Source organism: Telopea speciosissima, chromosome 7, assembly GCF_018873765.1.
Source record: "Telopea speciosissima isolate NSW1024214 ecotype Mountain lineage chromosome 7, Tspe_v1, whole genome shotgun sequence".
Taxonomy (NCBI): Eukaryota; Viridiplantae; Streptophyta; class Magnoliopsida; order Proteales; family Proteaceae; genus Telopea; species Telopea speciosissima.
The window spans coordinates 23,492,474-23,720,480 of NC_057922.1; the positions used below are offsets into that span (position 1 = coordinate 23,492,474).

A 228,007-nucleotide genomic window follows, 5' to 3' on the forward strand; every position below is an offset into this window, starting at 1 on the left:
ATTGGAGCTTAAACCCCAGTAATGTTGTGATTCACTGGTCCTCCCACATATTTACCTCATTGTGGTTGGGAATTTGCCATATTAAACTTTCTTGTAGCACCTCATGTCCCAACAAGATACTATGCCATGCCCAAGAGGGTTGGTGTCCCTTTGATGCATGGAGGAAATTCGTTTTGGGTAAATAAATTGATTTCATGAAACAAACCCATGGGGAAGTAGGATTTTTCTAGTCTCCAAGCCACCTTACATAACAAAGCTTTATTATGAAGATTTAGATCAGGAAATCCTAGTAAGCAGATAGACTTGGTTTGGCACAACCTCTTCCAAGACATCCAATGTATTTCTCGGCCTTGAGAGCTATCTCCCCAATAAAATCAATTGTTGCCTTGTTGAATCGAGCACAAGGAGCCACTAGTAAACAACAATGGGAAGAGACAAAAGTACCCATAGATAGCGCCTTAGATTTGAGGAGTGTTTCTTTACCTACTTGAGATAAAAGCTAATGCTTCCAGCTCTACATCCTTGCAATTGATTTGTCATTAATCTCATAGAAAAACTCCACCATGGAGACCTCAAAATCAGTTGGGAGACCCAGATATTTGCGAATCCCATCCCCATATGGAACTTTCAGGATCCTCGAGAATCACCATTTGAAAAGAGCCGGTGTGTTTGGACTAAAGTTCAAACAAGATTTCTTTAGGTTCACTAACTGGCCACTGGCCTTGCAATAAACATCCAAGTAGTCCATCATACGATTAACCTCTTGTAGTTTCAACTCAAAATATAATATGCAATCATCAACAAATAATAAATGAATGGGAGTACCTAGGATCTGAATGCATATACCACAAATTAAGCCGGTAGACCTAGCATTTGTTAAAAATGCACTACGAGCGTATATATGGTAGGAAACTGATGAAAGGCTTACATAATCATAAAAACCTATTTTGGGGTAAGTCCCATTCTAAGAAGAATTGCCTCAATAAAGGTCCACTCCAATAGATCATAGGCCTTCCTTATGTCCAACTTCAAGATGACAAACTTCTTCCCTTTGGTTCACTTCATGTGCTGTATATATGTTGTCAGAGATTAGTCTGGACGGGATGAATGCAAATTGCGTTGGAGAGAAAAGAACATCAAGTAAATGTGGAAGTCTGAGAGCCATAACATTGGTAATCACTTTCGTAACCACTCCACAAAGACTTATTGGTCGAAGTTGATCAACAGCTTCACGGCTCTTAACTTTTGGAATCAAACAGAGTAAGGTCTTGTTTGATACCGGTGGTAAGAGTACCTGAGGAAAAGAATTCCCTAACAAATGCAACCAATTCAACATAGAACACATCCTAGTATTCCTGAAAAAACGCTAATGGGAATCCATCAAGACCTAAAGATTTTAAAGGACTTAGAGAAAATAAAGCTTTACTAATTTCATCCCTAGACGAGGAAAGACATAAATCTTGAGTATTGTCTAGTAGAGTCAAGAGATCAATTTTACTAAATCTAGTGTTCTCTTCAATTCAAACAATTCTTTGGCTATTCGACAAAGTGCTTCTATTATTCTAAGATTCAAAGAGGTCACACATCGTGGAAGACATCTAGGCCTACCTACTGATTTTGGAAGAACAAATAGAGTCTCTTCTCCAGACTAGTAAAGAGAGTTCAAGACAAGTTAGCTGGTTGGAAAGAAAATTATCTTTCAATGGCTGGTAAGGAGGTACTCGTCAAAATCTATTGATTCTACCATTCCTCCTTATGCAATGTCAATGTTTCTTCTCCCCGTAAGTACATATAAAAGCTTAAACAAACTAGTTCAACACTTTTGGTGGAAGGGCAATTCGAACAAGGGAACCAATTGGATGCTTTGGAATACCTTACGTAAGAGCAAAAAACAAGGAGTCCTCAGTTTTCGGGGGTTTAAAAGCTTCAATTTGACAGTATTGGAGATTGTTGGTGAATAATTACTTCAAATAATGCATTATGGGTGCAAGTTTTGAAAGACAAATACTTCCCTAATTCACAATTCCTTGAAGCGTGGCCTCACTCTTCATACTCTTGGGTTTGGAGTAGTCTTCTCAAGGGGAGAGATGTTTTGATGAAGGAACTCCAAAAGAAAATTGGTGATGGCACTTCAATCTCTATCAATAAAGATGTTTGGGTTCCAACTCTACCTAGTGGTAGAATCTCTAGTCCTCAACAGAATCCCCACATCTTGCAAGTCTTGGATCTTATCAACCCCAATTCTAAACAATGGGCTTTCTCATCTATTACTTCACTCTTTACACTCAAAGAAGCTCAAGCTATACTCCAAATTCCAGTTAGCGTTGAGATTACTAATGACAAGATCTGGGTGAAGGCAAAGAATGGGAAATTCATGGCTAGGTCAACTGTCATACACCACTCTCTCTCCATTTGAATGAGCTTATCTATGTCTAGTGCCTCTACCCAAGATTAAAACTCTTCCTCTGTCGTTGTAGCTCTAATTTCCTAGTAGTAAACCAATAGCTATTCCTCATAAACATCTCCCCCTCCCCTGTTTGCCCTCCCTACAATGAGGAAGAATCTATAATTCACACCTTTTTTAAATGCTCATTTGCAAGAGCATGTTGGTTAGCATCTTCTTTTCGTTTTGACACCAAACTTTTCCATGGCCAGCACTTTAAGGATCGGCTTCCTTTTCTTCTCTCTTATTATAAGTAAATTCCTAACCTTCAGGATTTCAATATTCAGTGGTCCTACCCTCCCCTCTTTGGCAAATCTGGAAGCCGATAAATGGAGCCATTTTCAACCATGCCCACTCAGACTTGACTGCCAGCACTATGGCTAGCTTGTACACACAGTGGAGGAGAGTCGTGTGGGTCTTCTTCGGCAGCCACCACAAGTTCCATTTGCCTTTCCATCTAAGGCATCTAGGCCGGAGGAATTTTCAAGAGAACATGCTCTTATTTCCACTGATGGCACATGGACTGTTGTTTTATCTTCACATGGAGGTAGGGATGTAATCATCAAGGACCATCTAGGCAAGTATCTTGCAGCAAAGAATAAGCACAGACTTAGCTTCTCTGCCTCAGCCATGGAGTCGGACGCAATCCGTGATGCTTTTACTTTTGGCAAGAAGCCTTCATCTCTCTACCCTGGTCATCAACTCAGACTCAAATTAGTGATAAAATGCTCTAAACAAATCCTCAGCTTCTCTGGACTGGGACTCTTCTTTATTTGATGGCTTCAACCACCTCTTTTTCTTGCAAATCTCTCCTTTCTTGGTAGGAGTTTCTCCCAAACTGAGTTTCTTTAAATAAATAAATAAAGAATGTACAAGGTTACATGTAACATATCAGACACTTGATTATTGCATAGAAACAAACCAGAGACATAGAAAGGGAAGGGTAATGGTATTAAAAACAAAACCAAGTCATGACACAATCCAACAACATAGAAAGGGAAGGGTAATTTCTTTTAATTTGTGAGGAAAATGATCTGCATATGGAAGTTTGAGAAAGGATGCCCTTTATTATCAGTAGAACTATCAGGGAAGACAAAGGGTTTGGTATTCAGTATCATACTATTAACCACATGTAGCATGACTTGTTAAAGACATTTCTGAGTTGGAAGGGATGCCATTATATGTGAAAGCAGTAAAGGAAAGGAAGTAACAGTCGTGAAAGGACGGAAAGAGCAGTAACTTTTTACTCTTGCATTAAGATGTCACATGAAATATCAAGCAAAAAATTGGAATTTATCCCAATGATGCTGCAGAAACAAATGAAATATCAACTTCCAGTTGCAGAAAGTAATATCACCTTTACCAGGAAAAAGAAAAAACAAAGAACAAGAGAGAGAGAGAGAGTGGCTTCAATATCAGTCCGTTACTCTGCAATTCTAAGCTAGGATAACTCCGTGCTTATGGCTCGTTTATTGAATTACTCTATGATTCTTTGGGCATATGGATGCAAGTATGATCTTGAAGCCTTACCATAAAAAATATGCATTTAACCAATATCCTCAAATTGTACAATTTCAATGCCAACATACAAATCAGAGCATTTTCCTTTCCAACAACAGAAACTCGTATGAAATGCAAATTCAAATGAGGGACAAAGCATGAATATAAACAACAAAATAATAAATATTCATGTCAATGAAGTCCATTAACAAAACTTTTACTTTCCAAGCAATCGGTTCAAACTGATTTTGCATCAAGTGGGCTAACCAAGAAAATGTATGATTAATAAGGGTTAGTGTTGGGGTGGAGGTCAAGGCATATTACCCTTCAGGGATTCAGAAACACTACTGTAGATCAACAACAAAAGGGTAAGGCAATTGTTTCTTCAGCTAGGATTCTGAATTGACTCATGGTCCAATCACTCCACACCACTTCCCCTCCAACACCAGCCGAACCGACAAACAACAAACCAATCTCCTGATTTCCACAATCAACAATCACAATTCAATAACTAAGGCCACTAATGACTAATCTCCATCTGAAGATGATAACCAAGTCAGTGAATCAAGACTACCAGTAAATCCTAGTTTCTGCAATCTACATTTCACACGACTGCATCAGCATCCATTGAACAATGAATAAATGAATACTAGTAAAAAGGAACTCTCTCTCTCTCTCTCTCTCTCTTTTTCTTTTCTTTTTTCCACCCTGGGCTTCCTAATTTAAATGAAAGCACTAAACTTCCCTATTCAACTGGTTTAATGTTAAAACAAAATCCAAACAACTATCCAATACAACAATCTCTAAATTATATGCTATCTATCTAACAACAAAAGGATTCAAGCGCTACCCTTTATCCACAGACTCCATCAACAACTCCTGCTGCTTCTGCTTTCTCATTTCTAATATTTTCCTGTGAGAGTTGGAATGCAATTCATTAGAGTAAGAAGGGCTACTCGCTGGCCGGTACTCCGGCACGAGTCTGCCCGACTTATACCTTACCCCACATGCGTTGCAGAGTGTCTTTGGTCCATGAGGCCCTGCCCGCCACTGTGGCGTCTTCTCCGCCCCGCAATGCCAACACTTCCTACCTATCGTCGCCATTATTGTTTCATTTGCTGCTGCTAATGTTGCTCCTCCTCCATTGCTCTTGTTCTTACGTTCACACCACCACCGCCATTGCTGACCTGACAAATCTGAGAACCCACTACGTTTCCGTCTTCGCCTCTTGCTTCTGGCTCGAACTGGGACTCGGAGGCTAGCACAGCAAATCATAATGCCACTGTTGTTACTGCTGCTGCTACTGTTCTCAAGCACCGAGACAGGGCTATGATTATTTGGGCCCTTACTCAGCTTCCCTGGGAAAATGTCGTCGAATGTCTCTACGCCCGGAAAAGCGTCTCCGTTTGTTATCCATTCCAGTTCTTCTTCTAGGAATTCCTGAGCACAGAGAGGAAGACAGAACCAAGAAACAAGTGAAAACTGGGAGTCCACCAGAGTCAACACGGGCGATTCAATCAACAACTCGAACGAGTCATAAAATTTCAGCCAAGTAAAATTGAAGAAATCATAATTTTTCCATTTTCAGCAAAATATCTCATTTTGGTTCTTTGCAGTTCAGAATTTTGAGTTGTACTTTCTAATATTTCTCTTTTTTCAAAGTTCAAAATTCAAACTTTATAGCAAATGTCCATATGAAAATTATGAACTCGGCTGTGTCAAGCTTCACCCGGTCGAGTCCAGTTGAAACCTACAACTCGGGGAAGGAGTTAGGACTCTAACCGAGTCAATGGGCTTTTCAAACTTGAAAAAACGGAACGACTCGACCGAGTCTAAACTCAACAGGGAATTAAAAATGAAGGCAACAGAAGAGTTGCCGGGCCGGCAGTGAGTAAAGGAGGAAAGAAAAAAACCCAAAAAAAGGAGAGATTTTTTTCTTTTACTTACGGGGAAGGAATGGTGGTGGTCATCATCTAGGTCGAAAATGTTCAACACGGTTTGTGCTTCTCGTTGTGGCTGATGGATTTGGTGAGTAGCAGGGTTTGTGGGTTTGGAGTCCAAGTCCAAAGTTGAAGAGGAAGAGAGGGCTTTGTTGTTGTTGTTGGTGGTGGTGGTGGTAGGAAAGTTGTTGCTGTTGCTCTGTTTGTTGTCTTCTTCCTCGTCTTCTTCGCCGATGTCCGAAGAGAAGTCAAGAAACTCTTCTACGATAAACCCTGCCCCAAAAGACACCATTTTTTGAGAGAGACAAAGACGGCAGAAGACGAAACTGTAAAGGGTTTCAGACGAAGGAAGAGAGAAAGACAGGTAGAGAAGAGAAATGGCTTCTGCAAAGAAAATTCTTGCTTTTCCTTTTGCCGGATAACCTTCGGCCTTCAGTTATCAATAATAACTCCTTTTGACGCGAGGGTTTTGGGTGGGAACGAGGGGATGTCCATTTTTTGTGCTTCTTTTACTAATTTGACCTTCCATTTCACCCCCTTTTCACATATTTGCCCTTCTTCTCTCTTTCCCTTACCCTTTTCTGAAAAAAATTTTGACCCCAAATTTGCCTTTCCCAGTTTCCCTTGGAAATAGTTATTTTTCATGGAATTCCTTGAAAATAGTTTGAAAATTTGATTGGTCAGTCTTCTATGCCTCTTTTTTTTTTTTTTTGATAAAACAGTATTCTATGCCTCTCTCTCTCTGGGTCAGGTTGGTTATACCAATCCTACCCATTGCACTGTACTGAAGTTAATACCTTAAATTTGCATTTGGTTGTTGAGCAAATAGGTAGATAACCCATTAAATAACTACACAATTTGAGTGTCTAAAATTTGATTAAAAACATTAATTTGATTGTTAGTGCATGACATTAATGACTAGCTTTTCAAAGGATTAATTAGGATCTAGCCCTAGAAGAAGTAAAGCTAAAGGGAGTATTATAATCTGCTCAAGTTAGGTCATGGGTAGTTAGTTACATGTGGGGTGTTGAGTGTTGACACATGATATAGGAGAAGAGTAAAAAAGACAGAAGTCTTAGGTCAATGGACTAGAAGCTTAAATAAATGGCTTAGGTGAGAGATTTTGTAGTGAAACAGTAATTCAACCATTGTATTTGTATATAATAAGGCCAAGAGATCGTTGCCTGATTCATGGCCCCAGCACCAGCACAAGGGGCCAATGAAAGTGCAGGGGAATTCAATGGGGGTAGGATTTTTCATTTTACAAGGGATGGGGCGGTCATTTTGCCTTTCTTGTGTCTAGGCAGAGGCACCACACAGTTTGGCAATAATCCCCCTTCCAGGCACATGAGCAAGTTAAATTAACCTCCCATCCCATGAAATAAAAATTATCCTACCCAATTGGATGCCCCCGCGTTGGTGCAAGGGCCAGCAGCTAGTATCAATCCCCCTCCCAATATTATATTATATAATAAATGTATACTACCCAGTAGTTTGTAGTTGCACATTAACTACTCAATAAAATGTACCTACTAGATTATGCAAATTGTATCCAATTCTTAACTCCACAAGTTCAAGGCTGCGTTTGGTATGCATTCTGGATCTAGAATTATAAAAGAAGGAAGTAGTTTTTTGTTCGGGAGTGTGGCATGCGCCAGCACTCCCATGTGTATATATCTCTCTCCTGCTCAAAACAAGGGGGTAGAGGTGTCTTTTTATATGGGGAGGAGAGAGATAGATTCATGGGAGTGCTAGCGTAATTTTTATCCTCTGTTGTCCGCTGCTCGTGAGGGGGCAACACTCTGCTGTCTGGGCAGCGGACAACAAAGGATAATGATTCGTGTTAGCATAGGCCACACTCCTAGACAAAGTTCTTTTTCCCCCAAAAAATATTGTTTGATACATATTTTCGTCCTCAAATCCTAGAATACATCTAAGAATAAGAGACTCATTCTAAAACGAGCGTCTTTTAATCCATTTCTTGTTCGCATTCTGTAGTCAGTTCGTGGATAGCAGCAATGATCATGAGCTCTCTCTCTCTCTCTCTTTAGATTGATGGTTGACTCACCAGAGTACTCGCCAAGTAATCTAAAGGGCAGGTTTCTCAATACTGTTGGATTTATGGTCGAGTTGGATTCCATATTTTAAAAATCTATTGTTATGATTCATTTTCCCACCCTTGTATTGATCGAGGCACATTCACCTTGCATTGAGGAATGATGGGGAATTGAGTAAACCTATATGTGACAAATAGAATAGTTATTAGGTGTTCGATGAAATGCATGGATATTCTAAAATCAGGAATGCATTTTAACCTAACATACATCCACAAAATGGGAAAATTATCTCCTCCAGTTCTCAACTCGACTCAGTTCCCCAATTCCTCTAATAGGGGGGGGGTGGACCTCACCTGGGCAGAGTGTTTGGGCAAGGATAGGGTGATCATTCCAGCCCCCTGTTAGGGGAACTAGAGAACTGGACCGGGTAAAGATCTGGAGGGGATAAAGATCCCAAAAAATGTTCTCATTCTTAGTTAAGAATACATATTGGGTTTTGAAAATGGGATAGTTATTAGGTGTTCGATGAAATGCATGGATATTCTAAAATCAGGAATGCATTTTAACCTAACATACATCCACAAAATGGGAAAATTATCTCCTCCAGTTCTCAACTCGACTCAGTTCCCTAGTTCGTCTAATAGGGGGGGGTGGACCTCACCTGGGCAAAGTGTTTGGGCAAGGATAGGGTGATCATTCCAGCCCCCTGTTAGGGGAACTGGAGAACTGAACCGGGTAAAGAACTGGAGGGGATAAAGATCCCAAAAAATGTTCTCATTCTTAGTTAAGAATATATATTGGGTTTTGAAAATGGGAATGCATATTCAATGAAAATGCATGATCAACAGAGCCCAAATTGGAGAATTGAAGTACAAAGAAAGATTGAAGGATAGGATTCTCATGATACCCAAGTACCTCTAGGTCATCATCTATCATAAATCAAAGCAACTACCCCAACTCTTTGGAGACTCATAAGCGACACTGACCCTGAGACCAAATTAAATTGAACTACAAATTAAATGCGGTAGGCCAATAATTAGACTGACTAGTCGTTATATCTATCCCATTGGCGAAGGGAAACTCGATTCTTACCCCTGTGGGACCCGAATGAATGTACTACGAGTACATCATGTGCCAATATGCCACGTGTGTCGGTTGTATTAATATCTAAGCCATTTCAACAAAACTCACAAAAGCTTCACTATCACGAATTCATCCCCCCACCAAGGTTTTGGGAGTTGGAGTGCGGATCGATCGGTTGGATCATGATGATAATTCAATCTATGAGTTTTATTCCAATTAAAAGTAAAGTCTGCCTCATGAATCTTATTCTATCATTTAATTGAATTCAAGGTGCCATGGTTTAGTGAATGATTAATTCACAGCCTTATCCCACTTAAATGGGTTTGGCCACATGGATGTTTGTTCTCCAATCAGTTCTATTCGAAATCATATATGATGCATGCTCTAAGGTATATATGTCTTCTCTCATCACAAATCCTGTGGTTAATTTAGGCCTGTCTTTGGCTCTTTTAATTCCTTCAATTTGAATCAAATAACTTCTTTATGCTGGAGCATCTTAAGGCCTCGGTTGCATATTACTATGTTAGCTTAAACGACTTTCTCGTAGCTTATCTTGTATTGGAGTTACTCCTAAATCAACTTTAATACAATCATTCCTTACCTTACTATTTCTAATTTTGTCATACATTCATCTCAACATCTTTATTTTCGTTACACTTAATTTATATATTTAGTACTTCTTAAGTGTTCAACATTACACATCATACGTCATAACCAATCATATGATAGTCTTATTAAATTTTCCTTCAAGTTTTAAAAAGATAAGACGATCACAAAACACTCTGGATGCATCTCTCTATTTCATCTATCATATTTTAATTTTATAAGTAATATCATTCTCTATATCACCTTCCTTATTTGGCAACGTGGCTCTTGTGCGAACACGAATAAGATTGTTTTTATTTTATAAAGAGCACAATGGTCATTTTCTCCTGTGCTGTGTCTGAGCATGGAAGACACATTATCAGGTAGTTTTCTTTTTAAAAAAATAAAAAAGAAAAAAATTATTTTTCTCCGTGGAATATGAGGAGGGTATTTTTGGTTATTTGGAGATGAAAGTAAGGGTAATAAGTGAATTAAAAATACAAAGCGGTTAAAGAGGCGGGCCACTTACGCAACGCACAGCCCTACGCGACGATCTTAACGATGCTCGCTCGGATGATTACACGTCAGAATATCCAATGACATGGAGACACGTAAACAACCCTACTGTGCAATGCCTTTTACCTGCACCTCCGCACGTGGAGGCGAGGATCATGTGACTCCACTCTCCACTCCTTCGTAAATCGTCTCATCGGTTCTTCCCTTCTCTCTCCAAAAAAAAAAAAAAAAAAAAAAAAAAGTCCAACCAACGTATACTTCTTCCTCCTCGCACGCGGTACTTTAGTGGCGTTCCAAGTTAAAACTACGACTACTGCTCCGCAACACTATCATTCTTTTTTTTTCTTTCTTAATATTGTAAATATGGTGGGGCCCATCCTTTGTCAAAAATTAGAGGTGGTGGGGTCCAAGCCCACCTTCCCTAATAAAAGGTTTGCCAACTTGCCATCCGTGGGTGATCAGGCCCATTCATTGGCTTTGCTAATTTTTGACTGTTGGAATTAGGGTTTTTTTTTAATGTTTGAAATTGTACTTTTAGCTTATTAGTCCCAGTTCTGGAGCTCCTAAAGTCCTAATTCCATTGTAGGATTAGGAAAGCATATATATGTCTTTTGGGAGAGGGTTCTCTAGCAAGCAAGGTACTCCATACTCTCATACATTTACTTGTTTAATAAAAAGTAAATGTGAAGAGCATGGTTTAGGGATGGGTGGTGGATCGGTATCGACGATCCCCTATCCTCAATTCTTGATCAATCCGTATTGATTGATTGGTATAGACGAAGGTAAAAAATGTAAAAAAAAATAACATATTCAAAAAAATAAAAGATGATAAAATCTATTTGATCCAAACCAATACGGGTGAAACCGATCCCATAAATAATATCGATTCCTAAGACCCGGGAAGCATAGTGTACGCCTAAAGCTACAGAGGCTTATCCCATATCTTTTTATCTTGTAGAATATTAGGATTTAGGAAGGGTATGTTAAAAACACTCAAATTAATAAAAGGGCGTACATTCTCTATCCGGGAGCGCAATTGGGTGTAAACTGCACCTAGACATATGGGGCGGGATTTTGGTCATTCAATAGGAAACAATCATTTCGCCCACCCCAATGTATCTAAGTGTATCCTGTGCCCGTGCAAAAAACTTTATCCCATTAATAAATTAACAAAATAAAATGGAAGAATTTGTTGAATGCAAAGGTTGGGCCCCACCACCTCTTCACAAAGTCTCACACATCAACTACAACAGCAGATTAGGTACCACTGCACTCACCCTGAAAAACAAAATCTGGTTGATGTCCCCATAGATTCTTTCCAGTCCATTCTTCGACCCCTTCATGTCAATCTTCCATGAGAAGAAGCACTAAAAGAAAAGCATAAATAAGCATATTCATAAAACAAGAGATGGGGCCTTCCACTTGGGAATTATCATTCCAAATAACCTACTAAACTAGCTTTACTGATGAGGTTATGTGGGCTCATCATTGAAAGTAAGAAGTTTAAAACCCTTTATTATTAGGTGGTGAAACTTTTGAAAGCTAATTAAAGCTCACCAGGTAGCTACTTTGCCTTTCTTTTTTTTGATATGGATCTCTTCCGGGCTGATAAGAGGTTAGATGGATTCTATTATGAATTTTATTTATTTATTATTTTTGTGATATTATTTACTGTAACAAAAGTTGGTTTTTGACGCGATAGAAAACTGATGCATCAAATATAGAAATAATATTGAAAACCTTTTTCCCGATAGTCAAAGTGAGGGACGATTTCCCTTCACCCGACGGTGAAGAATAGCAGTAACGGGTGGGATGAGGATCATAATGAGGGTAGGACTTTTTCAAACTTTCATTCTAGTGAAGATGGGGGTGGGTGGGAGAGTATTAATGCATATGAGCATCAAATCATGGATTTTTGTTCTCCCGCGGTGTTGGAAAACTTTTTCCGTCAAACATGTGCCTACGTGCCTCATTTTGTTGTGTATAGTGATATTTAGGGTTTTCTTCTTTGTCACTATGCCTAGCAAAGTATAACACCTCACTATTTGTCACATGAGAGTAAATAGGTTAATCCATATCATAGAGGACTAGGCAAATATCTAATTGATACGATTTCAATGTAAAATAAGCAGATATGTAACTAAAATTACAAAAGATGTCATTTTGTATTTTATATTTATCTCCACTTGATACCATTTTGATAATTTTACTAAAACTTTGAGATAGAGTTTATGCAACTTTCCTTGCTTACTTTAGATTAAAATTTGGCCATTTAGAGATATGTGAGTTCCTCTATCATATAGACCAACTCATGTATTGTCAAGTGACAAATAGTGAAGCGTCATACTTCACTAGGCACAGTGACACCTAGACTGACTGATAACTGAATAAAAAAAAAATCTCTTTCTTGATATCCCTCCTATTATAGACTAGCTGTGCCTAATAGTATCAAGGACAAAAAGAATAGTAACCATCCTTAAGCTCATTCCATTTAGGGAATAATAATAAGTTTGGGGGGGGGGGGGGTTGGGTGACTTGGGTCTTTCCCATACAAAAATACAAATATGGGTTACATTGCAACTATAGATCTCAGCCATTCTCAGCCGCTTGTGTCACATTCACACACATGCTTCTATCCTTAGGCCGCATTTCCATTCTTAAGCTTTGTGGGATGGAGACCCTTAACAATGAAGGACTATATCCCTACAAGGATCTTCAAGATATTTCAACAAAGAAAAAGATCTAAAACAATATTAAGAGTACTTCAATGGGTGGCTTATCCTTAGACAAGTTCTTTTCTTTACATTGGTTTTTTAAGTTTTCTACAGCTTTGCTAAATATACATAAATATGGATTTGAAGACAACGTGGGTGGGTGCCATAGAACAGCTTTTCTAATGTGACTTATTAATGGTTGGAAGTTTTAAAATTTCCTAAATCAAGCACTTGCCCACGTTCTCTTTAGAAGATTTCTACCTGATTATAATACAATTAACAGTTTTTTTTTTTAAAGGGTAGGAATTGAACTAACAGTCTCACTTGCATGGGTATACATAAAATAGCCCTTGAGTTCATATTCTGTTGTGAAAGCTAGCTGCAAGCCCTGATAGTGGAGGTGTCAATTGGTCGGTTTTGGTCGGGCCGGCCTTAATTGGTCCAGCATATCTGAGATAGAGGACCGACCAATTAGTTATTCGGTCTTCAAATCGCGAGACCGGTTAGTAATCAATTAGCTGGTTATTGGACTTTAATCGATTTTGGCTAATCAATCAAGTTACGGTCGGTTCAATTAATCTGTTTGTCTATCAAGTTAATCAGATTGGACGAGGAGACCTACCAATCAATCTAAAAAAAATATTACATTTCCTAAAACCAAAATGGGACTTTTACGATGAAGCAATCGGTTTGGTTTTGGTTTTATTCGGCGGGATCATGTTAATAGATTAGTTCAAGATTAATTTGAAACTTGAAAAGTTTAATTTGATTTGCAAATTTGAAAATAAAGTATACAATATTTGGTCAAAAAGCTAAAAATATGGCAATAAAATTATAAATTATGGTACAAAAAAAAAATTGTACAAAATTCAAGCCATGATTCAATTTTTAAAATTTGTATTGAGGTTTTGTTAATATTATAACTTTTTTGGCCAAATTATTTGATTCCCTAATTATTCATAAATCCTATATAAAATTTATTATTTTTGAAATTTTAAAATTGATTTGGATTTGATCAAAGTTTTTGTTAGACCAAAATTTTGATAAATTATTTGCTAATTTTTTTAACTGGATCTAGCTCAACAAAAATCCTCATAAGCTCAAGGAGAATGAGAGGGCTCAATAAAATCGTAGGATTGTAACTCTCTCAATTCAGAGATGGCAAGTTAGAGGTGATTGATAAAGAACTCCGAATTTTGCCATAGAGGATTTGAGCACTTAAGCAGGAACTCTGAATGAAAATTAGAATATGAAAGCTTAATAAAATTGTTGTACTCTTAAAAAAAAAAAAACTTCAAATTAGTAAATACTTACTTGAAAAGTTTCAAAAATATATATTTGGGGAGAAAAAGGATTCAAGTGTAGTGGGAAGGAATTAATGCCCATAGAGGGCCAGCCGTACTGAGCCTTAGCTAAATATTATGAGTTATAAGAACAAAGACTGGCTATAGAAGAAGTATAATATTTAGCAAAGAATCTAATCCTCCATGGCAGAAACCATTTTCTTTGTTTGGTAATAAAATCTTCAAATGTATTATATGATTCTTCATGAGTTGAACTGATTTTTTTTGGGTTCCAGTTAAGTGATGCCTTTGTCCATTATGACAATTATATAGAGCCCATTTGGATTTGATTTATTGCTTTTCTTATCTAAACTTTGCTGGAAAGAGTTTGATTCCCAAGCAATTTATCTCAAGTGGAGAATGGAGAAATCTTTGTAAACAAGAGAACCCAAAAACTACAATAGGTAATGCTTGTTGAGGGAATGATGGCATATTCTCTAAAGCCAAGCAGGAAAAGCTCTTTAGATGAGAGGAGGTAAATCCAATTGAATACTAATGTTTTAGTAAAGAAATGGTTGTGATGACTTGGACAGCACTTCATATCTTCTTCTTCTATTTTTTATTCTTTTGGATTAAAGCTTAACATAACAGAGATGGAGAAGTACTAAAGATTAATTTCACATGGGTATAATGAAGTCTTCCTTCCTCGGGTTAAAACCGTCATATTCGAAGTTTTATCTTGATGGAATAATTAACACTTTATTAATTTAAGATTTTTTTTTTTTTTGGGGGGGGGATAAAGAGCAATCTTATTCATCGTGAAAAATAAATAGTTGTGAAATTACAAGCCTTCAATAATTATGGAGTGGAATTAAGCCATATTGTCGTACATATCATCGATATATCTTTTTTGGTTACGGAGTCAACTATTACATTAATCTCCTTCGAACCTTTCTTGAATATACATTTTCTGAAGTAAGAATTTAAGTGAAGAATATCCTCTACCCAGAGTCCACCTTTTACTAGAAAATAAGAGATAGTTTCTCGCACGCCATAGGTACCACGTGCGATGAAGCTAGAGAGGCCTGAATACTTCCTACTTACTTTCTTGCAATGATTAATTAAAGAGTCTCACCTCTGTATCCAAGACTGCGTTGTAGTGTCCATCGTGTCATTAACTCTATATGATAAAGAACATTCGAACCAAACTGCCTGAGCAAAAAAACATGTGAGCAATATATGGGTTGCCCAAGATATGGTTAAGGCATTAAACTAGGATTCTAGTGCTTGGATATTTTGTCTCTATTATTATACAATAGATTCATATTCACTATCATATATGAAGGCTTTATTGAGATTTAATTATACCAAAAATCACTGATCATATATAGATCAAGATTCTAATAATTAAATCATTTTGACTAAAAGGGGAACAACCCTTCCCTAATTTTAGATTTCCTGTTCCATAAATTGTGATGGTGTGACCACATTAAATCCAATATTTGCTACGTGGATCCATAACTTAATTGAGGGCGGTGGCAGCCATAGGCAGGCTTGATTTGGACCGGTTTATTAAATAATTAAACTCTAAACCAAACTAGTTTATGATAAGAGAGAGAAATACTAAAATAAGAAAGGGAGAGTGGTAAGGGACTAGGGGGAGAAGATGAGTTTAAATTTAAAAAATGAATAGAGCCACCAAATAAACAGGTGTGGACGTATGGGTCAAGTCAAGAATCAGAACCACTAGTTTTTTTCTTCTAAGGAGAAGCTGCTGCACCATACGTTTCTAGTAGTTTTGTCACTTCTGAGCTTAATGCTTCTAACCTAGAAACTGTTCTTGATATGCTTTCTATCCATATTTTTTCCTTCTATATTATTATTGAGAGACCCCTTACGTATTGATTTAGATATCTTCTATCTTCTTCAACATTATTGGTTTTGCAGGTCCACCTAAGAAATTCTGAGCTAAGCCACATGACAAAAGGAAGTAAAATACTTTGGTGGTTTCGTGAGGAATCTCTATATAGACCTAAAAAGTTAAAACAGGCTAGGTTTAGTGAGAGAACTGATCAGAACCGAGAATGTCACATTCCCAGGCCGACCCACAGTTCTAGGACAGCTTGAGCTCATGTCTCATGAGGCTGGCTTGGGCCCAGACAAGTAGGTCTGGTCTATTCCTAGCCAGCTAGGCTATGAAAGCTATGTTGTTGAGTTTCATACATATTTACATTTAGGGCAAGGTAATATGTATTCATACACGGGGAGATTCTTTCATCAATTCCATCAAATAGGAAGTGGTGTACGTAGGGGTTTTACGTCATTTTGTATGGACATTTATATCAGTCAGACCGCATTTAACGCCGATCGTGCATGAAAACTTTTGCCTTACATTTAAGTTGGGTTCGTGTACTTCGTAGACAAGCCAATAGGATTTGAGAGTTCTTCCCATGTATATACCCTCCCCTTTGATTTTCAACAATGGCTACGTCGGTCTCTATGATTTTTTTAAAAAGCACAAATCATAGAGAGGGAGGGGTTGGTTCCTATCACTTCTTACTCTACCATATGGGAAAGGCTGTGTACTTTGTCAGGAAAAGACCCCTTGCCCTCATATGTCAAGCCTTGGTGCATGCCGCTAGCTTACTGAAAGTTGGCGACATGCACCAATCATAAGGTTGGACATATGAGGGCAAGATAGTTTTTTCTAAAAGAGAAGGAGAGAGGATGACACATGCTAAGCATGCCTACTATACATATAGAATATAGAATCAATCAAAATTTCAAAACAAATTAAAACCTTTGTTTTGTATGATGACAACAATTATGATTAACTAAGTATTAATTAAACGGGGTTGGGTTAGTTTGAGGAAGAGGGCGAAGCTTGGCACAGTGGTAAAGTTGCTCCATTGTGACCTTGTTGGAAAACAGCCTCTCTGCGAAGCGGGGGTAATACTGCGTACATTATAACCCTTCACATACCCCACAATGGCGGGAGTTGCTCCATTGTGACCTTATTGAAAAACAGCCTCTCTGCGAAGCGGGGGTAATACTGTATACATTATGACCCTTCCCATATCCCACAATGGCAGGAGCCTCATGCAATGGTTACACCCTTTTTTGGATTAATTTGGAGTTGGTGAAAACATGGGTAAAAAAGTGTCCAGTGTAACCCAAGCCCACCAATAATAGATATTCAACGGGCTCAGTTTGTCATGACTGAGGTAGAGTTAGCCCAACCCACAGTTTAATAGTTTGGGCTCAAGCTGGGTTGGGCTGAATCCAGTTTGAATATGTAGCCCATTAGAATACCGCAAGTCTGATCAGATCAATATAAATGCAAAAGAATACTTAATTGAATTTGGTATGAGTCTAAAGACACATTCCCCCACCCAAGCAAAAAAGAAAAAGGTTTAAATTTGGGTTCACTGCCAACTCTAATGGCATTTAAAGATAGAGACTTAAGCACCAGATCATAAAAATTTACGTTTTTGAAATGTATGATATTGTGTGTCATCATGTATTCACTCAGGCTCCATTTGGTCGCAAGGGGAAGTGGGGAAATGGAAGGGAAGAGAAGTGAAAGGAAATATTTGCATTTCATGTATGAAGAATTAGTACATAACTAAAAACCAAAAGTGATTTTATTGTATAATATATTTCACTTCTTTGGAAAATATTTGCATTTTCCGTGCAACCAAACAGAGCCTCAAGAAAAAAGCTTGTGGATAAGATTTTACAGTATATCATATATTATACAATCAGTTCCCTAATAATAAATTAATCATTAACCTCCAATGACCTACTTATAAACCTCTTGTCTTCTCGCATAACTATATAACATACTTAGAAGTTGATAGTTTTAAGACGTAATAAAGAAAAAAAAATAATAATAACACTTCTGTCTTTAAAATATTTTTCCTTTTTTATTTTTATGTAAAAAATCCTCTGGTATAACAATTATAGGAAGAACATTTGGTTTAGTGCACTTATTTATGTCATGTAAAAAGTTTTTTTTTTGGTAAAACATGCAAAAAATTGATGTGGTTATTTTGAACGTTGGAGAGAGGACATAGTTTGGATTAGCCACATATCAAATTTAATATCCTAATCAATAAAAAATCATCCCATGCAGTGGCATGCATCCTCCAATCCTCGTGTATGTCAATGCATGCAACTAATACTCCAATCATGCCAAATCTCTAAGTTTTCAAAGTTTTGATTTACTACTTGACAAACTCTATGTAGGCTTAAACTTGGTATATGGGCTGGAGACCTTGGGGTTTACTTATCCACAAAATTGCAACTCTATTAACTTGATGGGTTGTTAATCATATAATAAGGGTGGATTATGTTTGGAAAAATAACAAAAAGGTGAAAAGACCAATACCCAAGAAGCTATGAAAGATCGAAGGATCAATTAGTTCTGGTAATTTCGACAATTCAGTTGCTTTTATTAGAATATTATGATTATTTTGTACGTTAACATCTCAAATGGCATTTTTGTCTTTTAACACACTCTCTCTCTCTCGTTTCCTGCTGGATCTGTAGTTATCTGGTGCTAGAGAAGTTAGAGTTTTGATATCCTTATATCGAAGCCTCCTTGCTGCTACAACGATCGTCGTCTTGTTCTTGTTCTTATTCTCTCTCTCTCTCTCTTTGCCTAACCCCACACGAGTGAGCATGCACTGTCTTCGTGAGCAGCAACAAAGCCCCTTCCTAAAACTAATTGCCCTCTGTGATGCTCTGCTCTGCGATTAAATGTCTTCGTGAGCAGCAGAAAACCCTGTAATTCAAGGCGATCGGCACAATCTGGTCCGCCAATTCTGCAAACAGTGCACTAAACCTCAAGATAAATGGCTCCTGGTGCAGACCACTAGGTCACTTTTGGTTAGTTATCTCTTATCTTCACCGCGTCCATGTCCCTGATCCTCGTCAACCGGACAGTGGCTATGGGAGATAGGATCTCTAAAAACCGTGAAATGGAGTAGGTGACTGCCGAGACCTTACGACAGAGTACAATGGATAGGATGACAGGGTCCATTAGGGTGCGATGCATGCACACAAAGAGAACCGGTGATCGTTGTTGGTGGTGACTTGATTTAGCGATGATCTTTACACCAAACAATGGAGCGATGTAGGGGATGATAGACATGGGTAGCATCATGGGATCAGGATCATCTCCAGGGAGCAGGGAACACCCAGGGCGCTGCTAGCCGTTGCGGTGTGCCACACACATCCCTAGGCATGCGCCGAGATGTGTGCGGCACAGCTCAACTGTTGGATTCCCCCTGGCAGCACCCTGGGCGGACGCCTCCCTGGAGACGAGCTAAATTTAGCATCATGGCCATTGTCAGGAACCATAAGCTCCGTCAGAAAAAAGAGGGAGAGAAGTTGGGTAGATGATTTTGGGGAAGATGGGTTGTTGAATTATGTTTTAACCATTATGTGAAAAATCTAATTAAAGTTTTTGATTTTTTTTTGATTTTCTAGCAGTGGATGTGATTTCACTCAATTATCCTTGTATATTTATTTCCACCAATATCCTCATTGTAGTTCTAAGAAGGTAATATGTGTCTTGTTATGTTTGGATAAATAACAGGCCGTGTTACGTTAATAATTCCCCTAACTTGATATATGGCAAATATAAACATGTAGACAATGAATTTGTCTTTGTCTGGCTTTTAAATATGAGAAAACAAAATTTCTTCCTTTGATTTATTTATTATCTTTTCCTTTTCTATATGATTTGTGAAAGATAGTTTTTATGTTCCATATCAAATATGCAATTCACACAAAAGAAACTATTTGATATCTTATATCTTTATTTTTTGGATGGTAACCACCAAATAATATCTCTAATCATTAATAAACTTAATGTAACTCTCTTACAATTTTTTATTATCAAGAGACACTTGAAAGGAATCCAAAACTTAACTTTTGTTCCAGCTCGAGGCTATACTCTAATGATCGAGTGACATTACTTCTTCAATCCAAACTACCAAGTGCATCTGCTCTTTCAGGTACCACACTAGTATATTTCATCACCACCTTTCCTAAACTTAGGTTTAGGAGAATGTTTTCATTCATCTACATTGAACTTTCACCTTGCCCCTCCCCTTGGATGCTTGTGTGCACATTCCCATTGGCCCTATACTGGCACAGAGACCACCAGGAAGCCTGGCAATAAACCCCTTATTTTATTTTTAAAAAAAAATTGAAAATTAAGAAATTCGTAGTGTCTAAACTCTAAGTGAGATAATAACACGTTTAATTAGGCTGGTTCGGCTAAACATGCTAGAGATGATATGTAGTTAGGTTCAATTTATGGGTTTGTGCACTTGAGCTCACAAGTGATCAAAGTTTTGCTAATTGAGGAAAAAAAAAGATTTTCTTCTTGAGACCTCTCAAGGGGTCAAATAATTTGTAATGTTTTTTTTTGTTTTTATCACTTTAGTCTGACACATAATTCTTTTGTTATAAAGGAAATAGTGTCATCTCACATGCAATGTACATAACAATAACATCTTTTGATAATGAGATACGGATTTGTCATTTTCAAATTATTTTTAAAATCCTTTTATACTCCTCTTAAATTACTTTTAAAAATAAAATAAGAAATAATTAAAAGGTGTCAAATTTAAATACATATATAATTAAAAAATTATAAATTCTTATGCCCATCCTAAAACTCGATGTGGAAAGGAGAATTTCTAAAATAGTCTTACTCGGTACATTGATGTACTGGACACATGTCATCTACTTGACCTGCCACTAAAGCAAATTAGTAATTTGGTCCCACGTCTAATTCTGGGATTTTAATCCTCTCCAATTTTTAAAGTTGGGCAGTAAGGCAGTGCTATGTAGAGGTGTCAACATGTGGCAGCTCGGACATCCAATGATCCAAGCTCAACATAAGTTGAGCTCAAATCCTTGGATGTTCGAATTGCCACATGTTGACATCTCCACCCTAAATTGCTGGCATCTATTTTTCCCCCTTCAATGGCAATTCTGGCATCCATTATTCATTAACACCCCCCCCCCCACCGTTTCACCTCCAAAAAAAAAAATAAAAAATTCTATATTTGAGCCCCAATTCCAAACAATAGTTTCCGGGGAGAAGAATCTCTGCAACTGGTCAACTGAGAGAAGCAATCAAAAATGGAAGGAGGAAGTGCTTGGGGTCATAAGGCATGGAGGTTCCTAAGAGAATTGAGAGAGCGATCACCGCTAACCCAATGCATCACAAACTTCGTCTCCATGGACTTGATGGCCAACACCCTGCTCGCAGCGGGTGCATCGCCTGCAATGCTGCACTGCCTGCAAGAGATACCTGACTTCACCCCTCATGCACATGCCCTCTGCATCAACGTAGGTACTCTCTCCCCTGACTGGCTTCCTTCCATGAAGTCCGCCGCTTCGTTGGTAACTCAGTTGGGGAAGCCCTGGGTTCTCGACCCCGTTGCCGTCTCGGCCTCCGATTTCCGCATGAAAGCCTGTCTCGAACTCGTTGAGCTTAAACCCACTGTTATTCGAGGAAATGCCTCAGAGATCTTCGCTCTCTCCAACGCCTCCTTGGGACCCGATAAGGTATTATAATGGAGATATACTCACGCATTCGTAATTGAATAATTAGTCTTAGGCTGTTTCTTGTTCCAAAGAGTTGATGGGTTGATTGTTGAAAACTCGAAATCATTGGAAAAGTATAGAACAGTTGGTGGTTTTGGGGCCTTTGGGTAAATCTCAGCTTTAGTTTACTGTCATCCTGTCAAAACTTTGTCAAGTTTTGGTCATTTCTTGTTGTTTAGCCATGAGAATCCATTGAATGAGATAATACTGGGCTTGAACTCAGTTGCTGTGACATCCTATCTGTGCTGCAACTTACCTCACGAACTCTTTTTTTTTTTTTTTCCAAAGGGGGTGGACAGTTCCCACAGATCACTGGATGCAGTGGAAGCAGCTAAATCCTTAGCTCAAGCAAGCAGTGCTATAGTTGCAGTATCTGGAGGTGTTGACATTATCACAGATGGGCAGCAGGTGGTGGGTGTGCACAATGGAGTGGCCATGTTGCAACGGATTACAGCTACAGGTTGTGCTGTTACAGCCCTCATTGCTGCCTTTGTAGCAGTTGATCCCTTACATGCTTTTGAAGCCACAGCTTCAGCACTATCCATCTTTGGTCTTGCTGGTGAAATTGGGATGGACATGGCTAGAGGTCCGGCTTCATTGCGGATGCACTTAATTGATTCATTGTATGGCCTTGATGAAGCTACTGTAGTTTCTGGGGTCAATATCACAACCATGTCATAAGGTCTTAAGGATCTCAAATGAGATGCATGTTACCAAACAGGGGATGGTTTCAGTTGGGATACATATATTTTGTCAAAAGATAAGTTAGTTTACCGAACAAAAAACAATATGGAAATAAATCTCAGTGGATTTGCAAGACCCAAGTTTGTTGTTGAATTTATCTAAGAGAGTTTGTGATCCTACCAAATCTCACAATTCTCATGGAGATCACAAGTCCTATGCTTGACTAGGCAGTAATCTCGTTTATAAGACTGATGGGATAATTCATGAATTAATTATCAGATTGCTGCCCTAGCCCAAATGAACTCAGTTACTAGTTTCAATGTTCTGTAAGTAAACCTGTTAAAAACCATGTCTCTGAATGATGTTTAAATATATACATATGCTCATGCATTTCTTATTGATTGTTTCAGACAATATTATTTTGGTTTACATTTTGTTTCTATGCTTCATTTGTATACATCAAAAGGATATTTTCTAAATTTAATTTTCTGTTGATATCGATGCCAGGGACAATTTTTTGGGATTTAATTGAAGGGATTTTTTTTTTGGGGAGGGGGGGTTTGTATTGTGAAATAGTAGGGACTGCTTAAATAGAATATGACCTAGACCAGCCTAAACTTTTGGTCATTCTACATGGTATTTGAGATTTTGGAAAAACTTTTGCTATTAACTTAGCTTTCACCCAGCTACCTTTAATTGTTATTGGGGGGAAAAAAATCAAAGAAAAGTATGTTTGCCAAGTCCATCTATTGTAAATGTAAAGAAAACTACCATGCAAAATATCAAGCATCTCTGGTGCTATCAGAATGTTTCTACCTTTAGTTGCTAATTTCTGTGATGTTCTTTCCAACTATCTGGGTTTGTCCAAACCAAATCTTGTTTTTCATTCTGTTTTATCAGGGTTGTCCAAACCAATCTTGACTAAGCTTTAATCTATTCAGGCTGCCTTTACATCTACCTAATGTGCCTCCTTGATAGTAAGACCTCCCTGGACTAGCAGCACCTATGATCAGCATTTCTCATCATAATTGGACTGTCTCTAGCAATCCATCTTCTAACTCTAGATGTGAAAATTCAGATCCCACTTGCTCTGCAACTCTGAGATACCTTAAACTGATGGTTGACCCACTGATTGAATTTTCGGTTTCAACGAAATTTATCTTCTCATTGTAAATGCATATGTTGGACATGAATTGGAGATTCAAGCAACACTCTAATACTTTCAATGACAGAATTACAACTTTTATATGTTGATGTGCATTTAAATGTGACATGAGTACCTGACTCACAAGCTATCACAAATTCACAGTAGCAGGGAAACTAAAAACAACCTCAAACAAACAACCTACCTACATCTGCTTCTCAATGCCAAGAACAGTCTTAGTAGGTGATATAGGCCATAATTTTTTAGCAATGTCTCTGCTCCATCAATGACATGCTGACTGGGTGGGATGAGTGACTAGACCTTAGCATATCCACAAGCATTTTTGAACTTCCCAGTTCCACCAGTCACTGATAAACGTGAAATGGCACTCCCAATCTTGTACACACCAAAGAAGTAGAGGCTATCTCCATATTCCCCATCCTCAATCATGGCCGAGAACACCATCATTTGGGGTTGTTCCATCTCCTGAGCTTGCATCATACACACCCTGTGCTTTCCCAATCTGCTGAGATCCCAAGTCATGTGCAGTCGTCAAAATATCATCAATAACAGTGACGGTACCAAACCCCAAATCCAAACCATCAGGTCCTGATTGAATAGACTGATCAGTGGAGGATTGGCTCGTTCAGAGCCGCGGCAAAAGTTGAACCTGCCAGACGTGTACCAAGTGGGACACCCCATTGGCATTGACAGTTGGGACCGCACCACTGGCTTGGGGGGGGGGGGGAAGGTACCTGACCCCAGGATGTCATGCATGTACAAGTCCAGGACTGATTCTTCTCCGCTGGCTGTGGCATCACCTACAGCATTGATGAGTCTTGCCATCTGCATGGTGGAAAATAGCACCAGAAGGGAGATAGAAGGTGATGCTTGAACCACTGTGTTGAATATTGATCAACAACAACAACTTAGCCTTATCCCAACTAAATGGATCGCCTACATTGATCTTTGCACTCCAATCAGCTCTATTCAATATCATACTTGATACAAGGCCTAAGCTATGCGTCTTTCCACACTACTTCTCCTTGCCTTTGGCTCTTTCAGTTCCTTCAATCAAAATTAAATCACTCCTTTATACTGGAGCATCCAAAGGCCTCCGTTGAACATGGTCATGTCGCCTCAAACAACTTTCTCGTAGCTTATCATGCATCGGAACTACTCCCAAATCAGCTCTAATATGATATTCCTTACTTTACCCTTCTTAATTTTGCCCCTCCTTAATATGATATATCCTTCCTAGTTTTACCACCCTAAAAGGTTCTTCCATTCTCAAAACCATACTTTCAACTTTTCACGAAAAATAAGTCCCCAATCCACGTTTTTAAGCTAGGATTTCATTGCACACAGACAATGAGGTTTGAACTGATTCTGTTCAGAACATTGCTGGATAGACTGAAGGCTTCAGGTACATTTTACATTGCTCAAAAGAATGTTCATGGTTTTCTGAGTACAATCACTTAATCGGTTCCCCCCTTCACTCTTTCTCGTGGGAGAGAAGATAGAGATAGAGATTAGAGATGGTCCTATCTTTTATATACTGGTAATAAATTTCTTTTCAAATCTGAAAAGGATAACAAATTAATGATAAAATTTCTAGTCTAGGCCCTAAGCTGTCGACCAAATGAAGGAAATAATTTCAAAGTTCAAGGAAGCCAAATGAAGGAAACAATTTCAAAGTTCAAAGAAGCCAAATGAAGGAAATAATTTCAAAGTTCAAGGAAGAATATGTCGTGATTCAGATTCAATGAACCAGTCAGTACCTGGATGCAAGATCTACCGAAGACGTGAATCGAAGGCCTCGTCCACGGAATTGCTTTATCTAGGTAATGGAACCATCTCCACCACCACCACCACCATTCATCCAACGAAGAAATCGAGGAAAGTAATGCGCTCCCGTGCCCGATCGTCTGTTTCTTCTCTCTCTCTCTTTCGCTCGTTAGGTTAGGGTTCACTCGGAACTTGAAATTCATAAAATAAATTAGCGAGAGAGAGAGAGAGCATAATGGGGTGGTTACAAAGCCCGCGAAATGTTGAAATTCATGCATATCAAACTACATGGTTTGATGTATCAGACAAGGCTTCTACCCAAAAAATAAAAAGGGAAAATTACATGATTAGTTACTTTTGGGTTTTCATTTACAAAACTGTCCACCCTATGTTTGAATTAACAAAAATAGACAAAAACAAGTTAAGGTTTATAAAATTGGACAAAATAGTGTCTCTACCTCCCACACTTACTTTTTTAGGCATTTTTACCCTTGTCATTACCTTCTTGCCCAGGCATCCTCAGTTCCCTGCAACCCTACCCTTGTCCCAGTCACTGCCATTCTCTGCAATCCCAAGTAACAGAGGGAAAAAAAAAAGAGATTTTTTCAGAGAAGAACTGCCGAGGAAGGAAGGAGAGTCACTGTTTTGTCTAGTTTTGTAAAACTAAACTTATTTTTGTCTATTTTTGTTAACTCAAACATAAGGTGGACACTTTTGTAAATGAAAACCCAAAAGTAGCTAATCATGTAATTTTCCCAAATAAAAAAGTATCGGACAAGGTTCGGCCATATTGAGTGATCTAAATCGGTATCGGCCAAAGCTAATTTCATATCGGTGAAATAATACTATTGGTGAATTGTTTCCAAACACCTATTTCGTGAGTCACAAAGGGAAGTTTCCTTTCTCACCTATAAATTAAGTCTCTTCTAATATGGTAACATTTCTACAGTTTCAACTTGCTTTCACGTGCTTTACCATCTTCCCCTTTCTCTTGTTTTGCATCTTTCACAGATGTGTGATCCCATTTCTTCAGATGGTGATCACTCATACTCATGATATTGTTTTCTTATTCTTTTATGTAGCTTTCAATTATGACCCTCATCCCCTGTAGATTAAGATTCTTCTTATTGCCTTTTCGTGCTATATTTGCTGCATTTTTCCTTCTATGCTACACTATACTTGCATATTTTCTCATGCATTATCCCTCTTTTCTTCTTTTGGAGGTGAGACCGTATGGTCAACCTGGTCTGCATAAATTCAGGGCATTCGAATACCTTAAGGAGAGTATTTTAGTATGATTCAATTCCACTGTACGTGCATCAAAGCTTTGCTGACTCAAGTGATACAAGAGGATGTATATTGGTGCCGTCAAATCTTTCTCCAATCTCTATAACGATATTTCGGTGACATACAAACTGTCCTACAAACAAATAAGTCTTATACTACTACCCATTACATTATATTTCTAACAATCTGAAGGTATTTGAATGAGTATAAGACTGTAGAATTGTCTTTTATTTGCAGTTATGATTATTAATTGACAAATCCATTAAAAGTATGTCAGAACCAGGAAAAAGAATTTTTCTCATACAAATATGATGTGTATGAGTAAAGATAGGAGAATGGACAATTACGACACTTGCATATGCAAGACGCTGTTTGAGAACAGAAAAAAAAAGGGGCGATGTTCTTTGTCCGGGAGCGCACAGGGGCGCAAGTTGCGACCAAACATATGGGGCGGGACGGACGCATCATTTTGGTCATTCAGGGGGCGGGCCAATCATTTTGCCCACCCCATATGTCTGGGCGCATTCTACACCCCCAATGCACAGAACATTTTCCCCAAAAAAAAAAAAAAAATTTTAAGTTTCTTAAGGACATTCATCTACATCTGGAACCAATACTACAAAAGCCAATTTTGATAAAAAAAATATATATTTCATTAACCCAGAGAATCATAATCATGCTTACTTAGAATGACTCGAATACCCTCCCACATACCCAAGCAATGAAAAGGAGCTTGTGATCAAACTGCGATCTTCTTCAATTTAAAACCAATATCCTGCCTTCAATCACTAAGGTTCTTACATATGAATGAAGCCACTGTTCTGGGTATGATGGGATGGGATGGGATGGGATGGGATGAAGCAGAGAAAATGAGAAGAGTGTTTGAAGAATAAAGACTAGTGGAAGGAAAAAAAAAAAAAACGATTCTTAGATGTTCATAATGAAGCCAATGGGTTAGAAAATAAAAATGCAGCAGAATGCTGATTTGAAAAAGAAAAAGAGAAAAGAAAGCACACACATAAGACAAAGATTTAAGTGATTCACCTCCACGAAGGGTAGACTACATCCACGGCCGAGCGATAGTCCAGATCCACTATTTTGATGAAGAAATTACAAATCCTCTCACCATCTCTCAAAGAGATAACCACTATATATAGTGTTTTCATGCGTTACAAAATAGAGAAAACCCTAACCCAAGAAAATACAAAACTAACCCCAGAAGCCCACCCGGTCTGGTCTGAGGTACAAACCAACATAGGGCGAATAATATATCAATTCGAAGATCTGGACGAGTTCTTCATGGGTCAGCGCCAAAATTCAGCTTTTGGCCATTTACGCGCGTTTCAAAGGCAGAGTAGCCCACCGAAAAATCATCAGAACTTTCTAAATTAAAACTGAGATCCATATTATCTTGGATTGGTAGCTGAGCAGCCAATCCAAGCTTTAGTATCAGCCCTACACCATGCAACCCCAAGGTTTCACTTACAAGTGGTGATGTTTACCAAGGGCTCATATTTTAAAGCACGGGACTTCTTTTTTTTTTTGATGAAAGTGTAATCACACAACTACACACCAATCCCAAACGGTTAACCGACTTTTAGGACCGTGGAATGATGGATATACACAACACACACCACACTCACACACCCGATGTGGGACTAAACCCACACACCCCTTCTTTTTTTGATGAAAGTGTAATCACACAAACCACACACCAATCCCAAAAAGGTTAACCGACTTTTAGGACTGTGGAATGGCGGATATACACAACACACACCACACTCACACACCCGATGTGGGACTAAACCCATACATAGAGCAGGGGTTTCTTGGTTTGCAAGAACTATGTAACTTCTTCTAGTGTACTCGCATTTACTGATACAAAGCAGGTTAGATGAGGCAAAAATAAAATTTGTTGATTAAGTAGATTCTAAGATTCTCTGTTCACGTATTTTCTGTTGATAGTGAAATAGATCTCATCTCACCATGGGCGTAGGCAATCTTGCCAAACCACGTAAATCTTTGTGGATACTATGTGATTGTTTGTTTGCGATTTCCATTCTTTTCTGCATCGTTGTAGGTTTCATTTTCTACACCTCCCCCTCTTGTCCTTTCCTTTTTAAAAACCTTCCCCCCCCCCCAATAAGATGGACATCAGTTGACCCTTCATGAGGTAAAAGCTCATTGTCTACACAAGCATTAGAACCCAGACAATACGTTTGTACAACTATGTTACATAGCATGTTAGTACAACTATGCAAGTGTGTGACTCCAGTGATTACATTTGCAGCAGAAACAGTTCACAATGCCATCTCTCTCATCATCTTTAATTTTTCTTTCCCTTCTTTAGAACAGAGAAACACTTGGAATGCCAGCTGTGAAAATTTTGAACCTACAAAAGTATAGCACAAATGCACACTTAACCAGTCAGGTCATTCAGGCACCTTTCTGAGGCAATGTTTCAAACGCTGATACAGTGTTCTCAAATTTGATTCGATGGAGAGGGGCACCGCTTTGCTTTATTGCACATGCTGTCTTGTCTTCAAGTGGGCAACGTGCTTTCAGCATTGAGAACACATGATTGTTCAATCTCCTTGCTTTCTTCATAGCTTCTAACAGGTTTTCCCACCCCTTGTTCATATAGAACAGAATCAGTCAGTACCAGAAAGAAACAGAAATCACAACAATAACCTAAATTGTTGAGGTAGAAAGGACACGCCGGCAGCAAAAATCAAAACTGATTTTAACATACATGATTTATTTAAAAAAAAGGAGGAAAAAACTGGTTTAGCATTGCAGCTCTCTCTCTCTCTCTCTCTCACACACACACACACACACAGCCTGTCTAAACTTGGATAGGAGGTTTGTATTTTTATTGTATAGAAACTGAATCTCCTGCATGCAAATCCTGTCAGCATTTAGTTTATTGTGCTTCTAATGGCTCTGGATCAAAGGTTAAAAATTCATCCTGAATGAGCCCTATGCTAACATCTCACTATGTGTCTAATGTTACAGAACTAAAGAAGATGGGGAATGGGGTCGCAACATTCAGTGGGCTCCACCTAGAAGAAAGAATGTATGAAAGTCAGTAGGATAAAATATTTTTGGGGGATTTTGGTAGAGAACTATCTAATCATCGAGATAGTGACCCTCCCCAGACCCAGCAGTGGCGGAAGCCTTGTACACTGGTTACGTCCTTTTTTTTTTTAAACTCTCTCACCATCGAGATGAATACATTAGCAATAAGAAGTTGTGATCAATCAATCATCTTTTCACTGTAAGATCTACTAGGAGGGACTCATTCACTGGTGGGTCATGATCCTCAAGATTAAGATATATGGAAAGATATGGCATCCCAGACATCTTGATAAGTCCTGTATAAGCAGGAAAGAATTTACCACAATTTTACAATTCTTCCATCATAAAGTTCAAGGATTAATACCACCAGCAACATCATAGAACCCATATTGTGATTAAACTCTAGTCAGTGGTAGAATATGAGAGAAGGCAAAGAAAAACTTTTTATCACACAAAAAGCATGAGGATAAGAAATTGAGGGAACGGGATCCCATGGTTTCTCCCAAATAGATGGGCCTGAATTGAGTTATGCAATGGACCCAGACCCAAAATGTGTGGGGCAACCTATGACTCTATGACTGTGAATCAGTTGTTTTATAGAAAATTCACTGACTTGGTCAGGCTGCTTTACCCGGTTGGCCAAGAAGATCGAACCAGTGACCCATGAGCCACCTGCATATTTATGGTGGGAGGGTGGTCAGATTTTCTATCAGAAGATTGGACTTTGGAGTTGAGTTGAAGAGGTTGGAATAGCTGGGGGAGAAAAAATGAGTCAACAATCACAAAAAGCTTACACAAAGAGTCAGAAATGAGCCAATATCTTTTTGCACTAGTAATGGATGAGTTGACTAGGCATAGACAGGAGTCTTGACTTTTTATTGCTGATGTAATTGTCATTGATGAGATAAGAAAAGGGGAACATTCCACATCAGAACAAAGGAGAAGAATATTTTAGATTTGGAGGGTGTTAGGTGGGAGTACAGCATTATAAAAAGGGTGTAATTTTCATGAACAGAGGAAAACATTGATGTCCAGGAGATGCCCCAGATCCACAAGGACAAACGGATGGATATGATGCCACATACAGTTCCAGAGCGATTTTTACTGGAAGGTGGGATGAAATAGAGAGATGCTTCTGAGCTCTGTAATCAATGTGTAACTTCAAAATTAAACTTGAAATTTCACAAGATGGCAACAAGACCACTCATGCTTTATAATGCTGGGCAATAAAAAATGATTATACAGCTACAAGGATGTTGAGACGGTTAGCAAGGCTAGAAGTGAATAATTAGAAACAAAAGCTATTCAGGGAAGTAAGACAGTGCTTATAACTGCGGACTGTGATCGTTTCTTTATGTGTGATGGATAACGATATGGGAGCAACCAAAAGCAAATTACAAGGCAAGAAGGGAAGGGGAAAAAATTCTTAGGTATAAGTAGCGAAAACTATAGGTTTTATGAATCAACAAAAGAGATGGCCCTAGAGTGCGCAGGACATGACTTGTGTGAGCTGGAGCTAAGTAGTTGGGATAAGGTTTCGTTGAGTTGAGTCGGGATTCAAGAAACCATAGTTTCATGGTGCCAACTCTATGATTCGCTTGGATTAAAATCAAGTGCTCAAACTGTCAGATTAGCAGTATCGATAGGAGTCATGGTAGTTAGTTTTGCTTTGGGAGATCCTGTAAATGGCAAGGGCCAGCCACCATGGCATCTAGACAGGGCCACAATGAGTGTCATATTTTCTGCCCTGGCCATATCTTCCAGGTGTATTTCTCTGGTCGGACCATCCACGTAATCTTAGGTGGGAAGCACCTGGTTGTGCCACGAGGTAGTTTGGATGGGCTCAAATTTTGGACAGCTAAACACCAATGTCCACTGCTCACATGTCAGGTTTCAGTCCCAATGGAGTTTGCCAAATGCCAAGTGGCAAAATAATGCATCAGAAAATTCAAGACTATGCAGGGAGGATGCATGATGCATGGATACATGGGTATGTCAACAAATGGAAGGGTACATAATTGAGTTTAAGTCTGAAATTTGACACCTGAGTAATCAGATCATTCCGTAGACATTGAACGGTAAGAATTGCCACATCATTCTTCCATGTGGCAAAACTAGGTGTGCCACCCACTTCACGTTATTGGTATTAAAATCAAGATATATAAGGGGTGTAAAAAATGATATTATAGAAAATGACAAATGCTAAAGATTTAGTGCCTTGGCACATTAGGTGAATAGTGACCCTGGGTCTCAAGCAAGGTTCAAGATTTTGGTTTTGATTGGGATTTTGACCATGGTTGAAACCGAAATATACCACCAAACTATAACACCGGAATGACTGGAATGGCCAAAATGGCACCAAAGTATGGTCCAGTTTGGTGAAAATTGAAACATTGAAGGCCCATCAATTCGCCTGCAATTTCGTTTCAACAAGTGTCGAAACCAAAATATTTCATCTCAGCAACAGTCAAAACCAAAATATTCCGTCTGGTCTCAAGACCCACCATGTTTCCTGGATGCCAATTAGCAAACAACAAAATGATTCACCCATAATGAGGAATTATAAATTAGCAAGTTGATACCTGCACGTTATTAGCATATTTAATTGATTGCGCAATTGATGCAGTCTCCACTTCTGCAACATTGAGGAGCTGATATGAAAAATCGAAGAGCTCAAAGTGCAGCTGTTGACCAAGCAAATATATGATAGTGCAACCACCCCAAGCCACTGAATCACCCAAAACTTCATGACTGTGTGATGGTGTGTGAACAGACTCCTCTAAATATCCCTGAAGTTCAAGGAGTTCAGTTAAATTCATTAAAATGGTAAGATCAATAATCTTATGTAACTTACAAGACTAATCATGGCAGAACCAGAAAAATATCCACGAACAGTGTTAAGTAAGCTCCTAGTAGGATACAAGGTAACAGAACTGAAAATAAACTTGCAACAAAAGTTATGGCAAGTCGAACTATATAAACTAGTTTGATAAGGGAAATAGTTTTCATGCTAATGGAAATGGGGCACTGAACACAAATGGTACAGGGAACATTTGTTCCAAGAAACATTATATTGAACTTTTTTAGATAAATACATAATATTGAAATGCATGCTGTAACTTTTCTTGTGTCATATTTTCTTTCTTTTTTTGATAAGTAACAAATGGGAATCTGTTGCAAAGAAAAAATAATGTCTGAAGTAAAACAACAACAATGACAACAACAGCAACAACCGTTGCCCAACACAGCAACACCCACAATGGGGACCAATCAAACTTTGCTTGCATCATCTTTCTGAGTCAAGAAGTACCCAAATGCCACTTATCACAACACCCCCCCACAAAAAAAAAAAAAAATCCCCCAAAAAGGTGTCCCAAATACTATAATTTATTGTTAGAAAGCTTATCCAGCTCCAAACAAAAAACATAATGTGCTAAATGGATGACAATAAAAAATGAAACCAAAGTGGGCCAGTATTTAATTCAGAGGCACTTCACATTCAGTATTGATGATTTTGAAATGAAACTTCAGTATGAATGAGATATAATCTTATTGGAACAGAGGAGCTACATGAGGTTGTTTCTTACAAATTGAAGGCCACTGAATACACGATAGAAGTCCTTTGAAGTTGTAATGTCAATGAACCCAGTCTTGGGAGTTGCACTCCATTTACTGCAATATTTGTCCAATGCAGCACTAGTAAAAGCAAGGGTGTATTCCAGGACACTCCCTGTATTCATGTTTGCCCTGTATAACATATCTGCAACAAAAGAGAAGCACTTAACTCGACAGTACCGAAAATTACAAAAGTAACAAATAGAGAAGCAAATTAGATAAAAATACTAATTGTTATAAGAACCTACAACTTGATTTGGATTTGACATTAATTTGTCAGAGGCTCAAAGCTACTATTTTATTTTAGGGAAGCAGTTTTCTGTCTGGGAGTGTGGCCTGCGCCAGCACTCCCATGTGTCCATCTTCTTTTTCCCTTTATTTTATTTTGAGGACGCGCCTTGCGCAATGGTAAGGTTGCTCTATTGCAACCTGGTGGGTGTCGATTCGTTCAAGGAAACAGCCTTTCCACAAAAAAGTGAGGGTAAGGCTGCGTACATATGCCCCTCCCCAAATCCTGCAGTAGTGGAAGCCTCGTGCACGAGGTACGCCTTTTTTTCCCCTTGTTTCATGGTCCCACTAGGAGAGGAACAGCTTTTGAGTTTTTTTTTTTCCCTTCAGGGTTGGCTGGGTAGAATGCTTTCAATAATAATAATAATAATTATTTTATTATTTTTTCTTAATCAACATAATTTATTGAAGAAGAACAAAACTAGTAACATGGTTCAAGAAGTCGAAGGTTTCAGTCAAGGTTTAAAGTATCGGCATTGGGTATCGTGTCGGATGGGTAATTTTAAGAGACGTATCGTATCGTATTGAAGAGATGCAAAATAGGCTAGATATGTATGGAAATGGTCAAGAAACACATAAAAATGCTTATGACATATGCAAGATACAGTTTTGAAACATAAAACACTATAAATAAGTAAAATGTAAAATATATAATGTACAAAAAGGAGAACAAAGTACGAAAAGACAAGTGCATTCAATTGATTATATATACAAGATTTGATTTCTTCTGTGTACTAATTCCAATTTGTTTTAGGTATCGTATTGGTACCTTAAAAATAAGATACGTATGGCTTAGTATCGGAGGATACAAAAGAATATTTTAAACCATGACCACAGCTTCTTTCTACCTCCCCTGCTTCCAATTAGCTCAGTCAGGTATTTTTTTTCGTCCTCTCATTTTGGCTCCTCATGGCTAATAGATTCTGGTGCCTCGGATCATATGACCAGCTCCTTGGACTTGCTTGTCTCTTATACCCCTTGTTCGGGTAAGGACAAGGTTTGAGTCGCTGATGGTTCTCTTTCTGCTATTTCTGGTGAAGGGTCTATCTCATGCTCTCCAACTATTTCTTTATCTTCTGTCATGCATGTTCCCAACCTCTGTGCCAACCTGTTTTCCATTTACCGTCTTACAACTGATCTTAATTGTTCTATTCACTTTTTTTTCCTCCCATTGTGTTTTTCAGGACCTAGCAACGAGGGCAACGATCGGATATAGTAGAGTGTGGGATGGTCTTTACTCTTCATGGATCCTAGTCTCATTGCTGCTCCCTCTCCAGTTTCAGCTTATATTACCCGTGAAGACAGTGCTCTCCATCAGCTCCATCATTGGCATTGCCGTCTCGGTCACCCTTCCTTTTATATTTTTGCATTGTCTATTTCCTTCTTTAGTCAAACAGTGTAATTTGGATCATTTTAATTGTAATAACTGTGAACTTGCCACCCGGTCCTCGTATTTTTCCAGTGATGATAAAAGTTTGATTCCTTTTTTTGTTATCCACTCTGACTTGTGGGGTCCTTCTCATACAATTGCTAGGGGTGGATTTAAATGGTTAATCACTTTTATTGATAATTGTACTCGACTAACTAAGGTGTATCTTCTTCGGTCCAAAGCCGAAGTATTCTCCTGCTTCCAGTCCTTCCACAGAATGATCCAAACTCAGTTCAACACCCAAGTCAAGGTTCCCTGCAGCGACCATAGTTGTTAAGGCGTTGCCTAGGTGTCCAGGCGCCTTGGTCGCCTTCATTTTGGACACTCTCCAACGCCTTGGGTTGCCCAGACACTGTGGACAACTATGGCAGCGACAATGGTACGAAATACATTGACAATTCGTTTCTTCAGTACCTTGATACACATGGAATACTCTCTCAGACCTCATGTGTCCGCATCCCTGAGAAAAATGGTATCCCAAAAGGAAAGAACCGCCATCTTCTAGAGGCCACTCGGTTTTTGATGTTTACCACTCAAGTTCCTAAGTACTATTGGGGTGATGCTGTCCTCACTGCTGCCTTTCTTATCAATTGAATTCCTTCTGCTGCTCTCGATTTTAAGACACCAGTCAGTCAGCTTCCTAATCCCACTATTGCCTCTCATCTCCCTCTCCGTATCTTTGGTTGTGTCTGCTTTGCTCACAACTCTTCCCCCTCTCGATCAAAACTTGACCCTCAAGCTTTCAAATGTATCTTTCTTGGATATTTCTTCGTCTCAGAAGGGTTATAAGTGTTATCATCCCCCTTCTCCCAAGCTGTTTATCACTATGGACGTCACTTTTCACGAGGATGAACTTTATTACCAGTCTTCTCTTCAGGCGGAGACTCTAGAAGAAGAGAATCCTTCACCTCCTTTTGTCATTGATACTATTCGTCTTTAGGGGGGAGCAAGTGGATGAGCTTGATGCTACTAAACAGAAGGATCTCATCACCTATTCTCAGCGAAAGAAAAAGACTGTTTCAAACATACCATATTCATCTCTGACTCCCGTGTAGGTTCCACCAACCAAGGCACCAGGTAATGAATCTCCTCATGATCCTGATGATCGTCCTATTGCTCTTAGAAAATGATACTTGGGAGCTTGTACCTTGTCCTAAAGGAAAGAAGCCAGTTGGATGCAAGTGGGTATTTATTGTAAAGCAGAATGCCGATGGAACCATTGCTCGCTATAAGGCCAGATTGGTTGCCAAGGGACTCACCCAGACCTATGGTATTGATTCTCAGGAAACATTTGCCCCAGTGGCAAAGATGAATTCTGTTTGAGCTCTGTTGTCTTGTGCTGCAAACATGGGATGGAATCTTCAGCAATTGGGCGTGAAGAATGCCTTCCTCAATGGTGATCTTGAAGAGGAAGTCTACATGGACATTCCTCCTGATTTTGAATCATCTACTACAGCTGACAAAGTGTGTAGACGCCGGGAATTTCTCTATGGGTTGAAACAGTCCCCCGGGCCTGGTTTCGGTCATGACAAGTGGCAAAAATTATTCAACTTTCTAAATATCAAGACAATGCTTCATTGTCCTCATCTTGACCATTTGACACCTCTTCCTAAGCCTGAACCTTCCAACATAATGAAAGAACAGCAAATTATTGCTGATTTAATCCTTTAATCTGATTGGATTTGCTACAAATCTGAAAAAGTCTCAGACTCCATTTCTTGGATTTGACTATATTCACTCAACTCTTTCTAATCTACTATTTTCTGTCCTACATCAGATAAGTATGTGTTTATTTTAGATTAAAGACAACACTCGCAGTCCATCTGCAAGGAATGGTCATAGCAGGTCATAGTTTAGTTTAAAGATAAATAAATAAAAACTGTGATCATAAGCTAATTTTGCATACCTGCAGCTTCTGCCTGTTTTGATATGGTATAGAAGGATGCTCGATTTGAGCATTTAGGGTCTGATGTGATTGCAGCAGTTGCAGATTTGAATAGGGAGACAATAGGGCTGTCTCCATCTTGAGAATGGAATATTTGCCCATCGGCTCCAGGAATCAAACCCAACCATGGAGCTATCTGCATGAAATGTGTAGTATCGACTTCTCTCTGTTCAACATGTGAACATACAGTTATTAGATGCCGCAAACTGAAAATTTTAAAAAAAATTAAGCATCAATAAGAAATGTATATTCAACCATTTTATTAGTACCCTGCATTTTAAGCAATTTATTCGATAAGAAATAGATGGCAAAGACAGTAAGAGGAAAACGAACCAATTCTGTCACAACCGCTTCGTGATTCTCCATCATTCAACCATGCAACCAAATAGCATAGAAATGAAATTTTATCTCCAATTCCCCCACCCCGGATAGCTTTCTATGCTGTCTGGCTTAGCATGTTCATCTCCCTTTTAGCCCCCCCTACTTAATACAGAGAGATTTCGCTCAACATTCAATCCGGCCATTTGTCTTGGGGCCCCAATGGAGATGCAGGAGTCGACCAAGGAATGATAGGCTAGAAGGAGGGGCTCATTAGACTAATCAATGATCCCTGGACCTAATTAACACAGATGTACCAACCCCTTGGACTGCTACGAAAAACACCATCGTATTTCAAAGTAGCACGATCTAATTCAAAAATTCCACACAATTGAATGTGTCTACCATATTTTTTCACAGAAGCGGGATCACTATAACTGACTAATGGAAGAAACCTGTCCTTTCTTTTATCCATTGTATATATCTAAACCTCTCTCTACAGTTTTTGCAGTATGTGATAACCACTGGTGAATTTCCTCCTAGGGCAGAAATAAACTCAAATTTTCTCTTGGAGCTCTCATATTTCTGCAATATTGTTTAGGAGCACTACTTTCTCCATAGCTTTTTGCATTAATGCATTGTGTGATAAGCACCAATTATCAAAGTATGTGTCAGAAATAACTTGTGAACACAGTCTAGAGATGAATGTACAGTTCTGGTTTAACCCTTGATATTTCCATTCACCCCGGTTCAGCACTTCGATCGAACTTCAACCACTCCTATTATGAACCAGAACCTCTGACTTGGGACCTGAATTCCCAAAACAGAGAGTGGCCAAAGTAGTAAAAGCAAACAACAGAGCAATGCTAGTGAAGTATATAGCTAAGTGAAACTAGGATCCTCTGCATCACTCAACCTGTATCACCCTGTATCAGGCTTCATTTTGACTAAAAGAAGGCCTGATGTGGCCAATCCCAACAGTTGGATGATCTCTGAGTTGGCAACATGTCAAATTTTAGGACCCCAATTTGTCATATGGTCTACCTTCTATTGCATTCTTTCCTTTGTATCACCAACGGTATAAATTGGTATTGTTTTCAACAAAATTTCCAACATTTACCATTAGGCATAGAGAATTCTATTGGGTGACACCTGAGTTGGGGAGGCTGGCCCCAACCTGACTTGCCAAGTGTCACATATGGAGTCCTGATACAGAATTAGGATGATATGGAGGATCTGAACACAGGAAAGAAAATAGCTGCTGTTTGTTTGAGGGGGGGGGGGGACTCCGAATACTAAGATTGATGAAAATATGGTTTTAGGGATCAGATATAACCGATTAGGCTTGTTTGGTTGAAGGGATTTCAAACGAGGCTAGGTTTAATGAAAGCTGAAGATATTCAATTGGTTTACAGTAACATAAAAAATTGGGGATAGATCAACAAAGAGTAGGGTTCTCAATTTCTCAAGAGGTAAATGGCTTTAATAGGATCATTAATAGATCTAAGGGTCTTAAGGTGATGTACTGAGTAACTGTTCAAAGACATTGAAGTATTTTTGTGATGACGCAATTGAGAAGTTAGAGAACTTAGATAGCAAGAATGCTATTGTAGAGATCTTGGTTTCAGTGTCAGTAGAGACAGGAAGGAAGTTTGGGTTCACAGCTCCAGTGGGTGAGGAATATTTGGTCCAACTTCTTCAGAAGGGTCAATTTGTGATCAATTAGGGTAGAACGTGAAATTCACATGTTAGACTGAAAGAAAGAGGGGAGGGGGAGGGGGGGGGGGGGGAGGATTAAACTCAGAAGCTAATGGTGGAGTTCATTGCTCTATGTGGTAAGACCTCTTTATGTGGTGAATTGAGGTATGGTGTCTTTTAATTCTCGTTTTCAGCTCTTGGTCATTTTCCTTTTATCTCCTTTCCTGTACTTTTTCACTTCTCAGGGAGGAGTGGAGTGGCATGGGGCCCCCGGGGGGAGGGGGAGGGAGGGGTTGCAGTTTGTTAATACACGAGGTTTCTCTACTTCTTTTAGGTGGCGTTAAGAGTGGGTTGAATCCAGAGGAGCTGTGGGGTCTTGTTGTAGTAGTTTGTATATTCTCTTGTTTCTGTTCCGCTTGGGCCAGGTCTTCTGTGGCCTTGGATTGTACATTAGTCTCTTTTATCTTATGGAGGGTCTTTATCTCGTTGCTGAGCAAGAGGAAAACAGATAGTGTAACAGCAAATGATAGGAAAGGGGTTTTGGAAGGGTTTTGGGGTTAGGGTTTGAGGGAAGGCTGGAAACTGAAGAAGTAAGAAACTAAGAATCAAATCACTGATAACTAGAGAAAAAAGTCCGTCCTTCGAAAAATTAACGCTCAATTATCCCTACGAAATTCTAAAAACTTATAATGATAAATTCCTGATGAATTACCATTTGGCATCTCCAGAAATTTATGGAAGTATTTTGTGTGAGAAAAATATATGAATCTCACCAATACAATATCAAGAAGCCCCATCCAATATATTACACTTCCAATTTCCTTTATGCCACGAAGAACTTCTGCCTTAAGCTCGGATTTTGATCCCCAGTTAAGCTGTTCTTTAACCATCCTCTGACAACCTGAAGATAAGAAAATTTATCATAAATACCAAAACAGATTAAAGCACAACTGGATCCATGTGATATAAGGATGCCAACTAATAAATATGTTTTTGAAACTCAACTAACTCCTACAAATATAAATAATTTAGTAATTCATCACAACTAGGATTTGTTTAGGTTTTTCTACCTGCAACACCTCCATCAAAGGGAAGCAATCCAATAGATTTTGGCAATGCTTCTTGTAATCCACTAATCATTGGTTCAAGCGTTGTTATCTGAAACATGCAGTCAATAAGACATTAGATGAATATTGTGCTTTAATCCAAACAAAAAGTAGATAAATAATGCCAATGAGGAACTATAAGCCTATATTCAACAGGGGGCATTTTTTTTGGTGAATAAAAAATTCATTACCAAAACCCTAGAGGGGAGGGAAAGAAGGGGGGGGGTGGGGAGGGGGGGAACTGTACAAGCCTCAAGGCCTAGGAAGCCAGGCTATGAGACTGCAAACAAGAAGAATCAAGGCCCCAGGTAACAACTATATGCCTGTTCCTTGGGGAGTCTATAAGAGAACCATGGGGGAGCAGGTGAAGTCTAGAGCTGACATCGAAGAAGATGGTTTTCCAAATCAAGTCAATAGACCGGCAGTTGGAGGTCCAACTTTGAAGATTCCATTCCATCCAAATATGAGAGATAGCAGCCCCGAATACAAGCTTGCCGGCAATATCACAGATAGAGCTACCTGAAAAGGACAAGTCCAGCCATAACCACTCTTGAGCAAAGCATAGGGGACGCCGACTGTAGGGCCAAATGGAGTCTAGAGCTTTCTTCCAAATAATGGAGGCTAGAGGGCAAGAAAAGAAAAGGAGGTCGATGTCCTCAACACCATTCCAGCGAAGGATACAGGAAAGAGAGACAGGGATGTGGCGGAGAAGGAGAAAATATTGGGTGTGGAGGCAAAGCCTAAGGGTTCTCCAGACATTCAAGAGTGTCGAGGGATGTGGCCTTTGAACCAAACAAATTTGTGCCAAGGAATGGAGGGGCCATACGGTCTGAAAAAATCCCAAGCAGAGTGGGAGCTAAAAATACCATAAGGGGAGAGGAGCCAAATGACTTTGTCCGAATGAGAGGGATGGGGTGGGGGGAGGGGGGGGGGGGGAGAGAGGGTCAGACTTGTGTGAGACCACGGAGAAAAGGGGAGCGAGGGGACCAGGAACCATGGGAGATGATAGAGGAGAGGGGCAGATTTAGGGATAACCAGTAGAGTAGACCTCACGGGCACGTAAGAGGTTGTAAAGGACTCCTAAGGACGGGTTTGCAGGTTGGTGGGCAGTCTAGATGGAGTTATTTTTGAGGAAGTAGGAGTAGACCCAATTGACCCAAATTGAGTCCTGCTTGGTGGAGATTTTTCAAATTAAATTAAGAAGACCTGCAATATTATAATCGCGGATTCTGCGAATACCAAGGCTTCCTTCCGATTTAGGACGACAAGTGGCTGCCCAGCTAATCGGGTGGAGGAAATTGGAAGACTCTTTTCCTTTCCATAAGAAAGCACAAAAGAGAGATTCCATAGCTTTGATTGTGGATTTTAGGAGCCATAGATATCACACTAGTGGATGTAAGAGGATTGGAGGACAGATTTAATCAACACCATCCTACCCGCATAGGAGAGGAGTTTGCCCTTCCAAAGCTGAAGCTTCTTACGGATGAGATCCAACATGGGGGTACAATGATGAGTAGTTAGCCTAGTAGGGATAAGGGGAAGGCCAAGGTATTTCACATGAAGGGACCCAAGGGAAAACCCCATTAGGCGGAGGAGGGTGGCTTTGTCAGCCTCAGTGACACCCGAAAGAAAAATTTAGGATTTCAGAAGGTTGATACGAAGACACAAGAGAGATTCAAAGAGTTGAAGGGAGGGCATGATGGAGGAGATAGAAGAGGGCGAGGCCTTGGAGAAGATCATGAGGTCATCTGCGAAGGCAAGATGGGTGAGGTTAAGACTTACACTTGGGGATGGTGGAGATAAGATGCTGGTCAGTTTTTGCCTGGATACTTCTAGAAAGGACCTCAAGGACAAGGAAGAAAAGGAAAGGGGAAAGAGGCAGCCTTGACGGATGTCAACTGTCAAAGGAAAGAATCCAGCAGGGGAGCCATTGACAATGACAGAAAAAAAGGGGAGGAGATGCAATAATGGATCCAGCGGACAAAGACAGGGGGGAAGGAGTCAAGACGTCACAAATGAAATCCCATCGCAAGGAGTCAAATACTTTATGGATGTCAACTTTCAAGAGGGCGGAAGGGGAGTGCGATTTACGATCAAAACCCCGAACAATCTCCTCATAGAGAAGAATGTTGTCAACAATGCTTCTACCAAAGATGAAGGCAGATTGGTTCGGGCTGACTAAAGAAGGAACAACAAATTAAAGCTTGTTGGCCAGAATTTTGGCAATGAATTTGTAGAGAAGGTTGCAGAGGGAAATAGGCATGAAGTAAAACAGGGAAGAGGCACCATCTTTTTTGGGATCAGACAAAGGAAGGTTTGGTTGATTCTAGGGAGCTGACTGGGATTAAAGAAGAAACTACAAATAGCTTTGATGAGATCATCCTTGATGATATCCTAGCTAGCCGAGAAGAATACCATACTGAACCCATCAGGGCCGGGGGCGTGATTGGATGTGCGAGAGAACCGCTTGAAAAGTTTCCACTTCCGAGGGGAAGGATTGAAGAGAAGTCAAAAAGGAAGGGATGGGGGAGGGGGGAGAGGGGTGGGGGGAAAGAAGAGAGAGGACAAGTAGGAGATGGCTTCATTTTTTATGTCAAGGACAGAGGTGATCTGAGAGCCATCTTGAGCCAGAAGCATTGAAATGGAATTTGAGTTGGAGCGGGCTTTCAAGGAGCGATGGAAGCAAGCCGAATTAAAATCTCCAAGCTCAAGCCATTTAACGCGGGAATTTTTTGCGAAAAAGAAAACTCTTTTCTTAGGAGGAAAGGAAGGAGAGCTCAGTTGATAGCCTTTTTTCTTTGTCAGCTAGCAAAGGGTTGAGTAAATCCATCTGGAGTTGGGATCAAGGAACTAAAACTCGTCTCGAGTACAGGTTTCGACCAGCCAAATTTTCGAGTTGGGACGAGATCTCAATGAGTTGAGGTATTTTTTTTTTCAACTCAATGGTTGGTTTTGTTGGGGTTTATACCTATTTTGGGACTAAAACTTGGTACTCAGCCTATTTTGGGCCATTTAAATACAATGACACTATCAGATTTTGAATAATCAAAGTCCAAATAGGAGTTTCATTTAGTGGGAAACCAGGACAAACAATTACTTATGCCGAAAACCAGGATAGACACAGGACAGACATAAGTAAATGTTTTTGTATTTGTTTTCATTTACTTAAGATATTATTCATAAATAAGCAAATACCCCTTGTTTGAATCCAATAAAAATAGTTAAAAAAAAATTCCAAAAGGAAAAAAAGTCAAACCCCTAGTTCAAGAACAAAAACTGGGTTTTCGACGGTAGATGCAATTTTCAACTTTCTAATGCTGGGGTTTTTCTCAAATCTAAAAATTCCATAAATCTTAATATGGTAAAACATTGCTAAAAACCAAAAATGCGGTAAAATATCATTTGTTTTGATGTCAAAAATATTTTCATTGAACGATTTTTGACATTCTGCACACCAAATTAAGTTTGACCGATACATAACTCCTTGATATAAATCGATTTAAGCAATCTTGGACTTGTTGGAAAGCTTTAAACAAGTCTAAAAATTCCATAAATCTTAATATGGTAAAACATTGCTAAAAACCAAAAGTGCGGTAAAATATCATTTGTTTTGATGTCCAAAAAAATATTTTCATTCAGAGCGATTTTGACAGCATTCTCGCACACCAAATTAAGTTTGACTGGTACATAACTCCTTCAATATAAATCAGATTTAAGCAATCTTGGACTTGTTGGAAAGCTTTCAAAACAAAAATTATTTATGAATAATATCTTAAGTAAATGAAATACAAATACAAAAACATTTACTTAAATGATATTAGGCATTTATAAGTGTCTGTCTTGGTTTCTGGTATAAATAAGTGTTTGTATACTAAGGTTTGCATAGATAGGTGTCTGTATACCAAGATTTTCCACTGAGATGACCAAAACCACCGAGATCTTGCCTCTGGGTAAAGATCCGGCACCCATATAAAGGAGTTTGGGTCGAGATCTCGGCAAGGTACTAAAACTCGGGTCTCGGTATCAACTCGGCTCTTGGAAAAACCGAGACGAGTCGAGATCTCGGTAAGGTGCATTTTTTTTTCCCAACTCGAAGCCTCAACTTTGGGTCAACCCGAGATCTGGACCCGAGATCCGAGATCTTGCCGAGATATGTCGAGTTTTGGCAAGTTAGGTAAGGTATTTAACTGGTAGGTGGGGTAAAAAAAGGGTCGAAACCGAGATCCAAACTGAGATCGGAGATCTCGCCGAGATATTGCACTTTTGAGACTTGAGGCAATCTCGTCTCGGTTTTTCCAAAAACCGAGAAACTCGGCGAGATCTCGTGAGATCTGGATCCATGGATCTCGGTTGGGTTGAGATCTCGCTCGAGTTGGGGTAATTTTTTGTATCGCATGAGATTTCATCTCGAGGCCTTTGAAAACTGAGAAACTCGTCGAGATCTCGCGAGTTTTAGTTCTATGGGCATTGCCCTAGGACAATCCTGGAACTATTGTGGTTTTGGAACCATACATTTTCAAGAAAGAGTTACATTCTTTAACATAAATTGATGGAGAAACTGTAGGGTTTATGGTGGAAGAGAAATAGTAGAGTTTTAAGAGAAAACTTATCATGTCGATATGTTAATGGTGAGGATTCATTAATTGGGTGCTGCATTTCCATCATTTCATGGCGTATCTTTTATATGTTGATGAGTAATGGGATACTGCTGAACAAATCCAACAGCATGCAGACAGGTTTGACTGTTTGATACTGGGTCCTCCACCCCCTTCGGCTATTAAAAACTTAATTTTGATGACAGTAGTTTGGTGAACTCGCAACCAGATGGAATTGGGGACTTTATCATTTCATTGGAGACTAAGGACTGCTAATTCTACAATGGGTTGTTTGGCTAGAGAACACTACCAGAAATTCTTTGTACGGTCATTTATTGAAAGAATGAAAGATTGTAAAGGAGAACATTAGGGCTAAATTTTCTGTTTCTTAGTTTATTACATGATGTTTGCTGTAATTCCCAGGCATGTTTGGAATTTCTCTAGTTATAGATTCTGCTATTCTTCGATAAAAAATGGTATCTCTTATTCATCGAAAGGGCCATAACCTAAAACAACTCCTGCTTCCAAAGGGCCCAGGGATGGATGGATTGGTGTGGGTCTTATCCTTCAGATTTTTTTGGAGGAAGTGGCCACCCTCAAACTCAAACCTGCGTCTTCATGGTAGCAGCTCAAGGCTCAAGCTTTTACCAATACACAAAGTGAGCCAGAAAATAAGGGTAGCTATATGTACCAGCTATATGTAGTGACCCAAAATATTGGGCTTGACCGAGAGCCAATTGGGTCGCTGGGCAGACCCATTGAGGGATTGTGGAGAAAAAAAAACGGAAAGAAGGAAAACAAAAAAGGAACGAAAAGAAAAGGAAAGAAAAAAAGGGGAAAGAGGGGAAGGGGGGAGGAATCATGTCTGATTTCCTTCCCTATTTCTGATTGGGTTTTGGGCTTTTATACAGAGGAGAATAGGCCTTTTGGAACCATTCCATCTTGGCTTGAAGACTTCAAGCATAAGAGGAGCCAAAGAAGATTGGAAAAGGAGAAGAGAAGTGCTAAGAAGAATCACGGCTGAAGAGAGGGGTGAGGACGTCGGCTTTGTTGGAGGTAGGCTCCCTATCCTAATCTTTGTTATTGTCTGAAAAGAAACTCAGATTCGGGTAGACTAAGGTTCTTGTCTTAGTTTTGCTTGGGTTTGGTGTTTATAGGCTAAGGGTTTTAATGGGTTAGAGCTATATACAAATCTGCCTAAAACTGTGCGTTATGGTGTCTTTAAAATCTGATTTGGCTTCATTCCTATGAAATCATTTAATATTGCTTTTATACCTTGTCTTGGCTTCATCTCATGTATTTTAAAATTTCTGTTTTGAAGTCTACTATGCTGTTTTTTTTATATGCCCTGTTCTGGCTTCACCTCATGTTACCATTTAATAAGCTGTTACGCTGTTCTTTTTTAAAAAAAAAATACTGTTTTAGTTCCATATACTGTTATGATGTTTTAAAAATACTGTTTTAGTTCCATATATTGTTATGATGTTTTAAAAATACTGTTTCAGTTCCATATACTGTTATGATGTTTTAAAAATACTGTTTTAGTTCCATATACTGTTATGATGTTTTAAAAATTTTGTTTCAGTTCCATATACTGTTATGATGTTTCAAAAATACTGTTTTAGTTCCATGTACTGTTATGATGTTTTAAAGTACTATTTTAGTTCCTTAAACTGTTATGGTGTTTTAAAATACTGGTTGGGTTCATATACTGCTATGGTGTTTTTTTAAAAATACTGGTTTAGTCCATATACTGCTATGGTGTTTTTAAAATACTGGTTTAGTCCATATATTGTTATGGTGTTTTTAAAATATTGTTTTAATTTAATATACTGTTATGGGGTTTTAAAATCCTGTTTTGATTTTATGTCATGCAACTATTTAATACCCTAATATGGGGTTTTAAACTCTGTTTTGGAGTCTAGTCTTATGTGATTATTTTAATGATACTCTTTATTGCTTTACTCCATTATGTTTGAGAATACTTTTGAGCCGCAAGTGGGGCTAGTTTACTAGTCCTTGGGGGTAGCTGCCCAAAAAGATGGATTATGGTCCTATCGTTAGAGTCCCTTTTGTTGCTTCTCACTAGAAACCCCGTACGACGGTATGGGAGGTGAAAACCCTTTGCCCTTGAATCTGATTTGTTTTGTAAGTCCTATACCACCTTATGACGGGTAAGGAATGGGAATAGGGCGGCATTAGTATCCGTGCAGTATTAGTAAAGTAGTCTAGTGGGCTATACTTGTACCACTAGTTATTTTGGTGATTTTTGCCCGTTTCTATAAGTATATAAGAAAATTTCTCATGTAACCAGCTTTGCTTTGAATGAGATGTTATATTTTGTCATGGGATACTTTCAATGGCTATTTGCCCCTTTGATGGGTAGGCTATACGAAATTTAGTATAGTTGTCATTTCGAATTTGATTTAGATTTTGGAATGTAATTCATGAGTATTGTATTTTGAAAATTTATGGATGTAAAAATTTACACTTGCATACATTACGTTTTGTTATTCGGCTAGTCCTTGCACCACTGATATCTTGTCTTCTCAAGCATTTCATTTTCTTATTAAGGTAGCCTATTGAGTTTCCAAAACTCAGGCAAAATGTGATGTTTTGCAGATGAGGACTTTAGTCAAGCTTGAGATGAGGACGAAGATATAGCTAGAGAATTTTGGGGAAGAGTGGTTTTGAGCGCGAGTGATTTGAAAGAGCTTGCCCAAGAGAAATATTTGGGTTTATCTTCAGAGTAGTATTTTATGTTCTTTGAGTTGGATAGTCCATGTTGAACTTTAACTCTATTTCAGTTTATTTGGTTTGGAACATTAATTATGTTTCTCCTTTGGAAGACTCGGATATTTATTTCGGTTTTAAATTTAATGACTGTCAAGATGAGATTTTATCTTAGGTGTTCATTGTGTTGCCTTGAGAATTAGCAGGCATAGTACTAAAACTCGCGAAATTTCGGTCGAGATATCGAATATTTCGAGTATCTCGACCTGTCCGAAACGAAACGCAAGTCCGATATGAAAAAATGCAATATTTCGAATATTTAGGAAATTTCGATTCGGAAATTTTGGTAATCTCGTTTCGGAAATCTCGGACATTTTTTGGCATTTTACACCCATAGAAAAATACCATATTTCGACCGAGATTTCGACGAAATTTCGGTCAGACCGAAACACCGAAACGAAACGAGATTTAGTACCATGTTAGCAGGTTGATTGAGTTAACGACTCGAAATCCGACCGTTCGGGTTTTGGGGCGTTACACTATAGATCCATTAGTCATAAGGACATCTTACAGATCCACAGATTAGCACCAAACCCATTCTTGACAACATTATTAATGGAAAAAAAAAAAGAAAAGACTAAGAAAGATGAAAAAAGTATATTAAGGAATAAACATTTTATCCAATCTGCCACGATGTGCATGAACATACCACTTGACAGGGGAAGAAATAAATGAGGGAATTACACTATCTTGTCAACTTTCTACAGGCTACACACCCGAATAGAAATTAACAGTTGTTTGGGGAACTTACCTTGTTTGATATATAATCCAGAAGAGCTCGAATAAGCCATGGCAATGACCTAGGTCCTAATAGTCTGACAATGGAGAACATATGAGGTATTCCAAAGAATCCACTGTGCAATCGTGCAAAACTCTGATGAGCCATATTTAGATCCTACAATAACAGGATATTCTAACATAAGGAATCATAAATAAACTAATCACAGAGAATTAGCAAACTTCTAACGATCTAATGGTACAGAGTCGGTCAACAGAAATTCTTAGCGGCCCAGTATGGTATAAATCAATTTCAAAGATCAACATATCAATTTTTTGCAATTCATACAAAAAAAAAAAAACCAATTATTTGCTAAAAGCAGAATCATCTAAATATCAAAGATTTCTAAACCAAGATAAAATTATGTGTGTGCATATGCACATGCCAATACATGAAAATGAACAGTGCAACCTGTTTAATGACAAAATTAATTTATTTTGGTTAATCTTGGTGTCATGGGGGTTTGTGCTTTGAGTTATTCAAAAAAATAATTTTGGGACCTTGAGTTACCTCTTTTTTTTTTCTTCTTGTTGGAAGTGGTAACTGAGAAACTTCCCTCATTTTTCCTTCTCAAAGAAACCCATCATTCTGTTGTTGCAGATCACACCCCCACCCCCACCTCCCTAAAAAAAAAGAGAGGTTCAGATGAGCGAGATTAGAAACCTAAGCCTTTGGAGGTTGCACATTTGCTGGGGCATAGGCATTTTGAGGATACAGAAACCTAGGCCTCTGGAGGAGGTGGGGAACTAGGGATCAAGATGGTTCGAACACAAGGGAAGGAGAGTAGAGGCAAACCCAATACTTTTTTATCTCCTTTCCGCCCTTTTTCTAAAAGGGAGAGGCTACAGAAGGAAAAGAAAGATTTGTTTGGAATGTGGTGTTAATGTTTATGGGAACGTTGGTTCCAGGATTTCTATTTTTTAAGAGTGAAAAAGAACAACTTGCTGCCTGGATTTTCTCTTTGTAGTCTACCATGAAAACTAGCTCTTCTTGCTTCCCATTTCTTCCAAGTTTTTGAGCTGCTCTGAAAAGTTGTATTATTTTCCTTTTCTTTGTTACAAAATAGTAGCAGAAGCAGTAGTAGTACCCATGTTGACATATGAAATAGGTGCAGGTGCAGGATATGAATTGGATCCTCCTCACTTGGATCGGACATCTCTGTCTTGTGAGAAAAAAATGAAAGCAATAACTTTGTTTCAGCAGAAGCAGTAGCAGCAGCAAGTTCTTCCAAAAAACAAAAATGAAAAAGGTGGGCAGCCCAGCAGCAGCAGCGGAGGAGGAGATGAAAGACAGAAAAAGGGGGGCAGAAGCACTGTGCTCATTTCCATCCCTGTTGCTTCTCTGTTTTCTTCATCAGGCACAAACTTGAAGACCAGAGTCAGCCCTAAATTGGGGCTTATCACTTCACTCTTCTCTTCAAGCTTAAAAGAATAAAAAATTTCGTATTTTGCATTTAATCCCTTAGGGGCTTCTGGTTTCCAATTAACCCCTACGCTAGAATCTGCATCGAGCTCAACGCAAGCGATCCTCCTCAAGATTTTGTCACGATCATGGAAGAAGGCCATTCCTCCTCTCAAAGGATCATCTATGAATGGCTCCCTCAACACTGCTCCCATTGCAAGCTGTTTGGTCATTCCTCGAAGCTTGGCTGCCCTGCTCCTGGTGGCTCTACGGCTGCTTCGAACCCTGCTTTTGAGGACTCTCCTTTGGACGAAGATTCTGCTCTAGGTGGATCTTCTGGAGGAAGGACTTCGATGGATGATTCTTCTTTGGTTCTCGTATCAGCCGCGGCAGCTGCTCCTGCCGTTCAACAGCTTGAGACGATTCCCTCGTCTGACAATCTCAGGGCACTCCACCCAAAAGCCCCTCCTCCCCCCTCTCGTGGCCGGAGAAGGAAAAGACGCCGCCATCGGAATCCTCCTCCTGCCAGTGGCGAGCTGCCCGATGATCACCTACCTTGCAGTGCTCCAGATCCTGGCCGCAACAGATTTGCCGTGCTCCAGTATCTCGAGCACGACGCTGATGGCAACCTTGCTTTCTCGACTGCTCCTCCTGAGCCCTGGAAGTACCCTGATGCCGAGCTGCAGCCTCTTCCTACAGTTATGCCTACTGCATCCCCTACCCCTTCAGAGCTACCTGCCGCTTCCCCTTCGCCCTCAAAGCCCACCACTACCACTTTTGCTCACCTTAGGCACATCCCCCCCACTGCTAACAACCCTTGTCGTGCCATTTTAAGCTTTCGTCCCACCCTGCCCTCGCTTTTAACGAAGTCTCCCCTAGTCAACCATTCCCCCAATGTAAACCCCCTTTCCACGTGTCCACCTACCCCCAAGCTTATCCAACCCCATGTTCTACCCCTTTCTCTTGAAAACCCCTCTCAAACCGACCCGACCCGAAACCCCCTTACTACTTTTCTAACCTTTACCCAAACCGGGTCCAGAGATAGCCTTGTTCCTTTTTTGAACCACTCGGTTCAACCCTCTATCCCCTTGCTTTCTCCTCCTCATTCTTTCCCTCTTGTCAGCTTTCCCCCCTTGAGAGAGTATCGTTTTCGGGCCCGTAGTGTCCCCCCGGGCTCCCGAGTTAGTCCCACCACGGGTTGGCTGCCTCCACCCCCACCTTGCTTATGATCCCTTGGACCATTTGGAATGTCCGTGGCCTCAATGCCCCGGCCAAACAAGCTGAAATCCGTTCCCGCTTCAAATCTTCCAAATCCCCCCTTTGCTGCCTTCTTGAAACCAAGGTGCTTGAGTCCAATTCTTCTCGCATCGCCACTTTCCTTGCCCCCTCTTGGTCCCTCCTCACTATCTACAATCATTCTCCCAATGGCCGCATTTGGGTTCTTTGGGATCCCTCCAATTCCATCTTTCGGTCATCTCCTCCTCCCCCCAATTCCTTCACCTTCGCATCTCCGACCATCTCCATAACCATCTCCACTTCTTCACCGTGGTCTATGCCTTTAACCGTCACCCGGATAGGCTCCCCTTATGGGACGACATCCGTTCCCTTTCTTCGAATTAGCTCCTCTCCTTGGGGCATGGGGGGCAACTTTAATGTCGTCAGATTTAGTCATGAAAAGTTGGGTGGCTCCCCTATTGACCACCATGCCGTTGACTCTTTCAACTCCTGTCTTGAGGACTCTGGGCTTAACGACCTCAGATGGTCGGGTGCTGACTTCTCTTGGCACAATAGGCGTTCTGGTCCCAACAGAGTTGCCTGCAAGCTTAACAGAGTTCTCGTCAATGAACCCTGGCTCTCATCCCTTCCCTCCTCCTATGCCTCCTTCGACCTTCTAGGCCTTTCTGATCACTCCCCCATCTCCCTCTTTTTCCTCCCCTTCCTATCCTTCGGCCCTAAGCCCTTCAAGTTTTTTGACATGTGGATTTCTCACCCTGGTTTTCTCCCTGTTGTTCAAGCCGCTTGGGACATTCCTGTCCATTCCTTCTCCTCCCCCCTTCTTGCCTTCTCTCTGAGACTCAAAAATGTCAAAGTGGCCCTCAAATCCTGGAACTCCTCCTCCTTTGGTAACATTTCCTCTCGTGTCTCCTCCTGTCGTGACACCCTCTCCTCCATTCAACCCCGGCTTCAGTCCGACCCTTTCAATTCCACCCTCGCGGAGGAGGAGAACCTTGCTGCTTCTGAGTTGTCCTCTGCGCTTTCCCAAGAAGAAAGCTTCCTTAAACAAAAATCCCGCATCAAATGGCTAGAGTTTGGTGACTCGAACACCGCCTTCTTTCATCGCTCCCTTAAAGCCCGGTCCAACTCCAACTCGATACTCTCGCTTACCTCCTCTGATGGCTCTACCCTCTCCTTGGTGGAGGCCATCAAATCTGAAGCCGTGGCCTATTTCAAAGGTATCTTCAACCCCCCTCCCCCCATCCCTCCTACCCAACCTACCATCCCTGAGGACCTCCTAAACAAATTCATCCCTCCCCACCTCCTCACTTCCCTTAGCTCCATCCCCTCAGATTCTGAGATTGTCTCCGCTGTTCGCTTCCATAAGGTTAGCAAAGCCCCCGGCTCTGATGGTTTCAGCATGAGTTTCTTCTCCGCTTGCTGGGACATCATTGGAGACGACCTAACCAAAGCCATCAAGAGCTTCTTCTTCAATCCCAATCAGATCCATAGCATCAACCAAACCTTTCTTTGCCTCATGCCCAAGTCTCCTGGAGCCTCTTCCATGACCGATTTCAGGCCCATCTCCCTTTGTAACCTCCTCTATAAGTTCATTGCTAAAGTTCTTGCCAACCGTCTCCATCTTGTCATCGACTCCCTTGTTAGCCCCAATCAATCTGCCTTCATTTCTAGGCGAAGCATTGCGGATAATATCATCCGTTGCCAGGAAATTGTCCGAGGTTTCGACCGCAAATCCCACCCCCCATCCGCCCTCCTGAAAATCGACATTCACAAGGCTTTCGACTCCATCAGCTGGGACTTTATCTCCAAAGTTCTTCTCAAAATGTCCTTCCCTCCCATCTTTGTTAACTGGATTCATTCTTGTATTTCCACTCCCCGCTTCTCTGTTCTCCTGAATGGCAGCCCCGCTGGGTACTTTCCGTCCTCTGTTGGTATTTGTCAAGGTTGCCCCTTGTCCCCCTTCCTCTTCTTCTTATCCTTGGAGATGCTCTCTCGAAGCATACAATCCAAAACCGACCTCCACCTCATCTCCCCCATCCCCAAGTGTAAGCCTACCAGCTTGTCCCATCTTGCCTTCGCCGACGACCTTATGATCTTCTCCAAGGCTGATACCCTCTCCATTGAGTCCATCATGTCTTCCCTTCACCTTTTCCAGGACCTCTCTGGCCTCCGTATCAACCTTCTCAAGTCCCAAATTTTCATTGCTGGGGTTCCTGATACCACCAAAGCCTCCCTCTCCTCTCTCACCGGTTTTACCCTTGGCAGCCTTCCCGTCCGATACCTTGGCCGTCCCCTTATCCCTGCTAGGCTCTCAGCCCATCACTGCTCCCCCATTTTAGACCTCCTCCGCAAAAGGCTTCAGCTTTGGAAAACCAAACTCCTTTCCTATGCAGGGCGGCTCGAGCTCATCAGGTTGGTTCTCCAATCTTGTTACATCTACTGGAGTGGTGTTTTTGGCCTTCCCAAGGCTACCATCAAAGCAGCGGAATCTATTATGTGTACTTTCCTCTGGAAATGTGCGGACTCAGGCAGATTTCTTCACCCCAAGAGCTGGTCTTCCTTTTGCCTTCCCAAATCTGAGGGAGGGCTTGGGATTCGAAGGATAAAGGATGTCAACCTTGCTGGTTCGATCAAGCTTATCTGGAAGCTCCTCTCCAACAAAACCAGCATTTGGTCTTCTTGGGTGTATGCTGGCCCTCTCCGTAGGGACTCTATTTGGACGGTTAGCCCAACCTCAGACACCTCCTGGGTGTGGCGCAGGATTCTCCAAGTGAGGCATATCGCCAGAGAGGCCATTTCTTGCAGGATCGACGATGGTTTGTCTACCTCTCTTTGGCTGGACAAGTGGCACCCATCTGGTGTTCTCTCTTCCCTTGTCAGCCCCCGTGACATTTACTCCTCTGGATTGGACAGATCTTCCCCAGTTGCCGCCATCATCACCAGAGGTTCTTGGTCCCCTCCCCCCCTCCCCTGGCTGATCTTTGGAGCTCCCTCCCCCCTATCCCCCCCGGCCACCGAGGTAGAGGTGACACTTTATTATGGCTCCCTACTCCCTCGGGCAGCTTCAGCTCCCACTCCGGTTGGGATATGGTTAGAGGGACCCCTTGTCCTTGGTACAGAGTAGTTTGGTTTAAAGGGCACATCCCTCGGCACAGTCTCACCACCTGGCGCGCCCTAGTGAACTGCCTCCCCACTCAGGCTTTCCTCATTCACCGCCATATGCAGGTCTCTCCTAGCTGTTGCCTCTGTTGGAATGGCATGGAAGATGCAGATCACCTGTTCTTCTCTTGCCCCTCTGCTTCTTTCATTTGGACCCGTGTTCTTCGGCAGTGCTGGCCTAACCGCCGCATCCCTCTTCCTCTCCACAGAGAATGGGTTTGGATTGATATGACGTTTGGAGGGAAGACTTTTATTTGTGATTCGATCGGCAAGCTTGCCTTTTGTGCAACTATCTCTCACATTTGGATGGAACGCAACCTTAGAAGATGGACGTCCAACTCCCGCTCTTTCGACAAGATTTGGAATGCCATCTTTTTTTATGTTTCTTCTAAAGCTAGTTCCCTCCCCCTCTCTAGTGTTTTGGACACCCCAAGGAACAGGCTCATTGTTGTCTCCTGGGGCCTTCCCCTCTCCATTTTGCGCCCTAGCTAGCCTTTAGCTGCGGCTTTTTGCCCTCGGGCGTGTACATTTCGGCTCCTTTCTTCATAATTTAAATTTTTATTCATCCAAAAAAAAAAATTTAAGAAATTTGTCAACTCCCTCCATCGTTTCCATGTTCTACACTCTTTATAAATTAGGTTTTAAAATTTATATCCCATATACTATTTTTATAACTATAATAGTATGAATTACAATACTTCATCCAAACAATAATTGTACTTTAGTACTATAATAATACAATGACACTTTGATAAGAAGAGATGAAAGTCATCGTACTAAGGAATCCAATATCTCTTTGTGACACATTTAGCATTGTCACTGCACTGAGACAAATTTTTGAGACATATTCCAGTAATCTAAATTTTAGGGATATGGAGAATCCTAGTCCTTGACACATGCCTGTACCAGACCCCCATATCTGAACCAATGTAACAGCCTACATTCTTGCTAACATAGATGGTGTGTTCATTCACTTCGTTCCAAAGTGGTTAATCCATTTCAGCTCCATAACTTCATCTAAAATCATCTTGGATAATCTCATACAATGGAATTTGGATAAACCAGAGCATAGCTTCAATTTCTGCATCCATCAAGTGAGATAACATTACCTCACCCATAGCATAGTTCAAAATCTCGTTCAGTTTCGGTCGAAATTTCGAATATTTCGATCGAGTCGAAACAAAATGCAACATCGAATTGAAAAAATGCAATATTCGGAAATTTCGGTCATCTCGTTTCGGAAATTTCGAAAATCTTGGTAATTTTGGTCTACAAAATGCACAGTTTCGTCGAAATTTGTCATTTCGTTTCGGTATTTCGGCATTTTACACCCACAAATGGCCAAGCAAAACTCATAGAACAAATACAATATTTTGACGACTCGGATATTTCGGTCTGGACGAAATGGCCTTCTGAAACAAGATTTAATACTATGACCCATAGAGAATTCAGGAGAGGATCTATACTTGTATAACTTAACCCGGGTTTCATCATATCTACCCACCTTTGGTTACCACCACAGTCAAGTAGCTTTCAGCCTTTAGATTTCCACCAGCTCTTCATGCTGGCCACATATGCTTCGGGAGCCCCTTTATGGCACTTCTAGAACTTTTTAGGAGGAATCATGATCTCCAATGCAAGATTAAAATTGGGGGCAGAACCTTCTAAGACTCTACATAACTCATCATGTTCATGATGATCTATTTCTCCCCACCATGAGTATAAAAGACCTCAGAAGCATCCATGCCAACCTTAACCCCAAGAGGGATTGTAATGGGGGGGGGGGGGGGGGAAGGAGAAAGGAGAAGCTTGGAAAAAATCAGAGAAAACCAGTTACACGTGTCAAACAAATAGAGAAAACCAATTACACGTCACTGAAAATAATCAAATAATGATGAAAAACTCAATACCCTACTTACTAAATTTTTAACTTGTGACAAAATTCATACACGCAAACCATAAAAGAGATGATGATTAGATGTAGTAGCATATCTGCATATGTGAACATGTACACCACCTACAATTTATTTTCTTACACAAATGGATGTTTATGATAGTGAGTTCTAAGATGTTCTCTTCCATGTCTTTCTCATCATTTGCTAAAACTTCAGAACACACTTTATAACATTTCCTAGAGTCTGTAAAACATTTTACACTGATAAAACACTTGAGTGCCTATGGTACTAGTTTTACAAATTATAATGAATCAATTCCTAGATATTATGAACCAAAAAGGTTAAAGTTTAAGATATGCAGCCAATATTTTAGCAATATTTGCGATTTCTAAAAACATCAGATTTGGACAACAAATTACTGTACTGATAGAAGTGTGTCGATATATTAGTGTTAACAGCCTTGGGAATTAATGCTTAGATGATCTGATCGATCACCCCAGCCTCTTATTTATAACAAAATCAAATTACAGCAAGAAATGAATTCCCCCCAATCCTATTCCTACTAGGAATTCCCACTATAACTAGGAATCCCAAATAGAAATCGTATAGGGGGGAAAAACAAGAATAAAACAATTAAAACATAAACAAAATAAAATAAGTAATAAAAGCCAACTAGGACTAGGTTACCCCTAGTGGGTAACGTAGCCAATCTCAACACTCCCCCTCAAGTTGGAGCAAAGATGTCGATCATGCCCAACTTGACTAGATTGGGATGAAACAGCTTCCCAGACAATCCCTTAGTGAAGATATCTGCAAGTTGATCAGTAGACGTCACAAAGGGAATGCAAATCAGCCCTGCCTCTAACTTCTGTTTAATGAAATGCCTATCCACCTCAACATGCTTGGTACGATCATGCTGTACTGGGTTGTGTGCTATGCTGATTGCAGCCTTGTTGTCACAGTACAACATCATAGGAAGACGAATAGGAGCACCCAGATCTTATAGCAGCCCTTTAAGCCAGAGTAACTCACAAATACCCTGTACCATAGCTCGAAACTCAGCTTTGGCACTAGAACGAGCAACAACATTTTGCTTCTTACTACGCCACGTGACAAGATTTCCACCTACAAAGGAGCAATACCCAGAAATAGACTTGCGATCTGAAGAACCAGCCCAATCAGCATCAGTGTATGCTTCTATCCGTAGATGACCATGCGTAGACAAAAGAATTCCTTTTCCAGGAGCTGACTTCAAATAGTGCAAGATACGAAGAACAGCCTCCATATGAGAAGAGTAGGGATCATGCATAAACTGGCTCACAGTACTCACGGCGACAGCAATGTCAGGACGAGTATGTGAAAGATAAATCAGCTTCCCTACAAGTCTTTGGTACCGGCCTTTATCAACAGGCTCACCCTCTTTCTCCTTGAGTCGAACAGTAGGGTCCATAGGAGTATCTGAAGGATGACAGCCTAGCAACCCGGTCTCAGCCAATAAGTCTAGGACACACTTCCTCTGGGAGAGAAAAATGCCTTTAGAAGATCTGGCTACTTCAATCCCAAGAAAGTATCGCAATTTCCCTAGATCCTTAATCTCAAATTCTTGTCCAAGGAAGGTCTTCAAACTTCTGATCTCATCACCATCATTGCAAGTAACCACTATATCATCAACGTAGACTATAAGAACAATGAGTTTTTCACCAACCCTCTTTATAAAGAGTGTGTGATCAACATTACTCTGCTTATAGCCTACAGAAATCATGGCCTTGTGGAACCGCCCAAACCATGCTCGAGGTGACTGCTTCAGCCCATAAAGTGCACACTTCAGTCTACATACTTTTCCTTGGTTTCTGTCACAAGAGAACCCTGGTGGAATGTCCATAGACACCTCCTCATCCAGTGTTCCATTTAGGAAGGCATTTTTTACATCTAGCTGCTACAAATCCCATCCAAGGTTGACTGCACAAGATAATAACACACGAACAGTATTTAACTTGGCAACCGGTGCAAAGGTTTCCTGGTAATCAATGCCGTATGTCTGAGTGAACCCCTTGGCCACGAGTCGTGCCTTATACCTATCCACAGTGCCATCCACCTTCTGTTTCACCACAAACACCCATTTACATCCAACAGTTTTCTTCCCAGGTGGAAGAACCACAAGCTCCCATGTGTTATTTTTTTTCAAGGCTTCCATTTCTTCCATCATAGCTGCCTTCCACTTTCCGTCTGATAAAGCTTCCTGCCAATTGTTAGGAATACGAACAGAAGAAAGAGAGGAAACAAAGGCACGGAAGGATGGAGCAAGGGAATCATAAGAAACGACATGAGATATGGGATGCTGAGTGCAAGTTCTGACACCTTTGCGAAGAGCAATAAGTAAATCAAGAACATTACTAGGTGGAGAGGCAGGTTCTGGATCCGGGTTCGGCAATTGGATGGGTACTGGAGCAACAGTTGATTGAACCTGCTTATGTTTCCTTGCATAGGTCTTCATATTACTGGCATCAATCCTCCTCTGAAATTCACTAATAGTCCTCTGGATAGGAGTCTGGACCGGGGTAGCTTGCTCCCCCTGAATAGAAATGGTCTCCCCCTGTATAGGAACCTCTTCCCCTGACTCAGGGGAAGTACTAGGGGAAGGCCGAACTGGTTCAGACTCATGGTAAACAGACTGAAGTGGAGGTGAAGAGTCAATAGTCAGCACATCTTCACTAACACTCTCCCCCTGAAGAGGTGGGGACACATAATATGGAACATTTTCATGAAAGATAACATCCATGTTGACAAAAGTCCGGCGGGATGGAGGGTAGTAACATTTGTACCCCTTTTGGGTAGCAGAGTATCCCAAGAAAATGCAGCGGAGGCTACGTGGGTCAAGTTTACCAGGGGACCTTGTATCCCTGGCATAACAAGCGCAGCCAAACACCTTAAGTGGGACTATAAAGGAAAAAGAGCCAAGTAATAGCTCAATAGGGGCTTTTGAAAGAAGAACCCGACTGGGCAGCCTATTAATTAAATAGGCCGCAGTAAGGACAGCATCCCCCCAATAAAGGGAAGGGACATTGCGAGCAAACAGAAGAGCCCTAGCCACCTCTAAGAGGTGGCTGTTTTTTCTCTCAGCCACACCATTTTGGGCTAGAGTGTCGACACAGCTGGTCTGATGGAGGATTCCATGTGCAGCAAGGTATTTTTGGAACTGACCTTCCATATACTCTTTCCCATTGTCACTCCTCAAAATTTGAAGAGGGGCATTAAATTGGATCTTAATCATTTGATGAAAGTGCTGAAAACATAAAAGGACTTCACTTTTTGTGTGCATAAGTTATACCCAAGTGAACCTAGAATAGCAGTCAATGAAAGTGACATACCACTGATGGCCAGTCAGGGAAGCTTTCTTACTAGGCCCCCACACATCAGTATGAACGATATGAAATAAGGAAGAGGATCTTTTATTAGAAATAGGATAAGTTGAACGTGTCTGTTTAGCCAAGACAAAAGGCTTACAAAAAAAGTCTTCCTTATTACAGTCTTTAACTAATGCTGGAAATAAATTTGATAAAGTACCTAAGGGGGGATGGCCTAGTCTAGAGTGCCATTTATGTAAGTCAGAGGAGAAAGATGCCGAAGGTAAAGTCTGAGTATGTTTAGGATCGCCATCAAGTAGGTACAATCCACCATGCACTTTACCCGATCCAATCGTCTTCCCCGAGTCCAGTTCCTGAAAGACACAGTGAGTGGGAAAAAAGGTCACTTTACAATTCAAGGATTTAGTGATACTGCTAATGGAAAGAAGGTTAGTTGTAAATTTGGGCATATGCAACACAGATGACAGTGTAGGGAAGGAGAACAACCAATGGATCCTTTTCCTGAGATGGAGGACAGGGACCCATCAGCAATTTTGACTTTGTCCTTACCAGAGGCAGGAGAATATGTATTAAAAAGGCTAGAAGAACTGTCATGTGATAAGTAGCTCCGAGTCAATGATCCATGGAGTGGATATGCGATGCACAATGACCAAGAAAAGAAATACACAGGCAAAGAAGGAACCTGAATTGGCAGCAGGCGTAGTAGAGGTAGTTGATGTGTTCAACATACGACACGTGAGCACGAAGTTCTTCCTAGGAGAAACCAATGTCGTGATGGGAGTTGGAGCTACACTTTCAATATGATTGGCTCTATTTTTAGACTTAGCACGACCACGTTTGGCCTCAAAATCAGATGGCTTCCCGTGTAATTTCCAGCACTGAGCCTTAGTGTGATATGGTTTGTGACAATGCTCACACTTAGGCTCTTTGGTAGTAGTAGTAGAAGCAGCAACACGTCGGAAGACGCAGAAGTGGGGCCAGCGATCTGTAAGGCTGATCGCTCAACTTTAGGAGTAATCATCATGGCAGCCCTTCGTGTTTCTTCATTGTGAACATAAGAAAAGGTCTCCTCTAGAGTGGGGAAAGGAACCCGTCCAAGAACTTGCACCCGAATAGGGTCATAGTCATCATTGAGGCCAGCCAGGAAATCATAGACACGGAATTGGTCTACATTGGTGTGGTAGGCAGTAATATCAATAGTAGTAGTAGGCTGAAACCGAGCATAGTGATTCAATTGCTGCCATAAACACTTGAGGGCAGCATAGTATTTGGTGACAGACATCTCCTTCTGAGTAGTGGTTTGGAGTGTCTTCCTGATTTCATACACCTGAGCACCATTACCTGAACGACCATAAGTGCCCTTGATAGCTGTCCATATTTGTGTAGCCGTGTCAAGGAGAAGATACTGACTAGAGAGGTCAGTGGTCATAGAGTTCAGAACAAAGGACATTACCATTGCATCATTGGCAGCCCATTTAGTACGAGCAGCACCTTCTTCAGTAGGCTGTTTGGTGGTGCCAGTAAGATGGCCAGTGAGTCCCCTACCAGCCACTGTCAGGGATAATGATCTGGCCCAAATTAAGTAGTTGGTACCATCAAGCTTAATGGCAGCAGCATAGGGAAGAAAATCAGACCTTGTTTGATCTCCTCCAGAAGTAGCAGTAGTCATCTCTGAGTCACCCATGATTCAGCCAGGCAGAAAAATCAGATCTGCCCTGTGGTAACAAAAACAAAAGCTGGAATATAGCAGCCAGCTGCCCTTAAACCAAAACCGAGAAGCAGGGTTTAAGAAAAAAACCCTAAGAAAGGTAATCGATCTGGTTTTAGGGGTCTTCAAGTGCTGAGAAAAAAATCTGCAGATATAAGGTCTTCAAAGGCTGAGAAAAATCTGCAGATATAAGGTCTTCAAAGGCTGAGACAAAATCTGCATTGATGGTACTGATTGTTGATGAAGTAGCTTCTGTGATAGCAGCTGTCCAATTGAAACTGCAGGAATGGATCCCAATAATCAAACCAGTGTCAAATTGATAGAGGAGACTGATCTGCAGGTGGGGAGAACTCCAAACAAAATCGCAGAGGAAGGTGCAGCAGCTATCGATCCAAAAAGCTTCTTAAAGCATCAAGGGATGAGGTGATTAATTAGGGCAGCATCTAAACAACAGATCACCTCATTAGATCTGCCCTAATTCAGAAGAAGAAACCAAAAAAAAATGAAGAAGATCGAGTGGAAGAAGGGGAGGGAAGATGGGATCGAATGAAAAAAAAAAAAACGGAGAAAACTGAGAAGGCGAGAACCAGAAATCGAGAAAGCTGTTCTTAGATCAGATCCTGCTCTGATACCATGTTAACAGCCTTGGGAATTAATGCTTAGATGATCTGATCGATCACCCCAGCCTCTTATTTATAACAAAATCAAATTACAGCAAGATATGAATTCCCCCCAATCCTATTCCTACAAGGAATTCCCACTATAACTAGGAATCCCAAATAGAAATCGTATAGGGGGAAAAAACAGGAATAAAACAATTAAAACACAAAATAAAATAAGTAATAAAAGCCAACTAGGACTAGGTTACCCCTAGTGGGTAACGTAGCCAATCTCAACAATTAGCTCAGTGAGTTCATTGATAAATGTTCTTGTTGAAACATAAGCAGAGAAACATAATGTACAGTAACTAGGAAAACCAACAAAATTAATTGATGAACTCTTGAACATTTAAAAATACAGAGAACTTCATACAAAAAGTGGTTCTTAATAGATGAACACTTACTTGAGAACCACAATAGAAGTTAGGTTTGGCATAGGGAACTGATGGCTTTTGAACTGGAACAAGCGATGCTTTAGATGATCTAACAAAACGTTGAGTAGTATTACAAAGGATATAATTGGGCAAGAAATCGTTCTGCATCTCTGCCCACACCTGGCAGTTGGAACAAATTGATCAGCTCACAGCTAGTTATAGAGGGTGAAAAGCCCACTAGATGTATGCTTATTCCTCCAATTAGGAACAGAAATTATCTTCCAGCAGTTTTTAATTGGTAAGAAAAATCAAAGATCACGTAAGATCAAATCATGTGCTGATAGTTACTAGGTGAAATAGTGAAAGTAATAAAAAAAAAATGAAATTATCTCAGCTACCAATATAAATTAACCTTGATAAAATTTTACAAGGAATGAAAATGCCAGTAAAATTGTTAGTAACTGCATGGCCAGACCAGTAGCAGCCTTTTAATGCCTAAAAACCCAGACCACAGCAAGCAATGAAATAGCTGATATAGGTCCTAAAAGAAGATTTAATTGTTCATGATTTGTATAAACAAAATGTCTAGTATTCCTTCCAGATTTTGAAAAACAAGTCAATGTTCACTCAACTTGAATAATTAACCACACGAGTCCATATCATCCTCCTACTCCTCACCAGACATGGCTGCAGTCATTCCTTGCAATTATGTACATGAATTTAATACTACTGAGTAATTGAAGGTCAATCAACCTTCATGCATATTTTTTTCTTTTTCTTTTTTTTTTGGTGGGGGGTGGGGGGAGAGAGGGAAAGAAGACTCAGCCATATCTTGATTTCTCTAAATTCACTCAAGTTATTGTTTATTGATTCAAATTTTGGATTATTTTACTAGTCTTTTGTATTTTGTATCATGTGACTCATGTCATGCACACGCAAGGTTAAAGATTTCATATTTCAATGGGATTTAGATCCCTGCCAAAACAGAAATATTTTGGTGAAATCACGGTGAATTTCGCATGTAAAGTTCGGTATTCATTTCATTTCGACCCTTGTCGTAACCAAAATATTTTACCAAAATTTATTTTTTCAACATTTCGGTCAAAATTTCGAACTATATGCACACATACCAGGATTTTTAAGGTAGATGTGCCAGAAACTTAGACACTTGAACACTTGATGCTAGTGACTTATTTTCTAATTTTGGTAATTTGGAAAAAAAATTATCTCAGTTTTGAATAGATCAAAATTGAGATCACATCCTCAGATGAAAACCAAATATCTCAGTTTTGAATACAAAGCTTGTCAAGAGGCACATGAAAATGAACGCATTGATATTCTCCTGCTTTCTTTCTTTCTCCCTTCCTTTTATCCACATCCCTTTATTTTCGCTTCACAACCTATAATTAGATTTATTTTTTCATGTAAAAAAATTTTCAGTTGAAGAAAGTTACAAACAACCACCATAACAGACCATTTTATACAAATGAAAATAATTTTTTTCCTAAACAACTTTGTATTACAAAGGGTTTTATTAAAATGAAAATAATTAATAATTTAGTATAAGCGACAATTCTCATTAACAGATTTTAGTATCTTCTTCAAGCAAAAATTGTTTCAATCCTTTGGATATAATGGATTACATATTGATGTTACTTTTGAGAGTAAATAAAAAGACAATTCCTTAACAAAAATAAATCAATACTAATAGCCTCAAAATAATTTTCAATGATCAATGCTAAAGAGAATGGCAAACCTGGGAAGCAAGTCGACTAGAAAAGGAAACAAGAGATATGTTCTCTTGCATCTCATTCAAAATGAGACTGAATGAGTCCATTGAAAGATCTCTCGAAAGCAATTCATGGGAATGTTTTAAGATATCAACGAGCTTCTCTAATTCCTGGAAAGACAACCACCACAAGCAATATTCATTCTCTACCCACCCACACACACGCACACACACGAGAGAGAGAGAGAGAGAGCTTGACAACTACTCACCACAATAGCACACAGATCCTGAGACTCAAAACGGTCAAACAGAAACTCAAGGTTCTCCCTGAATAATTTGTTCATCCGTTCAGCAATTAAGCTCCTTAAGTCAATGGTCCTTCCCAAGAGCTATATCATCAACAAACTTGGTAATTTGAGTACAAATATTTGACAATTTTCAAATACTAGGAGTGCAGTGCGGCAATCTGCTCACCTCAAAGTTAAGGCATAAGCAGTAAGCCAATGGGCCTAGCTTTGAAATACATAAAATATGACATTTATATAAATAAGAAAAAGAAAGAACAAGATGAAAAGAAATCCTTTTAAAAGGAAATTCATTTAAGATTTATGAGGCAAGTGACCCCAAGAATTCATGGTTCCTTAGACCTCACTTGAGGTGAGCTGTACATGCCTTTCGGAAAATAATTAATAAGATAGCATATGACATAGTCTATGGCTATTATTTGCCATTTGCAATTTGCGAGACGTATCTGGAATTGTTTCACTCATTTCACATCATTTATTCTGTCTCACCATGATTCAATCCGGCTTTGCAATAATATCTATTGTTCATGGTACCAAATATTTTTGGTGTATCAACATAAGTTCGGGAGTTGGGCCTCATTAACTGAACATAATTAGATATCTCATAGATGTGCTGCGCAAGGTTAATGTGAATGTGAACCCTAAAAAAACATCAATCGATTCTAAACTCATGCATTGGGTGCGTAGGATAGGCTCTGGAGGCGCAGATTAGGTTTTGGGATTCGTGCTTCTGTCATGGCGGTCCCCCCATCTAGGGAGGCCCGCCCCCCTGATCCTCCACCTCTCTCTGTTTCTGCTACGTGTGGGGCTGCTTCGTATGCCTCTGTGGTTACCAGATCAACAGCGCTGCCACCTGTCCATGTGGATATCAAGAAGCCTACATCGCATTTTGGAGTTCCTGCTATTTCTTCTCCAAAGAAGAACTTGACATTTCTGAGAGGGCGTTTGCAACCACGCTAGTGGCTAAGTGCAGTTACGGAAAGCCTGTGCTCTACCAAATCAGAGATCATCTTCAGAAAACCTTTTTCTTACATGGCGATGTGTTTGTCTCGGCTTTGGATCCAAGACATGTACTGCTTCGATTTTCTCTTCAGGCCGATTTCGTCAAGGTGTGGTAGAAGGCTCAAGTGCACATTCAGGGATTTCTTTTCAGATTTATGAGATGGTCTCCCGACTTCGTCTCTGGGTGGGAATCACCGCTGTCGCCAGTGTGGGTGTCTCTTCCAGGTCTCCCAGTTAATCTGTACCAGGGGAATCCTGGTCTCTATTGCGGGGGCAGTTGGGAGGGTGCTGCGTGTTGATGGTGCGACAGCTAATTGCACAAGGACTGTGGCGGCGAGGGTCTGTGTGGAGGTGGACTTGTGAGAGGATCTCCCTTCGAAGCTCTGGATTGGTTGTGGAGCATCGGGCTTCTACCAGAAAATTATTTATGAGAACAAACCTGATTACTGCCACAATTGCTCGAAGCTTGGCCACAGGTCCTTTGCTTGCAGGCGTGCGGTTCGAAGGGCAACTGTTCCAGGGGTGGAAGGTGCTGCCGGCGACGCCATCGCTGAGGATGTTACTGCCGACAGAGATGTTGCGGGCGTCTTCATCCCAAGGGGTGAGGGCTCCTCGCGTGTTGTTCCTGATGCTGTCTGAGAGCCTGTGGTGGGGAGTTCTCAAAGGAGGAGGGGTCGCTGGAGGGCTGCAGTTGGGCAGGGGGCCAATGGGCTTATGCCTGTCGTTGGAGGGCGGCACGCTAGTACAGAGAGGGGACAGTTGCAGGCGCTTCAGGGAAAGAACCCAGGTTCTGCGTTGAGAGGCACGGCCCAGGCAGCGGAGGAGGAGACGCCACCTTGTGTGGTGGCTGATGAAGCCAGGGAGGGCGGTGGATCTTTGGTGGTGCGTCAGACGGAGTTTGGGGAGGAAGATGGCCCTCTTGAAGCGGTGAATGAAGCAGAATTATGCGTTGAAGGTGTTGAGGATGTGGGAGGTGGTAGCAGTTGCGATGTTTTGAGCTTGCCTGTGGTGGTTCGGGACGTAGGCAGTAGCCCCCAGGGGTCTCGCTCGCAGTCTGAGGAGGAGAGGGCTCAGCGGTATTTCAGCAATGGAGCTCTGCTGCAGGGCTCGAAAGACGACAGCTGTGCTACAGGGGTGTCTGATACAGCTTTGGATCGTGAAACTGTACTGAACAGTTTGAGGGCTTTCAATGCCACTCTTGCGGAGAGAGTACGTTTCACCGTTGAGAGGCTTGAGCCAGGGGGCAGTGCCTCTGAACCTGCAGGTCGTCGTGTGCGGCATCGGATTCATCCAAAAACGGCATTTCTTGGGGCAGAGCATATGTACAAAAGGAAGAAGATAAAGAAGACAAGACAGGGGGAGCATAACAGAGGAGGAGAACAAAGACGAGTAACAAGATCGATGCGATCGTCTGCTGCCCACGGGAACAGTTTCTAATGAGTTGTGCTTTTTGGAATGCCCGGGGGGTTGGTAATAAGCCTACGATTAGGCGACTGAAATCATTGGTGTGTCTGCACAAGGTGGATATTGTTGCTATTGCGGAACCAAAAGCTCAAGTGCGTAAAGCGCGATATGTATTTTGGAAGATTGGGCTGGATGAGCTACATGTGTCTGACAGGTTCTGGGTGTTCTGGAGGGCTACCCTCAAAGTCAGGTTGGTAGAGGAACATGACCAGTTTATTACTTTTGAATGTGAAGAGGCCAGCAGGGGGCGGTTCTTTGTTACTTTTGTCCATGCCTGTGGCTTAGCCATGGAGAGAAGGGTTTTGTGGGATTGGCTAGAGGCTTTCTCGGGAGGGGTCTCTCTCCCTTGGGCAGTGGGTGGAGACTTTAATGTGGTGTTGGCACCAGAGGAGAAGCTGGGGGGCAGACCGGCGTGTTCGCAATCTCTTGATGAGTTTGGGTCCTTTGTGAGTAGAGCTGGCCTGGTGGATGCAGGATATGTTGGAAATTTGTTTACCTGGTCGAATAATCAAGTTGGGGCAAGCAGGGTGCTAGCTAGATTGGACAGATTTCTTGTTAGTTCTTCTTGGCTGAATTCCTTCCCCAGGAGCACCGTGACCCATTTTAATAGGACCTGCTCGGATCATGCGCTACTCGGTCTTTCCTTCGAGATGGCTGGGTTACACTCCTTCTCTACTTTTAAATTTCAGCAAATGTGGCTTCGACACCCAGGCTTCCAGGACTTTATTAGGGACCAGTGGGCCAGACCGGTGGTGGGCTCGCCTCTGTTTGTACTTTTTATGAAATTAAAGTTACTTTGAGGTGCGCTTCGAAAATGGAATAAGGAGGTGTTTGGCAACATCCATCAGAAGGTCAGGGATGCGGAAGACTCTGTGAGCAGGGCAAAAGTTGTGTTTGACCAGCAAGCCTTTGAGGAGTCCAGGGAGGCGGTTTTGACTGCTAAGGAACACCTTCAAGAGATGCTACTTCAAGAGGAGATATTCTGGAAGCAAAAATCCCGGGTCACTTGGTTGAAGGAGGGGGACCGCAACACGAAGTTTTTCCACTCTATGGTAAATGTTCGCAGGAGGCAGGCCGCCGTTCATAGAATTAAAGGGGGAGATGGTGAGTGGATTTCTGATTCGGAAGGGGTTCAGGCAGAGGCGGTGAGGCACTTATCAGGAATTTTTACCACGCAGGGCTGTGTGGTGGATGAGGATCTCCTGGCGGTGATCCTAAAGGCTATTTCTGAGGCCGATAATGCTATGCTCCTTGGATTGCCCTCTTTGGACAAGGTGAAGGGGGCGGTTTTTGCTTTGTCTTGTGACAGCGCGCTGGGTCCAGATGGTTTTTGGGACATTTTTTCACTGCTTGCTGGGAGGTAGTGGGCAAGGATGTTGGGGCGACGGTCCAGGACTTTTTTACTGGTGGAGAGTTGCCCAGGAGCTTCACTTCCGCCAACCTAGTGCTCATGCCCAAAAAGGAGAATCCCGAGGTAATGTCTGATCTTCGTCCCATTAGTCTCTGCAGTTTTGCCTATAAGATTATTGCAAAGATCTTTGCAACGGTGAGCAGTATCCTTCCTTCTATCATAGCGGAAGAACAGGGGCGTTTGTGCGGGCGAAACATTCATGATTCTATCTCCATTGTCAAGAGATAACCCAGGATATCAACGAAAAACTAAGGGGGCAATGTCATACTGAAGCTAGACATGGCTAAGGCCTATAACCGGTTAGAATGGGTATTCCTTTGATAGGTGCTCACCAGGTTTGGTTTTTGTGATGCTTGGATCAACCTAGTTAAGAAAATGGTGGTGAATTGCTGGTTCTCAACAGTGATAGGGGGTAAGCAATCTGGCTTTTTCAAGTCTTCTAGAGGGGTGAGGCAAGGAGATCCTCTTTCACCGGCCCTTTTCATTATAGCTGAAGAGGTTCTAAGCAGGGGCATAAAGAATTTGTTTTCGGAGGGGCATGCTGATTTCTACAAGCTCTCAAGGGGCTGCCCAGGGGTTTCTCATTGCTTGTTTGTAGATGACACAATTATTTTCACCAGGGCGCAGAAGGGTTCCCTCAAGCAGATCATGGGGTTCCTCAGAAGATACGAAGGATACTTAAGTCAGCTTGTAAATAGGCAGAAGAGTGGTTTTGTTTTGAGTGGTTTGGCTTCCCCGGCCAGGGCCCGCCTAGTGGGGGAAATCACAGGTTTCCCAAGGAAGGCTCTCCCAATCACTTACTTGGGTGCACCGCTCCACTCGGGAAGACTAAAAATTTGCCTGTTTGATGGACTGATTGATAAAATTAGATGCAAAGTAGTAGGCTGGCAAGGAAGGTTGCTGTCCACAGGAGGTAGAATCACTCAGTTAAAGCATGTGCTATCCACGATCCCTATACATGTTCTTGCTACTCTGTCGCCACCTAAAACGGTTACTCGGCGAATTTATGGTGTTTTTGCTGATTTCCTTTGGGGAAGCTCGGAATGGGGGAAGAGAAAGCACTGGGTTGGTTGGCAAAAGGTCTGCAGGCCGCTAGGGGAAGGAGGTTTGGGGATTAGACTGCTGGAGGAGGTAGGCCTTTCTCTCAGGCTTAAAGGTCTGTGGAGAGTCCTAACGGAGTGGTCACTTTGGAGTGATTTCTTTTAGGCAAGGTTCTTCAAAAACCAACAGATAACACTATCTGAGGTGGCCGGGACGGGGTCCAGGTCATGGCAGAACACCTTGGAGCACAAAGATATTCTGTTGCACAATTCCAGATGGCTACTAGGAGCTAGGGACATTTTCTTTTGGCTAGATAACTGGTCGGGGAATGGGCCGCTTATTGACACTGTGGATAATGGGCTAGTGGTGGATTTGGAGCTGCGGGTGAAGGATGCTATTGGGGAGGCAGGGGTCTAGAGGCAGGAGGTGCTAGACAGTATAGACTCTGATGCCATTAGAGAGAGCATCTCGGCAGATGTTTTTTTCCTATCAGACAGAGAGGATGTGTTGGTCTGGACCTTGTCAAGCAACGGTCGGTTCTCTACCAAGGCGGTTTGGCAGGAAGTGCAAGATGGGGCAGTAGCGGAGCCATATGCGAAGTGGATTTGGAATCAAGCTCTACCAGTGAAAGTGGGTTTCTTCTCATGGCAGCTGTTGAATGGGAAGATTCCAACTGATGACTCATTGATGTCGTTAGGCATCCCTCTGGCATCCAAATGTGTCTGTTGTGGGAACCCTCAATTCCTCAAAGGGAGACGACCGACCATTGCCTTGTTGCAGGAGGAATGGCGACTAGAGTGTAGCGCTATTTTTCACGAATTTTCGACATTACCTTACCCACTACCCAAGATGCAAGAAGTAGGGTTCTACTTTGGCAGGGGTTGGCAGGCAGCCAATGCCTTAGTGCCTATGTTACAGGGATTTTGCCATCTTTGGTCATCTGGGAGCTGTGGAAGGAAAGGAACAATAGGAGACATGGGCAGAAGAAGAGGACAGCTAGCAGCATTATAGAATGCATCAAATCTTGGGTGAGAGAGCTTCACTATTCGCCCAAGATAGGCAATCAGGGTTCTACCAGAGATGGTCTCATTTTACAGTGTCTTGGCTTGATTCTACTTGTCCCCAGGCGGAAGCGATCGATTCCGGTGTATTGGTGCCCCCCGTTTATCTCTTTTAACTGAATGTGGATGGTGCTTGTCGTGGAAACCCGGGCTTGGGCGGTGGGGGAGGGATTATCAGGAACCGGCAAGGGGAGATTCTGACTGCTTTCTCTAACTTTTATGGCCCGTGCACTAATTCCATGGCGGAGTTGAGGGCATTAAGGGATGGGCTTAAGGTGTGCCAGGAGATGGGAATTTTGTATGTGGTGGTCAATTGCGACTCTGAGGCTACTGTCAAAGTGGTTAATTCGAAGAGGTGTAGTTTGTGGAGAGGATGGTATCTTTTCAAGGAGATTCAAGACTTGATGGTACACACCAGGGCCTGTGTTTCCTTTGCCTATCGGGAAAGCAATAGAGCAGCAGACTAGTTGGCCAGTCATTCTTGTGATACTGAGGCATCGACCAGATTTCAGCTTGGTAGCATCCCTTTGGGTCCGCTACAGGCCATTCTTCGGGAAGACAAAGTTGGATTACCAGTTTTAAGGAATTAATTTTTTCTTTCTTTCTTTGTAGGGGAGGGATAGTTATTTTTCGAGTGGTGAGTACTCTATTTGTGATGGGCTGGGGTAAGGCGGTATGTCCCCCCCTGTATTCTTTATTACTTTATTAGTTTTTAATAAAACCGTAGGGGCCAGCCCGGGTCCCAGGTAATATTTGGGTTTAAAAAAAAAAAAAAAAGGTTAATGTGAACCCACCGCAAACTATAGCTTGAACCAAGATTCAGTTCCATGCCAAGCCCTTCCAAGACTTTGGCTGGAGATTTGGTCCACGGGCCAGGCAAACCCAGGTTATGCCTTATATTTTTAAGCATCGGATGTAGGGGACCCGCCTAATCAAATCTCAGGTAAATTAATCAAACTTTTTTATGGCTAACCAGATAGTGGTTATTGTACAGTCTCAAGAAGAGGGCGGGCCTTGGAGCAACCTTTAAGCTATTGTGACCAAGTGGTCACAGGTTTGAGTCTAGAAACAGCCTCTCTGCGAAAGCAGGGGTAAGGCTGCGTACATTATGACCCTCCCCAGACCCTGCAATGGTGGGACCCTCGTGCACTGGGTACGCCCTTTGTACAGTCTCAAGAACTGGCAATGAAGACACTATCCAACAACCTACTAAGAAACATCCCAACTAACTAAAGACTTGGGAGAGAACTAGATTATGACCCAAAATACAACTAAATTCAGTCTCCAATTAAATTGCCAACAAATTAAGCATAGCTTCTCAAACTCAAATTAACTACTGAAACTAATAATAATTTTTTCTATAAATCACTTTTGAAATTGGTGCACTTTATTTTCACTGATTATATGATATCACCATCCATTCAGTGTTTCTATTCTCTCTGTTTTTAATTTTGTTTATAATAGATGAAGATGCAAAAACATATTGAGGGATAACAATCCCTAATGCTAGTTCTTTTTTTCATTGTAAATAAGAGTACAATTTTCTACATTGTCAAACAAGCAATATATGTGCAAAGCATGGAGCATTAAACTCAAAATTATTAATGATAGAATCAGAAGAATTCAAAGGAGTTTAGGAAAGCACAGAGAGGTGACAAGCACAATATTCATGTACAACAGACTCCCATAATGACATTTCATGAATATTTTTTTTGGGTGCATAAAAAATTCATTACCAAAGAGAAGAGGAATAAAAAAGCCCCCAAAGGAGGGAGAATAAAAAATACACAAATATACAAAAATCCCAATCCTCAACCAAAAGAGGGAGGGGGAAGAAGAGAGACCTCAGGATACAACAATAAGCCTGTTCCTTGGGGTGTCAGGACAAGTGGAGACAGTCGAAAACTTGGCATTAATGTTAAAAGAAATGGAATCCCAATCTGACGAAGAGGCCGGGAGTTGGAGGTCCATTTCCTGATTGTTAACAGAACAATTAGGGCGTAATTTATTACTCCCTTCACGGCCCGGAGATGGATCCGCCTTTCAATTTGGATATTAGGAATTGCGCTCTCAGTTGTGAGTCCATTCATCTGGGATAGTTGGCCTCCTTTGTGATGGGCCTGGTTCTTGGGTTGTTTGTATTGCTTTCCTTTTAGTGCGCGTTCTTTGTTGGGCTTTGGCCCATTTGTATTGTCCTTGCCTTTTGGTAGGGCTTGTTTTGGTTTTGCTTGTATCCTCCCCCCCCCCTTCTTTCTTCCTTTCGTAATTGAATTATTTATTCATCCAAAAAAAAAAATAAAAAATTAGGGCGTAATGCTTGAACGATCTTATGATCACCCCAAGCCTCTTATTTATAATTGAAGAATAAAGTACAAAGGACATTAGTACCCTACTGCAGCTGACTCTACTAAGGGAATCGGCTACACTTAAAAATAAAACCCAAATATTCTGAAGTACATAATTTAACACTCCCCCTTGTTGGCAGAATCGTGGGTTAGAAAGAGAGAAGGAGAGAAAATAATAGCTTAGAATGTTATATTCATTGATAGGTAAGCCCTATAAATAGAGGGGTAATTACAAAGAGACTAAACTAGGCGATGTGGGACTAAAACCCACATAGCCCACTTACACTTAATAACATAAGAAGAATAAAACTACCCCAAAAAGACCAGAATACCGTATTCTGGATTACATATTCCAACACTCCCCCTCAAGCAGGATTATACAAATAGGTAAAGAAAGAAGATCCAGCTTGAACTAAAGAAAAAAAGAACTCCTAATAATGCTAACACTCCCCCTTAAGTTGGCGCATGCAAGGTACTAATGCCCAACTTGAACAAAATGGGAAAAAACTAAGTTGCAGCAGAATCCAGCTTGACATATGAACGCAACTCCCAAATAAACCTTCAAGAACTTGAAAAAAATAGATCTTCAAAACTTGGACAGACATTTTTTTTTTTGTTATCCCGAATATTACCTGGGACCCGGGCTGGCCTCTAAGCTTTTATTAAAATCATGATCAAATAATAAAGAATACAGGGGGGGACATTCCGCCTTACCCCTACCCAAGACAAGAACACACCACTCAAGAAAACTTAACCACCCCATACAAGTGTAAAAAAAAAACAAGCAAGCCATTAGCTTCATGGGACAGGAAGACCAGCCTTGTCTTCACAGAGAATGGCCTGAAAAGGACCCATCGGAATGCTCTCCGGCCGATAAACAGAAGAAGTCTTTGTATGACAAGAATGCTTGGCTAACCAATCAGCCGCTCTGTTGCTCTCCCGGTAGGCAAAAGTGATGTTGGCCCGAGTAGTAGCTAATAATTCTTGAATCTCCTTGTAGTAGTACCATCCTTCCCATAAGTTACACCTCAACTGATTAATTGCTCTAACCGTTGCCTTTAAGTCACAGTTAATCACAACATCCATGAATCCCAACTCCTTACACAACCTTAGGCCATCCCTCAACGCCCTGAGTTCCGCCAGTGAGTTGGTACAAGGTCCATAAAAATTAGAGAAGGCTGCTAGCGCTTTCCCATTCCGGTCTCTAATGATCCCACCTCCTCCACCTAGGCTAGGGTTACCAAAACAAGCGCCATCAACGTTTAACTTTACCGAGGAGAAGGGGGGGCACCAGTAAACTGGGATGGGCCGTTTGCTCTTCATGGTGGGAACAGTAAGACCAAGACACTATAAAATCAAGATTTCCCTTACAGAACCATGGGTCCTACCTTGGCCGGATAGGGCAGCTCCCTCACCCAGGCTTTGATGCAGTCAATAATGGAGTTGGCTGTCCGCCTCCTGTCATCATGTCTTCTGAAGTTTCTCTCCCTCCAGAGCTCCCAAATGATCAAGGATGGCAGAATCCCAGTAATAAAAGCACTAAGGCCATATCCACCTGCCAATCCCTGCCAGAATAAGACCCTGCTCCTCGCATCCTGGGTGGGAAGATGGGTGATGTCAAACAATCTGGAGAAGTGGTCCCAAACTCTAGCCGCCGTACCTCCGGAAATAAGACAGTGGTCCGTCGTCTCCCTCTGGGGCCTACCACAGCAACAACATTTCGAGGCTAGTGGAATACCTAGCGCCATCAGAGAGTCATCTGTAGGTATCCTTCCATTCAGAAATTGCCAAGAAAAGAAGCCCATCTTCACCGGGAGCGTGCTATTCCACATCCACTTCGCCTAGGAAACTGTTGGTGACTGACCCCGCACAACATTCCAAACCGCCTTGGTAGAGAACAAGCCATTACTAGAGAGAGTCCAAACCAGCACATCTTCACAATCCGACAAGAAAAAAGAACCTGACGAAATATACTCTCTAATGGCCTCAGAATCAATGTTGTCCAACACTTCCTGCTTCCAGGTACCGTCCTCGCGAAAGGCATCCTTCACCCACAGCCCCACATCAACCTCCAGACCATTGTCTACAGTGTCAATTAGCGGACCAAAACCCGTCCAGTTGTCCAGCCAGAAGAGAATATTACCTGCCCCTAGCAGCCACCTGGAATTAGTTAAAAGGACCTCTTTGTGCTCTAAAGTGTGCCTCCAAGACTTCGAGCCTGTTTTAGTTGCCTCTGATAGAACGACATGCTGATTTTTAAAGAACTTAGCTTTGAAAAAATCACTCCAAATAGAGCGCTCCCCTAGCACCCTCCACAGGCCTTTGACCCTAAGCGAGAGTCCAACGTCCTCCAGCAGTCTGATCCCCAGCCCTCCCTCCTCAACTGGCCTATACACTTTATGCCATCCGACCCAGTGTTTTCTCTTCCCCCACTCTGAGCTGCCCCAAAGAAAATCAGCAAAAATACTGTAGACACGCCTAGACACCGCCTTGGGTGGTGCCAGTGTCACAAGAACATGAATTGGAATTGAGGACAGAACATGCTTTATAAGAGTGATCCTGCCTCCTGCAGAAAGCAGCCTCCCTTGCCACCCTGCCACCTTGCATCTAATCATCTCAATCAACCCATCAAACAAGCAAATCTTCATCCTCCCCGAGTGGAGGGGTGCTCCTAGGTAAGTGATAGGGAGAGATTTCCTAGGAAAACCAGTAATCCCTCCAACCAAGCGGGCTCTAGCTGATGTGGCCAAACCACTCAACACAAAGCAGCTCTTCTGTCTATTGACCAGTTGACCTGAGAAGCCTTCATACCTGCTAAGGAAACCCATGATCTGTTTAAGTGAGCCCTTGAGCGCCCTAGAGAAGATGACTGTGTCATTTGCAAAGAGGCAATGTGAAATCCCCGGGCATCCTCTTGGGGAGCTTGTAAAAGGAAGCATGCCCTTCCACAAACAAGTGTTTAATTCCCCTGCTAAGAACCTCCTCAGCGATGATAAAAAGAGTTGGAGAGAGGGGGTCACCTTGTCGCACCCCTCTAGAAGATTTGAAAAAACCGGATTGTTTGCACCCAAGCACTATAGAGAACCAACAGTTGACAACCATCTTCTTAATCAAACTGATCCAGGCGTCACTAAAATAAAATTTGGCAAGGACCTGCCAGAGAAAGACCCACTCCAGGCGATCACAGGCCTTCGCCATGTCCAGCTTAAGGATAACATTAGCCCCCCTGGCTTTCCTGTTGATGTCCTGGGCCACTTCTTGCACAATGGATATGGAGTCATGAATACTTCTTCCTTGCACAAACGCTCCTTGATCCTCTACGATTAATGAAGGGAGGATACCTGCCAGCCTGGAAGCAAAGATCTTGGCAATAATCTTGTAAGCAAAATTACAGAGACTAATAGGACGGAGATTAGACATTACCTCGGGGTTCTCCTTCTTAGGGATGAGGACCAAGTTTGCAAAGGTGAAGCTCCTGGGTAGCTCCCCTCCCACAAAAAAGTCTTGGACCGCAGCCCAAACCTCCTTACCCGCGATATCCTAGCACGAGGTTAAAAAATAGCCAGAAAAGCCGTTCGGACCAGGTGCGCTCTCGCAAGATAAGGAGAAAGCAGCCCCCTTGACCTCTTCCAGCGTGGGCCACACTAGGAGTCTTTCATTATCAGCCTCAGAGACAACCTTAGGAACCACTAACAGCAGATCAACATCCACCACACAGCCTTGAGAAGTAAAGATGTCAGAGAAATGCCGCACCGCCTCCTCTTGGATCCCCTCACGGTCCGTATCCACTCTCCATTCCCCCCCTTGATTCTCTGGATACAAGCCTGCCTCCTCTGAACATTCACCATAGCGTGAAAGAATTTAGTGTTTCGATCCCCCTCCCTTAACCAGGTCACCCTGGACTTCTCTGCCTCCAGAACATTTCCTCCTGTAGGATGTTGGTCAAAAACAACCTCCGCTCTGCCACCAATGCCTCCCTGGACTCATCAGAGGCTTGTTGGTCAAAAACAACCTCCGCTCTGCACACCGAGTCCTCTGGGTCCCTCACCTTCTGGTGTATATTGCAAAAGACCTCCTTATTCCATTTTCGCAGCACACTACGAAGGAACTTTAACTTCAAAAACAACACATAGAGAGGGGAACCAGAGACTGGCCGGGCCCACTGGTCCTTGATGAAATCATGTAAGTCTGGATGCCTGAGCCACATCTGTTGAAACTTGAAGGAAGAGAAAGCCTGCTGCCCAGCAACAATGAAAGAAAGCCCGATGGGCGCATGATCTGAACATGCTCTGTTGAAGTAGGTGAAATAGCTCCTTGGGAAGGTAGTCAACCAAGCAGTGTTAACCGGGAATCTATCCAACCTTGCCATCACCCTACCCACTCCCACTTGATTATTTGTCCATGTGAACATGTTACCAACATAGCCCGCATCAACAAGGGCAGCCCTACTCACGAATGACCCAAACTCCTCCACAGAGAGCGAACAAACCGGTCAACCACCCAGCTTCTCTAGGGGGGACACAACCGCATTAAAGTCACCTCCCATTGCCTAAGGGTGTGCCACCTCCCCCGAGAACACCTCCAGCCTCTCCCACAAGACCCTTCTTTCCACATTCGAACAACGGCCATGGACAAAGGAAAAAAGAAATGTCCCCCTGCTGGCCTCCTTACATTCAAGGGTAATAAACTGATCATGCACCTCCACCACACGGATTGTCAGAGAGGTCTTCCAAAAGATCCAGAGCCTGTCCAGCACATGATAAGACTCCAACCCAATCCTCCTCATCACAACCCTAGCCTTCGTAGCCTGTGCCTTGGGTTCAACAATAGCCACAATGTCCACCTTGTGTAAACTCACCAAAGATTTCAGCCACCTAAGAGTGGGCTTATTTCCAACACCTCGAGCATTCCAAAAGATGCAACTCATAAGGAAACATTGCGAGGAGCTGCCGTTGATCGCATCGATCTCGTAACACATCTTTGGACCGTATCCCTGTTATGTCCTCCCTGCCTGCCCTTCTTGATCTTCTTTCTGTCATACATAAAAGCTGCTCCAAGGAATGCAGTTTTGGGATGCACACGACTGCGGATCCGGCGACTTGCTGGCGCGGAGGCATTGCTCCCTCGTTCAAACCTCCCAAGAGCCACGCGAACCCTCTCCTCCAGTGTGGAACTGAAGGCCCTCAAGCTCTCCACCATCTGTTGTCACTCCTACTCAGGTTTGGGCATGGCAGAGAGATAACCATCATCTTTGGAACCCAATGGCACAGCTCCATGTGCAAAATAGCCTTGCGAGCTGACCCCTTCAGGCTGTGAATGAGAGCTGAGTGTACCACTGTCACTGCCCACCGAACGGCCAAAGGCTACTGGGTCCACCATCGTTAAGCATTGGTTACCCAAACTGACATCCCCATTCCTGTCTTCACCATCGCCAACACATAACTCTCCTTCCTCCACGGCCTGCACACCCTCCTCCACTACTGGTTGCATCAGCTAGGATTCCTCTCCCACCTTGGCATTTCAGGAGACAAGACTAGGCTGCATATCCTCCACCGCAGGCTGAAGAGAGACGCCCTCAACCATCGCTGGGCACACCGTCTCACAAGCAAGCGCAAGTTCCCTGTCTACTGTAGCACCAGCAAACAAGTCGTCACTGGCCACCCTTTCGCGCAAACCTGCAACTCGCCACTGTCCTCCCCTGAGACGGCGAGGCCTCGCCAAACCAGTTGCAGCCATGGTACAAAATTTCGCGAAATATCGCCGAAATTTCAATAAATTTTGGTAATTTCGACACTACCGAGACGACCAGATTTTGGAAAAAGGCGGATACATCCTTTTTCATTTTTGCAGCAACAATATAGAGCTAGATATGTTTTTCTCTTAGGCAATGAAATTAAAAAGCTCTTCGTGTTCATCACCACCATCGTCATCATAGACCGGATCTCCCTCTATATCAACCAAATCATCCTCTCTCCTTCTACCGGCTCAACGAAATGAGCTTGTGCGTCGAATCTCCGGCGAGGACACTCGAAAGAACGATGTCATAAACTTCCGAAATGAAAAAAGTTCAAATTTCGGGGAAATTTCGGTATATTTCGGTATATCTCGGTATATTTCGGTATATTTCATAGAAATACTGTGTATTGAGCAGTATATTTCAGTACATTTGGTATATTTCGGTAAATTTCGTAGAAACACTTTATGTAAGTATTGAACTATTGACTATTATGAAGTTTATGAGTTATGACTTATGCACTTATGACTTTATGAGTTTAAACTTTAAAGTTTAAACTATAGGCTACATTTGACTTTATTTTTGTTTCATTACTTTGTTTAAATTTCTTATTATGTCTATTAGTACTTAAACAATATGTATTTAACTATTTTATACAACAGGGTCCGACCGTATACAGTCAATCAAGGGTGCAAACCCAAAACACCACTTTGAGTTTATTTTTTTTGCAATATGAAGGTTTAAATGTGTTTATTTAGCTTAAATAAGGGTGTCCATGAAGTATCACGCCTAGATATGGCCAAATACCCACCGAGATGGACTCCCGAAATATTGCAGAAAAAATGCAATATTTGGGCGAAATTTCGCCAAATTTCGGATATCTCGGTAGGCCCGAGATACCGATATATCGCGAGATATAGTACTATGGTTGCAGCCTCACCTGCAGCCGCTGAACCTCCCCGGGAAGTTCCCTCTCCCTTAGGTATAAAAACCCCAGCGTCGTCCCTGTCATCTTGAACTCCATTAACGATAGCAGCAGCAGCAGCACTCTCACCTGCTCTAGCATCCTCCTTCCTGCGCACAGGTTTCCTGCACTCTTCATTCCTGTACCCCAGCTTGGAACAAAAATCACAATATGTTGGCCTACTCTCATGGGTCACCTTCTGATAAAACCCCAACGTCCCATAACCAATCAAAATTCTCGAAGGGAGAGAGGCACGCAGGTCGACCTCCACACACACCCTTGCAGCCACAGTTCTCATACAGTTCTCCATAGCTCCATCAACACGCAAGACTCTGCCAATAGTACCTGTGATTGGACGAGAAAATTCCCCTGGTAAAGGTTGACCGGCAACCCCGGCAGAGAGACCCACAGCGGCGCCATTGGGGACTCCCATCCAGACACAAAATCCGATGACCATCGCATGAAGCGAAACAAGAAGCCCTGGATATGCAACTGGGCTTTAAGCCAAACCTTCACGAAATCATCCTGGTTCGCGAACCGCTACAGGACATGGCGAGGGTCCAGGGTCGAGACGAACACATCGTCCTTCAGGAAAAGCGTCTTTTGCAGATGATCCTTAATCTTGAACAGAGGCGGTTTCCCATAACTACACTTGGCCACCAGTGATGTCGCAAAAGCCCTCTCAGAGATTGCGAGTTCCTCCTTGGAGAAGAAGACCGCGGGTCTCCAAAATGCGAAGATGGTTTTTTAACTTCAACATGGACAGGTGGCAGAGTGGCTGAACGAGAAACGACAGCAGCAAACGACGCTGTCCCACCTACAGGAATCCCTAGAGGGGGACAGGGGTCAGGGGGCGAGCCTCTCGAGAGGGGGGGATGGCCATGGCAGAAGCACGATGGAAACCCTAACCTACGCCACCGGAGCTAAACCTGAAAAAAGCTTGGACAGACATGATCGACAAACCGGGACTGAAATGTCTTCTAAAAAAGGCAGCTTTCAACGATCTTCAATAGCTATCAGTGATGAATCTCAGATTGTCATAGTGACATAGAATCTTGAAATGAAATAACTAGAGTAGCAAGCAGCGAAAAACAAACTCAATCAGCAAATGAAAAAATCAGATCAACCCAATCGAAAGTCCTCAAATAGGCAACAACCAAATATCTTCAATACTTCAATCTCCCCCTTACGGCAAACTCAACCCAATAACAAATGATACCCAATAGCAATGGTGGAAAACACTGATCTTCTATGTTTTGCCACAAATGTTCCTGTAAGTTCTGCTTCTGCAATGTCTACAAGTGTACTGTACATAATCTCCCCCTCACGTGTAATAATACACATGGACAAATAATAGAGATGATGTAAGGTATAAGGGAAAAAATGTAACTTTCCAGAATCTTCCAAAGATTCTATAGTTAATTAAAAAGGAAGGAATGGCAAAATTGTAATTTACCAGAAGTTTCCAAAGGTGTTATGGGTAAATACCAAAGGTATGGGATATGAAGGGAATTAGAATTATTGAAAGGGAACGGTGTTGGAAAAAAGGATGGCATCGCTGTAATTTGGTGGAAATCCACTTTTAAATACAATCCAAGCCAAAGGGCAAACTGGTAATAAACCAGAATTTTCAAGGGTCAATTGGGTAGTCAAATAGGGGAATGTGTGAAAAAGTACTGGTAGTTCCGTAAATAACCAGAATTTTGCAAGGGGTCAATTAGGTAGTCAAATTGGTGAATGGACACAAGTGGGATGTAGTATGTATTGTGCAAAAACAGATTTGGAAAATAATTTAATTCCTTAATAGAAAGAGCAAACTAGGAAAGGAATGTAAAAAATGAATAAAAAATAATAAGAGATAGAGAGAAGGGTATTATGGGAAATCACAAGATAAGTTTAAAGAAACCAACTTACGAAGGTTGTCTTCAACCTTACGACAGAGAAACCAGGGAGATTAAAACCTTCACGCAACCACGTTTCCAAGCTCTGAATGAAACCAACAAAGGCAGAAAAAAGGATCTGTTCGATTCGATCCAGCAGAGAAATCCTTCAGTCAAGCTCCCCATCAAATCAATAACCTCGAGACCCCATCGTCACCTTCACGAAACTAGGGGCGGTAGTCATGGATGCAGCGGCAACCCAGCAAAATCTCGCAAGGGAAGAGTAGTCCAAAGGGAAGAAGAAAACCACAGCTGCTGCAAACACTATACAACCAGAGCACCAAACACCGCAACCAGCCCAGTAGGAAACAAGTTAGTCTTCTTCTCAACCACGTCTTCAATCCTAGCAGTAATCGATCCAAACCAGATCGGGGAACCGCCAGCAAACGAAGAACTTTCAGCAATCGAACAAGATCAACCGATAGCAACCACAGCATCAAATCGATTCAGCAGCAAACCAGAATTTAATTCCACAAACAAACCTTCAATAGCAATCGAAGTAAACAACAGCAGCGACAATTGATGAATCGATCCAAATAAAATTTCCCACAGCAATAATCAACCCTGGAAACCAGAAATCGAAGAACACCTTCTTCTCTGTTCACTTGTTCCTCAGGAGGAGAGGACCTAGTCGAACCGAGAAACCTTCGTCTTCGAACCGACGGTACGGTAAAGTAGGGAAGAGTTGGGGAAGCAGCAAAAACGAAAGTTCCAACAGATCAATTCAGCAAATCGATGTCTATTCTTTAAAAAACCAGATTAGAAACCTAGAAGACAAAATCGAGTTTGGAAATCCCTGCAAGATGGAGAAGAAAAAAAAACCTGCAACTGAATCTGGCGGAAGCAGCTTGATCACAGGGACTCCACTCAACCATATTCTGCAATCAACTCCTTTAGAATCAATTCCAACGGCAAAAATAAAGGGCATAATAGCACCTGATAATCATGGCAGCAGCAATAAATCCTCCTTATTCAATATCTCTATTCAATTTGACACTGTTCGTGTAGCCTCCGATCGAAACGAGAACCTAGTTCAAATATGATCTTCAACAGTAGCAGCAAATCGATACCCAAAAATTGAAGCAGTAACAGATAGAAGACCATATAAATCTTCGATGATTAAATAAAAAAGAACAATGTTTACATAATCACAAGTATGAAAAAAGGGGTAGGTTGGAGGGAGGGCAGCAACTAAATCATTGGTTTAGGTTTTCCTCATTAGTGCTGCCCTCTTACAAGAAAAAAGGAAAAAAAAACCAAAAGAAGAAGAAACCGAGTAAGAGAGAGAAAAAAAGGTGATTGAAGAGAATAAGGGTTTTTTCTTTCTAATCTAGATCACCTGCTTTGATACCATGTTGGCAGAATCGTGGGTTAGAAAGAGAGAAGGAGAGAAAATAATAGCTTAGAATGTTATATTCATTGATAGGTAAGCCCCTTTATTAAACCTCTATTTATAATAGAGGGAAAATTACAAAGAAACTAAACTAGGCGACTTACACTTAATAACATAAGAAGAATAAAACTACCCCAAAAAGACCAGAATACCCCCACAATATTCTGGATTACACATTCCAACACTCCCCCTCAAGCTGGATTATACAAATAGGTAAAGAAAGAAGATCCAACTTGAACTAAAGAAAACAAAAAGAACTAATAATGCTAATACCCCTCAAGTTGGAGCATAGATATCAAACATGCCCAACCTGACCAGAATAGGATGAAACAATCGGCCAGTAAGTCCCTTCGTGAAGATATCAGCTAGCTGGTCACCAGATTTCACAAAATGAACACAAACCAATCCTGCTTCCAACTTCTCCTTGATAAAATGTCTGTCAATCTCAACATGTTTGGTACGATCATACTGTACCGGATTATGAGCAATATTAATTGTGCTTTGTTGTCACAATACAACATCATAGGAAGACGAATAGGAACATCAAGGTCTTATAGTAGACTCTTGAGCCATAACAACTCACAAATACCTTGTGCCATAGCATGAAATTCTGCTTCAGCAATAGAGCGAGCAACATATTTTGCTTCTTACTGCGCCAAGTGACAAGATTCCAACCTACAAAGGTACAATTCCCAGAGATAGACTTTTTGTTAGGAGAACCAGCCCAATCAGCATTTGTATAGGCCATCCGCAGGTGATCTTGAGGAGATAGAAGAATTCTTTTTCCTGGAGCTGACTTCAAGTAACGAAGAATACAAAGAACAGCCTATGAAAAGAGTAGGAATCATGCATAAACTGACTAACAAGACTCACTGCAATACCAATGTCAGGACACGTATGTGAAGATAAATCAACTTCCCTACCAAATGTTGATATCGACCCTTATCAACAGGTTTACCCTCCTCCTTGAGCCGTACATTAACATCTATAGGTGTATCAGAAGGATGACATCCTAATAACCCAATCTCAGACAATAAATCCAAGATGTACTTCCTTTGAGAGAGAAAGATGCCTTTTGGAGATCGGGTAACTTCAATTCTGAGGAAGTACCTTAGTTTTCCCAGATCCTTAATTTCAAACTCCTGTCCAAGAAATCTCTTCAGCCAACTAACCTCATCACCATCATTTCTGGTCACCACAATGTCATCGACATTGACTATGAGAATGGTGATCTTATCACCCATCCTTTTAAACAGAGTATGATCAACATTACTTTGTTTACATCCCATAAAAATCATAGCCTTGTGAAACCTGCCAAACTGCGCTCGAGGTGACTGCTTCAGCCCATAAAGTGCACATTTCAATTTGCAAACCTTGCCGCAGGTTTTGTCACATGAGAAACCTGGTGGAATATCCAGGTATACCTCCTCATCCAACTCACCACGGAGGAAGGAATTCTTCACATCCAACTGTTGTAGATCCCATCCTAGATTTACAACACAAGACAATAATACTCTGATAGTGTTGAGTTTGATAACTGGAGCAAAAGTCTCCTGATAATCAATTCCATATGTCTGAGTGAATCCCTTAGCCACAAGTCATGCCTTATATCTATCCACATTGCCATCTACTTTCTGCTTTACCACACTTACACACTTACATCCATTTAGTCTTTTCCCTGAAGGAAGATCCACAAGCTCCCATGTATCATTTTTTATTTTGTAAGGCTTTCATTTCTTCCATCAATGCTACCTTCCACTTTCCATCTGCTAAAGCTTCTTGCCAATTTTGAGGAATACGAACAGAAGAAAGAGAACTAAATGCACAAAAATATGGAGAAAGAGAGTCATACAAGACAACATGGGATATGAGGTGTTGAGTACAAGTCCTAGTAACTTTGCGAAAAGAGCAATTGGTAACTTAGGAGAAGGGATCTTACCAGATGAAGAAGTAGGCTGGATCCAAGATTGATAACTGGATGGGTACTTGTGCTGCAATGGATTGAAGCTACTTGCTTTTGGTACGGCTTTTCTGATAGACTTTATGTTTAGAATCATCAATTCTCCTCTGAAATTCACCAATGGTTTTTTGAATTGGAGTGAGCTCCCCCTGAACAAGACCTTCATCATCACCAATATCCATAGGCTCCCCCTGTATAGGATCCCTTCACCTGAGATAGAGTGAGGGGCAGTAGTAGGTAGGGCATCAGTAGGTAGAGTAGGAGGATTAGGAGCAGCCTTATGTTGAGGAAGAGGAGGAGGAAGAGGTCAAGAGTCACTAAATCTTCACTAAAATTCTCCCCTTAAAGAGGTGGTGATGAATAAGAGGATAGGGCCTCATGGAAAATAACATCCATACTCGCCAAGGTATGGCTGGTGGGAGGATAATAACACTTCTATCCTTTCTAGGTTGCAGAGTAATCCAAAAAAATACAACGGAGCCCGTGGGGCTCAAGTTTACCAGGGGTCGAGTATCCCTAGCATAACAGACACAGCCAAAGACTTTAGGAGGAACAAGAAAGGAGGAGGAGCCATGTAAAAGTTCAGTTGGGGTATGAGAGTGAAGGACCCGAGTGGGAATCCTATTAATGAGGTAAGCAGTAGTGAGGACAGCATCCCCCCAATATTTGGTGGGAACATGGCGGGCAAACATAAGGGCCCTAGGCACTTCCAATAAGTGGCGATTTTTTCTTTCTGCCACTCCATTCTGGGCTGGTGTATCGACAACTAATCTGGTGAATAATCCCATGGGCAACAAGGTATTTTTCGAACTAACCTTCCATACATTCCTTGCCATTGTCACTCCTCAAGATTTTGAGGGTGGCATTGAACTAGGTCTAAACCAATTTATGAAAGTGCTGAAAACAGTAAAAAACTTCACTTTTATTATGCATCATATACACCCATGTACTCCTAGAGTGACAATCAATAAAAGAAACAAACCAACGATGGCCAAAAAGAGAAGGTTAACAACTAGGACCCCACACATCAGTATGAACAATATTAAAATGAGAAAAGCTTCTTTTATTAGAAATTGAATAAGTAGAACGAGTTTGTTTGGCCAGAACACAAGCCTCACAAAAAAAATCATCCTTATTACATTGCTTAACGAGTGCTAGATATAAAAGAGATAAAGTTCCTAAGGGGGGGTGACTTAAACGAAAATGCCATTGCTGCAATTTAGAGGAGACCGAGGAATTGTGATATAGTTGAGAAGGAAATGCAGTCGAAGGACAACCATCATCAAGCAAGGTCAATCCATCATGCACTCTACCACATCCAATTGTCTTCCCCGTTACCAGATCCTGAAAAACACAATGGGATGGGAAAAAAAATTACTTTGCAATTTAAACCTCTAGTAAGACTACTAATGGAAAGGGAACCATCGGCTACTCTAACTTTGTCTTGGCCAGAAGTGGGGGCATATTTGTGGAAAAGGCTGGAGGATCCAGTCATTCGATAAGCGGCACGGAGTCCATAATCCATGAATTGGAAACTACCGACGCACAGTGACCCACAAATGAAATACTTGAACAGGCAAAATTGGAACATGATGAGGTGGGAGAATTGGCAAGAGTCGATGTAGTAGAAGCAGCGAAAGCCTTTAACATACAACGAGAAGCCTATAGTTCTTCCTGGGAGAGACCAAGTTCAGAAGTGAGAACAATGGCAACAGCTTCAGTGTGATTAGCCTTGTTTTTAGATTTTCCACGACCACATTTAGCCCCAAAGTCAGCAGGTTTTCCATGGAGTTTCCAATAGGTGGCTTTGGTATGATAGGGTTTGTTGCAATGTTCACACTTCACCACCTCCTTGGTAGAATCAGCAGCAGTGCGTGGAGACCTATCAAACAACATAGAACCAGATCCGGTTTGGAGGGCAGTTCTCTCAGGAGGGGAATGTAACATAGCAGCGCAGCGGCTCTCTTCAGTATGAACCAAGACATGGGACTGCTCCACGGTGGGAAAAAGAGACCTTCGAAGTACTTGAACACGAATCTGATTGTATTCAACATTCAAAACAGCAAGAAAGTCATACACCCATATTTTATCCACATGCTTGTGATAGGCAGCAATGTCGGTTGCATTGGTAGGCTAATTATCAGAATAATGGTCCAGTAGTTGCCATAAACTTCTAAGGGCAGCATAGTACTGTGAGATGGTTAGGTCATTCTGTGTAGTGTCATAAAGCTTCTTATGTATTTCATATACCTAAGCATGATTCACCACCTGCCCATAGGTTTCCTTTGCAGCAGTCCATATTTGGGTGGCTGTATCAAGTAATAAATAGCCACTAGAAAGCTCCGGTTGCATGGAGTGCAACAAGAAAGACATGACCATAGCATCATTGGAAACCCATCGATCTTGGAGAGGACCCTCATCAACTGGCTTCTCAGGGGTTCCAGTGAGATGTCCAGTAAGACCATGACCAACAATGGTCAAATATGTAGATCTAGACCACAGCAGGTAATTAGTACCTTTGAGCTTAATGGCAGCCGCGAAAGGAAGATAGTCATTCCTTGTCTATCCTTCAAAGCCAGAGGTAGCAGTAGTAAGATCCGACATTATCACACAATTTAATCACTAAAAATTCCAGTAACAGATTGGTGCAGGTAGAACACACCAAAATTCAGATCAATATAAGGGAAAAATCGATTCTGAGAAAAATTGGAAAATTAAAATCTTCAAAAATCTTCAATGAAACAGCTTGGAAATAAGGTTGAGTGTTCCTTCAGGAAGAGCAGAACAGCCCTAAAAAACTCAGCTTCTTCTGACAAGTGCATCCCCAAAATCCATAGGGGTCAAGGTTTTGCAAAACCCTGGCAGTTGAGATCGATATGGGGAAAAAAAATTCTGTTGGTGATGAAAAAAGGATAGATGCTGTCCACAGTGCCTGATATGGATCTCCAACAGAAGAACTTTGATCTCCAAAAAATAGGAAGACTCCAAAAAATCGCAGAAGATGAACCAGAAGCCATTAGTGCTACCCTTTAAGAAGGGTGAGAACCAAGGGAAGGAAGGAAAGAAGAAAATAAGAAAGGAGGAAGAAGAGAGAGACGATGGAAGAGGGTGGCTGCTCTGTAACCTAGATCAGAAGTTTTGGCTTTGATACCATGTTAACAGAACAATTAGAGTGTAATTCTTGAATGATCTTCTGATCACCCCAAGCCTCTTATTTATAATTGAAGAATAAAGTACAAAGGACATTAATACCCTACTGTAGCCGACTCTACTAAGGGAGTCGGCTACACATAGAAATAAAACCCCAAATGACCAAAATACCCCCCACGGTATTCTAGAGTACATAATTTAACACTGATATTGCGCTCCATCCAAATATGATTGATGACAACACAAAAAGCCAGCTTTCCAACAGTCACAGATAGAAGAACTGGCAAAAGTCATGTCAACCCAGATCTATTCCCTAGCAAAAGAGAGAATTCTCCTCCTAGGCCAGCATTTGGCGAGGATACCTTTTCCAAATGGAGGAAGAGAGGGGGCAAGCAAAGAATAGATGCACAATATCTTCCACAGCATTCCAGCAGAGGTAGCACATAGGAAAGACCATTATCTGACGATAGGAAAGGAAGGCCTGCGTAGAAAGACAGTTGGAGAAGACACGCCAGACAGTGAAACAGTATCGGGGTATATGGTACTTGAACCAAATAAGCTTCCTCTAAGGAGAGAGAGAACCTCTAGCCCGGATGAATTCCCAGGCAACTTTTGAACTGAAGGAACCAGATTTGACAGGGGCCCATATAACATAGTCACTCCTCCCAGAGGGGGTCTTCTAGAAATGGAAGACAAGGCGTTCCACACATTGTTGAGCACAAGATGAAGGGTAGCTGGAGGATGTCAATCATCATCATGAATAATATCAGCTACCATAGGATGTCAGTGATCCAACCAAAGAGATGTAGAGCTACCATCAACAATCTGAGATTTGATTGCTCCAAGAGCAGTTGGCCGAATGGCAAGGATCTTACGCCAAACCCAGGAAGCATCTTGCGAAACAGAGACAGAGACAGTCCAAATGGAATCAAAGTGGAGATGCCCTGAATAAAGCCAATCGACCTAAATACTTTTATTTTTACAGACAATCTTCCAAATCAGCTTAATGATACTTGTTGTGTTCACATCTTTGATCCGCCTGAGGCCTAAACCTCCTTCATCTTTGGGAAGGCAGACTAAAGACCAGCTGATGGCCCCCTGATGAACGCTGCCTGAGGAGTTGAATTTGGCTGTTCCGGGAATGCCCCCTCCTTCTCCGGCAGCCCCCACCTCTGCCTGCTCCCCTGCTTCCTGCCCCCTTGCTCCCCTCTCTGACCCTCCCTCCCATTTTCCTCCCAACTCCCCCCATCCACCCCAGCTCCCGACCGTCCTACCTTTGTCGCTAAACCTTGGACCTCCTTCTCCGATAGCACCTCTGCAACCCCTGCTGGACATCCTCTCCATTTTGTCCCACCCACCTCCCTAGAAGACTCCAAAGTTGGCTTCTGTCCCAAAGGTTTACCCGACGAAGAAATCTCCAAATGGCAGTGCTGCCTTGTGGGGCATTTCCTGGGTAGCTGTCCTCCTTACCATATCGTCAAGCCCTCTCTTCTCAAACAATGGCGAGCTGCTGGCGCTGTTTTCATCTACTTGTTGTCTAGTGGAATTTTCATCTTCAGATTCTCCGACGAAGCTGACCAAGCCCGAGCTCTTGAAGGTGGCCCCTGGCAGATTGGAAGGAAGCAGATCTTTCTCAGGCAATGGGATCATCGTTCCACCCTCAATAGGATTAACCTCAAGTCCATTCCCGTTTAGATCAGCCTACCTGGCCTCCCCTTCCATTACTGGTGCCCCTCTGGTCTCAGCATCGTCAGATCGACCGTCGGCAATCCCCTCTTCTCTGATGAGCGCACCAAAAAAATGGACCACCTCTCCTTTGCTCACATCTGTGCTGAGCTTAGTGCTGAGGTCTCCCCTCCTGATTATGTCACAATCCAGGAAGAAGATGGTCACTCCTCCCAGCGTGTCCTCTATGAAGGTTTGCCCCACCACTGCTCTGTCTGCAAACTCTTTGGTCACACCTCAAAGAGCTGCGTGCCAGACCCTAACACCTCCAAGGATACCTCGGCTTCTTCCCAGTCTGCTCCGGTGACGCCGGTCGAGGCTGGGACCTCAGCTGGAGAACTCCTTCCTGCTTCGTCTTTGGCCACGGGTGCTTTGCCTATTGAGGCTTCGCTTGCCCTGCCTACTGCTGATTCCGTCGTCCCTGAGATCCCCTTGCTTGGCCCTTCTCATGTTGTTGCTGCTCCTGGAGATAACTCGACTGGCTCAATCGCGGTTGTGGCAATGGAACAATCAATGATGGCCTCCATGGCGCCTGAGGCAGACGACTCCAAAACCCCCCCTCGCGGCCAGAAAAAACAAAGGAATCGTCGTCGGAGAAGTCATCGGGAACCTGCATAGATTTCCTCTCATGGCGAGCTCCCCAAGGCCCACCTACCACGTTGCTCTCCTGAAGCAGCCCACAACCGATTCGCTGCCCTCATGAGTCTCGATCCTTATGACAATTGTGTTGTCGCTGTCTCTTCGGCTTCCCAGGAGTCCAAGCTGATTCTCAACGAAGATCTGCAACATCTCTCCGTGAACCCCCCTGCATCTCACCTTTTGGCCCTGCCTCACTCCCCTTCCCCTTCTACTACCTTAAACATCAGCCCCCCCCACTGCTACGCTACAAGCCCCCCCTTTGTTTAGCTTTCACCTACCACCATCGAAGTCCCTTGTTCCCTATATAACCCCGTTGACCACTCCACGTGGTCCCCCCCTTGTCCCATCTCACTTAAACCAGCCCCCCTTGTCCCTTCTCACTTAAACCTAGCCCCTGTCAACCCGACCCGCATACCCACCCCCTATCCACTTAACTACCCTTTCCACACTTATACCAAACCGGCTGAACCTAGCCAAATCTGTCCCAGCTCCCCCCTCCGGTTCAATTGGACCCACCTCGCCCTTGTGTTATCCCCCCTCCTCCCCTTCCCTCGTTTGCTTTCCCCCTTTGAAAGATTACCGTCTCCGGCCCCACAGTGTCCCACCGAGGTCCAGGGTCAATTCCTCCACTGATTGGCTGCCCCATCCCCCCCCCCTCTCTCATGATCCCTTAGATTATATGGAACGCCCGTGGGCTCAATGCTCCGGCCAAACAAGCTGAAATCCGTGCCCATCTCAAGTCCACCAAATCCTCCCTCTACTGCCTCCTTGAAACCAAAGTGCTCGAGCAAAATTCTTCCCACATCGCTCACTCTCTTGCCCCCTCTTGGTCCTTCTTTTCCAACTATGACCACTCCCCCAATGGCCGAATTTGGGTTCTCTGGGATCCTACCAAATTCCAAATCTCGGTCTCTTCCTCCTCATCCCAACTTCTCCATCTTAGCATTTCAGATCACCACCACAAGCACCTTTTTTTCTTCACCATGGTTTATGCCCTCAACTGTCACCCTGATAGGATCCCCCTCTGGGATGACATTCGATCCATCTCTTCTTCTGTCGGTTCCTCTCCCTGGCTTCCTTCCCATTGGAGGTGACTTCAATGTCGTCCGTCTTAGCCACGAAAAATTAGGTGGTTCCCCTTTAGACCACCAAGCAGTTGCAGCCTTAAACTCCTGTCTGGAGGACTCTGAGCTTAGTGACCTCAGATGGTCAGGTGCTGATCTCTCCTAGCACAACAAACGCTCTGGCCCTGACAGAGTTGCCTACAAGCTCCACAGAGTCCTCGTCAATGATGCTTGGCTTTACTCTCTTCCTTCCTCCTATGCCTTCTTTGACCTTCCTGGTCTCTCTAACCACTCCCCCATTTCTCTTTGTCCTTCCCTCTCTTTCTTTTGGCCCTTAACCCTTTAACTTCTTGGACATGTGGTCCTCTCACCCTGGCTTCCTTCCCATTGTCCAAGCAGCTTGGAACATCCCAGTCCAATCGTTCTCCTCTCCCCTCCTCGCCTTCTCCAAAAAGCTCAAAAATGTCAAGGTGGCTCTCAAAGCCTGGAATTCCTCCACCTTCGGCATTATTTCTTCTCGTGTTTCCTCTTGTCGAGACACCCTCTCCTCCATCCAGCTTTGCCTCATCGACCCCTCAACCCCTCCTTCTTGAGGAAGAAACCATTCTTGCTTGCGAGCTTGCCTCCTCTCTCTCCCAAGAAGAAAGCTTCTTTAAACAGAAATCCAGAATCAAATGGCTTGAGCTCGGCGATTCAAACACCGCCTTCTTCCACCGCTCCCTCAAAGCCCGCTCTAACTCCAACTCCAACTCCATCCTCTCTCTTACCTCCACTGATGGATCGCTCCTCTCCTCTGTTGATGCCATCAAAGCTGAGGCCGTGAACCATTTCACTGGTATCTTTTGCCCTCCCTCCCACACCCTCCCCTCTTCCCGATGATCTTATCAACAAATTCCTCCCCCCCTCCATCTCCTCAACTCCCTCAGCTCCATCCCCTCTGACTCCGAAATCACCTCCGCTGTTTGCTCCCACAAGGCTAGCAAAGCTCCAGGCCCTGATGGGTTCAGCATGGGATTCTTTTCCACTTGCTGGGACATCATTGGCGTCGAGCTTATCAGTGCCATTAAGAGCTTCTTCTTCAACCCTCACCAGATCCATTACATCAACCACACCTTCATGTGTCTCATCCCCAAATTCCCAGGAGCTTCAGACCCATCTCCCTTTGTAACCTTCTCTACAAATTCATCGGTAAAATCCTTGCCAACCGGCTCAGCCTTGTCATCGACTCCTTGTCACCCCAACCGATCGCCTTCATTCTTTGGGAGAAGCATCTCGGATAATATCATCCTTTGCCAGGAAATTATTCTGGCTTCGACCGCAAGTCCCACTCTCCGGCTGCCCTTTTGAAAATCGACATCCATAAGGCTTTTGACTCCATCCGTTGGGACTTCATCTCCTAAGTCCTCCTCAAAATGTCCTTCCCCCCCCCCCCCATTTTTGTCAACTGGATCCACTCTTGCATCTCCACCCCCCGTTTCTCGGTCCTCTTGAATGGCAGTCCTACTGGGTTCTTCCCTTCCTCCTCGTTGGTATCCGGCAGGTGCCCCTCTCCCCCTCTCTCTTTTGCTTGTCCCTTGAGGTTCTCTCCCGACATCCAATCCCAAATCGACCTTCACCTCATCTCCCCAATCCCTAAATGTAAGCCCACAAACTCGACTCACCTTGCTTTTTGATGATTTTTGATCTTCTCCAAGGCCGACCCTCTCTCCATTGAGTCCATCATGTCTTCCCTCCACCTTTTCCAAGGCCTTTCAGGGCTTCGCATTAACCTGGCTAAGTCCCAAATCTTCCTTGCCGGAGTTCCTGACACTACCAAAGCTGCCCTTTCCTCCCTCACAGGCTTTACCATTGGCACCCTCCCAGTCCGCTACCTTGGCCTACCCCTTATCCCTGCCAAACTATCTGCCCACCACTGCTCCCCCATCATAGACCTTCTTCGCAAGAGGTTGCAGCTTTAGAAAGCCAAACTCTTATCCTACGCTGGTCGACTCGAGCTGATCAGATCGGTGCTTCAGTCTTGCTATATTTATTGGAGTGGTATTTTTGGTCTTCCAAAGGCTACCATCAAGGTGGTGGAATCCATTGTGTGCCTTCCTTTGGAAAAGTGTTGACTCTGCCAGGTTCCACCACCCAATGAGCTGGGCTTCCCTTTGTGTCCCCAAATCTGAAGGAGGCCTCGGGCTCAGGAGGATAAAAGATGTCAACATTGCTGGTTCCATCAAGCTCATATGGAAGATCCTCACCAACAAAACCTCCATCTGGACTTCTTGGGTGTATACTGGACCCCTGCGCAGTGACTCTATTTGGTCCGTTAGCCCACGGGCTGATTCTTCTTGGGTTTGGCGCAAAATTCTTCAGGTGAGGCAGCTAGCCAGAGATGCCATTTCGAGCAGGATTGATGATGGTTCGACTACCTTGCTTTAGCTTGACAAGTGGCACCCTTCTAGTGTTCTCTCTTCCATTGTCAGCCCCAGAGATTTTTACTCCTCCGGATTGGACAGATCTGCCCCTGTTGCCGCTATCATCTCCAGTGGCTCGTGGTCCCCTCCCCCCCCCCTTGCCGACCTCTGGAGCTCCCTTCCCCCCATCCCCCTTGGGCATAGAGGTAGAGGCGACACCATCTTATGGCTTCCTTCCCCATCGGGCATATTCAACTCTCACTCCGCTTAGGATTTGGTTAGACATAGAGGGACCCCTTGTCCTTGGTACAAAGTTGTTTGGTTTCGTGGCCACATTCCTCGACATAGCCTCACTGCTTGGCGCACCCTTGCAAGCTGTCTTCCTACCCAAGCCTTTCTTATTTATCGGCATATTCAGGTCCCCACCAGCTGCTGTCTCTGTTGGAATGGGACTGAAGACGTCGATCACCTATTTTTCACATGCCCCTTTGCCTCCTCCGTTTGGACCCGAGTTCTTCGCCATTGCTGGCTTGGTCGGCGCACTCCTCTTCCTCTTAGCAAGGAATGGATTTGGATCGACATGACATACGGAGGGAAGTCGATTGGCAACTCAGCTGGCAAGATTGCCTTTTATGCCACTATCTCCCACATTTGGATGGAACGTAACCTAAGAAGATGGACATCCAACTCCCGCTCCTTAGACATGATTTGGAAGGCCATCTTTTTTTATGTTTCATCTAAAGTTAGATCCCTCCCCCTCAAGGATGTTAAGGATTCCCCAAGGAACAGGCTCATTGTTGTCTCCTGGGGTCTCCCTACTTCCATTTTACGCCCTAACTAGTCCCTAGTTTCGGCTTGTTTGCCCTTGGGCTTGTATATTCCTTCTTTTTTCTTCGTAATATATTTTTATTCATCCAAAGAAAAAAGACCAGCTGATAGGATGGAGAAACTTTGAAGAGTCTAAGCCTTTCCAGAGAAAGGAGGCCATAAGCCATCTCCTTTGATGTTTCTGCGAAGCTTGGCATTCTTCCTCATAAGCCCCTGTTGGATTCTCCCAAGAATAGGCATATTGTTAGCTCCTGGGGTCTAGACAGCTTTGTTTTACGGTCCTCCACTTAGTTGGTTTGGGGCTTGTATTGTTTCCCCCCCCCCTCTCTTTCCCTTTGTATTTCCCACCCCCTTTTTCTCTTTCCCCCGCCCCTCTCTGGCTTTGTTAATACATTTTTTATTCACCAAAAACAAAAGAAGAGTGCAACACAGATTTGATGAGAACTAACCGACCCGCATAAGATAGGTGCTTGCCTTTCCAAAGTTGAAGCTTTGTCCGGATAAGATCAAGCATGGGGGAGAAATGATGCACAGTAAGCCTAGCCAGAATCAAAGGAAGCCCAAGATACTTAACAGGCAGCTGGCCAAGAGAGAACCCCGACAATCAATCAAAGAAGCTTTTTCAACATCGGAGACCCCCCGCAAGAAATAGAAGAGACTTCCTAGGGTTGATCCAAAGCCCTGACAAATCTTCAAAAAACTGCAAGCAGGACATGATAGACTCGAAAGAGCTGATGGAGGCCTTGGAGAAGATCATAAGATCATCCGCAAAGGCAAGATGAGAGCTTGAGAGCTTTACACCTGGGGATAGGGGAGCTGAGCTGCCGATCTGTACAAGATTGGATACTTCTAGAGAGAACTTTCAGAGCCAAAGGAAAAATACAAGGAGAAAGAGGGCAGCCCTATCTAATCCCCACAGACAATGAAAAGTAACCAGCTGTGCTTCCATTGACCAACATTGAGAATTTGGGAGAAGGAAAACAATGGTGAATCCAATGGATAAACACTGGGGGAAAGCCATCTTGATCATCACCTTAACAATAAAGTCCCATCTTATGGAGTCGAAAGCCTTGTGGATATCTATCTTCATAAGGGCTGCAGGAGAGTGAGGTTTTCGATCAAATCCTCTAATGATCTCATGACAGAGAAGAATGTCATCAGAAATGCTTCTTCCAGGAATAAAAGCTGACTGATATTCACTAACAAGCAAGTCCATCACTGCCTTGAGCCGGATAGCAAGAATCTTAGCAATGAATTTGTATAGTAGTAACAATGAATTTCATGAATATTATCCTCCCCAGCACCCCTCCAAAAAAAAAAAAAAAAGAGAAGTGGCATTTGATGGAAGCTTAATTGAAAGGCTTCATAATTATTTCAATTAATTGTATGCATTCCCTTATCACTCATGATATTACTAATATCAATGCTGAAAACACTACTCTTGGTAAAATACCTCATAAAAATTGAAACATATCATTTCATACTGAAATGCAGCTTAGAGTAAAAAATATGCAAAGATATTCTTACCTTTACCCTGGTCATCTTTAGCAGTGCATTGAATCGAATTGGTTGAATAGAATATTTTTCTCCATTGTCCAAGGCAAAGATGAAAGAAGGATCAAGTAGCTCACTGTCAGAGGATTTTCCATCAAAAAATAAAAAATAAAATAGAATACAGATTAGTTAGAATAAACAAGAGCACCAATAAGTAATGTATTCCAAAGCGTGAGGTCTACCTTGCTGCCCAGCTTTTATAATATGTGAAAACAGTCTCACTCAACTTTACAACCAGTTGATCAAAACAAAGATCCACCTACAAAAACTAACAAATGTCAAAGAAGAAAGGAGCAATTCTTCATTCATCTCAAGTAGAACATCAAGCAACAATAAAAGAAGTAAATTGTTTCAGATATTATAATAACTTGATTGGAGACATCATGGTAAATCTTCAAGGTAACTCAATCTATGTTTGCTTCGGTGGCCAAATAATAAGTAAAAAACGAATGTAAGAGAAAGGGTGAATTTAGTTTTAGTTCAAATGAAATTAGAATGATCCAATGGGCAAGCATGCATCTATTGCTGCTATCTACAATATCTGGTTCGAGTGCAATCGCTCAAGATGGTCTGCAATGTAAAGATCTTCCAGCAGATTTGGGACTCTTTCTTATTTGATGATAGCTCATCGTTAGCTATGCCCCCCCCCCCCACTCCCGATGCGCTCTCTCCCTAATCTAGTCTGATTGTAGTTTATTAAGGTCATCCTCTTCTCTGTTACAGGCCCTTTCCTCCCTCCCTCTGTAAAGGCAGTGCCTTGTAAGTTGTTTATTGTATTGTTTGTTCCCTTCCCTCTTCTCCTTCCTTTGGCAATGAAATATTTATTCATCCCAAAAAAAAAAAGTTAAGAATGTGCCGAATAAATAAAGAGGTCAAATTAATGATTACCTCATCATGATATCAATTCTTCAGGTGCCTTTCAAAATTAACCAAATAAAAGAGATCCTAAATGAAGCACATTTACACAGTTCAATTTTTCATTATTTGTGATGGGATTTTTTTGGGGGGTGGAGGTTGGTAATTGTTAAGATGTGTATATGGTACCACAGGAGTATTCCTGTCAGACCCTGCAGTAATCTGTTTTAGTTGGTTTATCTCCTATTGTTTAAGCCTAATTAGTCTTTTACCGCAAGGACTGAAGGGCATTCGTGTCCTTGCAGTATTATGATCTGTTTAACCTAATATAATGTAGTGAGAGGACTGCTGCAGGGTATGGACTGCTATTTTTCTTCCTCTCTTTTTCTATATTGTTAGTTCTGGTTTCTTTTTCTGGTACTGTTTCATGCTATCAGAGCAGGTTTAATCAGTGCTTACAATCTTCTCCACCTCTGTTCTGAGAGACTACTTAGATTTCTTTTGTGTCATGTGCAGCCACATTTGCTGCAACTTTCTGCTATGAAGCCCTAGTTTATATCAATGAAAAACAAGTGTTTTCTTCGGTTATGCTATCTACTTTAAGTCATGGAGGATATGACCAGCAAAAGAGATTTCATGGAGTTATTTATCTACGAGAATCAAACTACATCAAGTTAATTGCTCTTCTATCCTAGTGTTACCATGTTTCACGGGTTTTGTTGGCTGAATCAATTTTCCCTGGTATTCTTAATCTCGCTATCAATTTTATCTGAATTTTTTGGGCATTATTTGCTCCACTGGTAAGCTTCTTTGATCACAATTTGAGGCTGATCCCAGTCTCTCTGCTACTGGAATATTCTGCAGGAAATAGGGCATCAGATCCCTGTGAGATTTTAGGGCACTGTTGCCCTCCTGTGATAGGTCCTTAGATCTTGATTTGATGTCCATCTAACACCAGGATTTGCTGCAATTAAAGATCACCCAAATTCTGTGTTTTCATGGTTCAGAATTGACTCTTTGTGCTGCTGGTTTTTGAGTTTTCATCAGAAAAGTGTTGAATTGTGGGGTTTGTATCCCCTACTTCTCTGCTACAAATCTCCAGGCTTGGAGATCAATCAAAAGTTGCATACATTTCACATGGATCAGTAACCTAGAAAAAGATCCTTTACCACCAAAGGGGTGAATGCTTTATTTTTCTTCTCCTCTAAAAATACTAAAAGCATAGGTGAATAGCCAAAAAAAAACTTATTTTCTGGAGCAATAGGTGCGTGAATAGAATATCATGTCCACATTAAGTGTCCACAAAAATGTCCATACATATACACAAACCACATCCACAGAAATTAAGAAGGAAATTTACTGCCACAAATACACACAATCTGCAAACTTTCTGTAATTATAATAACTCTAATAACTTTTTATGCTTCCAATACCTCGGCTTCAATTTCATCATACAGGAAACGCTGCTTCAGCACAACCAATGCATGTTGGGCAGAATCATTATAGATGTCAAATGGCATCAGAATGCTCTCAAGTAGACCTGCATCCTGGGACTCGATCACAGAAGCCACCAGCATCCATGGAAGAGAGCATTCTATGGGAAACTATACATGGCAAAGACAAAGATCACATCTTTCAGAAGCAGTAAAAGGATAGGTAATAATATATTGCAAAGGAGTGCCAAGAGTATATGATGACATTCACAAGGTTACTGAACTTGGTCTCCTTAGCAGGGAAAGGTAGACAGACATGTTTACTTTATGTAGTATACACAGGACTCTGTACCCATCTTTTTTTTCTTTTCTTTTTTTTTTAACCCGAATATTACTTGGGACCTGGGCTGGCCCCTAAGCTTTTATTAAAACAGATAAAATAATAAAGAATACAGGGGGGGACATCCCGCCTTACCCCAGCCCACGACAAGAAGAGTACTCACCACTCGAAAAGTCTATCCCTCCCCTACATGAGAAAGAAAGAAGACCTTTAACTCCGTAGAACTGGTAACCCAGCCTTGTCTTCACGAAGGATGGCCTGTAGCGGCCCCGAAGGGATGCAACCAGGCTGAAACCTGGTCGACGCCTCAGTATCAAAGGAATGATTGGCCAGCCAGTCCGCCGCTCTATTGCTTTCCCGAAAGGCAAAGGAAACACAGGCCCTTGTTTCAACCATTAAGACTTGAATCTCCTTGAAAAGGTACCATCCTCTCCACAGACTACACTTCTTCAAATTAACTACTTTGACCGTAGCCTCAGAATCACAATTGACCACCACGTCCAAAAGACCCATCTCCTGGCACACCTTTAACCCATCCCTTAACGCCCTCAACTCCGCCATGGAATTAGTGCAAGGGCCATAAAAGTTAGAGAAAAGCAGTCAGAACCTCCCCTTGCCGGTTCCTGATGATCCCTCCCCCACCGCCCAAGCCTGGGTTTCTGTGACAAGCGCCATCCACATTCAGCTTAACTGAGATAAACGGGGGGCACCAATACACCGGAATAGGTCGCCTCCACCTAGGGACAGGTGGGATCAAGCCAAGACACTGTAAAAGAAGGCCATCTCTGGCAGAACCCTGAGTGCCTACCTTGGGCGGGTAATGAAGCTCTCGCACCCAGGTTTTAATACATTCTATAATGCTGCTGGCTGTCCTCTTCTTCTCCCCATGTCTCCTATTGTTCCTTTCCTTCCACAGCTCCCAGATGACCAATGATGGCAGAATCCCTGTAACATAGGCACTAAGGCAATAGGCGCCCGCCAAACCCTGCCAATGTAAAACCCTGCTCCTTGCATCCTAGGTAGGGGGCAGGGCAATGTCGAAAATTCGTGAGAAGTAGTCCCACACTCTAGTCGTTGTGCCTCCTGCAACGAGGCAATGGTCAGTCGTCTCCCTTCGAGGACTCCCACAACAACCACATTTGGATGCCAGAGGGATGCCTAACGGCACCAATGAGTCATCAGTCGGTATCTTCCCATTCAACAGCTGCCATGAGAAGAAACCCACTTTCACTAGTAGTGTTTGATTCCAAATCCACTTTGCATATGGCACCGTTGTTGCCCCACTCCGCACCTCCTGCCAAACCGCCTTGGTAGAGAACAGTCCATTGCTTGAGAGGGTCCAGACCAACACATCCTCACTGTCCGATAGGAAGAAAGCACCTAACGAGATGCTATCTCTAATGGCATCAGTGTCTATACTGTCCAGCACCTCCTGCCTCCAGAACCCATCCTCCCCAATGGCCTCCTTCACCCGCAGTTCCAAATCAACCACAAGCCCATTATCCACGGTGTCAATGAGCGGGCCAAATCCTGTCCAGTTATCTAGCCAAAAGTAAATGTCACCGGCTCCTAGTAACCATCTTGAATTTTGCAACAGTATATCTTTGTGCTCCAAAGTGTTCCGCCATGACTTAGACCCAGTCCCAGCCACCTCTGACAGAGTTATATGCTGGTTTTTGAAGAACCTTGCCTTAAAGAAATCACTCCATAGTGACCGCTCCGTTAGGACTCTCCACAGTCCTTTAAGCCTGAGTGAAAGGCCTACATCCTCCAGCAGTCTAATCCCCAACCCACCTTCCTCTAGCGGCATGCAGACCTTTTGCCAACCTACCCAGTGCTTTCTCTTCCCTCACTCCGAGCTTCCCCAGAGGAAATCAGCAAAAACACCGTAAATTCGCCGAGTAACCACTTTAGGCGGCGACAGAGTAGCAAGAACATGTATAGGGATCGAAGATAGCACATGCTTTAACAGAGTGATCCTTCCTCCTGTGGACAGCAATCTTCCTTGCCAGCCTGCTACTTTGCTTCTAATCTTACCAATCAACCCATCAAACAGGTAAATTTTCAGCCTTCCCGAGTGGAGCGGTGCACCCAAATAAGTTATTGGGAGGGCCTTCCTAGGGAAACCTGTGATTTCCCCTACCAGGCGGGCCCTGGCCGGGGATGCCAAACCACCCAAAACAAAACAGCTCTTCTACCTATTTACAAGCTAACCCGAGAATCCTTCATATCTGCTAAGGAACCCCAGGATCTGCTTTAGGGATCCCTTCAGCGCCCTGGAGAATATAATTGTGTCATCTGCAAACAAGCAATGAGAAACCCCTGGGCAGCCTCTCGAAAGCTTGTAGAAAGAAGCATGCCCTTCAGAAAACAGATTTTTAATGCCCTTGCTTAGAACCTCCTCTGCAATAATGAAAAGGGCCGGTGAAAGCGGGTCTCCTTGCCTCACTCCCCTAGTCGACTTGAAAAATCCGGATTGCCTGCCCCCCCAGCACTGTTGAGAACCAACAATTCTCCACCATCTTCTTAACTAAGCCGATCCAAGCATCGCAAAAACCAAACTTGGAGAGCACCTGCCAAAGGAATACCCATTCTAACCGATCATAGGCTTTAGCCATGTCAAGCTTCAGGATGACATTGCCCCCCCTAGATTTTCTGTTGATATCCTGGGCTATCTCTTGGACGATGGAGATAGAATCATGAATGTTTCTGCTCTGCACAAACGCCCCCTGCTCTTCGGCTATGATAGAAGGAAGGATACCTGCCAGCCTGGTTGCAAAGATCTTGGCAATAATCTTATAAGCAAAATTGCATAGACTAATGGGTCAAAGATCAGACATTACCTCTGGATTCTCCTTCTTGGGAATGAGCACAAGATTGGCGGTGGTGAAGCTCCTGGGTAACTCTCCACCAGTAAAGAAATCTTGGACTGCCGCCCCGACATCCTTGCCCACCACCTCCCAGCAAGCTGTGAAAAAATGTCCCGAGAAGCCATCTAGTCCTAGCGCGCTGTCACAAGATAAGGCGAACACCGCCCCCTTAACCACTTCTAAAGAGGGCACACCAAGGAGCACTACATTATCAGCCTCAAAAACACCATTTGGGATCACCGCCAGCAGATCTTCATCTGCCACACAGCCCTGCGAGGTACAAATTCCTGAAAAATGCCTCACCGCCTCCGCCTGAACCCCTTCCGGGTCAGCGGTCCACTCACCATCTCCCCCTTTAATTCTCTTAATGCTGGCGTGCCTCCTGCGTACATTTACCATAGAATGGAAAGGCTTTGTGTTGCGATCCCCCTCCTTTAACCAAGTAACCCTGGACTTTTGCTTCCAGAATATCTCCTCTTGAAGCAGCATCTCCTGAAGGAGTTCCTTAGCAGCCAACAACGCCACCCTGGATTCCTCAGTGGCCTGCTGGTCAAAACCAAATTCTACTCTGCTCACAGAGTCTTCAGCATCCCTGACTTTCTGATGGATGTTGCCAAAGACCTCCTTATTCCATTTTCGAAGCGCACCGCGAAGCAACTTTAATTTCATAAACAAAATAAAAAGAGGCAAGCCAACCACAGGTCGGGCCCACTGGTCCCTAATTAAGTCCTGGAAGCCTGGGTGCCGAAGCCACATTTGCTGAAATTTAAAAGCAGAGAAAGTATGTAAACCAGCCACCTCGAAGGAGAGTCCAATAGGCGCATGGTCCGAGCAGGTCCTATTGTATTGGGTCACAGTGCTCCTGGGGAAGGCATTAAGCCAAGACGTACTAACAAGGAATCTGTCGAGTCTAGCCAGCACCCTGCTAACCCCAGCTTGATTATTAGACCAAGTAAACATGTTACCAACATAGCCCGCATCCACTAGGCCAGCCCTACTCACAAAGGACCCAAACTCATCAATAGATAACGAACACGCCGGCCTACCCTCCAACTTCTCATCTGGTAGCAACACAGCATTAAAATCTCCCCCCACCACCCAAGGATGAGAGACCCCTCCCGAGAAAACCTCTAGCCGATCCCACAAAACCCTTCTCTCCATGGCTAAGCATCGGGCATGGACAAAGGTAACAAAGAAAGACCCCCTGCTGGCCTCTTCACATTCAAAAGTAACAAACTGGTCATGTTCCTCTTTGAGAGTAGCCCTCCAGAAAACCCAGAACCTATCTGTCACATGTACCTCATCCAGACTGATCTTCCGTAGCACATAACGCGCTTTCGACACTTGAGCCTTTGGTTCAGCAACAGCAACAATATCCACCTTGTGCAAACACACCAAAGATTTCAACCGCCTAATCGTAGGCTTATTTCCAACTCCCCGGGCATTTCAAAATACACAACTCATCAGAAATTGTTGCTGTGGGCAGCAGACGATCGCATCGATCTTGTTACCCGTCTTTGGTCTCCTCCTCTGTTATGCCCCCTACCTTGTCTTCTTTATCTTCTTCCTGTTGTACATATGCGTAGCACCAATAAAGGTTGTCTTAGGATGTACCCGACTTCGCACACGATGACCTGCAGGTGCGGAAGCACTACCTCCTGGCTCAAGCCTCCCAAGGGTGTTGCGAATCCTCTCCTCAAGAGTGGCATTGAAAGCCCTCAAATTGTTCAGCAGTGTTTGACGATCCAAAGCCGAGTCTGACAAACCTGTAGCACAGCTGTCGTCCTTCGCGCCCTGCTGCAGAGCTCCATTATCGAAATACCACTGAACCCTGTCCCCCTCAGGCTGCGAGCGAGTTCCCTGGGTGTTACTACCGAAGCCCAGTAAACTCTCTATTTCCCTCGAAGCCTGTTGCATACTCAGCTTTGGGAACCTCGCCTTCCCTAGCAGTCCCCGTCTTTCGCACCACCACAGTACCTCCGCCCTCCCTGGCGTCATCAGCCACCACACAAGGTAGCGCCTCCCCCTCCGCTGACTGGGCCGAGCCTCTCATCAAAGAAACTAGGGGCCCTCCCTCCTGCACCTGCATCTGTCCCCTCTCCAACAAGTCTCGCCTCTCTGACTCAGTACTAACGAGCTGCCCTCCATCGACAGGCCTTGACCCATCGGCCACCTGCCCTACGGCAGATCTCTAACGGCCCCTCCTCCGGCGAGAAACCCCCACCCCAGGCTCCCCGACGGCATCTGGAACAACACGCGAGGTGCCTTCACCCCTTGAGATGAAGACGCCTGCAACATCTCTGTCGGCAGTTGCATCCCCAGCGATGGCGTCGCCTGCAGCACCCACAACATCCCCTGGAACAGTCGCCCTTCGAACCACACGCCTGCAAGCATCTGACCTGTGGCCAATCTTCGAGCAATTGTCGCAGTAGTCAGGTCTATTCTCATAAAAAACTTTCTGGAAAAAGCCCGAAGCTCCACAACCAATCCAGACTTTAGATGGGAGTTCATCGCGCAAGTCAACCTCCACACAGACCCTAGCAGCCACAGTCCTTGTGCAATTGGCCGTAGCACCATCAACACGCAGCACTCGACCAATCGCCCCAGCGATAGAGAACAGGAAGTTCCCCTGATACAGGTTAACGGGGAGACCTGGAAGAGACAACCACGCAGGTGACAGCGGTGATTCCCACCCAGAGACCAAATCCGGCGACCAACGCATAAACCTGAAGAGAAACCCCTGAATGTGCACCTGAGCCTTGAGCCACACCTTCACGAAATCCGCATGAAGAGCAAACCTCAGCAGTACGTGCCTTGGATCCAATGTCGAAACTACCACATCGCCCAGCAAGAAGAGGGTCTTCTGAAGATGATCTCTGATCAGGTAGAGAGCAGGCTTTCCGTAGCTGCACTTAGCCACCAGCGTGGTTGCAAACGCCCTCTCAGAGACGTCGAGTTCCTCCGTGGAAAAGAAAATAGCAGGAACTCCAAAGTGCGAAGTAGGCTTCTTGATTTCCACATGGACAAGTGGCATCGCAGCTGATCTGGAAACCAATGAGGCAAACGAAGCTGTCCCACACGTACCAGGAACAGAGAGAGGTGGAGGATCAGGGGGGCGAGCCTCCCTAGAGGGGGGGACTGCCATGGCAGAAGCACAATGCCAAAAACCTAAACTGCGCCACCAGAGCCTATCCTACGCACCCCCGCCCAGAATTATGTACAGCAGATGACTCTGCACCCATCTTACGTGTCAAGTTTCAGGGAAAACAAAGTTAAAAGTTTGGTTCAAATGCCACAAACGATAGTTCAGGTTAGTCATTGATGGCACTTTAGCAATTTTGTAGAACTTCTGACACACTTTAACCCTCATGGCATGCTCATTTTGGACTAAAATTTGACCTATGGGATGGATGTGGGCTACCCTGTAACATGGACCAACCTAATGTTTGACAAGTAATAATTGTTTAGTGTTACCAAGTAATTCGAAAATATTTATAATAATATTTATGTGCAGACAAACACACTCAAACATACATGAAATTATCAAATCCTGCAATTAAATCCAATTGAGTATACCTGGATAACACGAGAAGACTCCAAATAAAATTCTCTAAACCAGAGGAAACCAAGATCAGTTAATGTTGCAATGGTCACTGCAAACATGATGAATAAAAAGTTTGTCAAGGTAGGACTTTGATGATTGACATCACAAGAAACAGTCTCTTCCCATTTTATATTGAAAATTCAGGAATGCCTGACAAGATGAGTAAGGAGGAAAGGCATAAAGCATAATAATGAATATTAATTTTTTTTAAAGAAAAAGAATAAAATTTGGTAATCAGACTTCAAACGACATATAAATCATCAAGTGTACAATATTATCAACTTATCAATATCACATTCAAAATGGCAATCAGATTAGATCTTTCATAACATAGAAAGATTTTATTAAAACTTTCCCAGAAGCTTATATGATATATGGTGTGTGTGTGTGTGTGTGTGAGTGTGTGTGACATCCATTCAAAATAACAGATTCAACAAGATAAAAAAAAACCCAAACATCAGATCAGCTGAAAGTATATCACTCAAGTAAATTCTTCTCTCCTTTTAAGACCCTTACATTTTATTCCATGACTTCCATGCATACATACCCAATGCAGCCACCAAATTAGGCTCAATCAAACCCGACACTAGTCTACCAAGGGCTTCTCCCCTCTAATGACAATTGTATCTGAATTCTAAAAGGGCTTCATAAATAAGGCATCCATGGAATTTATAGGCTTCAGAAAGGTCCTTAAACCATATTTTTAACCCAAACCATTTTGGCTAAAGTTCCTTGTTTTTAAGAAACAACCAAAATATCCCTAATTGGAATCTAAACAATTTAAAAAAAATAAACAAATAAAGAGTGGGACCAGCACCACGTCAGTGTGCTGCTAATTCTACTCATTGCAACATCTCATTTTCTGAAATTAAATTTGGATCTATTGTGAGATACAAGATGTTGGGGCAGACAAAAAACAAGATATTGCAGTTTCCAACTAGACTTATTAGATTAACTGGAAATTCGGAGATTAGTTTTCTTTGTAAGTCTTCAATCAAACCCTAAAGTCTTATGGTTTTTTTATGCTTCAGATGATTCACAATCCAATTTCAAGTCTTCTGATTTTTCTGGAAATGATGTTGCAACAGTCTGATACAACGATATTGTAGACCTACCTATCTCATAAGAGAATATTAGAATATATATATTGTAGACTAACCTAGAATTATAGGTTTAGGCTCAATTTTGGCGAGTGAGTTGATGCCTATAAGGGTACTATTATACCCTAAATTTCAGAACAGACATAGATTAATCTACTTTTGACATAGTCAATTTTTACTGGTCAGAGTTTGGCATGATTCTGAAGTTCAAACAACTTTTCGATTTTTTAAAGGTTAAATCTTTTATTGGGGGCGAAAAAAAGGTTAAATCTTAGTAGTTTTCAGCATGTTGTTTTTGTTTTCATACTTACAAAGCTTCAAGTGGTTCTATTAAAGCCTTCAGGTTAGCTTGACTCAAGCCTATCCAGTTTTGGATTTTATAGTTTGCTGAATATCAGAAGTTATTGTATGTTCACTACGTTGGTGACCCAGGGCAACTCTGAATCAGGATCAAGGATGGACCAGACTCCACTGACCCCGATCAGGATCGAATGATTCCAACCTATCCTGGCAAAGTTGCAGGGGTTATCCACCAGGGTTATGATTACATTTACCTAATCATTCATCAGGAATCCTTTTTATCTTCCCTTCCATGCCACAAGAAGTCTTTTCGGATATTTTCAGTTCATTGTTTTTTCCAACAGACTGGCATGCAGTAGAATTTGACAATAGGAATTTTAAAACCCCCCTCCCCCCCCAAAAAAAAAAAACCTGTTACAATGCTTTCACTGTCACTTGGCGAAAGAAATAAACAGTTATGATGCAACTACTCACAGAAAATCTGAACATTCTGAACGTCAAGAGGGGTACATTTGTTAATAAACAACCAAAGAAATTAGGTAAGAAGACAACCTGTATAATCCAAGATATGGAGAAAAAAGCCAAGCTTGTAAAAGAAAGTTTCCAACTGTTTCAGATCATTAACTTGAATCTCTGAGCCAGTATTTCCAAAAAGCCCTCCTGGCTTTCTCAAATTACCACCGGATACAAGCTCATATATCAGGAACTGCAGGCAATGAACCTGAAAAGAAGTGGCAATTAAGAAAGTAAACAAACAATACAACCTCAATGATAGTTATCAAGTCGCAAGGTGTCCAGGCTCCTTGGTCGCCTTGCCGCCTTGTTGGTGTCACCTTTTGGACCAACGCCTTGGTCGCCTTGCCGCCTTGATAACTATGACCTCAATAGACTAGATTCCAGGAAGTTTGCTTGAACATAAAAAATGCAAGGTGTGTAACGGTTGAATGTGTATGAGAATGCAAAAAAGTGGTGATCAATGAAGTAAGTTGGGCAAAAATTCCAAGTTTTTGGCAAAGAACTCCCCCCCAGTGTCGAAACATGCGGCACCCTCAAGTTCTCTGTCAAAACCTGTTGAAACAGACAGGTTTCATGCAAAATATGTGATTTATACCCCATGGGTCAATCCGGTTTCGATTGAAACCAGTCGAAACCCATCAAAACCTGATACAAACCCATGGTTCTTGTCGAAACCGAGATATCTCGGTTGAAACTGCATTCTTCGACCAAGATTTAGAACCATGGATAAGATACCCAAATGGATGGGCAAGAACAGAGAGAGAGAGAGAGAAGAGAACAGACCATGAAGCATCCAAGGCAAGACAAGAGATAAACCAACCAAAAACCGGCCCCTAAAAATTCACCTGAGCAGTGAGGATTTATAGCTTGGCAACTGACCCTCAGAACCAAGGGCAAGGTCATAATTATCAACAGAGATATGCACATTATACAAAAAATTATCGAGTACCAGCTTAGTAAAGGTACAAATGTTTAGATTTCACACATCTCACCATTCAGGCTGCAAATCCTATCTCAAATTCATGTCATTTCCACAAAGAAAATATCGCATAAATTGCACAATCTAAAAATGTGCCAGAGCTCCAAGTATACATCGAAAAATTTATCAAGGTGCATGGGAGACAGCAGTTGAATATCCAACTGCAGATAGTAAAGTCACTTTTTGAGAGAAACACCTGAGCAGCTGTTGGAGCAACTGGCCTTGGATAAAATAAATTCCCTTTGTTTTCTTCACCTCCATGTTGTAAAGATTGCAACTCTGACCCAGGCTTGCTTGTATTTGCCATCCAGTCCGCCGAAAGTGTCCGCATATCAGAAAGAATCCTAGAAGTTCACATGATTCAAGTTTTTAATACTGATAAATTCAGCAGCTGAAAAAACTACTAAACCAGAAGCACATTAGGTGTCTTAGACATTTCATATTTCTTCCCTGCAAATGTCTGTGGCATATTCTTTTGCACTTGCAGAAACCAAAAAAAAAAAAAAAGGCATTAATTGTCAGGTCATAAAATTCTCTCTTCATTTATCCTTTTATTTTTCGTTCTTTTGTTCATATCTTTCTTGTATGCTATCTCCATCCAATGGCATTTTTGGAGATAGATGCCCCAACCAAAAATGCCATATGCTGAAGCTTGGATAGAGATAGATGCCTCTCCAATGGCATTTTTGGTTGGGGCATCTATCTCTATCCAAGCTTCAGCATATGGCACCTAATTGCAAATTTGTGTCTCACCTTGAGTGTGAAGCTTGTGAACTTGGCAAGCATCATCAGTCATCCTTTCATGCTCGTAGTTTGTCTAGAAGTCGGTCTTTATTTTCCTTAGTTCATTCCAATACTTGGGGTCCTTGTGTCAAAAATAGGATAGGTTTTTCTTACTTTGTCACTTTTGTGGATGATCATTCTCATTTAACTTGTGTATATTTATTGAAAGAACGTTCCAATTTTTGGTCTGTTTTTAAAGATTTTTATATTGAAATAAGACCAAGGTTTAAAATCTCGTATTGTTTCGGAGTTTCAGTCTGACCAAAATACAGAAATTTCGGCAAAATTGTATTTTTCCTGCAAGGTTTCAGTTGGTCATTTCGGTGGGTTTTAGGCCAAATTAAGGCCTAAAACATCATGGAAACCCTATTTTAGGCTATATAAACACATGTAAATGTTCAAATTGCAAAAATAGCACCCAAAGTGGTGTTTTGGATTTGTACTCTTGATTGGCAGTATACGGTGGAATCCTAATGTATAGCTTAGTTTTTTTTTTCCCCCCGAATATTACCTGGGACTCGGGCCAGCCCCTAGCTTTTTATTAATTTCCAAAAATAATGAAAGAATACAAGGGGGGGACATTCCACCTTACCCCAACCCAAGGAGCACAAGCTCTCAAAAGCCTCTCTAAGTGAAACCTTTCCAACCCCACACAAATGTTAAAAAAGAAAAACACAAGAACTAAAGTCTGAGAACCGGCAGTCCTGCCTTGTCTTCCCTAAGAATACCCTGAAAATCCCTTGTAGGCAGACTGCCCCAGCGGAAAGTGAAAGAGGATCCAATATCACAAGCATGATTAGCCAACCAATCAGCCACTCTGTTACTTTCACGGTAAGCAAACGTCACGTTAGCACGAGTATGGGAAACTAGAATCAAAACCTCCTGGAACCAGTACCATCCCCTCCATAAGTTACACCTCTTGAGATTAATCATTCGACCGTGGGAAGCAGCAGTCCGAGTTAACCGCCAAATCAACAAAACCTAACTCCGGCATAGCAGCAAACCATCCCTCAACGCTCTAAGCTCCGCTATCGAATTAGTGCAAACATCATAGAAGTACAAGAAAGCTGCCGGTACCACTCCATTCAGGTCTCTAACGACCCCTCCTCCCCCCCCTAGCCAGGATTACCCTTGCAAGCACCATCCACATTGAGCTTTACTAAGACAAAAGGTGGGCACCAAAAAACTGGGAGTGGGCATTTTCACCCTCGGTATTGGCGCCATAGTACTATATCTCGCGATATATCGGTATCTCGGGCCTACCGAGATATCCGAAATATCCGAGATATCGCGAATATGACCGAAATATTGCATTTTTCTCGCAATATTTCGGGGTCCATCTCGGGGGTTTTTGGCCATATCTAGGCCGAAACTTCATGGACAGCCTTATTTAAGCTTAATAAACACATTTAAACCATAAAATTGTAAAAATGTGAATTCAAATTGGTGTTTTGGGCTTGCACCCTTGATTGACATACGGTCGCCGACCCTAATGTATAAATAGTTAAATACACATAGATTAGGCAGTTAATATTTAATAATAGTATTTAACTTCATCACATATCAAGTTAAAGCCAATACACATTGATGAGTGCCATGATTCTCATAAACTCCATAATATTCAATAACTCGCTTAAAGCCTTAAAGGCAATACACTAAGTGTCAAAGTTAGTAAGTCACAAGACTCGCAACTCACAAGTCACAACTCACAAGTTCATAGATCAATGAAATCACAACTTAAGTTACAAATTACAAGTGCTAAAGCTGCTAATAGTAGTTTGTGCCTCCTGGATCAATCCCACTCATGCCTCGCCGAGTCGACGTCCATTGCTCTCTGTTTGAAGGACATATGTGGACCACAGATAGAATCGGAGAAGAAACGAGTGTAGTCATCCACAAGTGTCACGTAAATGGAATCATCAACATATCTGTAGGTAACCTATCCTAGGATATAAACTAGGGTTACCAATCGATCCGATCGTGAAGAAGATGATCCTTGTGATATGATGTTGGCGCGGCGCAGAGGCGATGGCATTGGCTGCATGTATGGCTGGTGAGGTTGGTAGTTAGGTCCGCTAGGGTATGCAAAGATGTTATTTACAAAAGATGATCCAAGATGTCCCTGGGACTGGGACGTAGTCATAGTCCCCTACCCCACTAAAGCGCCCATATGATGATGATCCATATCTATATCCATCGTAAGGTTGTGATGCACCATAATCCGATGCCAATGGAGTGGTATGTGAGAAAATTAAAATAATTATTTAAGAGCAGAAAAATAAACCGCATAGTGAAGCCGTAGATCGGTCATTGGTGTCTAACATATATTTAATTCATTACCATCTAAGTCATATTACCCCTAATTATTTCCTATTTTAATTGTAGGAAAATGAATTTTTAAAACCGAAAGAAAAAAAAAAAAAATACATATGGAAAAAAATTTAACCGTGAGGCTATAGATCGGCCTCCGGTGTCTAACATATATTAATATCATCACCATCCAACAAAATTTGTACATAGTCTTTTAAAAAATAGTTTTAGAGGAATAGAATTTACCTTAAATAGTGGAAAAAAGCTTGGATGATGAGCTTAGATGACCCTCCGATGAGTTTACCGCGAAAATCCGACAACAATGTGCTTGAACAATGGCTAGAGTGTTGGATGAGAGCTTGGAAGAGTGGAAGAATAGGCAAAAGACTGAAATTCCTTAGCAAATGCAGCTCTCGGTCGAAATATGGACCGAAATTTGCGAAATATTGTATTAAAGCCCCCTTCACGTGACACTTTAAGCCAAAATACCATATTTCGTCGATATCTCACGAGATATCGAGATATTGTCGATATCTCACGAGATATCGTCGATATCTCACGATATCTCACGAGATATCGACGAAATATGGTATTTTTTCATTTCGACCTGATTTCGCATCTCGGTAAGCTCGAGATATCGAAATTAAGCGATATTTCGCGAAATATCGCGAGATTTTGAACCATGATTGGCGCCGAAAGGCCAAAACACTAAAGAATTAAATCATCTCTAGAAGACCCCAACCGACCAAACTTGGAGGGAAGCCGAATTTCTCTCACCCAGCCTTTAATGTGCTCAATAATTGAGCCAGTGGCGCGCCTTATTTCTCCATGACTTCTATTGTTTCTCTCCTTCCAAAGTTCCCAAACAATCAAAGAAGGCAAAATCCCTGTGATGTAAGCACTTAGGCTGTTACAGCTTGCCAATTCTTGCCAAAGGATTACCCGACCTCTGACCTCCTGGGAGGGAGGAAAAGATATGTCCAAAAGCCATGAAAATAGCCCCAAACTTTAGAAGCCATTATACCAGAACCCAGGCAGTGATCAGTAGTTTCCCTCCTTGGCTGCCCACAACAATTGCATTTGGAAGCCAGAGGGATACCAACCGACATTAAAGAATCATCGGTGGGGATCTTTCCATTAAGGAGCTGCCAAGAAAAAAAGGCCACTTTCAAGGGCAACGCTTGATTCCAGACCCACTTAGCTTAGGATGTAACTGGTGACACACACCATACCTCATTCCACGCCGACTTAGTGAGAAACAGCCATCACTTGAAGGAGTCTACACGAGAACATCATCTCTATCTGAAAGAGTAAAGTTACCCAGGGTGATACTATTTCTTACTGTTGTTGAATCAATGTGGTTTAAAATGTCCTCCCTCCAAGAACCGTCTTCATCAAACGCATCCTTTACACACAACTCCGGATCAACCAGAAGACCATTGTCAACAAAGTCAATCAAGGGGCCAACCCCAGCCCAATTATCAAGCCAAAAAGAAACATTGCTAGAACCAAGTAGCCACCTTGAATTATCCATCATGAACCCCTTATATTCCAAAGTATTTCGCCAAGTCTTTGAGCCAACCCCCACCGACCCAGCCAGAGTAGCATGAGTATTTTTAAAATACTTTGCCCTGAAAAAGTAATTCCACAGAGAATGGTCTGAAAAGATCCTCCAAAGGCCTTTAAGCCTGAGGGGTAGGCCTACATCCTCCAGAAGTCTAACCACCAGCCTCCCTTCCTCAAGAGGCCTACATACCTTCCGCCAACACACCCAATGTCTGCGTTTTCCCCATTCCGAACTTCCCCAAAGAAAATCAGCAAAAATCCCATAAAGCCTACGGATGACAGCTTTCGGCGGGTTCAGTGTGGCCAGAACATGGATCGGAATAGAAGAGAGAACGTGTTTTAAAAGCGTAACACGTCCTCCTGAAGATAACAACCTTCCCTTCCAGCCAACTTACCTTGTTCTTGATATTCTCCACGAGACCATCAAAGAAACAAATTCGGAGTCTATCCAAATGGAGTGGAGCCCCCAAATAGGTGATTGGGAGTGACTTCCTAGGAAATCCAGTAACCATACCTATCATACGAGCTCTAGCCATCGAGATTTTTTCACCCAACACAAAGCAGCTTTTTTGTCTATTGACAAGCTGTCCCCAAAAGCCTTCATATCTGCTAATGAAACCCATAATTTGCTTGAGCGAAGTCTTCAATCCCCTAGTGAAAATGATGGTGTCATCTGCAAAAAGGCAGTGAGAGATCCCCAAACACCCTCTCAGAAGCCTGAAATAAGACGGATGCCCCTCCATAAATAGCCCTTTAATACCTCTGCTGAGAACCTCTTCCGCCAATATAAAAAGAGCAGGAGATAAAGGGTCCCCTTGCCGCACTCCCCTGGTAGACATGAAGAAACCAGACTGACTGCTCCCCATAACAATAGAAAACCAGTAATTCTCCACAGTCTTCCTGATTAAATTAATCCAAGCGTCGCCAAAGCCAAATCTAGAGAGAACCAACCAAAGGAACTTCCATTCCAATCGGTCATAGGCCTTTGCCATATCCAGTTTGAGAATCACATTGCCCCCCCGAGCTTTCCTGTTTAAGTCTTGAGCCACCTCCTGAACAATGGCAATATTATCATATATACACCTGCCCTGCACAAAAGCACCTTGCTCCTCTGCCACTAAGGATGGGAGGAGCCCTGCCAGCCTAGAGGTAATGATATTGGCAATAATTTTACAAGAAAAATTACAAAGACTAATAGGCCGAAAATCAGTCATTACCTCAGGGTTATCCTTCTTTGGAATGAGTACTAGATTGGCAGAGGTGAAGCTTCTAGGGAGAACACCTCCCTCAAAAAAATCCTTAACTGTAGCCATAACATCATTGCACACCACCTCCCAGTAAGCCGTGAAAAAAATCCCAGAAAAACCATCTGGACCCGGCGCACTGTCACCAGATAAAGAAAAGACTGCCTCCCTTACTTCCTCCAAAGTGGGGATTAACAGAAGAGTGGAGTTATCAGTATCAGTCACCACCTTGGGAATCAAGGATAAAAGCCCCTCGTCAACCAAGCACCCCTGAGAAGCGAAAATCCCTGAGAAGTATCGCACAGCCTCAGAAATCCACTCACCATCCTCTCCTTTTATTCTATTAATGTCGGCCTTCCTTCTTCTAACATTAACCATGGAGTGAAAAAACTTCGTGTTCCGATCCCCCTCCTTTAACCAAGTTACTCTGCATCACTGCTTCCAAAAAATTTCCTCCTGAAGCAATACCCCCTGCAGAACTTTCTTGGCCTTCTCGAGAGCCTCCCTGGACTCGACACTGTTACACTGATCAGAGTCTGCTTCTGCCCTGCTAACTAAATCCTCAGCATCCTTAACTTTCCGGTGGATATTGCCAAAAACCTTCTTATTCCATTTACGAAGGGCACAGCGGAGGCCTTTGAGCTTCATGAGCAACACAAAGAGAGGCGAACCGAACACTGGTTTTTCCTACTCACCCTTAACAAAGTCAATAAAGCCCGGATGAAGCAACCACGTTTGCTGGAATTTAAAGGCAAGCAACAGCGAAGGATAGCCAAATAGGAGAACGATCTGAACATGTTCGATTGAAATGGGAAACATCACACCTGGGAAAAGCACCAACCCACTCAGCATTCACCAGCAACCGGTCCAACCTAGCCATAACCCTTCCAACACCCACCTGGTTATTCGACCAGGTAAAAATACTACCAGAACATCCTGCATCCAAGAGACCAGCACTACTCATAAAGCTCCCAAACCCCTCCAAAGAAGTCGAACAGGCAGGTCTACCACCTGCTTTTTCCACAAGGGATGCAACAGACAATATATAGAGCTAGAGAACGTCTCAAACCTGGTCCACATCCCCCTTTTCTCGACCATGGAATAGAGACCATGAACAAAGGTTATAAAAAACCTCCCCACACTAACATCCAAACACTCTAAAGTAACAAACTGATGGTATTCCTCCACCACCGTAATCTGCACCGAGGCCCTCCAAAACACCCAAAGCCTTTCCAAAGTATGAACCAGAAAATAAAAAAAAATGTCATAGGGGTAATATTGTCCTTGTACCCATTCCATAACATTCTTTCTCTTGTTATAAATAAAGGTCGGTTGTAGTCACTCTGACAAAAAAAGCCATTACTCAAGGATTTCCACATGGCATCAGAGCCAAAAATCCGAGATATGGGACCTACTATTTTTTTTTCCCTTGTTTTTCTCTTTCTCCTCTCCCACCGCCTCCACCACTAACCTACAGCCAGTAGCCACCTCTTCCGCCAACAACCAACACCACCGCCAGCCCTCCACCACCCTTCCGCCACCGCCACCCTCCCACGACCTTCTTTTTCCTTTTTTTTGCGAGAGGCCTTCCCGAAACCTTGCGCTATTTTTTTTCCCTCCCTTGGTGGTGAGTTGACTCCCACCAAGGGCCTTTTTCTCTACCATATTTTTTTCCCCTATGCCATAACTCTTTTATGATTTTTTTTTTTTTCTGTTATCGAGAGTTTCTCTGTGACCAGCCACCATGCCTGACCACTCTGAGATCATGTCTGCCTCCTCCCATGACGGCATATCGCAGCGTGATTTTGTTCCTTTTCCCGCCAATCCTATAAAATTAAATGGGGCCAATTACTTGTTGTGGTCTCGTTCCTGCTTGTTTGCTATTGGTTCTCGTGGTCTCTCTGGCTACATCACTAGAACCTCTGTCGAGCCTATTGATGCTGGTCCTGAACAAAATCGGTGGATGAATTTTACCTTCTTGGTTATGTCATATCTGGTGAATTCCATGAAGCAAGAGATTGCTGGTCGTTATCTTCTTCTGGATTCCGCAGCTAAGATCTGGAAGACAGCCCAAGACACATATTCACAGGTAGGGAATGCAGCCCAGTGTTATGAGCTTCGCCAGAAAATCCACTCGACAAAGCAGTTGGGATTATCCCTGTCTCAGTACTATAACAAGATGTGCACGATGTGGCAGCAACTTGATTTCTTGGGCACCATCATTGCTACCTGTACTATTGATGCCACTGCCTTCCAGAAATGGGAGGACGGACTACGGGTGTTTGATTTTTTAACAGGATAATCTCGAGTTTGATCAGATTCGATCCAATACTGAATCGGGATCCTCTTCCCACTCTTAAGCAAGCATATGCTATTCTTGCAGCCGAAGATAGCCATCGGACTGCCATGATTACTCCTGTTACTCAGGGATGTTCTGCTCTTATTTTTGGCCCTGCAACTCTTGCCCGTGGGAATTCTTCACGCTCTTCCAGTGGAGATCGTCCATCTGGTGACCGTCCTCCTATTAAGCGTAATCATTGTGGAAAGGAATGGCACACTAAGGATCGATGCTGGAAGCTACATGGTCGCCCTGCAAATACTCGCGGACGTGGAAAGGTGGTTCCAATCGTTCCAATCCTGCCCAGGCAAATCAAGCAGCCACTGATGACCAGCCCTTTGATCCGTCTCTGTCCCAGGTTGCGGAAGAACTGTAGAATCTTCGGAATATGATGTCGTGGCTGGATACATCTTCTTCATATGGGTCTCCTTCTTTGGCTGCATCAGCTATTTCCTTGCCATCCGATCCTCCTACCACTTCATCTACAGGTATTTTTGGCGGGAATAGCACCTCTGTCATACCCGAATCTTAGGTCATTGACTCGGGTGCCACTGACCATATGATAGGTTCTTCAACCTTTTTTCTAAATTATTTTTCATTATCTGGTCATCATAAAGTCCGTGTTGTTGATGGGTCTCTTTCCCCAATCTCGGGCAAGGGATCCGTCAAGTGCACTTCTTCTCTTTGCCTTTCTTCTGTTATCCATGTTCCTAAGTCTTCTACTAATTTATTGTCCATCAGTAGTATCACTAGGGACTCGAACTGCATAGTATTATTTTTTTCCCACTCATTGTTTGTTCCAGGACTTGGAAACGGGTCGTACGTTTGCATGTGGAAAGGTGGTTAGTGGCTTGCACATGCTTAATAGTTCGCCGGCAGCATTGACATCACAGGCCTTATCTTTTGATTCTACTTCTACATTACTTGATTTAAATAAGTGGCATTGCCCTTTGGGGCATCCACCTTTGAGTGTCTTATCTACTTTATTTCCCAGTTTATTCACAGAGTGTAAACCAAATAATTTTTCATGTGATGCTTGCACTCATGCTAAGCAAACTCGGAATGTTTATCCTATTTTTGATCATCGTAGTCTGACACCTTTTGGATTAATTCATTCTGATATATGGGGCCCTACTCGTTATGTGTCTATATCTGGTTTTAGATGGTTTGTCACATTTATTGATTGCTATAGCCGTACTACTTGGGTGTATTTGATGCGTAGCAAGAGTGATGTGTTTGTTTGTTTTCGGTTGTTTCACAAAATGGTACAAACTCAATTTGATGCAAAAGTAAAAATTTTACAGTCTGACAATGCAAGGAGTACATGGATGGAGCTTCTCGGGCATATTTAGACACTCATGGTATTATTCACTAGACTTCTTGCGTTGATACCCCAACTCAAAATGGAGTGGCTGAACGCAAGAACAGACATTTGGAGGTGGCCCGCTCCCTTATGTTTGCCATGAATATCCCTCCTCGTTTTTGGGGAAGTGCCATTCTTATAGCCACCTACCTGATTAATCGGCTACCTTCACGGGTGCTCACAGGTCGCTGTCCACTGAATGTTCTATTGGGATCTTCAACATTTATTGTCCCACCCAAGATATTTGACTGTGTGGTCTTTGCTAGAAATCATCATCCTCATGGGGAGTTTGATCCAAAGGGGCTTCGATGCATATTTCTTGGGTATTCAGCCACACAAAAAGGGTATAAATGCTATCATCCTCCCACATGGAAGCTTTTTGTCACCATGGATGTGATTTTTCGGGAGTCTGACCCGTACTTCGCACCATCGGTACCTCTTCAGGGGGAGGATTCAAGTAATGAAGATGTACCTCTAATAGCTCCATTAGATGTACATGTACCCACCATTGAAGTTGAGAATATGGAGTTGGAAGATGGGATTACCAGTCAAGAGCAAGAACTAGGACGGAATGGAGTTTGGAGATCAAAGGAAAGAACCGAATCAGGTGCAGACCTTTGTTCGTGGAACATTTTTTCCTCCTCAAGGAGTTTTCTTCCCTCCTCGTGAAGCTGGGCACAAAGAGACCACCACCACTGCACCCACACAATCAATACCTGCTCCAAGTCCTAGTCATCCATCTGGTAAGCCTATTTCTTATCCAAGTCTCCTATTGCCGTCAGAAAACCCAAGCGAAGTTATACTCTACATCCAATTTTGAATTTTGTCTCTTATAATTCTTTTACTCTTTCATTCCATGCCTTTGTTTCCTCTTTATCTTCCATCTCTATTCCTAACAACTGGCAGGAAGCAATAGCTGAACAGAAATGGAAGGCGGCAATAGATGAAGAAATGCATGCCCTGGAGAAAAATGGAACATGGGATTTGGAAACTCGTCCACAAGGAAAGAAACCCGTTGGTTGTAAATGGGTCTTTGTAGTAAAGCAGAAGCCGGATGGGACAGTGGATAGATACAAAGCGAGATTGGTTGCCAAAGGGTTTACCCAAACCCATGGGAGCTACTACCAAGAAACCTTTGCTCCTGTAGCAAAGATGAACACTGTCTGGGTAATTATTTCTTGTGCTGTAAACCAGGGCTGGAGTCTTCAACAACTTGATATCAAGAACGCATTCTTACATGGAGAGTTGGAAGAGAATGTCTATAAGAAGATACCTCCAGGATTTGCTTTACCAGAAACTCAGGGAAAGGTGTGTAAATTGAAGAAGAACTTATATGGCTTAAAGCAATCACCCCGAGACTGGTTTGGTTGTTTTCATAAAGCCATGGTTGCCAATGGCTATAAACAAAGCAATGCTGACCACACACTGTTTGTCAAAAGAGTGGAACTGCATATCACTATTCTGATCCTCTATGTAGATGATATAGTGATCACTGGAAGTGATGCACAAGAAATTCAGAAGTTGAAGACCTACTTGGACACAGAATTTGAGGTCACAGACTTGGGCAGATTGCGGCATTTCTTGGGAATAGAGGTTGCCTATTCAGCTAAGGGTATATCTCTTTCCCCGAGAAAATACACTCTTGATTTGTAGAATGATACTGGGATGCTTGGATGTAAACCTGCCGATACACCTTTGGAGCCTAACACACACCTGAAGAGTAAGGAAGGTGACCCTGTGGATAAGGGAAGTTATCAAAGACTGATTAGGAGGTTGATATATTTATCCCATACCCGACCAGATATTGCATTTGCAGTAAGTGTAGCCAGCCAGTTTATGCATGATCCTCACTCTTCACACTTGGAGGCTGCATATCGGATCCTAAGGTACCTGAAGTCTTCCCCTGGTAAAGGAATCCTATACTCTTCACACAGCCACCTCCAGGTAAAAGCTTATACTGATGCGGATTGGGCAGGCAGGCCTGATGATAGAAGATCAACATCTGGCCATTGCACCTATGTTGGAGGAAACTTAACTACTTGAAGAAGCAAGAAGCATGCGGTGGTTGCTCAGTCAAGTGTTGAAGCTGAGTTTAGAGCCATGGCATAAGGTATCTGTGAACTACTCTGGCTCTAGGGACTTCTTCAAGATCTTGGGATGTCAGTTGATCTTCTTATGCGACTCTACTGCGACAGTAAATCTGCAATCAACATTGCTCATAACCCAATACAACATGATCGCACCAAACATGTTGAGATTGATCAGCATTTTATCAAGAAGAAGTTGTGGAGCAAGGAGTCATTTGTATTCCGTTTGTTCAGTCTAGTGAACAACTGGCTGATATTCTTATTAAAGGTATTAGCAGTAAATTGTTTTGTACTATTGTTAGCAAGTTGGGCATGTTTGACATGTATGCACCAACTTGAAGGGGAGTGTTGTAATATGGGTTTCAAGGGTAAAAATGTTATAGGGGTAATATTGTCCATGTACCCATTCCAAAACATTCTTTCTCTTGTTATAAATAAAGGCTGGTTGCAGTCACTCTGACAAAAAAAAAAGCCATTATTCAAGGATTTCCACAAGAAAAAAAATTATCGTGAGGTTGTAGATCAGCCTCCGGTGTCTGACATGTAATCAATTCGTCACTAACAAATATGTATTGATCATATCTTTTTAAAAACAATAAAGACCTTTTTGGGGAAAATGGTTTTACCTGAAATAGTGAAGAAGGCTTCAATGATGTGCTAGGCATACTTGTCACGGCGTCTAGGCGACCCTAGGTGTTGGAGAGGGGCCAAAATCAAAGCGACACCAATTAGGCGACCAAGGCGTCCAAGGTGCTGGTCGCCGCCTTGACAACTATGGTGCTAGGAATTTTCAATGATGTGTTTCCCAAGTGATTCCGGCATTGACACAGTGAAAATTCGAAGAAGAAATCACAAAACAGCAAAAACAAGTGAAAAAAGTCGAAATGGGAGCAAAAACCAGAGTCTGGAGAGCTCTCGGTCGAGACTGACGAGACTTTACCTTTTTATAGTTGGGTTTTGTAACAACTGGCCGAAATTTTGGCGAGATGTTACAAACAGTCGAAATTTCGATCGAAACTTTGCATTTTTTCAATTGGATGTTGCACTTCATTTCGACTCAACCGAAATATTCGAAATTTCGACCAAAACGAAACGAAATGAGATTTTGAACTATCATAAAGGCACAATTTGATGTTTCAATTAAAGTTTTTTTCATTCCAATAATGCCCTTGAATACATTCAATGTGAAATTTCTACCTTTTTCGGCTCATGGTATGATGCATCAAATGAATTGTTCTTCTACCCCCCCCCCCCCCACAACAAAATAAGGTTGTTGAATGAAAAAACAGACACTAATTGGAGATTGCTTGGTCTCTCATGATCCATATGCATGTTCCCAAACATTTTTTGTGTGATGCCATTCTCACCGCATGTTATTTGATAAAACAAATACCCTCTTCTGTTCTAAATAACCGGCTCACCTTTATCTAATGTATTTCCAAAATCTCCTTTTGTTTTCCTTGCCGCCCAGGATTTTTTGTTGTGTATGCTTTGCTTATATTTTACACCCTCACATAGATAAATTGTCTCCCAAGGCCGTAAAATGTGTTTTCTTTGGTTATGCTAGAACTTAAAAAGGGTATAAATGTTATGACTTAGTTACTCATCAGCAATTTGCATGTGCCGATGTAACCTTCTTTGAGCATATTCCATATTTTTTCCTCCTGTGTCTAGATCTACCTGGATGTTGATAGTATTTGTGCACCATCTATTCCGGTTCTTGTGCCCTTTAAGGATGCTCCAGTTGCTTCATCTCCTGTACCACTACAACTCTACAAGTGTACCAGCAGCATAAGAAAACAATGCCATCTACTACTGCTTCACAACCGACTACTCAGTCTGCTCCTCCAGCTGAAGCTCGTACCAAGTTACCAATGGCTCTTCGCAAAGGTACCCATTCTTGCACTCAGAAATCCATAACTACTTATCCTATTGAAAATTTTGTTTCTATATCTCACCCTCCATCTCCTTTACATAACTTTGCCTTATCATTGTCTACTAATTTCATTCCTAAGAATCATCATGAAGCTTTATCTCACCCTAGGTGGAAAGTGGCTATGGAAACAGAAATGGATGCCTTGATTTCTCGACAGACATGGACCCTGGTGGATTTACCTCCAGGTAAGGATCTTGTACGGTGTCATTGGGCGTACACAATTAAGTACAATCCAAATGGTTCAGTTGAACGGCTTAAGGCTAAATTGGTTGCGAAGGGTTATACTCAAACCTATGGTATGGACTATTTTGAGACCTTTTCATCGGTTTCTCGTCTTAATTTGGTCTATATGCTTATCTCATTTGCTGTGAATTTAGACTGGCCATTCTATCAGCTGGATATCGAGAATGCATTCTGTTGAGAAGTGTACCACGATAGGGGGAGTGTCCCTATTGTGGTTGAGTCCATTATGACTTCCTTTATTGTTTTATGTCTTTAATTGTTAGGAGTTAGGAGTCAGTTTCCTAATCTAAGTTAGTTACCTATTTTAGATTAGGTTTAGTTTTCTTTTCCTTTTATGATTGTAATGGTTTTATTATAAATAAGATACTTGAGGGAGGAAGCAAACTAACATAAACGGCTCCTCCCCTTGCAGCTACTCTTCTCCTCTTCTTTCTTCTCTCTTTTCTCCTCTATAAGGTTATTGGTTACAGGTCCTAGGTTTTCTACATGGTATTAGAGCTGATGGTTTGAATCAATCTGGGTTCAAAACGTTGCCGGTTTGAGAGTCGTTTTTTGTTTTCTGATTTAGTTTGATTTCAATGAAGATTCTTGTGTGCCCATCGGTTTGTTGTTGCCATTGCTGGAGATGGATTTCCTTCTACAACAGAAAATCCTAATCTGATTGAATCGATTATAGTTCTGCTGCTGAGGTGACTAATCACAGTTGTTCCGCTGGGTTGCTGATTTACTACATGATCGGTTGATGAAGATAGCTGCTACTGATGTTTTGTTTTGTAAACTACTTCTGATCGAAGAAAGTGTTGCAAGGTTTGGTGATCGAAAGAGGGCTCTCCTCAATCGTATGCTGCCTCTGTTTGAGAGGCGTGGTCCGTTGGACTCTCTTTGTTCTCCATATTAGTTAACAGTTGCAGGAGGTTGAAAGTAATCGTGGTCTCGCTGCCTCTGATTTGTTTTTCTTCCTCGACTGTGATCTCTTGGTCGAAGAAATTCTGCTGGTTGAAAGATTTCTGGTATCCTGCTGGTCGTTGGGTTGAGATGTGCTCGATTATCTCGGATATTCTTCCTATTTTTGATGGTGCCTTCACTGTTTGTGTTTCACCGCCTGCGGTAACGATTTATTTTCTTCTAACGGTGCTAATGGATATCCTTCTGCTACTTCGATTGAAGCTGTTCTTCCACAGAGTCAAATATTTATCGCCGCTGTTCCCCTACTGCCAAATTGGAGTTGCAGGTTTTCTGTTTAATCTTCGACCTTCTATTTGGAGTTGCGTGGAAATCTTCCTTTGCTGGAATCATATCTTTTTTGGTTTTACTGTGAGGTTGAAGACGCACTTTTTAGGTTAGTGTTGAAGACTTGAAGAATCCTACTTTTTGGGTTTTCTGTTCCGTGAGTTATCCCTTCTTCAAATGGGTTTATAATTTCTTAGTTGCTTTCTTGCTGGGACGGTTGTCTTTATCTTTTTCTTTCTCTAGTTTCCTTCCCAAGTTTGACTCTACACTTTACTATTACCCAATTTGCTCAAGTTTATTACAAGTTACCCTTGTCTTCTTCATTGTTCCAAGTTTGCCCTTTGGCTTGGATTGTGTTTCAAAGTGAATTTTACCAAATTTCACCTAATTACAGCTAGGCCATCCCTTTTTCAACTCTGTGTTATTTGCAATTCTGCCATTCTCCTTGTAATAATTATAATTCCCTTCATATCCCCAACCAATAAACGTTAATTCCCATCATGTCCCATTGCCTCTTTAACTACCAAATTGACCCCTTGCAAATTCTGGTTTATTACCAGATTGCCACTCCTTTAAATTTGGCCTTACTTATGCATATATATGAATTTCACTTAAATTACAGTTCCGCCATTACCTCTTCCTATTGCCTATTGTATACTTGGATGGGTCCATCCCGAACGAAATTGGGTATTTTGACCCGGTTCCAAATCAATTGGAGATTGCATGCTGTAATTACAGAATTGCCATTGGGCATACATATGTGCCATATTATTGCTATGGTGGGCCCCATATCACATCAATTTGTTTTTTGGCAAATTGGTACTTACATGACATTGAGGTTGGAGTTTGTTTTGAGGGGGAGATTGGAAATTATTGAGATGCTGGTCATATACCAAACTGCCATTGCCCTTTTAATTCCGACATTTCTTTAAAATTCTTGAAGTATAGTTGCCCAAGTGGGCCCCGAACACATGTGGGATTTGTACTTCTTTGAAGGTTGGACCTTGCATGGTGGTTGTTGGCTCCAGTGAGGGGAGGTTAGAAACTGATTTTGGGATTTTTATATCTACGGTTGTTATTTGTGGTGCAAATATTTATGGAATTTTTTTTGTGATGCCCGTGCTTTGCAATGTTGATTATTGGCTATTGTTTGTTCACGTGTACTGCTACACGTGAGGGGGAGATTGGAATTGGATATTATTATTTGCATATCTGCTCTGTACAAGTCATCAATTGGAGAGTCTTACCTTTCTTAATAATATTTTGGTGAAGATTTCTCAAGATTTATTTCAGTGAAGATTTTTACTTTTGAAGGGAAACTTCGAAGTTGCTGCCTCCATCTTTTAAGCATGCTATGGTGTTTTTGAAGATCAACAGGAAAATTCCATTTTGTGCGATTGAATTGATTCTTACGTTGAAGATCGAGTTCTTTCCTTATATTGAGGATCGAGTCTTCTCTTATTAGAAATCAAGTTCCACAATTATTGGAGAACATCTGTCATCATTACCTATCTGCTGTTTTTGGATTGCGGGTTGATGTTATCTATCGTCCAGTGCTTGGGCTGATATTTCTATTGGTTTTATTGGAGTTTCCTCTGTGCTCACTGAAGTCTACAACTACTATTCCAGACTGGTGTTGAGTTTGTTTTTCTATTCTTTTTAGTCCAAGCTGGAGCCTTTCTTTCGATATCTGTATACTCCAACTTGAGGGGGAGTGTTGAGAAGTGTACCACAATAGGGGGGGTGTCCCTATTGTGGTTGAGTCCATTATGGTTTCCTTTATTGTTTTATGTCTTTAATTGTTAGGAGTTAGGAGCCAGTTTCCTAATCTAAGTTAGTTACCTATTTTAGATTAGGTTTAGTTTCCTTTTCCTTTTATGATTGTAATGGTTTTATTATAAATAAGATACTTGAGGGAGGAAGCAAACTAACATACACGGCTCCTCCCCTTGCAGCTACTCTTCTCCTCTTCTTTCTTCTCTCTTTTCTCCTCTATAAGGTTATTGGTTACAGGTCCTAGGTTTTCTACAAATTCTTATATGATGATTTATACGAGGAGGTATACATAGAGCAACCTCCAGGGTATGTTGCTCAGGGAGAGACCTCTCACAAAGTATGTAAGCTACAATGCTACACAAGGCCATTAATAGTTTAAAACAATCACTTAGAGCCTGGTTCAACAAGTTTACCTCTATTGTTTTTTTTAACCCGAATATTACCTGGGACCTGGGCCAGCCCCTAGAATTTTATTAATGTCAAAAACGAATAAAGAATACAAGGGGGGACATACCACCTTACCCCAACCCAGAGGAGCAAAAAACTCAAAGGACAGGCAAACCTGGGCCCAAACCCATACAGCCGGGAAAAAAAAAACCAAAAACCTACTTCCTCAGGACAGGCAAACCAGCCCTGTCTTCCCGAAGAATGCACTGCAAATCCCCCAGTGGCTGACTACCATAGTGGAAGGTGATGGATGAGCCTGTATCACAAGCTAGGTTGACCATCCAATCAGCTGCTCTGTTACTTTCTCTAAAAGCAAAGGTAACCAAAGACCGAGTAGCACAAATTAAAGCCATGGCTTCCTAGAACCAATACCAACCCCTCCATAGGGTACACCTCTTAAGGTTAACCATTCTTATAGTGGAAGCAGAGTCTGAATTTACCACAAAATCAGCAAGACCTAGTTCATGGCACAGCTTCAAGCCAGCCCTTAAGGCCCTTAACTCAACCATCGAATTTGTGCATTCACCATAGAAGTTTGAGAAGGCCGCTAACACCATGCACTCCTTGTCCCTAATGACCCCGCCACCCCCTCCAACACCTGAGTTGCCTCTACAAGCTCCATCTACATTAAGCTTCACTGAACTAAATGGTGGACACCAATAAACAGGGAGAGAACGCTTCAGCCGGGAGAGGTAAGTCGATAAGCTGAAGCACTGCAGGATTAAACCATCTCTGAGGGAAGCTGAACGCCTAATCTTGGGAGTATATGGAATATCTCTCACCCAGATTTTAAACTCTCACTAATAGAACCCGCAGAACGCCTGCTTTCCCCTTGCCTTCTATTATTTCTTTCCTTCCAAAGCTCCCAAACAATCAGAGAAGGTAAAAGACCTGTAACGTAGGCACTGAGACTGTTACAACTCGCCGCCTCATGCCAAAGAAGGATACAACTTCTGACGTCCTGTGACCAAACCCCAAGAAGATAAAAAAACACATGAAAAATAGTTCCAAACCCTTGTCGCAATGCCTCCTGCAATCAGACAATGATCTGTTGTATCCCGCCTGGGACTCCCACAACAGTTGCATTTGGAAGCCAGGGGAATACCAACAGACATTAAAGACTCATCCGTGGGAATTTTTCCATTGAGGAGTTGCCAAGTAAAAAAACGCTACCTTCGTGGGCAGAGATTTGTTCCAAATCCATCTAGCATAGGAAATCACAGGCAACCTGCACCGCACTTCACTCCAAGCTGATTTAGTTGTGAAAGACCCATCACTAGAGGGGGTCCACACCAACACATCATCCTTATCTGCTAAGGCAAAATTACTATTCAAGATGATATGCCTCACCTCTACCGAGTCAATCTGGTTCAGAACGTCTTGCTTCCATGTGCAAGCCTCATCTAGCACATCCTTGACATGTAGAGCCGTGTCAACTTGAAGGGCGTTGTCCATATAATCAATCAGAGGACGAACCCCTACCCAGTAATCTAACCAGAAACAGATATTGCCAGAACCAATCAACCACCTTGACTTAGCCAACATGAACTCCTTATACTCCATAGCAGTCCTCTAAGATTTCTACCCAGTCCCACATGGCCCTGCCAAAGCAACATGACTATTTTTAAAGAATTTAACCCTGAAAAATCCACTCCACAGCGAGTGGTCAGATAAGATCCTCCAAATCCCTTTTAGCCTTAGAGAGAGGCCGAAATCCTCCAGTAGCCTGATCCCCAACCCCCCTTCTTCAAGCGGCATGCAGACCTTCTACCAATTCACCCAGGTCGTCGCTTTCCCCACTCCGAACTTCCCCACAGAAAGTCAACAAAAATTCCATAGATCCTACCCAGGACTGCCTTAGCCGGATCCAAGGTGGCAAGCACATGGATGGGCATAGAGGCCAATATATGTTTTAAGAGCGTAACACGTTCGCCAACAGATAATAGCTTTCCTTGCCAGCCTGCTACCTTATTTCTTATTTTGCTAATTAGATCCTCAAAGAAACAAATTTTAAGTCTTCCAGCATGGAGAGGGGCCCCCAAATAAGTTATTGGGAGAGCCTTTCTCATAAACCCTATAACAGTACCCACAATACGATCCCTAGCCACAGAGACCTTGTCACCCAACACAAAGCAACTTTTATGTTTGTTCACCAATTGCCCCGAGAAACTCTCATACTTGCCAATAAAGCCCATAATTTGTTTCAGAGAGCTCTTCAAACCCCTGGTAAAGATAATGGTGTCATCTGCAAACAAACAATGAGTGATACCGGGACACCCTCTTGGAAGCTGGAAATATGTAGCACACCCTTCCACAAACAGATTTTTAAGGCCTCTACTAAGCACTTCTTTTGCCAAAACAAAAAGTGTCTGTGATAAGGGATCCCCTTGTCCCAAACCCCTAGTAGACTTGAAGATACCCGAAGCACTGCCTCCCATCACAATAGAAAACCAACAGTTCTCCATAGTCTTCCTGATTAAACTAACTCAAGCATCAGCAAATCCAAACTTTGAGAGGACCAAATAGAGGAACTTCCATTCCAAGCGGTCGTATACCTTCGCCATATCCAGCTTGAGAATCACATTCCCCCCTCGCGCCGTCCTGTTCAAGTCCTGAGCAACCTCTTGAACAATAGAAATATTATCATGGATACACCTGCCCTGAACAAAAGCACCCTGCTTTTCTGCTATCAAAGAGGGGAGCAACACAGCCAGCCTAGAAACAAAAATTTTGGCAATAATTTTATAGGCAAAGTTACAGGGGCTAATGGGCCGAAAATCAAACATTACCTCAGGATTGTCCTTTGTTGGAATAAGCACCAGGTTGGCTGAGGTGAAGCTTCTTGGTAGAAAATCCCCCTTCAAAAAAATCTTTCACAGCAGCCCAGATGTCATTACCCACAAACTCCCAGCATGCCGTAAAGAAGTACCCAGAAAAACCATCCGGGTCCAGAGCGCTGTCGCTCGACAAGGAAAAAACTGCCACCTTCACCTCCTCCAAAGTTGGTGGAACCAACAGAGAACGATTATCATCCTCCGTCACTACCTGGGGAATATGATTAAGCAGCTCCTCATCCATCCGTCACTACCTCTATGGTTACTCAGTGTAGTTTTTCACAATATTATTATGGTAACTCTTCTATTCTAGAGTGGTTTTGTTGGTTGTTTCTGTCTATGACATTATCATATCTGGTGATGATGCAATGGGGATTGAAAGGTAAAATCTTATCTCCATCAGCATTTTCAAATGAAAGACTTGGGTGCCCTCAAGAAATTCCTTGGTATTGAAGTGCTATGAAGTAAGAAAGGAATTAGTCTATCACAACGAAAATATATGTTAGACCTCTTTTCTGACACTGGTATGCTTACCTCTAAACCAGTTGATACTCATATAGATCCACATCAAAAGTTTTACTTTTGGGACTAGTGATGGTGAAGACTTTGATGATAAGCACTAGTACAGGAGATTAGTAGGGAAACTTATTTATCTAACTGTTACTAGACATGACATATCCTTTGTTGTTGGTGTTATTAGCAAGTTCATGCAATCACCGAAGAAGGTTAACTGGGAGGTAGCTTGTCGTATCTTTAGGTATCTGAAGGGGGCTCCAGGGAAGAAGCTGATTTATCGCCCTCATCAGAATGTTGATCTGGTAGGATTTTCCAATGCTGACTGGGCTGATGCAAATGGGATAGGTGGTCTACCACAGGTTATTGAACATTTATTGGTGGCAATCTCATCATGTGGAGAAGAAAGAAACAAACAACTGTGGCTAGATCCAGTTCTGAGGCTGAGTGTAGAGCCATGGCTCATATTGCAGCCGAGTTGATGTAGTTAAAGTCGTTGCTTCAAGAGTTAGGTTTTCCGGTTAATCAACCTAAGAAAATGTTTTGTGATAATCAAGTTGCTAACGACATTGCCAAAAATCCAATGTTTCATGAAAGAACCGAACACATTGAAGTTGACTGCCACTTTGTGCAGAGCATTGTTATGAGGAAATTGATTGTTACTCTGTTCGTCTCTTCTACTGATCAGCTTGGTGATATGCTTACCAAGCCTCTGTTTGGTCCTACTTTCTAGAAAAACTGTTTCAAGCTGGGCATGGGTGACTTATATGCTCCAACTTAAGGGGGAGTGTTAAAATATTCACCATATGTATTGTGGGGATACATTGTTTCTCTATGTGTAAATAACCACGATAGGGAGAGTGCTCCTATCATGGACTTAGATATATGTGTTGCTTTTACTTTATTCCTAGTTGTTAGTATGTAATTAGGAGTTTGACATGGACAAGTGCACTCTTAGAGTTCTACTAAAAGTAACTGTTTTGTTTTTAGCATTATTAATACATTCCCACCAGCCCATGATGGAGTATTCTGTTCTATTGCGTTCTGCAATTCTTCTTCCATCTTCTCTTATCATCTCTCTCTCTTTCCTTCTTCTCATTCTGGTTCTACAGCATTGGTTTCATGGTTATTGATTTGTTCCTGGTTAGAGTCTTAATTGAGAACTATGAAACCAGACTGCCTCATGGTTAACAATAAATTCCTACACAAAAGCGTATGGTAACTAAAACAGTAATAAGCTTAAACATTTAACCAGTACCACTAACACCAGACCCATATTAAAAAAATGCAAGCCACTGAACACAAAACGGTAGATATAATGTCACAATACTTAGTGATGCCTAATTATGTCATGAAGCCATGATTTTCTTGCCACATGGCAAACTTTGATGGGCGCTAGTGGGTCCTCTATCCTCTCATTGGTCAAATTGGAGAAACAAGCACAGGAAGTGGTTAAAAAGAGGGTTGGAAGTTTGATATGATTACAACAATCCCATTTCTGAGTAATGGAATCCAGGAGCTTTTTTTTTCATTTTGTGACTGAACTCACTTTTAAGGCACTTTCCCTACTTGTTTTTGGGCTTGAATTTGAGTCACGATATGGGTGTACGGCCCTCTGTTAAATGGACACACCTATGTTTGCTAATGTTTCAAATCATGACGGATTCCCTTCATTTGAAACAGACACATCATCTATTATGGCCCACTATGAATCGCAAATTTTATAGTGGTAAGATACATGTGTTACCTAGACAAATCCTTCTTCCTGCGAAATGTAGTTCGCAGCATGGTGGCTAATTTGTTCTGCACAAAGTCTTGGACCTCAGCATGGATTGTTTCCCACAGAGCATCAGCAACTAACGTGTCACACCGCTGCATCATTGAACCAATACCCTTTATGTAACCAACAAGCTCTACCAGTGCCTTCCTTTCCTCCATGGTATAATTCCACCGAACCACCTATGTGATTACCAATTATTAGCCACCCGCAAGCATGATGTAAAAAAAATAAATAAATAAAAGAACAAGCAGATGTCATTTACTACCAACAGTAGTTGACCAAGTTAGATTAAACAAACATGCACATCAGCATCAAATATATTGCCACCAAACTATAAAAAAGGGCGTACCCAGTGCACGAGGCTCCCGCCACTGCAGGGTCTGGGGAGGGTCATAATGTACGCAGCCTTACCCCTGCTTTCTCAGAGAGGCTGTTTCCAGACTCGAACCCAATGGAGCAACCTTACCATTGCACCAAGGCCCGCCCTCGTTGCCATCAAACTGTATTATGGGAAATTAAAGCCAAACACCTTAAAAAGCAAGGAGACTGAAACTCATTTATTAAATAAGTATAGAAAGGAGTGGCCAAAAAATAATGGAGTGGAATTCATTTCTCCTATGGTTTAGAAAGGAGAGACTAGAGGGTGTGTTATTATTAGATTGTAGGAGATGTGATACAGACCACTTCACTGTAATCATGTTAGATAAATTTGATTGTGCCAAGCAGGCCAAATAGTTAAACACATGGTTTTAAGGATCGTGATCGGATCTGGCCTATCGGCCGAATTGGATCAAGATCAGCGGTCACTGATCCAACAAAAGATGTCTGTGGAAATCGGTGGAAGATCAGGCTGGATCGGCCAGATTGGATCAGGATTGGCAACAACCAATATGGTCTCTGCTACTGGTCTTTAAACCCTTGGTTACATATTAAGTCATGTATTGGAGAGCAATTTTCAGATATATGTTATACATTGTGTCGTTATAGTTAATGTCCAACCACGGTGTAATTACACCTTCTCCTTTCATTAACGCAAGTTACTGGTTGTTAGAGAATTCACTTCTTGTGGTGAAATGAGTCTCCTTAGATTGCAACATTGTATCTATCTCTGGTTGCTACTTGCAAGGGTAAGGGTAATCATATTACGTCATCTCCCAGTTCATTATCTGTTGGAGCCTAAACTCAGGAGGGCTTTCAGATAAACTGAGGCTAAGTTGCTCAAAATCTTTTGAACACTCTCCAGGATGTCTTGATCTCTAAGGGCTTCCAGGACAAAAGAGTGTCAACCATGAAAGCTAATGGGATCTTTTTTCTTTCTTTGGGTGGGGTGGGGGAGAGGGCAACAAAAAGACATGAGTAATGCAGTAAAAATCTCTACGAGCAGATCCATAATTTTGAAAAGCTTTTCTTCTCTTTACAAAGACACATCATATTAACAGCAGATATCTATCAGCCAAGCGCAGCAAGGTACCAGTCAGACCCTGTAACTTTGTATCCTTTTTCTCCGTACAAAGAAATATCACATTCATATCATGATATATTGATATCCATCAGCCAATAATGCTCATCAATTCACCAGTCAACCCCCACCCCAAAAAAAAAATTTCTCTTTCAACCACTACATATTCCTTAATAGAAAACCACAGTCGGGGGGTGGGGGTGCTGCCAGCCAATGACCGAGCACAACCTAGGAACTCTCTTTCTTTATCCTCTTTGTTGAAGTCGATAGTTGTAAGGGCAGATAGGTCATTGTTCTTTCCTTTGTTTTATTTCTGTTTTTCTAGTGTTTCATTGATGTAAGGGCAGTTTTGTCCTAAACTTATTTCAATATCAATAATACATTAAGTGACCTGCGATAGAACATTCTGTTCTACCGCAGGTCCCCTTTCTCTTGGGATTTGCACTCTCTTCTTCTTCTCCTCCTCTTTCTCCTTCTTCTTTCTTCTCTTCTCTTCTCTCCAATCTGGTGGTTCAGTATCTGGTATTATAACACTCTCCTCAAAGAATCACCCATTGCTCCCGTCCCAAATACCCATAGTTGTCACGGTGTCATGGCAATCCAAGTCAGTGGAGGGGTGTCTGATCGATATATCGACACGTCGCCCGCCATGGCAATGCCATGGCGATCATGTCGACCATGTTTTATTTTTTATTTTCTCTATTTTTTAATGTTTTAATAGATGTCTACTCAAGCCATGTTTTATTTTTTCTCTACTGTTTCTCAAGTTTTAAGGATGGCAATCTTGTAATTAAGTAGAATCTAAGAAAGGGCATAAAAGGGTTTTGATTTAATGACTAAGGGTAAACTTGGAGGGATGTGTAAAGTATGGACAAAGGGGAATAAAAGAAGAGCAGGGTACTTTAGGAAAAAAGACAAAAATAAGGGTTTGTAATAACCCACGATCAGATCATGGTTGTCTTCAACCTTATGACTTCAGCCTGGGATGGAAAACAGCGCAGTACGAAGGAGATAACTCCTTCAACTCTTCTCGGTCCAGTCTAAATCTTCAGGCGAAGCATCGCCACATCATGCTCTATCAATTCCAGCAGGAACTCATCACAGAAATCAACTAAACAAGGAGTATTTAATCCCTGGAATCAGATCTGGCGACTTCTTAGTTGCAAGTAATCTTCAAAGGTTTGAATCTCAGGGCAAGGAAAGCTTTTGGGTGCGAACCTCTCAGGTAAGGATCGCCCTAGGGTGGTGATTCAATGCACCAAAACTCAAGCCCAATCGACTCTCTCTCAAAGGGTTCAAAACAATTCTATTGAGGGTTGCAGTCACCGCCCAACAGAGAGAACATCAATGGCAAAAGAAGATGAAATCGAAGAGGGAAAGAGACGCCATGGCGTAGGTCGATATGCATGCTTCTCCAGCGCCAGGACGCCATGGCGACACCATGACAACTATGCAAATACCAGATATGAACACATAAGGTATCAGTCACCATAAGATTCTACCCTTCAGATTCAAATTAGCAATAGACCATGCAAAAATAATCTTCCACTCAGCAGGTTACACTCCTAGGAAGGCAAAAAATAAACCCTCATATAAGACGTACACGGTCTCATCACATTCTTAATATAACACAAGAATATAAAACCTAGAGCCTCTTCCCCCTCAAATAAATGATATCAACTTGCTAACTCTAAGCACTTTTAAAATTTTTTATTCAACATCAAGAGCCTATCAAGAGAAAGTATCTGAGAAAAGTTTCCACCCTAAATGGAATTTTTGCACCAGTTTGCAGTCAAATCTTTTTTACTGTTCTCTACAAGGAAACCATGACAGAGAACAAGAACTTTTACACCACTTGTTGAAAATGAATCCTAAAACAATGCAGAAAAGAATGTAAATAGCAAACAACAATCACACAAACGAACATAAGGATTTACGTGGTTCGGCAAGATTGCCTACGTCCATGATGAGATGAGATCCATTTCACTATCAATGGAGAATAAGGTTACAGCCGCTCGTCCTCACACCTCTCTCAGATTGCATTTCAGAGAAAGAACCCTCGTTACATATTTATAGCAAAACCCTACATAGGAATTTCACCAAAATACCCTACGGCCTCTTAACGGCCCTTCGGAATCAACCCCCAAACCAAGCGACGGAATACAAGACTTAGTAACCCCAACAAGAAATCTATTCCATTATAAGGCCTTGTTGAAGATTTGGGTTGGACTAAAGTGAATTACAAGGCATTTGGTCCGGAAATAGTTGACATGGGTCTTCTACTTGTGATATGTACCAGAGAAGACACCTAGAGATAATTCCCCCTCCAAGTCTGTCCCTCTCAAGGAGGATTGAACTGGTTGGCCATCCATTTCTTCTGCTACTGAAATTTGATGATATTTCTCAACTATGTTTAAGATGGTTGGAGCTAGTCCTAAGGACTTAACAGCTTTGGTCTGGGTTTGGCACTCCCTTCAGTAAGGATCTTTAAGATGTTTATTGTACCCCCTTGGACAACCCCATCCCTATGGGGACTGAAGGCTTTGTGAAGATAACATACTGGGCAAACCCAGTACTGGTATTGATAGCTGGATCACATAGGCCCAATTTCACTGGTTGTAGTCTCTCTTGTCCCTTAATTAAGAGAGACAAAAGATGAGGAAATTCATGTTGAAATGTTACCATTGAAAAAGAAAATAAAATAAATTATGATACCTTCTCATAGTCAGAAAATGATGCAGAACTCTCGTGAGTTTCTGCAGGAATTGCATCTTTACAGGGACGAGAGAATTTCCATGCACACTGTTCCCAAATGCGTCCACTCCATTTGCTTAGAAGCTGAATACCTTCAACAACCATATCATACATATTTCCCTTCACTTCCTTGCACCACTCAACGTCTGCACCATCTGTTGATTTCAGTGATATAATCTGCACATAAAAGTGTAAACAGAAAGGCCACTCTTGAATTAAATTACGGAGAAGTGACCCACTTTTTAACTTACCACAAGTATAAAAAAAGGGGGTGTACCCAGTGCACAAGGCTCCTGCCACTGCTGGGTCTGGGGATGGTCATAATGTATACAGCCTTACCCCGAGTATATTATGCCATTATTCATCTAAAATTCATGGTTCGAAATTTCAGTTTAGGCAGAGGTCGAAATGGGGGTGAAATCCGAAATTTCAAACCTATCGAACCTATTGATAATCTTTTAGTACAGTAAAATGGAACTCTATATACCAATCAAAAAGCGAAATTCTCTAAAAAAAGGGCGTACCCAGTGCACGAGGCTCCCATTACTGCGGGGTCTGGGGAGGGTCATAATGTATGCAGCCTTACCCCTGCTTTCGCAGAGAGGCTGTTTCCAGACTCGAGCCCGTGATCACTTGGTCACAATGGAGCAACCTTTACTGTTGCACCAAGGCCCACCCTCAGAAAGAGAGATTCACTTCGGTATATAAAAGCAGGGCAATTTGCACTGAAAAGAGCTGACATCGTAGACCTGCCAGGATAAGTAAGTACCTGGTTCATGGATGAAGCAAAACGAACAGCAAAATCATCATGCTCGGCACGTATAGCTCCAATGTGATTGACAATAAAATAATGCCTCTGATAAGTGAATATGTCAAGGTCTTCAATTTAAAAGGTTCTTCAGGATACAACCTAATATATTTCAACCACAGAATGTACAATATTTTGGAGCTAACTGGACCACTTGTCATTACCTAGTAGGATGACATACAAGAGTACTAAAGGGTCAGAAACCCAGAGCTCATTTCCACTAGAATTATTATGTACAAAAATCTAAAGCATCAGAATGAGACAGGGTAACCAGATAGGTACAAAGTTACTTTTCAACAGATATTTAGGACAATAGAGAATCATCTAACATCGTATTATGCTAGAAGTGTCATTTGTTATTATTCCATCCTACCAATGCCATCTATGTCTCATAACAGCACCCAAAGCAATAAACCCACCACAATGTGCCCCTGTACGGCTGTACTTCAAAGCCCCACTGCCAAGCAGTTTATAATAAATTCAATGAACTTATGATGAGGGCTTTAGAAAATACTCTAAAATCAGGCAGCAGATCAAACTTGCCATCTCCACTTGTACCTTCTTCTAATACAAAGGGCTGTGAGCTTCCATAAAGTGCAGTTAATCACACATTCCAATGCATCAAGACCCACAAACCAATAAAATTTCAATAACCGAAGGTGTTTATTAGTATGAGTGTGCAAAAGAGAGGATACCTTGACTGTGGCATACTAACATAGTCAGGGATATCTTCCTTCTTATGCATGCAAGTTTCGTTTTCTCACAAATCTATTCCATTCCTAATTTCAAAGAGAGACTGTTTGTAGAAATATTTATCACACATCATTTAAAATCAATAAGAAAGCACACGCTAAAAGTTAACAAAGGCAGACAAGGTACCAAAGATGCATATTGTCAACAACATGAGAAGGTAAAAGGATATTCTTGTGTCTCACGAGCTGGGAGTTCATGTGGTGCTGGGAGAGTAAGAAGACGAGTTTGGCTTGAGAATTTTTGGAAGTACATCGACAGCTCTTTCAACATTGCTGAAGGAGAAAGATGAAGATCTGGGAATGCAGGAATAACAGGATCATTCTGCAAAATTGATAAAAATATCATCATGAAAATGAACCAACAAACCCTTGACCATGAACTATTGGAATTTAATAAATAAATAAAGGGCATACCCAGTGCACAAGGCTACCGCCACTGCGGGGACTGGGGAGGGTCATAATGTACACAACTATTGGAATTTAATGACAAGTAAAAATAGGCTAACAAATGAACATACCTTGAATATGTTAATGAGTCGATTGATTTTCACCCTTTTGTACAATGATTCACCATCTTTATCTGATGTTGTTGCTAGAACGACAAGAACAGGCAAGACACGTAGGAGAATTTGGCGTTCTGGAAACAGAAGTGCAAAATCCAACTCCAGAGATTCAACACAAAATACTATAAGGACTTGAAGAATGTCTTCTACACTATCTCTGAGTTAAGGGCCACAAGATGGACAACAAACTTCATAGAGTCCAGAGTCCAGACTACAAGAATGCTACAAAATCCACTGCATTCATTTTTCATTTTGGTCTGGTTATGTAAGTATCGAACAACAGTCTATAATATATGCTAAGAATTGTCGACCCAAATTGCATCAATCCAAGCGAATGCGTCTAATACTTATGCCTCAAAGGAAATAGAACTGTGTAGGTGCAGGATACTTATTCACACGGAACATCTCAACATGCAAGTTCAATAAAATAGCCCATCTGGTGCTTAAGAAAATCTGCCAACAAAAAAAACATGACACTGGTGAGAACTAAACCTAGATAAGCTATAAGCATCCATTACAGTTTCGGACTTTCACTGCCATAATGAACAAGAATATTCAAACTCACAAACCTGTAAATCATCTAACTCCTCCCTCATTGAATCAGTATCTTGCCACTGAACACTGACTTGAGTAAAAGTCCTGAGAAATTGAGAAGTGGTCAAAGGCATAAACATTAATGAAGCACAAAATACTCATCAACTGCTGGACAGCCATTACTTTTGCAGTTTGATGCAAAAGATATTCTAGAACCATAACCACCATTCAAAACATCATGCAGCTGAGCTGATCAACCACCAAAAGGACATCATCAAAGAGTGAAATCATAGGACTGCAATCTAAATGGTTCATGTCTCCACAATTAAACAGATTCTGGTGGACTGTTTCCAAGAAAAGGGGAAAAAAAATAATAGTTCACATTTTGGAATAGGACAGTAATTCTCTAAGTAAAAGGTTAACAAAGCTTCTGGATAGTAAAAAGGTCTACTTTACGGAAAGCTCCACAGAGTTGCAGACTTGTTATTGAATGTCTTAAGAAAATAATAAAAGAGGTGAATTCATTCTTTCATATGCAAACACACCAGGAGGAAAACCCTAAAATACTCAATCTGCTTAAAACAAACATATAAGTTTGAAGTATTCATTTCAACCAAACAAATTTTTCATCTTTTTGCTTTTGCTGGAGTGCATGATTAGTACATAAATATGAATAATTATTAATAACATCTAGCAAACAATAAGGTTTATTATTTATCAGGAGATACTACAGACATTCCTACAATTCAACAGAAAAAAATAACTCAAAAGGAACTCCAAGAGTTTTATCTAAGAGAGACACAAATTATTACAAGGGTTTAACGGACTTGAGTAATAATAAGAAAATTAGCAACACAACCTAGTTACAACTCACGATCAAGAATGTAAGGCCATCCCCCGACAATCAACTCTCAATATTATAGCCTTGCAGAAAGAAGGGAAGCTGCTACCCCAAATTCCAATGGAAACTAAAATAAAAAGCCATCAAACAATACTATCAACACCAAGTAAGAAAACAGAATGTCACACACATACCTATAAAAAAAATAAAAAAATAAAAACTAGAAATATGTTGCATTACAAGACTTTCTCAGGGTTATCTACCCACACAAATAAAAATACGATACACAAAAGGAAGATGCAAGTCATATTATTTTGCCATCACACAAGGTACACAACAGAAGGTAAGCATCAACTTTTTTTTTTTTTTTTGGGGGGGGGGGGGGTGAGGATGTTTACACTGTTGTGGCAATTGGCAATACAAGGAAACACCACCCCTTAACCTCCCACCCCCCCCCCCCCAAAAAAAAAGACCCCCAAGATGGAGGGATTTGATCAAGGCCTGGCAACAGCTAGCCTAGGTCCTTACCAGCTGCGCTAGCTGGCACCTTAAAGGTAAGTATCATCCTATAAGATGGAACATAAATAAAGATAGTCATACCTCTTATACCAAGAAAAATCATTGGGTATGCTTGCTTTTGCATTCTTAAGATGATCAAGTTGTACCAAAACATCAAGCAACCTCAACATGGACCTAGAGTAGAATATGAGGAAAAAACGTACTTCAGATAAACAAATATAGTGCACTCAATAAATCTTGAAATAGATGAGAAAGAGAGCCTAGAAAATTATTAAGATAAACTGAAACCATTGTCTTCCTTAACTTAACAATTCAGTGAGAATTCAGAAAGATGATCCCTTATACAACAGTGAAAAACAGAAATAGAAGAGTGTGCTTTCTAGATGTAACAATTCAGTGAGAATTCAGGGATTTGAAAGCTTTGATGGCGTTCAAACAAATCCAAGATTGCTTAAATCTGATTTATATTGAAGGATTTATGTTTTGGTCAAACCTTATTTGGTGTGCGCAAATCCTGTTTAAAATCACTCTGAATGAAAATATTTTTTTGGACATCAAAACAAATGAATATGTTACCACACTTTTGGTTTTCAGAAATGTTTTACCATATTAAGATTTATGAAATTTTTAGACCTGAGAAACACCCCACCATTTAAAAGTTGAAAAATTGCACCTACCGCCGAAAATCCAATTTTAGTTCTTGAACTGAGGGTTGACTTTTTATCCTTTTGGAATTTATTTTTTAACAATTTTTATTGGATTCAAATAGGGGATATTTGCTTATTTATGAATAATATCTTAAGTAAATGTTTTTATAACCATAGTACTAAAACTCGCGAAATTTCGGTCGAGATATCGAATATTTCGAGTATCTCGACCTGTCCGAAACGAAACACAAGTCCGATATGAAAAAATGCAATATTTTGAATATTTCGGAAATTTCGGTCATCTCGTTTCGGAAATCTCGGTAATTTCGGTCATCTCGTTTCGAAAATTTCGGAAATCTCGGACATTTTTGGCATTTTACACCCACAAAAAAATTCCATATTTCGACCGAGATTTCGACGAAATTTCGATCAGACCGAAACACCGAAACGAAATGAGATTTAGTACCATGTTTATAACAAATATAAAAACATTTAATTGAAGGATAAAAAAAAAGGCCGTACCCAGTGCGCAAGGCTCCCGCATTCAGCAGGGTCTGGGGAGGGTCAAATGTATGTAGCCTTACCCCTATTTTCAGGACTTGAACTCGTGACCAAGCGTTCAGCAAGTGAGCACTTGACCAATGTGCCAAGCACGACCTTCAAAAGGGCGTACCCAGTGCACGTGGCTCCCGCCACTGCGGGGTCTGGGGAGGGTCATAATGTACGCAGCCTTAACACTGCTTTGCAAAGAGGCTGTTTCCAGAGCCTCAAACCCGTAACCACTTGGTCATAATGGAGCAACCTAACGGTTGCACCAAGGTCCAACTTAAATGATAGTTGGCATAAATGTCTGTCTGGACAAGTAGACAACTATGATTCTCAGTACACTGTGCATACACTAGTAAACTTGGGTAAAAAACAAGTATCATTTTGAGGGTTTTTTTTTTTTTTTTTTTTTTTTGGGTGAAAATAGTTCATGCATTGTGTTTAGAATGTCAAAAATAGGCTGTTTACAAAAAAAAAACAGATCAAAAAAAACATTTTTGGGCCTCGAAACCACTAGCTCGAGTTGGCTAAGAAAAAATCACAGGTTTCGACCTGTTTCAACCATATCTCGGTTGCTAGCTGGTCGAAACCCAAGTTTTAGAACCTTGCCTCAAATAGAGGCTATTAGAGGGAAAGGATCCACGTTGTCAACACCATGTAGCTGAGAGTTTTCTAATTTTCTGGGCTATCCTCTTTCCTCTTATTTTCATTTTCCCTTTCTCACTTCTCATATCTATTTTCTTCATTTTTATTCTTCATTCCTCTTACTTTCATTTACAGTCGTGGGGACCTCAGTTGTAAAACCCACCTCTAATATGAGTCTAATTAAATTTGTATGATTTCAGGTCCAGGTTCAGCATCTGTGTATGCCTCTGTGTTGTGGGCTTCGACTGTTGAGGATTCAAGTCAATCCTCCAGTTCACCGAGGTCGGACTTTGAAGAACCATCTGATGTAGCTGCGGAGTCTGAAAGACTAGATGGGACCACACACAAGTTTTGCATGCGAGGAATGTTGGATTGAACACATGCCAAAGTTATCGCTTTCAGACACCAGGCAATAGGTAAGAAACCCCCTTTAGTAATTTACAAATGACCACTGTTGCGCAAACCAAGGTGGAACAGAGCTGACCACCAGGTAGCCACCACCGGATGGTCAGCCACCATTCCAGTTGGGTCACAGGATGGTCGTATCAACTGAAATGCGATTCCTCCTTCCGGGACCGCATACCCCCGCTATGTTGAGTTGTCCGTATGTCCTTACGATTGGGGTTCGGCTTACATTCCGGGACACCTTTCCCCGACTCGGTCGTGGGCACCACATGGCCCTATTGGCCATTTAATCAACTTAAAGCCTTAATAGGCCAACAAAACAAGCCTTAGAGACTAACTCATAAAATGAGTTTGATTCTTGTAATGGCCAGCCAAACGGGTCATAGTGGCCTAAGTATATAAATAGAGCTCTTCTTTCTCAATTCTCATTTCACTCTTCTATCTAAACTGAATCTGCTCTGGAGAAGTGAAGTGAAAAAGAGAAGAGGAGGAGGATTTGGGAGAACCTTGCTGCTAAACTACTACTGCCCTAGGGTTTCTACCATGAATCCATCTCAAGGTAAGAATCTCTACCTTGAAACTCTTCTCTCCTTCAATGCATACCCTAGTTCATGAATTAATCTAACCTCTTTCCCACTTGATCATGCATGCATGGTCTTATTTTTCAAGCTTGAACTGAATCAAACCTATTTGGTTAGATTCAAGCTCATGAATCAGCAAGAACAACTTAGTTCCTGCCCAAACCTTGATTTTAAACCCAAATTCTGTTTTGTTGCAATATAGGCTGTTAATCTCCTTAATTAGCCATGACGATTGGGTTAATTATAACCCAATTGGCATGCTAGACCCTTAATTTTAAACCCAAATTCTGTTTTGTTGCACTACTGTTAATCTCCTTAATTAGCCATGAGAATTGGGTTAATTATAACCCAATTGGCATGCTAGACCCTTCCCCTAAGGTGTTCAAGCTTCAACCACCTTAAAAATGGCATTTCTGGAGAAGAAACCCCAAATTCTGAGCCCAAAAACACCACCAGATGGCCAGGTCTGGACCACCGTGGTTGTCCGGTCCTTGAGGGCTTGACCATCCAGTTGGTCTGTGATGCTCTGTTTCTGCCCTGCATGCTGGAATATGGCTCTAAACCCCCTGTAAGACCTATCTAACCTCTATATAACAGATCTAAGGCAGAGACCTTATGAGGATTGACTCAATGACCCTATGTAAAACCTAATAACATGCACAACTTAATTAAGCTAATTGGACCTGCCCTGTATGCTGTAAATTGATTTCCAAACCCCAAGTAAGACCTAACCACCCCTATACAGCTGAACTAAAGAAGAAACCCTTTACCCCAAGGGGGTTGCTCAGTTGGCAAAGACCAACACCTCAAAAGTAAGAGGTCATAAGATCAACTCTCCTTGGGGCCTCCCCCCACCCCAGTAAAATTTATATATAAGCTCCCAATTCCACAAAAAAAAAAGATCGTTTCCTGAGGGTAGGCTAGTAAGAGACCAAGTCTGGTCGAAACGACTAATTCTCTACATGATCTGAGTCCGGTGAGTCCCTGAGGTAGCTCCATGCCTCTCCCCTTACCAGCGGCCCCTGACGGCGCTATCCCCTGCCCCCCCCCCCTTTCCATTCCACCTCCCCCACCTCTTCCCTCTCCACCTTCAGCCCCCCTCCTTCCTTGTTCTCTGCCTCCCACCTCTGCTTCCAAGACCTGGAAATCACTTTTCAACCTTCACCCCTCCCCTAACGTTGACAGACACTCTCGGCATTTCGTCCCCCCCTCTGTCATCAATGATTCCAGGGTGGGCTTCTGCCCCAAAGGTCTCCTTGACGAAGAAATTACCAAATGGCAGAGCTGCCTTGTTGTTCACTTCCTGGGTAGCCGTCCCTCCTTCCATGTCGTGAAAGCCTCCCTTCTAAAACAATGGCGAGCTGCAGGTTTTGTCTTCACTTACCTGATGTCCAATGGAATTTTCATCTTCGCTTCTCCGTCGACACTGATAAAGCCCGTGCTCTGGAGGGAGGTCCTTGGCTGGTCGGCAAGAAGCCTATTCTCTTACGCCAATGGGATCATCATTCCTCTCTCAGCAAGATTGACCTGAAATCCATTCCCATTTAGATCTCCCTTCCAGGTCTTCCCCTCCATTATCGGTGCTCTTCTGGGCTTAGCATTGTGGGCTCTGCCATCGGGACACCACTCTACTCTGATGATCGTACCAAGTGTATGGATCGCCTCTCCTATGCCAGGATTTGTGTCGACATCACCGTCGATGCTCCACCACCCGACTTCGTCACCTTCATGGAAGAGGATGGCCATTCCTTCTCGTAGTAAGTACTCTACGACTGGCTCCCCCTATATTGCCCCTCTTGCAAGATTTATGGTCACTCCTCAAAGCACTGCCAACCGGGTCTTACCTCGTCTGTTGTTCTCCCCTCCTCAGCCCCCATTATCGGAATTGGCCCTTGCGACTTGCCTTCAAATGTTGTTTTGGATGCCCTGAACGCTGATGCCTTGAGTATCGGTATTGTTCAAGCGAGTGCTATCCCTGTTCTTATTCTTCCTGTCGAGGATGTTGCGCCTATTCAAGAACCTAAACCTTCTGTTACTGAAGCTCTTAGACCCTCGAAGGATCTAACCTTTCCAAAAGCTTCCGCAACCGGAAAAAAGAAGGGAACCGCCACCTCAAGGAAAATTTACTTCGTTCTAGCGGCACCACCACAGATCCTCCGACCGCCGGCGACAGGTCCTCTGATCCTCCAAACAATAGAGCCCTTTCTACTTGTCACAACCGATTCGCAATGCTTCAGAACCTCGACCCTGACATTGAGGGTGACGTTACGACTGCTGCTACTCTGGAGCCCTGGTTGAACCTTGTCGCTAAGCTGCAGCCTTCTCCTGTGATCCCGACACCATCCTGGATGTCACATCTAGCTTCCCAAAGTTCCCTTTTTTGTAACCCTACCCTCTCCTCTCCCTCTGCTAGTCCCCTTTAGCCCCCCTTTTCCAGCTTCCTTCATCCCCAAACACCTTCGACCTCGCCTAACAACAAACACCCTCCTCCCCATAAAACCTTAACCCCCTTTACACGTGTCCCTCCTCACCCCAGCTACCCAAAATCCATATCTAACCCATTACCGTTTTTACCCTCTAACCCGACCTATCCCATCTCCATGGGTAACTCGCCCAACCCTTTTTGCTCTCTAAATCACCCCTCTCTTAACCTGTTGAACCACCAAAATTCCAACTTCATTCTAAGCCCCAGTTCTCTCTTACCCCCTTTACTCCCCTTTCCAATCCTCTCTACCCCCCTCCTCCGGTATCCCTTCACCCATCTCCCTCCTCTAACCATCTCCAATCCCCCTCTCTGTTGGTTCGCTTCCCCTCCCTCAAAGATTACCATCTTCATTCCAGAAGTACCCCTCCTGCCTCCCACTATAGCTCCTCGGGTCGGTTGCCCCCTCCCTCTCTTTTCTCATGATCCCTTGGACCATTTGGAATGTCCGAGGCCTTAATGCCCCAGCCAAACAAGCTGAAATTCATTCGCGGATCTTTTCCTCCAAGTCCCCCCTTTGCTGCCTCTTAGAAACTAAGGCTTTTGAGCCTAACTCGTCCCGCATCATTGCCTCCATTGCTCCCTCCTGGGCATTCATCTCCAACTATTCCCACTCCCCCAATGGTCGCATTTGGATCCTTTGAGATCCCTCTAAATTTCAGATTTCGGCTTCTTCCTTCTCCTCGCAGTTCATTCACCTCAAAATCTCAGATCATCTATCTAATCACCTCTTTTTCTTCACTATGGTCTATGCCCTTAATCGCCATACCGACCGTCTCCCCCTTTGAGACAGCATCTGTGCCCTTTCCCCTCCTCTGTGAGCTCTTCCCCTTAGGGTCTTGGAGGTGATTTCAACGTCGTCCGTTTCAGTCATGAAAAATCTGGTGGGTCCCCCCTTTACCAGCAAGCAGTTGAAGCTTTCAACTCTTGTCTCAAGGACTCTGGGCTAAACGACCTCAGATGGTCGGGTGCCGATCTTACCTGACACAATAGGCGCTCTGGCCCCAGCAGAGTCGCTTGCAAACTTAAATGAGTCCTTGTAAATGACCACTGGCTTTCCTCCCTCCCCTCCTCCCATGCTTCCTTCGACTTCCCTGGTTTGTCCGACCATTGTCCCATCTCCCTTTTTGTCCTCCCTTACCTATCCTATGGTCCCAAGCCTTTCAAGTATTTCGATATAAGGTCTTCGCATCAGGATTTTATCCCTACCGTCAAAGCTGCTTAGGACATTCCGGTCTACTCCTTCTCCTCCCCCCTCCTTTCCTTCTCTAAAAAGCTTAAGAATGCCAAATGTGCCCTCAAATCCTGGAACCTCTCCTCCTTTGGCAACATCTCCTCTCGTGTCTCTTCTTGTCGGGATAACCTCTCCTCCATCCAAACTCCCGTCTTCAAATGGATCCCTTCAATCCCTCCCTCGCGGATGAGGAGAAATTAGCTTCCGTTGAGCTCCCCTCCCTTCTTTCTCAGGAAGAAAGCTTCCTCAAGCAGAAATCCCGCATTAAATGGCTTGAGCTTGGTGATTCAAACACCGCTTTCTTTCATTGTTCCCTCAAAGCCCGTTCTAACTCCAACTCTATCTTTCCCTCACCTCCTCCGATGGCTCTATTCTCTCTTCTATGGAAGACATCAAATCAAAAGCAACATTCTACTACTAACTTATTTGCCCTCCTCTTCCTCCTTCTCCCCATCCTGGATGACCTCATCAATAAATTCATCCCCGTCCATCTCCTCGCCTCTCTTCACTCCATCCTCCGACCAAATCCTTTCGCTGTCCGGTCCCACAAGTCCAATAAAGCTCCCGCCTCGATGGTTTTAGCAGGGATTCTTCTTCCCCGGACATCATTAGGTCTTTGCCATCAAAAGCTTCTTTAACCAGCAAATCCATTCCATCAACCACACATTTTTTTTGCTCATCCCCAAGATCTCGGGTGCCTCCTCCATGGCCGACTTCAGGCCCATCTCCCTTTGCAACCTCCTTTACAAATTCATTGCCAAAATCCTTGCTAACCGTCAATGTAAATCAATCAGCCTTCATCTCGGGTCGTAGTATTACCGACAACATCATCCTTTGTCAGGAAATTGTCCGAGGCTTTGACCGCAAATCCCTCTCCCCCCTCCGCTCTCTTGGATATCAATATCCACAAAGCCTTTAACTCCATCCGTTGGGATTTCATCTCCCATGTCCTTCTCAAAATGTCTTTCCCTCCCATCTTTATCAACTGGATCCTTTCCTTTATCTCTTCCCCCTGCTTCTCGGTTCTCGTGAATGGCAGCCCAGCTGGCTATTTCTCTTCTTTTGTCGGCATTCGCCAAGGTTGTCCTCTCTCCCCCTTCCTCTTTTGCTTGTCCCTTGAGATGCTCTCCCGAAGTCTCCAATCCAAAACTAACCTTCATCTCATCTCCCCCATCCCCAAGTGTAACCCCACTAACTTCACCCACCTTGCTTTCGCTGATGACCTCATGATCTTCTCTAAGGTTGACTCTCTCTCCATTGAGTCCATCATGTCCTCCCTTTTTCAAATCCTCTCTGGCCTCCGCATTAACCTCCTTAAGTCCCACATTTTCCTTAATGGAGTCTCTGACACCACCAAATCCCTCCTCTCCTCCCTTACCGGTTTCTCCATTGGCACCTTACCTATCTGTTCCCTTGGCCTCCCCCTCATCCCCGCTAGACCCACAGCCCACCATTGCTCCCCCATTTTAGATCTCCTTCGCAAGAGGTTGCAGCTTTGGAAAGCTAGGCTCCTCTCCTATGCAGGTTGGCTCGAGCTCATCAGATCGGTCCTCCAATCCTGCTACATCTACTGGTGCGGAGTCTTTGATCTCCCCAAGGCCACCATTAAGGCTGCAGAGTCTATTATGTATGCTTGCCTCTGGAAAGGTGTGGATTCAGCCAGGTTTCTTCATCCCAAGAGTTGGTCCTCCCTCTGCCTTCCTAAATCAGAAGGAGGTCTTGGTCTCAGAAGGATTAATGATGTCAATATTGCTGGCTCTCTCAAGCTTATTTGGAAACTTCTCACCAACAGAGAAGTATTTGGTCTTCTTGGGTTTATGCTGGGCCTCTTCGTAGAGACGCCATTTGGACTGTTAGCACTGTTGCCGATTCCTCCTGGGCATGGTGCAGAATTTTACAAGTGAGACACTTAGCCATTGAAGCCATCTCTTGCAGGATCGATGATGGTCTCTCTACCTCTCTTTAGCTGGACAAATGGCACCCCTCCGATGTTCTTTCTTCAGTTGTGAGCCTCCGTGTCATCTACTCCTCCGGGCTGGACAGATCTTCCATGGTTGCTTCCATTATCAGCAGAGGTTCCTGCCCCCCCCCTTGCAGATCTTTGGAGATCCCTCCCTCCTATCCCCCCTGGGCAGCGAGGAAGGGGTGACACTGTTCTTTGGCTCCCATCCCCCTCCGGCAGATTCAGCTCTAACTCCGCTTGGGATATGGTCAGGCACAGAGGGACCCACTGTCCTTGGCACAAAGTCATTTGGTTCAAAGGGCACATTCCTCGCCATAGTCTCACCTCTTGGCGCGTTCTCTCCAACTGTCTTCCAACTCAGGCTTCCTCATCCACCGCCACATCCAAGTCTCCCCCCCATTGCTGCCTTTGCTGGTCCGGTCTTGAAGACTCAAATCACTTGTTCTTCTCTTGCCCTTTTGCTTCCTCCATTTGGGCAAGAGTCCTGCGCTCATCCCGGCCGGATAGAAGAAACCCCCTCCCCCTTCAACGGGAGTGGGTTTGGATTGATATGACATTTGGCAGGAAAACGATCTATGACTATGTTGGCAAGCTTGCCTTTTGTGCCACCATCTCCCACATTTGGATGGAGCGCAACCTCAGAAGATGGACTTCCAACTTCCGCTCTCTCGACAAGATTTGGAATGCCATCTCCTTTGATGTCTCATCTAAAATTTGCACCCTCCCCCTATCTGCTGTTAAGGATACCCCAAGGAACAGGCTCATTGTTGTATCCTGGGGCCTTCCTCTCTCCATTTTGTTGCCTAGCTAGTCTAGTTTCTGGTTTGTTTACCCTTGAGCTTGTATTTTCCCCCCTCTTTCTTCGTAATTAAATTTTTTATTCATCCCAAAAAAAAAAAAAAAAAAACCCTATGGGGATTGACCCTAACAACCACATGCATGACTTAATAACTACATGCATAACCTAATTAGTCTATATGCAACCATATTAGGAAGATAACACTTTGATCGGTGAGGCTTGACAAAGGATTTGGAGATTTACCTTGACTTGGACAATTAGCACAAGAAGGTGAGTGGGGATCATGGCTTAATTTAAGAGTGTTTCCATAATTTTCCTTTTTCATTACTTGTTGCACCCTAGCATGCATCATAACAGTATCTTATATATAGTCAATAGTCCTTTGTATTTAGATGTTATGCATGTGTGCTAGGTTGCATATATAAATTGTTGCATAATACTACTTGTTGCATTAAATTCAAGTTATGATATTGAGTTGCTGAATTTGAGATGATGAGGTGTATTGGTGTATGTTATTGAGAAAGAGAGTTATGGACAGCATGGATATGAATTGGTTATCTTAAATTTTGCAAAGCCTTCATGTCACTCATAGTAGAAGGTGATTGTGGCTAGGATTTCATAACCCTGTGCTACGACCCTTGCCAACAGGGGTGAGGTGTTGGATAACCCGTGGCAGGTCTGATGCGGAAATTCTGAAATGCCATTCATTGCACTCCCAGGTCTGAAGGGGGATTCCGGAATGGGAGATGCAGTAGGGTTAGCTTCGGGGATTTGCTAGGGACTGATGGTTGATTCCGGTACCGGCAGGCTTCCACTATAACAGGGTTGTATTGTTAGGGTCTGATGCGGCATTCCGGAACTAGGAATAGAATACCTGTTACAGTAGCACTGGCCTCGTGAGACTTAGAATTGTTGTTAGAAGCATATTAGTTTAAGGACATGCATCATAGACTATTTGTGACTGCATGCATGTTTTTCTCCCTCATTGGGCTCAATGGAGCTCACCCCCGTGGAATTCCTTCCTTTCAGATGACTTTGCAGGTAGTGACGACCCAGAGCTGGTGGGTGATGCTGCTTTGGACTTTGCCACCGATAGTGACTATGTAGTGCAGGAGCCCGAGGTGCATGACCTGTCGTGTGTAGGCTATCAGTGTGCATTTCTGTGATCTGGCCTAACGGACTAGGCCTATCTTTACTTTTGATGTTTATACATTATTTTTGTGTACTTAAACTACTTTGTTGGATGTAAAGTCCTTATCTGAATGTCTTCCACTGCATTTGATTTACCGTATTGTAATGGTTTGTGATTGGGAGTATTGTACTCGCGATCCTGGTGGTTGCAGGGATGTCAGTTGACTGTGCCCGGTCTAGTGGGGGTGGGGTGTGACATCAGTTTTCCCTACTTTGTTTTGAAAAGATCCATGTAGCCAACCCATTTAGTTGGGATAAGGCTGAGTTGTTGTTGTTGTTGTTGTTGATAATATTTGATGGTGTAAACCATATAGCACAGTTGAAACATAAGGAATCAAGGGAAGTATCTCATGTTTAGCATTACTTTTCCACCAAGAACCTAATCAAACTTCAAGTTTCCCTTTAAACATTGTAAGATATGAAATGTGAATGAAAATGAGGAAGTGAAACAAGTTCCATTTGCCTAAAGGTAAGATGATAAAAGAAAGTAAAGACACACCAAAGATGAGTTATGGTAGGACCATTTATGCGCCTCTCAGGCCTTGAAAATCGTTGCATATCAGCTGCCAGCTGCACTAGATTGGACATAAGTGAAATTATGTATCTGTCAACTTAAATCAAGAAAGACAGAAGAATGTAGACATTCTTAATTTCCTTGTTTCCATAAACTCCAAATGATAGAACTAAGGTGGTTTTAATGAGTAACAATACATGCAAAATGGAATTCCATTTGTCAAAAAGAAAAGAATATCAGAGAATGAAATCAGGTTACAAAAGTCACATACTTTAGAAGCAGCTGATGCTTGCCATCTCTGAATTTCACGCAGACGACTCATCTCCAAATCAAGAACTTGATAGGTCTCCATGTACAGTTCTGCCTGACTTTGCTTCATCGAATCAGGAAGCTGCATAATCATTTTCATCTCTCATTACCATGAATGATCATACAAGAAAAAGAAATGTGAAATTCCATAAGTAGGCAGTAGCTAATCTTGTCACCCTATTCATATAAGAAAAAAAGATGGGAATTTCCTAAAAGGGCAGTAGCTTCTCCTATCATCCTAAGAGAAAATAATGAACTCCAGTAAACGAGCAACTTCAAAGCTAGAAAATTTTCCATAGTAAGGCTTTCCATCAATAAGACCAAAAAGAATAAATTTAGCACGCCTTTTTTTTTTTTTTGGGTGGTGGGGGGGGGGGGGTTGGGGGAATGGCAACAACAGGAAGGACCTTCATTAATAAAGGAGCGAAGAAAATATAGTACACCAGAAACCAAGAGCACAAGGCAAGATATTACAGCACAAAAGCCAACCAGGAGCACAATATAAGATATTTGACCCCTACACAATCAGATAAAAGACCAGATAACGTAGATTCACTTTTATGGACCCTTACACAATCAGATAATAGACCAGATAATGTAGATTCCCACATCACCCCAATCTTGGGTAGCTTATCAGCAAGGAGTTTTCTAGAGCACAGCCTTCAGGAAGAAAGAGATGTTCACTGGAGATCAAGCCCTAACTTTCCTTTCAAGATGATAGCACCAATGCAGTGATGAAATCCAACCAATAACTAGCTGAATCCTCTTCAAATTCCAATGCTGAAGAATCAACACAGAATCTACCAAGGCCAATTGAAGGCTGTTTAGGCTCTGACATAATTGAGCCATTCACACTAATTGGTCCAAACTATAGTAGAATCTAGATCACATTTCCTCACTATCCTGAAAAGACTAAGCAACACCAAAAGGTTCTCCTTTACCGAGGGAAGACCCATCAAAATTCAATTTCACATTGCTTGGGAAAGGATCAAGTGCCAGATGATTTAACAGGGATCAAGGGGAAGATGTGATAATCTCCCTACAGTCTCTAGTCTCTAATGACAAGGTAAATTGATTTACCCCAGAAGACACCGTCGTATATGCTAAAGCGATCTCAACTAAGCCTCATCCTGACCAACAGACATCCACTGTATATGTCAAGAATATGAATTACAACTGAACAGCTATGTTACATAAGAAAGCTAATATTATCAGTCATTTCTTCCCTACCAGACTTATCTAGATGTCCAACGATAAAGACACCGTAGGTCTTAAAGCTCCAGCACTTGACAAGGTGGTGGAGAAGGCTTGCGAGGTTGGCTGATTAATAAAACAGACTTTCGTCGAGGAGTCAAGAAAAACCACCAAAGAAGGGAAGGATACATAAAATTGATAGGATTCAAAGCAAAATGGAATTAGTCAGTGGCATTATTGTTGGGGTATGGCCTGTATGCGAAACCTAGGTTTTTAAAAGTGACGAGAATGAGAAACACTATGAAATTTGATATTGTTATGGGAGTGTGCTTGTGAGCAGAAATTTTAGAGGTTGGAAAAAAAATTGTTATATATATATATATATATAGAGAGAGAGAGAGAGGAGAGGAAATTTGACCTATGCACAACTACGGTTTCACATGATTGGATTCTCCAGCATATCACTTTCAATTATTTAATTACACTACTAATTATGTACAACACACCCCTTTTAACAAACAGACTAGAAATTGACTACTCAAACTCCATTCTAAAAACTACTAACTAATAACTGCTTAACCAAGAAATAGACTCCTATAGAACCTGAATGATTAAGATATCTACCTAGACTGAACTTGACTGAGAATAAAACAAACTCAAATAGAAATAACCATGTTAAAGTTAAGACCAAGAGCTAAACCTAAAATAGAACAACCCTTAATCTTATCCTCCCAGAATTACAGTTTAGCAAATTTTCGATGCACTCAAAAACGAAAGATCCTTCAGAATCTTTGTTCCTTGGTATGGTGTCTTTGAAAGGAAAGAAATCAGCAGAAAAAAAAAATAACTATGTAACAAGGTCAGACACTATGTAATGTAAGACTAGATTAGGGTTAACCTAGTCCCAAAATAACCCACAAATAAACTCACTCAATCACTAGTAATAAACCATAGCTGCAGAGTTACAATCAGGCCTAAGTTCAGATTTAGGGCTTGTGCTGGAACTCAGGATTCAACCAAGTAAAGGGGCTGATATTAAGATCGAGGACAGGTCTAGGCATGCACAAGTAAGCCTCTAAATTTGGACCAATTTGAATGGCCAGAAACACAAGTGGGACAGACCACCAATAGGAGAATTGAGTGTAGAAACCAAACCAGCCAGCAAGTTGGATCAAACTTGGATCGAGTGGAGTAGGGGCTGGGTATGTCTTGTGCTCCAAATTCAGCCTCTTCTGATGGCTGGTTACTAAGATTTGGACTGGAGTTAAAATTAGAAGGTTAGGACAGATCTTCCAAACCAGTGGATTTTAGGAAACTAAACCAGGGATCGAGCGAAGGCCCAGGCAGCAGTGAAAAGCCCTCCAAATCTTAGTCACTTCTGACCAAGGGTTGCTGAGATATGGGACAGGTTCAAAATTAGAAGGTTTGTCGAGATCTTGCAAACCAGTGGGAATTTGGTTCCAAATCAGGGCTCGAGTGAAGCCCTTGGTTGTATGATTCAACCCTCCATACCTCTGCTGAAACTGAGTGGCAGAGAAATTGAGGCTTGAAGTTTACTGGAGAGACAAGGCAGGAACTGGTTCTGCAGGGGTGTCTCGATCCTTCTCTGGTGATGATCAGCAGCAGCAATCTTTTTTCTTTTTCTTTTTCTTTTTCTTTTTTAATAATAAAAAAATTTTATTGAAGATTAAATAAGAGGCAAACAAGCCTAAAGATAGACTAAAGGCAAAGAAAGCTAAATCTAAACAAGGGGACTCAGTCCTAAAACTTATTGGCGAGGGCAACAAGCCACTCACTCACCCAAGGCTATGGTGGATCTGTGAGACGCACCGAGGGGTTCCTTATCCTATTCGATCGTTGGGGGGTCTTAGCATATAAACCAGGCCGATCAAGAGCCACAAGGGCCAAAAGAGCCTCCTCCTCTGGCAAAAAGGGAGAGGGAATTTTTTGCAACCCCACTACTAACTCCTTTTCAACCTGATGTTTTTCTACCGCCGCGTCCACCGCCTTAACACCAAGATTTGCATTCCTTTGACTTCGAGTTCTGCCAATAACTGGAGTTGCCATATGGGAACCCACACGACCACCTCGAAGAGCATTTCTACGTCCATCACGATTTTTCCGACCCAACACCTGAGTCCACCCGCCTTGCACCTCCTCTTGATCAGATTGGTCATAACCTGACCCACGAGAATCCGATCTTTGAACTGATTCCACCTCATTAGGCATATTTAAAACGGAAGATTCCTCTGTAGCGTTCAAATTTGAAAACAAAGGAACATTTACTTGAGGGTTAATAGAAGTAGTAACCACCACGCCTTTCTCCACTAAATCAGCGCCCAAACCGGCATTCACTCGATCTCCTTCCAAAAAACCTCCATCCGATTGGAACTGATTAACCAAATCCCCTTCAACGGGATTCCTTCCCAAACTAGACTCCCTCACCCCAACGTCTCTCCTCTCAAGCCCTCCGCCACCTCAAGATTCCGGCACCCTCGAGAAATCCGGTGAGTTCTCCATACCTCCGCCATTGGCAGAATGAGACAAATTGTGCATTTGTATAACTGAGTTCACACTAGCAAGGATAGTGTTCTCCGCCACAGCATCCTCTCTAGCAGCCCTTATCGCAGCTGCATCACCACCTGCCGCTGCAACCTCTTCACCACTTCCACCGTGAGTCTCACCTTCTTTTGGTTGATTAGATCTGACCTTGAGGTGCCATTCTTGCCTTACCTGAGGAAGGATTGCATCTGCCTTCATTCTATCCTTGCAAGATTTTATGGAATGACCCACACGCCGGTAAAAACCACAATGAGTCATGCCGTCCTCATAGAGAGCTGACTGCTTGAACCTGAAATATTCAGAGGAGCCTACATGCTGCCGTTCAACCAAGATCTCAGATAGTCTTGAATCTGTAATCTCCATGTCCACCAGTACTCTCGCAAAGAACCCCATTGAAATTTCCTTGGTTCTCCGATCTAGGACTATTGGGTTACCCAGCGCCTTTGCCAGCGAAAAGAGAATGTTTGGGTGCCAGTATTCGTATGGTAGATCTGGGAATCTCACCCATACTAGTTTACGAGACTGGTGCTTTGTGTTAACATCAAAATCCGAACGCCACCGCTGGAACCGAAGAGTTTGATTGCCCATCCGTATAAGGCTGCGTTTCCACATCATGGCCATAGCCGATTCTAAAGTGAAGCAAAAGATAATAAAACCTTTACCTATAGGTATGGTATCCACAGCTCCCTTCAACCTCCAGAAATTTAATATTGATTTCCTCAATTTCGTCAAAGAAGCCTAACGAAGATTTAACCTTCCGATCAAAGCAAACCTGAATTTGTGGATCTGAAACTCATAGGTACTCAGTGGGATCTTGACACAGGTTTTCCCATCCTCATGGACTGGTTCTGGAAGAGCCGCCACATCTGGAATTATAGACTTCCCTACTGCTTCTGCATACGATTTTCCAACCACTGCAGGTGGTTGATCTTTTGGGTCTTCAACAGAGGTAGCATCCGCTTCATGAAGATCGGTGTTCTCAAGGCAGAAATCACCTACATCTCCTTCCTCTTCCTCGCACACTTCTGTTTCCCTATTTTTTATCTGCTCTATTTGCTGAGAGCCAGATCCATGTATGCTCCACTGTATCAAAAATCTGATTTAAGTCTTCAAAGAATGTAGTAGCAGTAACAAACTAGAGTTTCACAGCAGCAGCAACAGGGGAGGACCGAGCAGGGCAGGAGAAGAGAATAGAAGAAGATAGAAAGGGGAGATAGGGAGATTCAGCTCTCTCAGCCAGGCCTCCCAGCCCTTCATCCTCACAATAGGATAATCAAACTTGCACAAAGCAATCTAAGCAACTTCATTAATTCGTGGGGTGCCTCTATGGGCAGGTTACAATATATAAAGGCCCAAGGATTGGGCTCCAAAATAGAAACAATAAAATAGCAAGTCTCCTCTAATGGTTGAGACTTGGATTACAAGCAAGAAACTAAAATAGAAACTCTAAGTTTGAAAGGTTTCTAAAATAGAAACAAGCAACTTAATAAAAATAGAAACTAATTAAACTCCTATATCCCCCATGCATAGTCAAAATTGAGTCTTCTAATAAGTCTTCACGCAATCTGGCCTTGGGCCCCACAAGATCTTCTAGTAATATTCTCACCAAGTTGAGTGGTTGAATTTTTCCCCAAGCTGTGTAGTTAGGATTGCTGGATGTAGGCTTTCTCTGGCCTCCATGACCGGCCCCTCCGGCCAGGCCTCTCCAACCCTTTCTCCTGCACCCTCCCCTTCTCTCTCTTCGTTGCCAACCCCTGCTCCTTCTTCATCCCCTCTTCGCCCTACTTGGAATTCCCTCTTCGGTCCAGCTTCTTCTGATGGTCTCCCTTGCACTTTGTCTCCCCTTCTTTTGTCAAGGGTTCCAAGGTTGCACTTTGCCCTTCAGGTCTCCTTGATGATGAAGCCTCCTTGTGGGAAAATACTCCCATTGGACACTTCATTGATAAACGACCTCCATTCCACGTAGTCAAGCTCTCTCTATCCAAACAATGGAGATTTCAAGGGTCTTTTGAGACTTACCTGTTGGGGAATGGTCTGTTCATCTTCAAGTTCTCTGACTCCTTCAATAAGAACCGTGCCCTGGAAGGAGGGTTGTGGCTGGTGGGTCGAAAACCAATCTTCTTGCAGCAATGGACTCGCTATATCCAACTCCAGTGTGTTGACCTCTCCTCTATCCCACTCTGGATCTCTTTCCCTGGACTACCCTTCCATTACTGGTGCATTAAAGGTCTAAGTTTGGTCGGTTTTGTCCTTGGTACTCCCCTGCACTCAGATAACAGAACCTGTAGGAAGGATAGGCTCACACATGGTTTAAAGTATCGGTACGTATCGTATCAGCCGATACGTATCGGTCGGTACCGCTACGATACATACCAATACATCTCTTTTTTTAAATGAACTGTCTCGGATTGTATCAAAATGTATCGACCGATATGGTCCAATACGATACCATACAACCGATACGTATCGATACATATCGATATGTCCAGTAAAGGGTTTTGTGGGTGGTTTAATACGTATCGATACATATCGACCGATACGGCTTGATACATACCAACACATATCGATACATACCGTTACATTCCATAAAATAAAATAAAATAACCATTTTTTGTGGATTAAAAAAACCATTTTCACTCATAGACTCGATACAACTCCTATTCTACTAGAAAAATGAAGTAAAACTCTCAACCAAGAGACTAAAATCTTGCATTTAATCTTGGTTTTCCACACTTTTGGACTCAAAAATGAATCAAGGACTGCTACAACATCATCCTTTGCATCATCCAATACTCTTCATGGCTATAGATGATTACAACATGCAAAAAATCTTATCTTTTATAACAATTTCAAAGTGCCACACTTGTCTGGTTATACATTATTCACAATTCTTAGTGTATTTGCATGATATATGACATATATTGCTTGTTTATATTGTTTTTTGTGCCCAAAATTGTATTTCCATGTGTATTTTGATCATCTCCATGCATTTTTGCACCTATCAGTACGTATCTCCAATACGATACGATACATCTCTTAAAATCGCCCAACCGATACGATACCCAACACCGATACTTTAAACCTTGGGCTCACATACGGCCGTATTTGCGTTCAAGCATCTGCAAGTGAAGCTGTCCCTTCAATCATCACCGTTATTGAAGAAGATGGTCACTCCTTTGTGCAAAATGCTGCTTACGATTGGTCTCCGCCTCATTGTCTGATCTGTCAAACCTTCGGTCACAACTCCTCCCTTTGCCAACCTTAGGCCACTGGTGCTTGGGTTGAAGTCACCACTGAAGACACCTCTGTAGAGGAAGCCTCTCTTACTCAGCCATCCTCTATCGAAGATCCTAACCCTTTCTTGGAGAATCGGCTGCCCTCTAGAGGGAGAACTAGAACTAGAAACAGTCAGAAGCATCACCAGAAGAAAGGTGTTCCGACAAGTAATCCGGTAACAAATTCTAGCTCTGGATTGTCCGTTGGTCTCTTTGATGCTCCTTTAGGTCGCAAACGGTTCTCTGCTCTGAGCTCTGACGGTGCAGCAGGCACGATATCCAACCTCGAGATTTCCCCTGGTCGTCCAACCATGTCAAGTCGCTATTGGAGAGATTCCTTTGCTATTGATCCCAAACGCAGCTTCTCTGAACCTAGATCTTCTTCTCGGTTGCTTAATCCTCCCTTTGTTGACATCGATCCCTCTACTGCATTCGAAGCCTTTTCCCTACCTTTGTCGGAAACCGTTTTGACCAGTCGCCATCCTCTGCCAGTCTCCTCTACGCCTTCCTCTGTTGACGTTGGTTCCTTTACTGCAGGCAAAGCCATTTCCCTACTTCAGATTGTCCTTGACTCCTCCCCTTCCCCTCCTTCTGCACCCGATCCCCTTTCTCCGTCGATCTCTCCCAAGCATACCCCTTTGAGCCTGGGGATTACCAATTTTCTCAAAGGGCAAGCCAAGACTTTTTTGGCCCCTCGACCCTCTCTCCCCCCAATCTCTTCTTCCCCTAACACAACCCTTATGGTGGGCAGCCCTGTGGTCCCTACTCCTCTTCCCATTCCCTCTATACCCCGGCCCACCACCCCATCCTCTATGGCTACTTCCGCTGGGCTTAATGGGTCAACTACTTCTTGCCATTCGACCCATTGCTCTACCCCTCCATTCCTAGTCCACTTAGGCCTTGACTCCAATTTTGGGTCGACCCACTTTGTGCCCTAGTCTAATGCCCCCCCCCCCCGCCCCTTTCGAGTTTTTCTCCATCATAACCCCAGCTCCCCTCCTTTCCCTAAGAATCGCCCCTACATAGCCTACTCCCTTCCCTGCCCAGAGAAGATTTTGCCTCTAAGCTTGGATATCAGAAGTCATGCACTCTGTCGTGAGACTATGGATCCGGGATAGAGTGATTTCGTCGAGGCTGGCTTTGGGTGTCTTTTGCAGTCTAGGTGTTTCCCCTTTCTTTAGCGTGACGTCTTTGTTGGGGCTCTTGCCCTCCTTTTTGCTAGTACTTGCCTTTTATGGCAGGGCTTTGTAATTGGTTCGTGCTTGTTTGTTTCCCCCCTCCCTTTCTTTCCTTTGGTAATGAATTTTTTTTATTCATTCAAAAAAAATATTTTCACTAAGTCAAATATGGGGCTGTGACACTGTTCACGTGAACAGTAACGTGAACAGTGTTTTGACCTCTTCTTCATGTTTTGATCTACATCATTATGTGTCCAAGACAGACAGAAGATGTATAATAGCTAAGAACTAGACACATAAACACACACATGCACACAAGAATACTAAGTACACATGTATATACATCTCCTCCCATCCCTAGCATCATACATGTCAAATTGTCAATACACATCAACATGGCCAGATAAAAGTCCAATGTCCCTATTACATAGATTGATGACCAAAATTCAATGAGAAGTTGGGAACCACAAATGATTAGAAAGATGGATAGATCCCCCACCCTTTTTCTAGATAGGCAATGTAGAAAGACTTTTAGTTGGTCTATACCAAAAAAATAAATATGCATTAGATATCCATCCACTAAAATCAACTAGAACAAAGGAATAAACCATCAAGAAACTTAAAGAGCATGAAGAAGTATCCAACCGTCTAGAACAACTGATCCAATTGCCAACATTAACTCTGAAAAAACGTAACTAGGATGCCTTACAACCTCTTAAATTCAAAGCCCATCCAATCAAGAGATTATAGACACAAACTGAAAAGGCCCCTACTACAATACCCATCCTTTGAAGATGATCCCTGATCAGCATTAATGGGCATACACCTGAAAACACACAATGAAGGAAAGTCCAGCTAAAATTCTGAAGCATTTAAAAGGGGAAAATTGATAAATTTCCACCCCTCCCCTTGATGTATACTAATTTCTGAGTTTGCACTTGCCTCCATTTCAAACAGCCAAGCAAGTTTTGTCAATGTGGCTCCCATATAACCCAACAAAATACAAACAGCTTAATCTTCCACAGTTATTGACCCTTCCAAGATTTAAGTATCTTACCGTATCCGTCGATACTAACCGATATATCGCATCTTTAAGGTAATGATACGATACCTAAAAAAAGTTCGGTATTGGGTCTATATGTGACCCAATATGGTCGATACCTATCGACACACTCGATTAAAAAAAAAAGGGTGTACCCAGTGCACGAGGCTCCCACCACCGCGGGTCTGGGGAGGGTCATAATGTACGTAGGCTTACCCTCGCTTCGCGGAGAGGCTGATTCCAGAGACTCGAACCCATGACCACTTGGTCACGATGGAGCAACCTTACCGTTGCACCAAGGTTCACGGTAAGGATACATCTCTTATAATCTACAGAACAAAATCCGTGACTGCAAAATAATTACTGAGAGCTCATGAACGCATTCTAATTCTCTTTTTTTACCCCTCACAAAGAAACTTGATTCCTTGCTTCTACTGGCAAAAGCAACTCTAGCAGTGTTGTTTTCATCATCATTTTGGAAAGCCTGCAATCAAGGATCGAAATGTGATTTCCACAAGAACATTTACCTATCAAAGCTTTGATTTTTTTTTCTGCAATAGATCACTAGATTAGTGAACAAAAACAACCTGAATGATTGCATCAAACTAGGGTTTTTTTTGTGCATAAAAACACCAAATCCTCCTCAAACTGAATTTGTGTATTAGTACATGTAAGAAACCTCATCCTTTATACATAATCAATTGAACGCACTTGTCTCGTCGTATCTTGTACTCCTCTTTATACATGATATATTTTACATATTACTTATTTATACTGTTTTATGCTTCAAAACTGTATTTTGCATATATCCTACACATTTCCATTGAATCCATACGTTTCTTGAGCATTTCCATGTGTATCTTGCGTCTCTCCTATAAGATACTTACACGTCTCCGATAAGATACTGTATTTTGCATATATCCTACGCATTTCCATAGAATCCATACGTTTCTTGAGCACTTCCATGTGTATCTTGCGTCTCTGATAAGATACTTACACGTCCCTTAAAATCACCCTTCCAATACAATACCCAATAGTGAAACTTTAAACCTTCACCCTTCACACCAAAGGGGGCATATGACCACAATTTTGACCCTTCTCACCAAAGCTGCAAAGCATCCCACAAAGAAGACCACAAGTCACCATCTCCACATCCTTCGCACATATTAGATGTTTATTTGCTCAATACATCCTTATATCTAGAAACTTGTCAGTTCTGAACACTGAACCAGTTTCCCCCATATCTTGTTAAGTGGATATATCAGTTCACCTCCAGGAAATAATTGACTAGTAGTGGTAGAATAACTAAACTGTGAAAACACCCTAAATCCTTCATTCTGGACCTTTTGGTTCACGCCACGCCTCTAAAATGAGATTCCTTGAGAAGGCAAAGAACCTGTCCGAATTCCTATATCTTCTTTTCATTCAACTTCCCTCTAAAGATAAGAAGCTCTACTATCTTGGTATGAACCAACTTCAAATATGAACTTAGCAGCAAATATTTTGTGGGCACTGGATGATACAGATGTTGGCATAGGAAACATATGTTACATATCAAGGAGAAAAAGAAGAGAAGGGGGACGAAGCTAAAATATATTGTTGAATAATGTAAACCAGAATACCGTGGGGGTATTCTGGTCTTTTGGGTGCTTTGTTATTATGTTTTATAGTTGTTTATGTACTGCCTAGCTGTATCGGCTAGGCAGGGGTATTTTGGTCATGTAATTTCATATTCCAGCATTATAACTAAAGGTGCCTGGGTGATCACAATCATAGTACTATATCTCGCGATATATCGGTATCGCCTGAATCATGTCATAGCTGTATCAGTTCTGTGAAGTCCACCGGGGTTTTTTTAGTATTCTAGGCTCAAGGCTAAGTTGGGCCATACCCCCCCCTTTTTTTAATACATTCTGAACAGTTGGGGGCACCCGTGACAACCGCCACCTAATGTATAAATAGTTAAATACCTAGATTAGCATTAACTATCTTTAATTTTCGTTGAGGCACACTAAGGAAAGCCGCACTCTCCCCCTAAACTCCAAATCTAACGCTTAACGCCACCTAGGCTCAACCCCCCCCCCCCCCGGCCCCGCCCCCCCTTCAAGAAATCACTACTTAAGCTAACAACAAAAGTGCTAAACGCTAATAGTAGCTTCCGGCCTCCATCAATCCACTCATGCCCGTCGCGTCCCTTCCCCTTACGGTGTAAAAAAAAAAGGACTAAATATATATTTTTCATTTCGACCGATTTCGCATCTCTGGCTCGAGATATACGAAATTAAGCGATATTTCGAGAAATATCGCGAGTTCACAATTAAGACCTGCTCGATTGTTCAAAAAAACCCTTTTCCCTTGATTCCTCTCCTCTCTCCCTTCTCCTCTCCTTCTCCCTTCTCTCTTCTCTTCCTTTGATCCATTCAACCCTTTTAGGGCAGCACCCATGAGGTGATCCATCTATGGTTCGGAAGTGCTGCCCTCCATCTCACCTCAATTTTAAAACCTAATTCAGATTGATAGCTGCTGCCATTATCTCTCTCTGAGATTCAGGATTGCTTCAGCTTTTTTTTTTTTGGAGATCGATTGGTTTCTTTGGAGCATCAATGCAGGCCTACGACAGCATCTATCCTCTCTACGATTTCACATTGATTGAAGACCCACAGCTGCAGCCTCTTTCCCCTTCTTATCGATCTCAACTGTCGGGGTTTGTAAAACCTGACACTTTATCGATTTGGTTCTTCTAGGCTGCTGTTTGGGAAGATTTTTTGAGGGATTATTCCCTGGTTATATTGCTGTACTTGACACTGTTTCAGCCTTGAATTCCTGCTGTTTTTTGAAGATCAAAATTCTGTCCAATTTCAGATCGACTATCAAGCAGAAATTTTGGAAATTCAGTTTTTTTCAAAAACTCGAATTTTACCTTGCTGCATTATGGGTGACTCGGAGGTTACATCAGCTGCCATCGGAGGAGATCAGACCAGGACTGATTTCCTGCCCTATGCTGCTGCCATAAAACTAGATGGTACCAATTATCTGATTTGGGCCAGATCCTTATCCCTCACTGTGGCTGGCAGGGGACTCACTGGCCACCTTACTGGTATCACCAAACAGCCCACTGAAGAAGGGGCTGCCCGCACTAAATGGGCAGCCAATGATGCGATGGTGATGTCTTTTGTTCTAAATTCTATGACCACCGAAATTTCTAGTCAGATTTTCTCCTCGACATCGCGACTCAGATATGGACTGTTGTCAAGGGTACTTATGGTCGCTCGTGTGGATGGTGCTCAGGTTTATGAGATCCGAAAGACTCTTCAAAACACTACCTGTAAAGAGATGACAATACCAAGTACTATGCTGCCCTCAAGTGCTTATGGCAGCAAGCCGATCACTATGCTCGATTCTCGCATACTATCGCCGGCAGATATTACAGCCTACCACACTTATGTGGATCAGTTTCAAGTCTATGACTTCCTGGCTGGACTTAATGATGATTATGACCCTATTCGGGTGCAGGTTCTTGGTCGGGTTCCTTTTCCCACTTTGGAGGAAACCTTTTCATATGTTCACAGTGAAGAGACAAGGAGGGCTGCTATGATGATTACTCCTAAGGTTGATGGATCAGCTTTACTGACCATCGGTTCCATCACTACCGACACTTCTCGCCGATAATGTTGCCGCCATCGCTGCTAGTAAAGAGCCTATGAAGTGTGATCATTGCCACAAACCATATCACACTAAGGCTCGGTGTTGGAAACTTCATGGGAAGCCTGCTGATTTTGAGAGCAAACGTGGTCGTGCTAAATCTAAAAACAAGGCCAATCACACCGAAAGTGTAGCTTCAGCTCCCACTACTGACATTGGTTTCTCCCGGGAAGAACTTCAAGCTCTCCGGTGTCCGTTGAACACATCCGCTGCCCCTACTACATCTCGCTACCAATTCAGTTCCTTCTTTGCCCATGCACATGTATTTCCTGTCTGGTCATTGTGCATCGTAGTCTCCACTCCTTGGATCATAGACTGCGGAGCTACCGATCACATGACAGTTCCTCCAGGTCTTTTTAATACCTACTTCCCTCGCTTCCTGGTAAAGACAAAGTTAAAAATTGCTGATGGGTCCCTCTCCTCCATATCTCGGGAAGGGCTCCATTGGTTGTTCTCCTTCATTGACTTTATCTTCGTGTTACATATTCCCAAGTTTACTACTAACCTTCTCTCCATTAGTAGTATCACTAAATCTTTAAACCGCAAAGTGACATTCTTTCCTACTCATTGTGTTTTTCAGAACTGGACTCGGGAAGACGATTGGATCGGGTAAAGTGCATGGCGGATTGTACTCGCTTGATGGAGATCCCGCATCTACACAGCTTTACCTTTTAGGCTTTGTTCACCAATCATCTTTTCCTCCGAATTACACTTATGGCACTCTAGACTAGGACATCCACCTTTAGGAACCTTATCTACTTTATTTCCCACATTAGGCAAAACTTATAATAAAGAAGACTTTTTTTTTGTGAGCCTTGTATCTTGGCCAAACAGACACGTTCCAACTATCCTATTTCTAATAAAAGGTCATCTTCTTTATTTCATGTTGTTCATTCGATGTGTGGGGTCCTAGTAGAAAAGTTGCTCTTTCGGTCATCGGTAGTATGTCACCTTTATTGATTGCTATTCTAGGTTTACTTGGGTTTATCTCGATGCACAACAAAAGTGAGGTTTTCTCATGTTTTCAGCACTTTCACCAGCTGGTTCAACCTCAATTTCATACCACTATTCAAATTTTTACGGAGTGATAATGGGCGAGAGTATATGGAAGGTCAGCCTAAAATACCTCGGTTGCCCATGGGATCCTCCATCGAATACAGTGTGTTGATACTCCACCCCAAAATGGTGTGGCCGAGAGGAAGAACCGCCACCTCTTAAAGGTTGCTCGTGCTCTTTTATTTGCCCGGAACGTCCCCTCGTTCATTGGGGGATGCTGTTCTCACCGCCGCATATTTAATTAATAGGCTGCCCGATTGGGTCCTTCACTCTAGACCCCGTTGAGCTACTACTTGGCTCTTCCTCCTTTATTGTTCCCCCTAAGGTGTTTGGTGCAGTGTGCTATGCCCGGATACCAGTGTCCCCGGGCAAGTTGAACCCCGTAGTCTTCGGTGCATTTTCTTGGGGTACTCGCCACTGAAGGGGTATAAATGCTATCACCCTCCATCCCGCCCGGACTATTGTCAAGATGGATGTTGTGTTTCACGAGCGTCTCTCCTACTATGTGTCCCCACCTCTTCAAAGGGGAGAGTGTTAGCGAAGATGTGTTGATTATTGAGCATCCTCCTCCACTCCAATCTGTCTATAATGAGTCCTGTTCAGCCTACTACTGGTCCTCCCTCCGAGTTAGGGGAAAAGTTCTTGTTCGTGGGAGTGTACCACTCCACCCTGACCGAGGTTCCCGGCTCAGGGGAGCAGACCTCTCAAGCCCAAACTCCGTCCGCAGGACCATTAGTGAATTTCGGAGGAGGATTGATGCTAGCACTATAAAGACTGTGGAAGGAGACATAATCGAGTTCAATCCATTGTTGCTCTGTACTCCATCCAATTGCGAACCTGGATCCATAACCCGCTCTCCACCTGGTAATGTTCCTTCTCCCGACTTGCCTATTACCCTTCACAAAGGTGTCGTGGACTTGTACTCAAGATCCTATATCTCATGTTGTCTCTTATGACTCCCTTTCCCCATCTTTTTCGTGCTTTTGTTACTTCCCTTTCTTCTGCTCGTGTTCCTAATAATCATGCGTGAAGCTTTATCGATGGAAAGTGGAAGGCAGCCATGATGGAAGAAATGGAAGCCTTGAAAAAAATAACACATGGGAGCTTGTTGTTCTTCCACCGGGAAGAAAATCGTTGGATGTAAATGGGTGTTTGTCTTTGAAAAATGAGGTGGATGGCACCGTGGATAGATATAAGGCACGGCTCGTTGCCAAGGGTTTTACTCAGACATACGGCATAAACTACCAGGAGACCTTTGCACCTGTTGCAAAGTTGAATATAGTTCGTGTGTTATCTTGTGCAGCCAACCTTGGTTGGGAGTTGCAACAGCTAGATGTTAAAAATGCGTTCCTGAATGGAGCACTGGAGGAGGAGGTATACATGGACATTCCACCAAGGTTCTCTTGTGACAGTAATAGAGGAAAAGTGTGCAGTCTGAAGCGTGCACTGTATGGGCTGAAACAGTCACCCCGGGCTTGGTTTGGTCGATTCCACAAGGCCATGATTTCTGTGGGCTATAAGCAGAGTAATGCTAATCACACACTCTTCATCAAGAGGGTTCGTGAAAAACTCATTGTTCTTATAGTCTACGTTGATGATATAGTGGTTACTGGCAATGATGGTGATGAGATCAGACAGTTGAAGACCTTCCTTGGCAAGGAATTTGAGATAAAAGATCTAGGCAAATTAAGATACTTTCTTGGGATTGAAGTGGCCAGATCTGCAAAAGGCATATTTCTCTCCCAAAGAAAGTATGTCCTAGACTTGTTGGCTGAAACCGGTTTGCTAGGCTGCCACCCTTCGGCACTCCTATGGATCCTACTGTTCGGCTCAAGGAAAATGGTGGTGAGCCTGTTGATAAAGGCCGGTACCAAAGACTTATAGGGAAGCTGATTTACCTTTCACACACTCGTCCGGACATTCGCCATTGTTGCTACAAGTGCGGTGAGTCAATTTATGCATGATCCCTACACTTCTCATATGGAGGTTGTTCTTCGTATTCTACATTATTTGAAGTCAGCTCCTGGAAAGGGCATTCTTTTGTCCTCACATGGTCACCTACGGGTAGAGGTATACACCAATGTTGATTGGGCTGGTTCAGCAGATCGGAAGTCCATTTATGGATATTGTTCTTTTGTAGGTGGAAATCTTGTTACCTAGCGTAGCAAAAAGCGAATGTAGTTGCTCGTTCTAGTGCCGAAGCTGAATTCAGAGCTATGCACAAGGAATTCTGTGAGTTACTTTGGCTTAAAGGGTTGTTACAAGACTTGGGTCTCCCTATTCGCCTTCCTAGACTTAGTAGACCTTTAATTTGATACGGGACGATGCGATGATTTGTCAGAGCAGATTTTATTCCATTTCCATGGTCTAGTCTGTGGTCTCCTTAATAAAGTTGACCAAAATATGATTCCTAGTAATTCCCCCACCAAATGTTATACTAATGCTCCGTTTGATTGCAAGGAAATTGAAAGGAAAAGAAGTGGAAATTTTCATATCTAAAAAAAAAATTATAATCATTAGTTAACATGATTTAATAAAGTAGTTTTATCATACCATATTTAGTAATGATAATTTTAGATGTAATTTTTATTTTACTTTCCAAAATTCAAATCCAATTAATTTTAATAACCAAATATAAAATGATTTGAAAATAGTAAAGCATAATCAGTCACATGGGGGTAATGATTACAAAAATTTCTTAATTAGGTTTGAACATTTCACTTCCCTTCCCTTCCCTTCAACTTATCTTGCAACTAGACAGAATTGTATCCTTGCAACCAAACGGAGCCTGAACAGATCGTAAGAATATTTCACTCAGAAAGCCCAGTTACCCTACCCATTTCTTCGTAGGAGCAGTATCTATGACTTGTTAATGAGTTAAAAAGACAGTTGGAAACTGCATCAATAACTCATTTGCTCCCTGTTGCGAAACTTTGGCATGTCAAGGGTTCCACATTCAACTCCTGGAGTCACTAGGTATTGAGACCAACTAAAAAAAAACACCAAGGGGACACCAAGAAGGCACCTAGGCAATGCCTTGACAACTATGAAACAAACTCAGCAAATTCATTGGTAGTTACAATGGAATCGGATATCGCAGAAATATATACTTACGAAAACCAAAAAGAAAATATATGACATCCAAATGAATTACGATTAATTTCCAAACTTCGTGAAGGTGAATAGAGGGCTCAGCAAGTTATTAACTCAAACAACAGGACATGCTACAAAAAATAAAAGGCTGCTATTCTTAAATCAGGCACCCTTGTCCTTGTTCAATATCAAGATTTTGGAAATAAATGATTTCTCAGATACAGTGGGGTAAAATCTCAGATTCATTGTCCTGCTTCCCCCGACGCATAAATTAAACAATCAATTGTGGAGAAATAGACTGTAGCAGCTTCACAGGAGAAGCTTAAGAGATTGCCTGCTAAAACTCAGCCCGTGGTGAGAGGGAACATCCCCACTCTAATATCACACTGCCTAGTGTTGAGTGATCGCTCAAATGTTTCTCCTTTGTCCACACAAAGCATCACACTTGCCTTTCAAGTAGTAAATAACAAGCCGCACTCTCCAAATAAACTTGAACGAAGATGGCAATCATGAGGTGTACTCAAATGGCTGCGGAGGCTGAGGCTCCTCATCAACAGCCATAGCAGATGCTGATCCCTGTTGACCAGTAGTTGATCCCCCTGCAGATGAAGCCATAGATGATGGAGTATCTGTTAGAGAGAGTACCTCTGGCTCAGTTGGCCGCAGGTCCTTCAATAGAACAAACCCTGATGGGGCCAACTTCACAGGCACGTATCTGCTTTCCTCCAAAAATTTAATGAACTTCTCTTGGGCAGGGACAACGCGAGCAGGATTTGTCAAAAGTTCAAAAGATGATTCAGATTCTGTCTTCTTCTCCGATGAGCTATCAACCTGCGTACAAAAGTAATTAAATGTCAGTGAATGAACGTGTTGAGTCTTTGAAGAAGTTTCTTCCAATCTTATGCAACTAAGATGATGCACACACCAGACACAGTGGTGCCAACAATTAAAATTGAGACATGGCCGTTCATCAACTCAACATTTTCAGTCAATCTCTTCTCTTAATCATTTAATATTTGTGCCATTCTACTCGTTAAAAGGATAGAGAAAGACAGAAAAGAAAACCACGACGATTCAAAAAAAAAAATCACGAGGGAGTTACTGTCATGTTTGGTATCTACCACTAACTTCAGGCACACTAGGACTGATGTAGGCCGGTCCATGTGAAATAGGACCTGACTGGATGTCTCACATCTTACTGGTCAGGTAAATCTCACAAGTGGGAGAAGTGACATAAACAATGACTGCTTTATCCCAACTAAATGGAGTCGGCTACATGGATCTTACCCTCCAATCAGCTCTATTCGAGGTCATACTTGATACAAAGCCTAAGCTATACATGTCTTTCTTCACCACTTCTCCCACAGCAATTTTAGGGCAAAGGGCCTAAATGACAATACGCAGGTTATATGATGCAACAGGCAGAACTTTTGTATAAAGTCGTCCTTATAAAGCTATCCTACTTAAATTATCTCCCAGGAATAAAGCAAACAGAAAGAGGAATCACGTACCTGCATAGAGTCCCCATCCTTCTCACTAGATGATTTTCCTTTCCCCACATTAGAACCAACGGAAGTAGATTCCTCCCCTGATGATTTTTCAGCACTGGCCTTCTGCTCTGCCTCTTTTTTAGCCCTAGCCTTGGCTTTTGCAGAGGTCGACAAAACAGCAGTAGGGAGTTTCACAGCAGATGTTGTAGTGGGCAGAGTAGTTGGTCGGGGATACTCAAATAGAGAAGGTTTTGCATGTGATAAAAACTCAAACCTCGGAACTTTCAAATCATAGTTCAGCCCAATAAATGCAGTGCTTGAGAATGAGAGGCTTATAAAATAGATAAGAGGATACCAATACCAAAACTGACTAAAAACAGCAAGTCCAACAACTGCTGTAATTTTATCATGCTTTGTCTTGGACAGTAGCCTGATTGTCACATTCCTTCCACCAGCGTCAAGAATTCCTGAAGCCAGGATAGCTCCCATCTTGCTCATGGTATCCTCATGCTTATCAAGAATTATTTTCTCCAGCTGCCGCCTACAATATGAACCAACCAGATAAGGAAAGGCATGCTACAAAAGCACAAATTAAAAAAATAAAGTACAAATGCAACCCAAAACAAAAGTACCTAAATGTTCCAACACGAGAATCACTGGCTTCATTCGTCTGAACCATGACCATGGCCATTGCAATGAGGGCTCCCTGACGAACGAAATCCACAACATCCGATGTAAGAGGCTCCAGCAAAGATATAGCTTCACCCAAACCAGTACCCGCACATGAAATGCCCACTGCCAGAGCCGCACCATATCGAACATGTGGATTGTAAGACTCAGAAAGCAGGGATACAATTCGAGGAGTCTGCAAATTCAAAAGCATGGTCGTTCACATGAGTACTCTATATTCAAGCAAGTCTGTCTAACAAAAGTTGGTTTAAATGTAAACCGTTACAACCACATGAAAGATAAACAGGAGAGAAAGAAACCAAGAAATAACCATATAAAAAGAAGGCTGAACCCAGGAACAGTAACCATTAGATCAAAAGGGCAAGCAACTCATTCACCAGAGTGCATGAAGTAAAACATTAAAAACAGTTAAATTCTCAAGATTTAAAGCCAACAATAAACTGACCAACTTCTTCTCAGTTAATGAAGTCTATACGACAATAAACCTCCACCCCCTCCAGAACCCCCCCCCCTCCAAAAAAAAAAGTGTCCACATGACTACTGGCAGTCCATTTATCTTTTAATCTCACTACCTGTCTCGAATTGTACTTAAACAGTTGCACTATTTTGCTCAAATAAAAATCCAGACTTCTTCTGGACCTAACCTAAGACTAGAAACACCAAAGGAAGGATTAATTCAAAGATTCAGCAACAACAATGCTGAAAGGGAATAGGAAATACCAACCTGTTCAGGTTCAGAGTAAAGCACAAAGCCTAGGGCTAGCACAGCTGTCCTCCTTACATCGTCGCTTACATCTGATACTGCAAAGTGCAGTAATTGACGAATGGCCTTGTTGTTTGCTGTTCCTCTGTAAGCCAGTGCCAATGCATACATACCACCATAACGCAAAATTGGATCTTGATCCCGAGTCATCTGCTCAATCAATGTGTCTGCCTCTTCTTCCCTTCCATACACTGTAAGAGCGATTCCAAGAGCCAAACCCCTGCACCATATTAAGAATTTGAGATGATCAGATAAAAAAATCTACAAGAATAGCGATGAACAGAAACCTGTTTGACTTCCAACTCAACTTTACCTAATGATTTTCTCATGCTGTGTTTCATGTGCATAAGTAAGCATTTCACTGGCTTTCTCACTTGCAGTTCCAACCATTAGCAAGCCCATACTAATGCCTGCAGCTTCACCAGCCACAGCACTGTCAGTGTAAAGGACGTTCTTGACATCATCATAAATCTCTTCATCAGCAGTTCCTAAAGCTGCCAAACCTAGACCCAAGCATGCTCCATGCTGAATAACCTGCAACATATTAAATATTTAGATGTAGTGTCTAGTTTATATGTAGACACCCAAGAATTGGATGGATTACACATTGAATTCACCAATAAGCACACCCAAGAATTGGATGGATTACACATTGAATTCACCAATAAGCACCTCAACATTCGTACTGCGGAGGCTCTCACGAAGGAATTGTTTGATACCCTCACCATGGTTGGCATGGATCAAACCAAGAGCATAAAGGGCACCACCTTCTGAGTATGGACTACCACCACCAGCAGCCCCCGTCTGTGGCAAGTAAGGTGCCATCAGTGACCTCCCTTGTTGCAGGTGACCTCTATGAATAACACCTAACCCAGCAGTGGCACTGAATTTAGCCCAGTTTGTAGCTCTGCTCAGCCAGTCCTGCCATGCCACAGAATTTTAATTAGTATATACAGCCACTCACAATTATATTCCCAGACAATGCAAACATCAAAGGAAGAATAAGGAATTAAATGACAATCTAAAACCCACCAGATTTTCCCTGAGAAATGTATCCACAGTTGTTCCTGCATGCGTAATAGCATTGGCATAGATTGTTGCACTGTGACAGACACTATTCCTCATCTCAACTGATTGCTTTATTGTCTTCAGTATCAGAAGATCCGACCTATACATAAAAAAGCACAATCATCTGAGCTTAAGAACCTTATCAAGACAAATTGTCAAATTCAGAAGAAACTTCCAACAAGTTCTTCTTATAGTTCTAAAAACCAGATCACTCGCAGGTTCGAAGAACCCCCACCCCAAAAGAAAAAAGAGTGGGATCAAAAGATATGGATCAACAATGCAGCTAACTGACCAGTTTTTTTCAGAATTTTCTTGCAAATCATGCAAACCAGCCGGTTCTTTGACTGGCTTTCTGTTTTCGTTTTTTTTATTTAAATATTATTTATAAACCTTTGCACAACTGGGTGGAACCACATTTAACCACTATGGTTGTCCCTATGTTTCAAGCATTTTAAGATGATGGCCTCACTTGTTGTGGCTATATAAAAACTGCAAAGTCAACTGAATTGATGTCTCCCCAGACAAGATCTCCTTGATCTTTGCCAGCCTCTCAGCATAAGTCGTCTCGTTAGGGTCCATTTCATGTATGTCCTCATTGGGAGCACGAGCTCCATCTGTCATTTGAACATCATCTGATGGATTTGTAGGATTTTCATTGCCAGCAGTAGCATCTCCAGTTTGAGCAGAATCTGGTTCGCTTGATCCATGCTGCACAGCCACTGAAGATCGTGATTTTGGACTGGAGAGGCGATCCCTAACATTCAACAGAAAAGCTTGATGCTCATTCTCTACAAGATCAAATGCAATCTGAAAGGCCAGCAAAGCATCGTCCTGCAAAACCACATTTAATTATATTGCTGTAATTCCTATTACCAGAAAAAAATTACAAATATATAAAAGACAAACAGAAGATATACCTTATTTTCAGATTGTAGAAGCTTTTCCAATATTCCTGCAACTTCTTCAGGTTTATCCAGGAACATTAGACATTGGCAAATACTCAAGTAATCAGGGGAAGGCAATTTTTGATATATATTAACAAGAAGCCGAAGAACCTGCAAGCACAAACAGCACAAGATCTGAACAAAGCATATTGACAATAACAGTCATCAACTCCTTTTGAGGGGCTCTAATACAAGACTTTGAAGATCTAAAAAAATCTTGGAGAAACATACATGCTCAGATTCAAGAAAGTATATCAATCAAGAGCGTCCCAGTGCACAAGGCTCCCACTACTGCAAGGTCTGAGAGGGGCAAATGTACACAGCCTTACCCTGCTTCGCAGGAGAGGCTGTTTCCAAGATTCAAGAAAGTATCCAGCACGTAAAAAAAATATATTAATAAGAACGCCCTGCGAAACGGAAAGCTGATAACTTCTCAACTCTTGACTTATTCAACCTGGAGCTTTTTTGTCTTGTACCCATCCTACATTTTTCTCAAGTCACAATGAGGGGTGAGCAAGGTTCGACATTTCTAAGAACATTTATTTTGGAACCAGCATCTAAGTTCTAGACTCTAGAAACATTTTTCACTAATTAACAATACTTTATCCATAATTAACTAAACTAACCTAGCAAAAATTCACTGAAACAATCTCTATCTGAACCATCAAAACACTTAAGTGCACTAGGTTCAACTCATTATTTATCCTTTAGCCCCTACTTGCAGTTGTTCTAACTATCCAGTTTATTACTGAAAGCAGCAGATGTACTTTCTTTCTTATACTATAACACCCAAATTATGGATACCCAGAAACACATTTTAATCTTGCGAAGAACATGGAAGAAAAAAAAATTGTTCAGCTGAATATGTAGGCAAGGCCTGTCTCAGCCATATATCTACTGCATGGCCAAACTAGTGACTTTCTTAACCTGAGTACAATAACAAAGACAACCTCATCATATAAATGATAGAAAAAATACAGAAACCTCTATCACATTATGTGAAAATGAAAATTTATTAACAAGGATGAGAAGGTCATGTTACCTCACGACGATATTCTCTGAGATTAACATAGGAATGGGAGATATTAATGCAATACGAAAGAGATCCATGAACATTATCACTCCTAACAATTGCTTCCTCAAGTTTATCCAATCTTCGGCACTCAATAGCCGTCCCCATAGCTTGTTGATGTTTCCCATCAGAGATGCACCTAAAAGAAGCAAGATTGAGAAAAGCACACAAACAGTCATAATGTGAAGCAGTGTTAGTGATGTAGATCAAAGATAGAAGAATAATTTTTTGGGTTTAGTTTTGTTTTTTGGATCAAATTGAGCTCACGGTTCAATAAGTTAGCCCCAATTTTAAGTCCACAAGGGGTTATATGGGTCATGGGCTAAGTAAGTTTGAGTTTACTATTATAACGGGCCCATTCTATAACCAAATACGAGGGACTTGGAGCCTACACGAAAATATAAATTAGTTTCTATTTTATTTGTATCTATTTTTCAGATGAGGAATTTTATATTTCTAAGGTTGCTTATGTAAAATGGAAACCTCCTCTACAATGGGAAGGGGTTCCTATTAGTTGCTACTAGTTGTTATTTGTGTTTGTTTCTATTTTCTAGAAGTAGACTACATCCATATAAGGAAGTGTAAGGCTTCTAGCCACTCTAATGATTTTGATAATGTAAGAGCATTGGCTTTTGCTTTTGTTTGTTGTGAAATGCAGTTGCATGGTGAGATGGCCCACTAGTAAGTGAGAGACTAACCTAGGCCATAGGTGAGAGGCCTTGGTCGTATCCCCCCCCTATTCATCCCTTTTCCCTTTCTTTTTCTTCTTTGTTTCTATTTTATTACTGCTGCAACTTCTGTTCTGTGGAGTGATCAATACCTGCTACAACAGTGTTATTGCTAGCTGTTTATGAAGTTGAAGTGTGATCTCATCAAGCAAGCACCAAGTGAAGATACTGTGAGCATCATCCCGGACTCACGGCACTTTTTCTGTGGAGTTATATTACAGCAGACTTACGTAGCTCAACAATTCCTATTCTGGCCAACAGATTCAACTCTTATGTTGAGGGTGTAGTCCCACCTGTGGGACCTCCCTTCCATCTCAGTTTCAGCCACATCCAGTGGCTCGATTTTCTTCAAGTCTGTAAATTGCCTATTCTGTTTTAGTTTCTAATTTCAAAACTGTTGTGTTATCTCCACATCCGACCATCAATTATCCATAAGGTTTTGAAGTGTTACTCCATTGTTAGTACCTTACCTTTGACCAAGGATTGAGTGACATCTGCTGATCAGTGGTAAGTTATTGGTAAGTTAATAATCTGTGAGCCTACTTACTAATTTCATGCTCGTGTTGTAATCTCTCCATCAAACCGTCAGCTTGATGTAATCCTTGGAAGAGAATATCCACTCATTAGACCTCACCTTCGACCTAAATTAAGTGTTGATCTGCCCAGCAGTTTGCTACATTTCGATTGTTGCTAAATCTGTCATCTTAGTTTCTATCTTTATTTCTCTTATTATAACCATCAATCCAACCATTGGATCCCCATCAAACTTGTGATACTGTTCCTCTACCCTAACTTCCCATTCGATCAGAACTTGGGCTTGATATAAGCCTTGGTTCCTTAACCATCGATCTCATTTGTTGCTGGAATTTCTACCCGACAGTTCTACTTGTGGGTTGAGTTACCTTTGTTGCTGTTAAGTGAAGTTTAACCCTATCGTCTGAAAAACAATAGACATGAACCACATACTTATCAAGCATTCTTTCAACAATGGTCTCCAATCTAGGATCCAACTTTTCTGCATCTTCACTTGATTCTGCTGCTTTAGATTTGAGACTTGCATATTCATCTATAGCTTTAGCTGTAGGGAAGGAGAATAACAAACCCTGGTTACCACATAAATAAACCTAGAACGATTGACAGCATACATGTAGTTCAAGTCAAAATACAGTTTCTTACCAAGAAGTGTATGAACATAATCAGAATCTTCCGAAACATCAAACAGTGGTCCAGCCCCTAGGGCATATGATAAGGAATCGTTGAGCTCACCAAGGTAGTAAAAGACCTGTGGAAAAACCATGTGAATACAGATGAAGAATACTGACAGTTAAGATGTAAGAAAATTTTAAAGTAACAACTGAGCACATCATGGATCACAAGTTTCTGAACATCTGTTAATATTTTTCTTCCCAAATGTCCCGACATATGAGAAAATAGTGCTGCATTCATGGTCTTTGGATGCAAGTTTATAACGGCCCAATGGTATCAATAATTATTTTCTGAACGCCAACTATTTCCTGTTAATGAAAAATAATTTCAGGATTCTTATGTGTCTATACATGAAATAAGGCAGCATAGTAGCACACATGATTAAACCAATGATTGCAGTGATAAGTTTACAAGCTATGACACAAAATGTCAGAGACTCACTGAATGAAGACAATATCAAATAATCTCATCAGCTTTAGACCGAGGAAATCAGCCGTTGATATTATTATTTGATTTCCTCAGGCTGATGGAGAAGTTTATGTAACAAGGTAAAGACATTCATACAGTGCTGCAGGAAACAAATTAGGCTTAGGATTAAGTGGTTGGACTCCAAGAGGCCCTACTCTGGACAACATTGAATCCACCAGCAGAACCCATCATCATCTAGGGCACGGAAACTATTCCAGATAGAAAGTAACCAAATTAGACTACGATATACAGCCTTGTATGCATAATATCCCTCATAGCCCCTCCAATGCAAAGATCAGCAGCCAGTAAATTACTCAAGAGTGCCTCGAAAAGAACGAGAAGTTCAAGGCAATGACTATCCCAATAAGATGGGAGTACAACCACGAGCCTCTCTGTTCTAACAATAGTCAACCAGTCACTAAAACTGAATCACCCTTTATTTCCAAGTGAAAACCATCAAATGGAGAAGTCATGCTCAGCCCAAAAATAGCTTACCTCAGTTATTGATTCAATTATACCAATGTGACCCAAACATATTGACAAAAAGCTGACCTGTTAAAATCTATTAGTCCACTAATACCATCCAATTCTGGATTACCCATGCAGCCGCTATAAAGTTTAAAGCTTGAGGGTTGGAGTAACTGGTGTAGCCCAAAACATGGTGACTGGATGGAGTAGAAGGGGAATGATCAAGAAACCTAGCCCCAATAATATTATGATCAACATGAAAGAGATTCCTTGAAGTAAACGAAAACCATAACCCAACTTGCCAATCAAACCATAATCACACACATCCTGTGCAGAGCGTAATGTAGCTCTAGATAGGAGAAGGATCCTACTACAGGCCAAGCAACAGGATCTAAAAGGAGGCTGTCGATTCGAATGGGCAGAATTAGGGTTTTAGGTCAATTTCTAGGGTTAGGGTAGGGTAATAAGAATGTAGTTTATATGATAAAACTATGCAGGTTTTAGGGAGTTTAATGAGCTAGGTTTGGTTAGGTTTGAGTAAGATTTTAAATTTCAGAAAATTTATGGTTAGGGTTTCGGGTTTTGGGAAATAGAAAAGGTAATGAAATTAGGGTTTGGGATGGGATTTTGGGGCAAGGCTTTGGATCAACTATAGGGGACAGTGGGAGGGAGGTTCAAACCAAGTTTGGGCTGGTTCTGATGACTAGATTAGGCTGTGGAAATTTTAGGGTTTGTGGGACTTTAATGGAGGTTAGGGGAATTTAGGTTTTAATGGAGGGAAGGGGCTACGAGCTAGGTCGAGTATAAGAGATGGTATGAGGGACCTGTGGTCTGAATTTGGTTGAAATCTGATAATGGATGAAGGTTGGGTGAAGCTTAGATGACCTAGGGTTTATGGGAATCGATGGGGATGGGGTAGGTTTGGGTTGGAGGATTAGAAGAAGGGAATGACTGAAAATATTAAAGAACTTACTGGAATTGCAGGTTCTTCAATGGCAGCAACTGAGAACTTAGAAGGATAGAACCACCTTCAAACTTAGGGATCCTCCCGGCCGTCAAGGCGCAAGGAGTCGTAGGAAATCCACCCACCCTTTCCACCTTAATAGAACTACAAGGATGCAATCTCACAAGGAGCAGCAGCAGCAACAATGGCGGCAGCACAATTCTGTAATTTTTTTGAGAAAATTACACTGCCACCCCCTGAGGTTTGTACTAAATACAGAACGACCCCATGTGTTTCTAAATTATACAGCCGCACCCCCTAAATTCCCACTCCGTTAGTTAAGTGTTACAATGTTGGTTAAGTCTACCCTCAAATGACTAATATACCCCTTCAAGGTGAACTTACCATTTTGCCCATAGGGCATCATCCCTAACTTCACAACCCCCTCTTCCCCTTCAGTGTCTCTTCCGTTTCTATAGATGCTTGTGACAATGTGAATAGCGGTGAGACTGCAAATCGATGTAACCAGCTTCTCTGGGATGGGCGACTAGAAGAAGTTTTTTTTTTTTTTTTTTTTTTCATAGGTAGGGGGGGAGGTAGGATGTGAACCAGGAGGCTTGAACTCAAGACCTCCTGGTAGCAATGGGCCTTTACGCACCACTAGCTACCAAGTACGCTAGGCACTTGACCACAATATGCCTATGTTATTAGGGTTTGACTCTTTAATCTAATCTTGACTTGTGGCCTATTTGGGTTGAGTAAGTAAGTCTGAGGGGTGTTTTGACACCTAATTCCTTAAAGCCCTTTGGCTTGAGAGTAATTGACCCAAAGCTCGCTACATGATCCATCTAGAAAGCTTAAGGGGTCAAGACATTGCACGGATTGAAGAAGTTAAAAAATAATAATAATAAAAGAATGAAAAAAAAATAAAGCATGATAATGAATAGTGGGCTTGTGTAACACTTGGACGTTACGACATAGCTTAAGATGAGTGATTTTGAATGTATGAGTAGGAGTTGGCTAACTTGGAAGAGTTTCTTGTTCTTTGTTTAGATTTCTGTTGGATTTTATTGACATGCTTAAGGGTCCCTGCTAGTGATTCATTGATGATGCTTTTACTCGCTTCTGAGTGGTTAAATTAAGCTGAAGGAGTGATAAGCAGAGTAGTTTTTATTTTCTTTCACTCTAGGACGAGCAAAAATTATGCATTGAATTTCTATTTAATTGTTGGTTCCAATTTAATATCTTTGGTTTAATTAATTCCATTTTGCTATGTAAATGTGATTGCAGAGTGTTACAGGATCATGCGCATAAAAGATGTTGAATGGAAGGATTTAATGCAATCTAGGCATCGGTCTACCCATGGATCGACTCACATGTGATCAAGGGCAAGATGGGAAGAAGTTTCACCGAAGACCCAAGGGCATTGAAGAGATTTCACCTCAAATTAGAAGTATGACCAAGAAATTGGGCAACAAAGGAAAATCAAGCATAAGGGCATAACCATAATTTTAGAAAATTGGAAAATTTTCAGAAGATATCCGATATTGGGCTCATATCATCCGGAACATTAATTGGAGCAATTTTAATTCTCGGATTGGGTCCATCCGGGGGCAGAATAAAGAGATATTTTCAAAAAGAGGGTTTTGACCAAGTTAGAATTTAGGTTGATTTTAGATTTTTTTTTAAAAACTCTCTCTCTCTCTCCTTCCCTAATTCTATCTCTCTCACGTCACATTCACTCTCCTCCTCTCTCCCAACTTTCTCTCATGCCTCTCATCTCTCACGGACTCTCTCTCTCTCTCTCTCTCTCTCGTTTTTTTTCTCCCCATCTCTCACGCTCTTTGTTTGTTTTTTCCCTAATATCTCTTTTTAAGAATGGCTCCTCACTCACAAAATGCTCTCCAACATCCACAACCAACTCCTCTTCTCTTTTCTTCTTCTTCTTCTTCTAAGGATTTTCCTAGACAATACTCCACAAGAAGACCAGCCTCACCATTGAAGCCGCTCCAACTCTCTACCTGCGTATCATGTTCATGGAAGATCGCCATTGCTGCCCCCTGTCAGTTAGCCCCATGAGTGGCTAAGTATCTTCTGTCTTTAGGTATAGATGAAGCTTTGAATTTTGTTAATTAAATTTATGGATGATACATTTGATTGCTTGATGCTAAGACTTAAAATTTAATTTCATTGAATGGATTTTATTGCTAAATCTAGTTTAGGGATTTTGTTTCTGTGATTCATCTTCTCCATTCAAATCAATTCGGTTGACGGAGAAGAAGCTGAAGTCGCTTCTCTATTGTTTATTATCAAATCAATTCGGTTGCATGCTTCGGTTTATTATAACCAAAGGCTTAATAACACCACAGAATGTAGGGTTCCTTCTAGGTATGGACTATCTTGACGAGTACTATCGTCCTTTGCTACAGGGCTTGGTACGCTTAGTTCGTTCAGCTATAATCCATCATCGGTACAACCACATAAGAACAAAATACTATTGCTTGAATGAAAAAATATTGAATCACAGAAACAAAATTCCTCAACTAAATATATCAATTAAAATCATCCAAATAGGGATGGGGTCTCAACATCAAGCAATTAAGAATGTAAACCAGAATTTTACACAACAAATACCATCAGTTCATCTACACCTAAACATAGAAAGAACTTAGACAATCATGGTGCTAAGAGACAAAGTGCTGATAAAAATCTTCATAGCTTGAACTCGCAGGTGAGGATGAAGGTTGGAGAGCAATGATGATGGATGTCGAATCTGCAGCCAGCCACTATAAATTTCTTCAACCCTTGCAAAGCGCACCGATCACACTAAGCACAAAGAAAAATAAAGAGAACAAGAGAGAGAAAGAAAGCACGATTAGAGGGAATTAGGTCTCACTTCTAACGTTTTTACAAAAAATATAAATAGGGGGAGGAAGTACAATTCGGTGGAGGAAGAGAGAGGGTGTGAGAGATGGAGAGAAGAAAGAGAGATGGAGGGATGATGAGAATAGAGTCGTGAGAGAGAAAACAGCCAAGAGAGATTTAGGGAAATTGGGATTTCATTTTGGGGAAAGTTGGGAAATAGGAGATCGTAGAGTGGTTTTAGAGGAATGGGATTTTAGAGAGAGAGATTATAGGAGAGATGGGAAGAGAGAGGAAAGTGAGAGATTTGTGAATAGAGGGATTAAAAAGATGGGAAACCGTAATGGGAAGAGATTTGGGAAAAACAAAATAAAATAAAAAATTAGAAAAATGAATTGGAAAGTGGATGGGAGAGTCATAAATCTCTTTTTGAAAATATCTTTCCATAATAGATCCGGATGGACCTAATCCGAGAATTAAAGTTGCTCCAATTAATATTCTAGACGATATGAGCCCAATATCGGATATCTTTTGAAAATTTCTCAATTTTAAAATTACGGTTATGCCCTTGGGACCAAATTCAGTGGAGCTAGGTGGGGACCACCCCCGAACTCGAAAATACAAGAGGTCTTCATTGGGCCGGGCTTGTGTAGCATTGAACTCCTCCAACTTGGTTTTCTCAATTTAGGCTCTGAAAGTGCACTTGTCGTCCAATATTTCCAATATGCCAAAAATTTCCCTGTACCCTAAAAATACAAAAAAGTACCTGAATAGCTCCATTCTAAGCAGATAAAAATGCAGAATTTCACACATAAATGTGCTTATCAAATACCCCCACACTTAGATTTTGCTAGTCCTCGAGCAAAAAGAAAATAAAGAAAACAAAAACCCTAACTCACTTTCGTAGGAATCACGGTTACACTTTGCATGTGCAACAAGCCTTTAAACCCCTAGGTTACCCCTAGTGGACGAGTTTTGTCTCGTGAGTGTTTGTAGGGAATATACACACAAAATTCATGATTGCAAGTTTAAATTTTGACAATGGGTAAGAAGCACACACCAAACCCGAAACTAAGATATTCTACTTAAGATCAAGAAGACAAAGGTACCCCCACATCTAAGCTCTTATTACCCAATATTGAGTCTAGCAACAGGTACGCATCTTAATTAGGGCATCTCCTCATATCTTCCAAACACCACCTCACTTAAGGTAAGACCACTCATGACGTCAAGGGAACCAAGGACTTAGGCTTCGGAGCATTTTTGACTATACAATTACACCAAGGCAATGACATTTCTTTCTTTCTCTTCTCTTTTTTTTTTGTTCAACTCTAAACTCCATTTGTTACTCCACTACTGTTCCTCAAATGCCATGCAGGGTAACTATACAAGACACCCGAGTTACTTGGTAGCTTTGCTTCTTACATATATCCACAAGGATAGTGATGCTAGAGTTCCTTTTCAGAAGTTTTATCCCAAGGAGTGTCGATCAAGTCACCTCTCTTCCTGAGGGAGAGTGCCCTGTCTAGCTCCAAGGAATTCAACTCTTACTTTTATTATCTTCTTCCTCGATCAAGTCACCTCATGAGACAAAACTAGATCATGGAGGAGATGGATGAAAGAGGTGGTGTTTGGAAGATATGAGGAGATGCCCTAATTAAGATGCGTACCTGTTGCTAGACTCAATATTGGGTAATAAGAGCTTAAGTGTGGGGGTACCTGTCTTCTTGATCTTAAGTAGAACATATTAGTTTCGGGTTTGGTGTGTGCTTCTTACCCATTGTCAAAATTTAAACTTGCAATCAAGAATTTTTTGTGTGTATATTCCCTGCAAACACTCACGAGACAAAACTCGTCCACTAGGGGTAGCCTAGGGGTTTAATGGCTTGTTGCACATGCTAAGTGCAACTGTGATTCCTACGAAAGTGAGTTAGGGTTTTTGTTTTCTTTATTTTCTTTTTGCTCGAGGACTAGCAAAATCTAAGTGTAGGGGTATTTGATGAGCACATTTATGCGTGAAATTATTCCATTTAATTCTGCATTTTTATCTGCTTAAAATGGAGCTATTCAGGTACTTTTCTATATTTTCAAGGTACAGGGGTATTTTCAGCATTTTGGAAATATTGGACGACAAGTGCACTTTCAGAGCCTAAATTAAGAAAACCAAGTTGGAGGAGTTCAATGCTACACACGCTCGGCCCAATGAAGACCTCTTGTATTTTCGAGTTCGGGGGTGGTCCCCACCTAGCTCCATTGAATTTGGTCCCAACAGCATAAATGTAATTTCATAAAATTGGGAAATTTTCAGAAGATATCCGATATTGGGCTCATATCGTCCAACATATTAATTGGAGCAACTTTAATTCTCGGATTGGGTCCATCCAGATCCATTATGGAAAGATATTTTCAAAAAGAGATTTATGACTCTCCCATCAACTTTCCAATTCATTTTTCTATTTTTTTTATTTTATTATGTTTTTCCCAAATCTCTTCCCACTACGGTTTCCCATCTTTCCTAAAATCCCTCTATTCACAAATCTCTCACTTTCCTCTCTCTTCCCATCTCTCTCTCTCTCTCCCATCTCTCCGGTTATCTCTCTAAAATCCCATTCCTCTAAAACCACTCCACAATCTCCTATTTCCCAACTTTCCCCAAAAAGAAATCCCAATTTCCCTAAATCTCTCTTGGTTGTTTTCTCTCTCACGATTCTATTCCCATCATCCCTCCATCTCTCACACCCTCTCTCTTCCTCCACCGAATTGTACTTCCTCCCCCTATTTATATTCTTTGTAAAAACGTTAGAAGTGAGACCTAATTCCCTCTAACCGTGCTTCCTCTCTATTCCCCCCTAACTGTGCTCTCTTTATCTCTCTTGTTCTATTTATTTTTCTCTTTGTGCTGAGTGTGATTGGTGCGCTTTGCAAGGGTTGAAGAAAATTTATAGTGGCTGTCTGCAGATTCGACATCCATCATATCATTGCTCTCCAACCTTCATCCTCACCTGTGAGTTTAATCAGCACTTTGTCTCTTAGCACCATAATCGTCTAAGTTCTTTCTATGTTTAAGTGTAGATGAACTGATGGTATTTGTTATGTAAAATTCTGATTTGCATTCTTAATTGCTTGATGTTGAAACCCCATCCCTATTTGGATGATATTAATTAATATATTTAGTTGAGGAATTTTGTTTCTGTGATTCAATATTTTTTCATTCAAGCAATAGTATTTTGTTCTTATGTGGTTGTACCGATGATGGATTATAGCTGAACGAACTAAGCGTACCAAGCCCTGTAGCAAAGGACGATAGTACTCGTCAAGATAGTTCATACCTAGGAGGAACCCTACATTCTGTGGTGTAATTAGGCTATGGTTATAATAAACCGAAGCATGCAACCGAATTGAATAACAACCCATTGGGGATTTGAACCCTAAACATAGTCTTCTCCCGTATTTGCATATTGTTGTTAGCTTAGATTCGTTTCTTTCATTCATAGTTTAAAATCAGATTTATTGCACTTTAATTTTCATCACTTTCATCTAATCATCTTAGTAATTTAGCCTTCCAGTTCCCCGTAGATCGACCCCTTACTTGCTACTTGCTAGATTAATTTAGGGTTTTATTTTTGACCAGTTAACGACACGATTTCTTGTTCTTTGTTTAGATTTCTGTTGGTTTTTATTGACATGCTTAAGGGTCCCTACTATTCAAATCAATTCGGTTGTTTCTGTAGCACCACTAGGTTTTTTTTTATAAGAAGAAGAAGACGGTAGCAAGATGCGGCTTCAGCTTCTTCTCCGTCACCGTCGGCATCGTTGAGGTCATCGTCATCGTCGCTGTTAGATTTGTTGGGGACGAGAAGGTTAACTGCGTTGGACTTGACGACTGAGGCAGCGGGTTCGAAGAAGGGCACGACTGGAAATCGTTCGTGTAGGCAAATAAGTGAGTTTGCTGAGTGAATATCACGGTCACAGGTGACACATAGAGCTACGGCATCAGCTTTGCAGGTGAGGCTTGCTCGCAGACCTCGAACATCCACATCGACTTGCAGCCTCACCCCCTCTTTCCTAATTTGCTACTTTCCTTACTTAAGTTATTCAGAATTCAGAAACTTGGAAAGCCCAAAAAGGATGGAATTAATCCTCCCACCTCTGGAATCGAAGTGGTGGGGCTGATCATGTTTTCGATGCTTCCCACGATTACGAAGCTTGTTTTCATGCTATGGTAAGTCCCAAAGCTACTTTTGAACCTCTTTTTTTTTTTAATTTTCAATTGGTTTTCCAAAATCTCGAATGGCATTCGATTAATCAGAAGCAACGTGTCTTGGATTCTGAAGGAGGACGAAGCGATCGCAAATGGGATTCTAGAGTTCTTGAAGAGATCGATTATATTGCAGACATTTGGAGTCAGATACCAGCATCCTTGCCAAGCCATGGAGAATGTGCTGATTCCGTCTTATGTATCCCGGAGAGTGTACAATCGACGCTCGAGAGGGCGCCGGAGAGCGGCAAGAGGGATATTTGTAACGACCCAGCCCCTCTATTGGCATAATATTGTCCTCTCTGGCCCAATGGGCCTCAAGGCTTTAAAATGCGTCATACCAAGTAGAGGAGGCTACTCTTTATCAATCGCTCAAGATCTCCCTCAGTCCCTCCCTAGCCGATGTGGGATTAAGTTTACACTCCCTCACTAATCTCCCAAACCTCCTGGTACTCAGTCATGTCTTGGTGGGGACACCTCAACGATCTCCCAGGCAGGCCGGTACAAGGCCATATTCTTGGGAAGTTACATTTCCCCCCCCCCTTACGGGCACAACGTCCCCGTTGTGACCCCCTACCAGCGTCGGGAGTTTGCTCTGATACCACTGTAACGACCCAGCCCCTCTATTGGCATGATATTGTCCTCTCTGGCCCAATGGGCTTCAAGGCTTTAAAACGCGTCATACCAAATAGAGGGGGCTACTCTTTATCAATCGCTCAGGATCTCCCTCCCTAGCCGATGTGGGACTAAGTTTGCACTCCCTCACCGATCTCCCAAACCCCCTGATACTCAGCCGTGTCTTGGCGGGGACACCTCAACAATATCCCAGGCAGGCCGGTACTAGGCCATATTCTTGGGGTGTTACAATATTTGAGTTTACTTCAGAGGGAAGATCAATGAAACCACCCTGATTCGAGTAACAGGGGAAGAGGGGGTTGTGAAGTTAGGGATGATGCCCTATGGGCAAAATGGTAAGTTCACCCTGAAGGGGTATATTAGTCATTTGAGGGTAAACTTAACCAACATTGTAACACCTAACTAACGGAGTGGGAATTCAGGGGGTGCGGCTGTATAATTTAGAAACACAAGGGGTCGCTCTGTATTTAGTACAAACCTCAGGGGGTGGCAGTGTAATTTTCCCCTTTTTTTGAATTCATAAACTATGGGGGAGCCTCCCACGATTTAATATTTATAATAAAAGGCTAATAGCCAAATCCTAATACAATCTAAACACTTCCCTCACTTAAATCGTGGAAGGGTTAGGACCTAATAAAAAACCTTAAAACATAAAAGATAAAAAGACCTATTTGTCCCTAATAACTTATAATAAAAGACAATTAAATCATGGTTTGATAAACCGGTTGGATTTAAGTTTACAAATAAGCTGAAATAAAAACTAAGTATGGGAAATACTAAAATGCAAACCTAAGCTAAGGCTCCCAAACTAAACCCTAATTTCAGGACTGTTTCTTCTTCTTCTTCTTCCTTTGGGTGTGAGCACATGGTGCTGCATCAGAGCATAATGAGCTCCTAATAAGTATGCTGTTAATCTCCTCCTCCTAGATGCCTCAAATGATTTCCATTAGGAGTTATATCCCCAAGGAATAGAATGCCAAAACTAGATTTTCTTTTTAAAAAAAATCAAGAAGAAAGGTCTGCATATGCAATGCCATAGAAATAAGCCTGAACAGACTATAAAAAGCGTATATACTGTCTCGTATCAGCTTAGAAGGAACCATAATGGCCTTCTCCAGTATAATTCCCATAGCATAGTTTGCAATGACATAGTGATGCAGAGCATCCATCAGCCGGTCCTTCTAAAAGACCTGATCAGTACTTCTCCAAGAAGTACTCTAGAAAAAGTCCAAGACCAGAACCACTGCCTAGCCTGGTTTTGTTCAGATTCAGCCATATTCAAGTCAAATTGTGGACTTCTGGAACAGTCAAATTCTGGCAGATTCTTTGTGCCTTTTCAAATTCCAAGGCAGTATTAAATATCTTCCATTATCAGTTTTTCAATACTTTGATTGTAGTTCCAATGTCTTGGAAACAATTTTCAATATAGGGGATAGTTTCTAAATCTAGGAATTGCTTTCTACGTATGTGTTTTAGTATCTAGGTGTTGGGAATTCTATTTAGTCTTGGAATTCCAACAACAACCATAACCTTATCCCAACTAAATGGGGTCGGTACATGGATCTGATAGAGGCTATGACAGAAGTCTTGGAATTCCAACAGTCCTTTTAATTCAAGTCTATGTAACCAAGGAGCCTCCTTTTCCCCTATATAATAGAATCGTGGGATGCTGTTTCAGCATCCAGAACTTTTGAAGAAAAAAAATCCTGTTGTGAGAACTACTCCTACGGTTGGGCAACTAGTGGGACTCTAAGCTGCCATCCTTCTATCTTCAACGAAAATCACCTCCATCATTCATTTTCATCACAATTGCAAGTATTTCATTTTAGATATTCTTTACTAGAATTAGTCCTCGCGTGTTAGCCATCTTAGCTGCACCACATAGTGATGTAGATCGAATGAGGAGGAAGAGAGGATGGCCAGCCAGCCTATGTGGCTGGACTTGGTTCAATTCGTGGGCCAAGTTTGGGGCCCATTACTACATGATATCTAGTTTTTGTGTGGGGATATTGTTTCTAATTTTATTTCTAGTATCTTTAGATTAGTAACTTTCTATTTCTAAGGCTGTTGCTATTTCAGCCCCATCTTTGCAATCGCGTAGGGCCCCAGGCCCCTTGTTACTGCCTCGCAAGGCTCCAGACCCCTTCTCTGCTGTCGCATAGGGCTCTCCAGCCCTTCTCTGCCATTGAACCGGGCTTCCAAGCCCCGGTCCGCCTTCTGTCGACCTCCACCAGGCCCTGCCCCTTCATGCAAAAGCTCCAGGCCTCTGCCCGCCTTCTGCCAGCCTCTACCAGGCCCTCCCGATCTCCGCCTGTCTCTATCAGCCTCCACCAGGCCACCCACTGGCCCCGCCAGTCTCTACCGACCTCCTGCTAGGTCTCCAATAGACTCCGCCTACCTCTGCTGGCCCCCGCCAGCCTCCACAAGACACTGCCTCCTCCTGTCAGCCTTCACCAAACCTCCACCAGTTGTTTTCAGGCTCTGTCGGCTTCTTTAAGCCACTGCTAAGCTCCTACCAGCTCTTGTTGATTGCTTTTTGGCACTCCCATGCCTACCATATAGTTCTTATTTGGTTGTTGTTGACTGCTGAGATGCTATGATCAATGGTACCCAACTATATTCTTTGGTTCACCACATTCTTCACTTGCTGCCTTGGTGGCTTGTGGCTCTCTTTATTACTGCTGGATTCGTCGCCTTCACGACCAGTGAATGTTCAATTTCTTTTAAATTATGGAGAGTTCAGTTACCTCTACCTGAGGAGTAGAAGGTAGTGTAGTGGGTCGTCTTAGTACCCATGGCCATAACCTTACTCTACCAATTGGAGCAACTAAGTTGAATGGGTCCAACTACCTCACTTGGTCCCGAGCTTGTATGCTCACTATTCGAAGTAATGACCTCTGGGGATATTTGACTGGTGATCTTCCCAGACCGTCAAACATTGGGGCTGCTAATACTTGGACGGCTCGTGATGCTCTTGTCACGTCTTTTTTATTGAACTCCATGGACCCCACCATTAGTCCCAGTTTTGTTTTGTTGAAATCGGCCAAGGAATTATGTGATGCTGTCAAGACCACGTATGCACAGTCAAACAACTATGCACATATCAATGAGCTGCGCTGACAGGTTCGGGAAACTACGCAGAAGGAGTAGTCACTCCCTGCCTATTACTCTACCCTCAATAATTTGTGGCAGCAGCTGAAAAACTATCATACTGTTACTATGGTTGACCATACCGATGTCCACACATTTCAGACTAAGCGCGAGATGGAACACGCCTATCACTTCCTCACTGGGTTGAACCACGAATATGACCAGATTTGGCTTCAAGTTCTTAGCCGGGACAAGTTTCCTACCTTACTTGAGGCATACAATCAGGTTCAGCATGAGGAATGTTGCTGGTCCCTTATGATGCCGACTATCACTCCTGCCCGTTCAGCTCTTGCCTTACTCCTCATCCTAATGTGACTAAACCAGTTGGTTCTGGTAGCCGGTTAAGAGTGACTAATGTGGCCGCCCACGTCACACCAAGGGAACCAGTTGGAAGCTTCATGGCCGTCCCAAGGGAGGGGGACATGCTGGGAAACAAGACACCATACGCTCTCAGGCCCACGTGGCTGATGCCAGTGACTGTCCTACATCGGTGGCCCCTACTTCTTCACCCTTCTCGTCCGAACAGTTGGTGGCTCTCCAACGTACGATGGCTCAGATGGGTACTGCTGCTCCTACGGCATCTTCCACCCCAGCTTCATACCTTGCCCAGTCAGGTATATTCCTTGCTTCATCCCATCCTAATCCCTCTTGGCTCCAAGATTCCGGAGCCTTGGACCACATGACCAGCTCTTCAGACATGTTTAATACATACACCCTGTTCAGGTAAGGACAAGGTCCGAGTCGTTGATGGATCCCTCTCTGCCATTTCTGGTAAAGGTACTGTACCATGTTCTCCTGCATATCTTTTCAATCTGTCCTTCATGTCCCTAATCTCTATGCTAATTTACTTTCCATTTACTGTCAAACTGTTGACTTAAACTGCAGTGTTCACTTCTTTTCCACTCATTGTGTCTTTCAGGATCTGGTGATGGGGGCAACAATTGGATATGGTAAGGTGCGAGATGACCTTTACTACTTGGATCTAGTACTTCCTGCAACATCTCCTCTAGTCTCGGCACACACTCTTCGAGCTGACTCTCATCTTCAGCAATTACATCAGTGGCACCGCCATTTGGGGCACCCTACTTTTCCTATTTTGGATTGTTGTTTCCTTCCTTTATAAAACATTGTCCACTAGGAAGTTTTACTTGTGATGTGTGTGAGCTGGCTAAACACTGATGCAGATTCATCATCGAAATAGGCTTATTTCTTTAGAAATAAGTCTAGGGTTGGGATATATATATATATATATATATGTTGGGCCTTTGATCCCAAGGATTTTCTATGTAATAAGCTTTAATGGGCTTAAACTAGGGGTACATAGGTTGCACACGGGATTAGCCCAATACTTAGTTTATTTTTTATGTTTTTTAATTGAACTGGTTCAAATTGGTTGTATCCAATTGATTCAATTTAAGTGATTTAATTAAGTGTCTTTTATTTAAAGTTATTAGGAACAATTAGGAGTCCGCTTGATAACCTTACGAGAAACAGTTTCTGGTGTTTTTCCGTTCTAAGAAACGGAAAAACACCTAAAAAGCACTTGATAAACAGTGCTTCATTGATTATGTTCTTGGGAGGATAAATCAAAATTTATGATCTCTGGAAGACTTTTGACAGAACATGTAGGACATGTTCCATCATTCCTGGGCACAAGTTTGATAAACTGTGCCCGATATTTTCACCCCACTCATTTTGAGTTTTCATTAGACACAAGAAGGCTTCGTCTTCTTCACAGGCTCTGAGAAGAAAACCCTAACAGCGATATTGGCATCGTGCTAGATCCATCGACGACCTCACCAGGTACCCAATCTCTCCTGTCTTTCTCTCTCGCTCTCTCGCTCTCTCTGAATTTCTCTCTCGCTCTCTCGCTCTTTCGCTCTCTCGCTCTCTCGCTCTCTCTGTACCTCTGTAACTAGTTTCCCTTTTGTCTCTTGAAATTTTAAAATCTCCTCCTTCTGAATTCAACATTCAAATTTGGCTTTTTGAGCAGAAGAATTTGAGGATTGAAGGGTGTATCATCTTCAGATTTCTCCAGAGCAAAGCTCATGTACCACCTGTTATAATCAGCATACAGAGTCCTTGGTTTAAAAAAAAAGTGAAAAAGGAGAACAGTTCTCCAGAACAGGTTTACCAAGCGGGTCAAAAACGGTTTCTCAGCACAAAAAATGAAAAAACTGTTCTGCTGTTTCTCAACACATAACCAAAACAGACACACCCGTAAGGTTATCAAGAGGGCACTAGGTCTTTTATTGTTTTAAGTTATTAGCTTTTAATTGTAGTCATTCCCTTCCACGATTGAAGTGAGGGAAGTGTTTAGATTGTATTAGGATTTGGCAATTAGTCTTTTATTATAAATATTAAATCGTGGGAGGCTCCCCCACAAGTTTATGAATTAAAAAAAAAAAATTGTATTGCTGCCTTTGTTGCTGCTGCTGCTCTTTGAGAGTGTACATCCTTGTGGTTCTATCAAGGTGGAAAGGGTAGGTGGATCTCCTACGACTCCTTCTGCCGTGACGGCTAGGAGGGTTCCTAAGATTGAAGGTGGTTCTATCCTTCTCTGCTGTCCAAGCTTGCTGCCAGTGGATTCTACTGTAAGTTTGAGACCCAATTTTGTTTCTAACCCTCTACTTCCTCCCTCCCCAATCGATTCCCCTTTGTTTTTGTTTGAATTTCATAAACCCTAATCACCTTTAACCCTGTCCAGCCCTATTCCCCCATCAGTTTACACTCAAATTTCAACCACAGATCCTGCTCAGTAATCCTTCCACTTGACCTTAACCCTACATCCATTCTCCCCTCAAAAAACCTAATTCCCCACCATTCATTAATTCCCCAAAAATCCTAAATTCCAGAACCAGTACTTCCAGCTAGGGCTGCAACAGGGTCGGGTTGGACCGGGCTTTATAAAACCCTAGCCCAACCCTAAGTTCCCTTAGCTGGGCCCAGGCCCGACCCGACCCTGACTCAGGGCCAGAAAAATCCAACCCTGACCCGCCCTCAGGGTTGGGCCAGGCCGACCCTGATTGGCCCTGATCATGGGGAGGGGGAAAGAAATGCATGGGTTGGAATGGGCTGGGAAGAACTTATTAACTTTACATAAAATAATAATATAATAAATTATATAAAACACTTATTGTCTTCATATATAATATATTATATAAAAAAATGTGGGTGAAATTTAAAGTATATAATGTATAAATTATATCAATATATATTTTATAGTATAACTTAAATCAGGGTCGGGCCGGGCCGGGCCAAGCTTAGCTCAAGACCTCAACCCTAACCCAACCCGACCCTAACTCAGGGCCAGAAATTTTCAGCCCTGACCCGCCCTCAGGGCCAAATATTTCAGCCCAGACCCTGTTCGGGCTCAGGGCGGGCCAGGGCGGGTCCGGGCCGACGGGCTAAACTTGCACCCCTACTTCCAGCCATCCATTACTCATCAAACCTTGGCCGAATCCTCTCCTCTACCCTTAGAAAACTCAACCTTAGCCCCTTGCCCTAATTCCAAGTTTAAACCCTAATTTCAACCTAAATTCTAAAACCCAAAACCCGAAACCCTAACCCTAAATTTCTGAATTTTACATTTTTATTTAAACTTCATTCAAACCTATATTATTAGCTTCTCCTAAACCTGCCTATTAAAACCATATAAGATTTAACTCCATTCCCATAAACCCAACCCTAATTCTACCCTAAATTCCCCAATTCTACCCATTCGAACCAGCAGCCCCTTTTTTGATCCAGTTGCTTGGCCTCTAGTAGGATCCTTCTCCTATCTAGAGCTACATTAAACACACTCGTGTTTCTTATCATACCTTGTTTGTCAAACACAAGGATGAAAGGTTACAGCTCTTATTGTGTATGTGGATGACATAGTGATCACTGGTGATGACAAAGCAAAAATTTCATCCCTTAAAGACCCAGTTGGCATCTGAATTTGAAACTAAGGATCTAGGACATCTCAAATACTTTTTAGGGGCTGAAGTAGCCCAATCCAACAAAAGGATCTTCATATCTCAAAGAAAGTATGTCTTAGACTTGCTTGAAGAAACAGGGACGCTTGGGTGTAAACCTGTTGATTCTCTTATTGAAGTCAATCACCAACCGAGCAGCCCAGGTGGTGACTCTGTTGACAAAGAGAGATACCAATGCCTCGTAGGAATACTTATCTATCTCCCCCATACTAGACCAAACATTGCCTATGTTGTGGGAATCATTAGCTGGATTCTTCATGACCCGAAGACTGCTCACCTTGAAACAGTATACAGAATTCTACATTTAAAGTCAGCTCTCGGGAAAGGAATCTTGTTCTCAAACAATGGATGTTTAAAGTTGGAGTATTGATGTTGACAGGCTGGCTCTATTGATGACCGAAGATCTACTTCAGGCTACTATACTTCGTTGGAGGGAATGTGGTAACTTGGAGGATCAAGAAACAATTTGTGGTTTCCAGATCCAGTGTTGAGGCAAAATACAAGGCGATGGCACAGGGGGTTTGTGAACCCATTTGGTTAAAGAAACTCCTCCATGATCTAGGAATAGCACCAGAAGGGCCTATGAGACTCTACTGTGATAATAAAGCTGCAATCAATATAGCTCATAACCCTGTCCAGCATGATAGGACAAAGCATGTTGAGATTGACAGACACTTAGTCAAGGAGAAGATTGAAGCAGGTCTCATATGCACTCCGTTTATTCCTACTGAGAACCAACTAGCTGATGTCTTCACTTAGGGCTTACCAATCAAACCGTTCCATCCTATTGTTTCCAAGTCGGTGCATAGATAAGTTGGGCATGCGAGATATCTATGCACCAACTTGAGGGGAAGTGTTAAAGTGTAGCCCGGTTCAGTTTACTTATCGGCTTGGTTCTATTGGTGTGTATCGTAACTAGATACGCTACAGTGTCTAGGCTCATTTTGCACATATTAATTGTGTTGATTGTGCTTGATAAGGATTGAGTCAATCTTTCAGTATTTGTAATGATCTCGTATTATAAATAAAGTTGGGTCCTCAGTCTTCTTGACAAGCCAATCTATTCTCTCAAATCCTCTCTTCTCAACTGAAACCCATCTCACTACAAAAGTGATAGGATCCTATTTGATGCAATCCTGGGTTCCAAAAACCCAGTTTGGATCAGTTAGACTGACCAGAACAAAAAAAACCCAATTATAAGCGGTGGCAGTATTGTAATTAAACATAATCTTTAAGGCTCCTTGGTAGTTAAATAGGGGGAAGGATACACTGATGATTAATAAATAAAGACAAGAGGTACACTTGGAATAAAAATTAATTAAAGGATATGAAGGAAATAGAAATAAATGGAAGGGGCGATTTCGGTCCTAAAGAAATAAAAGTAATTATGTCAAACAGGGAAGACTAGAATATGGTGAGAACAATGGGGGTTATTATGGTCAGTGACACAAAGGAAATAACTTATTGTACGGGTTAAGAAGAAAGGTAATGTAAGACTAGAACTAGAATAGGACTAATCCCAGGCAGGATCAAATAGAAAACCTTCAGAGAACAACAAAAAGAACAATGGGATCTAAAATTTGTTGGAGGAGAATGGTGAGATCTCAAATTGATAACCACAAGAGATATAATCCACAAATTAATATACCGAAGCTGCAATTGAAGTTGAATGATCTCTTGAAGAATTAAGTTGAACTCCTCAATGGAAGAAACCGATCAGAACAAGAGAAACTGAGATTGAGCAGCACTTGGGGTTTTAAGAGTCTCCTAGACCAATGTGAAGAATGCCCTTGATGGTTCAGCTGATGAGAGTACACCCTGGCAGCAATTGATAATCTTCAAGCATTGATGAAAGAATCTTGTAGAAAGAAATCCCAGCAATCTTCGCAGTCTCTTGAAATCAAGTTTAACAGAATTAGGGCAGGAATCAATAATCAATGGAAGAGGATGAGGGATGGAATGGGCATCTCACCCTAGGCCTCTCACCTATCCTCTCTCAAGACTTCAACAATGCTCAAAGCAAATTCTGTATTCATTTAATAGTGGGTGGCTCTCAAGAGCTGTTACATATATATAGCCAAATGACCGAACAAAAAAAAACCTAGTAATCAGAGTCTAATTAGGATTCCCAACAATACTAGGATTCCAAATTAAAATTATAACTCAAATAAAAGACTAAACTAAATAAAAATTTAATAAAACCCAACACATCAATATCCCACTATTTTATTCAATCCCTACACCTGCGGTTGTGTTTTCTGCCGGACAGCCTAGATACATCAAAAGGTAGGTTGTCTTCTACCTTGGGAGATTGAACCAGTAGCAGGCGTTGCGATTACGACAGCAAGACCCCCAGTTCATACGATCCACTCTAGTCAGGAGATGAAGGACTTGGCTGCAAGCCTGCAACTAAGGACTCGACACTCAAGTACTCACAGGCTTCCATAGACCTGGCCTCCATTTTCCAAGCTCTGAAAACTTACGCTAGCGGCAGAAACGAAAAAGGTTTGTTGCAGTTTTGGTTTTACAGTAAGGGAGATGACAGGGTTTTGTATTCTAAGGTTTGAACCGCAACCATTTGGCCCTCTGAATCTCAGGCAACAACGAATCTGCCCCCAGTGCCAATCAATAAAATAAAGATCTGTGCAACGGTCGGTGGCGGAAGAAAAAAGGTGAGTTTGATGGCAGGAATCAACTCACAACAGGAAATTTGTTAGGGTTTAGGAACTCTACGAACTTGATCAGTTCCAATTTCCATCTATGCAAGGACTGATCGTAGGTCACGTTGCTTAACAGATGTGGAAAAGAAGAGGGTTAGAAGAAGAATGAAGAAAGGAAAAAAATAGAATGAGAAGAACCAGGAAGAGGGGAGAGAGAAATTGTACGCCAACAGTAGCTCATGTAACACAGTACAGCAACCCTGCCGACCTCCAATCATTCAAGTCAAAGTTTCATTCATTCTCTAAAAACCATTGTAGGTTACATGCTAATACATAAATTAAAACTCCAAAACTAAGAAACGGAAACTACTCTACCTAGGAAACTAAACTCAAACAAGGAAACTAAAATATGGAAGCTATCTCCTACCGTCCTACATAATCTACCCAAAAAAAAAGATTACAATAAAAGAAAACTACTTCTATGTGGTCTACCGGCCCCCCTTTAGACCAGAAAACCGGGTTGGGCCAGTTGCGTCTCGGCTTGGGTCTCCAAAGTGGGTCATTCTGATCCAGCCAGGCTAACGCGACTGCATTACTATTAGTTACTATTTTCTTTTGTTTCTATTTTCTAGTTTCCTTATTGTAAAGGCAGCCTTACTACATGTGTAAGACTGTTGTTCTTAGACACTTTCTAATTTGCTGTTTTCCTTTTCTATTTTCTTTTGTTTCTATTTTCTAGTTTCCTTATTGTAAGGGCAGCCATACTACATGTGTAAGACTGTTGTTCTTAGACACTTTCTAATTTGCTGTTTTCCTTTTCTAGAGGCACTATTACCCTCTATATATTATATTGTAAGGGCCTTGGAGCCTAACCCCCGTGATTTTATGAATGAAATTTTGATTGACTTTGTGCCTTTGTTGTTGTGAGAGACAGTTAGCATGGTGAGATGTCATAGGGCTAAGTGAGATATTGACTAAGCCATGGGTGAAAAGCCTTGGTCATATCCCCTTATTCTTCCCTATTCTCCCTCCCTCCTTATTCTTTTGTTTCTATTTTATTACTGCTGCAAAATCTGTTCCGTGGAGTGATCAAAACCTGCTACAGCAGTGTTATTGCTTGTTGTTTATGAAGTTGAAGTGTGATCTCATCAAGCCAGCACCAAGGGAAGACATTGTGCCATCATCCCTGACCCTGTGGCACCTTTTCTGTGGAGTTATATTACAGCAGAACTTCAGATCTCAACATCTCCAATTCTGACCGACAGAATCAACCCTTATTTTGAGGGTGTAGTCCTACCTTTGGGACTTCCCTTCGATCTCAGTTTCAGCCACATCCAGTGGCTGGATCTCCTCCAAGTCTGTAACTGGTTAATTCTGTCCTAGTTTCTAATTTCAGAATTTTGGTGTTATCTCTACATCTGGGAGACAGGATTATATCCATCAAACTGGTTTTGGTGAAAGAGGTCGTCAATATTATTTGTGCCTATGCACCCCAAGTAGGATTGAACAGAAGTAGTAAGCGTCAATTTTTGGAACACATGGATGATCTATTACAGGGCTCTGGACAGGATGAATCGATTATTAATGGAGGTGACTTGAACGGACACGTTGGCAGGGATCGTAGAGGATATGAAGGTGCCCATGGCGGGTATGGGGTTGGGGAGAGGAACAAGGAGGGAACCTCAATCCTAGACTTTGCGATAGCTTATGATCTTCCATTGTGAACACTTTCTTTGAAAACAGAGAGGAGCACTTAGTTACCTATAAAAGTAGGAATCATACCAGCCAAATAACTTCTTCCTAATGAGAAGGGCAGACAGACTAGTATGCAAGGACTGCAAGGTTATACCTAGGAAGAGCCTAACCACCCAGCATAGACTGGTGGTCCTAGATATGTGCCTCGGGGCACAGAAGCGTAGGAGGAGTGAACCTATGTACCCTAGGATAAGTTGGAGATTAAAAGGGGAGTCCCTAAGGACATTTACTGATAATATGGTCAAACAAGGAAAGTGGGACTTTAAGGAAGACACCAATGCAATGTGGAACGAGATGGTGACTTGAATTAAAAGGGTTGGCAAAGATGTACTAGGGAAAACAAAGGGTAGTCGTCAGGCTCCTAAGGAGACTTGGTGGTGGATTGTTGAGGTCCAAGCAACCATTAAGACCAAGAAAGTTTGTTTTAAAACATGGCAAAGGACTAAAGAAATAAAGGATAAAAATAGATATTATGATGCCAGAAACGAAGCTAGGAAGACAGTGGGAATGGCTAGGGCGAAGATATATGAAAAACCTTTATACCAATCTAAACACTAAAGAATGGGGAAAAGCTATGTACAAGATAGCTAAGATGAGAGAAAGGAAGAGTACAGATTTCGAATAGGTGAGGTGCATCAAGAGTGATGCAGATCCTAGCCTCCTCAAATTGAAGAAGCCACCCTAAACCTAGGGTTTTAGTAGGAGCCTTAGCTTAGTTTAGTTTATTTCCATACTTAGTTTTTACTTTGTGTTTTTAATTGAACCAGGTTAAATTGGTTGCATCCAATTGGTTCAATTGGGCTAATTTAAGTGAAGTGATCCTATTGGCTAAGAGGTTCTTATATCCTATTGGCTAGTAGGGAATCTTCTTTTATTTTAAATAGTTTAAGTTGTTTTTAAGTCATTAGGACTCTATTTTGAGTCTATTTCAGTTTCTTAGTCAGTCTAAATTAGCTAATAGGTTAAGGATTGGGTTAGGCCATTCCTTTTTAGTGTCTAAGTCTAATTTTGAGTCTTTTATATAAGGTTCTAAGGGGGCCAAGTATTGAATACGAATTTAATTAATGAAAACGCTTTTGTTTGCTGCCATAGCTGCTGCTCTGCTCTGTTGAGTGAACCTTGTGAGTAATATCAAGGCTACCTTGTGGGTAATATCAAGGTGAAGGAATTGGTGGACTCCGATCGACTCCTTGCATCTTGTAGATCGGGAGGTCCTTCTTCTTATTCAATCGAGCTTCTTCAAGCTGCTGCTGCTGCCTTTGAAGGAGATCAAACCAGTAAGTAATTTTAATTTCCTGCATATATCCTTCCTCTCTTCATCCTCTAACCTAATCCACACACCCCTCCATCCATCAACCCTAATTCTCCATTAAACCTGCACTCCTACCTCAACTAGGATTCCTTCATAACTTCAGATCTGTCCATCAATTCCAAACCAAACTTCTAGCCTATATCCCCCACACCTCTCCCTACACTCGACCTTAAACCCAATCCATAATCCCCACTATAACCCTTCATTTCTCCACTCCATTGAACTTAGAAAACCTGCAACTCGATTCTGCCCAACTGCAGAATTTTAAAACCCTTCCAAACCCTAATATTCTTATGCCATTAAAGCCTCCTAAACCTGCATTTTAATACCCTATAAACCCCTTTCCCAAAATCCATCCCTAAGCCCTAGATCCTGAAAACACTCCATTTTCACAAGGCCTCTAACCTAAAACCCTAGATTTTCAACTTCATCCAAATCAATCCAAACCTACACCAATAGACTCCTAAAAACCTGCCCATCGTTACCAAATAAAACCCTAGCTAAAAACCCTAACCCTAACCCTAATTTTAACCTAAACAGCCCCAAATTTGCCTAATTAGCAAACAGTTCCAGAATTCTGATCTTACCTGGCTCCTATTAGGCCTTGCCTACCTAGGACTACATTAAATTGGTATCAGAGCCATGGACGAACATAGCAACCCTGTTGTTGATCCAACACTACCACCCCCACCTGATCCCATGGCTGCAATCATGGACATGCTCCATAAGATCAGTAATCGGTTGCAGATTGAAGAACAAAGGCAAGCTGTGCCTCTTGTAAGTAACCCTCTATATGTAGAGGAGGATAGATTCCAAGTGCATTCTGAAGTACACGGAACTCTGGGAAGGGATGAATATCGTAGAGATCATCCCAGACATCACAAGGACCACAGAGATCATTCCAGACACGACAGGGATTACAGGGGCCGACGTAGACCTAACAGAGATGACTACAGAGAAGATAGGGACAGAATTACAAAAGCACCTCGAAGACCTAACTTTGAGGAATACATGAGATCCTACTTCACTAGAGATGAAGCTACTAATAGGAGGTACGATACACGGAAGGTCAAACTAGAGCTAAAGGAGTATAATGGGCATGGTGATCCACAGGTATTCTATGACTGGCTTGCTGCCCTGGATGATTATTTTGACTGGTATGACTTGCCTGAAGATCGAAAGATGAGATTGGCACGTACCAAACTAATTGGCCCTGCCAGAGAATGGTGGCGAAAGACAGAGACAGACATGGAGCGCTTAGGTGATGCACCTACTAACTGGGAGGACATGAAGTATGACTTGAAGGAGAAATATTTGCCTAGACATTACAGAGCTTAGATGTAAGATCAACTCAATTCCCTTTGGCAAGGGACTATGACTGTAGCCTAGTATATGCAGCAATTCGATTCTCTTTCTTCTCGTACTGATACCAGAGAGAGTGTTATTCAAATGTTATCTCGATTTCGGCTGGGATTGAGACCTGATATTGTTAGGGCTATTGGAGTTGTTGATGTTCTGGACATCAAGGACTGTTTCGAGAAGGCATTGAAGGCTGAAGAATTATTGGCTGGGAATAGAAGATTTGATTCCTCCACTGAGGGTACTGTCAAAACTTTTTCAGCATTCATGTCTACTACCACTGGTCACAATCGAGCTGAAAATTCTACTGCTGGTTCTACTCGATCAGGCTACTCTGTTGGTAGTTCTTCCCGCCCTACAGCCCCTCCACGTGTTGATCATAAAGGTAAAGCTCCTATAACAGCAATTAACCCCACAAGTGTTTCCACTGCAATGAGCTTGGGCACTATGCCAAAGATTGCCCACAAAAGTATAGACCTGTTAATGTGGCTGCCAAGGCAGAGGAAACCCCTGAAGGGCACGATAAGCAAGGTATATATGCACTACCCCCTGATAGTGATGAAGACTTAGAATGTTACCTTGAAGATATAGATGGTGGTACTCGAGGTGTCCATACGATTGCTCCAGTTCTCATGGATGATGTGGTTGATTGTGATGAGGTAATTGGGAACATTTCACAGGGAGACAATGACAATCAAGTTGCTGTTCTTGAAGAGGTGGGGCTGAATGAGAAGGTTATCAATATTGAAGACCCTATGGAGGTTGAGCACATGGACTTTGTGATGCCCCCTTGGTTCTTCGAAGAGAAGGCCCCACGACTTGAAGAGCATATTCCCACTGTTCTAACCTCAACAGAATTCTGCCAGGGAAGTGTTGAAGCTGCTGCCCACATGTTGCTTCCTCCTCCTCATCACAAGGTTCATGGACGAGTTTCTTCACACAAGCATAGTACTTGGACTCCCATTCATGATGTCAACAAGCTCAGCCCCAAGTTGTCAGAGTATTGCATGGATTTCACCCATTCATCGGAAATGAATGTTTCTAAGTCGGGGAGAGTTGATGCAGATCCTAGCCTCCTCGAATTGAAGAAGCCAGCCTAAACCTAGGGTTTTAGTAGGAGTCTTAGCTTAATTTAGTTTATTTCCATACTTAGTTTTTATTTTGTGTTTTTAATTGAACCGGGTTAAATTGGTTGCATCCAATTGGTTCAATTGGGCTAATTTAAGTGAAGTGATCCTATTGGCTAAGAGGTTCTTATATCCTATTGGCTAGTAGGGAATCTTCTTTTATTTTAAGTAGTATAAGTTGTTTTTAAGTCATTAGGACTCTATTTTGAGTCTATTTCAATTTCCTAGTCAGTTTAAGTTAGCTAATAGGTTAAGGATTGGGTTAGGCCATTCCTTTTTAGTGTCTAAGTCTAATTTTGAGTCTTTTATATAAGGTTCTAAGGGGGCCAAGTATTGAATACGAATTTAATTAATGAAAAAGTTTTTGTTTGCTGCCATAGCTGCTGCTCTGCTCTGTTGAGTGAACCTTGTGAGTAATATCAAGGCTACCTTGTGGGTAATATCAAGGTGAAGGGATTGGTGGACTCCGATCAACTCCTTGCATCTTATAGATTGGGAGGTCCTTCTTCTTATTCAATTGAGCTTCTTCAAGCTACTGCTGCCTTTGAAAGAGATCAAACCAGTAAGTAATTTTAATTTCCTGCATATATCCTTCCTCTCTTCATCCTCTAACCTAATCCACACCCCCCCTCCATCCATCAACCCTAATTCTCCATTAAACCTGCACTCCTACCTCAACTAGGACTCCCTCATAACTTCAGACCTGTCCATCAATTCCAAACCAAACTTCTAGCCTATATCCCCCACACCTCTCCATACACTCGACCTTAAACCCAGTCCATAATCCCCACTATAACCCCTCCATTTCTCCACTCCATTGAACCTAGAAAACCTGCAACTCGATTTTGCCCAACTGCAGAATTTTAAAACCCTTCCAAACCCTAATATTCTTATGTCATTAAAGCCTCCTAAACCTGGATTTTAATACCCTATAAACCCCTTTCCCAAAATCCATCCCTAAACCCTAGATCCTGAAAACACTCCATTTTCACAAGGCCTCTAACCTAAAACCCTAGATTTTCAACTTCATCCAAATCAATCCAAACCTACACCAATAGACTCCTAAAAACCTGCCCATCATTACCAAATAAAACCCTAGCTCAAAACCCTAACCCTAACCCTAGTTTTACCCTAAACAGCCCCAAATTTGCCTAATTAGCAAATAGTTCCAGAATTCTGATCTTACCTGGCTCCTATTAGGCCTTGCCTACCTAGGACTACATTAAAGAGTGTTAGTAAGAGATGAGGACATCGTGAAGAGATGGGATGAGTACACTTGTGACCTACTAAATGGAGATAGGTTGAGTAGAAATGAACCGGATGAGTACATCATTCATCAAGGCACCACACGTCATAGATATGTAAGAAAGGTTAGTACTTAGTATGGTGGAAGTTGAAGATGCCTTAAGAAAGATGAAAGCAGGGAGAACTCCAATCCCAGATGAGATTCGAATAGACGTTTGGAAAACCCTTGGAGGTTGTTGGGTTTATTGGTTAACCAAATTGTTTAACAGGACTATGAACACAAGGAAGATGCCAAATGAATGGAGGAAAAGCTACAAAAAAAAGGTGATATCCAAAGCTGCAACAAGTATAGAAGCATAAAGCTTATGAGTCACACTATGAAACTTTGGGAGAAGGTTATTGAAGCCCGTTTGAGAAGAGAGACCCATATCTCGGTGAACAAAATTTTGCTTTATGGCAAATAGATCCACGACAGAAGCTATCTACTTATTGAGGAGGCTTATAGAAAGATATAGAGATAGGAAGAAGGATCTCCATATGGTCTCTATTGACATGGAAAAAACATATGACCAAGTCCCTAGAGATTTAATCCGGCATGTTCTAGTGAAGACAGGGGTATCGAGTGAATATGTAAATGTAATAAAAGATAAGTATGAGGACATGGTGACTAGTGTGAGATCTGTGGGAGACCAGGGCAAGGAATTCCCAATTATGATTGGGCTACATCAGGTATCAGCCTTAAGCCCTCATCTTTTTGCGCATACATAGATGACCTAACCAAGAGCATTTAAGACGAGGTTCCATGGTGTATGCTCTTTGCCTATGATATCGTTTTGGTGGATGAGACAAAAGCAAAGATTAACACTAAGTTAGAGCTATGGAGATCAAGCTTGGAAACAAGATGTTTTAAGATTAGTAGAACGAAGACAGAGTATATGATGTGTAATTTTAGTCACACTATGATGGATACTGACATGGTGCGAATTGAGAAAATAGAGATACCGTAAAAAGTGACTATTTTAGATATTTGGGATCAATCATAAATAAAGAAGGGTGGCATAGAAGATGATGTTTCACAGAGAATTAAAGTGGAATGGATGAAGTGGAGAGGTGCGTCTGGAGTGCTGTGTGACCGATGCATTCCTTTAAAGCTTAAAAAAAAGTTCTATAGGATTGTTGTACAACCACCTATGATGTATAGGGCACAATGTTGGGCAGCTAAGAAGTGTCATATTGAGAAGCTGTGGCAGATATGAGGATGTTAAAATGGATGTGTGGAAAAACAAGGATGGATAAAGTAAGGAATGATCTTAACAGAGTTGACTTGGGAGTTGCTCCGATCAATGATAAGCTCCGAGAGAGTCGTTTGAGGTGGTATGGTCATGTTCAACGGAGGCCTAATGACGTCAAGGTAAGGAGGCGTGATATGACTCCAATTGAAGGAGCTAAAAGAGTAAGGGGCAGGCCTAAAATGACCATAAGAGAAGTAGTGAGAAAGGACATGCATAGTCTATGTCTTGTACCAAGTCTGACCTTGGATAGAGCCTATTGGAGGGCAGGGATCCATGTAGCTGACCCTATTTTGCTGAGATTCTCCTGACTTGCTAGGTCGTGCCTCTTTCCTCTTACTTCTATCTGTCACTTTTATCTTTCACTTTTCATTTTATTTTGCATCGTTCATTTGTCACTTCCCATTTTTCAATTCTCATCTCATTTCCCTTCCCTTCCCTCTTTTTCCATCTCTCCATCCCCTTTTTTGTCCAATCCTCAAATTTTACCTACTCTGTTTGATTGGATCCGTGTAGCCGACCCCATTAAGTTGGGATAAGGCTGAGTTTTTTGTTGTTAGTGGTGGTGGTGTTATCTCTACATCTGACCATCAATTATCCATCGGGTTTTGAACTGTTACTCCATTGTCAGTACCCTACCTTCGACCAAGGATTGAGGGTCATCTGCTGGCTAGTTTGTTAGTTGTTGGTAAGTTGCTAATTTGTGAGGTTACTTACCAATTTCAGTAACTTGCCTTATGTCCTAACCAAACCGTTGGATCACAGCCATATTTTGAGGGGTTGTTCACCTATACTAGGCTGTTGTTCGACCTTAGTCTTACGACCATCAGATTTCTGGTTTGTTAGTTACTGTTAGTTGCATATTCTGGTCTTATACTATACCCTACGGTTCTATCTTGTGGGTGGGTTTAACTACTTGCTGTTTTAGTAAGTTTAGCCCTAAAATATTGTTCTAATTGGCAAGAGATATAAAGTCTGTACTTGTCAAGTCAAATTAACGGAAAGATGCTTTAGACTCCGAAGGTTTTAAGATACACTCAGACTAAAAATACAGGAAGTCCAATTTTATTAGGTAGCAAGATTTGTAGTTCTCAAAGAATAAGAAAAGACTGCTCCCTTGAAATGATTCTAAGATCATGGTAGAACAGTTTGCAGCTTAGAAAAAAATGTTCACATGTTCACCTGGTCATCCCTATGATCTTATGCAATGTGGCAGGAAAGCCACTTTTCCAAGCATTGTTTCTTTAAAAAAAAAAACAATAGTATATTGAAGTTCCATCATAAGCAGAAGTACAATGGTTGATTACGTTGACGAGGGAATTATAGATATGGCCAGTGCAGAAGACCCTATAATTTATTCGGGCATGCCACATCAACCCTCCACCAGGCAGAAGGACCCCCACCGCTCCAGGCTTAAAAACCTGTAGACTCGTAGAAGAAAACTTTGGGCTTTTCATTTGTTTTAGCAAGGAAAAATGTTATCTGTTAGACAGGGTATAACTCATGACAATAAATTACACAAGCAAAGATGTAAAGCCATGGAACATCTGCTACAACCACGAGTCCAAGACCACCACAACACCCTCCCCCCCCCCCCCCAAAAAAATAATGGAACTGCTGTACATGATTATATGGTGGTAAGAATATAAGAAAAATGCTCTCCAATTACTCTTGACAGCTCTAAACCTTAAAGAACAAAGTGCTGATCATTGATCCAAGGTGCAACGCGTGAAGAGGATGTGAAACACCAAACCCCCACAATTAGATCAAGGTGGATAAGAAATAGGCCTTCAGGCATATTATCTTGTATTCCAACAAGTAACTATATCAGGATAAGTCAACTAGAAGATTTGGAAATCTCCAAGGAAGACTCATGAATCTACAACCCAAGCTCTAAATGGACAAAGGGAAGGCCAAAAAAGATGTGGGTTTAACAGTGCCCTGGAAGTGGGGCTAACTCATGATTCAATAGAAGATCCTAAAATGAAAATAATAAAGGAATTTTCATAGCCAAACTATAAAAGCAGGTATATAGCGTGGTTGATAAGTGAGATGTATTAGTAGAGATGTTGAATCACTAGGAATACATTACAGCAATTTCTTTTTTTTTTTTTTTTTTTTTTTTTTTTTTTGGGGGGGGGGGGGAGGGGGATTCACAGCCCATGTGATTCTAAATCATACAAAAAGACATAGATGCAATCTAAAAGAATCATATAGCAAGACTCTACATGTATTAGTACTCATGTAATTAGATGTTACCAAGGCCCCGAAACAAAAAAGGTTTCAAAAAAAAGAGAATTCAAAATTACAGCATAGTAGCAATTTTTAAGACAAGAAATTTGTACCAAAATCTGTAACTGTTACCCTATATCCCGGGAAAAGGTAACTCAAAACTGGATACACATTCATTATCAAAATATATATTTAGAAAAAATCGCAATTAAGCACCTTGCTTTCTAAGCAAATTAAGTTGGCATTATTTCATTTGATTTGAAAATAAATAACGAAAGTGCTCCCAATGACTCTGCCTCCTTCATTGGTCATGACTCATGCGTACATATTGAATCTATTTCCATCAAGATCTTACATTGATAATAGAATACATTCCAAGTCTAAAATTGCATTGAATTATGCTTGTCAATACAGAAGGGAAAATTAGAAGCTCATAGTGTACCTTAGAAACAAGCAATGCAGCCAGCGGTCTTTGCGTAAATCCTTCATCCTCGTACAGACTTTCACTGCACATAAAACAGAATTAGTAACTCAGCCTTCTCTTCTTAAGATTAAAACCAACCATGCTAAATTTAGAATGCCATAACTAGTTTCAACCCATAAACAAAACTAGACCAGTAGTCATTGGCTTTGGGTTGTATATTAAATAAAATAGTATGTTGTCGATAATTTGTCACTGCTTGCTAAGTTAAACAAAAGGCAAAAACATTCTATTATTCAAGTCAAGAAATATAAAGACTTTACACACCAAAATACCACAAAGGCAAAATTATATATATATATATTCATCATGATGCAATATAGTTGATGTGTAAAATCAAGCAAACTAATTGGGAAGATGCTACCAACGCAAGAACAAGGTACGATAGCGTTGGTTGAAATTTTTTACTTGGAACCTAAACTGCCTAACCAATGTAGATATCTCAGCATATATAATTGTATATTTGTATCTGTTAAGTTGACAAAGAAATCGATATAATTTGGATGTGAAAAAACATTAATCAATATCAACTCTCCTCCCCCCCCCCCCCCCCCCAGTTCACCAGGACTTGTTCCTGCCAAGCATAGATTTTCAAATTGAAATACAAAATACTTTGAGCTGAATGATATACTTCAGGCAGATCTTAGAATAAGCATATTTTCATGGAGCTAATTGATCGATTGATCCACCTTTATCACACTTACATGAAGGCCTGGTGGAATCTAAAACCCCACATTAAGTGCATATTTAAGCCAAAGGGTAACCACAGTCATAGGCTACCATCTACTCATCCCAATACTGGTGGGATTTGTCTTTAATCAAAACATCAAACAGATTTTTGATTATCCAAGGAATCTAAATCAGGCAGCAACATCCTTCAGTAGAGTTTAGCTAAACCTAAAACCAAGCCCAGAAGACACATCGACAAGATCGCGTCCACGAATTTATTCATTTAACTCTTTAATAAAAGTAATAAATATTGGGTGTGCTGGCCACTCCAAGATTTCTGAGGATTTGGTGTACACTCTTTAACATTTTCAAAGAAGTCTTGGAATCAGAAAAATGCCTAACAAATGTGTATTATATTTATCTCTATAATCGTGGCAAAGAAATATCTTGAACAGTTATAACATAATATAAGCAACAGGTAGAATTGGGTTCTGATTTTGTACAAAGTGCTTGCGTCTTCCAATCACAGAAAATGATAGACCAACCTTACCACATAGAAGATAGTCAAACTCTAACATAAACATCTAACAAGCAAGAGAGTTCGATCAATAGGAACTTCATAATTCACAAAGCAGTATTGCAAAATTTTCAATAAAAATAGACAAATAAAACAATAATAATCTGTAATTACCTGGAAAACCCTAAAAAAGCCCCAACAAGTCGTTTCATTCTAGAAAATCATTAACATTCTTTGCTCTCTCGTTTTTCACAATCCCATAAAGCCCGAAAGCAAGTAACAAGAGCAATTCACTAACACCCAATTACAATTTCTATAGAAAGGGGGAAAAAACTATTTTTCCTGCCACGAGGAGATCCAGAACGAACTAGAGTCAAATCCTACTTCAACCATATTAATAAAAGCAAGGAAATCAGAACATACATGATGGGTACGCTGGTGGAAATCTCCGGCCAGAAGTAATCAACAAATGTGTTGAGATTGGAGAGAGCGTGGAGCTTCAACATAGGGTGAGGCTCGTTCAACATCGCCAAAAGCCCACTTGCGGAACTCACCATCGTCGCCATGGCAACACAAGCTCGAACAGTCTTTCTCTCTCTTCTACTTCACCGTCTTTTTAGGGTTTCGTCTCTGTTCTCCTTAAGATTATATTTGAAAATTAATACTAATAATACTATTGTTTTGATTCAAATGAAGAAATCTAATGATGATTAAAATCCTAAACACCTTTAGTTTTCCTCTTTTTTCAAGTTCTGAAGCCGACGAAGAAGAAAGAAACCAGAGAGAGAGAAGAGACTACCAGTAAGACTTTAAAGTACCACCGAATAGAAGAGGAAGAAAAAGACGATTCTTTCAGATTTGGGTTTTCTTGTAGATCCAGCAACCCCACGTCACAACTTAGTTGCTGTCTCCGTGTGCTGCGAAACATTCTAATTTTTTACCCTTTTTGGTAAATTTCGAAATAGAGATTCATATTAGAGTCCACCATAGTTTCCATTTAAAGTCAAAACTGTTGGATTGGAATCATTGATAGGTAGAATATACTTTGCTTCATGGCCAAGATTAAAACTCTTGCTCTCCTGCTAATAAACGATTGATTGGAATTTTTTTTTATCTCAATGGATTAGGGCTATTGAGATGGTAAAATTTGATGAGAAAGAGATTCCGCAAAGTGATTATTTTAGGTATCTGGTTTCAATCATAAATAAATTAGTAGTATAAAAATGATGATGTTTTTAATAGAAATAAAATATAATGGATGAAGTGGAAAAGTGTGTATCTAGAGTGTTGTGTGATCGATATATTCATTTAGGTTATGTTTGGCACCCAAGAAAATAAAAAACATAATAAGATAAAAGATATGATGACACAATCATTGAATTATGTGTCTATCTCTCTCTCTCTGTCTCTTCAAATTCAAATTATTTTTTTTAAGTTTTCTTTTCTTTTCTTTTATTTTCTTGGCTTCCAAACATAGCCTTAAAGCTTAAATAGAAATTTTACAAGAGAGTCATAGATTGGCTATGATGTATGGTGTGAAATGTTGAGTAGTTAAAAAGCATTATATAAATAAATTCAGTGTAGCAGAGATGAAGATGTTGAGAAAGATGAGTGGCAAAACTATGAAGGATAAAGTAAAAAATTATCATATTAGAGTTGATTTGGGAGTAACCTTGATACATGGTAAGTTACGAAAAGGTGTTTGATGTGACATGGTCATGTTCAATGGAGACTTTTGGATGCTTCAATCTGGATGAGTGATTTGATTTAAATTGAAGAAACTAAAAGAGCGAGGGGTAGACCTAAATGAATTTAGGAGAAGTGGTGAGGAAAGACATGTATAGCCTATGTAGACACCTCATTTTGTCTTCCCCCCCGGAGGTCGGTTTTCCGTGACAATGATGAGCATTCTCCAAGGCGTAGAGCCAATGTATCTGTAGATGTAGCACAAGTGTGCACTGTCGAATTCGTTTACCGATCGTCAACCCCTTGCCAGAACCCAAAATCAAAGTCTTAGAGCCGTCAAAGATCCCTTAGAAAAGCTAGCCCTAACCTAGACCCCTTGGAACCAACAGGACCCAACACAAAACCTGGCCCAAATAGCTCAATTTCTCCCTATCAACACTGAAGCCTAGGTTGACACTCGAAGACTTCGACCCAACCTTCCATCGACATTGACCCATCTCCACCCAATGTCGAGCAAAGCATTCCTACTGTCTATCTAACTTCGACATTCAGAATATTGGCACCGACAGTCGAAGCCCTTCTCACGATGTCAAGAGTTGTTCATCGACAGCCACTCGATGTTGACCTAACCCCTCTTCGATGTCAACTCGGCCGCAGTTCAATGTCGATTCTGTACAAATCCGATAAGACCAAACTTACCATGTTTAGCTCTGATTTTGATTCATTTGGCAACCAAGACTAATTTTGGCAACTTGGACCTGTATTTTGACTTCATTGGCCCCAATAAACTTCTCCTTTGACAATAATCCACATGCCCACAACCCATTAGCCAAAACTTTGACCAAACATTCATTGTCGATGCAAAGACATGCTTTACCGATGATCTGGATCAAACCCTAGGTCTTTATACAAATTTAGGAGTGCACACACCCCTCTACATTTATAAATACACCCCTCTCACATTGAGGAGGATCCCTGAATCCTTTGGCATCCTTTTGAATGCTTGAACCCTTTGACAATTCTCTAAGTCATACCTTGGCAAGTTCTACTCATATTGAGTGATCCTCGAGTACGGATGACGAAGTACTGCCTGAGAGAGCGATAAAGAAGCCTGAACTATCGGTGATATTGTCTCTACACGTCACTCCCTTGAGTTACAAAAGGGAATCTCCACCTCCGCTTGAGTTCAAGTTCTAACTAGGTAAATACCCCTTTTTCTCGTTTGCATTTCGTTGTTTTGTCGTCTTCTCTTTCATACCTGTTTTGCATCTCTTAGAAGGTGTGTGATCCCATCTGCTTAGATGATGATTACACACATAATCTAATTGTTTTCTATATTTTGCACTCTCCAACATGATCTCTATCCCCTGTAGTTTAAGACTCCCCCTATTTCTGTCTACTATTCGTGTTTGTTGATGCTTGCATGTGATAGTGTGTTTTGCATATTCCGATCTCATGCATCTCCTTAGCTTAGGATTTGCATATCTTTTCCCATCGCAGTGTTTCAAGATTGCCTAATGTATCTCTCATACATCGCATTTCACGCATTAAGCTACATCCTCGTGATATCTCATGTTTTTATACTTTGACCGTTTGCATGCATGAACCTATATTAGGGTTTTCTTTTGTTCTTCCCCTGAATTACTATCATGCATAGCATCCTACTTTATCTTTTAGTTCACTCTTGCCTTTACCTTTTCACGTATACTAACCCTTGTCGTGCAGCTGAACCTCCGAGTATGTCTCTTTTCTCCTCGTATTTTTACTTTCATCCCCTGTGTATTTTATATTATTACCTAAAAACATGTTGTAACCTTACCCTGCTAAGTAATAAAAAGACCAACAAGTCCGGGCGGATCGTAGAGAGGACACCTTGAAGTCAAATGAATCCCGCATTTACTAACATTTTTATTTGTAGGAAATTTACCATGCATCCATCACCAAGCAAAAACTGATTGTCTTGGCAGTATAGTCGAGGACCATATTAGCTTATACCAAGGCACATGAGGTTGATTTAATCGAATACTATTCCATGCAGAATTGATAGTGAAATTTCCAAAGGAAGAACCCGCTCAGTTTCTTTTGCTTGTTGTATCTTGACGAGGGAGGCAAATTTGTGAAGCCAACAAATTCATTTTTGTCAAGAAACTTGAGCAAATATTAGGGAAAACCCAAGTGTCATTATCAATGTAGTCTGAGTCTTTAGATGATAATTGAGCAAAGAAATCTTCACCCAAACCAGATTCATCTACAATGGAGAAATCGCCCAACCACCTATGCTTTCTATAAATCAATTTTTGACTCATTCCCAACCATCCACTTTTCATTATCATCACTATCATTGACAAAATTCTAGACTTTCCTTTTTTTTTTTTTTTGGTCCAAAGAAAATTTATTGAAGAGAACGGGAGGCACTCCTGGCGTCTGAGACAGTAACCTCAGATAACCAGGGATTGGAAATGGGCCAGACCATCCTTCCCGAAACAGATAGGGCCCTCCTGGCAAGGCAATCTGCAATAGAATTAGCAGACCTTGAAACAAAAGTAAAACTACAGTCATCCAAGTAGGAAAAGATGTGCCTAATATCCTCCAAGATCGGCAACACCTTCAGATCAGCAGGCTTCAAGGGGTCCTGGAGGTAAGAAATGACCACCTTATTATCACTCTCCACCAAAGTACCCTCTGAAACCGCCTCCAACAGGCCTTCTCGAAACGCCATAGCCTCCCCAACCAGGACATCATCAAAGGAGAGCGGGTTGGATACCGCGATACAACATTTACCAAGTTGATCACGAATCAAGAAGCCCACACCACCCCGCTTCAAGGCCGGGTCGTAGGAAGCATCGCAGCTGAGTTTATAATAGCCAGGCGGAGGGGGGGACCACGAGACAACAGAAGAGTCATGAACATGCACTGTCTGAGCCTGAGGAGAGGCTTGTCTATTGCAGGCGTCTAAGGAATCACCACAAGCTTTCTGGGCAGCCCGCACTACATCCTCCCCCGACCAAGATCTACCACCAAAGACCAAGTCATTTCTAGAGATCCACAGGTACCACAATACAAAGCAACACAGAGTTGTAACTTCCTTGAAGAAGACCTTGCCGCGAGCAGCTAGGCAACCCCAACCATTTATAAATTGATATAGTTCAAGACTGCTGCCACCAGACATCAGAGAGCTTAAGTTGCATCCAAACCAAACAGCGCGGGCGAAGGTGCAGTGGAGCAAAATGTGATCAATGGTTTCCTTAGGTTTGCCACACCTGCAACAGTGAGTATCAATAGGTATTCGACGCTGGTGAAGTGCAGCAGCAGAAGCCAAACCTCAGGCTACGACACGCCAGATAAAGGTTCTTATTTTGGGCATGGTGTGGCTGGACCAAATTCTCTTCCAAACAGTAGACGACACAACCTCCCAAGAATGCGACTTACCCGTTGAAGGAGCTGCAACCTCATGTGCCTCTCTTTGATTAGAAAGTAAGTGATAGGCGCTCTTCACCGAATAAACGCCATTTTTGGCAGCCCCCCAAAGCAAGGTATCGTCCCTAGGAAACATGCTAAGCTGGATTCTCGAAATCGCCTCACAGTCAATGGGGTGGAAAATTTTTGCAAGGTTCTCTTCCTTCCAACATCTGTTGGTGTGATCGATCAAATCCGCTACCAATTGAGGGGGGTTAGCCTTGGTAGGGGGGTGTTGCACCCGAAAATCTGGAAGAGAAGGAATCTAGTTATCTGACCAGATCCGAACAGACTCACCCCCTCCAATCTTCCACAGCAACCCCTCTTTCAACACTTTATGCCCTTCCAGAAGACTCCTCCAAGCCCAAGAAGGGCTAGCACCTAACTTGGCAGATAAAAAATCTCCATTAGGGAAATACACAGCTTTCATGAACCTCCCCCACATCGAGTCTGGTTCAGGCTAAAGCCTCCAAGCCATTCTAGAAAGAAGAGCTTTATTTTGTAGTCCCGGATCACGAAATCCCAAACCACCCCTTTCCTTAGATCTGCACAAGCGCCTCCAAGAGATCCAGTGAATTTTCTGCTTATCTGAAGCGTCCCCCCAGTAGAAATTAATTCTAGACTTTCTTGAGACCATGCATGATAGATGATGGAATATAAGAATTTCTAAATTAAACATCGACTCCTCATGAAAGATGCAAAAAATAGAGTTCTCATTATTGATGGTCCAACACAGTTAGTAAGAGCCAAATAAAAGTCCTTTAATCTTCTTATTCCTAATTCCCCTCCCTTTTAAGAAGCAATATCGAACTTCATTTTACTATTATAGCCTTTAAAGATTCAAAATTACCACTCCATATGAAGTTTTTATCCATTTTTATAGCAAAAAACAAAAATTAAGTAAGTCAATGCTTTCGTTGAGAGTTGAACTCAAGACCTCCCGCTTACTAAACGGGTGCTCTAACCAACTGAGCTACGAAAGCAGCAGTTAGCACATTAAGAAAAGTTTAATATAAAATTATTATTCATGGGGCTCCCTCGCATTAGAGACGTTGGGAAAATCTAGCTAATGGTGCCAATTTAGAACCGAATAAAAAATAAAACCAAAACCCAAACTAGCCATTTAAAACTAAACCGAATTGAACCGGGAAAACAAGAGAGTTTTGTTTCATTTGGTTTTATAAATTGAAATTTTATTTGATTTGGTTCGGTTGCAATTTATTCTAAAAACTATTGGTTTGAACTGAAGCAAACCGAATGAAGTGTAACTTGTATAAACAAAACCTAAACCATATTAAACACTGGATCAAAATTAAAACCCAACCGCAGGGTGAAATGAAAAGATAATCCACAACTACACAACCTGAATCTAAAGAAAATACACTAGACCCATCTATGGTGGTAGGGTTATTGGTTTGGTTAAGGTAACAACAAATTTCCAGCCTGACCAAACCCATTTATCAATCCGGATGAAAATCCAAACCTACCATAAAGGCAATGAAGAAGAATCTTTTATCTAGGGCATCTCAAGATGAACATTGGTTATTATATTTGGTTCATTATAGTAAACTATATCAACATAGGTTATTATATTAGAAGTTCTAGTAAACTATAAAAACATTGGTTATTATATTAGAAGTTACAGTAAACTATGGAGCCCTTTTCATAAAACTATACAGACTAAATAAAACCTAAAGTTTCTATTAGTAAAGCACAATACATAAATTAGAAACTAACCTAAATTTTTGGACTCAATTCATTTGATCCCTTGCTATGTTGCAGTGTCAAGCATTCTTTTCCACATTGATAACAATAAAAACTTTATAGACTTCTGTGTTTCTGTGGGTATTGTAGCTCTCCCTTTGGCAGCATGTGAATCTTGTAAAATTGCATCATTTCAAGAATAATTTACTTTTGTATACACATTATATGTTAGGATTTAGGGTTTAAGCACTAGTTGCTTAAATCATTAATCCTGTGTATCAAGTTTGGAATACCCAGGCTGCTGTCTCTAGCTAATATTTATAAGAAAATTAGGATTTAGATTAGATGAGCTAATTACTATATTACTTTTCACAGTCTGAGCTATAATACAAGTAAGATTATATTAGAACATATTAAGAGAGATTATATTGTAGCTATTTTTTTTTTGCCCTATGAGGCTTATCAAAAACAAGTTTCAATCAAAGAAAAGTTCTTCAAGTAGCAAACTAAAGTACTAAAAAAAAATTCAAGGTTATAAAAAGGACACATAGACATATGGGAGAGTTATGACCAAATTTGGATATGAAATTTAAGCATGGCCTATTCAAATAATTTCTTAAAAATCAAACGATTCAAATTGCCATATCATCATTCCATGTGACCCAATTAGGTTTCAAAAACTGTATAGATTAGAAAACCTTTCATCCTCCATAATTTAATTATGAGTAAATTACTCCCCCCTCCCCTCGATTATGCTCTAATGACAAGCCCCTCCCCTGGGTATGGAGTAATAACTCTCCCCTCCTCTGCATTAACAAGATTTTATCAATCTTACCGATTCCGTTAAAAATGGTTGTTAAGTGATGGGAAAAGACTATATTACCCTTTCCCAGCTTGTCTTAAAACGTTCCAAGTTCTCTCCTTGCTCTATCTTCTCCAACCTTCAGACAAGAGAGAGTGAAGACGAGGAGCTGAAACAACCCCTATTCCTTCTTCTTGAATATCCCATGCCCTTCCTCCTTCCTCCTTCCTCTTCCAAATCTTAAATATCATAAACCCACCAACCCCAATCAAGATCACAACCGAAGCAACCAATAGAGCTAGACCTCACCTTCCCCAAATCGTTTCCCCAAAACTTGCAAACCCAAAACGAAATACTTCCAAAATTAAATAAAAAAAGAAGAGATAAAGTGAACAAATTTTGATGGAATCAGCTACCTCTTAGAGAACTTGTGTCGTGAGGCTATTTCCATGTTCTTTGATGGATTCAAAGAAGAATCATCCCACTCAACTTCAAGCATTTGCACACCATAAGCCGCTTCAAACGAATCAAACCCCATTGTTGAAATCGTCCTCAATAGCTGAAAACCCAAGAAGGTTTTCATCAGATAGAGGCAAAGTGTCCAGAATGTAAAGGAAAAACTCTTGTAACAGAAGCAGAGACATTAACCAAAAAATGAAACCACATTCATAAACATAGAGTACTGACCCAGTCTGGCTGTTGAAAACATGAAGAAGAGCACCCAAACCCGACAGTCCAGTAGACAGATGGGTTCTGAGACAATCTCAATTAGACTCAAAATCCCATCTGTCCGATTGCACAGCAACAACTCAGATCCCAGCGGAGATGAAGGAACCAGAGGGAGAAATGACAAAAAAAATTGCAATTTTTTGAGATTCAAAAGGAGGGAATCATGGCTTTAACCTCTATCAACATAGGAATCCCAAGTCAAAACATGCAAGAGGTTACTGAATCCATGAAACCCTAAGAAGGGAAGAAATTACAAAAAAATAGGAGGAATGAGGAGTGATTGTGGTTCTGAGAAGGGTTCATAACCCATTCATCTCTTCCTCCAACATAGATTGTAGTTTTGAGAAGGGTTCAATGAGGATATGGGAGAAATCTTGAATCGCAAATCCCAAAGCCTCTGAGTTTTCGGATCTCTTAAGCTTTCACTGTTTCGTTCTCTTTCTTCTTCAAACAAAGAAGAAACCTGCTGTCTGAAAACCCTTTTTGTTTTTTGGGCAAAGTCTGAAAACCTTTCCTGCTTTTGAAAACCAAAGAAACCGATCTCAAACCCCTTTGTATCCATCTCTCTTTCTTTCTATCCCTCCCTCTCTCTGTGTGTTTTTGGAAGAAAACTGAACGAAGAAGACGATGGAAGAAGAATCCAGGAATGGGGAAGAAGATGATGGTGCTGTGAGCCTGTTCTCTCGCTCAGGGGTATTATTATAATATCACAAATATAAGGGCAGTTTGGGATTTAAATGAATATATTTAAGGTGATGTCATCATTTAACAGTCATTTTTAACGGAATGGATACGATTTATAGAATCTTGTTAATGCAGGGGAGGGGAGAATTATTACTCAATACCCAAGGGAGGGGTTTGTCATTAGAGCATAATCGAGGGGAGGGGGAAGTAATTTATTCTTTAATTATTTACTTAAATACCCTAAGCATCAGTGAGGTAGCTGAATAGCCCCTAGTGATGAGATCACTACCTTTAATGGAGAATCGAACCTCACATGCATATGAGGAGTTGAGACAATGTACCAGTTGGATGCAACGTCCCAAAATGCGGAATTGGAGATCATATTGGTCTCGATTCCAATCCAGATTGAATTGAAATCAGCTAGAAAGATAACAAGAACCCTATAATTGATCCTCAGATCTAAAAGGTCAATAATTCTAAGATTTATCGGCATGAATAGATCGTGTTGAATCGATTGGAATTGGAATCAGTCAGGTTCGATCATGGCCAATTCCAATTTGTATTGGCTGATTCACCAATCTGATTCCCAATTTTTGAAAGGGAGCTGCCATCTCACCTGTGATGTGGTCATATTTTTATGAGAAAAAGAACACTATCCGGCAGCACCCTCTATGCCCTCTCGCATGGGATAATGAAATGACCCCTCCCCGAGCCAGGATCATGTTCATGTATGAGAATGGCTCACAGCCGTTTAGATGGAATCCATTATGTGGGACCCACATGAAGTGGATTTCATCTGAACGACTATGAGCCTGAACGTGAACCCAACTCAACCCTCACCTGGATGTCCGTCCGCTCTCTCTCGTTGGCCCGCAATGGCACAGTGCACGTAGCAGCAAATCCTTTCCCTATTTTTCTGTCAATAAAAAAAAAAACCCTTTCCCTATTTTTATTTTATTTTTGGCTAAAAATGAAATTTGTAGGTTGCAGTGTTCTAACTTAACCAACCTGGTTGGTCCTCCACTACTGACAGAAAAAGCGGCCTCATAAATTAGACCTAAAATTACAACCCAACAACCAAAGACCAGCAAACCCCACCAACCACCCACCTCTACCTCCAATTCCAAGCTTCTCTCTCTCTCCCTCCCCCACCTCCGTTTTAAAAATACCTTCACCTATATTTCTTCCCTTCAGGCTTGAGTCTCACAGTTCAGAATTTAACATTTCCTTCTATAGAAGGAAGAGGATTTGGTGGGTTTTGGTGGGTTTAAGCTTGTATTGCTTGATCTGCCTTTACCCCATTTGTTCTCTGCTCCTCTTTATCTTCCTCGAAGAAAGAACAAAAATAATGGGTGGTGGTGGTGATGGTAAGATCTTCACTTTGGCAGAAGTTGCAGAGCACAACAATTCCAAGGATTGTTGGCTCATTATGTTCGGGAAGGTAATCTGATTCATGCCCTTTAGCTCATTTGTTGTCTTTCTTTTTGTTTTCTCGTTTTTACTCCGCTGTATCTATTTGATACCAGTGGCTTGTTGAATGTGATTCTACTCATAGTGGTCGAGCTGGTTGGACTGATTGCATGTTATACTAGTGTTGAAGGGATCTGAATGTTATTGTGCTAACAATATTTAGATCTGGGATTGGGCTATTTGGGGATCTTCTGCATCGATGAATTGTTCTCAGTGGTTCTGTTACTCCTGAAACTTATGACTTAATCTCCGTCTAAAAAGGAAGAGGGGATTGCAATCTTGCATTTTTTTTGTTGCCTGATATGTTTCTCCTGTTCTTTTGTTTGATGGGTTGTTGCGGAATGTAGACTGCTTATTTTGCATCTGAGTAAAGATATTTGTGCAGGGTTTTGATTTGTAGCATTCAAATTTTATATTTTATCCTCTCTACCGATTGTAATGAAGAGAAAGTAGGTATTGATAGTTTTTTATGCATCATGAAAGACAAAAGCTTTTGCTTGTTTAGATAGGTATAACAGATCTACCTCATTCTGATTATGTATTTGACATCAGGGTGTTTCCTATAGGTCTAACGATTATGAGTGGAGGATTATGATTGATTATTTCATTGCAATTTCTTTTCTGTTAATTGTTTGATTACAAATTTTAGTGGAGGAAAGTTGAATGGAATTTTTCATTTTTGTCACACCTGTTTAAAGCAAAATAAATAAAATCCCCACCAATCTACTGGGGCAGTTCGTCTATTATCTCCTCTGTTGGTTGGTGAATGTCTAAACGAAAATTACATGTGGATGCATTTGTATTTTGGAAGGATGGCTATTTACTTTGACTAAATGTATTCATTTGTCATATATATGCATTCCATCCAAGATCTGGGTGTGATCTGCTTTGTCACAACAAGCACAACCTTGTTTTCTAGGTTCACCAAGATAAGTTGATAGATGAGTCACTACCAATGGTTTTGTTGAAGCAAATATTGTCCGTCATAAGTTTAATGTTGGTATTGCCTTGGTGAGGTTTAGGCTGTTCTCCATAGTTATGATCACATTTTATCGTTTCAACTTTTTCCATCTTGAGTATCATAGCTTTACTAAACAGGAAATTTTGCTTATACTATTTATGTATTAGAGTTGGATTCACATTGTTTTGGACCTTCTAGGAGGCTTAGGTTTTGTGAGCTTTGCTTCATATCTTCCTGTTGTAAAGCTCTATCTTATGGATTTTTTTTTTTGCTAATCAACTTTGAATTCTATGTGTACATTTTCCTTTCACTAAAACTGGTACACGTATGTTCTATTTGCTTAAACATTGTATTATATTTTATTGTTTACTTGTTTTTACGTTTTTTACCCGTTTATAAAATTATAAATGTATATAATTTTGGTACTGCATAACAATATACAACATATTCCACATGACAACTGCAAAATATTAAGGATCCATGTACCATAGCTGTGTGTTCAGTCCTGAATTATTATTTTATTCCCCTACTTTTGATGCAGTGGAGCTTTCTAAACAGTTAAGGTACTTTAGAAGCAATGGCTAAAACAGAAGTCCTCTGGGTCAATATGGAGAATGATTAGCTATGCCACTGAAGTTTTGGTGGTCATTGTCTGATATGGTGCAGTTTCCTCAATAGCATTATGAGAGTGGAGATCATAGTGTGTGAACAAACGACACTACTGATGAGGAATAGAATGGATAAAACAACCATAGCCAAAACGTTATGGTGTTTGATGGGCTTGACCTTTTAACCTCTTTTCCTCATACTCATGTCAAGCTTGTGTTGATTGTGAGTTGTGACCACAAACTTCAACCCTTCTTAAAATGATATGAACCTTCATCAATTGAAACCGGTAATGCAATCAGTTACTAGAAACAAAATTCCCATGACTCAGTCTGCCCTCAAAGATATTAGTTGTTAGAAGTGGGTTTCTGCAAGAGAAGTTAAGACATCCTTAAAGAATTACATATATGGCTCATGCTTTCTATTTGAATGAGTATTATGACAGTCATTCAAAATAATTGGGAACCCACAAGATGCAATTAAGGTAGCACTCGCCTGTTTCTTATCATCAAGAAAATCCGAAGAAAATGCTCATGGCAACTGTCAAGTTCATATACTTGAGAAGCTGCTTTCTTTTCTTCAAGACTTGTAATGTATGACACGAAATGAAAAAGTTCGCAGTGTAATTTACTTATTCCTACGCGTAGACAGGAGCATACATGTCTGTCTATGAGAACTGAGATTTTTGAGTAGGGTTGGGGGGGGGGGGTTGGAAAGAAAAGTAATGCAGGAACATGATTGTGGTTCTGGTTTTGGGTCAGTTTTTTGGATGCTGTAGTATATTACTGAAGATTTCCATAATATCATTTTATAAGTTCTTTCTTGGAAGGAGATCTTATACTGATAACTGAATTTCAAATTATGCGGCTAGGTCTGGAAGGTGAGACCTTTCTAAGATACTTTTCAGCTAATCCCCATTGAAGTTTTCCACTGTCCAGGAGTTGCCTTTGTTGACACTAAAAATATTAACTAGATTAGCTTTCAGGAAAAGTATGGATTACAAAACACCTTGTCATCTTGCATATAAACACAATGTACGTTTCCTCTTAATGGAAAGAATGAAGTACTCTTGGCCTTATCCCTGTCAATCTGATTTGAAGACAAAAAAGCTATAGCATTGATAATCCTGATGAAAAAGAGTTTGATCTTTTGTTTTGCTGGTTTTCTTCCAATCTCAGTATGCATATGGAGAATGTTCAACCTTTATAATGGATGATGTTTTCAGCTTGCTAGTTTGTTTTTGTGAATTTCAAGTTACTACATAACATTGTCCTTTCTCTGTCTATGTCCTTAAATTTTGCATTGTATATCTGTTGGAACAGGTATATGATGTAACAAAGTTCTTGGAGGACCATCCTGGTGGCGATGAGGTTTTGTTGTCAGCGACAGGTTGAAAACATTTAACAATATCATGTTCAACTGCCCGTTTGGGTGAGCCCATTCTGTGTCATGTCTGTGGTGTTTTGTTTGCAGGGAAGGATGCTACTGATGATTTTGAGGATGTTGGCCACAGTACTAGTGCAAGAGCGATGCTGGATGAATACTATGTTGGGGAGATTGATGTATCGACGATTCCCACCAAGACCAAGTACACACCTCCCAAGCAGCCAAACTACAACCAGGACAAGACTCCAGAGTTCATTATCAAGCTCCTCCAGTTCCTGGTGCCCCTTGCTATCCTGGGGTTGGCCATTGCCATGCGCTTCTACACAAAATCTGCATAACTGCTGAGAGTACATCTGGGACAGGCCTAAGTTTGTGTTTGTGGTTAAAAATCGCCATTAATTTTCTTCTTTATGCTTAGAAACATTGCAACTCAGGGGTTAGTAGTGTTGTAAACTTGCATAATGGTTGCTTATTTGTGTCCCATTGTGAAAAATTTTACAACGCCTTTACTTCTTCATAAAATCTCAGACGGTAGTTATATTTTTTCTCAGTTTTGCAGGCATGGAGGTCCAATTTTTATGTGGCCAAAATTCTTTTAGTGATTGAATGGATATGGATGTAGCCTGCCTCTAATCACTTTCCTCCATTAATTTGGTTCAAAATGTTCAATCCACCTTGACTTAGATAACTTCTAAATGCAAATATGCCCCAGCACATCCTTTCTACTTTTAGTTATGGATACGAAATAAATACATGGAATACAGATGAACTGGGTTAAATCATTGTCTGTATTTATGGTTCTCTGATGAATTCTACCAGCATTGATTAACTAAGCTGAAGACTGAATGTTAGATTTATCCAACAGTGTTACACCAGAAAGTAACATCATCACCACCATCACCATAAGCTGGCTGTGCAGAGCTCCTCAGCTCGAAGTTAAATTTGAGCTATCGTAGTATTGATAATGTACTTGCTCTGTAGAGCCGACTTACTCTTGAATTTCTTTGATTAGTACGAGACTGGTATCCAAACTTAAAAATGTTAGGGATCAATCTTTTTTTTTTGTTTTTTTGGGAAAACTAAGAGTTACTCCTATTTTGATCCTCATCTTTGGTTTACTTGGTGTCTCCAGGGAGCCCAGCGTCCAAGGTGCTGCCAAGGAGCATCCATCGGTTGAATTGTAACGTACACATCTCGGTGCATACCTAGGGATGTGTGCAGCACAGCCCAACGACTGGCAGCACCCTGGGCGTGCTGGGCTCCTTGGAGACGAGTTAAATTCCCCATGTTGGTTCTCCCCAGTTTGAAGACCCCCGTACCCCTTGTGGGGATGAATTATGTTAATGCACTTCCATTAATATGTTTAAAAATTATATGGAAAGAGGGAAAAGTGAACCTCACAATACTAAGTTTGGAAGCGAAGAAAAGAAAAGAAAAAAATTGATTTTTTTTTAAAGAGAGAGATAGATACGTTAATTCACCATTAGTGTCATCATGGTTTTTGTTTTTTTATTATGTTTTTCTTTTCTCTTCCAGGCTTCCAAACATAGCCTAAGAGAAGGAAAGGTGAACTTATAATCAGTTTTCATTACATTATTGTTTGGTGATTGCATTCAAAATGATTTTCCCCCAGTTTGTTTCTCTTTTTCTGCGGGATGCATTTTGTTATAAACACTTTTTAAAATCAATTTTTTTTTGGAATGCTTTTGCTCTTCCCCATGGGAAGGCAATTACATGCAAATTCCAAAGATTAAACATTGCTCACCGGTCCTTTGACCATCTTATGTAGTTTTTTTGATGAAACAGAAAACTTATTAAAACTAAGAAGACAACAAAGAAAGAACATCATTTGAAGATTTAAAAGATAGGTTTTTCAGTCGTAGCCTTTACTGCTAGATTATGGGATATGGGTATCTGATCCCTACCTTATTTAATTACAGACACTTTAGCAAACTTCTTAGTAGACTAACAACTGGGTGAAGATTTCCCAAGGCCAATCCTTCATATAACGCTATAGCTACTCCACCAGATTTTGACTATCAGTCCAAATGTCGATAATTTTTTATTTCAATTCCCATGCTCTTTGCAATCCCTAGTACACGATGCTTGCCTCAGCTTCATGCACGTTCTCTGTGAAACCATGGTCTATAGAAACAACAACAAATGACTTATTAAAAGCAATAACTGTAGCCCATCCTGCTTCATTCGTCTCTTTTACATAACTCTCATAATATATAATAGTCTAACCTCCAGGTTCAAGTAGCTCATGGTATTCAGGTAGTCAAAACAGAAATGTTATGATTGTAGATTAATGGAGCAAGACTCATATTTGAGATTCATCTGTGTATATTTTTCATAATCATCATAGGATTAGGCAGTCTTAAAAGATATACAATGGTTTCTAGCAGACCGTAGAAAACAATATATAATGGAGAACACGGGTAAAAAGAAAGATGCAGTCATCAGGTCCATTCTATATTAAATCTTCGGGAGAATGGTGAGTGGGAGCTTTGGCGAGAAAGGAACAGCAGAAGACATGGTGAATGTCCTTGCACTACAGGAACAATTATTGGAAAAATCAAGGAGTGGGTGCACAACCTTCCTTATCCCTCCAAGTTTAAACAATCGACTAGCCCTAGAGAGACTCTAATTTTACATTGCTTTGGTATAAAGGATACTCCCCCTAGGAGGAAACCTCCTATTCCTGTTTATTGGTGCGCTCCCTTTGTGACTGTCAAACTAAATGTGGATGGTGCTTGTAAAGGAAATCCAGGTTTAGGTGGAGGAGGAGGAATTATTAGAAACTAGGAAGGTGTTGTTATAAGGGCTTTCTCTAACTTCTATGGGGAATGCACTAACCCAATGGCAGAATTAAGAGCTTTGCGAGATGGGCTGAAAATGTGCATGGATCTGGGCTTGGTAGATTTTGTGGTTAACTCAGACTCGGCCATGATTGTTAGAATGATTAACTAGAGGAAGTGTAACCTTTGGAATGGGTGGTACTGGTTCTAGGAAGTCATGACAATGTGTTGCTCCAACCAGCTTACCATCACTTTTGCTTTCTGGGAAAGCAATAGAGCAACCGATTGGCTTGCTAATTTGGCATGTGAGATGAGTTCCAACAATGTTTTCAACTTTGGGTCTGATCTCCCAAGGGGCCTTCAACGAATTCTATAGGAAGACAAATTTGGTTTACCAGTTCTAAGGAAATAGGTTTTTTCTGTTTGGTTTCTGATGTAAGGGCTTTGGGTCTTTGTTAGAGTGTTTGAGAGTCTTTCTTGTTCTCCTTTGGGTTGGGGTAAGATGGCTATGTCCCCCCCCTTGTACTTGCTTTATTACCACTTTACTTAATAAAATATCAGGGGCCTCCTCGGGTCCCAGATAATATTCGGGGTAAAAAAAAATAAAAATAAAAAATCTTAGCCCTAATAACCTTATTGCCCATATTTAACCTACATAAAATATCTTTAGTGGTAAGACCTCCATTGAATAACTTCCATAGAAACATTCAAAATTTGAGATGCAACTTTGTTTTCCAACAAGACTCCACAATTCAATGAACCAGTTTTGTTTTCAAGACACCATTTTTTTTTAATGGCGAAAAAGGAAAATCATTAAGCAAAGTTAAGGCCAAAGGAATCTCAATGATATAAGGAGTTAAGCAAAGATAAATTCCAAGATCTCCCTATAAACAATTCCGAAACTCTAGAGATAGAAAGATAAATGGTTCTACATCTTATATTAGTTCGGCATTTCTATAATATTTTTTAGAAAAAGATTCTCTAAGCTGCTAGGGTACTTTACGTTATTCACATGAAGGTTTTTTTATTCATTTTTAAGGAGAGACAACAAATGAATAAACAAATTCATCTGAGGGAGAGTAGGTTAGATAACCCTTGCCCAAATTTTTATTTCTCATAAATAAAATTAAGACCGAGTTTCTTTTCACTCATGGTAAAGGATGGCCAAAGGGGAGGGAAATTTTGACATCGTCAATGGGGGGGGGGGGGAGTGTAATGATGACCTTTGCGTCCAATCACAAAGTCACTTCTTTTCTTTACTTGTGGAGGAAGAATTCCTTCTCCACGGCCGAAGGAAAACTTTTACTTAAAAATTTAAGGGAAAAAGATCGCTACCTGGTCGCGTGCAGCCTGTTCCCATACACAACCCCTTGAGATGACTGCTCTGCCCCTTATAAAATGAAAAATCCTTCTGATCGATGCCCATGTTTATCCCCTCATTGTCCTGTGCGTTGTTGTAGGGACCACACAAATAGATAGTGTTCTTCTTCCCAAAAATAAATGTAAATCATAAAATTTTGAATAGCTTTCTCTTTGTTGTCAAGCAATTGAAGCAACGAAGCATAGTCTTTTTGGTTTTTTTTTTTAAAGTCTAAATAGCCCACCATAAGACCACACATATTTTTTAATGAAAAGAAAATTTAAATTAAAGAGAACAAAAAGAAATAACATCCAATGAGTCTCCATCACAAAGTCAGAGCAGAGAATTCATTCCCCCACACACTGTATGGTGGTTGAGAATGCTCATTACAAGTATACGAAATTCTCCATTTCCATTTTAGCTTTCTAACAACAAAGAAATGGGCCCTTTTTCCATTTGATATGAGTTATAAAAGAAAAATCATAAACTGGTTTTATTTTAAATACTTCCTTCTCTCCACTTGTTCCAATTATCTAGAAGACAGTGGGGAACTTAACTAGGGAACTGAAATTGGTTATCCAAATTCGAGGTTTGAATACCTAGAATCAAATTGGAATTGAAAATAGAACAAAAAATTGCCTAGATCTGTGTTTTTTTTAATGAGTTTTGGATTCAAAATACTTGTAGATCTTGCCATGAGAGATAAGTTTCATTGATTTTCTATTATTTATTTTTTATGAGTTTTGAATTCAAAGTGCTTGTACATCTTGTCGTGAGATGAAGTTTCATTGATTTTCTACTATTTACTAACAAAAAGTAGGGAAGATGGTCTAAATAACTATCCAAATGCATTTATGGTCAATTCAAACAAGGGATTCATAAACTAGGTATTATCATCCTTGATTTGGATTCATTTTGGCCTTGTGAACCTGAGCCCACCCTGAGCCCAGACAGGGCCTGGGTTGAAGCATTGGATTAGGCTGGCCTAGCTCAACCCGATACTGATTTTGTATAATTTATATTAGTTATTACGTATTATGATTAAAGATTTAAGCCATTAAAATTAATTTTAAGAATGATTGATGTTGATGATGTCTCATTTTTTTTGTTTTGTTTTTTTAGTGCATTTGAGGATACAATGGCAACATAAAAAAAGGGGCTAGCCAAGGTCAATCAAGGATAGCTCGATTTTGATAAAAATCAAGGTCAATCAGGGCCAACCTGACCTAGCCCGACCTAATCACGGTAAATCAGGGCTGGGCTGAGCTTGATAGGGTTGGGCTAGCCTCGATTGCCCCCCCTTATTTTTTTATTGAATGTATGATATATATATATATATATATATATATATATATATATATATATAACTTTCACGTGCAGATGCACGTGGGTATTTCTTTCTCATTGTAGAGAGACAAAATGATACATAGTGCATTATATATGGTTAGAAATATATATTTTTTTTAACTTCTTACAACTGTTGAATAAAATCTTAAAAACTTAAATAATAACATGGTTTGTCTTCTTTTTCTGGGGAGATTGGTGGCAAGTCATGATACACCTGACCCTGAGCTCTGAAAGTATAAATACCTTATTTAGCATTAGCTAGTTGTTTGTCGACTTGTACACCAAAAGAAGTGAATGAGAATATGCTATTATAAGCATGTATGAATATTCTAAATTCAATAGGTTCTTCTTCTTGGAACGTGAATAATTGGTATAATTCTTCAGGAACTCTTGAAGGAGCGAGAACAATATTTCCATTGGAACAACAAAATGCAGGTGATTCATTTTCAAAATTTTTAGCTCCACAATATATACATGAATGGATTTTTTTGAGCACATGTAATTTAGAGCATTCTGGTACATAATCTCTTGGATTGAAAAAAAATAATTAAGGATCATACTTAATATAAATGCGTATTTATTATATTGAATTGTAATACTTACCTTTTCTAAATAAAATTTGTTGATTTTCATTTGCAGAAGTTGATGGAATAGCACTTGATCTTTTTAGTTGTGCTTTGAGCATCCTTTTTGTTTATGTTTCACTGATCCTTGTTGTTCTATTAAGGCAAATAGAAAATCACAAAATATTTTAAAAATAATTTTGTTCCGTTTAAAGTACTATAGAATAAATAAAAATTTCCTTTTAAAGTAGTATAGAATTTAAATTTATATCATAATTTGATTATTTTCAGTGGAATCATCATTTGTATCACTTGCTTTTCTATTCTGCATTTCGTATAAGCGCCTTTTGTGTTCATTGAATCTTTGACATTGATTTGGTGTATGTTGTTTTCTTGATGTCATTTTATACTTTCAATAAAGTGAGAAATCTTGAGTAGTTCAAAATAATGATAATTTATTTAATTTCATACCATCAAAAGAACGTTGCAAACATACTACTTGATTTTGTCTTTATATTTAACAGATTGTAACCAACATATTTCAATTTCAACTATTACCAAAAAAAAAAAAAAAAACCCCAACATATTTCAACTAAGCAGTTATGATTATTTTATTATCACTGGTATTAATAGATATGAGTGTAAATTATCGTGGAATAGTTTTTAATAATTAATTTTCTTTACTAAGAAATAATAGTAGATTGTATAATTTGATCATCAAAAGAACTTATATGTATTTTATTTCATTATTAAACTATATATTTCATTTCATAGAATAAAAAACATTTCAAAATTAATTTTCTTTTATTGTGATATCTTTACTGTAATAGTCTTTTTAATATTTTTTGTAGTTTGTTATGTCTAACAAATATAACTTACTTTAAAAAAAAAAATTCTAATAATATTTTATTATAATTGTTTAATACGTTTTCAAATAAATCAGAATTAGTAAACAATCAGGGGTAGATATCAGAGATTTATGTCAAAGTAGAATTTTTATATTTGATATTCTATTTGATTCATATCTTGTATGCTTTCATTGACTTTTCTAACCTGTGTATTCTTTCATGAAGTTTTTTTTTAACCTTGTTGACTTGTTTTAAAGTAAAATGATTATAATTGAATTGGTCTATTGTTGTAAATGTTTATGTTTTATTTTTAGTATTTTGGTTTTTGTTTTCATAATATTTTTAATTTTCTAAATTTCTATTAAAATTCAGTTTATTTTTATTTTTTTTTAAATTTTTTGTTTCTGTAATGTTTATGTATTATTTTTATTTATAGTTTTTTAGTTTTTGTTTCTGTAATATTTTTAGTTTTCTGAATTTCAATGAGTTTTCTAACCTTCTTGACATGTTTTAAAGTAAAATGATTCTAATAAAATTGGTCCAATGTTGTAAATGTTTATGTATTATTTTTAGTTTTTTAGTTTTTGTTTCTATAATATTTTTAGTTTTATATTTTCAATAAAGTCAGAAATCCTGAGTAATTCAAAATAATAATAATTAATTTTATTTCATATCATCCAAAGAAGACATAGTACTTAATTTCATTAATAAAGTATATATTTCAATTCATAGCCTAAAAAAATTTCAAAATTAATTTAGTTTTACGGTCATATATCTACTGTAAGAGTTTTTTTTAATTTCTTTTTCAATTTGTTATGTCTAAAAAAATATAAATTACTCTAAAAAAAATTAAAACGGAGAGATAGGGAGACAAAAAGAGTTGGAGAGAAAGAAGTATCAACTGAGAGAGGGAGAGAGAGACTTCATGAGAGAGAGAGAGAGAGAGAGAGAGAGAGAGAGATCTAGAGAAAAAGAGGGAGAGGAATATCCGGGGGGAGAGAGAGACAGAGATAGTGAGAGAGAGGGCACCTCACAAATCTAATATCTATTCAAATTGCAACATTGTTCTAAAAATTTTTGTATATTTTAAAATTTTTTTTAGTTATAACTATTAGTTGTGGCTAGAAAAACTGAGATTTATGAAAAATAAAACGTAATAAGAGGGAGAGGAATATCGGGATAGAGAGAGAGAGGGCACCTCACAAATCTAATATCTATTCGAATTACAATATTGTTTTAAAAATTTATGTATATTTTAATCTGTTTTCTGCAATCGAAATGGGAGCTTTCTATGAAGAAAATATCCAAATTGATGCTGCTAATAATTTATGAATTA

The 228,007-nt window shown here is 41.4% G+C and overlaps 6 protein-coding genes, 1 long non-coding RNA gene, 1 other non-coding gene and 1 pseudogene across 10 annotated transcripts; 3 read left to right on the forward strand and 6 right to left on the reverse strand.

The window, feature by feature from the left end:
* Positions 1-4,664: 4,664 nt before the first annotated feature.
* On the reverse strand, positions 4,665-6,327 carry LOC122667627 (GATA transcription factor 1-like). Its single transcript, XM_043863986.1, has 2 exons — positions 5,891-6,327; positions 4,665-5,383 (listed from the first exon to the last, which is right to left on the reverse strand). Exons 1-2 carry the CDS (start codon positions 6,173-6,175, stop codon positions 4,790-4,792), a joined length of 879 nt encoding a protein of 292 aa, XP_043719921.1. The 5' UTR covers positions 6,176-6,327; the 3' UTR covers positions 4,665-4,789.
* A 14,916-nt stretch (positions 6,328-21,243) lies between these two features.
* Positions 21,244-22,536, forward strand: LOC122667030 (hydroxyethylthiazole kinase). Its single transcript, XM_043863191.1, has 2 exons — positions 21,244-21,711; positions 22,039-22,536. The coding sequence occupies exons 1-2, from the start codon at positions 21,283-21,285 to the stop codon at positions 22,429-22,431; spliced, it is 822 nt and encodes a 273-aa protein (XP_043719126.1). The 5' UTR covers positions 21,244-21,282; the 3' UTR covers positions 22,432-22,536.
* Positions 22,537-23,779: 1,243 nt separating this feature from the next.
* On the reverse strand, positions 23,780-26,420 carry LOC122668373 (annotated as a pseudogene).
* A 2,517-nt stretch (positions 26,421-28,937) lies between these two features.
* LOC122667865 (protein PIR) lies at positions 28,938-149,909 on the reverse strand. The gene is made up of 26 exons (XM_043864313.1): positions 149,757-149,909; positions 149,471-149,541; positions 138,560-138,652; positions 137,154-137,223; positions 136,973-137,037; positions 136,540-136,735; positions 136,192-136,343; positions 135,231-135,324; positions 134,423-134,638; positions 130,216-130,427; positions 107,995-108,142; positions 106,856-107,024; positions 104,876-104,952; positions 98,090-98,260; positions 95,984-96,060; positions 95,775-95,877; positions 64,092-64,211; positions 63,850-63,993; positions 62,124-62,273; positions 48,270-48,413; positions 40,095-40,182; positions 39,798-39,925; positions 36,970-37,174; positions 33,319-33,491; positions 32,314-32,520; positions 28,938-29,284 (listed from the first exon to the last, which is right to left on the reverse strand). The coding sequence occupies exons 1-26, from the start codon at positions 149,892-149,894 to the stop codon at positions 29,090-29,092; spliced, it is 3,606 nt and encodes a 1,201-aa protein (XP_043720248.1). The 5' UTR covers positions 149,895-149,909; the 3' UTR covers positions 28,938-29,089.
* A 3,557-nt stretch (positions 149,910-153,466) lies between these two features.
* On the reverse strand, positions 153,467-154,171 carry LOC122668374. Its single transcript, XM_043864952.1, has one exon. It carries the CDS (start codon positions 154,169-154,171, stop codon positions 153,467-153,469), a length of 705 nt encoding a protein of 234 aa, XP_043720887.1.
* Positions 154,172-166,330: 12,159 nt separating this feature from the next.
* On the forward strand, positions 166,331-183,605 carry LOC122667308. The gene is made up of 3 exons (XR_006333783.1): positions 166,331-166,341; positions 172,115-172,117; positions 183,370-183,605. It is a non-coding gene; the product is annotated as an uncharacterized LOC122667308 (long non-coding RNA).
* On the reverse strand, positions 166,932-210,274 carry LOC122667306 (26S proteasome non-ATPase regulatory subunit 1 homolog A-like). Of its 3 annotated transcripts, none has more exons than XM_043863557.1 (15): positions 210,268-210,274; positions 206,692-206,855; positions 205,044-205,107; positions 174,828-174,933; positions 174,618-174,729; positions 172,894-173,062; positions 171,825-171,962; positions 171,377-171,738; positions 170,872-171,007; positions 170,512-170,760; positions 170,153-170,373; positions 169,801-170,059; positions 169,019-169,251; positions 168,408-168,927; positions 166,932-167,727 (listed from the first exon to the last, which is right to left on the reverse strand). In XM_043863557.1, the coding sequence occupies exons 1-15, from the start codon at positions 210,268-210,270 to the stop codon at positions 167,404-167,406; spliced, it is 3,060 nt and encodes a 1,019-aa protein (XP_043719492.1). In that variant the 5' UTR covers positions 210,271-210,274; the 3' UTR covers positions 166,932-167,403. The 3 variants fall into 3 exon arrangements, with proteins under 3 accessions (XP_043719492.1, XP_043719494.1, XP_043719493.1); XM_043863559.1 differs by lacking the exon at positions 210,268-210,274 and adding an exon at positions 209,721-209,725 and having other exon boundaries at positions 206,692-206,863; XM_043863558.1 differs by lacking the exon at positions 210,268-210,274 and having other exon boundaries at positions 206,692-207,044.
* Positions 210,275-212,319: 2,045 nt separating this feature from the next.
* Positions 212,320-212,393, reverse strand: TRNAT-AGU. The gene has a single exon. It is a non-coding gene; the product is annotated as a tRNA-Thr (tRNA).
* Positions 212,394-216,361: 3,968 nt separating this feature from the next.
* LOC122669628 (cytochrome b5-like) lies at positions 216,362-220,238 on the forward strand. The gene is made up of 3 exons (XM_043866428.1): positions 216,362-216,770; positions 219,689-219,755; positions 219,840-220,238. Exons 1-3 carry the CDS (start codon positions 216,678-216,680, stop codon positions 220,088-220,090), a joined length of 411 nt encoding a protein of 136 aa, XP_043722363.1. The 5' UTR covers positions 216,362-216,677; the 3' UTR covers positions 220,091-220,238.
* The last annotated feature ends 7,769 nt before the right edge of the window (positions 220,239-228,007 follow it).

What these genes read in the sequence shown, in the direction of transcription:
- LOC122667030 (XM_043863191.1), top strand. Translation starts at nt 21,283, where the DNA reads ATGGAAGGAGGAAGTGCTTGGGGTCATAAGGCATGGAGGTTCCTAAGA. An exon ending in CCTCCTTGGGACCCGATAAG is followed by an intron (nt 21,712 to 22,038) that starts GTATTATAATGG and finishes TTTTTTCCAAAG; the next exon opens with GGGGTGGACAGTTCCCACAG.
- LOC122667627 (XM_043863986.1), bottom strand. Translation starts at nt 6,175, where the DNA reads ATGGTGTCTTTTGGGGCAGGGTTTATCGTAGAAGAGTTTCTTGACTTC. An exon ending in ACCACCACCATTCCTTCCCC is followed by an intron (nt 5,384 to 5,890) that starts GTAAGTAAAAGA and finishes CTCTGTGCTCAG; the next exon opens with GAATTCCTAGAAGAAGAACT.
- LOC122667865 (XM_043864313.1), bottom strand. Translation starts at nt 149,894, where the DNA reads ATGAAAATGATTATGCAGCTTCCTGATTCGATGAAGCAAAGTCAGGCA. An exon ending in GACTCATTAACATATTCAAG is followed by an intron (nt 136,344 to 136,539) that starts GTATGTTCATTT and finishes TCAATTTTGCAG; the next exon opens with AATGATCCTGTTATTCCTGC. An exon ending in TTGCTTCATCCATGAACCAG is followed by an intron (nt 134,639 to 135,230) that starts GTACTTACTTAT and finishes TTTTATGTGCAG; the next exon opens with ATTATATCACTGAAATCAAC.
- LOC122669628 (XM_043866428.1), top strand. Translation starts at nt 216,678, where the DNA reads ATGGGTGGTGGTGGTGATGGTAAGATCTTCACTTTGGCAGAAGTTGCA. An exon ending in GGCTCATTATGTTCGGGAAG is followed by an intron (nt 216,771 to 219,688) that starts GTAATCTGATTC and finishes CTGTTGGAACAG; the next exon opens with GTATATGATGTAACAAAGTT. An exon ending in GGTTTTGTTGTCAGCGACAG is followed by an intron (nt 219,756 to 219,839) that starts GTTGAAAACATT and finishes TTTTGTTTGCAG; the next exon opens with GGAAGGATGCTACTGATGAT.
- LOC122668374 (XM_043864952.1), bottom strand. Translation starts at nt 154,171, where the DNA reads ATGGCCATGATGTGGAAACGCAGCCTTATACGGATGGGCAATCAAACT.
- LOC122667306 (XM_043863557.1), bottom strand. An exon ending in TCAGAGAATATCGTCGTGAG is followed by an intron (nt 171,963 to 172,893) that starts GTAACATGACCT and finishes TTGTGCTTGCAG; the next exon opens with GTTCTTCGGCTTCTTGTTAA. An exon ending in TCTCGTGTTGGAACATTTAG is followed by an intron (nt 168,928 to 169,018) that starts GTACTTTTGTTT and finishes TTCATATTGTAG; the next exon opens with GCGGCAGCTGGAGAAAATAA.